The sequence below is a fragment of the Gorilla gorilla genome, chromosome X (assembly GCF_029281585.2).
Source record: "Gorilla gorilla gorilla isolate KB3781 chromosome X, NHGRI_mGorGor1-v2.1_pri, whole genome shotgun sequence".
NCBI lineage: Eukaryota > Metazoa > Chordata > Mammalia > Primates > Hominidae > Gorilla > Gorilla gorilla.
In genome coordinates this window covers 82074116-82316673 of record NC_073247.2, presented here as the reverse complement: position 1 = coordinate 82316673, position 242558 = coordinate 82074116, and the positions used below count along the sequence as shown (strand labels likewise).

The following is a 242558-nucleotide window of genomic DNA, read 5'->3' as shown; positions in this document are numbered from 1 at the left end:
ATTCGTCAGCTTGCCTTGAGAAAATTACCAGCTCTCTCAACACTTTCTCACCTAATTGCAGTGGTTGGTATTAAGCAAGGATTATCCCTGAAGAAAGGGCTCCACTGGCCTTTAGTGCTGGCTTTTCTGCTTGAGCTGGCACCCCTTCTCAGTCCCACTTTTTTGCTTGGCCTTGGCCTGCTTAGGATACTTCGCCTCCCCTCTAGGCTCCTCCCAAACCTGCGGCTCAACTCCCACTTGCTTCTGCATCTTTCTTAGCTCCGCCCTTGAGCTACTCGACTTCCACACTTGCAGCAGGTAAGGATTTTGTTTTCATTAGCTGATTTCTAGAAGCACTTTCGACTTAAGACAAAGCTGGTCATTTGTGATTGAACAAATATTTTATTTATTCATGGGTAGACCATAAGGTTTGATAATACAGTTCTTCCTCTGTTAGAGATGAAGGAGTCAAGGCATGATCAGCTGCAATGTCAGCAACAAAACCAGGAGGAGATAGGGCTCTCTCCTCCTTCAGGACACGGCACAGCACAGCACGGCACAGTGTTAAGGGTGTGTCTCCCTTTGGGGTTTCCAAGTTGCTGTGTATCTTCTCGTGCTGGGGCTGAATGTTCTTCAGCTGTACCTTCACTAGGAGAACATCAGCTGTGAAGACAGAGCCTCAGCAGTGTGACCACAGGACAGATCTTTGTTCTCTTTGTCCTCAGGAGATGAATTTTCTTAAGCTCTCATGGAGCTCTTTGGGGACTCCCTTTTGTTAGGCTGCCTTCAAGCAAATGAGAGAATGTGGGAAAGCAAGCAACCTGCACACCATAAAGCACCACAAGCAAGAGGACTCACCCTTCCTGTGGCTCAGCCCACACACATTTCAGGTGGCTCATTCATCCAGATGTTGCTCTTGACCTTATGAATTATGACAGCACTTCCTAAGACTCCTCCGCACAAGTTGCAATGGCACCTGCCACGTCAGAACTGCCAGAACTGCCTGCTCTAAGCATCCCTCCCCTCCTCAGAGGGCTGTGGGGATGACTGCTGTCCTGCTCTGCAAATGGGCCCATCCCACCCTCATTTTCGGAAACACTGGTAGCTGGCAGGTCACTTTCTCTGGCCATTTTTCTCACCCAGTTCTCTGCTACTAAATCAGGCCCCCGCTTTCTCTAACACACACCTCTGCTACAGCAGGCCTCTCCCACCTTGTGTACCTCTTGGGAAAATGTCAGCATTTTGCCACCACAGATGTGGACTCCCATCTGGTTGGTGCTATTTGAAGCAGTGTCTGGGGCTGGGGTGGAAGACCAAGCACACAACTTTCACAAAGGGCCTGTCACCACCCCAGGGAGCTGTACCGATCCCCAGGACGGCCCAGCTCGGCTAGCTGATCATCACTAAGGAGAGAGCCCTCTGGCCCCCAAAAGTTTGGGATGTTCTTCCCACTGCTTTGCCCACACCCTCCCTTCTCAACTACTTCAAGAAGGTCTCTGAGTCACAGTTCATTGCAACTATCGTTTATTAAAAAATATATGTCTCCTTGGAAGAAACACTGGTAAACCAACTAGTATCATGCTTACTTTGAATCTTTGTTTCTCTTCCCTGGGAGGGGGAGGGCTGAGCATGGTTGAGACTTTGCCACTTAGTTAACATCAGAGAATCAACCTCCCTGCTCACCCCTCCTCACCAGAGTCACAGTCGGCTGTCACTTTATCCCTCTTTGCCTTCAAGCCATTGTACTGCCCAGGGAAAGCCGCTGTCCTTTCCTTATCCTCATCCTGGGTCCCATGCTTTATACAGTTAGCCTCATTCTGCTGGTTGGACAACTGTTAACAGAGTTCCCAGATTCGGCTGGTAGTGCTTAAAGCATCCTCAACATTGCCTCGCTTGCACCAGCCCTAACCCAGCGGGCTAGGAAACAAGTGCCTCAATCCTAGGGCCAAGCACTTCTCTGTTCTCCCCTGTGTCGTCCCTCCAGTATGGAGGCGAGGGAGGCACGTTGGCTTCAAAGGAGCACAGTGGGGTGGGGGGGGACCTGAACCACACCTGCTGCCTGCACTTGTGGCGGTGAAGATTCCCTTGACCACAGTCACTGCCATCAGACTCTGGGAAAAAGCAACAAGGTTTCACAGCTCACCAGTAAGCGAATCTTAGCTCTACAGCTCAAATGTACAGCATAAAGTCTACTTTCCTCTTGAAGAAACCATAAGCTACCAGCTGTTGGGGAGGGGCTGGAGCAGAGCATATGAAGCAGCTGCAAAAAAAAAAACCAAATCAAACTCATGACGCAGCTGGCCAAGCAAGCCAAGTGCTGTCCCGCCATCCCAGCACAGAACTGGAAGGCAAGTGACTCCCTGTCCCTGTTGGTGGAACCCAGGAAGGAACCTCAGCAGAGCCCTCCGTGTCCTCCTCTCAGCCCAGCCCCTGTTTTCCCTTCTGCTGACAGGACAACCAGGCCTGTGTCACCTACTCCATCACAAGGCCTGGCTCCTTCAGGACCTCATAAGCCTTTAGAACCTTGGCAAATTGGATTCTATGCATTCACTTAAACAGTAAAAGTAAAATTTGCAATAATGAAAAGGCTGACACAGTAGCACAACATGGTTTTGGTTTAACAGCAGCTTAAAAAGGAACAAAAAGGAAACCTCTCATGCAGACACATCAGGTGGCATAAAACAATAGGCAATTCCACGCGGAGCATCATTAGCCATTCTCTCTGTCCGCACACAGGACTCTGGCTGCACCTCAGGGGCAGCAGCTGCTTTCAGGTCAAGTCTCTCACCCTCTCACCCCAGGCAAAAGCCCTTCCTCTCTGGCCTCAGGCTGACCCCTCCTAGCTCTCAAGAGAATGACCAAATGCGAGTGCCCTTAGTGCAGCACTTGCTACCATCTTCAATCCCTTCCCAACCAGCTGGGATAGAAGATGCCATCTGATTGGAATATGAAAATTAAAGCATTTCTCTAATAACATAGTACCATTGATGAAGTCTCCATAGATTTTCTAACCCAAATGTGTGTGAATATATATATATTATATGAGAGTGTATAATATATATATATAATAATTTCTATATATTTTATATAAATTACATATATATATCTATATATAAATAAGATACTTTCTGTCGCCATTACGTTGCACCGTTCAGAGCTGCAAGACAGCAGTACAGACAGGGAGAAATGCCCAGGAGCATCTCATCATGTGGTGCATTTAGCTCACTTCACAAGCCGTGCAGCTGTCCAGAGTCTGTCTTTCCATCAGTCCTCCTCTTTTCTCTTCACTTCTGCTTGGTTTTTATGAAAACAATGGCTCTGATGGATTTTGCACCTGTGCTAGCGCTTGGGAAAGGTCCATGCAGGAATGGGCACAGTCACATGATGAATGAGATGGCATCATCCCAAAAAATAAACTGAAACAAACAAAAACTTAAAAAAAAAAAGAACAGGACTAGAAAACTTAATTTTTTTGACATATCTAAAAAAGGGGACAAGAACAGTAGCATTTGTTCTCCCCATGGGGACAGGAATGAAGAGGGAGGAGGGAAGAGGGACTTGATTTCTTCTGTTCACAAGAGAATGGTTGGAGGGGATTCTTCAGAGTTTTTCAGGGGATGGGACCCAAATGTAGTGCCCAGACTGGTCCTCAATGATTTGTTTGATTTTGTTATAAATCTCTTCCAGTGAGTCACCCTGTACAATGGCTAAAGTGAAGAGGAAAACAAAATTATTACTGTGGTCCACAGCACATCCCCCAAACCCAGCAATCCTGCCTCTCCCAACAATCCTACAAGTCCCCCCTCCACCCCCTCACCCCTCACATGAAGGACATGTTCCCAGGAGTATGGGTTTGGGCTTGGGTTCACTGGCTGGCTGCCTGTGTGTTCAGGGCAGTAAGGGCAACCAACGAGGTACCCCAAGTCCAGGGCTTGAAGTCAACTCACTGAGACAGTGAGACTAAGTAGTAATGACCAGAAAAATGTGTTTATTCAAAAGATGTTTATTGAGCACCCACTATGTGCCAGACCTTGCAGTTCATGTTGTTCTTGGGTGCCATAAGGCCAGCAGCTTGTTATTCTAAAGCAGCCTTACTAAAAGATTTGGAAAATCGCAGTTCTCCACAGAAAGAACTGAAAGCCACAATTTCTGGCAAGAGGCAGTGCTCCTGGGCCCATCACATCTGCTGTATGTCAGAGGTCAGCCCAGCAAACAAGGACATGGATGCTGATGGTAAAGGGAGCTCTGAAGACCCAAGGTATGTGAGGACATTTATGAATTCTTTACACAGTTAACCTAGTGTCACCACCAGCTAGAATGGATTCGGCACTGCCTTGCATATATTTATGTATATATATGTCACTGTACTTCAAAAGGTGAAGAACGTATTACATAGAAACCTTCCCAATGTTTCAGGAACTGACCTTACACACACACACACACACACACACACACACACACAGACACCCCAACAGACAACTTGAACACCACACTGAGGAATCATCATCATCAACAAACGTTTATTCAGCACCTAAACATGCAAAGCAAAGTACTGGGGGAGGGGGAGTGGAGCTGAAACGGAGGGACACAGAGTAATAAAGGGAGCCTACAATCTAGTAAGGACAAGACAAAATGAACAAACCAACAATTCAAGGAAGCATTTGGTGAGTAGTTTATGCTATAAACTGGCTGAACTGCTATGGCTGGACACGGGGAACTTGTGTGCTTTGGAAAGGTTTGTGCTCAAAAACTTAAAAGCAACTGGAAACTCCGTGCAAGGTTTCTACATTCTGTCTACACCTCTTTGAGACACTTATAGAAACAGGTACCTGGCTAGTCCCCCAGAACCTCCCGCAAGGCAGCAGGAGTCTTACCCGTAAAGTACTCTCCAAATTCCTGCTCCAGTTTCATGGCTTTGTCATAGATCTTATTTGCTTGTTCATATGTCTGCCTTCGGTTCATTTCCCTGCCAAAGACAGAAGAAAAATAGTTCTGAACCAGATCTTATGTTCTGATTAACCATAAAGGATTATTCCGGGATCCCTAAAAATCTGCTAAGCTGCCCTCTCAGAGCAGCAGTTGCCCGTTGCTAACTCCTCAAACCTGCGTTCAAAAGTCCAACCATGAACATATGCACAAGCCCTCAAAACAGGAGCGCCCAGTGACCAGAGCTGGGGCACAGAGTTTCTTTCAAGTTTCTGCCCAGCAAATCACTTTCTTCTCCATTTCCCTTCCAGACCCGATCTTAGCTTGGTGTGTCTGAGTTCTCAGCTAAACACTTACATAAGGGCTTCAATGGACTTGGGCTTGATGAAAATGGCAATGGGGTAAAGTTGTGCTTGCTGCAGTCTCTTGATAGCATTGCCGGAAACATCTAAGATGCAGTGCTTGCCCTGAAAAAGCAGAGATTGTATCAGCCCAGCCACTCCCTATTCACCAAGCCCCAAGCAGAAATCCAGTGACATTCTAAACATCCACCTTGGCCGGGGGTGGGGGTGAGGGGAGGGGCACGAGGGCCACCCAAAGTGGCCTAAGAAATTCGATCTCTGAAGTAGACAGGCCCTACTTTTTGCTCCCATTACCCAGAAAAGGCCACATCTGTCCAGGGCCCCCTATTCCCTGTTGGGTAATGCTCTGGGGTGAGTTGTATGAAGGAGACAGATAGCTTCGTCAAGGCGCTGGGAGTATGCAGACGTGCTATGGCTTTGGTCAGCAGCACTGTTGGGCAGCTCCTGTGTTGGAAGGATAAGGATCCAAGTGGAACCTTGGCATAAGCATTGGCCTCCCCTTTGAGGCCATCTCCTGTACACTTACCCTCTCTGCAACTGCCCGCACTGACTGGATGCTGGTCCCATAGAGGTTATCATTAAATTGGCCTGCCTCGATGAACTTGTTGTCCTGAATATCTTTCTCCATTTGTTCTCGGGACACCACAAAGTGGTAGTCTTGTCCATCCACCTCATTATCACGTCGAGGCCGGGTAGTATCTGAAGGAAGAAAGGAAATGCTTTGTGGCCCAGGGGCAGTGATCCGCCCCAAACCAAAAAATACTGACTGGTCCATTCTCATCTGGGTGGGTCACTGGGCCACTCCATTTTTTTTTCAAGTAAGTGGGAGAAAACAAGCAGTTGGGAAGCAGTTTGTCTGGCCTACTTCTCTTCCAATGTCCAGGTCTCACACAGGGGGCTATTTGCTTTAGCTTAAACTGGACTAGAAAGGTGGGGTTTCCTGAGCTAAAGCATGGCAGAGGGTGCCAAACTTGGTAGAGGAGACAGTGAACCTAACAAACTGTTAATGGAGTCACATCAACACCACTTTGGCTGGGCCTCCGTATTTGTCCAATCATTCTCAACCATCACCACTGAAACTTCCCCTCAAGAGTGAGCAGCCAAGCCTGATGGCTTAATCTCTCCAACCCCATCAGCTTTTGGGGAATATATTGCCACCTACTCTTTTCCAGGGTGTCAAATGTACCCTGTCCCCAAATAGCCCTAGAATCTGATCCCAGACCTTTTCCATAAAACATTAGAGCAACAATTCCCAGGGCACCAAGCCTCACTCCTCTGGGCCTTCCTGGACTCTTACGTGGCACACAGGATCCAAATTTATGTGGAAATTCGGAGATCAGGTCATCATTGACTCGGTCCTTCATTGGGCCCAGGATGATCACAGGCCTTGCATAGTGAACTAGAGAGGGAGAGCATCGAGACAGTGAACAGAGGCCCCCACCAGACAGCCTGTCCTACCCCTGAGTCTGGCTAGAACACAGAGGCTCTGGAGCAGAGACTCAGACAGGGTAAAGCATCCTCAGCCATTGTCTGGCTTTTAAACAGAAAGACATCAAAGAGCCTTTAATTTGAGAATATCTAAGTTCAAGGCAAGTCTGAAACCGGAAGCTGCTCCCCTTCTAACAGAGTCAGAAAAAATCTCTGCACTGACACCAGTAACTGAGCAAGGTTTTTGCAGAGCAGCCACTGAAGGGAAGAACCTGGACCTCTCTTTTAGCAGTGGCTACATCTACTGAAATAGACCTTCCTTGTAAATTTGCCCCCTCCTTTGGAAGGTGTCCTGGCAGCAGGCAAAGGCACAGAGAGAAGTGCACACTGGATGCACCCCCTTCGCTATGACACTAGGAAGAAGCATAGAGAAGAAGGAGCCCATGGGCTGGATGTGCCATGAGTCAAGCCTTCCTCCTCCTCCAGGTCCCTCCCTCTGCTGCCACAGCCACCACCCACTGTATTGAGCCCCACGACCAGGAGACCAGCACGAAGACAAGGCTCTCAGAGGAGGCTTACTTTCTTGCCGTGTCACTGGCTCATATGACAAAATAGCATCCTCTTGTCCTTCTGCAACAAAAAAGAGAGATAGGTTAGCACCATATGATCTGCCTCCTTCTGTACAACACTCCCCGTACCCCTCCCCTGCCAGGACACAGCCTTATCAGGTGGTCCTTGCTACCATCTGTGATCCTTTCTGTTTTCTGCTGGTGAGAAAGCACATGAAACCCTTCACTGGCTCTGAGACAGGAGTCAGCAGTTCTCTTGTTCAGTGAAATATCACTGGGCAAAGGGCCAAGGCCCAGAAGCCATGAAGCCTCCACCCCAAACCACCCCAATTTGTGAGGAACTCTTCTTGTAGGTAACAAGTCAGCTGTGTGCAGTAGCCCCCTTGCTCTGGTAAGAATGACAGGGACACTTTGACTGGTTGAGATGCTTGCCCGAGTCCCCTTCATCTACATGCAGGGGAGTCAGGGCACACACCCAGGTCCCCAAGCAGCCTAACTTTGCCCTTTTAAAGGTCTACCAACCCACCTCCTGCATTGGAAGCAGCATCCAGAAAAGTGGCACATGGCTCTGCTAAGGTCCCCAGCGCCCTTTAAGAGCAATGCTGAACCTGCTATCTCTTCCTGGTGGAGCCCCATGTCGAGCCTAGCAATGTTGAGGTTTTCCTAAAACAGTCGTCAAGCCACTCGGTGCTGGGTGCCTGGAGGTCCCAAAGTGGCTGATGGCAGTCCCAGGGAAAACAGTGATATTTGCATTAAGGCACACAATGCTTGCTAAAAGGCTTCTTCTGAGCCTAATACTCCTGGGCAGATTTTACAAGGTTTCTAGCCACCATAGCTCCTGAAAGACCAGTGCTCCCAAAGTTCATGAGGTTTGAATTACGGTTTCTCTGGTCTGGTCACAGGATCTCCCAAGGAGAACTTGGCAATTACCTCATCCTTTAACTGGCCCCAAAGGCAAAGAGGTCCTAATGACCTGGAAAGGCAGATTTAGGGCAGTGTCCTAGAGGAGCCATTTTTCTTTTGGTCTCCGAGCAAATCTATAAACCTGGCAGCACCTATGGCCCACAGTACCCATGGCAGGGATTTACTCTTTGGCAGTTTACCCTTCCCAGTGCCAGGGATGCTTTTAAGTCAGGTCCCGGCCAGCACTATAGGGCTTATACTCTCCTTTAATCCATGGGGTGAACCCCAACCCATAAGGAGAATGAACTGGCCACAGCATTTCTAGGATCTCAAAGTGTACATGGCTAAAAGAAGCACCAGCCTCTGAGCAGCAATGGCAGCTGTGCAACACTGGAATGAGGATGGCTGGGATACACGGTGGAGCTACATGACATGGAAGGAATGACACACACTTACTGGAACTGCTTTCGCTGTCACTGGTGTTGGATGTCACTCCCTCTGCAAGCCAACAAGAAAGAGACTCCAATTCAGAACACACCACTGAGAGGTCACATGCAGCACAAAACTCAAATGCTCCAGGAGCGAGACACTGAGCTGCCAACTGAGTCAGGCCACCAGAGGCCTGCCACATCCAGGCTACCAACTGGGACGCACAGCTCCAATCCTGAGCCCCTGGCCCTCTCGTACCTGTCCCCAGAGCCCTCTTGGTCTGCCAAGTCCCTCCCTATGTACTACAAGTCATACTTCCTTCAGCAGCATCCTCTTCATCTGAATCAAATTGACCTGGATGGTTTCCAAATCGTATTTCAAAATGCATCTCCCAAGGCTAACAACAGGAAAGAAAAGACAGTGACAGGAGCAAAGAGAAGTCCAGGGACCAGTCTGCTCATGGGTGTCCCCCGCCCAACAGAGCCCCCGAAGTACAGAACCATGTGGCACTCCACAACTAAGAGGCCAAACGCTGGATGGGTTAAGCAGACACCAGGGAGCGCTGCTCTGACCATTCGCTGGGCTCCCCAGCCTTCCTGCCACCACTCCAAAGCAGGAGAGCCTGGCTTCAGTGGTGAGAGGGGAAGCATCTCCATCCACCACCAGACACATATGTCAAAACACAGACAACAAAACCAACAAAAACACCTTGAGGACAAGGCAGCCCTCCTGTCTCACACAGCTGGGATCTGCCCATCTCTTAGTGGTGAGGGAAAAGAAAGCTCAGGCGGAGGAGCAGCGCTCGTAGGAGGCACAAACAAAGCCCGCCCATCCAAGATGACACGCGAATGAAGATGAGACATGGACACACCAAACTATGGAGAGAGATGCTGCTCATTTCAGCCAAGACCACACTGTTCCAGACCATGATATGCTGTGGCCTCCCCCCCAAGAAAGGACTGGCTGAGTTGCCACACATGGCTAGTTCCTGAACAATCCCCATGGGCAACTCCTTTGCCTTTGGCCTGTATTATTTATTGAAGGAGAGTATATGCTGATAGAACCCATTTGGTGTCTGTGCACCCTTGCACGCAGCAGGATGGCCACTAAGGCCTCATCATCTAGGTCTTTTTCATTTTCCACTCCAGGATTCTTTTCCAGAAAGGAAAATGAGGTTGGAGTTTTCCTGAGATAAAGCACTAACTATATATGGTCCATAAATGATGCTGAGGCCCCTAGCAGACCAGCTCAACCCCTTACAGGTGCTCTGTGGGAAGCCAAACAGTGGCTGTTTGCTGAGGCCCGGGATCTGCTGGGACATCCCAGATGAAGGTTGGGAAAAAGGGGTCACAGTACCCTTGCCCCTAGTTAGAGGACTGTTAACAGCTGCAATTCCTACACCCAATTCTTTGGCGTGGTATCACTGGGAGAAGAATCCAACCAGCAGGCACCCCTCCCTTCGACAACAGGCTAGAGATTAGCTGAGTGGTTACCTTGGAGAAACATTTCAAGCCTACTTCACTTCTAAGGTGGGACGCCATGCTCACGCCCTCCCACTTTGAGTAGCAAAAGGTAAACAAAGGCATGAATGATATGGACTTATTTGGGTACTAGGGATCCATAGCAAACATGTAACATATGGAGCCACATGCACTTCTTCCTGCTGTGATGTCAGAGTGCTCACAAACACTGCCCTCCCCTCACCCTTCACCCTCACCCATGTCCCCAATAGCCCCACCCCCACTATCTCCATTCATGCCACAAGTACAGTGAACGGTGTGTAAGTTGGACTTACTCAGGTTCTTTGCTCCATAATAATCGTCACTTAACCCCGGGAAGTCCTGATTTCACAGACAGCAAGGGCGGAGAGAGGACGACGGGGAGAAGAGGGGGGAAGGGGAAGGGATGGGAGGGAATGGAAGAGAGGGAGAGATTTGGGGAGAAGAGAAAAAATAGAGAAAAAGACAAGGGGGGAGGAAGAATACAGAGGTAGGTGAGCACTAGTGACAGAATTATGAAACACCATGAAGACCTAGCACTATAGTGAGGCCAGGAACTTTGCCACAGAAAGAACATCCCAGGGCAGATAAGACATCAAGACTTCATGCTGCCCAATTCATTGCCAGAGGGCCTTGGAGTAGACTAGCTTTCTGAGGTGTCTACAGCTGTAGGCCAATGGGACAGGACAGGTGACACTCCAAGGCTTAGAGCACCTGCTTTGACCAAATTTTGGTTGTGGAGCCCAGGTCTCTGTTTGCCCCTGAAATCACCATTTCCCTCTGCAGTGCGTGAAAGAGCAAATGTCCGCGTGTGCCAGGTAGACAGATAGAATTGCCATCACCTCAAGAAGCTTTTGCCCAATACTGATTCACTCTGTTCAAACCCTTCAGGAAAAGTTTCGCATGGTGTAGAGTGTGGCCTCCAAAGCTGCCCTGAGATGGACAGATCTTGGGGGATGAGCTCAGCTTCTGGAGAAGCACTAGGCACTTTCAACTCTGTCATCCAGTAGATACCCCCTCGCCCACCAGGCGGGACCACTGAGCAATGAACACCTCCCCAGGCTGGGCTTGGCATGGAGGGACTCTGGGACTCATCTGATGAAACTATGGTGACATCACCTCAGGCCTCTGACTCAGACTGTCTCCTAACTGCTCATGAGCAGAGCCACCTCGTCTATGGCTTCTCATTGAACTACTCCAGGATGATGAGCCGTGGCTGCCATCTAGATGAGGGCACCCTTCTGTCCACCAGGTACCACCCCAGATAGCAATGACTTACACATACCATGACCGTGGACCAAGCTGGCCTGACAGAAGGACATTTCCTATCAGAACCAGTCAGTCTCCTGCCAGCCCCAATAGACCAAGACCCCAAGATCCCTCCATGTAAGACAGAGGAGTCACTGGTAAATGAGAGATGTTTACTGTTCATGATGAGACAAGTGAGAAGACATTTTTCAAGCCAGACCTGGTGTTTAAGGTTAAGGTTGGAGCAGTTAATTGCTGAGGCACATGGTAGAGCAAGAAGATTTATCAGGATTAGATTTCTTCTTCCGTTGAATTTAGCTCAGTGTGACTGCTCTTCCTACCGAACCAACTTTGTGTTTCTCAATAGATCTTTATTTGAACAATGTGGAGCAACACTCCTTCCATGTCAACTCATTTAAGCAGGAAGGATTCTCCTGGGAAAACTGGCTCTGTAGGCACTCTAGGATGACAGCGAGTCTGCTGAGAGTTGTGTGGATATCCTGTATGCTTATGCACGTGCATGGGATTCCAGAAGTAGCCCCAACTCCAGGGATCCTGGGAAGAAAAGGCTCTTCTCTTGACATACATGAGTGAAGTTAAGGGAAAGAAAACACAAGAGGAAGAAACCAGGAGAGCAACACTGAGTCCCTAGACCTTGTTCTCTTGAAAAACCATTTTCCTGACCCTGACAGTCTAGCTGAAAAACCGTTCCTCACCACCACAGCAGAGCTCTGTCTGGCACTTCCATTGCTAGTGCCAGGCACTTCCTGGAGGCTGACCCTGGGACCAGTCCCACCTCAGTGCCTCCAACATTCATTCTAACAGAGGAGCAGGACAAATAAAACCCAACATCTCCTTAGGCAGACCAATTTCTGCCCTGACTCTGTAGATAAGCAGGTGCACACGCACACAGGCAGGCATGAGGCCACACGTGGCCCTGCTCAGGCTTCTCTTGAGGGAAGGGCAACTGAGGATGAGAGGATGGGGCTGCAGATGGCCTGCTCTCTGGACTCTGCTGCTACTTACGTTCCTGTATGCTGCTCTCCTGGGCCATGTTTTCTTTGCTCTTGTAAAATGGAAACTTTCGAGAGAGGCGGAAACTCTTTTTACGTTTCGTTTTGATCGACTGTGAAAGAACATGAAGATGGAGGGGAAGGACAGAAGAAAAAAAAAACAGAACAATGGATTTTAAAGCATGCAAGAAAAACTAAAATGGAGACAACGGTGAGCTAAATAAAAGACCATCTCTCACAAATGGAGTCTATGAGATTAAATGAAAGTTGATGTAAGAGGAAAATTATGTTTACGAGAAAATGTTGTAGGGATGTTAGAAGTTTCTACCTAATCCAGACACTCATAACACTCACTGGTACTTCCTAAAGAACAAAGGTCACTGTAGCCTCCTGGACACATGCCCTAAGGTACCATTGATATACACATCTACTCCACGTCTCTCTTCCCTCTACTGCTCCAGAAGTTCTTTGGCCTGTGAAGCTCATAGAAAAAAAGGGGTGAATGGAGAACCCTCCTGCCTCAGGTGGTCTGAAGGGAGGTGGGAGCTCTGGAGCTGGGCTTCTTGGCCGGATGCTCTGACAGGATCTATAGCCAGGGAGACACCCACGAGTGGTTTCATTTTCCCCAAGCAAGTCAGCCTTCCAGACAGTCCAACTCTAACACATCTTCAAGAGCCGGTACCCAGGGGAAAGGAGCACAGACTGGCTGTGAACTTTAAGAGCTCCCTCTCTGCTTTCTGAAAAGCAGTCAATGTTCTGATAGGACAGAGCCAGCCCCCTGAAAAAGAGATTTTCTTTTGTGTTCCCCAGTTCTCCTACACATCACACTAAACTCCAGGCTTCTCAACCCTCTTTACCTACTGGCTGATTTCCTTGGGGATCCCCACTTACCCTGTTAGACTCAATCATCCCCGTCCTGGCATGGAACTTCACAGTTTTCAGTCGAGCTCTTTCTTTCTTTTCCACCCTGTTTTGGAATCAGAAAAAAGTCCTGTTACTGCCAGTAAATGGTCTCAGCAGTGGGTTGCAGCAGGCACAGCAGCCATTTTTTTGGCTCACTGAGTAAAAACCATGTTGAGTACCGACTCTACCAAAAAGAAATCAAGGCACAAACGTTGCTCTCAAGCAACTTCTAATAGGAAAACAAGAAAGAAATACCAGCAAGAGGGCAGGAAAGGCCTTGCTCATGATCATGACGACTCACCTCTTCTTACTGGGGATCACACCGATCTGCTCACTTTCTCCGTGTGGGGTCACCAGCCTTGCCTGCCACCACTCATCATCAGAGGCATTAATGACATGCAGAATGTCACCATAAGAGAAGCTGAGCCCCTGGCTTGGCAGACAGCTGTCCCGAGTCCGATCATAATCAAACAGGGCCCTGAAAGGCACAGTGAAAGATGAAGTGATCATCCAACCCTAAATGCCAAGACACTGGCACCTTGAAAAGATGGAAGGCCAACCCAAACAGCACAGACATAGCAGCCTCACAGTATACTAGAAGGATGTCTCCAGGAGACCACATCCTTCTTTCTGAGCCAAAGTGGTAAATATGCACCCGCTTTCAAAGAAACATCTCATTCTCCCAATAAGAAGCATAAGAGAAAATATTTTACAAACCCCATCTCCTCTTGGCTTCTGGATGCAAGATAAAAGTCCAAAGTAGAACTCGCTCAATAGCCCTCTCCCTCACCCACATCCTAGGAAACTAGCTCTAGCAGGGCGCTTTCTCAGTTCACAAACATATCTTCAAATAGTAGCTAAAGAGAGGACAAAAAAATGTTAACTACAATCCCAAACAATGACTGGTAAACACTCCTGAAGCAATAAAGAAAGGGCCCTATGTCCTCGGGCAGCCAAAGGTCTCTTTCTCTTACATATGGGGAAACAGAGGTTCAGGGAGGAAAAAATAGTTTGACCTAGGTCATACATCTAACCAACCTGGGACAAAACCCAGGTCTTCTGACAAGACATGCTGTTGTGACATGCTATAAATGATGCAGAGTAAAGAAATAAAAGGGAAGGTGGGAGAAGGTGGGGAGGGAGCTATACAATCCAGGCTTATGGAAAAGGACACCAGCTTGGCTGCTGCTAGAAGTCCTAGGAAATGGTATTGGAAATAAAGGTCTGAAGCAAATTTTGGAAGCCCTTGAATAGACATGATCTAGTGGCCCCTGGAAATCTGAGAGGAGTGACACATCAAAAGAGCCTTAGGAGGTCGGGCGCAGAGGCTCACGCCTGTAATCCCAGCACTTTGGGAAGCTGAGGCGGGTGGATCACCTGAGGTCAGGAGTTCAAGAGCAGCCTGGCCAATATGGTGAAACCCCATCTCTACTAAAACTACAAAAATTAGCCGGGTGTGATGTCGCATGCCTGCAGTCCCAGCTACTCGGGAGGCTGAGGCAGGAGAATCACTTGAACCTGAGAGGTGGAGGTGCACTGCACCCCAGCCTAAGAGACAGAGCAAGACTCTGTCTCAAAAAAAAAAAGCCAAAAAAAAAGTTTCTACTTTTCACATCCAGTGGAACCTGTCTTCATATGGAGTCACCACAAATGGGTGATTTCAGTGAGAAGTTTGTATTTTTCTACCTGCAATCTAGGCTGTCTTCTTCATATTCTCTGTTAATAGAGGTGTTTTCACACCTTTGCACACACAGCCCAAAATCTAGTTCCAAGACTTTGACTTCTACCTGCAATACTGTGGCCTTTGGCTCAGTTGGAAGCTGCAAGTAAAACACACTATCTTACCATATGCAAGCCCAAATGAGATAGGATGTAGTAAAACCATGAAGAGTGAAATACCCACCTACTGCTTACAGCTCTTGAAACAGAGTTCTTAAAAATCAGCGTCAGATGATTTGAAAATGAAAATACCCAAACTCTAACAAAAAGCCCTTTTTTCCCCTCAATTTACACACTCAAAGCAGTAAGGAGAATGGCAGAGGCAGCAGACAAGGAGGTGCTGTCCGAGAGGTGCATTCCGGGCTATGTGTGACAGAATCAAAACTGAATGCATTCTCACTGCCTGAGTCCTGCATTTCCTAAAGCAAGGAAGACATTCTGTCAGCCACTCCTACTAAGAAGAGCATCATGAAGCAACCTCATTCTCAGTGACAATGAGAAACACTGGATGTCATTATGGGTTTCAAAGATTAGAACAAATATAGTAAGGAAAAGAACAGAACTTGAATTAAGCACAAATTAGTTTGGTGAGGGAAGGAAGGAAGATGTTAAAATGAATTTAGGAGGCCGGGCGCGGTGGCTCACGTCTGTAATCCTAACACTTTGGGAGGCTGAGGCAGGCAGATCACTTGAGGTCAGGAGTTCGAGACCAGCCCGGCCAGCATGGCAAAACCCCGTCTCTGCTAAAAATACAAAAATTGGCCGGGCATGGTGGCGGGCACCTGTAATTTCAGCTACTCGGGAGGCTGAGGCAGGAGAATTGCTTCAACCTGGGAGGCAGAGGTTGCAGTGAGCCGAGATTGCGCCACTGCACTCCAGCCTGGGTGACAGAGCGAGACTCTGTCTAAAAAATAAATAATAAATAAATAAAATAAAATGAATTAGGGGAGTTAGGATGAATTTGTAGAAGATTAGAGGGCGGAGTTTACTGGTTGTAAGTTTAAAACACAAGATACATTTTAGCACTTCCCAGAACCATGCTTGACCTTTGGCAACAGCAGTAACAAGCTGAAGTGTATAAAGTAGAGTTGACGTAAACATGTTTTCTAGATGCCGGGAATCCAATTGTTTGTAATTTTTTAAATATCTGAGGTTCAAATAAAATTGATGTAACAGTTTACTTCCGGCTGGGTGGGGTGGCTCACGCCTGTAATCCCAGCACTTTGGGAGGCCGAGGCGGGCAGATCATTTGAGGTCAGGAGTTTGAGACCTGCCTGGCCAACATAGCAAAACCCCGTCTCTACTAAAAATATAAAAATTATCTGGGCGGGGTGGTGGGCGCCTGTAATCCCAGCCACTTGGGAGGCTGAGGCAGGAGAATCGCTTGAGCCCAGGTGGCAGAGGTTGCAATGAGCCAAGATTGTGCCATTGTACTCCAGCCTGGGTGACAGACTGAGACTCCATCTTGAAAACAAAACAAAACAAAATAAAACAACAACAAAAAATTAAAACACATACAGCACAAGCTAAGTAAAAACAATATAAACACAGATCAAAGTCAAAAAGATTTTGCCAGTAGTTAACTCTGCACATTGGGAATTGTACTATTCGGGCTTACGTTTTTAACCACAGCATGTGTTCCTTTCACAATTTTCAAAAAACATTAAGTCAATTAAAAAAAAAGTGGGGAAGCAGATATATCAAGCACTGGTTTGAGTCATTTACTTCAGATGAGGAACACGTTTGGTTCTAAGTTCCCTGGCAAACAAGGCAAAAAAGGAAGTTGTCTAACTCTAATTTCCCAATAAAAAAATGGTACCCAAGTCTATCTGGATTTTGTTTGATGAATTTATGAATACTGAATGGACAAGAAATATGAACAGGATGGACAATGCTTTTTTAAGCTATGGTTTTGTAAAAGACATAGAAATGTAGTATCTGAGGTTTGAGATTCTGAACTAGACTATTATTCACAGTTGAGAATGCAAAAAAATTGAACAAGAATTTCCTTTTCTATCAATCAGAACTGCAAATAGAAAAAGAATTTTGCAGACCGCTAAAGCCTCAGACGTCATTTTGTCCAACTTTCTATCTGATAAAGGAAATCCCTTAGGTACTCTCTAAGTTTCTTTCCAGCTCTAGTATTTAATGAGTCTGAGTCTTTCCTAGATCTTCTCTACCAGGCTAAACATTCCCAATTCCCTCAACAATCCCTTCCTTTGTCATAACTTTTATTTGTTTTCCAAACCCATGATGTGGATTTTCTCTAAATCTACTTTGCCTCTTTTTCCTGCTTAAATTTTGTTTGACTAAGCTAGAAAATTTCCTCAAAGACAATGAAAGCCAGGCCCAGATATGCACACAGCCTCATCCAGAACTGCACACTGGGTGACTCTCAGACCAGGGCTCTTCTATCTCAGAAAATTTCATAAGGCCTAAGTCACAGTCACATGTGCTTTTTCAAAAAAGCTAATTATCGGCTGGGCGTGGTGGCTCACATCTGTAATCCCAGCACTTTGGGAGGCTGAGGCGGGCGGATCACAAGGTCAGGAGATGGAGACCATCCTGGTCAACATGGTGAAACCCCATCTCTATTACAAATACAAAAATTAGCTGGGCGTGGTGGTGCATGCCTGTAGTCCCAGTTACTCGGGAGGCTGAGGCAGGAGAATCGCTTGAACCCAGGAGGCAGAGGTTGCAGTGAGCCGAGATCACACCACTGCACTCCAGCCTGGTGACAGAGCGAGACTCCATCTCAGAAAAAGAAAAAAAAGCTAATTCTTCACTCAGCTATGTGTGGAAAAATACCATTCTTCCACTATTTAAATACTTAGTCTGGTTGGGTGCGGTGGTTCACACCTATAATCTTAGCACTTTGGGAGGCTGAGGCGAGCGGATCACCTGAGGTTGGGAGTTCGAGACCAGCCTGATCAACATGGAGAAACCCTGTCTCTACTAAAAAATACAAATTAGCTGGGTATGGTGGTGCATGCCTGTAATCCCAGCTACTCGGGAGGCTGAGGCAGGAGAATCGCTTGAACCCAGGAGGCAGAGGTTGCGGTGAACCGAGATCGCGCCATTGCACTCCGGCCTGGGCGACAAGAGCAAAACTCTGTCTCAAAGAAAAACTACTTAGTCTTCTTTACACGGAGTATGTGTTAGATACATGGGAGATACAAGAGCAAAGTTTGTTGTCTTGTGGAGCTTACTAGGTGACAGAGGGTATAGTATACTAAGGATGTTGTAGCAAGAAGCCCAAAAGGAGGACAAACCAAGGCCTAGAAGGATTCACAGGGAGTACAGATCACATCTAGTTTGGGGAAGCTACAAGGAGATACTGCTTTTTGAATTGGTTCTCAATGAAGATTTAGGATTTCAAAAGGTAGAGCTGGGGAGAGGTCCTTCCAGCTAAAGAGAACAGTGTAAGCAAAGGTCTGGAGGCAAGAAGCACAGGGTTATTTTCAGGGATCAGCCGTGCATCCAAGTCTGGCTGGGCCTCAGAGAATGGCAGGTTGGGGCCTGACTGTGGACAGCCTGCACTGTCCAGCTAAGGAGTTTGACATTCATTTAGTAGGCTTTATGGGACTAACTTCATTACCTCAGCTTTCTTATCCCATTATCAGGCTAAACTTTCATGTGGAAATAAAACCAGTAAAAGAGAGTAGGCCAGCGTACTAAAGTCAAACAACTTCTCCCATGAGATATATTTCGTGTAACCAAAAAAAGTATGTAAATTAGACCTTAATAATTTTTAAAAAAATATTGACTGCTTTCCTAAGATCTTTAAGAAGCAGCTAAACTGTGGCCATCTAGCAGTGACAGTCTGTCTTAGGAACACCCTGGAATCCTAATGAAGTGACAGGGACTGGCACCTCTCACAAATAAATGGCTCATGGTAGGTTTGATGAGAGGAAGAAGGAATACCTTTTTCCACAACACTGATATATCCTTCTCCTCCTCCTTTTATCCTTAGGGCAGGCACTAGAGAAAGTCAAGGCAGATACTCCCATTTCAAATCAGGCTGAACCACTGTCCCAGGACGGAAGTCCTACACATGCAAGGCCCACATGACATAGCAACCAACCATTTCAACCTGACTCAAAATTAGAGTGAGCATGAAAAAAAAAAAAAAAAAAAGCAAAGGGTATTTGTCTCTTAATACCTAAAGAAAGGCCGCAATTAACCAACTGCCACCCTGGTCTCACTATGTGTGTGCTTGTGTGTGTGCACATGCGCACATGCATGCATATCTGTGTGTGTTTCAGCTTATCTGACAAGATAATGTGTTGGGAGAGTAGAAGGAAGTCTCAAAAACTCATATTCCTTCTGTACTTAAGATAAAAATAATTTCATTGAGGCCTCCAAGTTAGGGACTGGTCACATCAGAGGGAAACACTGTGCCATGAGAGAATAAAATTCATGGAAATATATTACCATCCCCAGCCTGAAGTCACAGTGCTTGATGTACAAGAAAGATGATCTGCCCCTGAATATGTTACTTCTTAGTTATGGCCACATATCTCTACGAAGCCAGGGAGAGCCAGAGCCTGGGTATTCCTGCAACTTTTCAAACATCAACGCCAGGCCAGAAAAATATTACATTATTTAAGAGCAAGGGAAAGAGTGTAGCCCAGGGAAAATGTGACATGTAAAAACAAAGTGATGGTAGGCTACAAAACAGCTTTCCAGAGCTGTCATACCACCATGAAGAGCAGATGCAACTTCCAGGGGATGTGCAGGTTTGAGTTCTTGAGCTCATCTTCAGCACTCTAGCTCTCAAGGCTGCTGCTTGTCTCCCTAAGGAGAAAGTGTTTCCAAAGGTCTTGAAAGACAATGTTGTTTAAGAGGTGACCTTTAAAAATATCCTCGAAGGGATGCATGCACCCACCCACAGGGATAATGTACGTGCTCTAGAGGACTTTGTCCAGTCTTCCTTTCAGCTGGGTCCTCTCTGCTGGATGGAAAAGCAAGAATATAACCAGCTCAAAGTAAACAGATTATCAGGCAAAAGTCCTTGCAGTTGAGATCCTAAATTGTGAGATTTGGGTTGGAAAGATCCAGAGAAATTATAAGCACTTGGCACAGCCACCGTAATGTCTCAATGAACCGGAACGCAAAGCAAATGGTAACTAAGAAGGAAACTGGTCAAGCAGGTTTCTCGATGCAAAGCAAATGAGCATTTTAGCGCTATAGCCTCAAAGGCAAGGGGTTGCTTCTGCTAAAATAACCTAGTATTGTGCCCACCTCTCTACCTGTGGCTCGAGCCATCTGTCTATAGCCTGAGATGCTCCGTCAGTCCCCTCACCCAGCTCAGCAACTCCTCTGAGGCCCAGCCTAAGTCTCTCCCAGCTTTGTGATCCTGCCCACTCCAAATTTCATTCTTCTAAATCCATACTGTATTTGCTACCACATTTGGCAGCAACCTTTCTTTATGTTTTCTACTTATTGCTATTTAATTCTTGCAAGGTTTTTTTAATGTTTCATATTACACCGCCAAAGTGGAAGCCCTTTGAAAACTGAGACCATGTCTTATGCTTCATGTGGGATTCTGAATCGTTGTGAATGGTGGGTGAGACCTAGCTACAGGGGATGGAGTGTCCACAGAAGACCCTCCCAGTTACTCCCTAGTTTCTAACCCTGAGAGTGTTCCCTCCCATAGTAACTGGGGCCTAAGATATCACTTTATTCCTTTCGCCAGAAAGTACTGGATAAAGGGCACACATTATTTGACAACTAAGCAGCCCATCCCTTGCCCAGTCTGTATAAAGCATGCACAGAAAGTTATAAAGCAACAGTCACTCATCAGCCCTTGACCTTGGTAAGAATTAAATTTCCAGCAGCCTCTGAAGAGCAGCCTAACAGCACAAACCCGAGCACTCAGACAGGCACAGTGTGGGTCAACACAAAAGGAGTGATCGGGCCTCCCTGGTGTATCTTGAAGAAAGGTGCATGGAGAGCAGGTTAAGAGCATCTTCCTCCTTTGTCTGTCTCAAAGTGTCAGGCCTTATGGCAATTATGATGTTGGAGAGGCATTCAAGGACCAATTAGCCCGCAATGAGCGACTGTTTGGGGCTCACAGCACTTGCAGATGATAGGATGAGCTGAGGGATTATGAGTGCAAGCCCAGGACTAGTGTTTGGGAATAGGCAGTTCTAGAAATCACTGATGCAGGAAGCTCTGCCCCACCCTCTGGTAGCCCTGAACACTTACATACATTATTGTTGCTTTTTAAAATGCATATTATCCCCACCCCCAAATTCTATCAGATAGTGAAGCCTGCCAATATTTCCCCATTGGCATCTTAATCCACTATTGAAACTCATTAACAAGCAAGACCAAGTCAGGCTCCACCAAGCACCACCCTGGGCAAAGCAGAGTAGTTGCACAATTAATGTCTGCTTGTTGACAGGAATGAGCATTCTCCAGCCTTCTTTAATGAACAAGCCAATATGTCTGACATTGTTTCTTGAATCAAGACTACAGATGCTCTAACATGATTTCCTTCCTAAGACGACTGAGATGGCAGATGGCCAGTCAGGAGGCCAGGACTCCCAAACTACCCGAATGCCGTCCTATGGCTGCAAAGAATGCAGCCAGGCTAGCCCGAACAGACTTTCAAAAGCTATTTCTACAACTGTACTCTTGAGCCTGTTGGCAACCTTTGGAGCACAAGGGTCTTTGCTTTACTCATTCAATAAATTAAATTAAATTAAATTAAATACAAGTATAGAACAAGGTCATCCCTGGAACTCTAACTTATTCAGTGTCTTTGTACTGCCTTCACATCAGAATGGTCTGAGTTAAACACCTACCCATCCCAACCCTGAGCAAGAAGTTCAAGAGAGGTTTATTTCTGTGGACTCTTCCAGTGGGCAAGGCAAATCCTCCAGCAGAGCAAAAGCCCTAGGCTGGGCAGACTGAGGTGCTGTGCTTATCCTGGTCATCTACTTAAGAGATGATTCTAGCATAGTGAAGTGTGAGGAAGGTCCTTCCAAATAAGTCACTGATGACTTTAAAATCAAATTTCATTCTCCAAATACTGCTCTCGTTCCTTCTTCCTCCTGCTCCCTGCTCTACAAACCTCACGTCCCCTGTGGTTAGTACAGCTGCAGCTCCCTAGGGTTTCACCTGTTAGAGCCTCTGTTGCAGCTCTAAGAGAGTGTTATTTACTTCCAAATAGCTTTGCAAACACATGTACACCAAAGGGAGATAGATACTCAGGGGAGGGGAAGGAAAGCAAAATAATTATGTCATAGGGAAAGCGACAGCAAAATAATCAGAGGTGACACCCAAACTGAAAAAGGGTTCCCTCACTTTAACCACCTGCCGCTTAAATCTTTTCTGGGTAGATGGCGAACTGCCAGAGGGCAGGGACCATACCCGCTGCTTCCTTGAATATACCCTGCAACTGTGCCCAAATTCTTAGCCTTGTGTTTTACTGCTTTCTACATAGTAGGAGCTAACGTAAGTGTGATGTTTATTTTTTATAATTTTTTATAGAGACAAGGTCTTGCTCTGTTACCCAGGACGGAATACAGTGTCATGATCATACCTTACTGAAGTCTCAACCTCCTGGGCTCAAGTGATCCTCCTGCCTTAGCCCCCTGAGTAGCTGGGACTACAGACACATGCCACCACACCTGGCTAATTAAAAACTTTTTACTTTTTAAGAGCGGGGCTCACTATGTTGTGCAGACTGGTCTCGAACTCCTGGGCTCAAGCAATCCTCCTATCTTGGCCTCCCAAAGTGCTGGGATTACTGGTGTGAGCTGCCACACCCAGCCTTGATTGCCTGTTAAAAACATATATTTTCCTGGGCAGGGCGCGGTGACTCATGCCTGTAATCCTAGCACTTTAGAAGGCTGAGGTGGGCGGATCACGAGGTCAGGAGATCAAGACCATCCTGGCTAACACGATGAAACCCTGTCTCTACTAAAAATACAAAAAATTAGCCGGGTGTGGTGGCGGGCGCCTGTAGTCCCAGCTACTCGGGAGGCTGAGGCAGAATGGCGTGAACCCAGGAGGCGGAGCTTGTAGTGAGCCTAGATCGCGCCACTGCACTCCACTCCAGCCTGGGCGACAGAGCGAGACTCCGTCAAAAAAAAAAAAAAAAAACACCACACATGTATTTTCCCAAACCTGGTGAATCCAAAGCATTAGAAAAGGAGCCTGGGAATCTGTATTTTTACTAGCATTCCAGCTGATTCCTATGAGGAAGTTGGGGAAACACTGAAAGAACCACACTTTATAGTCAGAGCAACCAAGTTCAAGTTCCAGTTTTGGAACTTCTTAGCTATCTAACTGGAGTCTCAGTTTTCTCATCTGCAAAATGGGAATCATAATATCTACTCTGTAGGATTATTAAAGGGATATTAAAAGCCATTTAAAGAGAATAACAAAGGTCTTGATGAACAATGTGTTCCCTAAATGTTTGTTCCCCTTTATCTTGAAGACACTGAGGAACTAGTGAAAGCTTTTGAGCAGATCATGTTCAGATTACTGCTTTAGTTTCAACCCCCTCTGCAATACCCAGGCAAATGGTTGCCCAGCCTCTTCTGTAACACCTTGAGTGACTAAAGATCAAATTTACTATATCCGGAAGCAGTCCATTCCATTTTCAGACAGTTTTAATCATTAGCTCTTCCTTCCTTATGTTGAGCAGAGATCTGCCTTGGGTGACAGAACAAATCTAATCCCTTTTCCACATGATAGGGTGAGGCAATTAACTTAGATAAGGAAAGTACATGCTGCTTGTTTGAGGCGCCGAGAGGGCAGTTTTATTTATGCACATGTCCAGCAAGTAGTTGATATGCAGGTCTGTAGTTCAGTAAAGAGATCAGGAATGTCATTTATACGGCAGGATTTGAAGCTGTGAAAATAAATGACATTGCCATTTAGGGGGGCAGAGCTAATGAAAGGTATTAAGGAATGGTAAGCAGGGTAGAAAGAGAGCCTTTAAAGAAGAAAGCAGGTAATTCATGGAAACAAATGTGGTGAAGAGGTCAGAACAATGTCAGAGAATCAGTGAACCAGTCACTAAATTTGAAGACTAAGAAGTCACCCACTGATCCCTGACAGAGAGTCAGGTTTCTGCTCCCCTGGAGCTTTCCAGAGCTGCTCAGAGCCACACTCCACACTGAAAAGCAGATGCACGCTTCCTTTCGGGCTAGTGAAAGAGAAGTGATTTGAAGCAGCAGCAAGTACTCCAACATTTCCCAACCTGGATGTTGACATAGGTTTCTCAAATAAGGCTCCCATGCTCTATCTTTTGGGGAAACACTGCCTAGTACAGTCCTTCCTGGAGATTAATCACAGGAAAGAGCCCCATTTTCCTCTGTTTAAGCCTGCATTTGCCCAACTTACTAAACCACTGATTTTTCACACAATACTTACTAATATCTTGAGGAGCTAGTGTTTTCTGGCCAATAATTTGGCAAATGCAGTAAGCAAAGGGATACAAGACAATAGTTTAAGGGACTATTGGTATCAAGGGATATTTTCTTCTTTTTAAGAATGGAAGAAGCTTAAATATGTTTACATGCTGAAGAAAAGGAACCAAGTGTAGAGTGAAGGGCCAAAATCAGGAACAAAAGGGAAGAGAGCAAACCAGGTTCTGATAAAGGGGTTAGCTTAGCAAAAGGCCTCAGCTCAATGCTTTAGCCATAAGACATTAAGTGCCCCTGATTAAATCTAGTGATCACAAATGGTTACTATTTTCCTAACCACATCTACTCTCCTCAGAGGATACAGATAATTTATCTAGAGAAGGTTACGGGCAGATTATATAAACTGATTCACTAGACACAGTCATGGTCTCCACCCTCGCCCCAGAGTTAAGCTGAATGTATCCCTTTAATTCCCTTGCCTGAGCCAGGGAAGAGTGCTCCATATCGGGAGCCAATGCCCCACTCCCCCTGCCCAGGCAGAGAGAACTCTAACACAGGATAGGCGGAGAGGGGAAATCTAAAAATAAAGCTCTCCAAAGAAACTGTCTTGCCTAAAGAGCAGCTTCCCACGCACACTGGAGTGCCACATCTGCGGGGGCTGGAAGCACGGAACGGAACAATCCTGACCAAGTCATATAACCATTACCTATTTTGGGGGGTCGACAGTGCATTTCTGATTTCACCCATCAGCACCCCAGTATCCAGGCTGCAGACTGGGAGCAAGGGCTTTAGTGACAGAAAACAAAACTTTCTTTTCCGGGGAATTGGAAAAATGACCAGTGACTAGTCCTGCCTTCCTACCATTCTCCCTTCACAGCGGGAGGTAAGCATAGCACATGCTTTCAACACACAAGGGGTGGAGTTGAGGGTTCACATTAGAAAAGATTGTGAAGGGTTCTAGTGGGCTTCAGGCTCAGAGATGGGCTCCTTTAGCTCCACTCCCTGCGGTAGAGTCAGGGACCACCAACTGGGGGAAAAGAAAAGCAAGCACCATGAGAAAAACTGCAATTAGCGTTGACATCCCTTCACTATTGTCCTCTCACACCCCAAGGACAGAGCAGTTGTCACGTTGCCAAGCAACTAGCAAGTGCAACTTCCCAGCCAGGTATCAGAGGCCACTAGAAAAAGTTCAGCCCAAGAGTTTGATATGACCCCACACCTAAGCATTAAACACAATACTGTAGCGACTTCTGGCTCAGGAGAGTAATCCCCACCACCTTTCTCTAAGGGCTTTAACCTTGGAGGATACAATGTACTTGGCACCAGATTTTGGAGTTTTGCCAAGAAGCCAAAGCAGGAAGAAGGAAGCTATCCCTAATTCTATGAGGAGTCCACAGTATTCACTTGGCACTCCAACTCCCCAGGAGATTTGTACTTTGACCTGACAAAGTATTATGCTATGCCTCAAGGGTCAGAGAAGCTCAACCTTGGAAATATCTCGGAATAGCTTTCAGCAGCAATATACTCCATGCTACCTATCTGTTCCCTCCACCCCCTCCCTCTTCCTAGGGCACATACACTATACATCCCATGATTCATAGATACAGCAGACCAGTGCAGCGGGTGGTGAGGGGGGAATGGAATCACAATAAAACATCCAGAATGCAGCAACCTGTCAGTTCTTCGGTCTCTTAAAAGAGATCCTGTACCAGAACACTGCGATAGTTGCTATGCTCAGATACAAATCCTGATGTCTATTATGCATACATGGAAAGGGATGGGGGGGTGGCAAGTTTCCCCTCAAAGCACAGATTGCAAGCAAAGTACTTTGAACATTTGACTGATATTTGAATGCTGACTAGCAACAATCACCCAACAGTCTTTTACAATTAGAGCAAACTGAAATTTTCCCATACTGAGTCATTCATGAGCTAAAAGGAAGAAGCCAGCTCACAAAAGGGAGGAGACACTGACCATAAAATACACAACCTAAGCATACAGTGAGAAGCGTTATTTTAGAACTGGGAGTACATACTCCCTAGCCCACTAGTTAAATAAGAAGGGCTGGGTTGGCATGGAGCTCTCCTCGTCCAGCACAAGGGCTAGTGCTCTGAAGGGCAACTTACCTGACATACAAGGACCTCTTTTCACTTGTTCGGAGGGACCCAGACCCAGAGCTCATGCTGCTGTTCATCATTTGTTCTCGTAAGTCATGTATCTTCGATTCAAAGCGACTGTATTCTGTCATGGAAACAAGGGAAAAGATGGGAAAAGAATGAACTCAAGGAGCGCCTCTGAGCTTGCATGCCAGCAGCCAAAAAGCCAGAAGGCCCCTTGGCTTAAAAGCAGCCAGAGCCAGCCCACTCAGTCTTTGCTTTGATAAGCAAAGTCCCTCCTCCTAAGCACAGAAAGACAGACTTCCCTTCAACCCCAGACTAACAGAAGGAAAGAATGCACCTGAAAAGGGAGTAGCATTTGGGCAGGTCAAATGCACAAAGCCCTTATCTGCCTCAAAATATCACTGATCCTTTATAAAAATAACAACTGGAAAGAGGTTCCAGTGCAACCTTTATAAATCTTTAGAGCCGACACTAAGGCCCAAGTAGAGCAGATGGGAAAGGAGACTTTCCCAAAAAGCGGATTGCAGAGAACAGATGGCCCTGAGACGCAGAGCGGAGGGGCTGGAAAGGACCTGAGGTCAATTATATCATTGTTAGGCAAGAAGACAATTTTTTCAGGATGACTTTTTGGCTGGGGTGAAGGGGGGTGATATTGGAACCCAGTACAGAGGTAAAAACAAACAAACCTCACAACCGTAACAACCATATGAGGAGAATTAAAGCTCTCCTGAGTTATTTCCCTTTTAAACAATAGCCTCTTTGGCTTCAGTAGCATACATTAAAACATAAATTCTCCCAAACCGAGAAGTCGGCTGACACCTCTCACCTCCAAAATCATCCAGTCAGTGAGGTCATAAGTCCATCCCTAACCTTATAGCCCATTGAGACCATCACAACAGCTGGAAACAGCCTTATCACTCTGGAAATGTAATACAGGTTTATGCCGAATTTAAGAAAACCTGATATAAGAAAATTAACTCTAGCTGTACAATTATTATAAAAGGCTTTTTATAGGGCTGCTTTGCTGTGACATTCTCCTAGGACATTTAAAATACAATATTCACACTTACCAAACACACAATTACACATTTTCCAGGCCTATAATTGCCGCATAAAATGGGGTATATCTAAGGCCACAGGCTGTGGAAATGCTAGAAAACAGGCGCACTTCACTATGACAAGCTGACTTTGAAGCGAGTCAAAATTTATACTAGGGCTTGAAGGTTGGGAAACTGCTTTAAAAAACAAACACACTTCCAGGGGAAAAAATTCCACAAAAGCAATTTCGTGCACCATAGAGGGCTGGCAAGAAGCATCCCCACCTAGTCCGTATGACTCTACAGGAGAAAACAAAACACCTGTTCCAGCACCTGACACTCCCCTTCCCTCTGCAAAGCAACCACAACCAGACTGACCTTCAACTGGGTGTAAGGGGAATTGCTAAAGCCTAAAGGGGAAGGAATGGAGTGAGGCAAATAACCTCCTCTCAACAAAGTTTCTTTTGTTCACTGTGATATCAGTTTAACCAACTGGTTAAATTCGTGTGCTCTTTCATTCATCACACGCCGGTGTTATGGTGATTTGTCCTCATTACCTACTCCTGTTCCTGAAATCCTGGAGGAAGCAGTTAAGTCACTGACTCACCCATTAAATGTTGCGGGGGGTGGGGTGGCGGTGGGTAGAGAGACAACAGCTGGACAATGTTCCTGTTCTGAGGGTTACACGGCAACCCATCAATATCAATGAGGTGCCCCAACCTAAGCCCTGGACTGTCCTAGAGCACAACAGCAGGCCAGTCTACCTCTGGAGACCGCCTGGGTGCTGGCCCCACCCCAGGGCTTGGCCCTCTACACTGGGTGGGGATTGTTTCTCATTTGTTCCTTTCTGGCCCTCCTCTGAGCTCACTGGCTATGGGCAGAACTGTGTGAGACAAAGATTTCTGACCAGGCAGCCCTTTCTTAGGGGAAGATAAGTCAAAGAGAGAAAGAACTATGCATTGAACTGTGAACAAAAAAGTACACCCAATCTATCTTTAAGCCATGTTTTCCCCTTCTTGAAACTTGTTTATATATTCCCTTCTTTGGAATCGACTTGCCCGCTGAACTCCAACTTAGCAGCAGGTCATGGCAGTTGCTTAGTAACTACATTTCTTTAAAAATCCTTTAAAAAACAACCACCAAACCACCATTTCCTCAAAGCTCCTAATCCAAGGCTGATAATTCTGGGCCACTTAAAATAGACTACAGAAAGAGAACAAAGCTATTGCTCTAAGGCATACGCTTTTTGTTTTTACATGTGCTGCTAAAATTTCAAGTTTATTAAATTGTGTTTTATTCACTTTTTTTTCCATTTGGATGATCCCCTTAGAGTTCCAGCTGCCCATCAGTCTCTGGCTTTTATTTGTAGATTTATCTAAAGTCTACTAGGCAGAGCAGCCTTTGAATAAATGATTGTTGGGTAAATGAGGAGCAAATTAGAAAACTGTGTCCAAGTTGACACTTCTATTCTTAAACTAATAAACTTAATGGTTTATTTAACTGATGGCTGCCAGCTTCACTGAGGGCTTAGAAAGGTAGTTAAGAAGCATTCACATTTACTTTTGTTCCCAAGGTTAATTGTTGGGAGCAATTGGGGTTTATTATTTTTAAACACCCTTTTGAGATGTTAACAACCCACAATAGGCGGCTGATTAACAACTTTTTACAACAAAGAAAAATCATTCTAACAAAAAACTGTTTAGAATAGACTTGGATACTACCTCATCTTAAATATTAGAGGTATCATTTTCCCAGGACAAAAGCTTCCCTTAAAAAGCATCTCAATTCTAAGACTTCAGGACTCGCCAAGCTCCCTCCTTCCCTCCGATTTGTCACTAACACAGCCATCGCAGCCAATGCTGGAGGACATCTCCTAGGCCAAAGTCACCGCCTAGGAAGCCCACCTGACCAGCCTCTAACCCAGAGGGCCCACTTCAAAGAAGCAACACTTAATAGTATACTAAAATCTCAAGTCTACTAAACTGCTTTGTTTTTTCCCATTCAGATGAACCCAACTGTTTGTGACCCACAAAGATATCCAGTCATCGCCCTCTTTCCTTTTTCCCAGTTGCTAATCACAGAGAAACAAGTGGGAGGGGGCACAATCAGAAGTCAGTACCAAAGAAGGGTTTTGCCCCAGTCACTGACAAGTTGGGGTGCCTCTAAAAGATCAGGATTTGGCACCCCATCCCAGATACACAGAATCAGAACCTACTGAGCAGGGGCCCAGGGATCTGCATTTTAACAAGCATCAGTGTGATTCTGATAAAGTTCGGAGCTGCTGGTCTTAACTTACAGAATTGGATCCTGCAGTGTCTCTGAAAAGAAAGGTGGGGCCAGAGAGTGGATAAGCTCTCAAAAATAAAACTTGGTAATACAATTGCAAATCCTTCAGGAAAGGAAAGCCCTAAAGATGCCACAGTCTTATGTGCCTGCAAAGAAAGCTGCTGAGTTTACACTTTTTAAAAATTCTGTATCACTTCTCCATCCCACTCCCCAGAAGATACCACTGTTGGTATTTTTAGTATGTGTCCTTCCAGACTTACTTCCATGCATATATGGCTTATATACATGTACTCACAATTCACACACAAGCTTTTTTCATTTTCTGATACATCATGAAAACCCATCCATGTTGGCCAGCCATGGTGACTCATCTGAGGTCAGGAGTTCAAGACCAGTGTGGCCAACATGGTGAAACCCCGTCTCTACAAAAATACAAAAATCAGCCAGGTGTGGTGGCAACACGCCTGTAGTCCCAGCTACTAGTGAGGCTGAGGCAGGAGAATCGCTTGAACCTGGGAGGCGAGGGTTGCAGTGAGCCGAGATCGCGCCACTGCACTCCAGCCTGGGTGACAGAGCAAGACTCTGTCTCAAACAAACAAACAAACAAAAAATCATCCATGTCAGTACACAGACTTCATTTTAATAGCTGCATAGGATTCCATACTATGGACAGACCATAATTTATTCAGTCATATTTCAATTGATACACATTTAAGTTGTTTACAATTCTTAATATTACAATCAATGCTGCATTGTGTATTTGTGGGGGGTTTTTTGTTTTTTATATTTTATTTTTTGTAGAGATGGGGGGGGGGGTCTCACTATGTTGCCAGGCTGGTCTCGAACTCCTGACCTCAAGGAATCCACCTGCCTCAGCCTCCCAAAGTGCTAGGATTACAGGCATGAGCCACCATGCCCAGCCTGCACTGTATATTTGTTTGAGCATTTCTGTTGCATAGATTCCTAGAAGTGAAACTGCAGGGTCAAATTATATGCAAATTAAAATTTTTGATTAGCACTACCAAACTGAACCCCAACATTCTGAAACCTTTCTGACTAAGGATAAACTACTATTCCACTCTTCCAGCACTTTTTCTGTTTCTGAAGTGGAGGCAGAATTTACCTTTGAGGACAAATTGATCTTTTGTTTGGAGAAAAACAGTTTAATGAGCCTTTTGGTTATGCAAAAGTAAAGATTTTATTCTGGAATGGACAAAGAGGAGCTAAAATGTTCTCTGCATTATAATAGAAAAGGTGTCCTCTTGGTGAGTGGAGTTGCTGGTTCTCCAGGTTAGGCCTTAGTCCACAGGTCTTTCTCTCCCTCTTTCCCTGGCCCTGTTTAACCATGAGTTAAGACGCTGTTCCACCTACATGACACTATATCTACCTCTATAAGTATCTACCTAACTTGACTACATTACATCTGCCCCCAACTTGAAAACCAAGCCTTTTTTTTCCTCATGCCAAACCCCCATTACTGTAAACGACACCCCCTTTTCCCTGCATACAACCAGTGTTTCCTCAAATTTTGCTGATGTTTCTTCCTAATTGCTTCCTCAATCTATTTCTTTATACTTTTAATTGTCATTGCCATACTGTTGATTTCGTGTCTTAATTTTCCCTTGACTATTTTATTATCTCTTCTCTGGGCCACTGCTGTACCTCCCTAACTGGTCTTCTGCCCCAGGGCTTTACAAACTCAATCCAGATTAGATTCTTATTTGAAAAGCTTTCCTAAAGCTTGAATTTGTAGCCCCCCTGTCCAAGTATCTATAACGACTCAATGAGCACTAAAGAATTTTACTTTTACTATGTCAGCCAAACTTTCAAGGACTGCTACAACCATCCTCCCATCACAGCCAGCCTATCTATCCCACATCTGAATTACACAGGTCTTCTTTTGAGCTAGCCTGCCTGGACCCCTTGAATACAGCTTGTTCAGTTCTACCTGTTATTCCCTGCTCCTGAAACATTTCTCCCCTGCCTGACACTGAACAACCTTCACCATCTTTCCTACCTCATTCCAAGAAGTTTTATTCATTCATTTATTTATTCAAATATTTTCTAAGTTTGGGCACAGTGACTCACACCTGTAATTCCAATGCTTTGGGAGGCCGAGGTAGAAGTATTGCTTGAAACCAGGAGTTCAAGACCAGCCTGGGCAATATAATGAGACCCCAATTCTACAAAAAATTCAAAAATTAACTGGGCATGGTGGTGCACACCTATAGTCCTAGCTACTCGAGAGGCTGAGGTAGAAGGATCACTTGAGGTCAGGAGTTTGAGGCTGCAGTGAGCTATGATCACACCTCTGGACTCCAGCCTAGGTGACAGAGTGAGATGCTGTCTCTAAAAATAAAAAAAATAAAAAAATAAAAAATTACTGAATGTCTACTGTGTATCAGGCATTGTGCTAGCTGCTGAGAATATAATGGTAATCAAAATGGTCCCTAGAAATTACAATTACAAAACAAACAATTATTTAATTACAATTGTGATAACTGTGATGAAGAAAATGCTAAGAGAGAGACTAATAGGGTGACTTAACCTACCTGTGGGAGGGGGGTGGAGTTCAACAAAGGTTTCCCTGAGGAAGTGACATTTAAGCTGAGTCCAGGGAAAGGGTGCTGGTGAAGAAAGCATTCCAGACAGAAGGAACAGCATTACGTAAGGGTACAAAATGTATGGAACACAGTAAAGCAAGGGGATACTGGCAGGAGATCAGACTAAGAGGTAAGCAGGGGTCAGATCATACAAGGCCTTGTAAACTATGGTAAGGTTATTTGCTTTTTTTTTTTTTTTGAGACGGAGTTTCGCTGTTGTCACCCAGGCTGGAGTGCAATGGCATGATCTCAGCTCACTGCAACCTCCACCTCCTAGGTTCAAGCGATTCTCCTGCCTCAGCCTCCCAAGTAGCTGGGATTACAGGCGCCTGCCACCACTCCCAGCTAATATTTGTATTTTTAGTAGAGACAGGGTTTCACCATGTTGGCCAAGCTGGTCTTGAACTCTTGACCTCAGGTGATCTGCCCACCTTGGCCTCCCAAAGTGCTGGGATTACAGGTGTGAGCCACTGCGCCCGGACAGGTTATTTGCTTTTATCCTAAGATAAATTCTTTCTCAATGGAAAGAAGCCATTGAATGATTTTAAGGAAAGGAAGGACATGATCAGATATGTGTGTCACTTTGGCTACTGTGGAGAGAATAAGTGAAGTGTCTTATATCTACATTTAAGTTTCTTGACAGACGAAGCACATGCTTTCTATGTTTGTGTATTCTCCACAGCCCCTAGTATAAGAAGCCCCTGCTTTTACAGCATCCAAACCAGCTAGCCCTTCAGCCTCTGCTCAAACATGTCCAATACTGGGAAGCTCTCTAATTCTTTTTTTTTTCTTTTTCTTTTTTGAGACAGGAGTCTCGTTCTGTCACCCAGGCTGGAGTGCAGTGGTGCGATCTCGGCTCACTGCAAGCTCCGCCTCCCAGGTTCAAGGAATTCTTGTGCCTCAGTGTCCGGAGTAGCTGGGATTACAGGTGCCCGCCACCACATCCAACTAATTTTTTTGTATTTTTAGTAGACACGGGGTTTCACCATGTTGGCCAGGCTAGTCTCAAACTCCTGGCCTCAAGTGATCCACCCACCTCGGCCTCCCAAAGTGTTGGGATTATAGGCGTGAGCCACTGCACCCAGCCGAGAAAATTTTTTGGTTTAGCGCCATCCCTTCTGCCAGCTGGTCCTAATTTTCGTGTCTAAAACAGCATAAAACATGATGGGTTCTTTCCTTCAAAACAGTGTGAAGGAATAGTTTAAAGAAGGTCAAAGAGTTGGAAAAGACTGGAACAAGACTACTGAATAAAATGGGAGTAGATGGCAGAGTGCAAACAGGGGAAGGGGAAGTAATGGTAGGTTGCAGGCCAGATTATAAGTGCTTGAGATAGGACTTTTCTTACTAGGCAATGGGAACTGCGTTTAAGTGTTTAAACAGGAAAGTAATACAATTAGAACTAGGTTTGAGGGAAAATTATTCTGGGAGTGTAAGATAGAATTGGAGGACAGAGAGAGAGAGATAACAGAGAGCGGGAAGCTGCTCTACTACTACACACAATAATTATAAAGGCCTGACATAGTATAAGGGCAATGAAGACAGAAAGAAGAGACAGGAATCAAGAAATATGTTGGATCCTTCAAAAGTGGAGAAAGACAAAAAAGAAATATATTGGGGCTTGAAGGGAGAAAATTTGACATCTGATTGGATGTAGAGTGAGAAAGGATCAAAGGCAAAGAATCTGAGTGTTTTCCTTGGAGACATGGAAAAGGTGGGATAATATCAGCCATAATGAAGAATGATCTCAAGAATGTCCTCAAAAAGTTATGTCTTAGCCGAGATGGGCGGATCATGAGGTCAGGAGATCGAGATCATCCTGGCTAACACAGTGAAAGCCCATCTCTACTGAAAATACAAAAAATTAGCCGGGCGTGGTGGCGGGCGCCTGTAGTCCCAGCTTCTCAGGAGGCTGAGGCAGGAGAATGGTGTGAACCCAGGAGGCGGAGCTTGCAGTGAGCCAAGATCGCACCACTGCACTCCAGCCTGGGCAACAGAGGGAGACTCCATCTCAAAAAAAAAAAAAAAAAAAGTTATGTCTTCTCCAGGCTAAATGTTGTTATTTCCTTAACCAGTCTTCATCCAACATAGTTTCCTAACCCTCCACTACCTCACCCTTTTAAAATCTAGTGCTCAGAATTAGTGGTGATGTCATTTACTAAAATATAAGCTCCTTGATGTGGTTTTTGCTTCCTTCTCAAGGTTTAATGTGGCGATCTGCACCCCTGTTGAGTCAACATTTATTGAATGTGCCAACTGGATATAGAGGTCTGACAGGACAAACCTGGACTCTGTAATTCTCAAATTTTGGCTCCTCAGGAACAAATGTAAGAAAAAAAGGAATACAAACTTTCTCCTTTCACCCACCCAAACATGCTAAAAACTGACCAACAAAACCACAAACCACTTCTGCAAAACACTAACATGTCAGAGGTTTCAAGATATAGTTAACAGCCCAATAAAGCATCAAAGGGGACTGAAACTACAAGGTTCCCTATTGCGAACTGGACACACACCCAAGCTTCCAAGTCCATCTCTCCTCTAAGCCTCTGCTTCCAAATCCATCTACCTCCCTAATGACAGGAAAATTGTCAAAAATTAAAGATGACATTTTTTATTAATTTGGAAAGCTGAGAGGTGCTCAGTTTCTCAACCTGTATTGTTTATTTGGTTCTATTTGATTATAGGCAGGAAAATATTGTAGAGACAGGAAACAAGTGGTAGCAACAGACGATATTTATTCTGCATATAGTATAGACTACCAATGACTCGAATGAAGATATAAAAGGGAAAAGCTACAAAATAACATCCTGCCTATCAAATTTAGAAATGACGCTGGGTGCAGTGGCTCACTCCTATAATTCCAGCAATTTGGGAGGCCGAGGTGGGCGGATCACTGGAGATGAGGAGTTTGAGACCAGCCTGGCCAACATGGTGAAACCCTGTCTCTACTAAAAATACAAAAATTAGCCAGGTGTGGTGGTGCACACCTATAATCTCTGCTACTCAGGAGGCTGAGGCACGAGAATCGCTTGAACCCAGGAGGCAGAGAGGTTGCAGTGAGCTGAGATCACACCACTGCACTCCAGCCTGGGCAACAGAGCAAGACTCCATCTCAAAAAAAAAATTAGAAATGACGATGACACTGGGGAAGCAACTGGATGACAGACTTCAAACACACAGATTATGATAGGTAGAAAGAATCAGAAGATGCAAATAAAAATAAAGTGAAATAGAGAACTGTATCTTCTTGACCTTGAGTTCCCACACAAATATTGAGTAGGGAAGACATGGCTGAATAATAGCTCGTGTTTTAGTTGCCTATAACCTCAAAATAAGTCAACTGCTGCCCAAAAAGTTCTTTCCATCTTATGGAAGTGCAGACATTCAAATCTCAAACTCATACAGCCCTCATTTGCCATTGCTGAGCTGCCCTGAGGCTCAAAGAAATAAGTCACCAATTGTGAAAAATAACAGAACTCTGGTGGAAGTGAAGTTACAGCCTCAGAAGAGAGTCACAGAATTTGAGGAGTACGAATTGTGGTTTAGGTTCCTATAGCTGCCTTTGGAGTATAAACCTTCACACTATGGTTCATATTTTAAAAAGAAATGGATGGGCTGGCGCGGTGGCTCACGCCTGTAATCCCAGCACTTTGGGAGGCTGAGCCAGGTGGATTGCTTGAGGTCAGGAGTTCGAGACCAGCCTGGCCAACATGGTGAAACCCCATCTCTACTAAAAAAAAATACAAAAAATTAGTCAGGCATAGTGGTGGGCTCCTGTAATGCCAGCTACTCAGGAGGCTGAGACATGAGAATCACTTGAACCCGGGAGGTGGAGGTTGCAGTGAGCCGAGACTGCACCACTGCACTCCATCCTGGGTGACAGAGTGAGACACCATCTTAAAAAAAAAAAAAGAAAGAAATGGATGGAGGTGAAAGTAAAATAAGCCCATCAAGAAGATACTTGTTAGTATGGAGTAAGTATATGAATTGCCAAATATCAGAACATTTCTAGGAATCACAAACTTGTCTTTATAAAATAGTTATGGGGCCAGATGCAGTGGCTCACACTTGTAATCATAACATTTTGGGAGGCCAAGGTGTGAGGATTGCTTGAGGCCAGGATTTTGAGGCCAACCTGCACAACATATTGAGACCCTGTCTTTGCAAAAAAAAATAAGAGAATTAGTCAGGCGTGGTGGTGTACACCTGTAGTCCCAACTACTCAGGAGGCTGAAGCAGGAGGATCGCTTGAGCCCAGGGGTTCAAGGCTACAGGGAGCTATGATCACACCACTGCACTCCAGCCTGGGTGTCAGAGTAAGACCTTGTCTGAAAATAATAATAATGAAGCCTATTACTTGGGTTAGTTTCTAATGATGGGTCCATTGTTTAGAGGTGTTGTTGTCTAACACCTCTAAAACTAGATAATTTCTAAGATCCCTTCTAATTATGACATCATTATGATTTTATGACCAAATCAATGAGGTCCATACGGAATCAAAGTTAGAACTAGTCTGATTTAATTTTTAAATATAATTTAGAGAGCGAAATCTTCAAATCTGCAAATAATTCTAAACTCTTTGGGTAAAAACAATACCAAATCAATAAACATAAATTACCAAAAATATTTCTCAAGGCTATGTGAGAGGGCAGAAATATGGCAAATAGGCTTCAATGGGCAAATATTGCTTGAGGAAAAATAATTTCAGTTCTACTTTTAGAATAATGGTTTGGAACTATGACTAACCCAGAAAGCTGGGTATCCTTATTCTGGTCCCTGCACTGTCACTGTGTATGCTTCCTCGGCCATACACACACATAGCCAGGGTTCTGGATACCATCCTGAAGGATACTGAGAAGAAAACAGAAAACAAAACATGCTGGATCAGCATGCCATAAAAATTTCCAGTTTATCCCTATTGACTGGATGTTTTTGTCCCCCAAAGAGCTTAGTGAGGATGCAAGAAGAGCTACTGAGTGAAAATGCTATACTAGGCCAGGTGCCGCGTGGCTCACTCCTGTAATCCCAGCACTTTGGGAGGCCGAAGCGGGCGGATCACCGGAGGTCAGGAGTTCGAGACCAGTCTGGCCAACATGGTGAAAACCCATCTCTACTAAAAATACAAAAATTAGTTGGGCATGGTGGCGGGCACCTGTAATCCCAGCTACTCAGGAGGCTGAAGCACAAGAATCGCTTGAACTCAGGAGGCAGAGGTTGCAGTGAGCCGAGATCGCGCCGCTGCACTCTAGCCTGGGCGACAGAGTGAGACTCCATCTCATAAACAAAAATGAAACAAACAAACAAAAAAAATCTACCTGGTCTAAAATGACTGGAATGAAAAATGCCTTGATCTCACATCAAACTAAGAAAAAGTATTCACAGGATCTTGCCTTCTCACCTATTCCGGATCACCCAGCAGATCAGGGTAAAAGCCTCAATAGGGCCTTCTCTATATCTTAAAGCAATTTCATATAGCATATTCAAATGAAAGATTAACAGAGTCTTTGGCTCTTGCAACCCATAAGCCAAAGTATACATAAAGACCACCAAAACAAAATACCTCATCCAAAAAACATGAGAATAAAGACAGATTTGTACCTTTTCCCTGTTCTCCAGGTGGTGGGTACACTTGATAAGAATAATCTTTTCCACTTAACAGAGATACTATAACACAGTAACTAAAACACACACATTTTATGATGAAGTTTGACAACTTGAGTTAATGTAACCAATTTCTATGTTTTACCAGGTCAATGGAGAGTCTTGATTCAAATGTTCTTCACAGTTGTCACACCCACAGGATCACAAACTCAACTGAATCTCCTTTAGGTCAAGTTTCTGTGGAAGAAACTCAGAAAATGGGACCTGGAGAAATACTCTTCTCATCTAAGTTGTCAAAACACCTATGGTCATTTTTCAGTAACTGATAATCCAAGAGTAAAATATTAAAGTCCAAATCGTGTGTGTGTGTGTATAAAAGAATTGTATTTATAATAAAGGTGGTACTTCAAAAATGCAGAGAAATGATGGATTATCTAACAAACGGTACTGAGGTAATTCATTAACATTTGGAAGAAATTAAGTTAGTACCCTACTTTACATCACAAATCAACTCCAGGCAAGTTAAGGTTTTAAACACAAAAACAGGCCAGGCACAGTGGCTCTTGGCTGTAATCCCAGTGCTTTGAGATGCCAAGGCAGGAAAATCACTTGAGGCCAGGAATTTGAGAGACCAGCCTGGGCAACACAGTGAGACCCCATCTCTACAAAAAAACCACAAAAATTAGCCATGCTTGGTAGCATGTGCCTGTGGTCCTTAGCTACTTGGGAAGCTGAGGCAGGAGGATCACATGAGCCTAGGAGTTTAAGGTTGCAGTGATCTATGATCGTGCCACTGCACTCCAGTCTGGGTGACAAAGCCAGACCCTGTCTCTAAAAAAATAACAAATACAAAAACAGAAATATTAAATAACTAGAATAAAACTCGGATAGTATTTATTTGCCCTCGGGTAGGCAAGGCCCTTCTAAACCTCTGGGCACAGGCAAAATATACAAAACATTAATAGATTTGACCACATAAAAACAAATGAATCATCTGTACATCAAGATAAAATTTAAAAAACAGGCTGGGCGCAGTGCCTCACACCTGTAATCCCAGCACTTTGGGAGGCTGAAGTGGACAGATCACTTGAGGCCAGGAGTTTGAGGCCAGCCTGGCCAACATGGTGAAACCCCCTCTCTACTAAAACATACAAAAATCAGCTGAGTGTGGTGGCGCACACCTGTAGTCCCAGCTACTCAGGAGGCTGAGGCAGGAGAATCGCTTGAACCTGGGAAGCGAAGGTTGCAGTGAGCTGAGATCGCACCACTGCACTCCAGTCTGGGCAACAGAGCAAGACTCAATCACAAAAAAAAAAAAAAAGAAAGAAAGCAAACTATAAACTGGGAGTAGTCTTTGCAATATATATGACAAAGAATGAATATTCTAACCATATTAAGGCTTTTATATATCAATAAGAATTGATGAACCCACCCCAATAGGGAAATGGGGAAAGGGTATGAACAGGCAATACACACACACACACACACACACACACACACACACACACACACACACAAATGACCAAGAAACACTTGCACACAAATGTTCAACCCTATTATTAACAAAAGAAATACAAATTAAAATACAAATTAAAGAATAACATTTTTAACCTATCAAATTTGCAGAAATTGTCTTAAAAAATAATACTCCACATTAGTGAGGATCTTGAAATAGACATTCTTATACTGTCAGTGGAAATGGAAGCTAATTGGCCAAATACATCAAAAACCTTAAGCATGTTCATACCCTTTGATCCAATTAATTCCACCTTTAAAAAATCTATTCAGAACATAATCAGAGATTCACAAAAACCGTATACAAGGGTATCAATCAGAATGTTTCGTGTAATATCAAAACATCGGAAATAATCTAAATGTTCACCAACAGGGGAATGGTTATACGAATTATGGCACACACATGATGAAATATTATTTAACTATTAAAAACCATTTTTTTCAAAAAATATATGGTGATCTAGGAAAATGTTCATGACATAAGTTAATGGGAAGAACATAAAACTGCTTAAAGCCAATAATCTCATTCTTAAAACAGATAGATACAAACATATTATATGATATATGTAATATAAATATATAAAAGTTTAGAGGGAAATACACAGAAATATACACATACAACAGTGGTTATCTCTGGATATAGTTTTACAGATGATTTGAATTTACTTTACTTTGTATTTTTCTGTATTTTCCAATTTTCCACAAATCTAAATGTAATATACTTTTAAATGCAGGAGAAAAATATAATTTGAAGAGAATGGGAAAGTAGACTGAACAGGATAGGCTCAAGGACAAAGCCAGGACACACATGCACTAAAACTTCTCTCCACACTGCTCCTGGCTTCATTAATCATTTTCCTCTGGGACTATTCATTCAACCAGTTCCAGACAAGTCCAGTTAAACATATTATCACCATTATCACCCAGCCATCTTATCCAAAAGTAGACCAAAGAAGTTTTGTGAATGCCTTGCAGAAATCTAGATATAGTGCATCTACCGTATTTCCCTAATCTACAGCCCAGTAACCCTGTCCATCAAGAAAATTTGATCAGGCTGACAAGACTTTTTTGTCCTTGGTGAACCAATACCAGTTCCTAGTGCTCACCACTTCTTTTTCTGAATATTTACAAAACAACTCTTAATCTACCCTGGAATTTAACCCAAAATTTGCAAAATTCTCTCCTTTTTGAAAATCCAAAGGACGTCTACTTAGGCCCCTAATGTACATATTTATACAAAATATGTTAATTTTCTAGTCAAATTTTTTATCACTTAATTTCATCAAGTAGAAAAATCATAAAATCTCTAGGGCCTTTGCTTTTTTAGCACAGTGGTTCCATCTCAGCCCACTGCAACCTCCACCTCCCAGAGTCAAGAGATTCTCCTGCCTCAACCTCCTGAGTAGCTGAGATTACAGGGGTGTACCACCACGCCTGGCTAATTTTTGTATTTTTAGTAGAGATGGGGTTTTACCATTTTGGCCAGGCCGGTCTCGAATTCCTGGGCTCAAGTGATTCACCCTTCTGGGCCTCCCAAAGTGCTGGAATTACAGGCATGAGCCACCACACCCGGCCTGCTTTTTTAAAGATACCTAAATTCAGCAAAAAATAAACAAAAGTCCATTTCAAGAGGGGAAGACAAGACCCTCATAAGCAAGACTGTTACTAGCTCAAGACTCTGTGAGTCTTGGCCGGGGGTAGTGGCTCAAAGCCTGTAATCCCAGCACTGCTGGAGGCGGAGGCGAGGGAATCACTTGAGCTCAGGAGTTCAAGACCAGCCTGAGCAACATGGCAAAACCCAGTCTCTACAAAAAATACAAAAATTAGCAGAGTGTGGTAGCATGCACCTGTAGTCCCAGCTACTTGGCAGGCTGAGGTGGGAGGATCACTGGAGCTCAGGAAATTGAGGCTACAGTGAGCCATGATCACACCATTGCACTCCAGCCTGGGTGACAAAGTGAGACAAAAGAAAAGAGAAAGGTAAGAGAAAGGAAAGGAAAGGAAAGAGAAAGGAAAGAGAAAGGAAAGGAAAGGAAAGAGAAAGGAAAGGAAAGAGAAAGGAAAGGAAAAAGAAAAAAGGAAGGAAGGAAGGAAATAAAAGTCTATGCTGGGTGCAGTACCTGTAACCTTAGCACTTTGGGAAGCTGAGGTGGAAGGACTCCTTGAGCCCAGGAGTTCAAGACCAGCCTGGGCAACATAGTAAGATCTTGTCTCTATACAAAAAAATAAAATTAAAATTAAAATTAAAAAAGGGGCTGAGTGCAGTGGCTCACTCCTGTAATCCCAGCACTTTGGGAGGCCAAGGTGGGTGGATCACTTGAGTCCAAGAGTTCAAGACCAGCCTGGGCAACATAGCAAGACCCCATCCCTAATTTAAACAATAAAAGAGTCCAGGTACAAATAGGAAATTGTAAATTGAATTCACAACTCACTACCACTTATCTGACAGAATTTGAGGTACACACTAGTGACCATTTTGCACAGTCTCCTCATTTTATAGATCAAAAAATTGAGTCCCTAAGAGGAAGGTTGACTAGTCTAAGATCATTCAGCTACTTTAAGTCAGAACCCAGGGCCTTGGCTCCTCTGCCAAGATTTTATATATATATAGATTTCATACATATATACATTCTCACATAAAAGGAGCAAAACCGATATATTTTACAAAAAACAATTACCCTATTGTGCAATATAAGACTAAAGCTTTAAACAAAGGAACAGTGTCAATATCAGAGTCAAGATTTCAACAAGCAACATATTAAACCAAAAAGAAATCCTAAAAAGCTACAGTTAAGTAAGAAATAACTCATTCTCAGGCTTGGCACAGTGGCTCAAGCCTGTAATCCCAGCACTTTGGGAGGCCGAGGCGGGTGGATCACCTGAGGTCAGGAGTTCGAGACCAGCCTGGCCAACATGATGAACCCTCATCTTTAGTAGATATAAAAAATTTGCTGGGCATGGTGGCACATGCCTGTAATCCCAACTACTTGGAAGGCTGAGTCAGGACAATCACTTGAACCCAGGAGGCAGAGGTTGCAGTGAGCTGAGATTGCGCCACTGCACCCAGACCGGGCAACAAGAGTGAAACTCCGTCTCAAAAAAATAAAATAAAATAAAATAAAAAGAAATAACTCATTCTCATTACTGTTATTCTAATCATTCTATCCTATCAGGAAAAACTGATGTTTTACAGACACCAAAGCTCCTAGGATTTTGCCTCAAACCATCTAACAAAGACGAGAAAGCACCTGACCAGCTAAATTCAGAGTGCTTTACTAAATCTAGCACCATGTCCTTGGGTTACATAGAATAAAGAAAAGCCCAAAACAAACACACACATATGAAGTTCAGCTCCAGGGGGCAAAATTGAAAAGAAAACTTAATCTTTTTTTCTTTTCTAAGTATATAGAACAGGGCTGGGCCTAAAAGGGTGTAGCTACTTTAAAAAAAAGCCAGACAGTTCCTCAAAAATGCTAAACACTAAGTTACCTATGACCTAGCAATTCTACTCCTAAGCATATATCACCTAAGAGAACTGAAAACATGTTCATACAAAAACTTGTATATTAATGTTCATAGCAGCAGTATTCACAATAGTCAAAAGGTGGAAACAACCCAAATGTCCATCAACTCAAGAATGGATAGACAAAATGTGGCATAACCATAGGATGAAATATTGTTCAGCCATAAAAAGTAATCAAGTGGCCGGGTATGGTGGCTCGCGCCTGTAATCCTAGCACTTTGGGAGGCTGGGAGGCCGAGGTGGGTGGATCACCTGAGGTCAGGAGTTTGAGACCAGCCTGGCTAACATGGCGAAACCCCATTGCTACCAAAAATACAAAAAATAGCTGGGCATGGTGGTGCACATCTGTAGTTCCAGCTACTCAGGAGGCTGAGGCAGGAGAATCGCTTGAACCTGGGAGGCAGAAGTTGCAGTGAGCCGAGATCATGCCACTGCACTCCAGCCTGGGTAACAGAGTGAGGCTCTGTCTCAAAAAAAAAAAAAAAAAGAAAGAAAGAAAAAGGAATTAAGTACTGATACATGCTATAACACACATGAATCTTGAAAACATTATGCTAAGTGAAAAAAGCCAAACACAAAAGGCCACATACTGCATGATTTCATTTATATGAACTGGCCAGAAGAGGCAACTTTAAGAAAACAGAAAGTAGACTGGTAGTTGCCTAGGGCTGGGGGGGGCGGGGGGGGATGAGGAGTGATTGCTAATGGGGTCAGGGCTTCTTTTTGTGGTGATATGTTCTAAAATTGATTGTGATGATAGTTGCACAACTCTAAAAATTCTAAAAATTGTTGTACCCTTTAAATGAGTGCATTGTAGCATGTGAATTATATCTCAATCAGCAATTTTTTGTTAAAAAGGTAGGCCCCTGGCTGGGCATGGTGGCTCATGCCTATAATTCCAGCACTTTGGGAGGCCGAGGCGGGCGGATCACCTGAGGTCAGGAGTTCAAGACCAGCCTGGCCAACATGGTGAAACCTCGTCTCTACAAAAATACAAAAATTAGCCGGGCATGATGGTGGGTGACTGTAATCCCAGCTACTTGGGAGGCTGAGGGAGGAGAATCCCTTGAACCTGGGAGGCGGAGGTTGCAGTGAGCTGAGATTGTGCCATTGCACTCCAGCCTGGGTGACAGAGTGAGACTCTGTCTCAAAAAAAAAAAAAAAGGGGGGGGCCCTATCATTTTTATCAGATCAGCATTCCTAAGCTAAAATTAGCTACGCCCAAAGCCTTAAACCCCTCCAGCACACAAAGCAGTGAGAAGTAGTTATCTTCCTGGTTCTTTCTAGTTGCCTAATAACATAGTTGGCTTGCTCTGGTCTCAAGTCAATTTGGAAACAGAGAGAGAATCAAGAGAATCAAATCAGGGGACCAAGCAAAACAAAAGTGAATAGCAAACAATAAGCACATGAAAAATGTGCAACATTAGCCATGGGGGAAAATTCAAATCAAAACCGCAATTAGATACCACTTCACACCTACCAGGATGGCTAGAATCAAAAAGACTTACAATAACAAGTGTTGGGGATGATGTGGAGAAATTGGAACCCTTACATACTACTGGTGGGAATGTAAAATGTTGCAGCCTAAATGTGGAAAGCAGCCTGGCCATTCCACCAAAGGTCAGAGTTGTCATATGATCCAGCAGTTCCACTCACAGGTATATATACTCAAGAGAAATATAAACATGTCCATGCAAAAACTTGCACGCAGATGTTCACAGAGCATTATTCATAATAGCAAAAAAGTGAAAACAACCCAAATGTCCATCAACCGATAAACAATACGTGGTATATCCATATAATGATATATATTCAGCTATAAAAAGGAATGAAGTATTGATACATGTACAACACAGATGAACCTTGACAATATTATGCTAAGTGAGAGAAGCCAGTCACATATTATATGAATCTAGTTATATGTAATGTCCAGATTGGGCAAATCCATAGAGACAAAAAGTATAATAGATTAGTGGTTGCTTAGACATGAGGGGGATGGGGAGATGTAGGGTGACAGCTAAAGCGTACAGGGGTGATTAAAATTCTAAAATCAATTGTGGTGATGGTTGCACAACTCTGTGAACATTCTAAAAACCGCTTAAGTATACTCTTAAATGAATGAATCTTAAGGTCATAAAAAATGAATGACAAATACAACTCCATTTCACTTGAAGAATTAAAAAATGAATGCTTGCTTAGTCCATTAATATCCTTAAGCCTGCACACATTTACTATTAAGTCAGGCAAACCAACTCCCATCTTTTGGCTCCTCCTGGGGTTCCCCCAACAGTATCATTCCCTGGTAGTCTTCCTAAATCCACTTTCCTTCTGCCTGAGAAGGGATCTCCCTCAGGCTTCCCAGCAGGCCATCTACCCTCAAGTTACTTCTTCCTTTGGGGCAGGAGTTTATGGTCATCAAGACTAAAAAGCTGAGATTTGGGAGGTTTTTTTTTTTTTTTGAGACAGAGTCTCGGCTCTGACACCAGGCTGGAGTGTAGTGGCACGATCTCAGCTCACTGCGACCTCCACCTCCCGGGTTCAAGCGATTCTCCTGCCTCAGCCTCCTGAGTAGCTGGGACTACAGGCGCATGCCACCACACCCAGCTAATTTTTGTATTTTTAGTAGAGATGGAATTTCACCATGTTGGCCAGGATGGTCTCGATCTCTTGACCTCGTGATCCACCCACCTTGGCCTCCAAAAGTGTTGGGATTACAGGCGTGAGCTACCGCGCCCGGCCTGGGAGTTCATTTATACTGCATTTGTTGACAGCTTCTGGCACTTGAAGAGTCTCAGAGTGATATCTTCTGCTGTAGCCAGATGTCTCTGGGTAGGGAGATAGTTGTGGCCTAGTGACAAAAGCCCTGGACTCAAAGAAGTTCTCCAGAAATCTGTACTCAAACTTTTATTCTGTCCCTTACAGACTTGTGTGACCCTGAGCAAGTCACTCAACCACTCTGACCCTCACTTTCCTCATTTGTAAAATGGGGATAATGCCACCTAATCCACAGGGATATTCTGAAGATTAATGCTTATAAAAAACAGAGATAATAATTCAACAAACTATTTGCCAGGCTCCATACTAGACGCTGGGGACACAAAGATAAATGTAATACTAGCTGCCTTAAAATTGTTCACAGTGTACAAATGCTGCTGATAGGAAATCATTTTCTTTCTTCCTTACCTTGCCTTCTTTTAGGATGGCAACGGGAATTTCAGAACTTTGATTCCCTGCCTTGGTATACTCTCACCTTTGTGCTTTCAATGCTGATAGGATAGCAGTTACATTTACATCCTTCATTCTCAAAAAGGGGGAGATAGAATGGTTACTTAAATGTTATGGGGAAAATATCCCTTTTATGCTTTCAAGTTATTATCACCACTGATTTCTAACTCTTCCAGGCCTTACCCAAAGGTGTTTCCATGGTAAAAGTATGCTTATTCAGCACCTTAAAATAACTTACAGAAATACTCTCATTCTCTCTCACTCCTTGTACCCCCAGCCTGCCTGGATTTACACTCCCGAAAAGACTGGTCATAAAGGATCATTTCCCAGTTAAGCTACCTTAATGACCAATTTCTGGCTCACCTCCTGTTTTTGAGATCAGTTTCTACTCTAAAAACAAAAGGGCTTTCAAGAAAAATACTAGATCAGTTTATAAACAGAGGCTGATATAAAGTCACTACGGGGAAAATGTAGGAGATCTCAAAATGTTCTAACACATAACCCATCCTTCCCTTGGTGGGACAATTCCACAAGTCACAGAAAAATATTTTTCATTTTAGAATAGATTTTAAGAGAGCCTTTGCCAAGAGCCAGTTGTTTAAATTTTCAATTGAATTTTAAGCAGTATTATACATGTCCAAGAACATCATGCTATTTTTAGCTAATAGGTAGGATTGCTGTGTCCATAACCGTTTAGAGCAATCAGGAGTGAAACCACTAAATAGTATCTCTTACTGTGGTATCTTATCATTTAGCATTTCTATTTCTATTTTAATATTTTCCAAAGCCTCATCATAAAAACACCTGTAAAGCACCCATGCTAGGCACAATACAAAGTTCAAATAGAAAGACACAGTTCCTATACTTCATTATGGGTTAAACCCACATTAAGCAAACCAGGTATTTGAAAGAATCTTGGCTGGGCATTATGGCTCACGCCTGTAATCCCAGTGCTTTGGGAGGTCGAGGTGGGAGGATCACTTGGGCCAGGAGTTCAAGGCCAGCCTGGGCAATATAGTGAGACCCTGTTTCTACAAATAAATTAACAAATAAAAAAAGAATCTCACGGTTAGAGCATTCTCAAGTTGCCACCAGCCTCTAAGTATCCAGAGGAGGAACATTAGGAAGCAATTGTCCTAAACCCATCATCTTTCTAATGCTTGCACACCTTTTATGTATTAAAAGAAGAGGGATAAGGAAAATGTTCTAGGCCGGGAGCGGTGATCCCAGCACTTTGAGAGGCCAAGGTGGGTGGACTGCTTGAGCTCAGGAGTTCAAGACCAGCCTAGGCAACATGGCAAACCCCCATCTCTACTAAAAATACAAAAATTAGGCTGGGCATGGTGGCTCACACCTGTAATCCCAGCACTTTGGGAGGCCAAGGCAGGAAGAATGCTTGAGCCCAGGAGTTCAAGACCAGCCTGGGCAACATGGTGAAACCCCATCTCTACAAAAAAATACAAAAATTAGCCAGGTGTATTGGTGCACACCTATAGTCCCAGCTACTCAGGAGGCTGAGGTGGGAGGATGGCTTGAGCTTGAGGGGCAGAGGTTGCAGTGAGCCGAGATCGTGCTACTGCACTCCAGCCTGGGCAACAGAGCCTGACACTGTCTCACACACACACACACAAAGTTTTAGGCCGGGCACAGTGGCTCACTCCTGTAATCCCAGCACTTTGGGAGGCCGAGGCGGGTGGATCACGAGGTCAGGAGATTGAGACCATCCTGGCTAACACGGTGAAACCCCGTCTCTACTAAAAATACAAAAAATTAGCCAGGCGTGGTGGCGAGCACCTGTAGTCCCAGCTACTGGGGAGGCTGAGGCAGGAGAATCGCTTGAACTTGGGAGGCAGAGCTTGCAGTGAGCCGAGATCGTGCCACTGCACTCCAGCCTGGGCAAAAGAGCAACTCCGTCTCAAAAAAAAAAAAAAAGTTCTAAAACGTACTGTGGTGATGGAGGCACAACTATACCTAAAGTCACTGAAATATATATCTAAATGAGGAAACTGTATGGTAAATGACTTACCTCTCAATAACACCATTTTAAAAAGGAGACAAATTGTCTTACTCTGATTGTTCTATTAGTCAAACCTATTTTTTAAATCTCTCATGCTAAAGGCTGCACTGGTTTGGCAAAGGTGCCTCAGAGGCCACCATGGAGATCACTCTAACCTTCCCCTCCACATCCATCTTTCTTTCCCTTACACTCTTCCTAGTCTCTCCTCTGTTAATTCCCCAGTCTCCTTCCTGTTGCTCCTCCACTTTTAACTAGGTGTTAGGTCCCTCAGGTGTTCACAAGCATGGTCTGTCCCAACTGGTAGACCTCAGGATTAAGCTGATTTGCTGACCCTCTGATGCTGACCTTCAGCAACTTTCCCTTCTTAGACAAGTTATATCTTGGCTCTCTTGTCATTGTTTCAGTATGCACAATGAAGAATTGGACCACTTGATCCTTTCCAGCTCTCACATTCACGTGAAGAAAAAGAAATTCAAGTAATGAACACTTACTTGGCCAATCACATGCAAAGTCTCTTGCCAACCAACATACATGTATTTGGATTATTCATTTTGTAAATACCCACCGTGATGTAATCCTCTGAAGAACCACACTTATTTATAAATTGATCAACATGGAGTCCTTATTTTTAAAAACTAGCACTTTACCAAAGAAAATTTAGAGCCCGACACAGAATGCTTGACAGTCCCTCTGGACCAGTCTCCAGGGATCTGTTTTCAAAAGGGAAAAAAAAAAAAAAAAAGCTTTTGCATGTTGGGGACTTGCTGGATTTACCAAACCAAAGGAGGAAGTAAGATTGATTGGGGTGGCAGAGCCTTAACAACAGTGGTTCACCTAAATCCTAAGAGAAGAAAGGCCTTATTTGGCAGTAGTAGAAAGAACTAGCATAAAACAGCACCTCAACCTACATTATAAACTCTCAGAAATATGCTCAGAGAGCAATAAACACTGCAGGAATCCCCTTACCCTGGACAACTTGCAGCTTTTTATGCAAGCCAGTTGCATTCCCCTAACAAGTCATAGAAATATGTAGTCACTAGTATCCAGCATACCCCCACCACACACAATTCACAGTGTTGTTTCCATGTGCCCAACATCAGAGAGCAAAACCGAAAGAAACATCAATTTCTCCTACAACATACACACACAAATACGCAAGAAAAACCATTTCCTTTGCAGAACCTGTGTTGTCTAAGTTGTGGGCATGAAATGCACAAATATTAGTTGCTAATAAAAATCAGACGGTTAGCTCTGTACTGGAAAGCGAACAGCACACACATAAATCATAAAAAAACAATATCCCTAAGGTGCGTTCCTGATCAGTAAGCTGAAAACCAAACAAGGAGAGAAATGACTCAAAGTGTCCATTTGCATCCCTCTTTCTCATTACCTCAGACCAACAAGCTCTCTCTCCTGTGAGTTACCTCCCTGCACTTCTGTCCTCGATCAGAAGAGCCTCGTGGAAAAGGTCGCAGGCTCTCTCCTTTCCCTTCAGGATCTTGAGGCACTGAAGGAGCATGGGGGGAGGGGAACGGAAAGGACAAAGGTAGGCGCTTTCCATCCCTTTCGGCTTGGCGACGGGGCTCCCAGCCTCTCCCCCTCTCATCGCGGAAATAGAGCACCTGCCAGGGAGAGGTCGGTCCCTTCCACCTTAGTAACCGGCCCACAGGGCCTAGGTGTCCCAGGAGCCCAGGCGTTGCAGCCCTAGGGGACAAAGGGGAGGAGGAGGCGAAAGAAGTCGGGAATGGTACGAATCCCTTGCAAACAAAAGGGAGGGGGCAGAATACCAAGCCGGTCGCGGCTGTTCTCAGAGGTGGACAGGTTGGGTGGAGAAATGGGTGTCGGGGGAGGGGAAGATTTAGAAAATTCCTCTAGGGCAAGGGATTAGGGAGCTGCTTGGGGGCGCAGCAGCCAGCAGGAAGGGGGCTGAGACAGGACAGAGGCCCTGGGGCGAGAAGGGGGCACAGCTCGCTGTGGGGGAGAGGTGATGGCTAAGAGGTGAAGGCCAGACTGGGCCCAGTGTAGGGTGAGCGGGCGCTGAGCCCCGCGCGGCGCTCCGAGGGGCCCTGAGGAGGGTCTCAGAAGGAGCCTGGGGGCACGCAACGAAGGCATTCGGGGGAGAGGGCAGAATTGGGGCACGCAGTGTTGGAAAAGAGGCTGAGAACAGAGCCGTAGAGAGGTTAGGGGGGACTGCGAGGGGGCCTGACCCCCGTCCGCCCCACCTCACCTGGCGCCGGGTCGGAGTCCAGATCTAGTGCTGAGAAAGCGCCAGCTCCGGCCAGTCCCTCCGTCCCGCGCGGGAGACCACGGACACAAAGCGGGGCGCGCGGGAGGAGGGGAGGAGAGAGGAGGGGGAAGGAGGGAGGAGGAGGAGACGCCTGAGGCGCGCGATGGGGGGAAGGAGGGGCGCCTGCCGCCCTCCTCCTGGGTCAGGGGGCGGGGCATGCGGCTGGAGGCCGCCCTCAGCCGGCCAATGGCCACTCCACTGGCCCGCAGGCTAGGGCGCGCCTTCCCGCGGCTCACCTCGGCACCTGGGCCTCGGTTGGCCCCAGCCAATCAAACGCCTTTATTTGCATGACCAGCCCCGCCCATTCGCCCCAGCCAAGGACTGCTCACTGAGAATACAAAGAAGGCCCCCCGGAGGGGAGGGAGTCGACTCCAGTTGGCCTATCCCAAGGGCATAGTATCACCTTTTCAGCGCGTTTATGGGTCTTTCACGGTCATCTTGATGAGGGGAGGGGAGTGGGGGTCACAGAGGTTTGGCCCAAGATCTCTTAAGAGGTCGGATCTCTTCTACCTGAGGTCCTTCTAACCAAGAGCTGCTCTCCTCTTCCAGGGCACACAGTTCCCAGTCTTCTCCTGTGGGCCCTCCGCCTCCTCCCCTTTTTCCAGTCGCCCTAATCTTTGGATGCTGCTTCCAGTAGGCTGCTGCCCACTACTGGCCTTCTCCTGCACTGCAGCCCACATCAGCAGGCTCTGAGCACAGCCTTAATTGATGCTTTCAAGCCGCCCAAACCAACCCCTACCCAGCAGGAAAAGGAGAGAGGAAGAGGTTACTGCTCTAGGTAGAAGGGACCTGGTCAAGTGGCTTTGTTACCTAGGATGGCAAAAAGCCAACACATAATATAAGTCTAACTCCCCCACATCATCTCTTCCCACCTTCCCTTCTCCTACCTTCAGGTCTGTACTGGGCCACAATGGTGACTGACTGGCCGGCCCGTTTCAGAGCAGCTGCAGCCTGCTCATGAGTTGCATTCCTCAGATTCACTCCATTCACCTGTCCAAAGAGAGAAGCTGTGAGCCACCCCAAAAGCAAGAAAGGGGGTCCTCTGCACTAGCAGTTAGGAGAGGGAGATGGGTACCCCATCCCTAAGCCTGTTTAGATGCCTTTCCCAATATTCCAACCTTGCCCCTAAAACAAGGCCTAAAGGATACGACATCTCTAGTGTAACAATTATCTTCATAAAGTTCGAATGCCAATCAGGGTTAAGATCCAATAGGCATTCATTTCCTCTTCAAAGATAAGTCTGGTCCCGGTCCCTGTCACTAAGGATGTCTATAAAAACAAGATAAGTTTTCTCCAGTCCTTAGCCCTCCCCTCATCTCAAGAAGCATTCCTCGGAGGAAGTAAGGTCTCTCGCTCTCCATTTTAGACTGGCACAGTTCCCATCCTCCCACCTCTCCTTTGTCTCCTCACCGATAAGATCCGGTCTCCCCTGCGCAGCTCCCCACTCAGGTCAGCTGGGCCTCCTGCCAGGATGAAGGAGACAAAAATGCCTTCTCCATCCTCTCCTCCTACGATGTTGAAGCCCAGGCCTGTGGAGCCTTTGTGCAGGATGATCTTGCGAGGCTCTCTGGTGGGAAAGGAGTGGAGGAGTCAGGACTAGGTAGATATGGACTGTTGTCCTTTGAGGGCCAGCCTGGAACAAGGTCCATACTTGCTGTAGGGAGTAAGGACGTGGTTCCCTGTGTATGATACCCTGAGCCTCCCTTTGTCTCCTGAAACCTGCTTGGCTGCTGTTCTGTCAGGTGCCAAGTTTCAGTTCCTCTTCCCTCCCTTCTTCCCGAGGGCTTGCAGTCAACTTCCCAGTGGACAGTCCCCTACTCTCTCGGGTGAACAAATCCCTACCCTGAACTCCAGAGACCAAATCTCAGGTCCACTCACTGGTCCTCTTCCTTCCCAGATTCTCCTATCCTACCAACCCGTGTGATGGACCCTGGACCACAAGAAGAGGAAGCAGTTTTAGGGGCAGTGGAGTCACCCTGGGGTTGACTGCACTCATCATCCACAGGATGTGCACACTTACTTCACAGACACTCTTCTGCAGTCTCAAAATCTCACCCATCAACTATGACCCCTCCTACCTGCTGCCCCAACAACATATTTAATCAGCAACTAACACTATGTAGCCCCAGGGGGTTGCAGCGCCTGGGTTCTTAGGGGGATCCCAGGTCCCCAAAAGGAGTTTAGAATCCAAACTGAAGAGAGCAGACAAGCACATGAGAAATGCGAGTAAAACTAACCACATCTAAGGAAGCCCTCTGTAAAAGGTCACAGTGTCATCGGCCCAACTCCCAGGGCACGTTCCCGGCCCACCGCCTTCACTTGTTACAAGCATCTTTCCTCGGAGGAGCCCAAAGCCCCACGCAAGACTCTTCCTTTCTTGCTCCCAGTCTCAGGGGCGAGGCTCCCTCCCTGAGTCCCGGATGCTCTTGCTCCTAGCCCTCCACTCCTACCTGGCATCCCCTCCGGGCCGCAGGGAGCGGAGCGGCCAGGCCCACCTCTGCGAAGCCCTCCTCCAGGCCGAAGCGGAGGCGGAGCCCAAGCCCATGGCCAAGCCGGAGCCCGAGAACTTGCGGGCCCTCTCCATAGCTCCTCTCTCTCTCCCCTGGCCGCCTACCCTTCCGGCTCCACTGCTGCCTGCCCGCCAGCCTCTCGGGCCCCACCCTGCAAACCTGTCCCCCGGAACCCCAGCCGGCCCGACCAGTTCCAGGCCCCGCGCAGCCGCTGCCGCCGCCGCTGCCGCCAGCGGGGCGGGGCCGTTGCCGGCGAGGCCACCGGGCCGGTCAGAGTCCCGCCAGCCCCACCGGCTGAACTGCTTTCTTCTCTAATTTGAAATGGTTGCAGCAGAGCGGGCTGCAACTATCTCAGGGCAGGAAACTCCGCTGCCCTCACCTCCTCAGCCCCCTAAACGCTCCACCCCATCCTTTCTTTATCTGCACTTTTGGACCGGGGCCACTCACTCGGCACTCCCCCTGATGGTAGAGCTTGTCCCTGCAGCCGCTTCTGTCCCTCTCTAGGTCCCCAAGGCCTGAGAGAGGGCCTCGGACCCCAAAGCCGGGAGTGATGAGGGCCTTATCCTCTTCTTTGCCATACTACAAGGAGCCTGTGGCCGGCCAGAAACGGATTCCTCCCCTCCCCAATTTCTGGGTAGATTGAATGGGATGTTGGGGGCGGGGTCTTACCTGGTGAAGTCCTCCTCAGCCAGCATGTGCCTGGGAATAGGAGAGTAGCGGGTGGGGGGAACCTGAGGAGGAGCAGGGTAGCTGACCTTGCTCTCCACAGCCCCGAGATAACCCAGGCTGGAATTATGGCTTATGTGGTTGTCAGCCAAGGCAGTAAAAGCTGGAATCAAGAAAGGGAGAGAAAAGTTCAGAGACTGGTCCAGGGAGGTACCCCAAACTCCTCAAGGACTTTCCCCCACACCCCACTTCAGATGCAAAAGAGACCAAGGGATGCTGATTCCTCAGGCCGCACCTCCCCACTCCATCCACCCGCCACCCAGGGTTCCTCCTCCGCAGTCCCTTTCTAAATCCTTGGCTCACTCCTGTGAGTCTTAGAAAGAGCTGAAGTCAAGGCAGTCTACAAAGAAAGGCATGACTAGAGGTGTGACTAATAATAATCCCTCACATCTCTATAGCCTAATACAGTTTTCCAAGGGCTTTCTCATCCATGATCTCATTTGATCCTTGCAGCAGTCCTATGAGGAAGGCAGCACATACATCATTAGCTCCCTTTTGCCAAAGAGGAAACAAAAAACAGGTGAAAGGGACTTGTCTAAGGGCACCCAGCTCTAAGGGACAGAGCTGGGGGCCGGGCGCGGTGGCTCAAGCCTGTAATCCCAGCACTTTGGGAGGCCGAGGTGGGTGGATCACGAGGTCAGGAGATCGAGACCATCCTTGCCAACATGGAGAAACCCCGTCTCTACTAAAAATACAAAAAATTAGCCAGGCATGGTGGCAGGCACCTGTAATCCCAGCTACTCGGGAGGCTGAGGCAGGAGAATTGCTTGAACCCGGGAGGTGGAGTTCGCAGTGAGCTGACATCGTGCCACTGCACTCCAGCCTGGCGACAGAGCAAGACTCTGTCTCAAACAAACAAACAAACAAAAAAACAAAGACAGAACCAGGATCTGGACTCAGTTCTGTGCACTATCCTCTGCGGCTTCTCTCTCTCCTCTTTTTAAAATTCACTCTCCATAGAAATTGTCAAAAATTGCCAATGCTGACTCTATGGCAAGTCTTCACGATGGGGTACTGAGCAAAGTTTTCAATTAGCAATAATGGCGCCTCAGATAAACCTTATTGGCTGCTACAGTGCCACCACTGAGCAAAGCTGCTTGCCCTCTCTTAACAAAGGGTATGAACTTCTTCCCCTCCAGAAACCAGGGGACAGAGCTTTAGACCAGGGACAGGGGCTGATGAGTACGTACTGCTGGCGTAGTCAGGGGGAGCGTACATGTCGTTGAGGTGGAGGCTGCCTGGCTTGGCCACCTTCAAATACACCATATCAGATGTGTTCTTCAGTGAGGCCACAGCTTCCTCGTGCCTCACATCCTGCAGATTGGTGTTGTTCACCTAGAAGAGGAGAGGCCTCAGGCTGGGACTTGGAAGAAGGAGAGGCTTCTCCAGGGAACTCGAGGGATGCCTTTTCAGTGAAATTCAACAGCATGCTAACAGAGGCCCAAGTATAGTGCTGTGAGGAGCAGAGGCAGGAGGTAGGGGATAGGGCAAGACCCTGGCCACAGAAAGAATTAGGGCCTTTGTATCTGGGCAAACACAACACAGATGATAACTCTTGAAATTCCCCCATGATGCCTCATCCCTGAGTGAGGTTTAGGCGGAGTAAGGGGTACTGGAGCTCCTCCTCCCTACCCTACCATTTGGGCATCCCCATGAAGTCTGTCTCACCGCCAGCAGCCGGTCCCCAATCTGTAGGCGTCCATCCTTCTGAGCAGCACCCCCCTCAATGATCTTGGTGATGTAGATGCTGTTGTCTCCTGGGATGTGCTGGTTGCCAATACCCCCAGCAATGCTGAAACCCAGGCCTGAGCAGGAGCCAGCAGGAGGTGGGAGAGGGCCACAAGGAGAGGTTAAAGTGTTGTCGATCCCAAATCCAAGCCCCCTCCCCCAGCCAACCCACTGGCCCCACAGGAGCTCCCCCCGGGGGATCCAAACGCTAAGCTGCCATCCTGAGATGAGTAAGGGTGAGGCCTGAGGTCAAAAAAGTAGGCTGTGAGTTGGAACAGGGGGAGTCAGGCAAGGAGTAAGGCCATTCCCTTCCAATTCCCTATGGGGCAAGATGGGATCTGGGGCCTAAGGCTCTGGCTGGAGCACAGGAACCTGGAGGGCCGCACCTTTGGGCCCTTTGAGCAGGTTGACCTCCATGATGGTCTCAGGTGGAGGCTGTCGCCTCCGCACCACCAATCGCACCACAGGGCCTGCCTCCTTCAGCGCCTCCACCGCCCGGCTGTGTACCACCTCCGACACGTCCACCTCATTCACCCGCAGCACACAGTCATTCACCCTGTGGGGGAAGCCCGAGAGGCATGACACTGTGCCCCCACCCCTCCACCCCCTCTCCTGCTTCCTCCCACTTCTCTGTCCTCCCCTCCTCTGCCCTCCCACCCCGCCCTCAGATCTAATGGAAGGGTCATCCTGCCGGGCAGGCTTTCCTCCCCTCATCTCGATCCTGTCCCTGCCACCCACAACCCTGCTTCCAGGCCATCTCACCCCAGCCTCCCATCCATGGCAGCTGCTCCACCAGGGATAATCTTGGTAATAAAGATGCCAGGGTCATCAGGGACATGGGGATTGTCGATGCCACCTGCGATACTGAAGCCCAGGCCAGAGTTGCCCTGCAGAAGTGGGTGGAAAGGCACAGTCTGTTCACTCTGAGGGCACAAAGGAGAGTTCTGGGTACCCCATCTCCCCTTATATCCCAGAGCTAGTTCTCCAGGCCTCAGAAGGGGCCATGGCAGGCTGGGCACATTTGTCAGAAACCCAGCCTCTGCTGATCATTTTGGGAAACCCATCCCCTCCCCAATTCCCCAGGCCTCAGTGAGCAAGGTCAATTAATATTTGTTAGTGGGTTGATTGATTGATGCAGTGAAGCAGCCTCTGAGGGCCGCTGTTTCACCATCCTCTAAATGCAGGTCCCCCCATGGGTCTTGAAACCATGATTCAGGGGTCTCCCTTATCCTGGCTCCAACCCTCTCCTTCCCTTTCCGCTTTTCCCCACTGGCAGACTCACCCGCTCAAGTACGATTTCCTCATATTTGAACATGCCATCACTGCCATTCACCTAGGGGGAGACACAGGCAGTTCCCTTAGTGCCCCCTGCCCTTCCAGCCATCTGCCCCTTAGTCAACCTGCCTCCTCCCCTACTCCCACAGAGTAGAAGAGCCCAAGTGCACCCCAGGTCACCTCTTGGCCACAGATGAGGACAGGCTGACCTGGAAGAGGCCGCTCCTCACTCACCCCGCCAACCCCTGCTTTGCTTCCAACCATATCAGCCCAAACCCAGCTGCTCATTTAGCCCAGATCAATTGTCTGAGACTGAGCCAGCCAGTGGTGCACTCACCGAGAGGCTGTGCTTCAGTGCCTCAGGGTTCACTAGGAGGGGTGCAGGCCTGGCCTAAGGGGGATGGCAGAGATGGAGCATGGCAGGCAAACCATGCCACACCCAGTGTCCATAGGGGATACCCAGTGGCCTAGACAGATAACCCTTCCCCTTCTGAACCACAGTTCTCCCTGACTGGGGGATCATAGACTCCCACTGTGTCCGAACTGGAAGGACAGCAGACATCATCTTGTCCTATCCCCTTTATGTGACAGTAGGTGACACGGAGGCCCAGAGAAGACATGGGATGTGCCTAAGGGCACACTGGGAATTAGTGACAGAGCAATGGGATATCCAGGTGTTCTTTTGATTACAGTAAGCTCTTAAGGCCACTGATGTTTTGGTCACTCATCCCCATACCCCAGCAGAGCTCATGGGAAAAAGGACAGTTGCCCCACTTTGGAGCACCTCGTGAGTCTTCACTCTATACCTCTTTCTTGGACTCCAGGAACCCAATTCCTCAAATAGGCAGAAGGAGTCAAAGTCCTAATCCATTTTCTACCAAAGGATTTTTGATTCTGAGCCCTTTGTGTTTCCCAGCAGAAAGGGTGAGGGTGGGATCTGGTCAGGAGTCAGAGACAAAGCCAAGGGTGGGACTGGAGCAGGGTAGACAAGATTCCCCATGAGGGAGAAGTTGGTGACCCACAGGCTGATTGGCAGCAGAGCCCGTGGTCTTCAATATGTAGTAGCCATGCAAGAAGAGGCAAGGGAAGGGGTCAGAAACACAGGGGTGATTTGGCCAACCCACAGAGATGGCCTCCCAGACAGGACATGTGTGTATCCATTTGTCAAGTGAAAATGTGATTCTGGACATACAAGCAGCACCTGCCTGCTGGCTCCCACTTTCACCTCCAAGAATGGAGAAGCCCTCTTGCCTGTCTCCCCAGGTACCCTGGCACCCCTCCCCCACCTTTCTCTGGCTATGTTGTCCCTTCCCTGACCTCTAGCCTCCTCCTCAGAAGCGGGGAGCTGGAAACCAGGGTGGGGGCTCCTCCACATGTCCTGCCGTGCTTCCCCCGTCCCACCTCCACCCCACACAGCTTTGGCTTCAAGAAGCAGAGAGGAGGAGAGGGAGAGAGGACTAGCTCATCATGCCTCCACCATTTCTGGGCTGGCTCTGCAGCTGTGGGAGTTGGTGGGAGGACTCCAGCTACAGCCTTACCCTGGTCTGTGACCCCAGGAAGAAGAACTGAAGGCTCCTTAGAGACCCGAAACCAACACAGCTGCCTTAAGTACCATGCAACAGACACATAAGCAAAGGGACACCCATGTGGCTCTTGTGTGCATTTGGTGTACCATGTGTGCCCACATGTGACAAGCCATGCCTCAAGCCCAGCCCGAGTGGTACCCAGAGGCTTCCCGTTCCCAGTGGTCCACGCTCTAGCCCCCACCCCTACTCAGGGACCTTGTTCTCAGGGCCAGGAGCCATCCAGGGATCAGCCCTGGCAAAGAAACCTTGGCCAACTGGCCCAGCCTGGGATTGCCACCTGTCTCCCAGCCGGGCAGGACAAGCATAAGAGGGTGTTTGCAAGAGAAAGGCCTCCAGGACAGAAAGGGGGCAAAGGAGAGAGAGGGACTCGCTGGAAAGGGCAAGAGGCCAAGGCAAGGGATGTGGGAAAGCAGTAAGTGTGGACAGACAGAAGGCCAGAACTGAGGGCTCTTCTCCCCAGGAAGTCCCCACCTTTGCCTCTGAGTGAGAGCACATCCTATCCCCAGAGGACAGAGGCAGCCAGAACGGTCACCAGCTTGGGGAAGTCATCACCTGCCCTCGACAGCAAAGCCTCCTCTTCCTCTCTCCCCACCCTAGGAGCTGCAGAGCCGGATAACCAGACAGGCCCTCCGCCTTGCGTGCCAGGGACCTGGCTCTGCCAGCCCAGCCTCCATTTTGCTGCTTCTCCCACAGATGCTCCTTCCATTTTCTAAGCTGGCAGTTTAGGCTGGGAGTGGAAGCCGGAGTTGTGCCCAGCACCCAGGGGCTCCCAAGCTGTGCCAAGTCAGGGCTGGGGGGCTAAGCCCTCTCACATCTGGAGGTACCCAAGGGGGACATGCCCCACTGGGGCCAGTCCCTGCACCAGGGCAGCTGCCCCTTGCCGGCTCCAGGCACCATGCCTGCTCTAGAGTGAGGAAGCTTGCTTCAGTTCCTTCAAATCTCCCCCCGCCCCCCGCCACCCCACCCCGGCACACACACTACAGAGCTGCTTGGACAAAAGAGTCCGTCCTTCTCAGCAGCCTCTCAGCCTTGCTTGGGACGTGTCTCTCGCCTCCTTCCTCTCCCCTCCCTTGCCTGTCAAGCGCCTCTCACCAGAGACAACACATACAAACACACACACACTCACACACACACACACCAGGCACACGCGTGCACACTCTTGCAGCCACATGCTCACACACATATACATGTAGCCACACACACAAACACAGCCATCCCTGCAGCCTCCTCTACAGAGACCTCTCCACATTCAGAGTGACATCTCCACACATCCATGTGCACATTCACACACAAAGGGACTGGGACGGAGAGGGACTCATGGCATCGAGGGATGAAGCTCAGCGAGCCGGGCACATGGGCTCCTCCACACGGATTCACGGCAGCTCCATTGCCTTCCTCCACACACCCCAACATACATACACACACATATGTCCCCCCTACACAGAGCACCATGCCCCCTCCTCCCCTCCGGTGGAGACACACACCACACACAGCCCCCGCAGAACCTCCCGCCCCCTGCCAGACACAGAGACATTGCCAAACCCCCACACTGAGACAAACCCAATTCCCCCACACTGAGACAAACCCAATTCCCCCACACAGGAAAATGTGCCCCTCCGCCATGCCCTTACCCCCTGACACACGGCTCCTCCCAGTCTTCTAATGGAGACCCCCAAACAGACACACACAGGGAACCACACATTTCCCACCGCCTCTCTTTGCCCAGCTGCAATGCTAGGGCTCGGGGTCCACAGGCTTGGAGCCCCAGCGACCCCTACTGCATCCCAGGCCTCTAGGCCCCCACTCTCCAGCCCTCCTGGGTTGCCCCACCGCTCCCCCCTCCGCTGGTCCATACCTGCTCATACCAGTCCCGGTTGGTACAGGTGCACTCTGGCCACCAGCTGGGGCCGCTGCCGTTGAGTTTGGGGGTGCTCTTGCCCGGGACTGGCTTAGGAGGCACCGGCCCCACATCCCGGCCGGTGGGGATGAGCTTGGCCTTGGTGCGAGGGGTGGGGGTGGCCCCCGCCTGCGAGGGCAAGGTCTGCGAGCTGTAGCCCCCATAACCCGCGCTGGCGCCGTTGCCCCCACCTGGCCCGTAAGGGTCGGGGACTTGCCAGTCCCCGTAGCCCGGAGGCTCGAGGCGCCGCAGGGCGGCCAGGCGGGTCACCTCATAGCACTCAGGGCACTTACAGCAGTGCTGGTGCTTGTGCATGGCACTGCCCCCCGCGGCTCGGACCCCCCAGCCCACGCCGGATTCCACGCCGCCGCCACCGCCGCCACCGCCGCCGCCGCCGCCGCCGGGCTCCCGGGCACACTCACACTGCTCGGACCAAGAAGGGGGGGGCACCCGTGGGGGCGCCCGGGCTGAGCGGGGCCTGGGGCCGGGCGGGCGTCCCGGGGCCTCGGCCCCCACGCTGCCCCGCACCCACGGCTCCCCCTCCAGCACTGGCGGCTCCGTGTCGCCCGTCGTGGCTTCTGGGCCGAGGCCCAGCGGCAAAGAAGAAGCAGGAGCTCAGGCAGAGAATGGGTGCTGTGAGGACCGCTTCTGCTCTGGTCCCCAGGATGGATCTGAGTGGAGTCAAGAGCATCTCTCCCTGGCTCCCTTCTCAGTTGATTCCAGCCAATCAGCGCGCAGAGGCAGGCAGCGGCAGCGGCAGCGGCAGCGGCAGGAATGCTAAACAGCGGCTACTTAAAGGAACAGAGGCAGCGGCGCCCCCAGGCTCAGCCCCAGCTCCCCCAATCTCTAGGGAACTGTTGGCCCTAAGGGCGGGGGCAGAGGACGTGGGCCACCAGAAAGCTCAGGCACCCGATCTTGTGCCCTTATATCGCCAGTTTTAGCCTGTCCTCTGCCCACTCCACCCCACCCCACTTCCAAGAGGGAGTTGCAGGGAGATGCTCAATGGGTCCCCAGGCTTGCTCTGAGCTGGGGCCACCAGAAGTAAAGACGAGGTAGCAGGATGGACAGAAAGGACGTTGGAGCAGGGTGAGGGAGGTGCTTTCTCTTACAGGGGACCAAAGAAGAAGGCAGCATATGAGGCCCGCTGTCCTGTCAATGCCTCCTACACAAGACTATTGTTCTCTCAGTCTCTAGGCCCTGAAATTACTGTGACCTCACACTTGACCTTCTACCATCACCAGTTAAGAACTCAACCCTAGAACAGGGATTAACAGAAAGCTCTAAGTCCTTGTCCGTGGCCCACAAACCCCTATCTCCTCCACTCCACCCCTGCATGGTTATGATGGGGGAAGGAACTTCAGGATATCAAGATGAAAGTCCAGGACAGGTGAAAAGGTAAGAAGGGATGTGAAGAGAGAGAAACCCTTCTATGGGTCTGGAATAGAGCTTAGGAATACTTGTCCAAGGACATCTCCTTACCCTCTCCTGGCTCAGCTTGTCGGGGGAATGGAGGAAGGATGACATACAAGAAAGACTATCTTTTTTGCAGTTCTTGTTTTGTTTTTAGCTACCAATTATTGGGTCTTTACAAAGTCCTAAGTGCATAACATGCAAACCCAAATCCTACCAAGCTGATGCTATTATTATCTTCATTTTACCAATGAGAAATTGAGGCTCAAAGATGTTAACACAGCTAGGTAACACAGCTGGAAGTGACAGAATCAGGATGCAAATCCTGATTATTTGACTCCAGAGTCCATGCTGTGAACCACTCTAGTACGACAGGTCTATTCTAAGTTCTCCTGCAGAATTTACATCTCAGTTCAATTCAGCAAATATTCATTGAGCACCTACTCTGTGCAAGACCTTGACCTAGGTATTAGGGATACAGAGGTTCTTTTTTTTTTTTTTTTTTTTTTTTTTTTTTTGAGATGGATTCTCATTCTGTCACCCAGGCTGGAGTGCAGTGGTGTGATCTCAGCTCACTGCAACCTCAGCTTCCCAGGTTCAAACGATTCTCCTGCCTCAGTCTCCCTAGTAGCTGGGACTACAGGCTCCTGCCACCACGCCCGGCTAATTTTTGTATTTTCTTAGTAGAGATGGGGTTTCATCACGTTGGCCAGGCTGGTCTCGAACTCCCGACGTCAAGTGATCCACCCACCTTGGCCTCCCAAAGTGCTGGGATTGCAGGTGTGATCCACTGTGCCCGGCCCTCAGAGATTCATTCTTAATTCAACAAATATGCATGGAACACTTGCTGTGTGCCAGACACTGTTGTAGGATTTGGGGATATAGCAGCAAACAAAATAAAACAGAACAAACAGAACAAATCCCTGCCCTTGGGGAGCTTACCTCCTAGTGAGAGGACACAGACAAAAATAAACACAATAAATAAGTGAATTATGTAGTAGAGTAGGTCCTCATTTAACATCATTGGTAGGTCCTTGGCAACTGTGACTAAGTGAAACAACGTATAACAAAACCAATTTTACCACAGGCTAATTAATATAAACAAGAGCTAAGTTCCTACAGCATATTTCTGGTCACAAAACATCACCCAGCTTCCAGATAAAGACCCAAAACACTTCTGATATTGAACACTGAAATAAATATGAGCTATGCATACATATAGAAAGATTAATGAAAACAAGTAAATAATTACCTAACCTTTGGTGAACCAGTGAGTGACAGCAGTGGAAGTGGTGGTGGGTTGAATCAAGGAATAAATGTATGCAAAGTGAAAATTGTAAGGAGCACCTCCCTACCACCATGCAGTTCAAAAGCACACAATCACGAATATGGTGAGCTCGATGAGCACTTTCTTACCTCATAGTCTATTGTGCATTTGTATGATTATCAACTACTTGACAAATTTTTATTTTACAATACTTTGTATCCATCCATCCATCCATCCATCCATCCATCCATCCATCCATCCATTCATTTTTCAATCTGCTTATTTCAGTTCAGGGTCAAGGGTGGCCAGAGCCTATCACAGCAGCTCAGGGTACAGGGCAGGAACCAATCCTGGACAGGATGCCATTCCATCACAGGGTGCGCTCACATACACACCCACACTCACTCACACTGGGACAATTTAGACACGCCAATTCACCTAACGTGCACTGGGATGTGGGAGGAAGCACAGTACCCTGGAATACCCGGAGAAAACCCACACATACATGGGGAGAGTGTGCAAACTCCACACAGACAGTGGCTCTGGCCAGGAATCGTTTTAGTTGTTTTTTTCCCCCTCATCAATGTTAAAACAAAATGATGTTGAAGAAAACAACATTATTCAGCATATACACCTGCTGTGTATATGGTGATAAGTGCCATGGAAAAAAATAAAAAGTAGAGCACAGTAAGATGGATTGGGAATGGTAGGGGAGGATACCAAGTTGTGATTTTTTTTTTCAAGTTTTTTGCCCCCACAGTTTAATATGAAAGTTTTCAAACATACAGAAAAATTCAAAGAATTTTACAGTGAACACCCAATTACCCGCTGCCTAGGATTCTCATTAACATTTTGCTATGCTTGCTTTATCATATATCTATCCTCCACATATCCTCTCCAACAGTTTTAAAAATGAAAATTTACAAACATACAAAAATATTAGAAGAATAGTACAATGGACACCACTGTATGTCTTCCTTATCAAGTTGACAATTTGACTTGTTTTGATTGTTATATTTGCTCTATCTATGTATCTATGTATCTATCCATCTATCTATATTTTTTAAAGAGTAGGTCTTGCTCACTCACTCAGGTTAGAGTGCAGTGGTGTGATCATGGCTCACTGCAACCTCAAACTCCCGGGCTCAAGCAATCCTCCCACCTCAGCCTCACAAGTGGCTGGGACCACAGGTGTGTGCCACCATGCCCAGTTAATGCTCTATCTATCTATCTATCTATCTATCTATCTATCTATCTATCCCTTTTTCTGAACCATTTACATGTAAGTTTCATTACATGTAAATGGTTCCATTATTCATCTGTAAGTTTTGATAACTTCCTTTAGCCATTCTTTGTCTGCTGGCAACAAATTCTCTTAGCTTTCCTTTGTCTGAGAATGTCTTGATTTCCCCCTCATTCCTGAAGGATATTTTCACCAGATATAGCATGCTGGAGTGCAGTGGTGTGACCATAGTTCACTGCAGCCTTGAAACTCCTGGTCTCAAAGTGATCCTCCTGCCTCAGTCTCCCAAGCAGGCTCCTGAGTAGGTGGGACTATAGGCGCACACCACTCCTGGTTTTTTTATTTTTAGTAGAGACGAGGTCTCATTATGTTGCCCAGGCTGGTCTCAAACTCCTGGCCTTGGGTTATCCTCCCACCTTGGCCTCCCAAAGTATTGGAATTACAGGTGTTAGCCACTGTACCTGGCCACATTTGAATTCCTTTTCCTATGTAGGTAAGGTGTTGTTTCTCTCTTGCTGCTTTCAAGTTTCCCATCTTCAGTTTTCAGAAGTTTGATTATGATGTGCCTTGGGGTGAATTTGAGTTTATCCTATTTGGGGTTTGTTCAACCTCTTGAACCTGTTCATTTACGTCTTTTGCCAAATTTTCAGCCATTATTTCTTGAGTAATTTTTTTTAGCCCCATGCTCTTTCTCTTCTTCTTCCACATCTCCAATTATGTGAATGTTAAGTCCTTCGTTATAGTCCCAAGCATCCCTGAGGCTCTGTTCATTTTTTTTTTCTTTGAGACTGTGTTTCATTTTGTCACCCAAGCTAGAATGTAGTGGCACAATCACAGCTTACTGCAGCCCCGATCTCCCAAGCTCAGGTGATCCTCCCACCTCAGCCTCCTGAGTAGCTGGGACTACAGGTGTGCATCACCACATCCAGCTAATTTTTGTATTTTTAATAGAGACAGGGTTTCGCCATGTTGCCCAAGCTGGTCTTGAACTCCTGGGCTCAAGTGATCTGCCCACCTCAGCCTCCCAAAGTGCTGGGATTACAGGCGTGAGCCACTGTGCCCAGCTCTGTTCATTTATTTTTAAGTATATTATTTTCTCACTGTTGTTCAGATTGGGTAATTTCTAATGTTCTATCTTTATGTTCACTGATTCTTTCCTCTGTCCTCTCCATCCTCCTTTTGAGCTCATCTACTGAGTTTTTTAGTTTGGTTATTATAGTTTGTTCTAAAATGTTATTTGATTCTTCATTATATCTCTTATTTCTTTGCCAAGACTTGCTATTTTTTAAATTCGTTTTAACCTTGTTTGTAATTGCTCATAGATTGCTCATAGAAGCATTTTTTTTAATGTTGGCCACTTTAGAATCTTTGTCAGGTAGTTGAAATCTTTCTCTTTCTCATTCAAATTGAGGGTCTTCTGGTTCTTGGTATAATGAGTGAATTTTTTTTTTTTTTTAAGACACAGGGTCAGCTGGGCGCAGTGGCTCACACCTGTAATCCCAGCACTTTGGGAGGCCGAGGCGGGTGGATCACAAGGTCAGGAGTTCGAGACTAGCCTAGTCAATATGGTGAAACCCTGTCTCTACTAAAAATACAAAAATTGCCTGGGCGTGGTGGTGGGTGCCTGTAGTCCCAGCTACTCAGCAGGCTGAGGCGGGAGAATCGCTCGAACCCAGGAGGCGGAGGTTGCGGTGAGCCAATATCGCGCCACTGACTCCAGCCTGGGCGACAGAGCAAGACTCCGTCTCAAAAAAAAAAAAAAAAAAAAAGACACAGGGTCTCACTATGTTGCCCAAGCTGACCTTGAGCTCCTGGGCTCAAGTGATTCTCCCAACTCAGCCTCCTGAATAACTGGGACTATAGGTGCTGGGCTTAGACATCGAGTGATTTTTATTGCATCCTGGGAATTTTTGGATATTATAGTATGAGACTCTGGATTTCATTTACATCTTTTGTTTCTGGTAGGCTTCTTCTGACACGATTTTCATCAGAGGAAAGGGCCACTGCCTGGTTACTGCCGGGTAGAGGTTCAAGTTCAATTTCCCTCCTTGGTCTTGGTTGGTATGTGTGGTGGAGGCTTCTCCTTTCTACTGTGCAGGGGTAAAAATTCCAGCTCCCTACTATGCCTCCACTGATGCCTCTCTAGCTGGAAGGGGCAGAAGTGCCTTTTTAGTGTTCCCCAGGTGGGCTTCCACTAACACCACAGTCAGGAGGTGGAGAGATTTTGGGAGGGGAGGAGAGGGAGGCTAATGGCCTCATCAAATGATATGTTGTGGTCAAAGTCCTGACTCACCACCAGGCTTCTCTGACACTGACACCACCCAACAGGAAGGGGTTCTTGTTACCCCTCAGGGATGGAAGTTTAGGCTCTCTACTCAGCCTTCTCTGACACTACCCCAGAGAGTACGGGGGAGCCTGGCCAGAGTGAAAATCTGGGTTATCTACTTGGCCTTTGCTGGCTTGGGTGTAGCTGCAGTTTTTTTGTTTTGTTTTTTTTTTTTTTCCTGTGGTGTGTGGTTGCAGTGGTGGTTATTGTCTAAGAGTTTTCTGTCTGGCTAAACTCCATTTCCTGGTCTTATGGCTGGAGAGAATAGGCCAGTTACTGGTGTTTGCATTTTTTTTTTTGTCTGTGCCCATTGGCATTTCCAGGCTGCTGGCTTCTCCAGTACCTGGTCTGGAATATTTGATACAACGAGAAAACCCAGGGAACTCATCACCTCGAGTTCAGGTCACTGGGGTTCCTAGTTAGTCTGCCCCCTTCCTCTTCTTTCATGGTCTTCTTATGTTTGTCTTATATATAATGTCCAGAGTTTTAGCTGTACTTAGTGTGAGGAATAGGGAGAAGTGTGTCTATTCTAACTGGGTCCATAACTGGAAGTCTTCCATCTTTTTTAAAAAATTAACTACATTGAGTTTTTGAAGAGTGCCAGTCAATTGTTTTGGATTTGTCTTTTTCCTGATGGTGTCATTTATCTCATTCCTTTATACAGTACTCTCCCTCTTATTCATGGTTTTAATTTGCCATAGTTTCAGTTACCCATGGTCAACTGCAGTCTGAAAATATTAAATGGAAAGTTCCAGAAATAAACAATTTATAAGTTTTAAATAGTATGCTGTTATGTAATGAAATCTTGTGCTGTCCTGCTCCATCCTGCCCAGGATGTGAATCATCCCTTTGTCCAGTGTATCCACACTGCATACACTACCCACCTATAAGTCAATTAGTAGCCATCTTGGTTATCACTTCAGAAAAATATAGTATATATAGGGTTTGGTACTATCTGCTGTTTCAGGCATCCACTGGGGGTCTTGGAACATATTCCCCATGGATAAAGGAGGACTATTGTACCCTGTATTTACTGTAAACTGGAAATTAAAATAGAGCGAATCTTAAATAGGTTGGTCAGGGTAGGCTTCACCGAGAACGTGGCATTTCAGCAAAGAATTGAGGGAGGTGAGGAAGTGAGCCATGCAGAAGAGTAAACCTAGCAAGGGGAAGCCAGTGCAAAGGTCCTGGTAAGGAGTGCAAAGGTCCTGGTAAGGAGTGCATCCGGCTTGCTCAAGGAACAGCAAGGAGAATCAAGTGGCTTTAACAGAGTAAGGGAGGGGAGAACGCCAGGAGATGAGATCAGAGATTGAATAAGGGACTAGATTGTGTAGGATCTTGTAGACCACTGTAAAGATTTTGGCTTTCCTCTCAGAGAGATGGAGTGCCATTGGAGGGTTTCGTGCAGAGAACTGGCATGACGTGACTTGGGTTTAGCAGGATTGGTATAGCTTCTTTGCAGAGAATAGGCCACAGGGGCGAGGGTGGAAGCAGTGAGACTAGTCAGGCAGCTGCTGAAGTGATCCAGCTGAGAGGTGGTTGTGCCTTGGACCAGCGTGGTAGCACCAGAGATGATAAGTGGTTGGATTCTGGGTGTATTTTGAAGGGAGAGCTGACAGGATTTGCTGACAGATTGGATACAAGGTGTGGTTCCAAGGATTTTTTGCCAGGACAACTGGAAATGTGAAATTGCCATCAACTGAGATGAGGACAGTTTTAGGAGGGGTCATTTTTGGGGTAAAAGGTCAGCTGTTCAGAAACGAACATGTTGAGTTTGGGATGTTTGTTAGATGTCCAATTGGAGATGAACACAGGCCCTGCCACCAAGGTGCTCAAAGTGAAAGAAATGGAAATATGGAAGCAGATCATTACCATACCTGTGAAAAGTGGTATTTCAGGAGGGTGTACAGAAAAGCAAGTTATCAGTTCTGCTTGTTGGGGGGAAGGGGACTTGAGAAAAGTTTCACAAAGGAGATGATATTTTCAGTTTTGTCCCAAAGGGCGACTGGGCGTTCATTAGACAGAAAAAAGAAATGTATTGTTTTCTGTACTCCTAGACTTGGCACACAGTGATTGCTCAATCAGACCCAATCCAGTCACTATTTTTGTGAGTTTGGACATTACTTAACCTCTCTGAGACTTGGTATTGTAATCTGTGAAAAGGAAATAATCACAGTGTTCTTGTGAGGGTTAAATGTAGGACACTTAGCACACCGCGTGGTACATAGTGGGTTAGTGTTAATTATGGTCATATGAATGAATGAATATCTTCCTTAATGACCAAATCTAGGCTAGGCTGGTAACCCAGGAGCCTAGTCTTTTATATGCTTAACAGTTTGTCAATAGAGATTGCTAGACTCCTTTCAACCTCTGAACTGCTCTGATTGAAAAATAAGCATTGATAAGCCTCGACTGAATGGAGAGGGTCAAACTACCCTCCTCAGGCCCCTTCCTTACCCCCTTTTTTGCCCTATCCCCTTTAACAGGTTCCTTCCTCCCTTCCTCCCACCCTCTCTCTCTCTTCATTTTTTAATGATTGTGAGCAAAATCCCTTCAGACTCATAGTGGGCTTCTCCTCATTCCATAGGCTCCCTGCCGCTCAGACCGGACTGGGTTGACAAGGCTGGGAGGAGGTCAGCCACACTGAGACACTGTGACACTTAGCTAGGGAACCTCCCTCCCAACTGCTAGGGCTCCAGCCTGAGACCCCAGGGAGACAGTCGCCCCCTACGGACCAAAAGCTCCCCACACCGCTGCAGGCAGCTCTGGTTGCTAGGCAACCAGGCGATGGAGGACTTCAGGAACGGATTTTCAAGCAGAGAGACCATTTCTCTCCCCTTCCACCGCCACTCCGGCTCCTTCAGCAAGTAGACGGGGTTGGGACCGCGCGGTCTGCTGCTGTCTGTCTGATAAGCTGGGCTCATTCTTGAAAATAGAGCTTCACTGGGTGACCTCCATATTGTGCGTGGTGAAACGATCACTCTTGCCCCAAATGTGGTTTCATCTGGGGGCTGGAGACTCGGGTCGATGAAGGTGGAAGTTTCTGATTTGCAAGGAGGGGAGGAGCATTGTTGTGGGTGTGCACCCTTAGTCAATGGGAATTCTAGCAAATTGAGCTTGCGTGGGAATAATTTTGATCAGTCCATCAAGATTTCCTCACGATTCCCAATGTATACATTAGGAAACTCTTACGTTAGCCCATTAAAATAAAAAGGTCAATGGGAATGACAATATATAAAGGATCATTCATACCTCATTGGGGACAAGTTTTCAGTGGCTTTCATGAATACGGTTTCTCTCCAGACAAGGGAGAGATCATGAGGTCTGTAAATCCCTGTGAGTTGGGACAGAGCTCAACAAAATGGAAAGAAATAAAAAGAATGGCGGGGTTGGGGGTGTGATAAACACAGAATCTGGCAGCTTCTGAGCTCTGTGTCTGGTTTGGGGATCCCCAGCTCTGTGCCCCCCGTGTTAGGACCATGCTGAAGCACTCCATCCTTATGAAGGCTGTGGGGGACCAGAAATCCATAGCTTTTCCTTCTAGTAACCTAGCATTCTGGCCCAGGAGTGGGTCCAGGCAGGCCAAGGCCATGACCAAAACAATCTTTCCACTTGGGACGCATCTCTTCCTTCTCGGCTAGTACAACAGAAGCTTGATTGTGGCAGAGCCCCAAGCCATGCCGAGCTTAGGGGAGAGCTGTGCCCAGGAGTCTCCTCGTGGGGTTTCCCTCAAGAGTTCCAAGGTAGAGATACCAGGGTGAGGTAACTGGCATCCAGACAGCATCTGGCTCAGCCACTGCTCAGTCCACATCTCCACAGGGCATAGTGGCAGGGGACGCTTCTTGCTCTCTGTGTTTCCAAACTGAACTGGGTCGGGGCTGTGCTCCTGCTCTATTAATAGCCCCCTAGCCCAGCCTGCTAGCCCCAAACCCGGATGCCAGGAGCTGTGAGTCAGCAGCTAAAAATAACGAAGAGCAACTACAGCCGAACCCCAATGAGCAGCTCCCCCGGGTCCTCCGCCCTTAAGTTTCTGTCAGTGTCAGTCTCCAGCCCAGGGCCCAGGGCCTATAGGTTAAACCGCTTTAGCTGTCCAGTTCTCCTGGGAAGAGAGTGAGGATTTCCGGTGGCAGGTTCAAGGCTGCGTACCCAAGGCTAGGGGCTCGGAGAAAGGGGTTAGAGGCTGGCGCTGGGTTGGGGGGCCAGACGCTGGGGTTAGAGGGCCGCAGCTGAGAGTGTGAGAGCTGAGAGGCTGGGGCTGCAGGGATGGAGTTGCTGGAGGTCTTCAGGGTGAGGTTGGGAGGTGAGGGGAGGAAGAGACTGGGCGATTGGGAAGGGACAGAAAAGTAGGGATGGGGGAGGAGGTACGTGCTGAGAGGTGACAGCCCGGCAGTACCGGGCAGACTGGGGGCCCTAGAGCTAAGGCTGGTAGCCAGCCTGGAAGAGAGGGGATGGATCGGGAACCAGGAAAAGTAAGGAAATGCTGCTCGAAAAGGCAGAGTGTGGGAGAGACCTGCCCGGTACACAGCGGCGTGGACCCCCAGAAGACCAGGACCGGAGCAATGATTGCGGCGTTCGCTCTCCGCGCGCCTCCAGCCTCCCCGTGCGTCGCATGCTGGCACCCCCGCCCACCGCGCCAGCTGCAGGTCAGGTACGTGGGCGCGGCCGGCCGCCGGAGCCGGAGTGTGCAGGGATGCGCACAGAGAGGGCGGGGCGGCCAGAAAGGAAAGGGGTGGGCCCGGGAGAAGGGGGCGGGAACACGGATTCAAACTCGCCTGCGTCCAGCCAGATACCGGAAATGGCCGGGAACTCACTGGGAATTGTAGTTCCCGCGGCTGCCCGGCAACCGAGGGTGGGGGGCGGGTCTTGTCCCGAGGATGCCAGTGCTGCCCCAGGTCCCAGTCTGGCGAGAGAGGAGGAACCGAGAACCCGACCTCCCTACCTGGCCGACTCCTTAGGTCTACTTCCCTCCGTGTGGAGATACGAACTAGGTCGAATGTGGGTGTGGCGGAAGACTGTGGGGTCACCACAGAGCCCCTCTTGTCCCCATTTTTGCCTTAGCCCCTCCCTTCTTCTACTAGACTCTTCATCCTCGGTCAGCTCCGCACTGGCCACCTTAGCTGCGGAGCCCAGGGACTCCCGAGCCGCAAACACATTGGGGAACTTGCTCCTCCAAGGGAAGGCTGGGCCGGAAATTGGACCCTGCGCGCAGCCCAGAGGAGCGAAAACTTGTGGAAATCGGACCTTGCCCTCGGAGTCCTGAGTCAAGGACACGAGTCCCCAAGCGGCACGGAAAACAGGTGGCATTCAGCAAATACGTCACGGCGACGACGGATGCGGCCCTCCTCTTGGGGCGGCCACAAGGTGGAGCTACAGTGCAACCCTGCACCGCGCGCCCGGCCTCCGGACGCCCCCGAGGTGGCTGCTCTCCTGCGGGCCTCCCGCGAGCCTCCCGCGAGTCCTTCATTGCCGCAGGTGATTCTCCTCCCACCTCCAACCCACCTCCTCCCATCTTCCCATGATGGCCCCTCAAGGTCGTGTCCCATCCAACCGTAGATGGAAGGTGCCTCCTTTCCCCAGCCCCTGGGCCGAAAAGATTAGGCTGTGACCAAATGGAGATTACATTCGTTGAGTAACAGATTAAGACAAGATACAGGAACCAACCTGCCTTGAAGAAAAGGCTGCGCACAGCAAAAAGCCACCTGTAAGCACAGAATTACACGGCTAGACGGGCTCTTCAGCTCCTAGCCTCTAGGCAGGAAAACAGCTAAGCTGCAAGGGTCGAGGAAGACAGTACATCGTGGAGTGGCGATGGTGTCTCTATCATCTTACAGTTCTCCGGAAAAGACCATTTCGTTATCTCCTTCAGTCCCTCTTCCAAGCTATCCCACCCCGACACACCCTGTGCCTTCTATGCAAGAACACGTGCACACAAGTCTGAGACATTATCCGAGCAATCTCCCTTTTACTTCCTCTGTTCTAGTTTCATTTGGGGAGAAACTTCTCATTACTCACTGTCTTCCCAAACATCTCAGGTCAAAACCCCAAAGGGAGCAGATTCCATAGCAGCTTAGGGAATGCCCATCACCTGGGCAGAGGGCCCTCATGGTTCAAAATCTCCTGTTGGCAAAGCTCCCCCCACTTGCAACCCACCATCCCTGAAGCATTCCACTTAAGCCGCTCTCCAACCCTTGCTGTTTGGGCAATGTAGACTGGCTTGGGTGGGGAAGCAGGGCAGGGCATTCACTCCATCATGAAATTGTTGATCCTTGTCAGCAGCACTGCTGTTTCTAAGCCTGGGGAGGAGGGGGAGGGTGGGTCATCTAGGGAGTTAAGCAAGGGGAAAGCTACAGGAGGAGAAACGTGAGGTGAGGGGAGAAAGTTCTTACCAGTTTTCCCTCTCTTCTTAACAAATCTCCTGTGGGGAGAAAAGCTTCCCATTATGAGTTCAGCTAGCTTCAAGCAGGCCCTTCCAGCCCCCACACCTGCTCCCCCCAACTGCCTTTCCTACATTCAAGCCAATTTGATAGTATAAGGAAGGGCCTAAGAATCTCAAAGGAACTAAACAGACCCCAAGCCTTGGGCAGCATATGTGAGTCTGAAGCAGCCTCATCACCAGGGCCCTGGAGAAAGTAAGGACCCAGAAAGCTGAGGCACAAAGCACTCACCTTTGGAGGAGGAAGGTCCACAAAAGCAGCATGGTGGAAACACAATTGGTAATGACCCATATGATTAGGTAGGTTTGAGGGGTCTGTGAAAATAGGAAAAGGCCCCAAGGGTAGAATGTCAGGGGAAATAAGTAAGGAAGAGAGGGACAGGGTTAAGGAAAACCAGGGATGGGAGAAGAGGAGAGGTGACAGTCCCAGAGCCCTTACAATAAGCCAGATAGGGTAACGCATCTGCTGCAGCAGCTGGCAGTCGTTGGTGGTGACCGAATCCACCCCTGCACACCAAAGCAGAGAGAAGAGCCAGGGCTTGTTCACTACAAATAGGTTCACCGAGACATTATCCTTATGCAATGCCCTGTGAAGGTGGGAAAGAAAATAGGGAATGTCCAGAATCATGGTGCACAGGACATGGGAGGCAGCCCCCTGCCTGTGCTTGAATCTACAGTGCCGCTGCCAAGGAGGTATCAGCTCTGCCTTTCCATAGCAGCCCCTGACCAACAATGATTTTCCTTTCATAGCTGAACTCTGTCTTCTGGTGGATTCCACCCATGGGTCCTAGCTTTGCTATCTGGGGCCACACAATGTGTCTCTCCCCTGGGTCCTGAGCAGAGGCCCTGTCTCCCTGAGCCTTCTCTTCTCTAGGCCCCACAGCCCCAGCTCCTTCAGCCATTACTCTTATTATTTCCTTCCCTGTACAAGCCTCTCTAATATGATATATTCCAATTTATCAATGTTCCTTTGAAAATATGGGGCCCGTCTCTGAAAATAATATCCCAGATGGGCTTGGACCAGCCTTTTTTTTTTGAGACAGGATCTTGCTCTGGAGTGCAGTGGCAGTCTTGGCTCACTGCAGCTTGACCTCCTAGGCTCAGCCTCCAGTGTAGCTGGGACTATAGGTGGGCACCACCATGTTCAGCTGGTTTTTATTTTATTTTATTTTATAGAGACGGGGTTTTGCTATGTTGCCCAGGCTAGTCTTGAACTCCTAGGCTCAAGTGATCCTCCTGCCTTGGCCTCCCAAAGTGCTGGGATTACAGGTGGGAGCCACCATGCCCAGCCAGCTTGGGTCACCTTTGAATAGAGCAAAACTATCTCCTCCTGTCCTCTGGGCACTATGCCTGTATTCAGGTAGCCCAGAGTCAGGTTAGCCTTCGGCAATGTTACATCCCACTGATGACTCACTATGTATACTGTTCAATGAAAGCCCTGGTCTTTTTCACACATGTTCCAGGTGATGCCAGTGTCTCCTCTCTGGTCTTTGTGCAACTGAAATTCTTTTGGGCCCCAAATAGAGGTCTTTCCATCTATCCCTGGTGCATTTCATCTTGCTAGATTTGGCCTATCTTTTTACAGCACCTAGACCTTTCAGGGCCTCGATTCCATCATCAGTGTATTCAATACCAATTCACATCTTTTGGAAACATGATCAGCAGTTGATTAGCAGCTGATATTGACCAGGACAAGACTAAGGTGAGAACCAAACCCTATGTCATGTCTTCCTCTTTGGTGATAACTCGGGGAAATAAATACTTACATAGCTAGGTGAGATAGCTCATGCTTATAACCGGGAGGCTGAGGGGGGCAGTGGCTCAGGCCTGTAATCCCAGCACTTTGGGAGGCCGAGGCAGGAAGATTGCTTGAGGCCAGTAGTTTGAGACCAGCCTGGGCAGGTAGTAGGAACCTGTCTCTAAAAAAAAAAAAAAAAAAAAATAGCCTTGCATAGTGGTGTGTGCCTATAGTCCTAGCTACTCAGGATCACTTGAGCCCAGGAGTTCAAAGCTGCAGTGAGCTCTGATCAGGCCACTGCACTACAGGCTTGGTGACAGAGTGAGACTCTATCTCTAAAAAATTTTTTTTTAATTAAAATTCAAATTAAAAAAAGAAATATGTATGATAACTGGGCTATCATTCAGTTCACATTTTTCTATCTGAACACAAGGACCTTATAAGAGGCTTTAGCAACCAGATGCTTTGAAGTCTGTCATGGTTCAGCTGGGTCAGCTTCTGGGGCTCAGCTCACATCTGGGACTCTCCCTGATTCACGCTCTCTTACCCTGATGTCTGTTGTGGAATAAAATCCTTCCCGTGGCCTACAAGGTCCTACCCAATTTGGCCCCTGCCTGCTTCTCTAGCTTCCCCTTCCCCTTGCTCATTAGACTGCTGTTCCTGTTCTGCAGCTCATAGTTAGCTCCTTGTGACCATTCAGGTCTCAGCTTAGATATCACCTCTTTAACCAGCCTTCCTAATGTGGGTGCACCCACCTCCCTGCCCCAGCCCATCACTCCCAAACCTAACCACTCTTCTACATCTCTCTGTTTTGTCTTCATAACACTTTTTCACTTTTCAGTATGCATGTATTTTGTTAAGTGGTTTATTCTGTTTTCTTCAGTAGTACATGTATTCCACAAAAGCAGGAACCTTGTCTGTCTTATCTGTGTTGTTTCCCCAAAGCCTGCAATACTACCTGATACATGGCAAGTGTTCTGTAAATACTTTTTGTGTGAGTGAATGAATCAAGAGGCTTTGCTCTCCCTGAACTGGTTCTTCCCTGCCATTAAGCCTCATGTGATCCCCTTGGTTCCTTTCCTCTAGCACTCACTTGATATCCAATAGTGGCAGATCTTGATAGGGGAGGTTAAGAAACTGGGGCCTCTCAGTTCTGTTGCCTCCCTGACGTCCATATATCTGGCGCATTCCAGGTGCCCGTCGTTGGACATTAGCCCGATCTTCATCTGGTAGCCAAAAGACCTGTGGTTCAGGAAGGATGGGTGTGAAGCTGGGGAAGACCTAGGGATTCCAAGGGCAGGGACAGGGGCAAAGAGTTTTGACCACAGAATGGGGTATGTGAGCTGGGGCAGGGCCCTGGGGGTAGGGGCAGCCTCAAAATCATCCTCATCATCATGGCCTAGGGAAGGCAGGGTGGGGAGAGGGGGTCCTGGCAACATCACCATGGCTTGGGGCACCCTTGCATTCAGCACAGTCTCCAATGTCTGGATCACAAAAGTGTCATAGTATGTGTGGTTCTGTGGGGGTCGGCGCAAGTCGAACATGATGGAAAGGTTGAGGGCTGCAGCTTCCTCCAATAGCTCTTCTAATGCTGGTACCGTCTGACTCTCAGCCTCTTTCTGATCAGGGCCTGCCAGCGGTTTGGCCCCCCAGAAGGGTCGCCTCTATAAGAAAGAACAATTATTTCAAGACCAGAAGAGGCTTCCAGGCCTTGCCCCCATCCTCACTATCTTCACTCATATCTTCCACTTGGTGTCCAGCTTCTTTCCACCTCTGAGCCAGGGCCTTTTTCCAAACTGTGGCCTTCTTCCAGACCATCTACCATCTTACTCTGTGACCTCAACCTCCTACCCTTCCAGTTTCCTAACTTTCTCTCTCCCACTACACCTTCTCTTTGGTCTCGAGGAGACCTCTGCAATCTTGACCCTTTGGTTTCTTCCCAGTTCATCAGCCCCTTTCTAGCCGCACCTACATCCCTTACCCATGGTCCATCCACAGCTTGAACTACTTTTCCATAGCACTCTCAGCTCCCTTTCTGTCCCACTTGCCCTACAACTCCCAGACTCTGATTCAATTCTACAATTGTCTGCCTCCTCCACCCCTAGAACTGGGGGCTGAGCGCTGCCATGGGCAGAGTACACAATGTGGGCTGTTGGCACTGCAGTCCTTATTTTTCGCTCTCAGCGCTGCTTAACAATCCTTTTACTTGCTCTTGATTTGCTCCCTCTCCCATTCCCCCTAGTGTTATTCCAAGCCTCTGCTACTCTCCTCTCCTTATTCTCAATGAATGACCTCACTTCCTAATTGCTGACATGGATAAAGCTAGCTATCTAACACTTATTAAGTACTTACTATGTACCAGGCAGTGTTCTAAGTACTTTATGTGCATTGACTGATTTAATCCTCCCAATAACCCTACAAGGTAGGTACTGTTATTATTCCCATTGTACAAATGAGAAAATTGAGGCACAGAGAGACTAAGAAATGCTGCCTCGGGTCACACAGCCAGTAAGTGGTATAGCCAGGGTTTAAACCCAGACATCCTTTGCTGTTAATCACTCTGATCTGATATGATGTAAAGAGTTAAATGGAAAAGAAGCAAATTGCAAAAGAGTCTGTGTAATGATTCTGTCTGTGCAAAATAGAGAGAGAGAGAGAGTTTGTGTATGCAGATGCACCTTGACTTATGATGGGGTTGTGTCTTGATAAACCCATTTTAAATTGAAAAGATTGAAAATCAAAAATGCATTTAATATACCTAACCTACTGAATATCCTAGCTTAACCTAGCCTGCCTTAAGTGTGCTCAGAACTTACATTAGCCTACAGTTAGGCAAAAATCATCTGACACAAAGCCTATTTTATAATGAAGTATTGAATATCTCATGTGATGTATTGAATATTGTACTGAAAATGAAAAACAATTGTTGTATGGGTACTCTTAAGTATAGTTTCTACTGAATGTATATCAATCTCAAATCATCATAAAGTAAAAAAATCATTAAGTGGAACCTCATAAGTCGGGGACTGTGTGAGTGTGTGTGTGTGTGTGTGTGTGTGTGTATCCAACTGTTAACAGTGAATATTTCAGAGGGATTGGATTATGGGAGATTTTGATTTCTATGTTATTTCTTATTTCTCTGATGTTTTACTTTTTACAATGAACATGTATTACTTTTACAATCAGGGGAAGAGGAACTGAAAAAATTCAATATCCTTTTAAATATTTTGTACCACTTACAGTATTGAAGTTGACACTTCTGGGCCAGGCATTCGGAGCTCTTCAAGGCCAAGCCTCTGCTCCCTACCACTCCCACGAATTGTCTCTCTCAGTTACATTCAGCCACATTTTATTCCTGGAAACACCCTTTTTCAGACTTCTGGGCTTTACGTGTCCTCTTCCCTCTGAAGGAGTTCCTGTTCCCTGCTTTGTGCATCTTAGAAGAAGACTTTCATCCTCTCCTGTATGAATCCACTCCTGATTCTCTCCCAGGCAGGAAAATGTTTTTATTGCTCTGGGTTTCCTGAATTGTCTGCTGCCTAGGCTCTCTACTAGGTGGAAGTGACTTGAGAGCACAGACTATGTTCTTATTGCCTAGCACAGGGTTGAGCAAATGCTTATCAACAGAATGAACTCTGCCCTCTCTGAGTGTCCCTGCAGGTGGCTGCCTCTTTGCAGAGGCTGTCCTCACCTCTAGGAACCAGGATCCAGCATTGAGTCTCTTCAGTTCAGTCCAGGAGAAGTCACTGCTGTGGGCTGTGATTCGGGTTGGGAATACAGAGGCTACATTCGTGGTCCTGCTGAGGTGCTCATCATGCATGAGGAAGGGGACCCCGTCGGAGCTGAGGGCACAAGGGGTGTCAGAGGGCCAAGCTCTGGGGCTGGTCATCATGTCCTTCAGCCCCCCAGATCCCCTAAGCCCCAGCTTCCCTCACCTGACCATCACATCAGTCTCAAACACAGTAGCTCCGCATTCAGCTGTCTTCCGCAAGGACATCAGGGTGTTCTCGGGAGCCAGCTGGGAAAGGGAATGGGTGATGAGGTAGCAGGGAAGGGTGGGAGACTGGGAACCCACAGGCCTGGTCGCTATAGTGCAGACGAGCAGACCCTCCCCACCCTCCCAGCATTCTGTCCAACACTCACCATGGGGGCCCCTCGGTGTCCCACCAGCCCAGGCTTGGGTGGTAAGTCTCTGGGTTCCATGATGCAGGGTGAGGAGATGCATAGGGGGGCCAAGTAGATGACCAGGACAACTCCAAAAAATAGGAGCAGTAGCAGAATCTTGGGACCTGTGGGGAGTGGGGGACAGGCTTTCAAGAATGGGCAAGGGGAGAGCTCTGGGGATGGAAGGCAGAGTGCAGGTGGCAGAGCATGAGTGGCCAGCAAGGGCGAGTGGGGCAGCGGCGTTGGCACCTCTTCGGTGGATACGGTAGAAGGTATCAGCCACAGGCCAGGCCAGGAGGGCAATTCCAGCGGCTGCTCCAATATGAAGGAATGGGGCTGTGGCCTGTGGACAAGAGCTGGTGAGGTGGGCTCTTCTCCAGTGCCCCTCCCCGCTTTCCTCTTAGGGCCTGACTGCTGGAGTTCAGAGCTACCTGCAGTCTTGGGGGAACAGGAGCGAGATATGTTCTAGGGTTGGCCACAAGCCAAGGCTCCGGTCTAGACACTGGAGGTTGGCCACTCACCTGCAGTGACACACGCAAGCTATGCCACTCCTGCTGCCATTGGATGTCCAGTCCCACAAGGCCAGCGGCCACAAGCAGCATAATGAGGAGCAGCAGCACCTGGGGGGCCAGGGATGAATGAGGCCTCTTGGTCAATTTGGGCTTATGGTTGGTGAGCTGCTCCTTCACTCTATAGAGATGGGACCCGACCCTTCCCTTCCCCTGACACATCTGCTTTCCTCCTTTCACTCAACACTTACTGGGCTTCAGGTCCTGGGCTTGACCCCCCGGGGGTATAAAAGTGAGGTCCTCAGCAAATAGCCAGCCAAGTGCTGAGCCCAGTGGCCCCCTCTCCCATGCACTCCCATCCCTGCTGTACCTTGTGGAGGCTGTGCAGATGCAGGGGGTGTCTACAAAGCCGCAGGAGCAGGGCCAGGACCTAGAGGAAGAGAGCGGTGGGACTTATGGGGTGCCAAGAGGGGAGCAAGGTTACTGAGGTGGGCTTCCCAGGCTGGTACTTCCCTCCTACCCAAGAATTAGCCCCCTCCCTCAGTGGCCAGGATGAGAATAGGGAGCTAAAACTAAGCAGGAAGGAAGGCTGAGGTGGGGTTAGGCCAGCGGCCTCCGGACCCACCAATAGCAAGGATGCATATGTGACCAGTAGAGAGATGACCAGCAGGAATGCCAGGGACCAGTCCATCCAGTGTCCCCAGCGGCGGAAGAGGAATCTGTGGGAGGGGAGAGGGAAGTGTCCAAGTGGGGGAAGGGGTGTCAATAGTGGCCTGAGGGGAGGTGGGGTGGGTGGATCCAGGAAGACTAGAAGGGAGTGAGGAGAAAGCCCCTCACGGGGCCAGGGGCTCCAAGGATTGAGGAGATTTTGTGGAGGGATTTTCTAAGGAGATTGGGTAGCAGCAGAGCTGGGTTTGAGCAGCTGGGCAGGGCTGGGGGGTGACTGACAGTGGGGCACCCCGGGGTCCCAGGGTGGGGAGCAGGTTGACATGTATGCTGGGGAAGCAGGGGGAATCCATGACACACTCATTGAAGTTGTGCAGGTCATTGAGAAGGACGAGCCCGATGTACAGCCAGCCCAGGGAAAGGAGGAAGGTGAGGAAGAGCAGGCCAAACCAGATACAGTCACACTGCAAAGGGGCAGGAGAGAAACTCACAACCAATACCTACTTCAAACTCAGAGTCCCCAACGGGTGGCAGCTAAAGGGAGCTGCCTGCCCCGTGTTGGGCTGCTCTGCTCGGGGGGCAGCTCTTTCCATATTTGAGGGAGATTTTCTTCCTGGGAGAGAGAGCCCCTTCCCCCAAGCTGTCTATGAGCACAATTGGCCTTCTTATCCCCTCCAGTGAGCCTCTGCCTTCTGACTTCCAGCCTCCCCCCTCCATCCCTACTCCACCTTGCTGGTTTGCATCCTCTCTCTGGGGCATTTCCTCCAGTGGCAGCTATACAGGCAGTGGAGGCAGCGGGCCCAGACGGAGCAGCAGCCGGGGGACTCGGCCATGGTGAAGGCCTGGGGGAAGGGACACTCGACCATCAGGGACCCTGGCAGAGGGCAGATCCCAGTCTCCCTCCTAGCGTATCTGAGGAGCCCGGGGGAGGGGTAGAGGCCTGGGCCGCTGCTCAGCAACGGAGGTCACGGGGCAGGCCCAGAGTGCCAGAGTGGATGAGGCGAGCAGCCCCAGCTGCAAGCCTGGCAATGGGAGACAGTCTCCAGAGCCTTTGTTTCCCTTTGTACCTGGAGAGTCAGTGGGACACCCAAGAGGTCCAGCCTCTTTTCTGGCAGGATGCATATCCACTCTCTCCAGCTCCTCCCCATTTAACAGCACACACCTCTGGGGATGGAGTGCTTGCCCTGGGGGTAAGAACTCAAGAGAAACTGCCCAGGGTGGGACAAACTCAGTTCAGCAAGTTAAAGCAGGTTTGGCCAAGCTGGAGGCAACCCCATGTTGAATTGCTTTCCAGCCCAGGAAGCAGGAGTAACCTGAAGCAAAGGTTCCAGTTCTGACCTGGGGCTAAGGAAGGCCCAGCTAGTTGGCCAGTTGCTATGGATATAGAGATTATTCAGATCACAAATCCCTGAAAGATTCTCTGTGTCCACCTCTCAGGGGACAAAGGGCACTGCCAAAAAGAGAAAGACTTGAGGTGAACATGTTGCCTGGGTCACTCCCAGTCTTCTAAAGGAATCTTTGGATTTTCAAAATACAGAGCCTCCTCTCAAGTCCTGCCCTTTCCTGCGCAGTCATCCCCCAACCCCAACCCCAACCAGAAGCCCAGACTCGCCTTTAGGAGCCCCACCCTCTAAGTTAGCTTTGGTGAAAGTACAACAAACGCAGGGCAAAGGTGTGTATGCAGGGTGTGGTTGTCTTGGGGCAGGGGACCACTGTACCTTATGCTTCTGGGTTTGGCTGACTGAGCTGATCCCCAGACTTGGCTGGGTACGTGACTGATTCTACGCGAGACGGTATGTGATTTGTGTCAGCATTTGCACGCGACAGCACAACTGGCTGTCGGTACAATATGATTTTAGGTGACTTTGAGTATGTAAAGGAGCCCCTGGATACACCCAAAGTGTGTGAGCATGTGTGCGTGCGGGCTGAGGGACAGGACCTCTTGTCCTCAGAGCTCTCCCGAGGCTATGGAGTCTTAGAGGGGTGCACAGTGGGTGGGTCCGGTAAGCAGGAAGGTGTGGCTGCTTCTGAACTGCCCTCTTTATGCTGCCTTGGGAAAGGAGGGTTAGGGTAGGGGTGAGGAGCTGGAGCTGGGGGAAGGAAACCCCTCCCCTCTATGAGACCCTTCCCGGTAAAAAGCCAACCCAAAGGGAAGCCCTTGCCTCTGCCCATCTTGGAGCTGGTTTGATAGCCTGCTCTAAGCTCTTGCCTCCCCTGGGGTCCTACCCCTGCACCCCAGACACTGCCTTCCAGAGTCCCCTCCCTTCAGGAGCTGTCTGTAGGATGGGATCAGGGTCTGAGCAGCCTGAAAACCCCAAGTAGGGGAGCTGACAGGGGTGCCATTCAATCCCCCGGCCCAATCCCAGTGGGATGGAGCTGGTCTCTGCTCCACAGCTCCCACCTGTAGCCCCCCAGCCTTCCCGAACCCTCACACCTTTGCTCAGCGGCAGCTCCGCTCCGCTCTCCTCTCTGCACTGCTTCCCAGCTCCTCTCCGAGTGGTCTGCCTCCTCCCTTTTTCAGTCCTCGGTTCAGCCCTATGAGTCAAACAGGTGGCACTGTTGCCACCTACAGGAGGCTGTGTGGGTCCTCTCCCAAGGCCTGCAGCTGCTCTGTGGCCTGGGCACAGCCCGGGTGGGAAGATGGGAGGGAGGAAGCGGGAGGGAGAGCAAATCTGCTTCTTTACTCGCTGGCGGTCAGGGGGCTTGGGGTGAGGAATTCCTTTGTGCAGGCTTTCCCATCCCTCTGTCCCTCCTCCTGTTCCCCTCCCAGTCACTGCCGGGGCTTTGTCCTGGCTCAGGGAGGCGAGGGCTGAGGGCACAGGCTGGCGGGAAGCTGGTGGGGGGGGGGGGGGAGGTGACCACACAACTTTGCAACTTGGCAGTGAGAAGAGGCCCAGCCAGCCCACTGGAAAGGGGTGTGTGTGTGTGTGTGTGTGTGTGTGTGTGTGTGTGTGTGTGTAAGCCTAACATCAAGTCTCAAGCTCCCTGGGAATACAGCCTTGATTCATTAGGCTCCCTCCCCTATTGAGCTCCTACTTCTAATTCAGCAAGGTGTATGTATAAGAAGCTGCAGCCTGGCGCGGTGTCTTACACCTGTAACCCCAGCACTTTGGGAGGCCGAGGCGGGTGGATCACCTGAGGTCAGGAGTTCAAGACCAGCCTGGCCAACATGCTGAAACCCCGTCTCTACAAAAAATACAAAAATTAGCCAGGCATGATGGTGTGCACCTACCAAAGACTAGGTAGTTGCATGGGACATCTCACAAGGCCAGGTTTAAAGCAAAGACAAGCCTTGGTCATTTGTCCCAGCTACTTGGGAGGCTGATGTGGGAGGATTGCTTGAGCCCAGGACGTCGAGGCTGCAGTGAGTTGAGATTGTGCTACTGTGCTCCAGCCTGGGCAACAGAAGCTGCAAGCTACTTCCTGAACTCTGGATAGCAAGTTGCCATTTCTGGACCAGAGGTCCCCATGGGCCTTGTGGATCCTGGGTGACACTAGCAGTTCTCCCACCTTCCCTCATCACCCCAGACAGGAGATGCTCATTCAGGACTTGTGTCATTTCTGCTGCCTTGTCCCTAAGGCATATGAGTCTCTTTCCAAGAATCTTTTGAGGAGTGTAGAGTATATTGGGGTCACAGGCTTTTGGAAGATGAACACATAGAAAAGATGCTGCTACTATAGCATCAGCATCAGCAGGGAAGGGCTGGCTAGCACACTATAGTTTGCTTAGTGCTAAAGCACAGGGGTCTGGGTGGGATGGGGGCCAGGGGCTGGCTTGGTTGACCTCTCCCTCTACATTACGCCTGATGCGGTGACTCGAGGTCTGGGGGCTATTAGTGCAGTGTTGGTGGGAAAGGATGTTTTCTCTGGGGATAAGCCTGCTTACCCCTCCCCCAACACACACTGGATTTCAAACAGTGAGAAGGAAGACTGGCTCTCTTATGCCAAGAGCTGGCCCCCCTCCCACTCAGGCTTCTCATTGTATCCAGAGGCTCTAGTTGGCAATGGCAGAGGCTCCCTTGCTCCCTCGGCATTAAAATGCAAAGAGAAGCAGGGCTGCTTGCTGGCAGGAGGCCAGGGAGGACCAGCAGGTCACCTAGTCCATGGCAGGCTTCATTCTAGGCAGATTGTTGTTCAATTTCTTTTGCTTGGGCTCTGGTGGATTCTAGAGGAGTCTTGGCTTTTGAGTGTTTGGGGATGGTTTGGGAGCTTTTTTGGGGAGAAGGGTTTTGGGATTCAGAATGCATGGATGTGAAGCGCAGGGCTTGTGAGCACCTACCTCAGAAGGCTACAAGGCCAGTCAGCAGCTTGTGTATGGCATTCCAGGGCTGGCCCCCTTTTAGCTTTAAGCAGAGATAGAGAACACTGATAGACTGTAAGGCGTAAGCATCTTTCAAAGGAGAATGCAAGGAGCCAGTGCTGTTCTGTCCTGGGACTGGACAGCAGTGTGGTGCAACGCCCCTCCTACACTAAGAAATCAGGCTGCAGGGCATTAGAAGTGGCTGCTGCTGGCACTCTAGAGAGTTGGCTAGAGTGAAGCTTGGATGGTAGCTCTGCGTTCAGGTCCTAGCTCTATTGCTCACTAGCTTTGTGACTTTGGGTAAGTTACTTAACTTCTTTATACCCCAGTTTCCTCATCTGTAAAATAAGGACATCTATCTATGTTGACCTTTTTGTGTGTGTATGAAGAACAAATAAAACTGTGGCAAGAACATGGAGATGGTTAGTAAATGTGGTTTCTTCCTCCCAAATCTGGAAGCCAGGCAGGTTCTACAGTGGAGGTCAGGCCACTGGCCTTGCTAACGCGATTCTGATTTCCTAGGGTAGCAGAGCAACATAAAGACACGTCACATTCCACAATACCCTCTGGGAAAGAGGGCAGCTACAATAAGGCAGGGAGGCTCAGGTACTTGTAATGAATCCCCTTACTAGCTTCCTCAGGGGCTGAGGAACACAGGTTGAAATTTTATTTCTCCCTCTAGCACAGAAGGATCTTCCCAAACAGTAGACGGGCTAAGGTTTATTTACTTACTTAACATTTAAAAATAATTCATTTGCTTCAACAACATGGCAGACAATCAAGAGTACTATTGAAACATAATTCAGAGAGGGTCAGGACAGGAAAGATCACAACCTCATTCCTGAGGTGGAATGAAAGATCTAAGCCAGGCCTCCATCCTAGGCCAGGCTCCTCCGTTAAGCAGAGACAACCAAAAGATAAGAAAGCCTTGGCCTCATCCCCATCAGGAGATAGCCTGAACTGCTCACAAATAAGAAACAACTTGACCATACTGAGGACTGGTTCCTGATGAGTCAATAGGAAAGTCAGTTGGTTCTCTCTTCAGTAGGTGACTTAGCACCCTTCTGGAGAACATAGAGTAGTAGTCTGGACCTGGAGGCTAAGGCCCACATCCAACAAAGGTTACCTTCTTTTCAGTAACGCTTTGTTCCTTTTTTCAACAGCAAGAAACCTGAAATCCAGATAAGTCATTTAAAAAACCCCTTCTGGCTGCAACCTGAAAGCATCTCCCAAGCCAGACTGGGGGTAGAGATGATGACTCCAACTTCAGTGGGCCTCTTCTTCGATAGGGGAGCAGCCAGAGAAGAAGCTGGTGTTGCTGGCCAGAGCCCGTTTCTTTTTCTTCCCTGGAGCCTTATTTTCTTGGTATTCTGTTGCTACATGTTTCAACTCTGGGAGGTCAAAAGGGGAGGGAGCTGGGGGAGTCTTCTTTGACAGCACCTGCTCCACATCGCACATCTCTTTCAGGATCTAGGAGGGACAGAGACAGGTATGAATAGACTTTAGAAAGGGGCAGAAGCTCAGCCCAGCCGAGCTGCTATAGATGCTCGACATACTCCCAGTAGTATGAAGTGTTCTTTAAGATCATTCTATGGAAAAAACCAGACTAGAGTCTATGCCCGATCCCTAGTTCCCAGCAAGCTGATTACACCTTTACTCCACCTGCCTCTCTCCTACTGGTCTATCATAGATAATGCAGAGAAGGACGCTAATCCAGTTTTCCAATGCCTGCCTTTTAGCCCACCTACCTTGCTATTGGGGGTGGCACAGACGGGATTAAAGAAGCTCAATCCTGGGGTCACCTCGGTAGGATCCTCCAGTTTGAAGGAGCCTTCGGAATCCTGGGTCCGTTCAACAGTGCCCAAGCTATCCTGAAAATCAAGCAGACAGGCATATTATAAATTTGGCTGCCAGGTTTACAAAATCAGTCTGCTCCCATTCAACCAAAGAGGTAACAGCTCTAAGTGCCTGATTAGTCAGCTGAAGCAAGTCTTAGGGAGGCCCTGCTTGGGGAGGTCATAGTGTTTGACACGCTCTGTCCCTGAAGGAATGGAGCAATGCCTGTAGGTGGCCTCTGAAGGCAAAGACTAGGTAGTTGCATGGGACATCTCACAAGGCCAGGTTTAAAGCAAAGACAAGCCTTGGTCATTTGTTTGACTAAACTCCCCCTCTCTACAATTTGCAATATCTCTTTTAGCATCCATACTGGGTGTTCCTTTCAGTTAAGGAAACTGAGTCCGAGAGACAAACAGATAGAGATGGGAGGAGGGAGGAAGGGGCCATGCCCCTCTGCCTGGAGGCCCTTTCATGGAGCTACTACATGACTCTTGAACGCAAATTGAAAAACCACAGGAATAGAGGATCCTTAAGGTCTCTGCTACTTCTACAGTTCTTAGCCTGACTTCTAGCTTGCCTATCTATGTTAGAAGTCTTTTTTTTTTTTTTTTTTGAGATGGAGTCTCGCTCTGTCGCTGAGGCTGGAGTGCAGTGGCACGATCTCAGCTCACTGCAAGCTCCGCCTCCCAGGTTCACGCCATTCTCCTGCCTCAGCCTCCTGAGTAGCTGGGACTATAGGCACCCACTACCACGCCTGGCTAATTTTTTTGTATTTTTAGTAGAGACGGGGTTTCACCGTGTTAGCCGGGATGGTCTTGATCTCCTGACCTCGTGATCCGCCCGCCTCGGCCTCCCAAAGTGCTAGGATTACAGGCGTGAGCCACTGTGCCCGGCCAGGTCTTTTTAATAGAAGATGCAGATTGAAACTCTTCACATGTGGATGTTCAAGAAATGCATGATGAATCATCATTAGATTGTGCTTGCTAGAATTACTGTATATCACATATAGAGCTGTAGTAATGCATTTTTGCTATTGCACAGGTAGGTGTAAGGCAGGTATAGGGATCTGACCTGCTTGGTGCTGCTCTTCCCAGGGAACATTTGGTTTTCCTGAGTTTGCTATTCCTGGGAGCAATATTAAGAGGACATTTAGGTTAACTTGGTTTACAACAGTGACTATTAGAAAGGCCTGGTTCCTGTGGGTCTTTTTCTAGAGCCATGGAATAGCTAGCTGGTTGCCATGGAGAGAGTCTAGGTAACGAATGTCTCGAGATGTCAAAAGGATTAACTTCCTGGAAGCTGCTACCTCAGTACGTGGCTCTTACAGTTCCAGTTAAACCTCTGGACTAATTTGATCCTGCATGTCTATATGCCTGTGAGTGCCTGCTTTCTTGTCTTTGTCATCTCAAAAACAGTACAGAAACTTTACAGCCAAGCCTGGGGGTGGAGAGCTCTATACCTGGGAATCTGCTGGGAAGTGCTGTGGTTTCTGAAAGGGGTATGTGAACAGGCAAGCAGCAAGGAAAAAGGATTGAGAAGTGAACTGTCTCTTTTTCTGGGTGCAGAGGGAAGGAGAAGGGTTGGAAGAGCTGTGCAGGAGACTCCAGGTTTCAGGATGGAAGGCAGAAAAAGAGGGTGGAAACTAGTGGAAGGTCTGAAGGGAAGGGGAGAGGAAACAGCACTGATCCTACCTTGCCTTGCTGGCGGTTCCGACACTTTGTGGGATCACAGCAACAGTCCACACCACAGTCTGACTTTTGCTTCCTGCACCCACACTGCTTGTTTCCACACCAGCCCTTGCAGGAACACTGCAAAACAGGTTTGCAGAAAGACACATTACTGAAAGGGTTAGAAGACTAGTTTAAAATGACTTCCCTTCATTTGCAAGCTTTTCTAGAAAAAAATGGAAAGTACTATTATCTACCAAGCTTCAATCTCCTTAGTCCTCTCTTCTTTGGTAAAACAATAATCACCAAGAACCGTCATAGGTTTAAAGAGAACAAGTCTTGCCAGACAAATCCATTTTCTTTTCTTTTCTTTTTTTCTTTGAGATGGAGTCTTATTATGTCACCCAGGCTGGAGTGCAGTGGCACGATCTCCGCTCACTGCAACCTCCGCCTCCCAGGTTCAAGTGATTCTCCTGCCTCAGCCTCCTGAGTAGCTGGGATTACAGGTGCCTGCCACCATGCCCGGCTACTTTTTGTATTTTCAGTAGAGACAGGGTTTCACCATGCTGGCCAGGCTGGTCTTGAACTCCCGACCTCAGGCGATTCACCTGCCTCGGCCTATCAAAGTGCTGGGATTACAGGTGTGAGCCACTGTGCCTGGCCACCTGGCTAATTTTTGTATTTTTAGTAGAGACGGGGGTTTCACCATGTTGCCCAGGCTGGTCTCGAACTCCTGACCTCAGGTGATCAGCCCGCCTTGGCCTCCCAAAGTGCTGGGATTACAGGCGTGAGCCACCGCGCCTGGCTGAAAAATCCATTTTCTTTTGGACAGAATACTTGAAGGACAGATCAGAGGGACAGCATAATAATGCAAGGCAACTGACAAAGACTCTTATGACAACTTTATGGGTAAAGTGGAGCACTGTGAGCTGGATGGTAATATAGTTAAGTACATTTAAAAACTAAGTGTAGTTGCTCAGTATTTTTAGAATTACCAAGCTGTACTTTCATCCAGCTCACATTTCTGCATTTTGTCCAGTGTTAGCCTGGGCTTTGTCCTTAACACATTTTGATAAATCACTGATGATATGAAATAAAATCATTTACATTTGATAGCACTTTACAGTTTTCAGAGTACTTTCATGTACATAAATACAAAATCTCATTTGAATCTCATAACTAGTCTACAAGGTAGGCATATTTATCAGCTCTAACAATGACAGAAAGCTGGAAGGATTAGTAATATGTAAGATAAAAGAATCACAATTCAAAAATATTTTGACAGGCTGGACTTAAGGGGTGAAAGTAGAAAGAAAGTAAGTTTGTAAGTTTGGTATTTAGGTTCCCCTCAACTCAGCCATATAAATACAACATGGGGAGTGATCTAGCTTAAAAGTAGACCGTGCGGTGGCTCATGCCAGTAATCCCAGCACTTTGGGAGGTCAAGGCGGGTGGATCGCTTGAGCTCAGGAGTTTGAGACTAGCCTGGGCAACATGCTGAAACCCTGTCTCCACCAAAAATACAAAAAATTAGCTGGACGTGGTGTCAACCTCAGGAGGCTGAGGTGGGAGGATCACTTGAGCCTGGGAGGTGGAAGCTGCAGTGAGCTGAGATCGCGCCACTCCAGCCTGGGTGACAGAGTGAGACCTCATCTCAAAAAAAAAAAAAAAAAAAAAAAAAAAAGACTGTGCAGAGAAGGGCCTAGGGATTTGAGGTGTAAGCAAGCTCTGTGAGTCAACAGCTTGAAATGGCTATCCCAAAGCAAATGCAGTCAGGTAGAAATTTGGAGTTCAGAAAAGATGGGGAGTAATTATTTCATTGTACCCTGGCTCAGTTGGATCCCATTTGAAATAATGCATCCTGGCTGGGCGCAGTGGCTCACGCCTGTAATCCCAACACTTTGGGAGGCCGAGGCGGGCAGATCATCTGAGGTCAGAAGTTCAAGACCAGCCTGACCAACATGGTGAAACCCCGTCTCCACTAAAAATACAAAATTAGCCAGGCATCATAGCGCATGCCTGTAATCCCAGCTACTCAGGAGGCTGAGGCAGGAGAATCGCTTGAACCCGGGAGGCGGAGGTTGCAGTGAGCCAAGATCATGCCATTGCACTCTAGCCTGGGCGACAGAGTGAAACTCCGTCTCAAAAAAAAAAAAAAAAAAGAAATAATGCATCCTATTTTAGGGCACCATAATTTTGTTCATGTGTACAAAAGCATAGACAATAGCAATAAAAAACCTCACTCATGCCCCCACTAACCCCCCTTAATAGTAAAATGCAGATATAACCAAGGTCTCCTATGCACTCCTTCCTGATCCTATTTGCCTCCCCCTTTCCAGGGATAAACAGTCTCCTGAATTAGGTATTTATCATTCCTATGTATGTCTCTTACCACATTAGTTTTTTTTTTTTTTTTTTGGAGACAGGGTCTTGCTCTGTCACCCAGGCTGGAGTGCAGTGGCACAATCATAGCTCACTGCAGCCTCAACCTCTTTGACTTAGTGATCCTCCTGCCTCAGCCTCCAGAGTATCTGAGACCACAGGCACATGCCACCATGCCTGGCTAATTTTTTGTTTTTGTAGAGACAGGGTCTCGCCATGTTGCCCAGGCTGGTATTGAACTCCTGGCCTCAAGCAATCCTCTTGCCTCAGCCTCCCAAAGTGCTGAGATTACAGGCGTGAGCAACAGCACCTAGCCACACATAAGAGTTTTTGTAAAAAAACAAAAACAAACAAGAAATTGTCTTACACGTTTCTAAACTTTGTATAAATGACATATGTTGATACATATAGCTTCAATTCCATTCATTTTCACTCTATGAAGTTGCCACAATTTACCCGTTCTCCTGATAGTGCCATTTTCCATTCTTATAAACAAGGCTGCAGTAGTGATAGCTAACATTAATGTGTGCCAGGCACTGCTATAAGGGCTTTCCATTTATTAAACCAGTTTAATCAATAAGCATGTTTTCTTGTATACACATTCAGGAATTCAGTGTGTATGTTTTATAAAGAGGATGTTAAACAAAAAAGAGGTGAGTGATCAGAATTATAGGAAGCAATGCTATAAGAAAAATCGTAGAAGAAAATGGGATAGTTTGGCTTTGAAAAGACAGAGGTGGCTGAGCTCACAGGATGAAGGAACAGAGTGAGAAGAGACCTCAGCGACCACCTAAAGACTGGTTTGATGTATGAAGCCCCTCTTAACATCCCTGGTCTAATTATCTGAAGCTCTATTTATCCTGAGGTGATAATAGTTTCTATATAACTTCTAATCATAGGACCCAATTCTGCCATCTAAAATGACATGGAATCAGTTTAACCCCACTTTTATAGAATAACTGTTCAAACCCTGAACGTAATTTTTACTCCCCAGTCCCCTTCTGTCCAAATCCTCTCAAAGTTAAATGTACCTACTTCCCTCAATGATTCGCCACATGACATGGTTCTCATGTATCCTCACCACCTTGACTATACACCAATTTGTCAAAGTTCTTCAATTGTGAGATCTAGAAATGAGCACAACTTTCTAAATGTGGTGTGGCCACTGTGAGGTGGACTGTGATAAACACCTCTCTTGTTATGGACCCAGTAGTCCTGTTCATGAGGCCTAAAATCAGTTGCTTTTTTTTTCCTGTCACATCTTTGTGGATTCATACTGAGCTTATAGTCAAATTCAAGCCTTTAAGTTTTTTTCATATGAGAACCATCACCTTTGCTCTCTGGTTGCTCTGTAGAAACCACAATAACATTTTTTTTCTGATTAGCAGAATAATATATATCACTTTACAAAATTTGAAAATCAAAAAACTTGACTTTAATAGTTGTATATATTTCCTCATGGGGATAATGTCGATTTATTTAACCAGTCCCCTAATGTTAAATATTAAGATTGTTTTGAAAGTAATTGTTCACTATTATAAATCATGTTGCAGTAGATATCCTTGTATAGAAATATAATCTAAACTGTACCACGACTGACAAGGCCCTCCATGATCTGGCCCTTGACTACCCATCCCCTGACTGTAGCTTATGCTTGATACATTCTAGTCACACTGGCCTTTTTAGCTGTTCCTTGAGATACTAAGCTCATTCCTGCCCTGAGGTCTTACATTTTCTGTTCCCTTTTCCTGAAATGTTCTTCTGATGCTTTTCCTGACTTGCTCTTCACTGTTTAGGCCTCAGCTTAGATATTTCCTTCTCAGAGAGAGCTCCGCAAGCACTCTTCTTTAAAAAAATTTTGTTTTTAGTGAGATGGGGTCTCGCTATGTTGCCCAGCCTGGTCTTTAACTCCTGACCTCAAGCAGTCCTCCCATCTCAGCCTCCCAAAGTGTTGGGATTACAGGCATGAGCCACCGTGCCCGGCCTACCCAAGCACTATTTTTTTTTTTTTTTTTTTTGAGATGGAGTCTTGCTCTGTCTCCCAGGCTGGAGTGCAGTGGCGAGATCTCAGCTCACTGCAACCTCTGCCTGCCAGGTTTAAGCAATTCTTGTGCCTCAGCCTCCTGAGTGGTTGGGATTACAGGCGTGCGCCATCACGCCCGGCTAATTTTTATATTTTTAGTAGAGATGGGGTTTTGCTGTGTTGGCCAGGCTGGTTTTGAACTCCTGACATCAAGTGATCCGCCCACCTCGGCCTCCCAAAGTGCTGGGATTACAGGCGTGAGCCACTGCGCCTGGCCCCAAGCACTCTTCTAAAGTGCTCTTTTCCCATCCCACATTCTCTATGACTTCACTATATTTTCTTTTCTTTTTCACTCATCACTATCTAAAATTATTTTATTTTTCTGGTTACTATGTGTCTCTCCCCACAAGAATACCACTTTCATGAGGGTAAAGAATCTCACCTGCCTTGTTTCATGTCTTCTCAGCATCTAGAAACAGTGCCTGGCACATAGGTGCTCAGAAAAAAATTTGTCAAACGAATAAATATATTTACATACCAATGTCTATTTCCTTAGTATAAATTCGTATGTGTAAAATTACTGGGTCAAAGGATAGAAACATTTTAAAGGCTACTGATACGTATTTTCAAGTTGCCTTCCTGAAAGGCATACCAATTTATATTCCTAATAGCAATACAGAAATGCCCTTCTTTTTTTTTTTTTAAGACAGGGTCTCACTCTGTCACCCAGGCTGGAGTGCAGTGGCATGATCAGAGCTCACTGCAGCCTCAACCTCCAGGGCTCAAGTGATCCTGTGGCCTCAGCCCCCACTGAGTAGCTGGGACTACAGGTGTGTGTCACCATGCCAGGCTAATCTTTTGTATTTCTAGTAGAGACAGGGTTTCACCACGTTGCCCAGGCTGGTCTCAAACTACTAGGCTCAAGTAATCTGCCCACTTCAGCCTCCCAAAGTGTCGGGATTACAGGTGTGAGCCACGGCGCCCAGCCAGAAGTGCCCTTCTTAGTCACCCTTGCCAACGCTAGACATTATCATAACAAAAAATCTTTGCTGCTTTAAGACAGGATGAAAGATGGAGTTCTATGACATGTCCTGGTGATACTTCACCAGGATGACAGTGATCCATTGATTGCTACAGCCTGGGTATGGTCCTTTGGCCATTTACAAATTCATCTAAATGCTTCAAAAATGCTGTTACCTCATCCATGTCTCTCTATTTTATCCTAGGGATAATATCATGAAAGCAGTATCTGAAGGGCTGTCATAAAGAATGACTAGGCTCTTACACAGCCAAGACCTACTGGGATGATGTATAGGACAGCACATTTCAGCTAAACAAGAAGTAACTTTCTAACAATTAGTGGAATCCAATGGGTTGTCCTATAAGACTGTGAGCTTCCCCCTACTAGAAGTCTTCAAGCAAGAAGAGGTTAGATAAACACCTGGTAGTGGTATTATAGCACAGTCATGACATACATGACAGATGTAGTTGCGTGAATGCCAGGTACATGAGCTGTAACTTCATCCTATTCTCTCTCACACCAAGAAGCAGATTAGAAAGTCAAAGACAGAATGTGTCCCTATCACAGGCATAACTACAAATGTATTTAATACATGTATACAGGGTGGTGTGTGTGTGTGTGTGTGTGTGTGTGTGTGTATCACAACTGCTGGCAACCCACCAGCATGTCCCAGCACCGTAGTTGAGAAGTAATAGGGGGACTCTTTTTTTTTTTTCTTTTTCTTTTGTAGAGATGGGATCTTGCTATGTTGCCAAGGCTGGTCTTGAACTCCTGGCGTCGAGCAATCCTCCCACCTCGGCCTCTCAAAGTGCTGTGATGATAGGCATGAGCAACCACACCCGGCCAAGGGATTCTTTGTAGAGAGTGGAAAGCAGAGTCTGGGTTTCCCCTAAGCCAGTTGTTCTCAACTCTGGCTGCACATAATAAATCTCTGGGGAGCTTTTCAAAAAGTCCATGTCCTACCTCAGACTAATTACATCAGAATATCTGGGGGTGGGGTCCCAGGCTCCATGTTTAAAAGCTCCCTTGGAGGTTCCAATGTGTGGCTAGACTTGAGAACTACTGCTTTAGAGTCCATAATTCCTCTAGCACCAAGCTCAGTGTTACACTGTACCTCATACTTCAGAAGGATGAGATCTGGTCCAAAAAAAAAATACCAGGATTGGTAAGTGATGCTGTGGCAAAAACAAAAAACAAAGAATACCAGACTAGGAATTAGGAGACTCAGGCTCTAGTCCTATATTTAATGCTTGGCATGACCTTGGACAAGTCACTTCATCCAAGTTAATCTCCATTCTTTTTTTTTTTTAATTTTTAAATTTAGAGATGGGGTCTTGCTCGGTCACTGAGGCTGGAGTGCAGTGGCAGAATCATAGTTCACTGCAGCCTTGAACTCTGGGCTCAAGTGATCCTCCCACCTTGGCTTCCCAAAGTATTGGGATTACAGGTATGAGCCACCGTGCCCAGGCTATTCCTTCATCAGTAAGGTAGAGGCAAGAATACCTGCTTCCTCTTTTCTGCCAAATGTGACAAATGAGAATATTTGTAAAATGCTTACAGTGCTTTAACAACAATATCTGCATGATACTGTATCCTTCACAAGGTGCTTTTGCATATATTCCTCCTAACTTTTCAGATACCATATAACACCATATAAAAGCATTGTTATTAAAACCCATTTACACAACTTTGACTGTTACTTTGACTCAGGATATTAGTCCTAGAAGGAACCTTATACATAATCTGTTCTAGACCAGGGGGTCCACAACCCCTAGGCTGGGGACCAGTACTGGTCAGTGGCCTGTTAGGAACTGAGCCACACAGCAGGAGGTGAGCTGCAGGCGAGCAAGCATTACAGCCTGGGTTCTGCCTCCTGTCAGATCAGTGGCAGCATTAGAATCTCATCCTGTTGTGAACTGCACATGTTGCGCACTCCTTATGAGACTCTAACTAATGCCTGATATCTGAGATGGAACAGTTTCATCCCCAAACCACCTCCACAACCAGTCCGTGGAAAAACTGTCTTCCACGAAACCGGTCCCTGGTACCAAAAAGATTGGGGACCGCTGTTCTAGACCCTGCATTGCATAGGTAAGGAATCTGAGGCCCAGGGAGACTGACTTGCTCAAGGTTACTCAATGAACCCGTGGCAAACTCAAGACCCATGTCTATCTGGCTTCTAGGTTACTACTTTTTCTATGATAGCACATGACTTACCCCCCAGCATCTCCTTAGTACATATAGGAAATGTGGCTGAGTGAGGAAGCCATTAACTCTGGACAAGTCATCATTTTGGTGCCTGCTTCAGTCTCCTTTTCAGTAATCTAGTGATAGTCCCAGCCAGCTTCAGCTGGGTTGAAGCAGTAATAATAAAGGTCCTCTGTGAAGCATCAAGGTCTACAGGTAATATGTCTGCAAGCAGTCTGATCAAAGAGCAGTCATAGTATCCATGTACTTTCAGACTGCCAAAAGGTAACTTTAGAGAAACCAGATTTTATGCTAACTTGTTCCCTTTAAAGCCCAGTTATATTCACTTTCCAAATTATAAAATCAGGGGAAAAGCCTAGAAAACAGTAATTCCTCATTGTTTTAGACGTAGGATTTATCACTAATAGTAAATATTATTTACTGCAATATTTGCTATACTTCTATGTTGCCCTTTTAAGCTTAGAGCAACAGTGCTCTAATAAATATATGAAGCTTTCCTTGAGGACAAGTATACCTGTATTCGCCTCATATTTGGAAATTCCTTTCCAGAGCTTTAGGCCCTCTACCATTTTTTTTCTTTTTTTTTTCTTTTCTTTTTTTTTTGAGACAGTCTTGCTCTGTATCCCAGGCTGGAGTACAGTGGTGTGATCTCAGCTTACTGCCATCTCCACCTCCTGGGTTCAAGCGATTCTCCTGCCTCAGCCTCCCAAGTAGCTGGGATTACAGGCATGCGTCACCATGCCTGGCTGATTTTTGTATTTTTAGTAGAGATGGGGTTTCGCCATGTTGGCCAGGCTGGTCTCAAACTCCTGACCTCAGGTGATCCGCCTGCCTTGGCCTCCCGAAGTGCTGGGATTACAGGCATGAGCCACGCCTGGCCTCTACCATTTTTCTGTGTGTACTTCTCAACTCTGCCTCCTATTACTTAGCTGACCTTTTAATCTACATTCAGCTCATGCTCTCTACTTCAACTATAGTAAAACGTCCATAAATGTTTGTTGAGTAAATGAATGAAAGAGACACGCTCTGCCCCATTTTCTCTAAGTGTCCCGACTCTCTGTTCCACTACCATCTTCAAGTCTTAGGAATATGCCATTCATTGTGCCAGAAATGTCTCCCAGTTGCTCCCAAGACTGTATTTCCCTTTCTGTCTTACAACGCAGCAATAGTCACCTCTTTCCTGGCATTTTCTTAAATTACACCTCCTTGGTTTGGCTTTATAGTCACTCTTAAAAACTTACACGGTGGCTCATGCTTGTAATCCCAGCACTTTGGGAGGTCGAGGTGGGCAGATCACCTGAGGTCAGGAGTTCGAGACCAGCCTGACCAACATGGAGAAACCCCATCTCTACTAAAAATACAAAATTAGCTGGGCATGGTGGCAGGCACCTGTAATCCCAGCTACTCAGGAGGCTGAAGCTGGAGAATCGCTTGAACCCGGGAGGAGGAGGTTGTGGTGAGCCAAGATTGCGCCTTTGCACTCCAGCCTGGGCAACAAGAGTGAAACTCTGTCTCAAAAGAAAAAACACAACAAACAAACCAAAAACTCCCCGGTCCATCTCCCTGAGACGAATATGCTGAGGTAGGCTTCTATTCCTTTACCTTGTTTTCCCATTAGATTATAAACTCTCTGAAGCTAAGGATGAGCTCTTAGTTTCACTATGAGCACATGATATGTTGCATTCTTGATGATTCTGACTGACCAAATGACTTACCACCATGGCTGTCTATATCTTATGACTTGCTTCATCATGGTGGTGTGGGTTTATAAGGCTTAGTTCCCCAGGTGATGAGCTATAGGCTAATCAAATCAAATAATGTAGGAAGCCAGCTAAGATAACTCGTGAACTGTTCTCTTTAAGTGGAATGTGGCTGCAGGGCACAGTTGGGGGTAGTGGTGCTGAACTGTAATGCCTGGGAAGTTAATGTTTCAACATAAAACATCTAGGTTTGAGTAGGACTATCATTGTATAAGAAAATAAAGCATGCCTAAGTCAGATTGTTCCTAAGTAGCCTTAACTTAGTGTGTTTAATCTTAATTATTAGCTTTTTCTGTAATTCTTTTTGTTCCTTAGCCTAGAGAGTAAAATTACTCTGTTAGGCAAAGATAAAGTACCCACTCAACTTCTGGTCTATGGTTTTTACTGACATAACCATGATGTGGGGGAAACAAACTGGACTTGGAGTCAGAATATTTGGTTTCAAGTCCTGACTATCACTTAGTTTTACGACCTTGGGCAAGGTCATTTCCCTCCTGTGGGTCGGGGGTCCATCTGGAAAATGCAAATAGTAAATATCTCACTGGATTTTTTTTTTTTTTTTGAGATGGAATCTCACTCTTGTTGCCCAGGCTGGAGTGCAATGGCATGATCTCGGCTCACTGCAACCTCCACCCTCCCAGGTTCAAGCGATCCTCCCGTCTCAGCCTCCTGAGTAGCTGGGACTACAGGCATGCGCCATCAGGCCCAGCTAATTTTGTATTTTTAGTAGAGACGAGGTTTCTTCCTGTTAGTCAGGCTGGTCTCGAACTCCCGACCTCAGGTAATCTGCCCGCCTTGGCCTCCCAAAGTGCAGGGATTACAGGCGTGAGCCACTGCGCCTGGCCCTTCACTGGATTTTTTGTGGTGATTAAAAGTGGTAATATATATGAGAATGGTTTATAAACTGTAAAGTGCTATAAAAACATGAAGAATTGTTATGATCATTTTGGGATCAGCTTCAATGAAATGGTATGGAACATTACCTATTCAAATTGATAAGAACCTGAAAACAAGAAGAGAGCCAACTTGTGCACTCAAGCAGCCCTCTGTACTAGCCCCAGGTTCTACACAAAGATGGCCCAACAAGCCCCCCTTTAGTGGAGTCAGTGCCTCTAAATGATAGCTAAAGGGTATGGGGCCAACACATTCCTAGATTCAGAAAACTATCCCAGTGGCAGTGAATGAATACTAAGAATTAGAACCCCTGACAAAGTTGAAGAGCTAGGCCGGGCACGGTGGCTCACACCTGTAATCCTAGCATTTTGGGAGACCGAGACAGGCAGATTGCTTGAGGCCAGGAGTTCGAGACTGGCCTGGCCAACACGGTGAAACCCTGTCTGTACTAAAAATACAAAATTAACTGGGTGTGGTGGCACACGCCTGTGATCCCAGGTACTCAGGAGGCTGAGACACGAGAATTACTTGAACTTGGGAGGCAGAGGTTGCAGTGAGCCGAGAATGCACCACTGTACTCCAGCCTGGGCGACAGAGTGAGACTCTGTCTCCAAAAACAACAACAAAACAAAAAAAAAAAGTTGAAGAGCTGGCTCCTACCCCTTGGATGTTCTTCCTGGACACCTTAACTAATTTTGTTGGCTTCCATTCCTCGTCATCCCCCTCATCATCATCACCATCACCATCCTCATGCTCATTCACAGAATGCTCTGAACAATATTTTAGATCCTCGATGTCCATGCTTTGCTCCAGGAACTTTTCTTTAACACGAGAAGGTTTTGGCTAAGAAAAAAGGTTTGGAATAGTTTAGTTATTTAATAAAAATTAAAAACTATATATGCATCATATCTTCCCAGTAGCTGTTGCCAGCTATATTCTCAGAGCAAAGATTTCAGACTCTCTCAAATCCACCCCACTTGGCTTTACCAATCAGAAGAAATTCTGCTTTAGCCTTTGGCTTTGCAGAGTCTTTGAAGGCAGTGAAATTGGAGGCTGACCAATCTGAGGGAGGAAAGGGAAACTCATGATATGATGAGATAAGTATCTTTGGATGGACAGCTGAACATTATTGCTCTTTTCTCCTGTTCCTCCTCCTCAGTTGTGTTAGGTAATGCCTGTCCATGGCCCAAAGTCAGCCTTCTGAGGAGTAAGAATGCCTACTTTCCTTAGGATTGAACTGTAGTTTTATCTGGGACTCCAAAGAAAAGTGAGATGCTAGAATTTGGGAATTTTAACTGTCAACCTCTTATAAAGGGCAATTTTAGCACACTCACCGCAAACCTAAGCTGTGCAAAGGTATCACAGGCACTGATCATTTTACCTTAGGTGGGACATATTCAAAAGAAGAGTCTGGAGATAGAAGGGTATCCTTAGGAAGATGTTTCTGTCTGCTGGCTACCTGGAGGAGGGTCAGTTTCTATTTGAAAAGAAGAGACAAAGTATATAATGCAGGGCAGCTTCTGGGAGTGTTCATGGCTAAAACAGATACCAGACCTAGGCTAGCTTAATGTTAAACCATAGTAAAGTGATGCAGGATTATAGTAGAATACGTTGACTCCCACTTTCCAATATCAACAATATTAGATTCAGAAAATGGCAAATTTAAAAACTTATGTTTATTCCACTTTGAAATGCATATGTCACATGGAAACTAAATGTAGACCTCATGAAATAAAGCCAAGTCACCACAATGGGGGTTGGTCCCAAGAGCTGGCCTCAGTAGCAATGGGGTCTCTTAGGGCTTATCAAGTGGGTGGGAAACTGTATTACCTGCTTGATGATTTCATTCTCTCGGAGAAGCTGCTGATTTTGCTCACACACTTCTCGCATTTTCTCAAGTTCTTCATCCTATTTCCAGATAGTGCAGTGATATATGGGGTTATTTTGGGCACTACATGTGGGTTACCAAACAACTCACATAGATGAAAACATACTGCTGCCAAGTTGCTGGCAGCAGATGGTTTTTGCACAGCAGGCATTGGCACCCAGAAAAATGTCTGATTCCCAGTTCCTAGGTGCCCTGAATGCCACTTCCATTCCAATGCTCCCCAGCAGCTCTGACCACATTCATAAGAACCATGGACTCTGCCCGACAAGCCTTCCTTATTCTTTTCCATTCCTTAGCTTCATATCCCTTATTCACATTCGGATGCTGATTAAGAAACCCGCAGAAACTTAGCTCTATTTTCTTGAAGTCTATAGATGCTTCTCTTTACCCTTCTCAACACAGACTAGGCAGTTTACTTGCTACTTTAGTAAGTCTGACTGAACTACCTGGCACCTAAGACACCCAGATTCATGCATACAACCTTAACTAGTTTGCTTATGTCTTAGATGGAAGGTGCCAAGGAAACCCTACAGACTGGTGGTTCAGGAAAAAGATTCTAAGTTAGACTAAAATAGTGCTACAACATGCTACTAAAGGGTGTGGTGTTTCTAGCCTCTGGAAGAAATTCAGACCCCAGGCATTTTACAAATATGTCAGGTCTCAGCACAGAAGAACAAGCTCTTCATACCATTTGAATGGCCCTAGGATTCTAAGTAACTACTGGATGATTTCACTTCCTCAACTCTTTAGAGCTCAGGGTTGAGGCCAAGAACCACAAGGCCTCAGAGTCTGATATGGAGTATGTGCTGCCATTTTGGTACCCAAAATGAGGTTATTCCTATATATGGCTACACTCTAAGCACCCCTAACCTGATCAAATAGGGCCTAAAGGCAGTAGAGGCTACCATTATAAATACTTTTTCCAGTAGTTAATTACTCTCTGCTGCAAGTACAAGGGTCTAAATGAGACAAGATTCTCAGTCAGTACTGTGAAACTCATCTCTGGAGACCTCTCCCTCGTGATCATACCTGACACTTCAGTGTGCTCAGCAGCTGCTGTTCCTTTTCACTGACTGATTCCTCTAACTGCTTCTCTGCCATTTGGCTTTGCTGCAGCTGGCTGAGAAGGTACAGCACCTAGAGAAAGACACGACCCAATGGGTGGTAACAAAGGTACCAAGGGGAAAAAGAAATTTTGACTTAGTTCAAGCAGTGATCCAGGTGACTGCTGTCTTGTGATTTAGAAGTAAACTGTTCTCATTTGCTGTCATGGCATGAAGTAGTAAGTACAGCATGGATGTTTCTCAGCATAGTTTTTTTTTTCTTTCTGTTGCCCAGGCTGGAGTGCAATGGCACGATCATGGCTCACAGCAACCTCTGCCTCATGGGTTCAAGCGATTCTCCCACTTCAGCCTTATGAGTGGCTGGGATCACAGGTGCACACCATCACACTCAGCTAATTTCCTGTAATTTTTTGTAGAGATGGGGTTTCACTCTCCTGGACTCAAGCAATCTGCCTGCCTTGGCCTCCCAAAGTGCTGGGATTACAGGCACGAGCCACCACGCTGGGCCTGTTTCTCAGCATGTTAATATTGTTAATATTCATATTTAAGTTGGAAACCCAGAGCCATTGTCACTGGTATGTATAAAGTTAGACAAGTCACATCTCTGCTTCAGGTTTCTTCTTATTTGCAAAATTTAGAAAAGGCCACGTGGACTTTTGAAAGAAATTTCATATCCCCACTTTTTTTTTTAAAACTAACAATACAAGGCAATGATAGTTTCACAGTATAGCTTCTTGACTTGCTAGAGTTTACCTTCTCTTGGTGCTGTTGCTCCATTCTGACCAGCTCAGCTTGTAACTCTGTCTCTATCTCGGCAAAATGATTTCGTTCCTCAAACAGCATCTTCTGCATGTCAGCACAGCTGGTCTTGCTCTGTTTCAGGCTGCTTTCAAGTTTGCTGACCTGTATTTTGGAGGAGACCAGCTGGAAGGAATAAAAGAAGATAAGTTTATTTGAAGAATGACCACCTTTCTTTCCCCCTTTCAACAGGCAGGATAATGTCAGCTTTCTTGAAAGGGTCTGAGAAAAATTCCTCCATGTTCAAGTCTATTCTTATTTTTTCATGTCATATGGATTCCAACATTGAATAGTAAATATACTATTGTTCTATTCCCAGGCCAAGAGTCCACATTTCTGCTGAGACATGTATCTTGGGGCTAGAAGCCACCGCTAAGGCCATTTTATTTCTTGCTCTGCCTCAAGGCAAGAATAAACCTAACCCGAATAGTATCTGACAATTACAAATTCTGATATTTAAGAAGTTCTTCCTTAATTTTTAAGCAAAATCCACAGGACACACCCTTATGGCCAATTATGTCCCATTTCAGAATGTCTATATTCACATGTTAGAACTTGTAGACTGAGACTGCAGATCTGGCTCTTCAGGCTACATATCCTACACTGGCCTAGTTTTACATTCACTACTAGCCCAGATGGTGAACATCGTAAGTACCAGTGTTCACAAGACTGATCAAGATTTCCTTAGTAGAACAAATCTGCTAAGCTAACACAAAAATGTATAAAGGGTAGCATTGTTTAAACTTGTGAGTTTGGAGTTTGTATGCTTGTCTTGAGTGAAAATGCTTCAATCACCAGAGGCAATCAATTTTCATTCCTCTTGTGACAATGTAAGGTGACATATCATTTTAAGGTCAGCAAAGATGGCTTTTCCCTAAAATGAATCTTTATATGTCAAAAGATGCTTAGGTTTTCCCTTTTCTAGACTGGATCTTAAATTTTTGAATATACATCTCATAGGGGTTTTAAAAAGTAGTACAGTATAACAGTTGATGTTTAGCCAGTGACCCACTATGGCATTCTGGTCTTTCCTAATAACAACAGCTAACACGCATTCAGCACTTGCTATAGGCCAGTCACAACGGGCATCAATTTGTGAGTCGTATTATATTTTTGTAAGTGACTGGCCTGTACTTGCTTACACCAACCTTTATCTACTAAACTCTCTAATGTTAGTGTTATTAGGGTTTCTACCATGAAAAGTGGCAATAACACTTTGACAATATTTCAAGGCTAACATCCCATTTCAACCTACACAGCCAGCCTCCTAACTGCTGGTTAGAGTGATGTTTACCTCTCCAATCAAATATTTCAGGGCACACTTGGCTTCCAGAATGGTGGCAATATTCTCCCAGCGTTGTTTTGGTCTGTCTTCACTTTCTGCATCCAGCAGCTTCTGCTGTAGGTCAGCAATCTGAGCACTCCTTCAGGGAAAGAAACAGTAAGCCTTATTGCAAGTAGCCTGAACATCAAGAAGGGGGAAGAGCTCTGAGGAGAAACTTCAAATAATTTTATGGATGGAGCTATCAGTTAAATATCATTTAAATAATGTTTGAGTCATCTGGTTAGGATTTTACATAGTATCGCAAATCTTGTAACAAAGGGACTCTAAGAGACTATTTAAATGGTTTTATTCCATTAAATATTGGTTGAAATAAATGGGTCATAAAGTGGGACTTGGAAAGACTTATCACAGTAAGGCTTTTGTTGTAGTGGATTAAGTATAATATGTTACTTTGTCTTGAGGCCATATAAGCTCAGACTGTGACATGATGGTCCACCCATGCAAGGATAAGATTCAGGTTGGAGACTTGAAGGAAAAAGCTCAAAAGAACAGGTAGATATGCTCTTTACTACAATCAAGTACCAAAATGATACCCATGGCTGGCATTGTGAGAGGTTATCTTGATGTGCCTGCCACAAGACCGAGAAGTTTCTAAGAAGACTAGATATTCTGACCCTGGTTATAGCTTCCGGGTACTTTCTGATCAAGTATGTCCTAGACCAAAGTCTACACAGTATTTCAGTTTCATTAATAGCTTTCTTCTCCAATTTCTTCTGTGTCTAGTGAGAAAGAGTATACCAGCATGTGCTTCATATGCAGTGATAAGTTTGGTACTATAAGGAAGATGGGTATGAAAATAATCTAAGACTGTAGTTCTCAAATTTTGGGGTTTCAGGACCCCTTTACACCCTTAAAAATTATTGAAGACATCTAGGACATTCTGTTCACATGTGTTATACCTATAGAGATTTATAGTATTAGAAAGTACAACTGAAAAAAATTTTAGCCGGGCGCAGTGGCTCACACCTGTAATCCCAGCACTTTGGGAGGCCGAGGCGGGCAAATTATGAGGTCAGGAGATCGAGACCATCCTGGCCAACATGGTGAAACCCTGCCTCTACTAAAAATACAAAAATTAGTTGGGGGTGGTGGCATGTGCCTGTAATTCCAGCTACTCGGGAGGCTGAGACAGGAGAATTGCTTGAACCAGCAAGTCGGAGGTTGCAGCGAGCTGAGATTGTGCCACTGCACTCCAGCCTGGCGACAGAGCAAGACTCCATCTCAAAAAAAAAAAAAAAAATCATAAACCTATTGGCGGGGCGCAGTGGCTCACTCCTGTAATCCCAGCACTTTGGGAGGCTAAGGCAGGTGGATCACCTGAGGTCAGGAGCGAGACCAGCCTGGCCAACATGGTGAAACCCCGTATCTACTAAAAATACAAAAAATTAGCTGGGCCTGGTGGCAGGTGCCTGTAATCCCAGCTACTTGGGAGGCTGAGGCAGGAGAATTGCTTGAACCCAAGAGGTGGAGGTTGCAGTGAGCCGAGATCACGTCATTGCACTCCAGCTTGGGTGACAGAGTGAGACTCTGTCAAAAAAACAAAAACAGAAACAAAAACATAAACCTATTATACATTACATATTTTCTGAAAAGTAGCATTTTCTGAGATAATAAATAGTAAGAAAAGGAATCATTTTACACTTTTGCAAATCTCTGTAATGTCTGGCTTAGTTGAAGACAGCTGGATTCTTATGTCTCCCTCTGTATGCAATCTTTTGTGACATGTTGTTCTAGTTGATGTAAATGAAGACAATCTGGCCTCACATGAATATGCAGATGGGAAAAGGAGTATTTTAATAGCCTTTTCAGATAACTGCAAATAGTCTTCTTTGAGACTACACTAAAACTCAACAAGCGGTACCTCCTTAAGAGTTAGTTGCAATGTTGAATCTGAAACTTATTAATAAACTTTGTTGTTTTGTTGTTGTTGTTGTTGTTTTTATTTTATTATTATTATACTTTAAGTTTTAGGGTACATATGCACAATGTGCAGGTTACATATGTATATATGTGCCATGTGGTGTGCTGCACCCATTAACTCGTCATTTAGCATTAGGTATATCTCCTAATGCTATCCCTCCCCCCTCCCCCCACCCCACAACAGTCCCCAGAGGGTGATGTTCCTCTTCTTCTGTCCATGTGTTCTCATTGTTCAGTTCCCACCTCTGAGTGAGAACATGCGGTGTTTGGTTTTTTGTCCTTGCGATAGTTTACTGAGAATGATGATTTCCATAAACTTTTTTGTATTCTCTCATATTAAAATTCATCAGTCTATCTTGCAATCTGAATGGCTCATTTACGAATACATCATTCTATAAAGTGCCATTTGGACAGTATTACTCCAGAGTCATGCAGATCTTCCAAATGTTAACACATTTCATTCTATAAAATATATATTTTTAAAATCACACTTGTTAATATCACTACTGGTCTTATCAGAAAAGTTATGAAAAACTGTCAAGTTCACAGTGGCAGATACAAGTTTTCCAAATCCAAATTTTGCTTGAAAGCTCACATTTTGTCTTAGGTAACAAACACTGTCAGCTGTTTTCCTTAAAGCAACAGGCTCGCTCTATTCTTTTTGAGAAAATGTCTGCCAAGTAACCAAGTCTTAATAACCACAGTTTGTCTGTCAGTTGTTCATTTAAGTAAAAATGATGTCCCATGAAAAAAGAGGCCTATTGAGCTCACACCTCAAACAATCGCAGTGCTTTTCTTGAGACGACCATCATATTCAGCATGCAGTAGAAGTGCTTTCTGTGTTCTTCCTGTTTCGTCACACAGGATGTAACACAGACATGAACTCCAGGGTCCAGATTTAGTAAAATCAACAACTTTTACTGCTTTCGCAACACCACTCTTAACTAAGACTGGCTTGTTTTTTTAAAACCTGAGAGTATATAGTGGTGAAGCATACAATGACTATTAGTTCAGGTTGGTGCCACTGCTTTCATTCAGCCTAGGGTGTCAGCACTTTAGCCCACTATGGCTTTTGCATTTTCAGTGCAAATTCCAATGTAGCAAAAAAGGCAAATAATGCCTTAATATTATTATGAAAATAGTTTTGATCACTGGCTCATGAGCTCCCCAGTAATCTGCGGCCCACACTTTGAAAACCCTGGTCTAATGTAGAGTCCTTTCCTTCAACAAGCTTACAGTCTGTCTTTAGAATGACAAAATTAATAAACATAAAACAATAAACATAAAGATAACATGTCAGCAGTATGTCATAATTGAGTATCATAAGTTCTGAAAGAGTTTAGAGAACAAGGAAGATTAGTGAGGGATTAAAAAGTCAGGGAAGGCTTCTGGAAGAGGTGGGGCACAACACTTCAGAGTTGTCACCTATCATTGGCCCTTTCCTGTCTTCTCTGACAATTCGTGTCCCTTATCTATTCCAAAATTTAGTTTAAGTCTCATCAGTTCTAAAAAAATTCTCCTAAGCTCACCTCTAATTCCTTCTACTTGGCACCAGCCCTACATTTACATAATCATTTACTTACGCATATGGTATGTAGGTAAATTTTTTAACAACCAGCACTTAAAAAGCCAGCCCTTGGCTGGGCACAATGGCTCACGCCTGCAATCCTGGAACTTTGGGAGGCCAAGGCAGGCCGATCGCTTGAGGCCAGGAGTTCGAGACCACCCTGGCCAACATGGTGAAACCCTGTCTCTACTAAAAATACAAAAATTAGCGAGGCATGGTGCCATGTGCCTGTAATTCCAGCTACTTGGGAGGCTGAGACATGAGAATCACTTGAACCCGGGAGGCAGAGGCTGCAGTGAGCCAAGATCACGCCATTGTACTGCAGCCTGGGCAAGAGTGAGACTCTGTCTCAAAACAAACAAACATAAAACAAAAACAAACAAACAAACAAACAAAAACCCCATCCCTGATTTGTAACTTTTGTCAGTTTCTGTGGTGTAAAAATTCTCACCATAATCAATTGTAAACTAACAACGGTTTTACAACATTCTTGAAATTTTAGCAAATGATTCCAGGACACCAGTGTGAGTAATGATACTATTTCCACCTGAGAGCAAGGGCAATGTCATCTATTTTTTCTGTATATCCCAACTGCATCCAGTGTAGCACAAAGCAGGAACTCAAAGGTTGAGTGATTTATAGATGTATCCCAAGATAAAGTTAGTATGTATTGCTAAAACCAGATTAAATGATCCCAAGGTTCTATTATCCTAAAACACGATAAAATCTCTGTCAAGGTTCTGTTCCTTCTAGATTTCATAAACTGCTTAAAATAATCATGATTAGAAGAGCCTGTGTAGCATAATTTCTGGTCTAGAGCTAGGAGATGAGGGACAGAAGAACATTCATTGACCACTTCTTTTTCTTTTTACTTTTTAGAGCCAATACAAGTGACCACGGCACAGTGAACACAGTCTCAAGAGGTCCTGAGAAAGTGCGGCCTTCACTGAGCACTTCTATTCCTTCTTTTTCTTTTCTTTCTTTTCTCTTTCTTTTTCCTTCCTTTCCTTTCCTTTCTTTCTGTCTGCCTGCCTTTCATTTTTGAGACAGAATCTCACTCTGTCGCCCAGGAGCGCAGTGGCACGATCTCGGCTCACTGCAACCTCCGCCTCCTGCGTTCAAGTGATTCTCCTGCCTCAGCCTCCCGAGTAGCTGGGACTACAGGCGTGTGCCACCACGCCTGGCTAATTTTTTGTATTTTTAGTAGAGATGGGGTTTCACTGTGTTAGCCAGGATGGTCTCGATCTCCTGACCTCGTGATCTGCCTGCCTTGGCCTCCCAAAGTGCTGGGATTACAGGCGAGAGCCACCGTGCCTGGCCATTTTTTTACTTTTTTGAGTTGGAGTCTTGCTCTATCGCCCAGGCTGGAGTGCAATGGCGCAATCTCGGCTCACTGCAACTTCTGCCTCCCGGGTTCAAGCGATTCTCCTGCCTCAGCCTCCCGAGTAGCTGGGATTACAGGTGCCTGCCACCATGCCCACCTTATTTCTTTTGTATTTTTAGTAGAGACAGGGTTTCACCATGTTGGCCAGGCTGGTCTTGAATTCCTGGCCTCAGGCGATCCACCCGCCTCAGCCTCCTAAAATGCTGGGATTACAGGCATGAGCCACTGCGCCTGGCCCATTGAGCACTTCTAATATGCTAAGTACTGTTATGCACTTTACTAATTTCATTTAATGCTCATGACAACTTTACTTACCATGTTAGAGCTATTTTCTTGATGATCTCTAAAGTTCACCTTCTGTGTTGTTGCTCTTCTATTATCATTTCTTTGGTTCCTCTAAAATTCTGTTATTGGTTCTACATCTTAGAGACACTACTGCATCAAAAATTATGGTGCCTGACTCTCTAGTTATCAGTTAAAAAAATAAAGAGAAAAAATTGTGCTGTATTGTAAAAAGCATGGGCTTTGGAATTAGAGTGTTTTGAATCCCAGCTCTGTTGTTTGTTAGCCAGTTAATTACCTTTGGCAAATTTCTTAAGATTGCTGAATTTCCTTTTAAAAATTAACCAATTAACCAGTTATTTATTAAAAAGCCAGTCAAATTTAGCAGCGAGGGGGTTGTATACCAACTTCAGTGACACTAATGTTAATAAGTTCTGATAACCCACTTCCATATGACCAAGTTAATTTTAGATCTCTAACATGAGAAGAATGATACTTACCTCATAAGGCATCAAAGGGATTGAATAAGAAAATGTATCTAAGATACCTAGTACAGTGTCTGGTTTAAAAAAAATTGTTATTTTCTCGTGTTTTTCCACCATCACAAGGCTTTTGAATCACTAGATTAATAGGTTCAATTTTTGATTCCAGGCATAAATTTTTATAATGGCTTAGAGATAGTCCCTGTTACCTGAATTCCATTTCAGTCTCTAGGCTTTCAATCTGCTTTGTAATAGAATCTTCTGACTCCGAAACTTGACCACGCACTTCAGTAAGGGAGAATGTACGCCTCTGTAAATAATAGTGAGAACAAGGGTGAAATACTAAAAGGAAAGTAATCCTCCAAAGCTATGAGGATTTCTGGGGAATGTAGAGTCTGATTATTGGCAACATTTTTTCATAAGCGTACTTACCCGGAGTTTAGGAGGTGGATTCTCCCCAGATTCCTTTTTTTCTTTGAGTTGAGCCACATCTTGAGCCAGGATCTTTCTATCTTCAAGGAGGTCATTCAGATGGCGTTTGGCTTCCTCAGTACTGACCATAACCTCAATTTCGTTTCCAAGCCAGTTCTGGAAGAGAAATCAGTGATGTCTGTGTTAGGGATGAGGAATCACTAGCTCATGGGCTAGATTCAGCTCCAGACTTAACTTCATTTGGACCAGAGCCCAAGTAACTACAAGTGTGATATCCATTCATACCTACACTTACCAAAAATGTCAGTACCTCTCGAAGAGCCTTTAACAGCAACATGCCAAAAGGTCACAAGAAAGAGGCTTTCTCCAGAAAATCTTTCTCCAGATTCCTAGTATTTCTATGTGCCCTGTTCTTTATTTTCTTCATTTTTTTTCTTTGCCCTTAACATAATAAAAAATTGAATATTTTATGATCTATTCTATTTAATAAATAAATATCCATTTTTAATTTTTAAAGTAGATGAACGGGATTTTAAAAAAGGAAACAAAATTCAGTAAATTCACTTTTTATTTATTTATTTAGACAGGGTGTCGCTCTGGCGCCCAGGCTGGAGTGCAGTGGCGTGATCTCAGCTCACTGCAACCTCCACCTTCCAGGTTCAAGCAATTCTTGTGCCTCAGCCACCCAAGTAGCTGGGATTACAAGCACGCGCCACCACGCCTGGCTAATTTTTGTATTTTTAGTACAGATGGGGTTTCACCATGTTGGCTGGGCTGGTCTTGAACTGCTGGCCTCAAGTGATCCACCCACCTTGGCCTCCCAAAGTGCTGGGATTACAGGTGTGAGCCACCATGCCCAGCCAAAATTCACTTTTTAAAACAGTAACTATCCCTGAGAATATTTCTGCTTTTAATGAAGGTATACCATGCTAATAGTAATCAAAAGAAAGCCGGAGTGATTATATTAGAATCAGATGAAGTAGAATTCCTATCAAAAAATAAAACTAGGGATAAAAAGGATTCATGATAAAGGAGCCGATTGTTCAATAGAATATAATCCTTAATGTTTACGTCCCTAATAACAAAGCACCAAAATACATGAAACAAAATCATGTACAAGTAAACAAAGATAATATAAATCATAAAAATGTTCAACTGATCCAAAAAAGGAAAAAGCAGGGAAAAAGAAAATGAAGAACAGATGACACAATAGAAAACAAATAGCAAGATGATAGCTCAAACCTACCTGTATCAATAATCACATTAAATGTAAATGGTCTAAACACCCCAATTAAGTTGCAGAGATTTTCAGATTGGATTAAAAAAGCTAGACATGGCTGGGCACAGTGGCTCACACCTGTAGTCCCAGCACTTTGGGAGGATCACTTCGGGCCCATAGTTCAAGACCAGCCTGAGCAACATAGTGAGACCCTGTCTCTACAAAAAATAGAAAAATTAGCCAGGTATGGTGGTATATGAATGTAGTCTCAGCTAGTCGGGAGACTGAGATGGGAGAATCACTTGAGTCCAGGTATTCGAGGTTACAGTGAACTATGGTCACGCCACTGCACTCCAGCCTGGGTAACAGAGTGAGATCCTGTCTATGGAAAAAAAAAAAAAAGCTAGACCCAAATATATGCTGCCTATAAGAACCACACCTTGGCTGGGTGCGGTAGCTCACACCTGTAATCCCAGCACTTTGGGAGGCTGAGGCAGGTGGATCACTTGACCCCAGGAGTTTGAGACCAGCCTGAGCAACATGTTGAAACCCCATCTCTACAAAAAATACAAAAATTAGCCAGGCGTAGTGGCATGTGCCTGTAATCTGAGCTACTTGGGAGGATGAAGTAGTAGAATCATTTGAGCCCAAGAGGTTAAGGCTACAGTGAGCTGTGACTGTGCTACTGCACTTCAGCCTGGGCGACAGAGCAAGATCTTGTCAAAAAAAAAAAAAGAAAGAAAGAAAGAAAGAAAGAGAAAAGAAAAGAAACACACCTTAAAAATGAAGGCACAAATAGGTTAACATTAAATACACCATGACCAAAAAAAAAAAACAACATACTAACATTAATAAAAAGAAAGTTGGAGGGGCTACAGTAATATCATACAAAGTAGATATTAGAACAAAGAACAAAGAATATTACCAAGAATAAAGAAGTCCATTTCATAATAATACAGGGATCAATTAATCCTAAATGTAGAAATCTAAGGAAAAAATCCATAATTATAGTTGGTGATTTCAATACCTATTTCTCAATAATTGATAGGACGAGTATGCAGAAAATCAGCAAGGACACAATAGATGTTAACAGCACAATCAATCAAATTGACATGATTGACATTTATAGATACTCCATCCAACAACAGCAGAATACCCATTCTTCTCAAGTACACATAGAACATTTACTAAGATTGATCATACTCTGGGCCATAAAATAAGTCTCAATAAGTTCAAAAGGATTCAAGTCATATGAAGTATGTTCTCTGACCATATTAGAATTAAATTGGAAATCAATAACAAAAAGACATTTGGAAAAATCCCCAAACATTTGGAAACTACATAACACTTCTAAATAACCCATGGGTCAAAGAAAAAAATCAATAAGAAAATTAGAATGTATTTTGAATTGAATGAAAGTGAAAATATAACATTATGAAAATTTGTGGGATGTTGTTAAAGGAATACTTAAGGGGAAACTTATAGCACTGAATGCCTATATTAGAAAAGAAAGAAATCAATGACCTTAGCTTCTTCCTTAAGTAAAAAAAGAAGACCAAAATAAATCCAAAGTATGCAGAAGTAAAAAAAAAATAAGATCCAGGAGGCGGAGCTTGCAGTGAGCCAAGATCACGCCACTGCACTCCAGCCTGGGTGACAGAGTGAGACTCCGTCTCAAAATAATAATAATAATTATTATAATTATTATTACTATTATAAGATCAGAGTGGAAATTAATGAATTGGGAGTTGTTTTGAATTTTTTTATTGTGGTAAAATATATATAACATAAAAATTACCATTTTACCCATTATAAGAATGAGTTGGTTCTTTGATAAACCTCTAGTTGGACTGATTGAGAAAAAGGAGAAAACATACAAACAGGAATGAGATAGATGACATCATTACAGATTTTTTAAATTTTAATTTAAAAAAAATAGAGATGTGTTCTTGCTATGTTGCCCAGGCTGGTCTCGAATTCCTGGGCTCAAGTGATCCTCCCATCTCAGCTTCTCTAAGTGCCAATATTACAGGCATAAACAATCGCACCTGGCTGAGATTTTACAGATATTAGAACGATAAGGGAATATGATGAACAACTTTATGCCAATACATTTGACAACTTAGATGAAACAGACAAGTTCTCTGAAACACACAAACTACCAAAGCTTACTCAAGGAGAAACATATAACTTTGAACAATCCTATATCTATTTTTAAAACTTTATTTAACATCCCTCTCCCCAAAAAGCAAAACTAAGCAAGAAACATAAATCTCTCCAGCCACAGATGGCTTTCCTGATGAATTCTATCAAATTTTTAAGAAAGAAACAATATTAATTCTGCACAAAATCTTCCAGACATTTGAAGAGAAACGACTACACTTCCCAGCTCATTCTGAGGCCAGTATTACCTTGATATCAAAACCAGACCAAGGTATTACAAAAAACTACACACCAATATCCCTCATGAACACAGATACAAAAATTTAAACAAGTTTTTTTATGTATTACTGAATTTAATAATACATAAAAAGGATGATATATCATAATTAAATGGAGTTTATCCAAGAAATGCAAGGTTGGAATGGAATATTACACAGCCATAAAAAAAGAACAAAATCACATCCTTTGTAGTAACATGAATGCAACTGGAGGCTATTATCCTAAGAGAATTAATGCAGGAACAGAAAATCAAATACCACACGTTCTCACTTCTAAGTGGGAGCTAAACATTGAGTACACATGGACAGAAAGAAGGGAACAATAGGCACCAGGGCCTACTTGAGGGTGGAGGGTGGGAGGAGGGTGAGGACTGAGAAACTACCTATTGGGTATCATGCTGATTATCTGTGTGACAAAATTATCTGTACACGAAACCCCTGCAACATGCCATTTACCCATGTAAAAACAAACCTGCACATGTAATCCTTGAACCTAGTAAAAGTTGGAAAGAAAAAAAAAAAGAAATGCAAGGTTGGTTCCATATTTGAACATCAATCAAAATAATTCACCAAATCAACTAACTAGAGACAAAAAGTATTTCAAAAAAATTAACTACAGTTAATATACTTAATGGTGAAAGACTGAATGCTTTCCCCCTAAGATCAGGAAGAACAGAAGGATGTCTATTCTCACCACTCCTATTCATCATCATCCTGAAGGTTCTCACCAATGCAATAGGGCAAGTAGGAGAAATGATAGACATACAGATTAGAAAGGAAGAAATAAAATTGTATTTACAGACAGCATGATAGTCTACATAGAAAATCCTAAAAACCTATAAAAGAGCTAGTAGAATAATAAAGGCATGAGATAAAAGTTAATATACAAAAATAAATTGTATTTCTATATATCAGCAATAAACAACTAACTGGATAAACAATTTGGCAGTTTCTTACAAATTAAGCATATACTTATCATATGACCCAGTAGTCCCACTCTTAGGTATTTACCCAAGTGAAATAATTAGTTTACATAGAAACGTGTATGTGTTTTTAACAGCAGCTTTATTCGTAATTGCCAAAACCTAAGGAAAAGAAAAACCTAAGATATCCTTCAACAGGTGAATGGATAAACAAACTGTGGTATATCCATACAATGAAATACTACTCAACAACAACAACAAAAACACGCAAACTACAGATACACAAACAACACAAATTAATCTCGAATTATGCTAAGTGAAGGAAGTCATACTGTATGTTTCTATTTCTATGACACTGATGGAAAGGGAAAACAATAATGACAGAGTACAGATCAGTGTTTGTCAAGGGCCAGGGTTGTGGGAGGAATTGGCTGTAAGAGATATAGGGGAGTTTCTGGGGATAAGAGAACTATTCTGTATCTTGATTGTTGTAGTGGTCACACAACTGTACATGTTGTCAAAACACATAGAACTATACAACAAAAGGGTTTATTTTATTGTATGTCAGTTATGCCTTGACAGAATAAATTAGGGAAAAATCAGTGCCATTTGCCATATAACAGAATAAAAACTGACCAATCAACCAACAGTCAGATCATCTCAACAGAAACAGAAAAAAAAGCTCCTGAAAAAACCCAACATCAATTCGTAATAAAAACTTCGCAAGCTAAAAAAAGGAACTTCTTCAACCTGATAAAAGACATATACCAAAAAATCTATAGCTATTATCATACTTTATGGTGAAAAACTGAATGCTTTCTGCCCAAGATTGGGAACAAAGCAAGGTTGTTGCCTCTCACCTAGTCTATTCAATATTGTACTGGAGGTTCTAGCAAGTGCAATAAGGCAAGACAAAGGTTAAAAAAATAAAAAAGCACAGAACAGAAAAGAAGAAATAAAATTGTCCATATTTGCAGATGACATGATTTTCTAGGTAGAAAATCTTAAGAACTCTACAAAAAAGCTTTGAGAACCAACAAGAATATCTAAACAATTGGAAATGGAAATAAAAATGCCATTTTCAATATCATAAAAATATGAAATACTCAGGGATATGTTTGACAAAAGATGTACAATGCTTGTACACTAACTAAAATGTTGCTGAGAGAAATTAAAAACCTAAATAAAGAGATATACTGCATTCGTGTATCTAAATATTCTTAACATGTTGATTCTCCTTGAATTGATTTATAAATTCTATGCAATCTTAATCCAACTCCCAGCAAGCTGTTTTGTATAAATTGACAAGATAATTCTAAAATGTATATGGAAATGCAAAGGACCCAGTTTTCCCAAAACAATTTTGACAAAGAACAACAACTTTGGAGGACTTACACTGCCTGATTTCAGGATTTCTTAAAAAGCAACTGCATTCAAGACTTTTTGGTATTGGCATAAAAATAGACATATAGATCAATGAAACAATCTGAAATAGATGTATGGATATTTGATTTTGACAAAGGTGTCCAGTCAAAATGAATCAAAGACCTAAATGTAAAGCTTAAAAATATGTAACTTCTAGAAGAAAACTTAGGGGGAAATCTTAGCGACCATGGGTTTGACAAATATATATATTTTTTTGAGACGAAGCCTCACTCTATCACCCAGGTGGAGTGCAGTGGAACGATCTCGGCTCACTGCAACCTCTGCCTCCCCGGTTCAAGCGATTCTTCCACCTCAGCCTCCCGAGTAGCTGGGACTACAGGCATACGCCACCGTGCACAACTAATTTTTTGTATTTTTAGTAGAGACGGGGTTTTGCCATGTTGGCCAGGATGGTCTTGAACTCCTGACCTCAGGTAATCCACCCGCCTTGGCCTCCCAAAGTGCTGGGATTACAGGCATGAGCCACTGAGCCTGGCCAGACAAATATTTCTGTTTTAAAATTTTTTGAGACAGGATCTTGCTGTGTCACCCAGGCTGGAGTGCAGTGGTGCGATCATGGCTTGCTGTAGCCTTGACCTCCCAGTCTCAAGCGATCTTCCCACCTCAGTCTCCCCGGTAGTTGGGGCTACAGGCGTGCGCCACCATGTCTGGTTAATTTTTTTTAAATTTTGTTTTGTAGAGACAAGATCTCACTTTGCTCCCCAGGCTGGTCTTGAACTCCTGGCCTCAAGCAATCCTCCTGCCTCAGCCTCCCAAAGTGCTGGGATTATAGGCATGAGCCACTACACCCAGCCAAGATTTCTTAAGCAAGATATGAAAACTGTTTAAGTATAAAGAAAAAAATATCAATAAATTGGATGGCATTAACATAATAAATGTTTGCTCTTCAAAAGACACTGTTACAAATTGAAAAGGGCAAGCCACAGCCAGGGAGAAAATATTTGTAAAACACAGAAGTCCTCTGTTAAATATATCTAGAATATATAAAGAATTTTAATTCAATAATAAGAAAAAGATAAACAACCCAATTTAAAAATGGGGACAGATTTGAACACATATTTCACAAAAGAAAACATACATATGGCAAATAAGCACATGAAAGGATGTCCAACATCATTAGTCATTACAGAAAAGAAAATTAGAACCACAATGAGGTTCCACTACCCACCCACACAGAATAGCTAAAATTCAAAAGACTGACCATACTAATTATTGGCAAGAATGTGTAGCAACTAGAACCCTTATACATTGCTAGTAGGAATGTAAAATGGTACAACTGCTTTGGAAAACAGTTTGGCAGCCACTTAGAAGTTAAAACATACACCAACCATACAAGAAAGCCATTTTACTCCTAGCTATCTACTCAAAAGAAATTAAAAAAAATCCACACAGGCTTGTGCACAAATGTTCAGTGCAATATTTGTAAGAGCCAAAAACTGGAAACCACTCAAGTATCCATCAACAGATGGATATAAAAACAAATTATGGTATAGCCATACAATGAATGGGATGCCACTCAGCAATAAAAAGGAAAGAAGTTGTATATGATATATGCAATCACATGGGTGAATCTCAAAATAATTGTGAATAAAAGCCAGAAAAAAAATACATAATGTATGATTCCAGATGAAAACAAATCCATAGTGACAGAAAGCAGATTAATGGTTGCCTGGAACCACTGTGGGGATATAAAGAAATATATATGAAATGGGGAGTAGACGGGTAGACCAGGGAGGAGAAGAAGGGATTACAGAGGGATAAGAAGAAGGGATTACAGAGGGATACAAAGAAAGTTTAGGCAATGAAGCACACTGTCATTATCTTGATTATGGTGATGATTTCATGGGTGTATACATGTGTCCAAAACTCATCAAATTGTATACTTTTTTTTTCTTTTTGAGACAGAGTTTCACTGTCACCCAGTTTGGAGTGCAATGGTGCGATCTTGGCTTACTGCAACGTCCGCCTCCCGGGTTCAAACGATTCTCCTCCCTCAGCCTCCCAAGTAGCTGGGATTACAGGCACCTGTCACCACAACCAGCTAATTTTTGTATTTTTAGTAGAGATGAGGTTTCACCATGTTGGTCAGGCTGGTCTCAAACTCCTGACCGCAGGTGATCTGCCCACCTCGGCCTCCCAATGTGCTGGGATTATAGGTGTGAGCCACCATGCCCGGCCAAATTGTGAACTTTAAATATGTACAATTTATAATATGTCAATTCTACTTCAATGAAGCTGTTTAAAAAAGTAACTGAACCTCAATAGGGGCAAAGATAGAAAGAGTTCTATACTCCTGGTCTTTAACAACAGTTCAAAGACATTGCTATCTTTAGGAAATAAGGCTTTCAAGTAGAACTTTAGATTTTGCAGTGTTTGCTTCTAAAAAAAGGAAAAAAAAAAAAAAAGCTATTTCTCCTTTTTTCCTGTTCCCAGTGTCCACAAGAGAAATGGCAGTTCAAGTTGTTCATACCTTCACTCGAGCTGCAGTGCCTTCCATTCCACGGCTCTGAGTCTCTTTCCGCTTATCTGCAACCTCCCGTTGTTTCTGGAGAGCATCCTTGAGACGCTTGTTGGCAGCTGCTGCCTAAATAAAATTGGCACATAGTAATGTTGAATGAATGGTAAAAAAAAAAAAAAAATCCAATTTCTAGCACATTAGTAAAGATAAAAATTCTATGGGTTTGAGTTCCTGTAGGAACCAGGTTTATAAACTTCCATGGACATAACACTGGTGAACAGCTACTGCTTTGGCGCCTAGGGGAGGAACACACTTCAAGGAAGTTCTGCAGACTAAAAGTGTCTAGAAATGTCACATATCAATATCACTTTGTTTTTTCAGGAAAGGCTCAGGTCCAGTTAGGAAAAAATCCTTATTTGAACAGTACCATTTTTCATCAAGTTTTTATCTGCTCACAGTGGCATACAAACAGTGATCACGATTTAGGAATTGCTTGTGAAGATTGGCATCCCTGGTTTCTCAGGACGCTTGCTAGTTTAAAGGATATTACTTTGCAAGCATTTAAGCCTGAAGATGACAATACACTTGACCTAGCAGATTGAATTTTCTTACCTCCTCCGTTTTACGTCTGAGCACATTGGATTGTTTCTGGAAGTTTCTTTCAAGTTTCAGCAGCTCATATTGCCTCTTACGGTCCTGACAAGAAAAAAGTCAGATATTAATTGCTGTTCAGCTAGCTAAAATAAAACCTTATACTATAACTAAGGTGTCTCTCAAGACATCCTTGATTTGTAAGGTTAACTACAATACAGTGAGCTGCCTTCATCTTCTCCTATGAGTCAAAAACTCGTAGTTCTAGAAACCATGTTTGTGTGTAGAGGGGAAGTGGTTTTTCCCTTTGGCTTATTGCTCTGTGGCCAAATTCTTGAGTCTCAGTTATAAATCAACTACTAGAAATAATATCCTAGAATGTGAGGCCTGGAAGGAAGCTTAAAGATCATCTAATGAACAGTCCTTTCCACATAGGTAGTTATTGACAGAGGTGGGATTCAGGTCTCCTGAAAAATAGACCAGTATTCTTTTCCCATCAACCCTACCTGTCCATCCATTACAAAACCCAGGTGGCTGGCAAAAAAGAGAAAGTCTATCACATAGCCAACCACCTATAAAATTAAAGTAACCTGCAGCTAAAAAAAAAAGAGGTTTTTCATTTTTGAAAAAAACAAGGTTAACCTGGGTACACACAGACATAAAGATGGAAACAATAGACATTGGGGGCTCTAAAAGGAGGGAGGGATGGAGAAAGGGGGGCAAGAGCTGAAAAACTTCCTATTGGGTACTATGTTCACTATCTGGGTGATGGGATCAGTAGAAGCCCAAAGCTCAGCATCATACAATATACCCTTGTAACAAACCTGCTCCTGTACCCCCTGAATCTAAAATAAAAATAAAAACAGGTTATTACTAAATGCGCTCTTTCTTCCCAGAGATTAAAGATAAAGAATACCAAGAAATACTATGGGGTATCACCTGCTTCAGCTGAGCTCACAATATTTAACTGCTTTGATTTCTTGGCCATTTCCCTCTTCTAATAATCCATTAAGCTCCTTCTGGCTTCACTTGTTCCTATCCAATCTGGATAGAATGGTCAGCCATTTTTGTTATGTCTTTGCCAGCATACTAGAACAATTCATTTCATTCAACAATATAATATTTACTGTGCCATCAACTACACACTAGGCACTGGGCTAGGTGTCTAGGATACAGAGATAAACATGATATGGTTACTACTCCTACAGAGATTACCACAGAATACAAACAACATGCAATACAATTATAATAAAATATGATGTGTGTTGAAATGAAAAGTCAAGATAATTAAAGAAACACAGCCAGAGGACTAAGCTAGTCCAGTGGAAAGAGAAAAGTCAACAGTCTTCTTAGTACCAGACTTTTTGAAAGAGAGGTCTATGTTTAGTGCTTCCAATTGTCATTACTGGTCACTCCATAATCCCCTTGTAAGTAGTTCCTACCAATTGTCCCGGAATTTCCTACTTCTTAAATTCAGTGGTGTTTTTACAGTCACTATCTTCTTTGGCTTCTGTCCCAGCATCGTTAGCACTACCAATAACTTCCCCATACCATCCTAATTATTTTTCTACCTTACAAATTTCATTGTCTTCTTTTCATTTTCTTATACATGAAATAGATTCTCAGTTGGGCATGGTAGCTCATGCCTGTAATCCCAGCATTTTGAGAGGCTGGGGCGGGTGGATCATCTGAGGTCAGGAGTTCAAGACCAGCCTGGCCAACATGGCGAAACTCTGTCTCTACTAAAAATACAAAAAAAAATTGCCAGGCATGGTGGCATGCGCCTGTAGTCCCAGCTACTCAGGAGGCTTGAACCCAGGAGGCAGATGTTGCAGTGAGCCAAGATGGTGCCATTGTACTCCAGCCTGGATGACAGGGTGAGACCAAAAAAAAAAAAAAAGAGAGATTCTCTTCTTAGCCTTCTTTTTCTATATATTCTCTGTCTCCATTATCTCATTACTCCCAAAGTTTCATTTTTCACCTCTATGCAGACAACTCTCTTTTTGAGACGGAGTCTCACTCTGTCGCCCAGGCTGCAGTGCAGTGGCTCGATCTCTGCTCACTGCAACCTCCACCTCCTGGGTTCAAGCGATTCTCCTGCCTCAGCCTCCTGAGTAGCTGGGATTACAGGCATGTGCCACCATGCCTGGCTAATTTTTTTTTGTATTTTTAGTAGAGATGGGGTTTCAGCATGTTGGTCAGGCTGGTCTCGAACTCCTGACCTCGTGATCCACCCACCTTGGCCTCCCAAAGACAACTCTTAATTGCAAAGTCCAGCTCAACTTCTCCCTTGAACTCCAGGCCAACATTATCCAATATTTTCTAGGTCTCTCCATCCCAAAGATTATTCTCCTAAAACCAACTTTGTCTCTTCAAACTAGCTGTTTCCTCTGACTTTACAGTGACTGAAAAGCCCGCGGTACTTTTTGTTGCCCTACTTCCTTCATTTTTTGAAAGGTAGATTTTGCATTAATTATGATTAAAATCATTCACTAAACATTATTGAGTGCCCACTACTTGCCAGCCACTGTTCTAGCCATTGGAAATGCAGAAGTGAGCAAAACAAAGATCCTTGTCAATGTGGAATATATATTCCTGTAGAATGTAAAGTTGTCATCACTTTATAGAGATATCTCCTTTCTTCTTTTGTTTTTCTTAACAGTTTTATTGAGATATAATTCACATACCATACAATTCACTCATTTAAAGTACATGATTCAATGGCTTTTGGCACATTCACACAGTTGATGTAAACATCACCACAGTTAATTTTAGAACATTTTCATTACCACAAAAAGAAATATACTGTTTAGTGATCACCCTACAACCCCATCACCCCACCCCAAAGCCCTAGAGAACCACCAATCTACTTTTTGTCTCTACAGATTTTAATGTCCTACTCTGGATATTTCATATAAATGGAATCCTATCATACATGGTCTTTTGTGATTGGCTTCTTTCACTAAGCAAAATGCTTTCAAGCCTCATCCATGTTGTAGCATGTATCAGTACTTCATTCCTTTGTATGGCTGAATAATACTCCACTGTACGGATAGACCACATTTTATTTACCCATTCATCAGTTGATGAACATGTTGGGTTTTTCCACTTTTTGGCTATTATGACTACTGCTGCATGAACATCTGGGTACAAGGTTTTGCATATATGACATGTTTTCGTATCTCCTGGGTAGACAAAACTAAGAGTGGAATTGCTGGATCATATGGTACCTCTAGGTTTTTATTTAGCCTTTTGATAAACTGCTAAACTGTTTGCCAAAGCAGCTATACCATTTTCCCATCCTACTGAAAATGTATGAGGCTTTCAGTGTCTCCACATTCTTGCTAAGACTTATCTGTCTTTTTGTTTATAGCCATCCTAGTAGATGTGAAATTGCATCTCATTGTGGTTTTGATTTGTATTTCTCTGATGGCAAATGACATTGAGCACCTTTTCATGTACTTATTGCTTTGCCCATTTTAAAACTGGGTTATATTTTTATTGTTGATTGGTAAGAGTTCTTTTTTTTTTTTTTTTTTTTTTTTGAGATGGAGTCTCACTCTATTGCCCAGGCTGGAGTGCAATGGCACGATCTCGGCTCACCACAACCTCCACCTCCCGGATTCAAGCGATTCTTCTACCTCAGCCTCCCCAGTAGCTGGTATTACAGGCATGTGCCACCACACCCGGCCAATTTTTTTGCATTTTTAGTGGAGACGGGGTTTCTCCGTGTTGGTAAGGCTGGTCTCGAACTCCCGACCTCAGGTGATCCGCCCACCTTGGCCTCCCAAAGTGCTGGGATTACAGGTGTGAGCCACCGTGCCCAGACGGTAAGAGTTCTTTATCTATCTTGGATATAAGACTCTTATCAGCTATATGATTTGCAAATATTTTCCTCCCAATCTATGGACTGGCTATTAACTTTCTTTTTTTTTTTTTGTTAGAGATGGGGTCTTGCTATGTTGCCCAGGGTGGGGTCAATTTCCTGGGCTCAAGCAATCCTTCCACCTTGGCCTCCCAAAGTGTTGAGATTACAGGCATGAGCCACCACGCCTGATCATATTCACTTTCTTGATGGTATTGTTTACAATGCAAAAGCTTTTAATTTTGTCTAATTTAACTCTTTTTTGGTTAGCTGTTTGTACTTTAGGTGTCACATCTAAGAAATCATTGTCTAATCCAAAGTCACAAAGATTAACACCTATGTTTTCTTCTAAGAGATTTATAGTTTTAGCTCATACGTTTAGGTTTTTGATCTGCTTTAATTTTTGTATATGGTATGAGAGCAAGTTTCTTTTTGAGACAGAGTCTCACTCTGTTGCCCAGGCTGGAGTGCAGGGGCGTGATCTCAGCTCACTGCAACCTCTGCCTCCCAGGTTCAAGTGATTCTCCTGCCTCAACTTCCAGAGTAGCTGGGATTACAGGCATGTACGACCATGCCCAGCTAATTTTTTTGTAATTTTAGTAGAGATGGGGTTTCACCATGTTGGCCAGGCGGTCTTGAACTCCTGACCTCAGGTGATCCACCCGCCTCGGCATCCCACAGTGCTGGGACTACAGGCGTGAGCCACTGTGCCTGGCCACAAGTTTCAACTTCATTATTTTGCATATGACTACCCGGTTGTTCTAGGACTATTTGTTGAAAAGACAAAATTGTTTTCCTCATTGAATTGTCTTGGCATTACTGTTGAAAATCAACTGGCCATAAGTGTGTAAGTTTATTTCTGGATTCTCAATCTTATTCCATTGACCTATATGTCTATCTTTACACAGTACCACACAGTCTTGATTAGTGTAGCTTTGTAGAAAGTTTTTAAATCAGTAAATGTGACATTTACAAATTTGTTCTTCTCCTTGATTGCTTTGAATATTCTAGGTCCCTTGCATTTCCATATATATTTTAGAATCAGCTTGTGAGTTTCTATGAAGAAACCAGATGGAATTTCACTGGGATTGTGTTGCATCTGTAAGGCAATCTGAAGGGTATTCCATCTTTAGAATATCAAGTCTTCCTGCCCATGAACATGGGATATCCTTCCATTTATTTAAGTCTTCCTTAATTAAATTCAATGATGTTCAGTAGTTTTCAAGTATACAAGTCTTACACTTCTTTTGCTAAATTTATTCCTAAGTATTTTATTTGTATTGATCCTATTATTAATGGAATTGTTTTCTTTCTTTTTTTCTCTTGAGACAGAGTCTTGCACTGTTGCCTGGGCTGGAGTGGTGCAGTGGCATGATCTTGACTCACTGCAACCTCCACCTCCCGGGTTCAAGTGATTCTCCTGCCTCAGCCTCCTAAGTAGCTGCGATTACAGGTGCCTGTCACCACACCCAGCTAATTTTTTGTATTTTTAGTAGAGACGGAGTTTCACTATGTTGGCCAGGCTGGTCTCAAGCTCCTTACCTTGTGATCTGCCCACCTCGGCCTCCCAAAGTGCTGGGATTACAGGCGTGAGCCACCACACCCAGCTGTGGGATTGTTTTATTAATCTCATTGTCAAATTGTTAATTGCTAGTATATAAATATACTACTGATTTTCTTTTCTTTTCCTTTTGTTTTTTTTTTGTTTGTTTGTTTTTGAGACAGAGTCTTGCTCTGTAGCCCAGGCTGAAGTGCAGTGGCCTGATCTCAGCTCACTGAAACCTCTGCCTCCTGGGTTCAAATGATTCTCGTGCCTCAGCCTCTCAAGTAGTTGGGACTACAGGCATGTGCTACCATGCCTGGCTAATGTTTGTATTTTTAGTAGAGACGGGGTTTCACCGTGTTGGCCAGGCTGGTCTCGAACTCCTGGCCTCAAGTCATATGCCTGCCTTGGCCTCCCAAAGTGCTAGGATTACAGGCTTGAGCCACTGTGCCAGATCACAACTTATTTTCTTATATTGATCTTATATTCTGCAACCTTGCTGAACTCATATATTAATTCTAATAGACTTTTAGTGGATTCTCTAGGATTTTCTATATACAAGATCATGTCATCTATAAACAGAGATAGTCTTGCTTCATCTTTTCCAGTTTAGATGCCATTTATATATTTTTCTTCCCTAAACTTCCTGGTTAGAACCTCCAGGACAATGTTGAATAGATATGGCAAGAGTGGACATCCTTGTCTTGTTCTTGATCTTAGGGGAAAAGTATGCTCTTTTTCACCATTAAGTATGATGTTAGCTGTGGGTTTTTCATACACGCCCTTTATTACGCTGAGGAAGTTCTCTTCTATTCCTAGTTTCTTGAGTGTTTTTATCATGAGTGTTAGATTTTTGTCAAATGCTTTTTCTGTGTCTATTGAGATGATCATGTGGTTCTTGTCCTTTTTCCTACTGATACAGTATATAACATAAATTGATTTCCATATATTAAACAAACTTTGCATTTTTCAGATGGACCTCACTTGGTCATAAGTGTATCATCCTTTTTTTTTTTTGAGACAGTGTCTCACTCTGTTGCCCAGGCTGGAATGCAGTGGCACGGTCTTGGCTCACTGCAGCCTCTTCCTCTTGGGTTCAAGCAATTCTCGTGCCTCAGCCTCCCGAGTAGCTGGGATTACAGGCACATGCCACCATGCTCAGCTAACTTTTTTTTGTATTTTCAGTAGAGACAGGGTTTTGCCATGTTGGCCAGGCTGGTCTCAAAACTTCTGACCTCAAGTGATCTGCCCATCTCGGCTTTCCAAAGTGCTGAGATTACAGGTGTGAGTCACCACGCCCAGCCTATCATCCTTTTTAAATGTTGATGGATTTAGTTTGCTAGAATTTTGTTGAGGATTTTCATGCCTATATTAAGATATATTGGTCTGTAGTATTCTTTTCTTGTGATGTCTTTGGTTTTGGTATCAGGGAACACAAACCTCATGGAATGAGTTGGGAAGTGTTTCCACTGCTTCTAGTTTTCAGAAGAGTTTCTGAGAAATGGGTATTTCTGTCTTTTTTTTTTTTTTTTCTGAGACAGAATCTCACTCTATCGCCCAGGCTGGAGTGCAGCGGTGTGATCTTGGCTCACCGCAACCTTCGCCACCTGGGTTCAAGCAATTCTTGTGTCTCAGCCTCCCAAGTAGCTGGGATTACAAGTGTGTGTCACCACACCCAAATAATTTTTGTACTTTTAGTAGAGACAGGGTTTCACCATGTTGGCCAGGCTGGTCTCGAATTCCTGACCTCAGGTGATCTGCCTGCCTTGGCCTCCAAAAGTGCTGGGATTACAGGCATGAGCCACAGCACCTGGCCAAGAAATGGGTATTTTTTCTTAAAATGTTTGATAGAACTCACCAGTGAAGCCATCTGTGCCTGGACTTTTCTTTGTGGGAAGTTTTTAAACTACTAATTTAACTTCTTGTCATGGGTCTATACAGATTTTCTATTTCTTCTTGAGTCAGTTTTGGTAGTTTTTGTCTTTCCAGGCATTTGTCTACTTAATCTAGGCTATCTAATTTGTTGGCATACAGTTGTTAATAGTAATTCCTTATAATCCTTTCCTTCCGGCCAGACTAGTAGTGATATTCCCTCTTTCATTCCTAACTTTAGTAATTTAAATTTTCTTTCTTTTTTTTCTTTTTTCTTTTCTTTTTTTTTTTTTTTGAGATGGAGTCTCGCTCTGTTGCCCAGGCTGGAGTGCGGTGGTGCGATCTCTGCTCACTGCAAGCTCCGCCTTCTGGGTTCACACCATTCTCCTCCCTCAGCCTCCTGAGTAGCTGGGACTACAGGCACCCACCACTACACCTGGCTAATTTTTTTTTTTGTTTGTATTTTTAGTAGAGATGGGGTTTCACCGTGTTAGCCAGGATGGTCTCGATCTCCTGACCTTGTGATCTGCCTGCCTCGGCCTCCCAAAGTGCTGGGATTACAGGTGTGAGCCACCGCGCCTGGCCTCTTTTTTTTCTTATTAAGGCTATCTGAAGGTTTGTCAGTATTTGTTGATCATTTCAAAAAACCAACTTTTGGTTTCAATGATTTTCCCCGTTTTTTTCTATTTCATATTTCATTAATTTCTACTTTAATCCTTTTTTTTTTTTTTTTTTTTTTTGAGACAGCTTCACTTTTGTTGCCCAGGCTGGAGTGCAATGGTGCGATCTCGGCTCACTGCAACCTCCACCTCCCGGGTTCAAGCGATTCTCCTACCTCAGCCTCCCAAGTAGCTGGGACTACAGGCATGCACCACCATGCCCAGCTAATTTTGTATTTTTGGTAGAGAGAGGGTTTCTCCATGTTACTCAGGCTGGTCTCGAACTCCCGACCTCAGGTGATCTGCTCACCTTGGCCTCCCAAAATGCTGGGATTTCAGGCTTGAGCCACCGCGCCCAGCCTATTTCTACTCTAATCTTTTAATGTTTCCTTTCATCTACTAGCTTTGGGTTTAGTTTGCTCTCTTTTTTTCAGTGTTTTAAAGTAGAAGGCTAGGTTATTGGTTTAAGATCTTTCTTCAATCAAAAAAAACTGAGATGCAGTCTCACAATTTTGCCCAGGCTGGTCTTGAACTCCTGGGGTCAAGTGATCCTTCCACCTCAGCCTCCCAAGTAGCTGGGGCTACAGAAGCCTTTCTGCATTTTTTAATATAGGCATTTACAACTATAAAATTCCCTCCAAACACTGTTTTAGCTGTATCCCATAAGTTTTGGTATGTTGTATCTTTGTTTTTATTAATCTCAAAGTATTTTTTAATTTCCCTATGACTTCCTTTTAGACCCATTATTTATTTAGGATTATGTTAATTTCTTCATATTTGTGAATTTCCTAAATTTATTTTTGTTACTGATTTTTAATTTCATTCCACTGTGGTTAGAGAACAGATTTTGTATTATTTTCAATACTTTTTCTTTGAGACGGAGTCTTGCTCTGTTGCACAGGCTGGAGTGCAGTGGCACGATCTCAGCTCACTGCAACCTCCATCTCCCAAGTTCAAGCGATTCTCCTGCCTCAGCCTCCTGAATACTGGAGATCACAGATGTGCCACCATGCCCGGCTAATTTTTGTATTTTTAATAGACACGGGGTTTCATCATGTTGGCCAGACTGGTCTTGAACTCCTGACATCAGGTGATCTGCCCACCTCGGCCTCCCAAAGTGTTGGGATTACAGGAGTGAGCCACCATGCATGGCCTGTTTCAATACTTTTAAATTTATTGAGGCATAAAAGGTCTAGCATATGGTCTATCCTGGAGAATGTTTCATGTGCACCTAGGAAGACTGTATATCCTGCTGTTGTTGGTTGGCGTAGTCTATAGATTCTGTTAGGTATAGTGTGTAATCTAGCATATTACATAAACTTATAGACCAATATCTCTTATGAGTGTAGATATGAAAATGCTAGGTATTATATTGTTGAAGTCTTCAATATCCTTGCTGATCTTGTGCCTATTGTTCTATCCATTATTAAAGTAGGGGCTGGGTTCAGTGGCTCATGCCTGTAATACCAGCACTTCAGGAGGCCGAGGTGAGAGGACTGCTTGAGCCCAGGAGTTCGAGACCAGTCTGGGCAACATAGTGAGATTCCATCTCTACAAAAAATAAAAAATTTGCCAGGTGTGATGGTGTACAGCTGTAGTTCTAGCTACTCAGGAGGCTGAGGTGGGAGGATTGCTTGAGACCAGGAGTTTGAGGCTACAGTGAGCTATGATTGCACCACTGTACTCCAGCCTGGGCAACAGAACAAGACCCCATACCTAAAAAAGAAAGAAAATAAAGAGGTGGATTGAAGTCTCCAAATATTTATTACTGTTGATTTGTCTATTTCTCTCTCCATTTCTGTCAGTGTTTGCTTCATATATTCTGGGGGCTCTGTTGTCAGATGTATATTCAGGCCCTTATAATTCTTCTGGATTATACAATATCTTCTTGTGTTCTGGCCTCTGTTTCTCAATATTACAGTTTGCTCTATACATTATTCCCAGATATATCTTTCTAAAGCAGTATTTTGTTGATACCACTTTCTAAAAACCCTTAAAAATCTTTATGCTACTAACAAAATGAGTTCAAACTTCTTGGATCTTTAATAATCCAGCTTTGACTTGCCTTTCCAATGGAATGGTCCACTACTATACTTCACCCCAGTTGGACCACTTGCCATTCCTTGAATGTGTCTACAAAGTTGTCATCTCTATTTCTTTGATCTATCTATCTGGAATGCTTGTACTTATCTCTATCATAACCCTTCCTATTATTCAGGGCCTATTCAACCATCATCTTTTCACTCCAACTGCAAATTTGCTTTCTTTTCTCTTAGTTACTTTGTTATTTTATTCTTACAGCCCAAATCTCTTTCTTCCTTGTATTTGAGAAATCCATGCTTATATCTTACCATCTCCTTTAGGTAAGACATTCTTCAAGGGCAGAGCTTATATACTACTAATTTTTCTATTTCTAATAGTGCCTAGTAGATAGTACCTTGCACATAATAGACATAGTAGACATTTAATACAAAGTTGTTAAATTCATGAAAATGTCACATTTTTGGAGACACGAGGTGTTTGAAGAGAAGCATTAAAATTGTTAGTCAGCTCAGAGAAGGGTTTATTACCTAGGCCTTCAAGAAGTTTTAGTTACTTACTCGTTCTTTTAACTGTATTACTTCTTTGTCTTTTTTCTGCTTCCACTGTCTAAACTTCTCAGCATCTTCTTTCATTTGACGCATTAACTGTACCCGCTGGTTTTTCATCATCTGTAAAAACAAAAACCAGCAAAAGTATTAGTCATCTGCACTTTATTCTAGGCTGGTGCAGATGGATAGACTTACCATTAAGAAGAGAGAAAAGCCAGAACGAGGCTGGGAAAGCAGTCCCCAACAGATTCCCTGATTAGGCTTACAATACCCCTTGCTATGCTTGCACAGGGTTTCCAAGTACAGACTATACAAGTGAACACTGAGAAGAAATTAAATAAAAATGTACCTACAAGCTAAATCCAGCCCTAAATTCACTGTATACAAATGAAATTTCAAGGAAACATCTACTAAGCCTCCAGGACAAATCCACCTAGTAACCATTGTATTCTAAAGGTTTCAGTACAAGTAGCCTGTAACCACCACTTTGTTGGTGCCACAAGTTGAACATTCAATAACTGAGAATTTTCTCTAGGTGTCTGTCATCTTGTTACTACTTTACGAAATTATGCTGCATGATCATGGAAGGTGATCAGGATATAACCTACTAAGTATGGAGATGTCTTTGTTCTTTGGTTTCAGAGATTCTAACATTAAATTTTGAATGTCAAAGCAACATTTTATTAAGCAGATCCTAAATGACCACTAGCGCAATGTTCTGCAAAAGGGACATTTGTGGAGATTCACACACTTGAAATGATTGCTCTGCCTGCTATTTTCTCACCTGAAAACACCTCTAGTATATTTCTAAATGGAATACCTATGTTTGTAAATTCCAATGGGGGTAAATGCAAGGATGAGAATTTATTACCCGTATCTCCTGGTTCAGTTTGGAGACAGTACGCTCTGTGGATTCCTTTAGTTTCAGAAGTTTGGACTGCTCATTCAGTTTCTTCTTCAGATCAGCAATTTGACCCTCCAGCTCCTGGAGACGTTTGCGGCGGCGCTCACTCAACCTAAACACAGATGCTGTAGAAGTGAGGACTACCAGCAGCAAAGCCTGACTTCAAAAGACATAATACTAGACTCCCAGAGTTACAACACTGACATATATAAAATAGGTGACTAGTCACATAGCCATCTTAAAAAAAGAATACCACCCAAACAACCAAACCTGTCTCAATAATAGGAGCTTAATACAAAGAGTAAGACAACTTTTAGTACACAGCAATGCAACTGCCTCAATATACGCCGCCCCTTTTGCGTCAAAATGGTTCTTTGAAGGCATTTCACTTCACTTTAGCTATGAAGAATAATTCTGATGATTATTATACAAGTCTGAGATAGAAAGTAAACATTCAGCATAACTTTTACAAACATGAGCTTTAGACTCAACTGAGAGATAAAACGGAGTCACTGAGTAAAAAGAAGGTAGGATAGCCCATACGGCAGAGGTCTGAAGGAGAGTAGGATGTTATGGTTATCTGCTTTGGTTTTATTCTTAACTGGTAAGAGATGGCTAGACTGATTTTTTAAATCACTAGCCTGGACATTAATTCCATTCACAAGCTAATTTACCATTAGTGCAGGGACAAAGAAACTGCTGTTATCTAGTAAGTGTGATAATCTTTCAAAAGCCAGCTCAAATGCTAACTTTTTACAAAGCCTTCCTTGATCATGGTAGCCTGAATTGATATTTCTCGCCTCTGAACTCTTAACACAATTACTGCCTAAGAAATTTATTTGGCTACTAATCATGTGCTGTGTTATGACATTCTTTTACTGTCAACTTGAGACGCTATTTAAAATTGCAATTATTTAACCATTTTTTGTGTTTAGGTTTCCTCTTCATAATTAGGTTTAAATCTTTAGGGGCAGTAAATGGGACTTCTACTTCTCTATTTCTTGCAAAGCTCCTCACACATAGTAGGGACTTGAAATAACACTTATTAACTTTATTCTTACTTGGCTTGGTTGGCATCCTTCTTTGCTGTCTGAAGTTCAAGAACCAATTCTTCCTTTTCCTTTTGCAGATTGATGACTTCTAATTCTAGCTCTTTTATGTTATCCTAGAAAGGTTATAGGTCAAAGAGAAAGAAGACATTATATGGCACAGGAAGAAAAATCACTTCAGCATTCCATGTCTCAAGGAACTATGCATTAATTTTTACCACTTCAATTGCACGCTGAAAACATTTATTCTTGATTTGATGGAGATTAAAATTATGTAGTAGGAAATGTTTGGAATCTGAGGGTCTGGGTTTTAATCTTGACTGCCACGCTTACTATATAAGTATCTTTAAGGAAAGTCACTTCATCTTTTAGTTTTGGTTTCTGTTCAGAAAAGAGTTTGTGTGTGTGTCTGTGTGTGTGTATGTGTGTGTGTGTGTGTGTATGTATATGTATGTGTGTGTATATATACATATATATATATATATATATATATATGTTGCCCAGGTGGGTCTTGAACTCCTGGGCTCAAGTGATCCTCCTGCCTCTGCCTCCCAAAGTGCTAGGATTACAGGTGTGTGCCACCACATCTGGCTCTTCATTTGCTTATTTTCTTTCTTTTTTTCTTTTCTTTTCCCTCCCTCCCTCCTTCCCTTCTTCCTTCTTCCTTTCCTTTCCCTCCCTCCCTCTTCTCCCCCTCCTTCTCTGTCTGTCTCTTTCTTTCTTTTGAGACAGAGTCTCACTCTTACCTAGGCTGGAGTACAGAGGCATGATCATGGTTCACTGCAGCCTTTATCTCCCGGGCTCAAGTGATCCTCCCACCTTAGCCTCCTGAGTAGCAAGGACTACAGGAGTCTGCCACCAACTTGGCTAATTTTTGTATTTTTTTGTAGTGATGGGGTTTCGCCATGTTGCCCAGGCTGGTCTTAAACTCCTGGGCTCAAGCGATCCTCCCACCTTGGCCTCCTTAAAGTGCTAGGATTATAGGCGTGAGCCATGGCACCCAGCCCCATAAATCTTAACTGTGAGTATGACTATATGCTGAGTCCTATGAGTCCTCCTAGTGAATCATTTGATCTAGGGGAGCTCTTGGGGACTCCCAAAGGTTTCCCTATCTATGTCAATAATTAATAATAACACCTACCTCACAGGGTTGTTGGGAAGATCAAATAAGATAAAAAGGTAGACATTTTGTAAACTGTAAAGAGGTGCACAAATATTCTTATATTCAGAACTTTCAAACTTATCTACTCAATAACAACTGCAGTTCTGCATGCATTTAGAAAACGAAGTCTAGAAACTGAAGTTTGACAGTGGAAAACCCAAATTCCATCCTATTCTCATAACCAAAAAAGATTGGAGAAAACTGACTGGATGAGTAGTTGGCAGCCAAGAAGATTATATGCACGCCCTAGACCAGTATTAGACTGACACAAAGAAGCAGAGGCAGATTAGGTGGGGCTATATCAGAGAAGCTTTCTAAATAGCCTAGAGCTGTTTTCCAAGCAATGTACTCAGTCACTTCAGTATAACCAATGAAAATCAATGTTTATAGTTACCTTGCTTTTTTTTTTTTTTTTTTTTTTGAGACAGAGTCTTGCTCTGTCACATAGGCTGGAGTGCAGTGGTGTGATCTCGGCTTACTGCAACCTCTGTCTCCCAGGTTCAAAAGATTCTTGTGCCCCAGTCTCCCAAGTAGCTGAGATTACAGGCGCCTGCCACCACACTTGGCTAATTTTTGTATTTTTAGTAGAGACAGGGTTTCACCATGTTGGCCAGGCTGGTCTCGAACTCCTGAGGTTAAGTGATCCACCTCCCTTGGCCTCCCAAAGTATTGGGATTATAGGCATGAGCCACCACGCCCAAACTACCCTGCATATTTAAAACCACTAATAACATGGGTGTGTATGTATGTATGTGTATATTCATATATTCTTTATTTGATATATTCTACATTTATTCTATATTCTATACATATAGAATATATATGATATATTCTATATTACATATATTCTATATATATATAGAATATATATCATATATTCTATATATATAGAATATATATCATATATTCTATATTACATATATTCTATATTTATCTATACTTATAGAAAAATATATTCTATATTTTTACTTATAGAAGTAACATATAAATATATTTATATAAAAAAATAGATAATACTTGTAAAGGTCAAGTCTCCTTGACTGCCTCAACCCTGCCAAAATTCCAGTCTCCCTCCAGAAGTAAGCACTGTTATCAGCTTGATGCATACCTTCCATTTTTTGTAGACATTTACATAGTCAAATATTACATATCTAGACATTTACAGTCATATGTCACTTAATAACAGGAATACATTCTGAGAAACGCATTGTTAAGCAATTTCATCATTGTGTGAACATGATAGTGTGCACTTATACAAATCTATATAGTGTAGCCTACCATACACCCAGGCTATATGGTATAGCCTATTGCTCCTAGGCTATAAAACTGTATATCATGTGACTGTACATCATGTGACTGTACTGAATACTGTGGGCGATTATAACATAATGGTATTTTGTATCTAAACATAATGGTACAGTAGAAATACAGTATTATAATCTTATGGGACTATCGTTGTATCCATGGTCTGTCATTGACTGAAATGTCATTATTTGGTGCATGATTATATATTAAACAAATGTATTATATATTACATATCACATAATATCCATTACTAGAATACATAATTGATGTAAGTATATAGTATATACACACACACACGTGTGTGTTTATACCAAATAAAATGTGTTAAACATAGAATTTTATATATATATATGTTATTCTGTAACTTGCCATTTTTAACTTAATTAGTCATGGAGATTTATTTATATCAGCATATACATATCTGCCTCATTTTTTTCCATAATGAAATATTCTGCTACATGATTTCTGTGCACATGTGCAAGGTTTTACTAGGGTAGAGAGAAGTGGGAATTACAGAGTCATGAGGATATACATTTTCATTTTTTATAGATACTGCCAAATTATCATCCAAAGGGGCTATTCCACTCTTACCAGCTATGTATGAGAGTACTTTGCTTGCACCCTTGTCAACATTTGATATTGCTACACCTAAAAACTGTTACCAATCTGATAGATGAAAAATAGTTTCTAGGGGGTGGAGCCAAGATGGCTGAATAGGAACAGCTCCAGTCTACAGCTCCCAGCATGAGCAATGCAGAAGACAAATGATTTCTGCATTTCCAACTGAGGTACCAGGTTCGTCTCACTGGGGATTGTCAGAGAGTGGGTGCAGGACAGCGCGTGCAGCGCACCAAGCGTGAGCCGAAGCAGGGCGAGGCATCGCCTCACCCGGGAAGCGGAAGGGGTCACAGAATTCCCCTTCCTAGCCAAGGAAAGGGGTGACTGACGGCACCTGGAAAATCGGGTCACTCCGACCCTAATACTGCGCTTTTCCAACGGTCTTAGCAAATGGCACACCAGAAGATTGTATCCCACACCTGGCTCAGAGGGTCCTACACCCATGGAGCTTCGCTTATTCCTAGCACAGCAGTCTGAGATCAAACTGCAAGGCAGCAATGAGGCTGTGGGAGGGGCGCCCACCATTGCCTAGGCTTGAGTAGGTAAACAAAGAGGCTGGGAAGCTCGAACTGGGTGGAGCCCACCGCAGCTCAAGGACACCTGCCTGCCTCTGTAGACTCCACCTCTGGGGGCAGGGCATAGTCAAACAAAAGGCAGTAGAAACGCCTGCAGACTTAAATGTCCCTGTCTGACAACTTTGAAGAGACTAGTGGTTCTCCCAGCACACAGCTGAATATCTGAGAACGAAAAGACTGCCTCCTCAAGTGGGCCCCTGACTCCTGAGTAGCCTAACTGGGAGGCACCCCCCAGGAGGGGCAGACTGACACCTCACACGGCCGGGTACTCCTCTGAGACAAAATTTCCAGAGGAACGATCAGGCAGCGACATTTGGTGTCCACCAATATCCCCTGTTCTGCAGCCTCCGCTGCTGATACCCAGGCAAACAGGGTCTGGAGTGGACCTCCGGCAAACTCCAACATACCTGCAGCTAAGGGTCTTGACTGTTACAAGGAAAACTAACAAACAGAAAAGACATCCACACCAAAACCCCATCTGTAGGTCACCATCATCAAAGACCAAAGGTAGATAAAAACCACAAAGGTGGGGAAAAAACAGAGCAGAAAAACTGAAAATTCTAACAATCAGAGCACCTCTCCTCCTCCAAAGGAACGCAGTTCCTCACCAGCAACGGAACAAAGCTGGACGGAGAATGACTTTGACAAGATGAGAGAAGAAGGCTTCAGACGATCAAAGTACTCCAAGCTAAAGGAGGAAGTTCGAACACATGACAAAGAAGTTAAAAACCTTGAAAAAAGATTAGACAAATGGCTAACTAGAATAACCAATGCAGAGAAGTCCTTCAAGGACCTGATGGAGCTGAAAACCACAGCACGAGAACTACGTGACAAATGCACAAGCCTCAGTAGCCGATGTGATCAACTTGAAGAAAGGGTATGAGTGATGGAAGATCAAATGAATGAAATGAAGCGAGAAGAGAAGTATAGAGAAAAAAGAATAAAAAGAAATGAACAAAGCCTCCAAGAAATATGGGACTATGTGAAAAGACCAAATCTATATCTGATTGGTGTACCTGAAAGTGACGGGGAGAATGGAACCAAGTTGGAAAACACTCTGCAGGATATTATCCAGGAGAACTTCCCCAATCTAGCAAGGCAGGCCAGCATTCAGATTCAGGAAATACAGAGAACGCCACAAAGATACTCCTCGAGAAGAGCAACTCCAAGACACATAATTGTCAGATTCACCAAAGTTGAAATGAAGGAAAAAATGTTAAGGGCAGCCAGAGAGAAAGGTCGGGTTACCCACAAAGGGAAGCCCATCAGATTAACAGCTGATCTCTTGGCAGAAATTCTACAAGCCAGAAGAGAGTGGGGGCCAATATTCAACATTCTTAAAGAAAAGAATTTTCAACACAGAATTTCATATCCAGTCAAACTAAGCTTCATAAGTGAAGAAGAAATAAAATCCTTCGCAGACAAGCAAATGCTGAGATTTTGTCACCACCAGGCCTGCCCTAAAAGAGCTCCTGAAGGAAGCACTAAACATGGAAAGGAACAACTGGGACCAGCCACTGCAAAAACACGCCAAATTGTAAAGACCATCGAGACCAGGAAGAAACTGCATCAACTAACGAGCAAAATAACCAGCTAACATCATAATGACAGGATCAAATTCACACATAACAATATTAACCTTAAATGTTAATGGGCTAAATGCTCCAATTAAAAGACACAGACTGGCAAGTTGGATAAAGAGTCAAGACCCATCAGTGTGCTGTATTCAGGAAACCCATCTCACGTGCAGAGACACACATAGGCTCAAAATAAAGGGATGGAGGAAGATCTACCAAGCAAATGGAAAACAAAAAAAAGGCAGGGGTTGCAATCCTAGTCTTGAATAAAACAGACTTTAAACCAACAAAGATCAAAAGAGACAAGGAAGGCCATTAAATAATGGTAAAGGGATCAATTCAACAAGAAGAGCTAACTATCCTAAATATATATGCACCCAATACAGGAGCACCCAGATTCATAAAGTAAGTCCTTAGAGACCTACAAAGAGACTTAGACTCCCACACAATAATAATGGGAGACTTTAACACCTCACTGTCAACATTAGACAGATCAATGAGACAGAAAGTTAACAAGGATATCCAGGAATTGAACTCAGCTCTGCACCAAGCGGACCTAATAGACATCTACAGAACTCTCCACCCCAAATCAACAGAATATACATTCTTTTCAGCACCACACCACACCTATTCCAAAACTGACCACATAGTTGGAAGTAAAGCACTCCTCAGCAAATGTAAAAGAACAGAAATTATAACAAACTGTCTCTCAGACCACAGTGCAATCAAATTAGAACTCAGGATTAAGAAACTCAAAACCGCTCAACTACATGGAAACTGAACAACCTGCTCCTGAATGACTGACTACTGGGTACATAACAAAATGAAGGCAGAAATAAAGACGTTCTTTGAAACCAATGAGAACAAAGACACAACATACCAGAATTTCTGGGACACATTCAAAGCAGTGTGTAGAGGGAAATTTATAGCACTAAATGCCCACAAGAGAAAGCAGGAAAGATCTAAAATTGGCACCCCAACATCAAAATTAAAAGAACTAGAGAAGCAAGAGCAAACACATTCAAAAGCTAGCAGAAGGCAAGAAATAACTAAGATCAGAGCAGAACTGAAGGAAATAGAGACACAAAAAACCCTTCAAAAAAATCAATGAATCCGGGAGCTGGTTTTTTGAAAAGATCAACAAAATTGATAGACCGCTAGCAAGACTAATAAAGAAGAAAAGAGAGAAGAATCAAATAGACTAGACGCAATAAAAAATGATAAAGGAGATATCACCGCCGATCCCACAGAAATACAAACTACCATCAGAGAATACTATAAACACCTCTACGCAAATAAACTAGAAAATCTAGAAGAAATGGATAAATTCCTCGACACATACACCCTCCCAAGACTAAACCAGGAAGAAGTTGAATCTCTGAACAGACCAGTAACAGGCTCTGAAATTGTGGCAATAATTAATAGCTTACCAACCAAAAAAAGTCCAGGACCAGATGGATTCACAGCCGAATTCTACCACAGGTAGAAGGAGGAGCTGGTACCACTGCTTCTGAAACTATTCCAATCAATAGAAAAAGAGGGAATCCTCCCTATCTCATTTTATGAGGCCAGCATCATCCTGATACCAAAGCCTGACAGAGACACAACAAAAAAAGAGAATTTTAGGCCAATATCCCAGATGAACATCGATGCAAAAATCCTCAATAAAATACTGGCAAACCGAATCCAGCAGCACATCAAAAAGCTTATCCGCCATGATCAAGTGGGCTTCATCCCTGGATGCAAGGCTGGTTCAACATACGAAAATCAATAAACGTAATCCAGCATATAAACAGAACCAATGACAAAAACCACATGATTATCTCAGTAGATGCAGAAAAGGCCTTTGACAAAATTCAATAACCCTTCATGCTAAAAACTCTCATTAAATTAGGTATTGATGGGACGTATCTCAAAATAATAAGAACTATCTATGACAAACCCACAGCCAATATCATACTGAATGGGCAAAAACTGGAAGCATTCCCTTTGAAAACTGGCACAAGACACGGATGCCCTCTCTCACCACTCCTATTCAACATAGTGTTGGAAGTTCTGGCCAGGGCAATCAGGCAGGAGAAGGAAATAAAGAGTATTCAATTAGGAAACGAGAAAGTCAAATTGTCCCTGTTTGCAGATGACATGATTGTATATCTAGAAAACTCCATCGTCTCAGCACATCATCTCCTTAAGCTGATAAGCAACTTCAGCAAAGTCTCAGGATACAAAATTAATGTGCAAAAATCACAAGCATTCTTATACACCAATAACAGACAAACAGAGAGCCAAATCATGAGTGAACTCCCATTCACAATGGCTTCAAAGAGAATAAAATACCTAGGAATCCAACTTACAAGGGATGTGAAGGACCTCTTCAAGGAGAACTACAAACCACTGCTCAACGAAATAAAAGAGGATACAAAGAAATGGAAGAACATTCCATGCTCATGGGTAGGAAGAATCAATATCATGAAAATGGCCATACTGCCCAAGGTAATTTATAGATTCAATGCCATCCCCATCAAGCTACCAGTGACTTTCTTCATAGAAGTGGAAAAAACTACTTTAAAGTTCATATGGAAACAAAAAAGAGCCTGCATTGCCAAGTCAATCCTAAGCCAAAAGAACAAAGTTGGAGGCATCATGCTACCTGATTTCAAACTATATTACAAGGCTACAGCAACCAAAACAGCATGGTACTGGTACCAAAACAGAGATATAGATCAATGGAACAGAACAGAGCCCTCAGAAATAATGCCGCATATCTACAACTATCTGATCTTTGACAAACCTGAGAAAAACAAGCAATGGGGAAAGGATTCCCTATTTAATAAATGGTGCTGGGAAAACTGGCTAGCCATATGTAGAAAGCTGAAACTGGATCCCTTCCTTACACCTTATACAAAAATTAATTCAAGATGGATTAAAGACTTACATGTTAGACCTAAAACCATAAAAACCCTAGAAGAAAACCTAGGCAATACCATTCAGGACACAGGCATGGGCAAAGACTTCATGTCTAAAACACCAAAAGCAATGGCAACAAAAGCCAAAATTGACAAATGGGATCTAATTAAACTAAGGAGCTTCTGCACAGCAAAAGAAATTACCATCAGAGTGAACAGGCAACCTACAGAATGGCAGAAAAGTTTCGCAACCTACTCATCTGACAAAGGACTAATATCCAGAATCTACAATGAACTCAAACAAATTTACAAGAAAAAAATAAACAACCCCATCAACAAGTGGTCAAAGGATATGAACAGACATTTCTCAAAAGAAGACATTTATGCAGCCACAAGACACATGAGAAAATGCTCATCATCACTGGCCATCAGAGAAATGCAAATCAAAACCACAATGAGATACCATCTCACACCAGTTAGAATGGTGATCATTAAAGTCAGGAAACAATAGGTACTGGAGAGGATGTGGAGAAATAGGAACACTTTTACACTGTTGGTGGGACTGTAAACTAGTTCAACCATTGTGGAAGTCAGTGTGGCGATTCCTCAGGGATCTAGAACTAGAAATACCATTTGACCCAGCCATCCCATTACTGGGTATATACCCAAAGGATTATAAATTATGTTGCTATAAAGACACATGAACACGTATGTCTATTGCAGCACTGTTCACAATAGCAAAGACTTGGAACCAACCCAAATGTCCAACAATGATAGAGTGGATTAAGAAAATGTGGCACATATACACCATGGACTATGTAGCCATAAAAAATGATGAGTTCATGTCCTTTGTAGGGACATGGATGAAGCTGGAAACCATCATTCTCAGCAAACTATCGCAAGGACAAAAAACCAAACACTGCATATTCTCACTCATAGGTGGGAATCGAACAATGAGAACACATGGACACAGGAAGGGGAACATCACACACCGGGGCCTGTTGTGGGGTCAGGGGACGGGGGAGGGATAGCATTAGGAGATATACCTAATGTTAAATGATGAGTTAATGGGTGCAGCACACCAACATGGCACATGTATACATATGTAACAAACCTGCACGTTGTGCACCTGTACCCTAAAACTTAAAGTATAATTTAAAAAAAAAAGAAAAATAGTTTCTATTCATTATATACACCACATTTAGTCCCTAATTTTCTTACCAACTCCACAAGGGGGAATTATTCAAAAATTTGAGTTCTGGTTTACTACAACTCATGGTAATCTTCATTAATCAGAACCTATCCCTCCCCCTATTTTTCTTTGGCAATTCTTTACAGGTGATAGGAAAAATACCATGCTACTCAGGAGGCTGAGGTGGGAGGATCACTTGAACCCAGGAAGTCAAGGCTGTAGTGAGCTATGATCATGCCACTGCACTCCAGCCTGGGCGAGAGAGTGAGACTTTGTCTCTAGATAAATAAATAATTGAATTAAAAACTGCTTTTATTTCTTAGAGAAAAAAAAGATGGTGATTCACATGTGATTAAAACATATTGATTATATTAAGAATTTATTTCAGGCCTTGTGCAGTGGCTCATGCCTGTAATGCCAGCACTTTGGGAGGCCGAGGCGGGCAGATAACCTAAGGTCAGGAGTTCAAGACCAGCCTGGCCAACATGGTGAAACCCTGTCTCTACTAAAAATACAAAAATTAGCCAGGCATGGTGGCACAGGCCTGTAATCCCAGCTACTCAGGAGGCTGAGGCAGGAGAATCGCTTGAACTCAAGAGGTGGAGGTTGCAGTGCGCAGAGATTGCGCCACTACACTCCAGCCTGGGTGACAGAGCAAGACTCTGTCTCAAAAAAAATTTATTTCTTCTTAAGTTAATCAAGCATATTTGATACCATGGGGAAAAGGACTAGATGCCATGGGGAAAAAGACTAGATCTCTTACTATAGCTATAGCTCCTTACTAGCACCCCTTTGTAGAGTTAGGAATACAATGGGCGAGGCACCCAGCACTGGTCCTCCCAAGATGGTGATATGCATCCCGGTGATCACCAAGGAGAATTACCCTCTCTACATCCGCAGCACCCCCACGGAGAAAGAGCTGAGTTTCCAGTACATGGTGCACACATCTCTGGATGTGGTGGATGAGAAGATCTCCTCAATGGGGAAGGCCCTGGTCAACCAGAGAGAGGTCTATCTGGACCTGCTCTACCCCACAGAGGACTACAAGGTCTTGCCTCATAAGTCACTAGAGACTCTCAACCAGTCCCTTTGGACAAATCACTTGAGACCATGTAGTTCAAAGACGTTCCAAGAGCAGTAATGTAGCTTGTCCACGGTGACATTTACCAGTAGCCACTATTTTACAAAACATGGCCTCTACAGAGGAGGTCCGTCTTATTCATGAAGTCTCTGGTTTTGCAGTTAACTTTCTGGACCAGGCATTGATTCACAAAGAGGGTGAGGTATCCCAGGTGCACACAGAGACTCAGAGTCTGAATGGCTCAGCTTCCGGAGCCAGAATTGGGTAAGGCTTAGCTGCCTGCCCTTTGCTTCTCCAGTAAACACCAGTCATCCCAGTGAAGTATCTAGGCATGCACCCAGTATGGTCACTGCAGGACCAGCCCAGCCTGGGCACTTCCTGTGATTCAAGGTTGCCAGGCTTCTCCAAACTGAGGGCACACAGAGGGCCCTCAGCTGGCAGGTTCTTTACCTGCTGTCCCAGCAGTCCTTGTCTTACAAGTGCATTCCCTAACCAGCTATGCAGACAGGGCTACACTACCATCTCCAAGGTGAAGTTTGTCATGGTGGTGAATTCCTCCAACACAGCTCTTCGAGACAATGAAATTCACAGGATGTTCTGGAAGCTGCACAACTCCTACATAGATGTGATGTGCAACCCCTTCTGTAACCCGGGGACAATATCCACTCCAGGGACTTTGATAACATGGTGATGTATATAATGATACAGGTCTGCTGAGTGAGAACTCTGCCACCAGACATTGCAGACAGAAGCTTCAGCATGTGACTGTTGTGGGGATGTCTGCCTCTTCCTGAATGTGATGCCCATGGCATTTGGGGCAAGGCCCCATGCATGCTGCACCTCAAATAAAGCTCTTGTGAGATGAGATTTGGCTTTTTCCTTTCGTGTTAGCAGAGGATTTAACTAAGGAGAATTCAGCTACAGTCCTTTAGTGGTGTGGGCAGAGGTTAGTGACCAGACACAGCAGGAAGTCTGCCCCCAATAGGCTCGAAGCGGGGCAGGCAGGGGTGCCTGGAGCTGAGAGCTCTGGAGCCCACGGGACCTGTGACCACGTGGGCTGCCTCTGCTGCTCCCTCTGCCCTTGCTGTGGCTGCCCATTGGCTGAACGGGTGGGCTGGTCCATAGGGGTTAGCCTCCTGAGCCCACATACAGCCTAGGATCTAGGGGCAAATGGGGAGCCCTTCCAATGTGCACATTCCCATGGGGGAGGGCCCTCCTCTTTCTGGACTCGGCCTCCATTCTTTGCATGTGGTCCAACATCTGGACACAGCCCAGGCCTTAGAAGGAGCCCTCGTGAAATTTGGAAAGCTTCAGGTCAGCCTGCTTCTGAAACCCTACAGTGGCAGACTCAAGGCGCCCTTTCCTGCCTGTTGGTGCAGAGTAGGTTAGGATCCGGCTGCTGCTCTCCAGATCCCTGGGCAGGCTGCTCCGGGAGCACATGGCTAGGATGAGCCAGTTGGATCTGCCCTTTCTGCCCAGAAGCCCTGCAGCCAAAGTTCAAATAATGACCAGGCCTGAGGTGTCAACCAGGACTGAGGTGACGGTTCAGGCGGCCCAGGCCTGCCTCACCAATGTCGCTTGTTGACGTGGCTGAGTGACGACTACCCAGGGCAGTGGCAGAGGCCACAAGGACCACCCACGTGGCTGAGCCCTCAGCACATTCCTCGATCCATGTGTAGTCAGTACCAGCAGGGTTGAGCAACCAAGGCTCGGCCTGCTGAGGAGCCCCCTTCTCTCCCCAGCCCATCCTCCCACCCCCCAGCACTTGTCTAGGACTAGAGAGTTTCTCAAGGACCTTCCATGATCCCAGAATCCCCTGGGAGCAGGTAAGGCTGTTAACGTGGGTTAGTCAGGGGCAGGGCACAGGGAGGTGAACTTTTTCTCTACCCATCTTTGGATTTTCATGTCTTCCAATAAGTGCAGTGTTAATTTTATAAATTACAGAAGAAAAAGAAATCAACTAGGAGTGTGTGTGTGAAAACCACGTGCCCCAGGCCTCCCCTGCCCCAGGGTGAATTGGAAGCCCTGGAGTGGGCTGAGGCATGCCAGGCAGCTGATTCGGGTGCACGTGGGCCACAAGCCACCCTCACAGGGTTAAATATTTAACAAGAGCCTCGTATTTGTTAAGACAAGGCAGGACCCCAGCCCAAGCACCTCTCCCCTGCAGCCAGGCATGAAACCTTTGGCTTTTAGTGGGAATCACCCCTGCCTAAGTCCTGGCTGTGGCGGGGACTGCAAATTGTTAACCCAGCATCTATTCTCCTTCCTCCCTACTAACAGAATCCCAGTGCTTCTGCCCAATTCTGACAAGCGGGCAGGCAAAAGCCATGTCCTACTCTCCCTCACAACCCAGGGTGGGCAGTTGTAGCATGCAAGTGGATGATGTCGGGAGAGACTTGCAGGAAAGACCCTGTAAAGGGAGCTCAGCTGACATGTGCAGTACCCTTCACCTTTGCCTTCTTCCTGCCTGGAATGTGGATGTGATGGCTGGTGCTCAGACAGCTGTCTTGAGAGCATGAGGAAAAGATTCACACCCTAAGGCCAAGGAAGCAGAAAGCAGGAAGGATCCTGGGCCTTTGCTGCTGTACGTGCCCCAGACTACTTATGTTCAGCTTTTTTTTTTTTTTTTAATGTGAGAAAATAAATATACCCCTCTCCGGTTAAAGAAAGAAAGAAAGAAAGAAAGAGAGAGAGAAAGAAAGAAAGAAATACAGTGGGGGAACACATATCCCCATGTTTCTAGGCAAGAGTACAAGAAAGGAGGAATCACTTCTCAGCCTTACCAGTAATCCTTTGTTTATCCTGGAAAAGCCAAAATACATTTGACCTTAAAGAGGCTGCATTGTATGTCCTATTAACATGGACAATTGAGCTACATATTTAACTTACTCCCTCCTGAAATCCCATGAAAATGAACAAAAAAGGAGGTATAAATCAACGAGAATGAAAAGAGACAAGGAAAGCAGTTGAGAGATATCAACAAACTTTTGGAAGAAGAAAACAGCTGGATAAGCAGTAACTGACGTCCAGAGTGGAAAAAGCTAAAATATAACTCCTACAGGACAAACATCAAGAAGAAACATGCCAATATGTACCACAGAGCCACAGAGTAGAGCAGAGGCTTCCTTTCTGGAGAGGCCGAACCTAACAGGTTGGACACAGCTAATAGCAGGGATGCAGTACCATACTGCTGACAGGGATTAAATAAAAGTCTGTCTATGATTGGAGAGACTTCAACTCCCTTATTTTGTCTGGGTTACTAGAATGATGGCATACCACCACTAGGCCCATACAACTCTAGGCAAAAGAATAAAAGATTTCTTTATTGGAAATTGACTAGCCTAAGAGAAATCCATGCACATACAACTTGCTATTGGCTTTTAGTGCCTCCCTCTTAAATATGAATGGATAGCCATGGCTCACTAGAAATTGTAGGAAAGTATCTTACCTGAAAGACAGACCAAAACAAACACAGTAGAGAAAGGAAATCCGGAGGAAACAAAGGCAAGGCAGGGAGAAGAAGAAAACCTTGATAAAATTTAATTCCTATTCTTAGAGATGGGCTATGCATCCACACAAAAAGAATAAAAGGCTATAAGGAACAATTACAGGATCAAAAGGAGACCTTGGAAATTAATAGCCAAATGAAATAATTCACTAAGAATGAAGGGAAATCTCTCAGAGTGGAATAAAAAGACAAAGAAATAGAAAATAGGAAGAAAGAGATCAGAAAAGCAGAAACTAAATCTAAGAGGTCCAATATCTGATTAAGAGAAGTGCAAGAAAGAGAAAACAGAAAATGTAGAGATAGCATTATCAAAGAAATGATAGGAAAAAAACCTCCCAGAAAGGAGTACAAATTTCTAGATTGAAAGGACCAGTCGAGCACCAAGCACAATAAACGAGAAAAGAAGGCTGGGTGTGGTGGTACATACCTGTAATCCCAGCACTTTAGGACTGGGAGGCTGGGAGGATCACTACAGACCAGGAATTTGAGACCAGCCTCAGCAACATAGTGAGACCCCATCTCTACAAAAAATAAAAAATTAGCCAGGCATGGTGGCACATGCCTGTAGTCCCAGCAACTTGGGATGCTGAGGCAGGAGGACCACCTGAGCCCAGGAAGTTGAGGCTGCAGTGAGCTGTGATGGCACCACTGCACTCCAGCCTGGGTAACAGAGCAAGACCCTGTCTCTATAAAAACAACAATAACAACAACAACAACAAAAAACAACAGGAAACCATACCAAGGTCCATCATTGTGAAATTAAGTAACACCTGGGGACAATGAAAAGATCCTGAAAGTTTCCAAAGTAAAAAAAAAATAGGTCTATAACAAATAATCCAAAATTATAATAGACTTCTCAACAGCAATACTGGAAACAGAAGACAATGGAGCAAGGCCTTCAAAATAATGAAGAAAACATTTCTATAGAATTGTAAACCCAGCCAAACTAACAAGTAGAAGAATTTTTAAAATGCAATTTTCAGACATGCAAAGCTTTAAAGTATTTCCCTTTCATGTATACATTCTCAGAAAGCTATTGGGGTTTTACTCCACCAAAGCAAAGGGGTATACTAAAGAGGAGGAAGACATGAAATCCATGTCAACACAGAGATGAGAAAGAAGTGAAGCAAATCCCCAGGATGATGGTCCCAAACTGGTGAGTGGGCAACAGCCCTAGAGAAAGCAAACCAGGACAGAAGATTCCAGAACGGTTGTTTTCAGGAAAGAAATGGATTGATAAATTATCTGGTATGTCTGACCACAATGAAGAGTTTTACAGTTTTTTTGTTTTTTGTTTTTTGAGATGGAGTCTTGCTCTGTCGCCCAGGCTGGAGTGCAGTGGCGTGATCTCGGCTCACTGCAACCTCCGCCTCCTGGGTTCAAGCAATTCTCCTGCCTCAGCCTCCCCAGTAGCTGGGACTACAGGCGCCCGCCACCATGCTCGGCTAATTTTTTGTATTTTTAGTAGAGACGGGGTTTCACCGTGTTAGCCAGGATGGTCTCTATCTCCTGACCTCGTGATCCGCCTGCCTTGGCCTCCCAAAGTGCTGGGATGAGTTTTACAGTTTTGTCAAGAAGTTTGGAGATAAAATTATTGACAGGTATATCGAAAACTAAGTAAATGGAAAAAATGAGGTTATTATCTCTAGCAAATACAAAGAGCTATACAAGAAAGGAAATGCAATCATACTATATGGCTCAATTTTAAACATATTTATGTAATCAGAAAAATTTAAACACTAAATACTCATTTAAACAAAAAGGGTGATATAACCATTTTGAAAGAAGAAGGTGAGGCAGTGTGCACAGGTGGTGGGATAAGAGAGCTACGTTCTTGTCTTCCATCGTGGGAGGTCAATAGATATTTATCTAAAAAATGTAACATAATTATACTGCCAATTCTTATCTAGAAATATGGAGGTAAATGTCAGAATAGGAATAGAGGACTGCTTTGATTTTTCTAAGTATTATAGTATTTGACTTTAAAAAATGATATATATGCATTTGTTTGACATAGATAAAAATTAAGTTTTTTTTTTGTTTGTTTTTTTGAGACAGGGTCTCACTCTGTCACCCAGGCTAGAGTGCAGTGGTGCAATCTAGACTCACTGCAACCTCCACCTCCCGGGTTCAAGCGATTCTCCCGCCTCAGCCTCCCAAGTAGCTGGGATTAAAGGCATGCAGCTAATTTTTGTATTTTTAGTAGAGACAGGGTTTCACCATGTTGACCAAGCTGGTCTCGAACTTCTGGCCTCAAGTGATCCACCTGCCTTGGCCTCCCAAAGTGCTAGGATTACAGGTGTGAGCACCATGCCCAGCCAAAGTTTTTTTTGTTGGGATGGTCTCACTCTGTCACTCAGGCTGGATTGCAGTGGTGTGATCTCAGCTCACTGCAGCCTCCACCTCCCTGTGCTCAGGTGATCCTCCCACCTCAGCCTCCCAAGTAGCTGGGACTACAGGCTCACACCACTAGGCCCGGCTAATTTTTGTATTTTTTGTGGAGCCAGAGTTTCGCCATGTTGCCCTGGCTGGTCTCAAACTCCTGGGCTCAAGTGATCTGCCCACTGCAGCCTCCCAAAGTGCTGGCATTACAAAAAACTAAGTTTTTAAAAGTTAAAAAAGACCATGATAACAAAAGGGAAAAAAATCTCTATTGGCAACTCAGTTATTATTTTGGAAGCAACCTCTAACCTAGGGGGAAAAAGTGGTGAAAATTAATTAGCAGAAACACTTTTTTTGTCTTTACTCTGAAAACATATGAGAGCTGGCAATTTAAAAAAAGCATGAGTACTTGTTGTAGGGTCCTGCAGCCCCATCCATTCTCTACTGGGCCCTGGTATCCTGCTCCTCTCCCAGCTCTGCAGCTGAACTCTGTGCCTTAGTTTACTTCTCTGCACCGGGGGCTCACCCCAAGACCATTCCCAGCAGCTTCCCAGGTGATGTTGGTACCCCTAAGGCTGGGCTTTGCCAGCTGTGGCCCAGCTCCTTAGTACTGCCCAGGGGGCACCAGGTTGCTGAGGATGTGACTGTGGGCACCATTCTAGGCCAGTGGTTCTCGTATTGCATTCCAGCAGCAGGAATATCACCTGGGAACTTGATAGAAGTGCAAATTATTGGCCCCGCCCAAGACCCACTGAATTAGAGCTTATGGAATGGGGCCCTGCAAGCTGGGGTTTTAAGGAGCCTTCCGGATGATTCTGACATGCATGAGAATCTGCCAACTACTGATCTAGGCCAGCCATTAGTGTAGCCTGGGGAGGGACTGAGGCTGTCTAGACCAAGAAGAGGTAGAAAACACTAGCCTCATCTGGACTTCTGAGATTGGGAACCACCACCAACAAAAACCAACCCTATAGTCTCTCCTCTTGGAAGAGGAAGATAAATTGGAGGGCCTGGAGAAAGCATACATTTTTTTCTTTCCCTGCTCCTGGCTTGGTTCCAGCTCTGCTCACCTATCTCACTTGTCTTGGTTTTACAAAAGGCTGTCTAGATGATGCCAGCCAGGCAGGGGTGGAAGTCCTGGGGAGGCAGGAGGCAGAAGACCCTGACTGTTTATGCCTTGGGAACCTCACCATAGACCAGATGGCCCCTCTTCAAATGGAAAGAATCCTAACTCCACAAGGAAAGAATCTTAAAACCCCAGTTCCTCCTCCTCCCAACCCCAGGAAGACCTTGTAGACAGTGCCAAAAAACAGCTCCAACCCCCAGCAGCTGGGAAGAAAGCCAGAAGCTGTCCTTCCTCCTCATCCTGGCCCCACTTCCCAGCCCCCGCCAATACTGTGAACCCTCTTGCCATTCAGCCTGGTTTCCTGGTGAAGGTCCTGCAGTCGTGGGCCCTGGGGGATCCCCTGGAAAAGGCCCTCAAGAAGGAAGGGACCAAGGGCATCCTTGGGCCAACTGTCCACCTCTCTTGTCCACTGTTCTCTCCTCCCCACTTCTGTCTTCAAAAGGCTACTTCCCAGGATAGATCGGGTGCTAGGACAACTGCAGTCCAATCCAAAAGCTCTCCCTGCCCCTGTGTCTTATTTCAGATGTGAGAACAACTGTACAGTGTAAACTAATAAAGTGTTTTTAATGGTTGTAGATTGGAAATAAAGTATGTCATATGAACAGTTGCCATGGGGGAATAAGAAAGCATGGATACTAGAGCTGTTCCTTAATATAAGCACATAATACCTTGGGAATAGTAAGATATAGCTGGATGGGAAAACAACCCATTCTTCCCCCTACCACCCATCCTAATATCCCTTTGTCTGTAATTACAAACAGTGAGAAACACTGGTCTGCAAGGGAAAATAAGTCTGGAGCAAGGGCCATTTCTTGTGGGTAACCTGAAAGCCAAGAGTTTAAGTAAAGACCTGACTATTAATTGGCAAAGGCCACTTAGAACTATCATCAGAAAAAAGTTTAGCCATTTGTCAAGTCATGTGACATCCACTAGTGTCTTCATAATTCATACTATAACCCAGACTATTTACCAGAAGATGTGTTTTTTCTCAGAATCCAAGCATAGTTATTAGAATATAATTTCTCTATAAGTAGGGACCACATTTATTATAATGTTATCAAACTATTTATTAAATACCTGTGGCATAAGGTAAGGCATTAGATAGATTAAATGGAACAAAATACACACTCCCTGTCCTGAATGTATCCTCTTTTTAAACCAACAGTACAACTCCCATTATACTATATACATTTTGTTGTCTTTTCATCATCAAAAATTGTATGCTTGTTGTTTTCTTCCCACTCAGTTTAAGAGACTGTAGACATGAACAAATACTGCCCTAGGAAATAGTTTACCTGGTATTGGTACTGAATGGGCTGCAGTTGGCTGTCATTCTGAGTCATCTTCCTAGCCAGGGCCTCTTTCAGTGCAAGCGCTTTATTCAACTCAACCAGCTCCTTAGACATCTGCGCTTGACGCAGAGCATGCTGAGTGGTAAAAGCGTCAGAAGACCTGCTCGTCTCTGGACTGGTTTCTACTTGCTGGAAAAAAATCAGGATAATGATTTATAAGAGAAACAAGCAAATGGAGTTCCTTAGGCACTATTTCATCAAGCCTCACAGGCACTTCTCCATTAACAATATCTCTGTTCCTTTACAACAGTGGCTCTGCATACATTTGTTTTAAGTATCTGAAATAAATAGCTAGCCTAGTTCCCTGCTCTCTCAAGCACCTTATTTCTTATATACTTTAATGGACTCTTTTAGTATCAACTAACTTTCTTTGCTCTTTCCTTTATTGATCTGGATGGCATTTCTTACTTTTACCTCATTCCAAGGGGTTCTTACAGGAGAGAAAGTCCTGGAAATTGAGAAAAGGGTTCATTTGTTCTCACACAGCTGACCTCTAGTACCTGATCTAGTATTTTCCTTCTTTCAGAATGTGAAAACTACTGACATAGATTCATTTTAGGGAGAAAAGCCTGTCTCAAGCAATCCATCATCCAGCCTTTCATTTTGTCTTTATAACCTTTAGTCAACATCTAACACATTTTATCTATCCTTGTGATCTGAACACTTAAATTATTTTCCTTGGTTCTTTTAGCCCCTAATATCTCATCCATAGAAAAAATTATCTTCTGTTTCTCCTCTAATGCTTTTTTGACTTTGCCATAATTTCCTCATTTTTTCCTCTCCTCATTTTTAACTTGCTGGATGGTTGATGCAGAATACTAGCCTCTAACAAGAAATCAGTCAGCTGGGTTGCAAATATGGAACATTACATTCTTGAGAAGTCCTGCCCCCCCATTACCAGTTATACTATTAGTGGTAGAGCCTATCCAAGGTAGGGATTTTATGAAGCTGAGATTTACACTAAAGATTTCTGGATTTAACAGGCATTCTATGGAGGATGGTAACAATCACAGGTTCTCTTTTTCAGTTGAGTGATAAGTTATAGGAAACGGCAGTTAGAGCTCCTGGTTCTACACAAAGGGGCCAATTACTTACGGCTTCTTGCTCCACCGCAGTATCAATGGCTGCAGCCATGCAAGCAACAGTTTCATCCTGCAGTAACAAATGTTTTGGTTTAGGGAAAGAGTCTGAAGTAAAGCTTACTGGTGGATTTTATATTGGTTAGTTAATTTTTTTCAAGTGTATACAGAGACTGTTTAAGATATTGGACCCATTTTATAGTTACAGAAACCCCAATAGCCACGTTTCCATTTCCCATCTCCCAAGAGTCTTTCTTCTTCATAAAGGACAATTGTGTAGTTCTTATAAAAAATAAGGTCATGTGGCAACTGACATATTTCTTGCACTTCTCCTGCCCTGCCAGAGACATTTGGGCCAGAGTGAAACATTTAGCCATTCCAACAGGCCAAAGTTTAACCCATTTTATGGACTCTACCCTTTCTTTTTATGCATCTACCACTAAGTATACCTCTATTAATGTACAAGCCTAGCCAGTTCTTATGGGGACATACCATTCTACGAACAGACATATCAAATAATGGCAATGCATCAGAAAAGTAAATAGAATGGTTATTTTTTATTTTTATAGTCAGTCAAGGTAGCAGGATCTTCCTCTATAAAGAAATAAATGCCTAGCCAGGCACGGTGGCTTATGCCTGTAATCCCAGCGCTTTGGGAGGCCAAGGCAGGCAGGTCACGAGGTCAGGAGTTCGAGATCAGCCTGGCCAACATGATGAAACCCCGTCTCTACTAAAAATACAAAAAAAATTAGACGGGCATGGTGGCGAGCACCTGTAATCACAGCTACTCTGGAGGCTGAGGCAGGAGAATTGCTTAAACCCGGGGGGCGGAGGTTGCAGTGAGCCAAGATTGTGCCACTGCACTCCAGCCTGGGAGACAGAGCAAGACTCCATCTTGAAGAAAAAACAAAAATCAAAAAACAAAAACAAAAACAAAAACAAAAAACAGAAAGAAATAAATGCCTTAGATGGGTACTCCCAGAAAAATGTGCTCTTGAAGTCAGATAAAGGTACTGCAGCCTCTGTCCCTCATGTAAATAAGAACTGATCATAAAGATATGGAATCAATCTAAGTGTGTATGTGGTGTGTGTATACCATACCACATTTTCTTTATCCGATCATCCATTGATACACCATGGACTACTACTGGAATAGTAGTAGTCACACCATGGAATACTACTCAACCATAAGAAGAATGGAATCATGTCTCTTGCAGCAACTTGAATGAAACTAGAGGCCATTATCTTAAGTGAAATAACTCAGAAAGTCAAATACTGCATGTCCTTACTTATAAGTGGGAACTAAATAATGTGTACACATGGGCATAGTGGAATAACAGACATTGGAGACTTGGAAGAGTGAAAGGGTTGGGGGATGGTGAGGGATGAGAAATTACTTATTGGGTACGAAGTACAGTATTCAGGTGACGGCTACAGTAAAAATCCAGTCTTCGGTACTACCCAATATATCTATGTAACAAAACTGCACTTGTACCCCCTAAATCTAAAAATAGAAAGAAAGAAAAAAGGGAAAAAAAGAACAGATGATATGGTGCTACTCCAGGTAACTAGGAGGAAAAGGGTAAGCACTAATTCTTTGGCAAATTATTTTTTGGGGCATTCAAACAACTGCCACCTAGAAGGGAAAACTAAAACTACTTAATAGGACTAATTTGTTTATAGGCTATCATATTAGCAAGCTCTGTTCTCACCACTGGAATTTAGGCTTTATTTGGTATTGTAAGATATGGATTACCACTTCTGTGTAAGTGATTCTTCAAAGCCCTGGGAAAAAAGAATTATTTCCAGGAAGTCATGTACTTAAGGAGGTCATAGGTGAAAAAGCTATTAGCTCAACAGCTAAGAATTTAGGGTTAGTACATGGAGTCTCTATATCACCCTTATGAAACATTACATAGTTGTTGAAACTTAACTTTTAGTACCTTTAATGTGAGAAGTGAAGAGACCCCTCTCCCCTCGCTCTTTTTTGAGACAGAGTCTCGCTCTTTCACTCAGGCTGGAATGTGGTGCTGCCATCTCAGCTCACTGCAACCTCCACCTCCCGGGCTCAAATGATCCTCCCACCTCAGCCTCCTGACTAGCTGGGACTACAAGTGTGCACCACCACATCCAGCTCCCTCTCCCTCTCCCCCTCCCCCTCCCCCTCTCTCCCTCTCCCTCTCCCCCTCCCCCTCCCCCTCTCTCCCTCTCCCTCTCCCTCTCCCTCTCCCGTCTCCCTCTGTTGCTGAGGCTGGACTGTACTGCCCTGATCTCAGCTCGCTGCAACCTCCCTGCCTCCGGCTCCTGTGATTCTCCTGCCTCGGCCTGCCGAGTGCCTGGGATTGCAGGCACGCGCCGCCACGCCTGACTGGTTTTTGTATTTTTGGTGGAGACGGGGTTTCGCCGTGTTGACCGGGCTGGTCTCCAGCTCTTGACCTCGAGTGATCTGCCTGCCTCGGCCTCCCGAGGTGCTGGGATTGCAGACGGAGTTTCGCTCACTCAATGCTCAATGTTGCCCAGGCTGGAGTGCAGTGGCGTGATCTCGGCTCGCTACAACCTCCACCTCCCAGCTGCCTGCCTTGGCCTCCGAAAGTGCTAAGATTACAGCCTCTGCCCGGCCGCCACCCCATCTACGAAGTGAGGAGCGTCTCCGCCTGGCCGCCCATTGTCTGGGATGTGAGGAGCCCCTCTGCTCGGCTGCCCCGTCTGGGAAGTGAGGAGCGCCTCTGCCCGGCCGCCCCGTCTGGGAAGTGAGGAGTGCCTCTGCCCGGCCGCCACCCCATCTAGGAAGTGAGGAGCGTCTCTGCCTGGCCGCCCATTGTCTGGGATGTGAGGAGCCCCTCTGCCCGGCTGCCCCGTCTGGGAAGTGAGGAGCACCTCTGCCCGGCCACCCTGTCTGGGAGGTGAGGAGCGCCTCTACCCAGCCGCCCATTGTCTGGGATGTGAGGAGTGCCTCTGCCCGGCCGCCACCCCATCTAGGAAGTGAGGAGCGCCTCTGCCCGGCCGCCCCCCTGGGAAGTGAGGAGCGCCTCTGCCCGGCCACCCATCGTCTGGGATGTGAGGAGTGCCTCTGCCTGGCCGCCCCGTCTGGGAGGTGAGGAGCGCCTCTGCCCGGCCGCCACCCCGTCTAGGAAGTGAGGAGTGCCTCTGCCCGGCCGCCACCCCGTCTGGGAAGTGAGGAGCGCCTCTGCCCGGCCACCACCCCATCTGGGATGTCAGGAGCATCTCTGCCCGGCCGCCCCGTCTGGGAACTGAGGAGCGCCTCTGCCCGGCCGCCCTGTCTGAGTAGTGAGGAGCGCCTCTGCCTGGCAGCCGCCCCATCTGGGAAGAGAGGAGCGTCTCTGCCCGGCCACCCCGTCAGGGAAGTGGGGAGCGCCTCTGCCCGGCCGCCCCATCTGGGAAGTGGGGAGCGCCTCTGCCCGGCCGCTCCGTCTGGGAAGTGGGGAGCGCCTCTGCCCGGCCGCCCCATCTGGGAAGTGAGGAGCACCTCTGCCCGGCCACCCTGTCTGGGAGGTGAGGAGCGCCTCTACCCAGCCGCCCATTGTCTGGGATGTGAGGAGTGCCTCTGCCCGGCCGCCACCCCGTCTAGGAAGTGAGGAGCGCCTCTGCCCGGCCGCCCCCCTGGGAAGTGAGGAGCGCCTCTGCCCGGCCGCCCATCGTCTGGGATGTGAGGAGTGCCTCTGCCTGGCCGCCCCGTCTGGGAGGTGAGGAGCGCCTCTGCCCGGCCGCCCCCTCTGGGAGGTGAGGAGCGCCTCTGCCCGGCCGCCCCGTCTGGGAGGTGAGCGCCTCTGCCCGGCTGCCCCGTCTGGGAGGTGAGGAGCGCCTCTGCCCGGCCGCCCCATCTGGGAGGTGTACCCAACAGCTCCGAAGAGACAGCGACCATTGAGAACAGGCCATGATGACAATGGCAGTTTTGTCAAAAAGAAAAGGGGGAAATGTGGGGAAAAGAAAGAGAGATCAGATTGTTACTGTGTCTGTGTAGAAAGAAGTAGACATAGGAGACTCCATTTTGTTCTGTACTAAGAAAAATTCTTCTGCCTTGGGATGCTGTTAATCTATAACCTTACCCCCAACTCCATGCTCTCTGAAAACATGTGCTGTGTCCACTCAGGGTTAAATGGATTAAGGGCAGTGCAAGATGTGCTTTGTTAAACAGATGCTTGAAGGCAGCATGCTCGTTAAGAGTCATCATCACTCCCTAATCTCAAGTACTCAGGGACACAAACACTGCGGAAGGCTGCAGGGACCTCTGCCTAGGAAAGCCAGAGACCTTTGTTCACGTGTTTATCTGCTGACCTTCTCTCCACTATTATCCTATGACCCTGCCACATCCCCCTCTCCGAGAAACACCCAAGAATGATCAATAAATATTAAAAAAAAAAAAAAAAAAAAAAAAACAAAAAACTTTTTTGTAGACAGGGTCTCACTATGTCATGAAGGATGGTCTCATTTTATTTTATTTTTTTTAAAGACAAGGTCTCACTGTGTTGCCTAGGCTGATCTCAAGCTCTTGGGCTCCAGGGTTCCACCTGCCTCGGTCTCTCAAAGAGTTTGGATTACAGGCGTAAGCCACTGCGCCTGGCCTGAAGAGATCCTTAATAAGTGCTATTTATGAAGCATTTCCCTTATTCTGCTCAGAAACTCCCAACCAGTGAGGCTCAAAGAGAATTTAAAGGAAGCTTCAGTATTCCCACATCCTTTCTCATGATGATTTGTAGTACTGGTGATTCTCCAAGTGCAGGACATACTAAATCATTCTTAAAAAGGATTAAAAAAAATCTATAATGGTTACCCTTTCCTCCCTCCCATGTTTCAATTTTCAGTATAAGGACTAATCAGAGGCCTGTCCTAGATTATTAGGGCCTAAAACACTGGCCTTTGGAGACTTTCTCTAGTACCTTCCAGAGTTAGGATCAAAAGTAGATGGGTTAATCCTTGAAGAAGATATGTTGTTACTCTGGGTTTATCTTTGGCTTTTGGCCCAGTGAAATTTTACAATACTAAGGTTTAAGCCTAGGGCTATGGTGACATGTTCTGCATGAACATGGCAGAATTCTGCCTCTATAATCCTAAATGTAAATATACGACAATAAGATTTATTTCAGTCTCACAGCCCTCTTTCCCCCGATTCTAAGACTATAACCAAGAACCTCTTAAAAATAAAACGTGATTTCATAAAGGTGATGGTTAGGGGAACAAGGCCAGGGTACACTGTGCTACATTAACCAGCAATATCCTCCAAGATGAAGTTTGTGTTTGTAGGCGGTACCGTTACTGGGCATGCAAAATGCTTTTTATGGAACTGGTCTTGGAGGAGGGGATATAAACAAAAAAGATCATTTGATTTTGTAGGAACTGAAAGGACTGCTTGAATTTCCTCACAGGTAACTGCACAAGGAGGTTTGCTTGAATTATATTTTAAAGGAAGAAATGGTACAGTTTAGCGCTTAAAGCCCCAGGAAGAATATCTAGGAACAATGGTTGCCTTTATAATGGAAAAGGGGGTGTTCACTAGTCACTTAAAATAAAAATAGTTTTAATCCAGAATGAAGGGCACAAGCACTTACTTTTGAAACATTTTGCTTTCACTGTAGTGAGTCTTAATAAAAGCCATGGGATACATTGTTGTGTATTTCCAAAAAAATATATAGCTGGGAGGGTCTCCGAACAATAGATGTGGAGAACTCTGATTCAGGAGTCCAGCAGGACTCCTGGATAAAAGGGCTTACTCTGCCTAACTGTGACAGTGGATGGAAGCCAGGAACTTTATCAGTTTGTGGCAATCTTTAGCACCCTCCTACTGTGTGTGCCAAGTACATTTAAGTGGCAGACACAGCGATTCTACGGAGTTCCTCTGGGCCAGCCACCACTAGCAACTCCCTCTACAGGCACACCAGGCACCAGTCATATTGCCAGATTCTCACTGAGGATGCTTTATTTTATTAATTTGGTTCCACGGGTTTCCTTCATCTTTCCTATGTGACTCGAAGCCCCAGAAATGAGGTGGTATTAATCCTCTAAGATTGGTGTGATGGCCATGAACAATGGTGGGTACCCTGGGTCACTATTTCTGAGCTTGTAAGTTTTGGCTCCAGTGGGCTTCTGCAGCCTAGATTATCTTAATTCTGAGGCAGCTCACACAAGGTTTTCATGTATCAGATGTTTCAGTTGCATTTGAGTGGCATTATAATTGTGAAATTTAACCTTGTGATAGCCGTTGTCTAACAAGTACTCTATACTTCAGCCACATTGAAGTTCTTACCATTTTTTAAACTTTCATACCTCTTTGCTTTTATATATATCTTTTCCTCTATATATAGTCTAGTCCCTTTTTAAAAAACCTTATTTATTTTATATAAAAGCTCTTAAATTTTTCCTTGTGGAGCAGGGCTAACTCGTAAGCAGTGTGCCCAGAGTTGGCCTGTCCCTTCCCTTTTGTCTGCATGGCAAACTCCTGTTCATTTTTAGGACCCAGTTTCTTCTATGATGCCTTCCTGAATTTTCTGGACTAACAGTTAATCATCCTTTGTTTTATGATCCCACTGCACTTTGCTTACATTGCTGATATAAAAGAAAGCACACATGAGAGAGGATTCCCAATTTTCCTTGCCTTCAACCCTTGCCTCCTTTCCCCGTTACCCCTATTTTGCCACCTCTCCCACCTGTGAACCTTGACCAACTGAGAAACTACAAGGCTTGTAAGAACAACTCTCAAAATATAATAACAGTTATCCGGATAGGATTGCATCAGTATATTCCTGAGGAAGAGGTATAAAAAAATGAAACAATCTCCAACCAAAAGTTTCACATCAATTAACATTAAAAACTGTTACCTGAGCTAAACCACACAGACATACAATCCTTTCTTCTCTTTACTCTATAAAGCTCCATTCTTGCTTTACTTGGGAAGTTACCTGGAGTTCAAGTGTACCCTGAGTGCATCAGCTAAATAATGCTTCTTCTTCTTCTTCTTCTTCTTTTTTTTTTTTTTTGAGATGAAGTCTCTCTCACTCTGTCATCCAGGCTGGAGTGCAGTGGCACAATCTCGGCTCACTGCAACCTCCACCTCCTGGGTTCAAGCAGTTCTCCTGCCTCAGCCTCCCAAGTACCTGGGACTACAGGTGCACGCCACTACACCTGGCTAATTTTTGTATTTTCAGTAGAAACGGGGTTTCACCATTTTGGCCAGGCTAGTTTTGAACTCCAGACCTCAGGTGATCCGCCCACCTTGGCCTTCCAAAGTGCTGGGATTACAGGCATGAGCTACTGCGCCCAGATGAATAATGCTTTTAACCCCTATTTGAATCACTTAAATTCTTTCCTTTTGATAGTAATACAGCATTTAGTAAGATTACATAGCTAGGAAGTGGCAGAACTGGCTTCAAACCAGGGTCTGTGTGGCTCTAGAGCCCAGGCTCTCAATTACTGTACCCTGTTTGTTGGATAAATGAGCTGTCATCTTGGACTGCTCATGATAGCTTTACAGTACTCCTTATTCTAAAACACTGCCTAATAGTCTTTGGGGAGTTTACTCATTTAATTTCTTAGAGCTGGCCATCATAACGAGTCCTGACAATATTGTATGGCATTTTTTTAATATTCTCTTCAAGAATAAATCTATGTGTGGATAATTTTGTGACACACTATTGACAACTCTAGAAAACACTGGGCAAGACCAGGGACTACAGTCTCATGGTTCTGGTAAAATTAAAATCTCTGCCCAAGAGCTAGGAATTACCACCAGGCATCTGCATACACATTACTGTTTCAGAATAATAAACAACAGAGTGTAGACAGAACAAAACCAACCATTACCACTTAACATAGTATGTTATAGTACGATTTCAATTTTTTTTTTAAAAGCATATATGCCTAAGGACTAAGAGATGGAACACCAAAACAAAAATAGATTTTTAGGGATAGTGGGATTGTGAAAATTTTTCTTCTGGGAAAAACAACAAATAACCACTCCCACCCCCAAAACACACCTGCCACTACTATAATGGTTCTAAAAATAAACAGAAATGGGAACTTATGGTAGAACAATCATTCAAACTTACTTATTATTGGTTATAAAAGAGGCTTATGGAATTCCCTGGTTGCTTTAAGCTATCTGTCAGAATTTAGCTTATTTAAAATTGGGGTATGGTACAAGTCCTCTTTTTAAGTTAGCCTACACTGTGACGACAGCAAATCAATGACTGCTGCTCTTGCTACCTAGGCAATTTTGCACTGCTATGTTGTTGCTTCTGTTATTTGATTAGAATACTGAAATACTAATGTGCATTGTATATGTAACCTATGAGTGTTTTAACAAACTCAATATTCAGATCATATCAAATGATCCACGACCTCTGTCCTCAAGCGGCTCACAATCTAGTTGTTTCAGCAAAAGGCACAGAGCTAGAAAGGCTTGTATGTGTCAAGAGAAACAAATGAAAGTGATATGCCTATTTACACTGCCCCTACTTGGCTTACCGATAACTGGGTAATCAATTGCTGCAGGTTACAAATTATCTCTACATTTTCTTTCAATTCCTGGTCTTCCAAAGTCTCCACTAGCTTTTGAAGATCCAGTTTGCAGCTGAAAATTCAAACAAAAAGAACCCAAGGGTTATTCATATGACAAAGGCCAGAGGCTCCAAGATTATATACTAAGGTGCTATAGGTTGCTAACAAATATCTGGTGGGCAACTTACGCCGCATGCTGCCTGAGCTCTTCTAGCTTGGCGTTCATTTTTTCATTCGCTTGCTCTGTCTGCAACAAAGACCCAGGAGATCATCAGTGGCGGTGCCTGACAGCCTCACATAATTACGCTCTCCTACTCCTATGAATTAAAAGCTAGGTAGAGAGGCTGTCTCCTTTGCTGTAACAGGATTTAGTGGGCTTTGGTTATTTAGTGAAAAATGTGTTTTTTAAAAGAGTCATGGAAATTAGCCCTTCAGTCAACATGAGCTACTAAAAATAGCATCCGAGCAGCTAGGTTTTATGCTTGCCATGAAACTCAGACTATGGGGTGGAGTGTGAAGCCTTAATTCCATAGAGAACTTTGCAACTGAGGGGAAAAAGCAATATTTCCTGGCATGTTAGTCCCTGCTGTTTGCAAAACAAACAAACAAAACAAACAAACAAACAAAAAGACAAAAAACAAACAAACAAACAAAAAGACAAAAAACAAACAAACAAAAAACCCCACTTACTTTAAACTGCCTCCTACACTACACTGTTCCCTAGCCCCAGCATAAGGGCATTTAAAACATAAAAGGGCCTCACACTAAATTTGAGCTGAGATTTTTTTTTTAAGTTATACTATTTGATATGGTAGGCTAGTTTTAGCAAAAGACAGCAAGAAAAAGAGTACGGCACAAGAATGATGGTAGAGAAAGAAGAAACAGCAGAAGGCAGCTTATGTTTTGGGAAGGGTGATTGATATTTTCAGTTTTATTTCAATCACAGTATCTGTAACATGCTGGATACTATAACAGATCTGCAAAGAATCGTTTATATAGGACAAAAATGTTGTGCTTGTTATGAAGTTCTGACAGGATATCAAACAATAAGCCTATCAGGCAGACACTGTAACAACCTTATAAATGTCGGATGAGTATGTGGATAGAATAAGAAGTAGTTTCTGTTACATCAGCCTCATTCACATACATGTGAAACACAGCTTCTAGAGTTACTTCAAAGCATAAATACAGCACTGGAGACAGAAAACTGTATATAAAAATCCCCTATATCCCATTTTCACCCTCCGTTTAGTAATGGACAATATAATGGACGTAGGATTTAGCCCACTTGAAAGAAATCTTTAAGCAGCTTATCTTTCCTTGACTAGAGAGCACACTGATGCATGAAGGTGTATACATTACAGAGGTTCAATTATATTTTGGTGGAAACTCATTTTTGCTTCTGGCAACAGTCGTGCTATCAAAGATTGAGTTGTATTTAGACTAGTAGAAAAACCTTAGTGATAGAGTCAGCATGCACTGATCCAGGAGGTTACTGACAGACAAGCAGATAGTAGGAGTCAGAACTCGTGTAATCAGTTATATAGTGATCCACTATTTGGAAATCAATCACATGGAAAATGAATTAAAATTAATTTCCCAGCTGTTGTATCTCACCATGGCAGCTGTTAGTATGGGATATGAAATGTGACAACATTAGGGGAAGAGAGATGGAAAATAACTAAAATCTTGGAGAAGGAATGGTTACTTGGTATTATGGGTAAAGATTAGGCAGGATTTAAGGTGACAGAGGTACTTGGTTCTTTACTTTCTGGTATTTTTAAATGAATCTATTTTAAAATGGGATTTATGTAGATTCTTTGTGGTAGATACATAGGTGTTCACTGTACAATTCTTTTAACTTTTCTGTATGTTTGATTATAAGCCCACATATTTACCCCAGAGGGGCTCCCTGGAGGATATGGTAATACAAATACATTTCTTTCAATATAACCTGTCTCTCATAATGAGATGCATGTTAAATATTCTGGAAACTAAAGCTAGTAAATGTTCAGATTGCTAGTAGTTTATTCTTGGGGGCTTACCAAAATGATCCTCTCCAACATCTGGGCTGTCTGACCAGCTGCCTCGCTCAGACCACGACTTAATTTTTCATTCTCCTCTACCAGGGACTGATTCTTCTCCATCAGGGATTGTAGATTCTCTGATGGTTCCACACTAAAACAAAGTAAATAACATATTAGAAAAATATCTGATTGATAATACCTATATCAAAGGTGGATAAAAATATATCCCATAGGCCTTTTGGATAGGTAGGGGGATTAGGTCAAAATTATACCACAAAAGTCTGGGAAAAGTGTGTCCAACCCAATCTATCCTCCTAGTCAGGTAGAATATTGGATGTACAATAAACACATCTCTGAAGTACTTCAGCGGTTTGGAGAAAGGTAATAATTCAGAGTCAGATATGGTTGCAACAGGAATGACTAACCTCTATCTTGGCTCTTGGCTAGGATCTTTTCTGTTTGTGTCCTGTAGGTATGAAGTTATAGCTAACTGGAGCTAAAATACATGTTCTGTCCCTTTTCTTCCCACCCTCAATCCCTAATTAAAGATTAGGGAAGTAGAGAAGGGAGAGGTATGGGGGAGGTAGAAGTGACACTGCTCAGGGTCAAAATTCAACCTAATCAACATAAATATATTTCCCATTTATTGTAAAGTTTAGGGAAACAGCATTTGAGGAGTCAAAAAGTTGAAATGATGACCAGCGGCCACTCAGAAAACATTTCACAATTCTTTATAAATAAGTGCTCCCTTCTAAATGCTTGCTTTGCTTGGAACTTATGACCCATAGCCTCTTGTTCATTTGTCTATTAATTTTAAATTACTTAGAGTGAGTCATGACAACAGTGGTGTCCATTTCAAATACGAGGAAAAGGGAGGGTCAGAAATAGCTTGAAGGAATACATATAGGTAAGAAACTTTGGAATGTATACATATCACTTGATATCAGTTCCAGACTAGTAAAGCAGACCAATACGAAGTAGGGCTGTTTTTTGTTTTAATCCACTGGGATGAAATGTTCAAAAGACTGGAAAACAGGACTGGTTAAAAAAAACATCAGAAGAAATATGAAGATTTGATCTGAAGAAGACTGAGGGGAAAAATGAATAGTTATCAAGGCTATGAAAAAGAGAAAAAAATAAAGGACAGGGAACAGCTGTTCTCAATCTCAATAAAGGATAGAAAAAGACTTCCGGAATAGAGTAGATGCCCTCTCACCCATCTTAAGACCTCCATCAATTTTTATAGAAGATCTTAGAAGGCACTTTATCAAAAGTTAATAGGAAGGCCACACAATAAGATCTCCTATTACACTGTTGAGCATTTACTAAGACTCTTATGAAGGAATGTTCAATTAAAATGCAGATTATAAAAAAAACTATTAGTAAATTTAAGTGTTATTTCGTTATTTCTTTATTAAACTGAAAACTTCCATGTGTCATTCATGTAAGCTGACAAGCTTCAAAGTAATGATACTTTTAACTCGATAGTTTTTTATTTCCCTAAAAAATTTCCAGGATTTCTCTAAATGGGAAAATCATATTTAAGTTTAACTGTTGATTTTTCCAAGGAAAATTTAGCACATAGAAGTAGGTTCTTCATTGTAATTTGAGGCAAATGCTTGAATATTTAAATACCACTATAATTAATAATAGTTAACTCTTCTATAGCATTATGGGCTAGGCTCTATTCTAAATACTTTACATACATTAAATTTTTTAAGTTCTCCCAATAGCCCCTATGAGGTAAGTTCTACTGTTATCCTCATTTTATAACTAGGGAAACTGAGGCACAAAGAAGTTAAATAACCTATAGCCACACAGCTAGTAGGTAATGTGAAGCTGAAATTTGAGCTCAGCAGTCTAGTTTCAGAGTCCATGCTCTTAACTACCATGCTGACTACAGAGATAGGTACTATATGAATGCAGAGAATCCTGGATATAAAAGCTCTCACAGTAATAACGAAAAAAAAGAGTTCTTGGCAAGATTATAGATATATTATAGGACCACGTGATATAGGACAGCCACGTAATGGGTAAAATCTTTAAAAGTAAAGCAAAAACAGTACTAGGGCCAGGCAAAAATCAGACTGAAAAAGAAAATATAACAGAAAACCAATGTTTTCACATGCTATTTAATTGCCAAGGCTAGGAATTCAAGTAAACTGAGCATGTGCAAATTGACCGACACTCACAGAAAATAAATACAAAAGCTTCAATGACATGTTAAAAAACAAAAGAACATAATCTAAGGACAAAAAGTGAAAACATTCATATATGTAAAATGTACTTTTTGTTAACAAGCCTTATAAAATGTCTCTAAAAATATAAATATACATTCTTGTGAAAAGGAGCATCTTTATTTCTCTGTAAAATATTGAACAATTAAGTTTAATTGTTTGATTCATCAACTGTTTCTTAGAATCTATTACTTTTGCAGCTGAAACTATTTCCTTTAGCACATTCTAGACAATCAGAAGTCTGGAACTTTTTCTGCTAAACTGAAAGGAAAGGAAGATGGGTCAATTGCTTCTAAATGAGTATAGTGAGAATAAAATGTAATCAGGAAACCCAGACTAAATTATCTAAAGGGGGAAAATTAGGAAGAAAGAGGTAGTCATCTCTGGGTGGTGAAATTATAGCAACTTTAAGTTTTATTCTCTATACTTCTCTAAATGTTCTACTAGAAGCAATTAGTCACTTTTATAATCAGAAAAAAATGAATAATTGAAAACAAAAATATTGAAAGTATGCTCACATCATACAGAAGAATAAATACCAAATGCCAAAATGAAATGTAAAACATAAAACGACATTATTACTAGAAGAAAACATGGGTGAATTCCTCTTTTTCTTTTCTTTTTTTTTTTTTGAGATGGAGTCTCGCTCTGTCACCCAGGCTGGAGTGCAGTGGCGTGGTCTTGGCTCACTGCAAGCTCCGCCTCCCAGGTTCATGCCATTCTCCTGCCTCAGCCTCCCAAGTAGCTGGGACTACAGATGCCCGCCACCACACCCAGCTAATTTTTTCTATTTTTAGTAGAGACGAGGTTTCACCGTGTTAGGCAGGATTGTCTTGATCTCCTGACCTTGTGATCCGCCCACCTCGGCCTCCCAAAGTGCTGGGGTTACAGGCATGAGCCACTGCGCCCGGCTGAATTCCTCTTTTAACCCTGGTGTGGAGACTTTCTAACTATGAATCCAGAAGCATGGAGAGAATGTAAATGATATAGCCACTTTGGAAAACAGTTTGGCAGTTTCGTAAAAAGTTAAACATATGACCCACCAATTCTATACCCAGGCATTTACCCCATGAAAACCCATGTCCATATAAAAACTTGCAAGTGAATGTTTGCAGCAGCAGTATTTATGAAAGCCAAAAAGTGGAAACAACCCAAATCTCCATCAACTGGTAAATGGATGGACAAATACAGCCTATCTAGACAATGGAGTACTATTACGCAAGAAAAGGGAAGTGCTAACACGTGCTATAACACGGATGAACCACAAAACATAAGTGAAAAAAGCCAGACAAAAAAAGACTACATCCTCTATGATTCCAGGTATACGAAATGTCTATAATAGGCAAATCTATAAAGGCAGAAAAGAGATTAGTGGTTGCCTTGGTCTGGGAGTGGGAATGAGAGTGATGGCAAATGGGCATGAGGAAACTTTTTGGGGTGATGGACATGTTCTAAACCTGAATTGTGGTGATAGTTGTACAACTCTGTAAATTTACTAAAAATCATTGAATGGTACACATAAAATGACTGAATTTTATGGTACGTAAATTTTAGCTCAATAAAGCTGCTGAAAAAATCCAGAGGCAATAAAAAAATTAATAAGCTTTACTACATAAAAATCATAACATTTTGTATGACAAAAAAATCATAAACAAAGTAAAAGACAACTGATAAATTCAGAGAAATTATCTGTAACACACACCACAGACAAAGGGCTAATATCACGAATATATAAAGAATTGTCAAAAATAAGGGCCAAACTTAGGGTTGCTATTATAAAAAAAATACACTGGTGAGGGTGTGGAAAAACTGGAACTTTTGTGCATGGCTGGTGGAGATGTAAAATGGTACAGCCACTATGGAAAACAGTATGGTGGTTTGATTTAAAAATTAAAAACAGAACTACCATATGATCTAGCTATTTACTTCTAGGTATATACCCAAATGAATTGAAAGCAGGGATATGATCAGACATTTGTACATCCATAGTTTTTTTGTTGTTGTTGCTTGTTTTGTGTGTGTTTTTTGTTTGTTTGTTTGTTTTGAGACAGGGTCTCACTCTGTTGCCTAGACTAGAGTGCGTGGTATGATCATAGCTCACTGTAGCCTCAACCTCCCTGGGCTCAGGTGATCCTCCCAACTCAGCCTCCCAAGCAGCTGGGACTACAGGTGCACACCATCATACCTAGCTAATTTTGTATTTTTTGTAGAGACAGGGTTTCGCCATGTTGCCTAGGCTGGTCTTAAACTCCTGGGCTCAAGCGATCTGCCCACCTTCGCTTCCCAAAGTGCTAGGATTACAGGCATGAGCCACCACGCCTGGCCCATGTTTTTTTGTTTGTTTTTAAAGAGACGGAATATTACTATGTTGCATAGGCTGAAGCGCAGTGGCTATTCACAGGTGCTGTTTTAGCACACTACAGCCTTGAACTCCTAGGTTCAAGCAATCCTCCTGTCTCATCCTACTGAGTTGCTGGGACTTCGGCATGCACCACCACAACTAGCTGTACACCCATGCTTATAGCAGCATCATTCACAATAGCCAAAAGATGGAAGCAGTCCAAGTGTCCATCAATGGATGAATGGATACACAAAATACAATGAAATATTATTCAATCTTAAAATCAAAGGAAATTGTGACACATGCTACAACATGGATGAACCTTGAAGACATTATGCTAAATGAAACAAGTCAGTCACAAAAAGACAAATACTGTATGATTCCATTCATATGAGGTACCTAGAGTAGTCAAATTCATACTGAAAGCAGAATAGTGGTTGCCAGGGACTGAGGAGAGAGGAAATGAGGAGTTATTGTTTAGTGGGTATAGAGTTTCAGTTCTGCAAGATGAAAAAAATTTTGGAGGTGGATGGTGGTGATGGCTGCACAACGTTGTGAATGAATTTAAAGCCATTGAATTGTACACTTAAAATAATTAAAATGGTAAATTTTATGTTATGTATATTTTACCACAATTTATTTTTAAAAAGAGGCCAAAGGACCAAAAAACCCAATAGAAAAATGAGAAAAGACATGGACAATTCACCAGCAAAAGGGATAAAAGTGGCCCTTAAACATATGAAAAAATGCTCAAATTCACCCATAATACAAGAAATACAAAGTAAAACAACACTGAGATAGCATTTCTCACCTGTCAGACTGCCAAAAATTGAAAAAGTATGACAATACATTCCATTAGTGAGGCTGTGGGGAAACAGGCTTTCTCATACACTGCTGGTAGGAATGCAAACTGGTACATCTCTTCTGGAGGCAAATATGGCAATACCTTATAAAGGTAGAAATGTACTTACCTTTTGTCCCAGCAATCCCACTTCTAGAAATTTACCCTTAAGATAAACCTCTGACAACACAAAAATATATACACACAGGTTATTCACTGCAGCATGTTTTTAATTGCAAAACATTGGAAACAACTTAAATGTGCATACATAGGAAGGGGGGTGAATTGATATGTATGGCACATGTCCACAATAAAAGTACTATGCACCTGCAAAAAAGAATGCGGAAGACTTCTCTGAACTGGTAAGAAATGATTTCCAGGAAATACTGAACAAAGCAAAGCTACAAAGAGTATACAATCATTACATACAGTACCCAACCATTCATATGAGAAAAAAAGGTGATATAATAAAATACACAGGTATCTGTTCATTTGTACAAAAGAAATACAAGAAGGCTAAACCAGAAACTAAAGAGATGGGTTAAATACAGGGGTAGGGAGAATAATGGTAGAAAAGAGGTAGAAATAAGGGTGGGAAATAGGAATGGGAACAGAGTTGCAGGGATGGAGAGGGAATGACATTTACCTCACTGAGTATATCCTTTTTCCTTTTTGAAAAAAATTGTGGTACATGTATGCATTAAGTAGTTTCTCACCACCCACTCCCCTCAAACTTCCTACGCTTCCTAGTTGCCAATGTCAATTGTTCCACACTCTAGGTCCATGTGAACACATTATTTGGCTCCCACTTGTAAGTGAGAACATCCAGTATTTAACTTTCTAAGTTGTTACAATGTACATTATTCAGGTGATGGATACACTAAAAGCCCAGACTTCACCACTACACAACACATCCATATAATAAAATTGCACTTATATCCCATAAATTTATACAAATACAAATTGGAAAATCATGGGAAACATATAAACATAAAACTTACCATCTTAATCACCTTTAAGTGTGTTGTTCACTAGTGTTAAGTATATTCACATTGCTTGCTGTGAAACAGATCTCCAGAATGTTTTCATCTTGCAAAACTAAAATTCTATACCCATTAAACAACTTCCCTTTCCCACCTATCCCCCAGTCCCCGGCAACCACCATTCTACTTTGTTTCTATGAATTTGACTACTTTAGATACCTCACATAAGTGGAATCATACAGTATTTTTGTGACTAGCTTAGTTCACTTAGCATATCTTCAATGTCCACCCATGTTGTAGCAAGTGACAGGATTACCTTCCTTTTTAAGGCTGAATGATATTCTGTTGCATGTATATACCACATTTTGTTTATCAGGTCATACGTTGATAGACATTTGGGTTATTCTACCTCTTAACTATAGTGAATAGTGCCACTATGAACATGGTCGTGAAGACATCTCTTTGAGACCTTGCTTTAATTATTTTGGATATATAAATAGAAGTGGGATTGCTGGATCATATGGTAAGTCTAGTTGTAATTTTTTTAGGAACCTCCATGCTGTTTTCCACAGTAGTTACATCATTTTACAATCTCACCAACAGTGTACAAGGGTTCCAATTTCTCTATATCTTCACATCCTTGCCAACACCTTTTATTTTCAGTTATTTATCTATTTATTTATTTAACAGTAGCCATCCTAATGGGCATGAGGTGATATCTCATTGGGGTTTTAATTTGCGTTTCTCTGCTCTGAGTATATCTTTTTGTGTAACTCTGACTCTTAGATCCATTATGTTTCACATACCTAAAATATAAACAAACAAAAGTAACTAAGATTTAGGGGGAGAGTGCCTAAAAGGGAATACAAACAGTAACTGTGGGAAACATTATCTTGCTTAGATACTCTATGCCTAAAGATAAAAAGAACTGTACATAAATGCTGTAATCTATTTCATAGAAAGTGTTTCCCACAGGGATATAGGCTAACAATTCTGAAACTACTTTATGTGTATAGTAGAACTGAACAAGTAAATAAATAGATTGCAGATGAGAGCTGGGTTTCTTACTGTTGGAGAAAGAAGTTACAAATAAGGAAAGGGGGAAAGCCAAAATGAACCCTGTCACATTGGAATGGTATCAGAGGTGTCAGTATAAACTCATGGTTTGTAATATATATGCAGATAGATATATACAAAAATATAGATGAAAGTGTATGTGTACGTTACTACACAGGTAGATATTTCTGAGCTCTACCTGCTCAGAGTGCTTAGAAGCAGTAAAACTCTGGTAACAATAAACACAGCTGGCGCTAGTACCCAAATCTTGGTTTCTAAACACAATTTTCCATCGACAAAAAAAGAAAGGAACTAGGGTTCCTTGGAGACATGGTTGATTCCAGAACTGGGGTAGGGAAAATACAAGATGAGTTTGGAACCTCTTGTAGAAATGATCAAAAACTTGAGAAGAGCCAACCTGAAGGAGCTCCTAATGGACAAAGCAGGAACAATTTGAGCAATAAAACAAATAATAGTACTGGATGTTAACCCATAGAATAAAATAAATATCCATGAATCTATACAAATATAACTAAATGTCAAATAAACAAATGGAGAAGAAGAGACAGCTCTTCCTCACAATAGAATTCCAATTAATAAATTTCTGAGGCCAGAAAACATGCTCTTTCTGTTACATTAGGCTGCTTCAAACATAACTAAGTCCCTAAATAGTCAGCAAAATTGGTAAGATCCTTACCGTGACACCAAGTGCTAGCAGAAACCAGGGAAAAACTATTATTAGGAAAAATAGCCTCTACTAGAATACACAATTCAAATTAATCTATGACTCTTACGTTATAGATCCAGGCAGGGTACCTCCATGGGCCTGTAGCAACAAGACTTGTAGCTGTTGTACCTGGGAGAAGCAAAGAAAAATAATCAGCTAGTCACCAACCAAATGCTACTTAACCCTTGCCAGTAAAATTACCACAATTAGCAATAGAGTAATTTTACTAAATGTCTATGAAATCTAAGGCAGATAGCATACCTTAGATACTACCAAAGGCATCATACATAGTTGATGATCCAATGATAACAGGAAAATCAGCATTACATGAACAACTATTAAGTAGAAGATGAGTTGTCCATTTTATCTACATCTTAATGAGTTTTTACTGAGCACCTATTTTTCTTTTTTCTTTTCTTTTCTTTTTTTTTTTGGAGACAGAGTCTTGCTCTGTCGCCCAGGGTGGAGTGCAGTGGCACTTCTGCCTCCCAGGTTCAAGTGATTCTCCTGCCTCAGCCTCCCAAGTAGCTGGGACTACAGGCGCCCGCCACCACACCCAGCTAATTTTTGTATTTTTTGTAGAGACAGGGTTTCACCATGTTGGCCAGCCTGGTCTTGAATTGCCGACCTCAATTGATCCACCTACCTCGTCCTCCCAAAGTGCGGGGCTTACACATGTAAGCCACTGCTCCTGGCCTTGAGTACCTATTTTTGAAAATCAGTCTCAGCACTGGGCTAGACAATGTACGGACATATAAAAATAAAATATGACCCCTACTCTCAAGTTTACAATCTAGTTAAGAAAGATAAGCCTGAAGTCTAAAATAGTAGGAAATAATACAAGACAGAATAAGCAAATTAACAAAAACCTAAATAGTCAAAGGGAGGCTTCATGGAGATGGATCTTAAACCAGAGCGCAAGTATAAGCATCCTCTCCCATTCCCTCCTATGACACAAGGGGAGCTGTTCTGCCTCCCAAGACTGGTCTCCTTGCATGTGCTTTGGATTCCCACTCTTCTTGCCATCTTATGAATCTTACACTGTTATCCCTTCTCTCTTCTATATTTTCAATTTCTCCCTTTCTATAAGATCCTTCCTATTAAGATTAAAATATGTTCAAGTCTCTCCCATCTTAAAAACAAAAGCATCCTCCCCAACCCCACTTCCTATCTCTCTTGCCCTATTTTTCTCTTTTTTCACAAAGTTTGAGAGAATAATACACCAATTGCCTCCATTTCCTTTCGCTCGCCACTCAGTTGCTCCTCAACTTACTCCAATATGACTGCCTACATCGTTCCAATGAAATAACTTGTCCAAGTTACAAACGAGCTGCGTGTCACCAAATCCAGTGAGCATTTTCCAGTCTTCATTTTACTTGACTGACTGACTGGTAGCATTTGGCTTACAAGACACATTTTCCTGCTTTTCCTTCTATTCTTCTAACATCTTCTAAGTCTCTTTCTTGGTTCATCTTTGCTCCCCTTGTCCTTTAAATGGTAAAGCCCCCCAAAGCTCAGTAGGAGTTTTCTTACTTACATTCTCCTTATATTCTCTTCTGAATGTCTCATCTCTGCCTCTGGTTTCTATTACCTGAAACTTGTGACTTCCAAATTTACCTCAAGCACAGATCTTTCTGAACTTTATACTTTTATATTCAACTATCTACCTGATATTTCCACTTAGTTGTCTGGTATCCTCAAACCTGGTCCTTTTCCAGTGTAACCCAGGTCAGTGAATATCCAGTTCCACATGCCAGAAATCTGGGTGTCATTCCTTTATCTAATTCATTGGTTACTTCTTTCTATCACCACTGCCAGCACTCTAAGTCCAAGCCATCATTATCTCTCGCTTAGACTACTGCAGTACCTTCTTAAATGGTCTCCATGAATCTACTCTTGCTCTACTATAATCCATTTCTATACAGCAGCCAGGCCATTGTTTAAAAATGTAAATTATCAAGTTACTACCTGGCTTAAAATCCTTTTTAATATTGTCCATGAGTCCTGGATCAGTCCTCTGCTTTCCCTCTAGCCTCATCCTGGAATACAGGCACATCTCAGTTTATTGTGCTTCACTTTACTGCACCTCACAGATACTGTGGTTTTTTTTTTTACAAATTGAAGATCTGTGGCAACCCTGCATTAAGCAAGGCTATTGGCACCATTTTTCCAACATCATATGCTCATTTCATGTCTCTGTGTCAACATTTTTTTTAGCAATAAAGTATTTTTAAATTAAGGTATGTACATTGTTTTAAGACATAATGGTATTGCACATTTAATAGACTACAGTATAGTGTAAATATAACTTTCTATGCACTGGAAAACAAAAAAAATTGTGTGACTCACTTTATTGCGATATTTGCTTTACTGTGGTGGTCTGGAACCAAGCCTGCAACACCCCTAAGGTAAGCCTGTACTCTTTCCTTGCTTTCTACACTCTAGCCACACTGGCATTCTTTGAGTTCTTCAAATGCACTATACTTCTGTCCTATCTCAGACCCTTCCAACACTTGCTATATGCCAAGTACTGTTCTAAGTGCTTTACATGTATTAACTCATTTAACCCTCACAAAAACCCTAAGAAGAAGGTATTATTATTATTTCTACTGTACAGATAGGATACCAAGGCACAGAGAACTTGCCCAAGGTACATAGCCAGTGAGTTATAGAGCTAAGATTTGAACATGGGTGGGCTAATTGCAGTGTCAGTGCTCCTGGCCACTATACAGCTGTTCCTATGTATATGCAGGGGATTGGTTCCAGGACCCTGTGCGTATACAAAAATGTAGATGCATAGTCCAGTCCTGCGGTCAGCCCTGCAGAATCCACATGTATAAAAAGTCTACACATGGGTTTCTCATCCTGCAAATACTGTATTTTTGATCGGTGTTTTGTTGGACCAAACTCCTATTGTTCGAGAATCAACTGTACTTTGCTACCTATGTTTCTTCTCTCTAGAACTCTCTTTGTTTTGCGCAGTGATTTATTTTCCTTCTTCTAGTCATGCCCTCTTCTAATCTATTTTCTCTATACTTGCTAGAGTGATCTCCCCAAAACACACATTTTATCATATCACCCTCCTACTTAAAACTCTTCAATGGCTCTTCATAGCTTTCAGGTTGAATTCCAAATTCTTTAACAAGTCATATAAGGAACTTCAGAATTTAGCCCCTGTCTACACCTCTCATCTCATCTCTCACTGCTCACTTCTTCTTTATCAGTGAACTTTCCAATGCTACCCCCAATCTTAAATGGACAGCAAACACGTTAATAGGAGTTATTTTAAGAGATCCCCGAACAAACATAATGCCTAACCAACATCTCTAAACTTCTGATAGAGAAGAAACTGAAAACAGAAGCTCTATCATTCCACTCACATACTTGTAATTTTTCCCATCAAACTTTAAGTCCCTTATACCTGTTGCTTTAGATGATTAAGTTCAGCTGTCTGGGGATCAATATTAACAATAGGTTTGTTCTTGATTTTTCTTGCTCTGTCAGCATAGCGAAGGGTATTTAATGTTTCCTCTAGATTGGAGTCAGCAGGACTCACACAGGCTATCATAAGAGTATGGCTATTACCTCCTAGAGAATCTGAAAAAGAACAATAAAGAATAACGAAAGGAAATGAAATCAAACAAGTAGGATATAAGCAAAGCCGTCCATTCGGGTTGGTGACTTAAAATTCAGAGCTATAAGAAAAAGTTCTTAGTGTTTTTTATATTGAAATAATAGGAAATGTATAGATATCTAAGATTTCTGATGTAATATACATTTAAATCCTATTGCATGTGTCCCCTTTCTCAAAAGGGATTGTGATTTCAGCAGTTAATCAGGTTAAAACAACTGGGGCCTGGCCTAAGTAAGCTAGGAGCCACTAGTGGAATTAAACATTCTTAGGATGCCCCCTCTAGGTGGATTTTAACTCTCCAGGGAATTCTGCTTAGCCGCACTAATAATTAAAGAAACAGTAACCAAATTCACTTTCAGGTGTAAAGTACAAAGTACAGTTGGTGCACTACAGATTTCTTGGCTCTCAATGTCATATATGAAGATATTTTTCCATTATCTTAGAAAACTGCTTGCCAACAGCACTCTCTCATATTTATCAATTAGACAACTGTGTATGTCATAGTCCAAATAGCTGGCTTTTTACCTATTTCATCTTTGCTGTCTCAGCACTATCATTTTGAGTTACTCTCTTATTTTTGGAGGCACTTTGGGCTTACCTTGAAGCAGTCGAGTCAACTTGGAATCTCTGTAGGGCACAAAGCCACCCTTTTTGTCATCTCCAAGAGCACTGATTACATTTCCCAAGCATAGGAGGCCTCGGTTAATATTAATACCTAATAGCAGGAAATGAAATTTAAATTGCTTGGTAATGCATCCAACATACACCTATGTTTCTTCTGAGAAAGAGAAAAGAAATAAAGACCCCATAAAAATATTGAGTCATCAATCTTGAGAAAACTTCTTAATCTTGTTCACTTTTTGGAGTGCCTCTTTAAGTAAAGGACAAAGGTCCAAATGTTGGATATGTATGATTGAGTCCACTGGCACTTCTTGCCCTTTCCCATGGAAACAAAGCAGATAGATAAATAACTATCACCATGACAACCATCTGTATAGTTATTTACTTTTTACATCCATTATGATAATCTTTAAATTAATGCTGTGAAATTGGATGAACAGGTTTTTTTTTTTTACCATATCATCATCATTATTTTTATTATCATTCTCATTTTACAGATAAAGAAAGAAGCTCAGAGGTTACATGACCTGCCTAAGGTCAAACAGCTAGTAAATGGTAGGCCTGAGATTCTATCTCAAGATTTTAGTCAAGTCCTATGCTCTTTTCATTATACCATAGTGAAATACCTTTCCTACTGTAGCTTTAAAAAAGATAAAGATTATTTTCCACTTTGGTTAATTCTGAGGTTTACTTCTTAAACACTGTAATAACCTCTGAAGTTCTGCTAAAGCAATTAACTTCCCATTATTAGGCTTACTGTGGAAAAGCTATATAGTATAATGGTCAAGTGCATAGTTGGTGTTAAAATAGACAGGTTACAATCCTGGCTCTGTCACTGACTAGTTATATGATCTTGGGTTAAGTTCCTTTATAAAATGAGGCAAATCTACCTACCTTATTGGGTTGTGGTAGGGAATTAATTAAGATACTATATATGAAGCAAAGTTAAATGATAAATAAATCATGCTATAGTTTAAATGTTTGCGTCTCCTCCAAAATTCACGTTTGAAACTTAGCCCCCAATGCAATAGTATTAGGAGGTGGGACGTTTAGGAGATCATTAGACCATGAAATGTCTACCTTCATGGATGGGACTGGTGCCTGATAAGAGGACTGGAGAGAATTAGCTAGTTGCTTTTGCCCTTCTGCCCCTTCTGCCATGTGGGGACACACTGTTTATCCCTTTTCCCCATCTGCCATGTGAGGCTGCCAGGATGTCTGTCCTCACCAGTCATTGATTCTACTGGCACCATGACCCTGGACTTCTCAGTCTCCAGAACTGTAAGAAATAAATTTATATTGTTTCTAAATTACCCAGTCTAAGGTATTTTGTTATAGCAGCACAAATGGTATCATTATTGTTAGCTCTACTCTACCTTTTACATAGCCATCTTTTGAACTCCCTTATAACATGAAACAATTATATTTATGAGATCCTGAACTCGAAATTCCTGACTGCATCCTACTATCCTTCCATTTCTTTGGATCCTGTTCTTCACCCTTTTTTTGGACTACCAATTTACTGACACTTTCTAATACTGTCAGTAGATCAGCCTCTTCTGGACCTTCAACTCTTACTCTGAACCCTATGGTTGAAAATTTCAATTACGTTTTCCTAAGAACTCACTGGACATATGATCTTCTACCATTCTCACCATGTCAATTCTCAACCATAGGTTAAACCAATTGTGTGCGTGTATGTTTATTTGTAGGCTACAATACTGAAGAAACAGCATAACCAAACAGATGAGATCCACTATAAACATGCCACCTAACCTTAGCTGAACCCTTGGTCAATTGATCATCTTTTCTTCCTCATTCCTACTTTACTAACCTTCTAATCTAACTAATCTAATTCACCATGGCAGCTATTATGCAGACTCATCATTTTTAAGAATATAAACTTATCTTCACTTTCTATTGGTAGATGATTTCACCAAATACTTTATAGAGATGAAAGTTATCCACAAGGGCTCCCCAACCTCCCCTCTCCTCACCTCACATTCATTCTTTTGCTATTATTCCTTCATCCTTCCCCTTGTTTCAGAGGAAATAGCTGCCTTTGTTTTCAAGGTCCTGCCTTCTGCCTGTTTCTATTCCCTCCATTTCCTCTGGGACCCTGATCCTTTATCTTCTCCCTCTCTCTTAGATCTTCCACTTATTTTTTTCCTTCACTAATTCCTTCTTTTCAGCCTACACCCACGCTCAAATCTCCCTAATCTAAAACAAAAATAATTTTCTCAATTATCCCTTTGTTTTCCTCTTATTACCAACTGGAATGGGTACTGCTTATCCTCTCTAGGATATGAAGGAAAGCCTGCTGAGATTTATCAAACCTGCCTGCTAATACCTGTACTAAATCCTATGTTAGTCCATTCCTGTCTTTTCCTTCTCTTTTTAGCCAAACAAAACATTGTGCTATTTTATTGGCCCATATCTCAACTAGATGTAAAGGAGAGACTGCTGAGGTTTTTCAAAGCTGCTGAGCAAAACTTCCATCTATAGTTTCATATAGGAGCAAAACAAAATTCCAGACAAACCCTGAGAAGAATCTATGGCAATGATCCAAGCAAGAACCATAGACTTAAGGATAAAGTGGGTGTTTTTTTTTCTTCTTCTTCAAATGACAGTTGGGGCTCAAGAATAGAAAGGAGATAAGAGACATGAATGTTTCTCTTGAAATAAATCACCACAAAACAGGATTTGATTTCCTGTTAAGACATTAAAATGATAAATGATTCCCAAAGATGGAATATACATCACAAAGATGGGGAAGAACATATTTGCAGAGACTTAAAAGTTCTGATTAAGGACAGCTATGAAGAAAAATGAAGTAGTTTTCTCCGTAAGAATGAGAACAGATCAAGTAAGGAGAGTCAAAAATGCTACTCAATACCTTTGGGTGTTTGTTCACTATGGCAACAAATAAATAATAAAGGAGAGATTTTAACTTTAAAAGAGAAATATAACTTCACAGCTATCATGGAGGCACATTACAATGGGTTTTACAGCTGGAATATAAAAGCATATTTGTAAGAAAAAAGAAAAATGAGGTAGGAGAGAAATGTAGATCTATATGCAGTGGTTCTCAACTGGGGGCAATTCTGCTTCATAGGGGACATTTGGCAATATCTGGAGACATTCTGGTTGTCACAACTTAGGAGTGGGGTATGTGTGCTACTGGCATTCATCGGGTAAAGGCCAAAGATGTTGTAAAACATCCTACAATGCATAGGACAGCCTCCTTCCCCGTAAACAATTATTTGATCCAAAATATTAACGGTGCCACAGCTGGGAAACCCTGCTCTACGTGTGAAGAAAATATGTATGGGCCTAAAGCAGGTAGCATGGCTGAGTAAATTAGGGTGAAAAACAGAAGTATGGTATGATAGATGGTCTGCCTGGTCAAAGAGAAAGGGAATGATTGTTACTGAAATGGATCACAAAACATATACAGGCAACCAGCGATAGGGGATAGAGTAGGAAAGGCACTTCATTAGGAGAGAGAGAATCTTAGTTAAAATTCTGCCTCTGCCATTCACCAATGTGTATAATATTGAACTAGCCACTGAAACTTTCTTTTATCCATAAAACAGGGAAAATACCGATCTTACCTAATGGGACTGGGATAAAAATCAAATGTGATTTGTAAAGGGCTATCTATATTTAAGTTATTATTAATGGAGTAGAAAAACTTGGATAATCTACAAGGACACAGAGCCATAAGAATGACATAATGGACTTTGGGGACTCAGGCCAGGGGGAGGTTTGATGGGGGTGAGGGAAAAAAGACTACATATTGGGTACAGTATACACTCCTCAGGTGACGGGCACACTACAATCTCAGAAATCACCACTAAAGAACTTATCTATGTAACCAAAAACCACCTCTACCCTGAAACTATTGAAATTAAAAAAAATAATAATAATGGCCAGGCATGGTGGCTCATGCCTGTAATCCCAGCACTTTGGGGGGCCGAAGCGGGTGGATTGCTTGAGCCCAGGAGTTCTAGACCAGTGTGGGCAACGTGGCAAAATCCTACCTCTACCTAAAATACAAAAATTAGCTGGGCGTGGTGGTGTGCACCTGTAGTCCCAGCTACTCAGGAAGCTGAGGTGGGAGAATCACTTGAGCCTGGGAGGTCAAGGCTGCAGTGAGCCAAGATTGTGCCACTGCACTCCAGCTTGGGTGACAGAGTGAGATTTTTGTCTTAAGAAAAAAACAAAGAAATTGTGATCATAAACATACCTATAATATTCTTATGGCTTTAATATTGACTTAATGTTATACATTTGAACTTATAAATTTACATGAATTTAAAATGTTTTTAAATCTATTTCAAATGTTAGAATTTGTTGTAAGGTTTTATTTTTTAAAAAGCTCCTATGCTTTTAAAAGAAGGCAGATTAAAATCTGTTGTAGACAATGGGAAACAAATAAAAGGTTTTAAAGAGGATGGAAACATGACCAACTTCGGATTTTATAAGTATTACTTTGTCCAGGAGTTCACGACCAGCCTGGGCAACACTGCAAAACCCTGTCTCTACAGAAAATACAAAAATTTGCTGGGGACAGTGGCATACACTCGCAGTTCCAGTTACTCGGGAGGCTGAGGTGCGAGGATGGCTTCAGCCCAGGAGGTTGAGGCTGCAGTGAGCCGTGATCACACCACTGCACTCCAGCCTAGGTGACAGAGTGAGACCCTGTCTCAAGAAAAATAAATATTAAGTATTACTTTGTTAGTCATTTGGAAGGTGGACTTGGGAGTAAAAAATTGATGTTTAAAAAACCCTTTACCATTCTTTTTTTTTTTTCAAATGATTTTATTTACTAGAATGCATAATTTTTAAAATGTGCAAATAAAAAGTTTAAAACCTTGAAAAAAAGAAAGAAACCATTTAGAAGGTTATTTTAATGGTTCAGATTACAGATCTCTGAGAACTGCAGCAGTGGAAAAGGAATGAAGGATGTAGAAGTCAGAAGTACTTAAGACATAAACAAGACATGACTAAGCTAACTTCTGGATGTGAAAGCTGAGAGAAGAGAATGTATAAAGTCGCATACTAATATTCCAGGAATAAAGTACATATTTATTCTTCTAGCCAGACAACAGTTATAGAATACCTATTGTGTTAAGGCACAGTGCGGGGCACAGGTAGCAGGAAAATAAGAAATGGTCTCTGCTTTTAAGGAACTCAAAGTCTAATGGGGGAAACAGATAATTAAATAATTACAAGAAAAGAAAGAACACTATGACAAAGAGGTAACTTTATCTTGATGAGGCTTTGGGTTACAGGCTTTTGGGTAAATGCATTTGTCAAAACCCACCTAATACACACTTAAAATTTGTGCTTTTCATTGTACATCTTATATTAAGAATATAAATATTGGTCGGGTATGGTGGCTCATGCCTGTAATCCCAGGACTCTGGGAGGCCGAGGCAGATCACCTGAGGTCAGGAGTTCAAAACCAGCCTGGTCAACATGGTGAGACCCTGTCTCTACTAAAAATACAAAAATTAGCCAGGCGTAATGGTGCACATCTGAAGTCCCAGCTACTTGGGAGGCAGGAGAATCGCCTGAACCCGGTAGGTGGAGGTTGCAGTGAGTCAAGATTGCGCCACTGCACTCCAGCCTGGGCGACAAAGCAAGACTCGGTCTCAAAAAAATAAATAAATAAATAAATAAATATTAAATGCCAGTTAATGATATGCAAGCTGAAGTAGTTAGGAGGAAGTATATTAATTTGTGCAATTTACTTAAAAATGTGTTTTTAAAATGGATATAGACTGACAAATGGATAGATGGACAGATTTGTGATAAAGCAAATATAGTAAAATGTTAATTTTACTATAGGTATAGGGGTATTGTAAAATCTTTCAACTTGAAGTAACTTTGAAATTTTTTATCAATAAATGTTAGAGAAAACCCACTATGTGAGCATGAATTTATGGAAAGATCTTGACCAAGAGCCGAGGTTTAATAGGTGGGTAACATATGAATTGTGAATTGAAATAGTAGTAGGAGTTGCCAGGCAGACCAAAAGGGAGAAAGAACTCAGGCATTCAGTGAGGACCTATGGCATGTCAGGTGCTATGCTGGGGCCTAGGGATTCAAAGAGGAATATGACCCAGTTCTTGCCTTTGATTGGCTTGCTGTCTACTGGGGGAGTCAGGTAGTTAAGGAAATGACTGTAATACACGGTTGGGGCAGTGTTAGTGTAGAAGACAGGTAAGCACTAGATGAGGGGTACCTAATCCGCTCTGGGGGAAGTGAGATGGTCAAACAAAGTTTCTTTAAGGGGATGAAGTTGGGACTGAGCGCAAATTTGAATGAGCCACATGAAGATAGAGGGAAGGCAATTTCGCAGAGAGAACAGAATGCAGAAAGACACATAGATGAGAGAGTACGAGGCACACTCAGTATGGCTAAGCAGATTGCAAGGAAAGAGTGGGGAGAGGAAAAGCTAGCCAGGGAGGGATGGCTAGAGCAAAAAGGCCTTAAGGAGGCAGCATGGTGCAAACTGAGGAGCTCTGGAAGAGCTCTTAGCAGCGAGATACAGTTTAGGAAGAATACTCTGGCTGCTGATTGGTTAATGGCTTGAAAGGGTACCTAACTGAAGACAGGGAGACCAGTTCTTGCTATAATCAAAAAAATGATGAGGGCCTGACATAAGATAGTGGTAGTAGGGTTAGAGAAAAGAGAGTGAAGTGAAAGATGAAAAGTTAGGACTGACAGGTCTCAATGACTAATGAGATTGGGGAAAGGAGCCAGATTAAAAAAAAAAAAAAGAGTATAGAACAATGCCCTGGTTTCTGTCTTGGGTGACTGGGTGGATATTGATATTATTCACTGCAGGTGATGGAGGGACCCATTTAAAGCAACAGGGAGCCAGTCACGGTGGCTCACGCCTGTAATCCCAGCACTTTGGGAGGCCGAGGCGGGCGGATCACAAGGTCAGGAGATTGAGACCATCCTGGCTAACACGGTGAAACCCCATCTCTACTAAAAATACAAAAAATTAGCCGGGCGTGGTGGTGGGCGCCGTAGTCCCAGGTACTCAGGAGGCTGAGGCAGGAGAATGGTGTGAACCCGGGAGGCAGAGCTTGCAATGAGCCGAGATTGCGCCACTGCACTTCAGCCTGGGCGACAGAGTGAGACTCTGTCTCAAAAAATAAATAAATAAATAAAATAAAATAAATTAAAAAAAACAGCAACAGGGAGGAATGAGGGGCTCAGTTTTGGACATGTGGAATGGGAGATACATGTGGGACATCCATAAGACTCCCCACAGTCAACTATATTTACATACTTAAATATGACTTATGAGATAGGGGCTCGAGATAGAGGTTTAGGATTGGCAGCATACAGGTAGGAATTATAAGCATCTAAGTGGGTGAAACCACTTTGGGAGGGAGGGTGACAGGGTGATGGGCATGAACAGTGGGAAGAGAAAGAAAATATCCCAGGACAAAGCCTGGGTTATGTTTCAGATAGGGGTGAGTGGAAGAGGAGAAGCCTGTGAAAGAGTCTTCAGAAAAGTGAGAGGAAAATCAGGAGAGGGTAGCATCACAGAGTCAAGAGGAATGAGATTGTCCAGAAGAAGGGGCAGGATGTCAGACCTGCAGAATTACCAAGTCAGAGGAGGACTGAAAAGAGCCTAATGGATTCAGTTGTTCAGGTCATGGGTTGACTTCAAAAGGGATAGTTTCAATGGGAGGAGGATGGAGGGGTGACAAAAATGCAGAATGAAAGGAAAAGGGAGGAGAGCAGTAGTAAGAGGAGGATGAAATATTTTGTTTATTTTAAGTTGGGGAAACATTAGTATGCTTCTATGCTGAGGGCAGAAAGTCAGTTGAGAGGGAGAAGTTAAAACAGGAGGAGCAGGAGTACTTGACAGAACCATGTTTCTGAGGCAGTGGGGAGAAAATCCAGCAGAAAACACACAGGAGTAATGGCACAGAGATCTGAAACAACAGAACTGTTTGGAAAAACAATGAGTAGACTGCTATGGCTGGAACCTTGTAGTTTGTGGGAAAATGGTGGGAGATGAAGCTAGAAATACAGAGGCACCAGAAAATGACAATGTAGTCCTGTGGTACTAGAGAAATCTCAGAGGAGAAAAAAATACATTAGAAGATAACATGATTTAAAAAGGCAATGTCGAAAACCCCAACACTTAAGTTGAGCCTTAAAACGTGGCTATGTTGTAGATGGTTTGATTGTGTGTTGGGGGGCACACACTACATTCTGGGAGAAGAGGAGATGGCTGTGATGAAAGTGTGCAAAGACCAGAATTAGCTGGGCATGTTGTGGGGACCTGACAGCTGGCATGGAGTGTGGGTAGGGAAGCTGTGAAAGATGGTCGAGGAGGTAGGCTTGGGACCAGGGTATAAAGGGTCTGGAAGATTTGGCTATGTTTTTTAGACTTCATCTTGTAAGCAGCTACTTCAAAGTTCTATTCACGTGAGATGCCATGTAAAAGGTGGTATTTTTAAAGCTACATATGTAATTCATTTATTTATGTATTTTTATTGATACACAATATTTGTACATATTTATGGATACAGATGATATTTTGTTACATGCATAGAAATTGTAATGATCAAGTCAGGGTATTTAGGGCATCCATCACCTTGAGCACTTATAATTTCTATGTGTTGGGAACATTTAAATTCCTCCCTTCTAGTTATTTTGAAATGTACAGTACAATGCTGTTCACTCATCACCCTACTCTGCTATCAAACATTAGAACTTATTCCATCTAACTGTATGTTTATACCCATTAATCAACCTCTCTCTTCTTCCCCTCGGCCTCCACCCCCACACCCTTCTTGGCCTCTGGTAACTATCATTCTACTCTCTATGTCCATTATACCCTTGTTTTTAGCTCCCACATATGAATGAGAATATGCAATATTTGTCTTTTTGTGCCTGGCTTATTTCACTTAACATAATGGCCTCCATATCCATCTATGTTGCTGCAAATGACAGGATTTCATTCTTTTTTATGGCCCAATAGTATTCCACTGTGTATATATGCCACATTTTCTTTATCCATTCATCTGTTGAACACTTAGGTTGATTCCAAATTTTTGCTATTGTGAATAATGCTGCAATAAACATAGCGGTACACGTATCCCTTTGATCCAAGGGTATTTTAAGATTAACCTAGCTATGGTATTTAGAATAGAATGCCTTCTAGGAGTCAAAAAGTTAGAAGGCTACAGTTCAGATGTGCAGGTGAGGGCATGGACTTTGTAGAGGTGGCAGGAACAGACTGGAAGTGGGTGCATCTCTACCATGGTGCTAAGGAAGAACTAACAGCAGGTAATGGGTACTCATTCCTAATTGGGGAGATCATGCTGGGTGCAATTAGATTAATGGATCAGCAAGAAGAAAAAGCAAAAGTGATTGAAAAGTAACAGTTTGAGCTAGGAAAAGAACTAGGACAGTGAGGCTTTACAAGCCAAATTAAGAGTTTCAAAAAGAGTATTTTCAAGTGTTAACGCCACAGAGAGGTTGGGTAAGATGGGCACTGAAAAAAAATTAGTTCTGGTAATTAAGATATCCCTGGATATCTCTTACATAGTGGTTTTGGCAAGGTGGGTAAAGACAGACTGCTGAGAGAGTGAATGAGGTTGCAGGATACAAAATCAATATTAAAGAACACATTTTATTTTCCACACACAAAAAACAAAGTTAGAAAATATAATTTTTAAAGATTCTATTTATGTTGGTTACATGGGTTTGTTCAGTTAGTGAAAATGCAGCAAGCTATACATTTATGGTAGGTCTACTTTTCTATTTGCACATTATACTTCAATAAAAAGTTTTAAAAATATCACTTGCAATACTGTCAAAATACAAGTTACCTAAGAATAGAACAAAAGATGTATAAGACTTCTACAGGGAAAAACACTCAGATTTAATTTTGATTTAGTAGAATACTCAGAAACAGACTAAGGGATATTTGGGCACTTAATATATGAAAGAAATGGCACTGCTTATCAGTAGGGAAAGAACGGACTTTTTAATAAGCAGTACTAGGACAAATGGGTATTTATATGGAAAAACAAAACTGGACCCTGCATCATATCATGTATAAAAAACACAGTTCTAGGTGGATTAAAGGCTTAAGTGTGAAAGGCACAACTGTAAAGCCTTTATTAGATAATATAGAAAAAACATCGTTAAGATCTTGGGGTACTAAAGGATTCCTTCCTTCCTTCCTTCCTTCCTTCCTTCCTTCCTTCCTTCCTTCCTTCCTTCCTTCCTTTCTTTCTTTCTTTCTTTCTCTTTCTTTCTTTCTTTCTTTCTTTTGAGACGGAGTCCCGCTCTGTTGCCCAGGCTGGAATGCAGTGGTGCAATCCCGGCTCAATGCAACCTCTGCCTCCCGGGTTCAAGTGATTCTCCTGCCTCAGCCTCCCGAGTAGCTGGGACTACAGGCGCCCGCCACCACGCCCGACTAATTTTTGTATTTTTAGTAGAGACGGGGTTTCACTGTGTTAGCCAGGACGGTCTCCATCTCCTGACCTCGTGATCCGCCTGCCTCGCCCTCCCAAAGTGCTGGGATTACAGGCGTGAGCCACCACACCCGGCCTAAAGGATTTCTTAAGACACAAAATTAAAAAGAAAGTAAAAACACAAGCCAGAGAGGAGGGAGAAGATATGTGCAAAACACACAGGGTGGGGAGATTTGCAATAAATATAACTGACCAATAACTAGAATCTATAGTATATTAAGAATTACTTTTAATCAGTAGGAAAAAGACATTTAATAGAAAAATGAGCAAGACGTGAACAGGCATTTAACTGAAAATACACATGGTCGATAAACATATGAAAAGGTGATCAACCCCATTAGTAATTGAGGAAATGAAACTTAAAACCATAATAAAGTATCACTCCACATCTACTATATTGGTAAAAATTTAAAATTCTCACAAAACAGTGGATATAGAGCAATTAGGACTCTCATACATTGAAACAAACTTTGAAAGATAGTTTGGTATATATGTACTCTATAACCCAGTGATACTACTTCTAGGTACATATCCTAGAAAATTCTTATACATATGCATTGGGATACACAAACAAGAAGGTTCATATGGGCGTTGTTGACAATAGCCAAAAACTGGAAAAAAATGGAATATCCATCAAAAGTAGAAAGAATAGTGGTACAGACAAATGATAGATTACTATACAAAAATGAAAAGAAATGAACTACAGCTGTATGTAATGTAGTAGATGAATCTCTCAAATATCATTTTAAATGGAAGAATGAAGGCACAACAGATTATAAACAGTATAATTCCACTTACATAAAGCTTAAAAGTAGACAAAACTATATTATGCTATTTAGAGATATATACACAGGTGGCATTGCTATCAAGAAAGCAAGGGGAGGCCGGGCATGGTGGTGTATGCCGGTAATCCCTGCACTTTGGGAGGCCGAGGCAGGCAGATCACCTGAGGTCAGGAGTTCAAGACCAGCCTGGTCAACATGGTGAAACCCCATCTCTACTAAAAACAGAAAAATTAGCTGGGTGTGGTGGCACATGCCTGTAAACCCAGCTACTTGGGAGGCTGAGGCAGGAGAATCACTTGAACCCAGGAGGCAGAGGTTGCAGTGACCCAACATCACGCCACTGCACTCCAGCCTGGGCAATGGAGTGAGACTCCATCTCAAAAAAAAAAAAAAAAAAGAAAGAAAGAAAGAAAAGAAAAGAAAGCAAGCAAGGGGGGCCAGGTGTGGTGGCTCATGCCTGTAATTCCAACACTTTGGGAGGCTAAGGCAGGAGGACTGCTTGAGCCCAGGAATTAAAGACCAGCCTGGGCAACATAGGGAGATCCCAACTCCAGAAAAAATTAAAAATTAGCTGGGAATTGTGGCATGTGCCTGTGGTCCCAGCTACTCAGGAGGCTAAGGAGGGAGGATTGCTTGAGTCCAGGAGGTTGAGGCTGTAGTGAGCTGTGATTGTGCCACTGCACTCAGCCTGGGCAACAGAGCGAGACCCTGTCTCAAAAAAAAAAAAAAAAAAAAGGCAAGGGAATTGACATCACAAAAGTCAGAAGAATGGATACATGGAGAGAGAAGGAAGGGGATCATGATCTCGGAGGGGTATGCATGGGTGCTGGAAGTGTTTTGTTTTCAACCTGAGTGGTAGTTATATAGATGCTTACTTTATAATCATTTATTAAACTAGATACATGACATAACTTATGCAATGTTCTGTATGTATGCTATGTCTCACCAAAGAAGTGAAACTAAGAGTTAATCACATGTATTGCTAAGCAGTGTAAGCTTTTTTGAGAAGCTTGAGTCTAAAGGGAAGGAGATAGGACAGTAGTTACAGGAGGATTCAGGATTAAAGGAATTTAGATACGTATATTCACCAAAATACCTGTACAAGAATATTCATAGCATTATTCAAAGCAACTCCAAACTGGAAATTACCCAAATGCCCATCCAACAGTAAAGAGGATAAATTGTGGTACACTCATCAGTGGAATACTATATAGTAATGAAAAATAAACAAACTACAACTACATGCAATACTATGGATGAACCTCACAAGCATAATGTTGAGTTAGGGTTATCAGATTTGGTAAAAGAAAAAAAATATAGAACATCCAGTTAAATCTGAATTTCAGATAGATGATGAATCATTTCTAATATAGGTATATTCCATACAAAATGATGTCATTTATCTGAAATTCAAATTTATCTAGGCATCTTGTATTTTCTCTGGAGATCTTACATTGAGTGAAAGAAGTCAGACATGAACGAGTCCATACTACAAAACTAATCTAGGACTAAAAGTCTGGACAGTGGTTACTCTTTGGGGAAGACAGTGACTAGAAGAGAGCACAAGTGGCACTTCTGGGATGCTTAGAATATTGTTTCTTCACCTGGGTGCTATTTACATGTATGTATTTCATATTGTGAACATTCATTGAACTGTATAATGATGACTTGATATCATTATGTATATTACATAATATGTATGTAATACACATATATGTATATGCAATATACATATATGCATAATATGTATATGTAATATATATTTATGTGTAATATGTATATTATACTTCAATTGAATAATCTACCTATTATCCATCTGTAATCTATTTATAATCTATCTGGCAGTGGCCTAAATATGTTTTATATTCAAAATCACAACAAAAAGTAGGGATAAACTTAACAGAAAATGTATAGCACTCACAGACTAAAGAGAAATACTTTGAATAGGTAATTTAATCAGGAATATAAATGGCCTATAAATACAAAAGTATGTTCAACTTCACTAATAACTACAGAAATGAAAGTGACACACCATTTTTCACTTATCAAATTGGTAATAATACTTAGTAGAGAATTTAGGAAAATGAATAATCTCATCATTCCTTCATGGGAGTTTGGTAGCATCTATTTTTAAAAGGTACATGAATTTTGGGAAGATAGTAAGTTGAAAATATTCCAAATCGCCTCTATTCCCAAACCTGATTCATTGACTGTTCTTAAGCCAAGTAGGTGCTGGGGCCAGCCAAAAAAGTAGGTTGCAGGATGGGTCTGAGACCTGAGAGTAAGGGGTGATGTAGAATTTTTCATCTCTGGAACAGAGAAAAGCCCTGGGCTAAGAGTGTGGTGTAGCAGAGCCAAAGTGCAAGGATGGAAACATGGTCTGTGGCAAAGGCTTGGCCCATACCACTCTGAACTCCTAGGGGGAAAGTCAATACTGCTTATGTGAGTGTGCCAGGTTTCCCCATCTGAAAATGCTAAGAAAACAATGAGATGGGTTGGGTCTTCTCTACCTTGAGACTAAGAAAGCACAAGGAAACAAGAGTACAGAGAGGCCTCCTCCTGATGCCTCTTCATGGGTTTGACAAGCTGACTGGCAATACGCCTGCTAGCTCATGGGCAGAAACCACTGTGCTTTTCCCACTCACTGGGCTGCTATGACTTCAGATACTCCAGCATTAGACTTTAGTCCCAGAGAGCAGACCAAGGAAAATAACAATACACCTAAAGGGACCCAGAAGCCAAAAAGAACATGCAGAACACTTAGAACAGGACTTTAATGAATAGAGTTGCTGAATGAAACAGACAATTTGCACTTAAAAAAGACTTTAGAACTAAAAGAATTAAATACCATTTACCAACACCAATAGCAATTATCATTCCAAATAATAAAACATTAAAACCATTCTGATTTAAATCAGAAACTAGATTCCCCTGAGGAAAGCAACTTTACTAGTCCAGGGTATATCTGCTGACATTTTTCTCATTGCTAAGAAACATAAGAGAATTAAATAAAGGAATAAATATTGGCAGAGGTAACTTTCTTCTTACTGATACAATTTGATACCAAGAAAACTCAAGCCTCTAGTTAACAAAACCTGTTAGAACAGAGCTATATTATCAAGAAGAATTGATCTCAAGAACATAATGTTGAGGGAAAAAAATCAGTTTCAGAAGACACATATACCATGAAACCCCTTACGTTAAGTTTAGAAACATGCAAAATGTCACTACATATCATTAAAGGATATAAGAATAAAGAAATTAATGGAAAGGATAAACACCACATTTAGAATGGTGGCTAAATTCACCCCTTAGTTTGATACAACCTGTCCTAATTCCTTACCACTCGACCGACACTGCTCTGACAAAGATCACCCAAAACCTCAACGGACAAATCTATTTACCTCTTCTCAGTAATCACACTGAAGCATATGACACAGGTGACAGTCCTTTTTGTTTATAAAAACCCTTGGTTATCTAGATACTATGATCCTCCAGTGTCTCTTCAGCTTCTCTTATTGACTCATTTACCCTTGGCCCTTAAATATGAGTGCCCCTCGCTCATATTTAGTATTTACTAATATTATTTAATATTTACTAGTGGCTCTTTGATTGTCCAGTCTTTCTCTGCACAACCCTCCTACCCATGGATTCCAAATATTTATCTCTAGCCCAGATGTTGCTTCTAAGCTCTTGTCCTGACTTTCTTATTTCTTCCTGGATTTTTCTAATATGTACTCCAAATCTGACATGTCCAAAATCTTTCCATCTGCTGTCTGCTTCCTATATACCTATCTCCTGTTTTCTCACTAGCTTCCCTTCAACTCTTGGCATCTGCCACTTGACGTAGGACTCAACTATGATTCTGTCATAAACTTCTTTGCCTCACGAGTCAAATCTGACACTTGGGTACATCTCCTTTCCCCCAATCCACAGTAATGCAACATGTAACAATATTCTGCCGGGCCATATCCACCTTCTGAAAATATTCCAGAGGGTTTAGCAACTTTCTTAGTTCTTGATAAGTAGAAAATGATTCCCTCTAACAGTGGAGGACTTGCCTTTGACAATGGCAGTTTGGTAGCCAAAGAAAAGTTAATTCCACTGGTATAAGCCATATCCCTAAAAGTTTCTTCCACCCTCGAAATCTACCTCAAATGTTGACAAGCACCTTAGCAAGCTCATAGGGATCTTAGTTCAGCTGAGATTGTATATAAATATCAGTAGAGCCCCTATATTCCTCATTAGCCACACTCAGAGCAAGTAAAAACACAGATGATGGAATTGGTAATTATGAAGAGACTACTATTTACTAAGAATTGCATTAAATGTTTTACGAATATGAGTTCACTTAATTCCCACAACTCTATTGGAGAATATATTCAAATCCTATTTTACAAATGAGGAAATTGAAGCTCTGAAGCTAAGATGGGCAACCCAGAATGTGTATGTAAAACCCTCTAACGCAATTGAGTAAAATTCCTTTAGGGCCCCTAAAAGTCTTTGAATAGGCTGCCAAGTGGGAAAGCCACCAACTTCCTGTGAATCCATCACTGGTGGATCAGAAACCACAAAATCCTAGAGAGACTGAAAGCAGATGAATCAGACCAACATAAGAAAAAATATGCAGGAGAGAACTGATATAAAAAGTTGGCAGCAACTGCAGGAGTACTACAGACTTGAAGGTAGTGGATTCGGAAAACAGAAGGAAGCCCTGGGACAATGGTCAAGGTATCTGGTTGTGGTACAGGAGCAGGAGTAGGACCATAGACTAATAGTCAGTGATATGACAGAAATAAGTCCAAACACACACACGAATATAGAGGGTAAAACTACCTGTTAAAGGAGAACATCATCCCTAAGCAGTTTAATAAAAGAAAAAAAAATTAAAAAGAGAGACCATCAGATTGGGTATAAATGAATGGATAAATTAATTAATGAAGTCAAGCTACAAAGTTTCTGTAAGATAGGGATGGAAAACATACCAGGTAAGGGCTAACAAAGAGAAAGTAGGTGAAGAAATACTAATTAGACAAAATAGATATAATCCTCTAAGAAGACGTATGTCATGACATTTTATGCAGTTGGCAACATAGCTCCAAAGTATAAAATATATAAACAAAGAAATACAAGGAGAAATGGACAAATTCTTGGTCATACTGTGAGAAAATAACACATTAAGTAAAAAAAAAGAACATGAGGATCTGAATAATACAAGTAACAAGCTCATCTAATAGGTATATATAGAACTATACACCCAAGAGAAAATACACTTTTTAAAAATATAAACAGAATATTAATAAAGACCAAATAAGTATAGGCCGAATTTCAAAAAACACAAATCACATACATTTGTTGAACATAATGCAATACATTAGAAATTGACAATAAAAGGAAAGACAGAAGCACATTCTAAATAACTTTTAGGTTTGAGAGAAAATGAAAGAGTAAATATCCTATTTAGACATGAACAATAAGAGTACTATTTTTCAAAATTGTAAGATTAGATTGAAGTGGTACTTAGAGGAGATGTATAGCTTTAAATATATCTTTTTAGATAAGAACAACTGAAAATAAATGAGACATAGTTATGTATGTGCAAATAAAAGAAAAAAATTGATCTTGAATGTGATTAAGCCTCTAGATCGAATTACCAATTTATAGGAAATAGAGAATAAAAGTGAAACATATGAAACTATATAGGCATGCAATTGGCAAAATTCACACTATGGGAAATTCTACAAGACAACTTGATTTCTTCAATAAATAAATTCCAGGGACTTGAGGGGTAAGGAGAGATGGAGGAGGTACCTAGAGATTAAAGGACATTTAGGCCTTGGCTGGGTGCAGTGGCTCATGCCTGTAATCCCAGCACTTTGGGAGGTTGAGGTGGGCGAATCACCTGAGATCAGGAGTTCAAGATCAGCCTGGCCAACATGGTGAAACCCCATCTCTACTAAAAATGCAAAAATTAGCTGGACGTGGTGGCATGTGCCTATAATCCCAGCTACTTGGGAGGCTGAGGCAGGAAAATCACTTGAATCTGGGAGGCGGAGGCTGCAGTTAGCCAAGATCATGCCACTGCACTCCAGCCTGGGCAACAGAGTGACACTCCGTCTTTAAAAAAAAAAAAAGACATTTAAAAGGCCTATTGAGCAATAACAATGTGTGGACCTTGTTTGTATCCTGATCCAAATAAATAAAATCTATAAGACAATTAAAAATTTTAACACTGACTAGATATGTAATTTTAAGGCATTAGTATTATTGTTAATTTAATTTTTAGGTGTATATATATATTTTTTTTTCTTTTTTTTTTTTAGAGACGGTCCCACTCTATGGCCTAGGCTGGAGTGCAGTGGCTCAATCACAGCTCACCACAGTCTCAAACTCCTGGGCTCCAGCCATCCTCCTGCCTCAGCTAGGACTACAGGTATATGCCACCACACCTGGCTATTTTATTTTTTATTTTTGTAGAGATGGTGGGGTCTCACTATGTTGCTCAGGCTGCTGTCAAATTCCTGGTCTCAAGCAATCTTCCTGCTTTGACCTCCCAAAGTGCTGAAATTACAGGCATGAGTCACTGAACCTGACCTAGGTGATTATATTTTAAGAGTTCTTAATTTCTACAGATACAAACTGAAAAAAATAAAACAATATGTCCGTGATTTGCTTCAAATAATATCAGAGGCAGAAAGTGGGTATTATATAGACAAAACAAGACTGTCATAAATTAGTCATTTCTGAAACTTCATGACAGGTATATTGGGGGAGGCATTCATTATACCATCCTGACCTCTTCTGTATATGCTTGAAAAGCTTTTCTAAAAAGGAGAAGAAAAGAAGTAAACTCAGCTTTCAACTCAAGAAGCAATAAAAAGAACATAAAACAAAATAAAACAACTTAGGAAGAACTCAGTAATAGAGTAACAGTAAAAATTGGAAAAAGGTAGAGTTAATCTGTCAAATGTGATAGAAAAAACAGAGAAGATATATAAACAATTGAAATGAAAGTAGAGACATAACTACAGATAAAGAGGAGATTAAAACTATAAAGTAAATCTATTTGCAATATTATATTAATAAATTTGGCAATCAGACAAAATGAATAATTTTCTTCCTTTTTCTTCTTCTTCTTCTTTTTTTTTTTTTAGGACAGGGTCTCACTCTGTCACCCAGGCTGGAGTGCTGTGGTGCGATCTTGGCTCACTGCAGCCTTGGTCTTCAGGGCTCAATCGATCCTCCACCTCAGTCCCCCGAGTAGCCAGGACTACAGGCATGTGCCACCATGCCTGGCTAATTTTTTATTTTTTGTAGAGACAGGGATCTTACTATATTGCTCAGGCTGGTCTCCAACTCCTGGGCTCAAGCAATCCTCCTACCTAGGCCTCCCAAAATGCTGAGATTATAGGTATGAGCCTCTGTGCCTGGCCAAAATGAACAATTTTCTAAGAAAATATAAATGACCAGAATTGGCTCAAGATATAGAAAATCAAATCTTCAAGAAACCTTCAGAGATAATTTCCATGTTATATCAACTGTACCAGAGCATACAAAAAAACGTAAAAAACTGGAACTCTCATACACTGCTGGGGTGTAAAATGATACAAACCATGTTAGAGAACTGTTAGGCACTTTCTCATAAAGTTAAACATACGCTTGCCCTCTTCTATTCCTAGGTATTTATCCAAGTGAAATGGAAACATATGTTCACAAAAAGACCCGTATACAAATGTTCAGGGTAGCTTTATTCATAATAGCTAAAAATTTGAGATAACCTAAATTCTCAACAATACGAGAATAGAAAAACAAATAGTGGTATAATCATAGAATTGAATACTACTCAGCAATACAAAGGAAAATCACTAATCAAAGCAAGAACATGAACAAATCTCAAAAAACACTATGTTGAGCAAAAGAATCCAGGCACACACACACAACCATTTTGAGATCCCACTGTAATGAAGTCTAAGAACATGCAAAATTAATCTATGGTGACAGAAATCAGAAAGTGGTTGCTGGAAGTGGAATGGGGGAAGGATGGATTGACTGGAAAGGGGCACAAGGGAAGTTTCTGGAAAGACGAAATTGTTTTATATGATATTTTTGGTGGTAGATATATGAATGTATATAACTAGCAAAACTCAACAAACTAAGCATTTAAGGTATGTGCATTTTACTGTATATAAATTTTTTTTGTTTGCTTTTGAGAAAGAGTCTCACTCTGTCACCCAGCCTGGAGTGCAGTGGCGTGATCTTGGCTCACTGCAACCTCCACCTTGCAGGTTCAAGCAAATCTCGTGCCTCAGCCACCAGAGTAGCTGGGACTACAGGCGTGCGCCACCACGCTCGGCTAATTTTTGGAATGTTAGTAGACACAGGGTTTGCCATGTTGGCCAGACTGGTCTCAAACTCCTGGCCTCAAGTGATCTGCCCTTCTCGACCTCCCCAAGTGTTGGGATTACAGGCATGAGTCACTGTGCCAGGCCAATTGTATATAAATTTTACTTCAAGAAATAACATATTGAAAAATATAACTACATGAGGTGATTGATATGCTAATTAGCTTGACTGTGGTAATCATTTCACAATTTATGCATATATCAAAGTATTGCACTGTCTACTTTAAACATTTACAATTTTTTTTTTGTCAATTATACCTCAGTAAGGCTGAAAAAGAAAAAAAGCTATTGCTCCTTAAGTAGCCAATTTTACATATTCAAAAATAGAAAAAATATGTAAGAAGAAATACACACACAAGGCACAAATGAAAAAGATCAATAAAGTTAAAAAATGAGACTGAGGAAAACATATGCAATATATGTAACTAAGGCTTAATATCCAGAATATATAAACAACTCCTATAAATCAATAAGAAAAATACAACATGAAAGAAGAAAAAATAAGCAAATGGTATGAACAGGCAATTCATAGAACTGGAAAGAGAAATAGCCAATAACATGCAATATTCAAGACAGGCAAGACTAAAAAGGTCAATAATATCCAATATTGTCAGTAGTATAGAGAAACATCATCATATTTTGTAGGTAGAGTGGATAAAGAGGCAGACATTTTGGTGTGCAATATTTAATAGTATTTACTCAAACGTGTATACCCTTCAATCTAGCAATTCCTCTTTCAGGTACATAACAGAGAATACTCTCACATGTTTATCATGTACAAGGCTATCTAGTGAGGCATCAATTTCCAATAGCCAGAAATTGGAAAACTGAAATGTCAACCAAAATAGGAATAAACAAGGTAGACTGTATACCGTGGAATCCTATGTAACAGTTTTTTAAATGAAGTAGACTTATATACACGGGATACAAAAAAGATCTCAGGCCTGGCGTGGTGGCTCACGCCTGTAATCCTAGCACTTTGGGAGGCCGAGGAAGGCAGATTGCTTGAGCTCAGGAGTTCAAGACCAGCCTGGGCAACAAGGTGAAACCCCATCTCTACTAAAATACAAAAAATTAGTCATGCATGGCAGCATGTGCCTGTAGTCCCACCTACTTGGGAGGCTGAGGCAGGAGAATTGCTTGAACCCAGGAGGCGGAGGTTGCAGTGGGCCGAGATCGTGCCACTGTACTCCAGCCTGGGTGACAGAGCGAGACTCCATCTCTTAAAACAAAACAAAACAAAAAATCTAAGTTGTATCACAAAGAGATAAAAGCAAGTTGAAAAACAATATGTGTAGCATGATGACATTTATCTTTAAAAACACAGAAACACCAATAAAAAATATATGTGTACGTGAAAAAATCTTGAATGATACCCACCAGTCAGATGAAAGTGTTCACCTCTGGATTAGGACTGGGTGGTAAATCAAGGTAGATTTTATCTTCATCTGTATTGTTTGTATTTTTATATGAGAATCTATTCATGTATTACTTGTATAGTTAAAAGGAAATAAATAAATTAGGCAATGCCAAAATATTTAAAGGTATATAAAAACTATATTACTATATGCACACATACACATACGCACAGAAAAACATCTGGTAAAGATAAACACCAAACTTAATAATCATGGTTAAACAAAAGCCTAGCCAAGAGCTTAAAAGGTCTGGGAAATGAGGTATCCACAGGAGGGAGTGGGGATTAAAAAGTTCAGATATATTTCTGAAGGTCTAGAAAGTTGTCTGAATGTATAGGGCTGTCTACATGCTCAGGAAAGACCTAAAAAGCCATAAATTTTGCATCTCTGGCTGACTTTGAGACTCTGTTCAAGCAGTGAAGGCTAAGGCAGAGTTGTAAAAGTGCCTGAGTGTTGAAGGCATATGCCCAAACACAGACACAAAACTCTTGGCAAATGGTGGAAGATTTATAGGTTCAAGGCATTTAAGTAACTGAGACCAGTCATCAAGTAACCACTAAATTAACAGAGAAGACACTTCTGTGATGGCAAACTACAGGGAATCCAGTTTACAGAATCAGTCCAGGAAAGTCACTAAACAAACAAAAACAAGTGAGATTTATCCTAGGAATACAAGGTTGGTTTAACATTCAAAAATCAATTAATGCAGTATACCATATCAATAGACTAAAGAACAAAAATAATGTGATCATGTGATCACATCAATAGATGACAAAAAAGCATTTGACAAATACCCATTCATGATAAAAACACTTAACAAACTAGGTGTACAAGGGAACTTCCTCAACCTGGTAGGGCACCTATGAAGAACAAAGACTGAATGCTTTTCCCTTAAGATCAGGAACAAAATAACAACATTCATTCTCACCACTTTTATTCACCATTATACTGGCGCTTCTAGTCAGGACAAGCAAGCAAGAAAAAGAAGTAAAGGCATCCAGACTAGAAAGAAAGAAGTAAAAGTATCTCTATTCACAGGTGACATGATCTTGTACACAGAAATCCTAAAGCATCTATTTAAAAAGCTATTAGAATTAATAAGTTCTGCAAGTTTGCAGATGCAAGATCTACAAAACTCAATAAACAAATTGAAAATGAAATTAAGAAAACAATTGCATTTACAATAGCATTGGAAAGGGTAAAATACTTAGGAATAAATTTAACAAAAGAAGTGTAAAACGTATACTCTGAAAATTAAAAAAAAATTATCAAAAAATATTAAAAAAGAATTAAATAAAAAGAAAGATACTCCAAGCACAGTCGCTCATGCCTATAAACCAGCACTTTGGGAGGTAAAGGCAGGAAGATCGCTTGAGGCCAGGCATTCAAGACCAGCCTGGGCAAGAAAGTGAGACCTGTCTCTACAAAAAAAAATTAAAAATCAACCAAGAGTGGTGGTACATGCCTATGGTCCCAGCTACTTGGGAGGCTGAGGTAGGAAGATTGCTTGAGCCTGGGAGGTTTAGGCTGCAGCCATTGCTTTCCAACCTGGGAAACAGAGCAAGATCCTGTCTCTAAAAAAAAAAAAAAAAAAAAAGAGGCCGGGCACGGTGGCTCATGCCTGTAATCCCAGCACTTTGGAAGGCCAAGGCGGGTGGATCACTTGAGGTTAGGAGTTTGAGACCAGCCTGGCCAACATGGTGAAGTCCCATCTCTACTAAAAATACAAAAATCAGCCAGGCGTGCTGGCATGTGCCTGTAGTCTCAGCTACTTACTTGGGAGGCTAAGGCAGGAGAATAGCTTGAACCTGGGAAGCAGAGGTTGCAGTGAGCCGAGATCACGCCACTGCACTCCAGCCTGGGCAACAGAGTGAGATTGTCTCAAAAAATAAAATAAAATAAAGATAAAAATAAAAAATTTGAAAAAATTTGAAAAAGAAAAAGAAAGACATCTGACGTTCATACATTGAAAGACTTAATATTGTTAAGATGGCAATACTTCCCAAGTGGATCTACAGATTCAGCGAAATCTCTATAAAATCCCAGCTGGCTTTTTTGCAGAAATTGACAAGTTGAACCTAATGTTCATATGGAAATGAAAGGGGCCCAGAATAGCCAATACAATCTTGAACAAGAACGAAGTTGGAGGACTCACACTTCCCAATTTCAAAACTTACCACAAAGCTACAGTAATGAAGACATAAGGCATAAGGCATATAGATCAAAGGAATAGAGACCAGTTGCTTCTTGACAAGTATGCCAAGACAATTCAATGGGGGAAAGGATAGTCTTTTCAACAAACGATGCTGGGATAACTCATATACAGATGCAAAAGAAACTGGACCACTCTTCACATCATATGCAAAAATTAACTCAAAATGGGTCAAAGCCTAAATGTGATATGAAAGGACATTCTTCCAAAAGATATATAACATGAAATGATGTTCAACATCATTAGCCATCAGTGAAATATAAATAAAAACCACAATGAGATACCACTTCGTACCCACTAGGATAGCTATAATTAAAAAGGCATAATAACAAGCAAATCTGATGGCACCCAGGAGTTTGAAAAATAAATAAGTAACAAGTGAAAATGTGGAGATACTGGAACCCTTATATATTGCTGGTGAGAACATAAAATGATGTCGTTGCTTTGAAAAACAGTGTGATGGTAGTTCTTCAAAAGGTTAAACATGGAGTGACCATATGATCCAGCAATTCCACTCATAGAGAAATGAAAACTTGTCTACAGAAAAACATACACAAATGTTCATAGCAGCATTATTCAAAATAACCCAAAATGAAAACAACCCAAATGTCTATCAAGGGATGAATGGATAAATAAAAACATGGTATTTCCATACAATGGAAGATTGGCAATAAAACAGAATTAAGTACTGATACATGCTACAATATAGATGAACTTTGACATTATGCTATGTGAAAGAAGCCAGTCACAAAAGACCACATATTGTATAATTCCATTTATATGAAATGCCCAGAATAGGCAAATCTGCAGAGACAGAGGATTGGTTATTGCCTAGGATGAGAGGTGAGGAACATATATTGAGGGGAAATAAGGAGTGAATGCTAATGGGTATGGATTTCTTTTTGAGGTGATGAAAATATTCTAAAATTTATTGCAGTGATGGTTATACAACTCCTTGTGAACATACTAAAAATCAGTGAAATGTATACTTTAAAAGGGTGAGTGTTATGGTATGTTAATTATATAATTATATCTTTTATTCTTTTTAAAAAAAAGTTAAACAGAGTTACCATATGACCTAGCAATTCCATTCCTAGGTATATACCCAAGATAAATGAAAACCTTTGTCCACGTGAAAATTTACACACAGAAGTTCATAACAGAGAAAATTGGATATGACTGATGAATGAACAAACAAAATGTGGCATATCCATACAATGGAATATTGTTCAGCAATAGAAAGAAATGAGGCCGGGTATGGTGGCTCACACCTGTAATCCCAGCACTTTGGGAGGCCGAGGTGGGTGGATCACTTGAGGTCAGGAGTTCAAGACCAGCCTGGCCAACGTGGTGAATGAAACCCCATCTCTACTAAAAAATACAAAAATTAGCCAGGCATGGTGGCACATGCTTGTAACCCCAGCTATGGGAGGCTGAGGCAGTAGAACTGCCTGAACCTGGAAGGTGGAGGTTGCAGTGAGCCAAGATCATGCCACTGCACTCCAGCCTGGGCAACAGAGTGAGACTCTCTCTCTCTCTCAAAAAAAAAAAAAAAAAAAAAAAGGAATGAAGTACTGATATATGATGTAACATGGATGAACCTTGAAAATCTTATGCTAAGCCAGTCACAAAAGACAATATATTGTATGATTACATTTATATGAAATGTAAACTAGTTCAACCATTGTGGAAGTCAGTGTGGCGATTCCTCAGGGATCTAGAATGAGAAATACCATTTGACCCAGCCATCCCATTACTGGGTATATACCCAAAGGACTATAAATCATGCTGCTATAAAGACACATGCACACATATGTTTATTGCGGCACTATTCACAATAGCAAAGACTTGGAACCAAGCCAAATGTCCAACAATGATAGACTGGATTAAGAAAATGTGGCACATATACACCATGGAATACTATGCAGCCATAAAAAATGATGAGTTCATGTCCTTTGTAGGGACATGGATGAAATTGGAAATCATCATTCTCAGTAAACTATCGCAAGAACAAAAAACCAAACACCGCATATTCTCACTCATAGGTGGGAATTGAACAATGAGAACACATGGACACAGGAAGGGGAACATCACACTCTGGGGACTGTTGTGGGGTGGGGGGAGTGGGGAGGGATAGCATTAGGAGATATACCTAATGCTAAATGACGAGTTAATGGGTGCAGCACACCAGCATGGCACATGTATACATATGTAACTAAGCTGCACATTGTGCACATGTACCCTAAAACTTAAAGTATAATAATAATAATAATAATAATAATAAAATAAAAAAATAAAAAAAAAAAGAAATGTAAGTTAAGTGGTTGCCTAGGGCCAGGGAAAGGGGTGGGAATGGGGAGTGACTGCTAATGAATATGGGGCTTCTCCTTGGGATGATAAAATGTTCTAAAATTAGATTATGATGATGATTTTACAACTCTGTGAATATACTAAAATCCACTGATATGTACAGTTTAAATAGGTAATGTTATAGTACGTAAATTATATCTCAATAAAGCTGTTAAATAAAGCAACTTGGAACTGAACACCTAAAAGAAGATAAAGAAAGCATTACAGCCTTTAAAAATAGTCTTAGGAAAGCTAAATCTCAAGTGCAAACATAGAACAAAAAGGGTACTTTGAATGACACTCAGAACAAAAAGCTGAATGAGGAAGAAACAGGTCTGCACTCAGTGCCAGCAGTATAATAATGATAAATGACAGAAATAAAATTCCTCAATTAATATTTTTCCTTCTGCCTTCTCAGTTCCCAAGAGAGAAATGAAGCCCAATATGAGTAAAGAGGTAGTAAGTGTAAACCCAACTGCTTTAATAAGAGTTCAAATATCTTGGACCAGATGAATTATAGCTAAGGGAACATAGAGTAATTTCAAACGAGACTGCTGAAGCTATGTCAACGATCTTTGACGAATCACAGAGAAAGACATTCTAGAAGACTGGGCAGATGCAATTTCATTTTCAAAACAGGGATAAAAGTTAATTCCATAAATTACCAAACAGTGGGTTTGATGTAAGTCTAGAGTGGATTATTAGAGGGACAGCATGCAAGAACCTAGAAAACAGAGGAATAAGCACTAGAAGCCAACCTTGAATTCACCAAGAAAAAGCACTTTAGGCTAAAATCCCTTATTTCTTTTTTGTATTGTTACTAAGCTGGTAGCTATGAGAAATACAGTAGATATGGTATATCTGGATTTAGCAAGGCATCTGATGAACTATTTTATGATATCCTTAAGAACAAAATTGAGATATAGAGCTGGATGTTAATTTTTGTTAGAGAGATTAATAATCACTTCAAGATCATTACCAAGGCATGCAGATTACCAGGTCACTATAATGTTAGAAGAAGGTTTCTAATAGCCTACATCACAGGGTTCTTCTAGCCTTAGGAATTTCATCACTTTTCAAATTCAACAACTTGAATGAAGGCATGGAAATTGTGCTGAGGTTTATATGTGACAACATCTGGAAGGGATGGTGAATACTTAAAATGACAGAATCAGGATACTGATTTTAATTATAAATAGTTGGGGTAAAACAAAACAAAACAAAACTAAAACTAAAACTTGCCTGGACCAGATGAAATCAAACCAAGGGCCAGATCCAAATCTCATACCTGAATTAGAGAATGAGAGCAAGGGAAAGAAACAATTTTTCGCTATTTCTGAACTCAGCCTCAAATCTGAATCGTAGCTACTGTTAGAATGTGATCTCAAATCCCAGTCGAAAACACCAACAATACCAACAAGAGTACTAGAAGTTTTTAATCTACAACTGTGACCTTAATTACTCTCTTACCCTCTTTTAGACGATCCCCTTCAGCCTTGGTTTTCTTCTGTCTTTCTGATCCAGCGAGGTCTACAAGATGCAGCTTGGAGCGAAAGCTGCTATTCCTGTGATAATGAAAGGAAGACACAGTGAGAATGGTACACAAGCTTGAGAGTAGCTGAATATCAAAGCTGACCTGTCAGCTCTCATTTTCTTTCAAGTCAGTCAAAATGGCTCCATTAGTCACTCGTGCTCACAATACTGATGTCTGATGATTTGTCAAATCAATTGAAGAAGCAGCCTAATGTTTAACCTTAATAGAACTAATACTAAAAATCTTGACTCTTTAAATTGTAACTTACTTGTCACTTTTCTTTCTTTGCTCTAAGGAGATTGTAAAGATGGCATGAGATCGGGACGACTGGGAGTTCATAGCCGTGGAGGCCACAGTCCTAGAGTTGTTGCCCTGCTCCAAACAGGAAACAGTATCCAAGGCAACCAAAACAGTCTTCTCAGTGAGTCCCACAATCTAATTGCAAGAAAGAGAAAATTCCCTTATGATTTATACTTTAAATGCTTGGTCAGAAATATAGGGATTGGTGGTTTAAAAAAATGCCTTGATAGTCTAGTAGAACCTCAAATAGAACAGTCATGGTGATAAGAACTGCTTTAACTGGCAACTCTGTGAAGATAGCTGGAAACTAAGGTCTCCAATCTTCCTTAGGAACTTCAGAAACAAGGGTGCCAGCCAATACTGGAGCTAGAAAAGATCTCAAGATTTTAGGGTAGCAATGGCTACGTGCCTTCCAAGAAACCCCAAGTGAAGTTAATTCTGGTCCCAAGGAGAGCAAGTACAACACAAACAGCGATGGCATTTCTCTTTGTTACTTTCACCCCTATCTGACCCCATGCTCCTCTCTGTACCTCTGATTCATTTTAAACCTCATTTTCACTAGAGGAAATAGCATGGTACGGTTTCCACTGGATTAGGAAGCCAGGAAAACAGGACCCCAGGCTTAGTACTGTATTTACCTTGGAGAACTTATAGAAGTTGAATCTCTTGGAGCCTCTGAGGTGATTGGACTAGATGCTTATGAAGTCTTTTCTAGCTCCAATATGCTATAATTTTATTACTTCATAGCTCCCAAACTTACTTCTGTGGCCCTAATTTCTAGTCTTTTATTTCTAATGATCTACCTTACCACTTACACTTTGAAATCAGTCAATTATAAACCAAATTCATCTTCCTCCCACAAACACTAATTCTCTCTACTATAATACTTCTCCATTTCTATTAATCTTGTCTCATATTCTCAAAAACTCACATCACCTTCAACTTCTCCCACTCCTCCATATCCCATCTATCACCAACTACTAGTCATTCTCCTTTTGAATCCATCACTTCCTTTTCCTTTACACATCTACTTGCCTAGTTCAGGCCCATATTACTTCACACCTAAAAAATAAGCAACAGTTTCCCCAACTGGTCTTCCTCATCCTAGTCTTTCTCCTTTTCAATCCATTTCTGTTTGATTTTCCTAAAATGTCATCAACCTACTAAGCCCTGTGCTAGATAACGAAGATACAAAGAGATTTCAAAGTACTCCCCTGACCTCCAGGTTAGGGTGAATTCCTTATAAGAATGAATTCACATATCACTTGTAACAGAGTTGGAGCGATACACACATAAGATAAAAACTTGGTAAAAGTAGCCACAGTAATCCCTCACTCAGAAGTTTTACATAGTTTATATATGGTTCACAGGGATAGAAACTAAGCTCTTTAGCCCGGCTTCATAATCTGGTCCTAACATATCTCCTGTTACTTCCCAGCCCAAATCCTCTAATCCAGACAGACTTGTGTAGTCTTATTACCCTCAGGTGTATATTTTCTGCTTTCCTGCTAAAGCTATTCCTTACCATAAGAATATCCTTATTTTCTCTACTTACTTAAAGCCTATCCATCCCATCTGAAGAGTGTTTACAAACTCTTCCTTACCAATTTGTGTCAGGAACTCATACTTCTCTGTATTGCAAATCTCACCTCAAACAACTCTTAGGACTTAATTCCTGCCTTAACATGGGGTATATAAAAGATCTTGAAACAGGGTCAAGTGCTGGCTCAGTACAATAGCATGTATTTTGTCCAGGTTTCTTATCCTCACTATCCAAATCATCTTTGCATATTCCAAGCTTATCAGGGCTGATCCTTTAAACTTTGCATTAGTAGCTGGCTAACAACTTAATGACCCAGAAAAAAAAATCAGGAGCACAGGCACCTGTCCCCCACTGGTACCCCAAATCTTCAACTTTCTCTGTTTTTCTTTGTGCAAGAGAAGAAGGGAAGGAGAACAGGAGTAAGATATTATTCCAAGTTTTCCCAGAGTACTACCTAGCCTCATCTACCTCCAGCCTCTGATTTTCCCACTCCTGAATACTCAAGCTCTGCCTGTTTTCAACACTGGCTTCTGGATTTGGCTCACTCCCACATAGGAAACTCTCAATTTTGCCTCACATTTTCTGTTCAGTTCTAGCTCCTCATCTTGCATCTATACCATCTGACAGAAGATTCTCAAATAAGCTATCTCTTCTTCCTATGATACTTACATGTTTTAAAAATTATATATTGTTTAACTTTTCAATTTTAAAAATATCATCCCAAAGCCCAGCAAAATGTCTATTACAGTGCTGTCCAACAGAATTTTCTATTGGATATAGATATGTTCAATCATATCCATGCATTAGTAGCTGGCTAACAATGACCCAGAAGAAAATACATGGATATGTTCTGTATCCATCTGTGCTCTCAAACATGGTTACCACTAGCCATATGTAGCTATCGAGCACTTCATATGTGGCTAGTGTGCCTGAGGAAATGAATTTTTAAAATTTTATTCAATTTTAATTCATTTAAATTTAAATAGCCACTTGTGGCTAGTGGCTAACATACTGGACTGCTCAGCCTTAGAACTCTGTAAATAATATTTAATTGATATTGGCATTCCTCTAGGTAACAGGAAGGTGATAAAACTGAACATGAGTCTTTCCTTGCTTCCCCACAAGAGCTCCCACCTAGAAATTTTAGATTAACAAAGGGACTTAGGACCACAGAAAACCTGACTGAGATGATAGTAGTCATTTAAAACCACAGTGGCAGATAAAAGGGATGTGAACTTTAGTATTATAATTGCCAAAAATTTTTAATAACATCAAATGAGAGACAAACACACCTTTATGCCTTCCTTAGGATCCTCTCGTATATTTATTTGAGCTTTCTCACGAGATGGGCATAGAAGATCCAAAATTTCTTCATTGTAAATCTGATATTGTTGAAAATAAAGTGGCAAAAACAAGATGTTAACAGTGGTAATCTCTGGGTGGTGAGATCATAGGTAATTTTTAAAATTATTTGTGACTTTCTATATTTAAACATTTGTTCATAATGAACATGTATTACTTGTAGAATTAAGAAAAGGACCATAACCCTATAGGTAATCACTTGATGTTTTATAAGAATGAATTCACATATCACTTGTAGCAAAATTGAGATTGCTCTCTTAAGACAGTCTCTTAGGAACAGCAGACACATGAAAAGTTACATGGCCACGCAAATTCAGTTCTTTGATGGCATCATAATAGCATTACATTCACCCATTTTGTTAAAATGTGAATAACAGGTACATGGATGGGGGTGGATGGAAAAGGAAGAAGTGGCAGCTAATATTTCAATATGAAACAGAATTTTAAGTACTTAGAACAGTGTTTAGCACATCTAAGCACTACATTTGTTTGCTATTACTGCTATTGCTATTATTTAACATACCAGGATCTGGAGTTATTTTGATATTCAATTATGTTGGCCACAACTAGGTTAATCAAGAGACTCAAGAAGGCTAATCTAGCTGAGCACAGTCACTCACGCCTATAATCCCAGCACTTTGGGAAGCCAAAATGGGAGGATCACTTGAGCCCAGGGGTCTGTCACCAGCCTGGGCAACATAGTGAGACCCTGTCTCTACAAAAATTTAAAAATTAGCCAGGCGAAGTGGCACATGCTTGTAGTCCCAGCTGCTTGGAAGGCTGAGGTGGGGTGGGAGGATCGCTTGAGCAGGAGCTGGAGGCTGCAGTGAGCTATGATTTTGCCACTGCACTCCAGCCTGTGAGAGAGTGGGACTCTTTCTCAAAGGAAATAAATAAATAGAATTAAAAATTGCCTTTAAGGTCTCACTCTGGGGCTCAAGCAATCCTTCTACCCTACCTCAGCCTCCTGAGCAGCTGGGACTGTGGGCATGCACCACCTCGCCTGGCTAATCTTTAAAGTTTTTGTAGAGACAAGGTCTCACTATGTTGCCCAGGCTGGTCTCGGACCCCTGGGTTGAAGTGATCCTCCCGCCCTGGCCTCCCAAAGTGCTGGGATTACAGGCGTGAACCACCGGGCCTGGCCAAGAAGGCTAATCTTAATGATGTAATCCCCTGTCTTCCAGTTCTACATCTCTTTACCTGTTAGCATGTTGAGATTGAACTTCAGGATTAAGTGTTCACATGCTTAAATTATATAGGTTTAATTATTACCCCCTAAAGGATAAGACATCACTGCTATGGAATCAAGTAGCTAGCTTCCCAGAAGCCATCAGTTCCCTAAAGATGTGTTTTTGATGTTATGAAGTTAGATATAATTGGCCAGTCTACAACTATACTAATATACACTAGAACACAAACTCCCATAAGGGCTAGAATTTTTGTTTTGTTCACTGATATATACCAAGTACCTCATATACCCAAGTGCCTAGAATTGGGCCTGGCACATGGTAGGTTCTCAGTAAATATCTGTTTAATAAACACACTCTATCACCGCTTATACAGCTCAATATTTCAGCTGGTTTTTATAACATTCTTCATGAGGCAACAGCATTATCATTTAAGTCTCAAACAGTAAAGGGAAATCAAACACTCTTCTGCAGACTATACAGGTAATCAGTAACAGAGGCCAAACTGGAATTAAAGAATTCCTATCATCCTTTTATATGGCAATGTCAATTCCTCCAACAATCAAATTAAACAGACTATTCTAACACCAAGGACAGAACTGGGTGGGAGCCGGATCCAACTGAGTCAGTAAGTTTTCTCTATCAGTTAATTAAAATGCAACTTACTAATTTGAGTCATGTCAGGAAAAACCTGATTTGGATTTATTTTTCGACCCAAAGACAATTTCGAATTCAGAATAATTAAACATAAATTGCTTACCTCTAAGTAAGACACTTTCAGAGTAAATTCAAAGTCACTCTTTTTATCAATTTCTTTGAAGAGCAGTTGTATTACCCTAGGAATAACCCCAACTGTTGGTTCATTCTCTTGCTCTGCAGTATATGCACCTCCCATCGAATAGGTTTTTCCAGAGCCAGTCTGCCCATAGGCCAGGACCGTTGCATTATATCCTGACAAAATAGACGTCACATGCATAGTAGCGTTTAAACATTTTCATCTAATCAATATACTCCATTTCCTTCAGCAATTATTTGTAATAAAACTGAGATTGCTCTCTTAATACAGTCTCTTAAGAATGGCAGACACAAAGAAAAGTTCTGTGGGTACCATGACCTTGCACTACTCAAAATAAGCAAAAACCAAACAAAAACAAAACAAAACCCAACCCTAAAATGTGTCCCCCTAGTGATAGCCCTTAGAAGCTAAGAAATCAAACACTTAAAAGACATGACTGACTAAATGAAGGTGGCCAAGCCACTGTCAAAAGCCATTGGAGCTTGAAAATTCTGTCTTCCTACCTTAAGCAATTTTAAATTACAGAAATTAAATTAAAGAAAAAGAAAAGATTCTGGCATGTATTTTCTTGATTAACAGTATTTATCTGAAAAGGAAACAACATTGCTTTTTACAGTCAATGAAAGCATCTACTTCATATCTGAACTCTCAGAATGCATTTGGACCATATTATCAGGCTGCTTACAGAAATATCATCATTTAAGCATAATTCAATGTGATATATGCCTTTGCTTTTATTGAGAATTGATAAAGAATCATCCATTAATGAGCCAGGTTCCGTGACTCATGCCTGTAATCCCAGCACTTTGGGAAGCCGAGGCAGGCAGATTGCTTTAGCTCAGGAGTTTAACATTAGACTGGGCAACATGGTGAAACCCCGTCTCTACTAAAAATACAAAAATTAGCAGGGCATGGTGGCAGGTGCCTATAATCCCAGCTACTTTGGAGGCTGAGGCAGGAGAATCACCTGAGCCTGGGAGGCAGAGGTTACAGTGAGCCTTGATCAAGCCACTGCACTCCAGCCTAGGTGACAGAGCAGACCCTGTCTCAAAAAAAAAAAAAAAAAAAAAAATCATTTATTCAAAGATGTTCACAATATAGCTAACTGAAAAAAGCAGCTTAAAAATAATTGTTAAATATGAGTGTATGGATAGGAAAAGATCAAAAGTATATAAATTATTAATTATTTTGATGTTTATCTCTGAGAAATAGGATGGTAAATTTTTTTTTTTTTTTTTGAGATGGAGTCTTGCTCTGCCACCCAGGCTGGAGTGCAGTGGCGCGATCTCGGCTAACTACAACCTCCACCTCCCGGGTTCAAGCGATTCTCCTGCCTCAGTCTCCCGAGTAGCTGGGATTACAGACGCGTGCCACCACGCCCAGCTAATTTTTTGAATTTTTAGTAGAGACGGGATTTCACCGTGTTAGCGAGAATGGTCTTGATCTCCTGACCTTGTGATCCGCCCATCTTGGCCTCCCAAAGTGCTGGTATTACAGGCGTGAGCCACCACACCAAGCCATAGGATGGTAAATTTTTTGTGTTTTCTTTTCCCCCGTTTGTATTTTTTAAATTATTAAATAGAAGGCACTATTGAACAGAGGCTGTGTTTTTCGTTATCACTTACGTTATCAGTACTGTTTGCAGAAAGACCCATAAAATATGTTTCTGTTTGAGTTTATTGGCCAGGCGCGGTGGCTCACGCCCGCAATTGAGCACTTTGGGAGGCCGAGGCGGGCAGATCGCTTGAGGTCAGAGTTTGAAACCACCCTGGCCAACATGGCAAAACCCTATCTGTACTAAAAACACAAAAATTAGCTGGGTGTGATGGTGGGCGCCTGTGGTCCCAGCTACTCGGGAGGCTGAGGCAGGAGAATTGCTTGAACCCAGGAGGCGGAGGTTACAGTGAACCGAGATCGCGCCACTGCACTTCAGCCTGGGCCACCGAGGGAGATTCGGTTTCAAAAAAAAGTATATTTCTGTTTGGGCTTAGTTCTGGTAAAAATGTTTATTTTGTAGATTAGTTTTTATATTTTCTCTTGTCAGATAATCCAGATTACTAGTTACTCAGCACTCCCCCTCCCCAGTTTTTTGAGACAAGGTCTCACTCTGTCACCCAGGCTGCAGCACAGTGTGTGCTATCACGGCTTCGCCTCCCAGGCCCAAGCGATCCTCCCACCTGAGCCTCCAGGGTAGCTAGGACTACAGGCACGCGCCACTATGCCCAGCTAATTTTTTTGTATTTTTTGGTAGAGACGAGTTTTGCCATATTGGCCAGGCTGGTTTCGAACTCCTGACCTCAAATGATCTGCCCACCTCAGCCTCCCAAAGTGCTGAGATTACAGGCTTGAGCGACCATGCCCAGCAGGCATTTTCGTTTTATCCCGTAAATTCAAAGTTTGGATTGAAGCTAGAGGAAGATAAACAACTGTAGCAAGATTTTATAAAGAAACAATTAGACAATAGACAGGTTATTCTTACTTTAACTTCAATTGTTACAGTCGTGTGCCATATAATAGCATTTCAATCATGTGGAATGTATACACGATGGTGAAAAATTCCTGTTGCTTATTGACTTAGCCATTATAATATTGCAGTGCAACATGTTACATGTTTGTGTTGATGCTGGGGTAAAGAAACCTACTTCACTGCTAGTCATATAAAAGTACAGCACATCCAACTATGTACAGTATGTAACGCTTCATAATAATAAATGATTGTTACTAGTTTATGTGTTTAGTATACTATACCATACTTTTTATCATTTTTAAGAGTATACTCCTTCTACTTATGATAAATAAAGTTAACTGTAAAACAGCCTCAGGCAGGTCCTTCAGGAGGTATTCCAGAAGAAAGTATTGTTGTCATAGGAGATAACAGCTCTATGGATGTTATTGTCCCTGAAGACTTTCCAGTAGGACAAGACGTGGAGGTGGAAGACAGTGATATTGAAGATCCTGGCCCTGGGTGGGCCTAGGCTAATGTGTATGTTTGTGTCTTAGTTTTTAACAAAAAGTTTAAAAAGTAAAAAAATATATTTTTTTAAAAAGAAAAAAGCTTACAGAATAAAGATGCAGAGTGAAAATGTTTATTCCGCTGTGCAATGTATTTGTGTTTTAAGCTAAGTATTATTACAAAAAAGTCAAAAAGATTTAAAAAATTAAAGTTGATAAAGTAAAAAACGTATAATAAGCGAAGGTTAATTTATGATTGAAGAAAGACACAATGTTTAATAAATTTAGTGTAAGCTAAGTATCCAGTGTTTATAAAGTCTACAGTAGTATACAATAATGTTTTAGGCCCTTACATTCACTCACCACTCATCACTGACTCACTCAGAGCAACTTCCAGTCCTGCAAGCTCCATTCACAGTAATTGCCCTATACGGGTGTATCAGTTTTTACCTTTCATATTGTATTTTTACCTCACCTTTTCTATACTTAGATCACAAATATTTTCCATGATGTTACAACCACCTACAGTATTCAGTACAGTAACATGCTTTGCAGGTTTGTAGCCTAGGAGCAGTAGGCTCAGGTGTATAGGAGGCTATACTATCTAGGTTTGTATACATGCACTCTACGATGTTCATACAATGACAAAACCGCCTAATAATGCACTTCTCAGAAGGTATCCCTGTCGTTAACTGATGCATAATTAGAACTTGCTACTTAATTGTACAGTAGTAGCTTCTAAAACTATAAGCATGGCACCTAAAAGGAACTACAAATGCAAATTTACTTCAAGGTGAAAAAAATAATGACCTTAGGGAAGTCTGTTCCTTATTAGTGTGGCAGACATGTTGTCAAGGAACACAAAGCAAGCTTTCTCTGTTAAATGATCATCATATTTATGTCAAAGCTGTTATCTGCTATTTACCAAGATAATTTTGCAGTCTGAAGGAAAAAACCCTTTAAACTTTGAAACAACGTTTTAATCTAAATGAAAACTTTGAAGTTTTGAAAAAACTTGTTGGTCTAAATGAAGGATCATAAGAAGATGCTAAATTGAGATTTTCACTGTAATAGATCGCTGGTATCAGCTGGCATGACTATGGGGCAAGAGAATAACATTCCATAATTTTCTGCAATACCACAGATATGTGCAGATAGCAATAACTTGGGAAATGAGGTTTTAGTAGTTTTTACAAAATACTTAGGGCTCTGTGGTACCAGGAGTTCAGAGTACAAGAGGGTGCTGTTGAGCTGACTATAAAAAATATTGGCTTTGTTTTTGCAACCAAGGGTAATGTTAAGCAAACACATGTATATTGGAATCACTTCCTACTTTATGTTGCCTTTAAAGAACATAATTTAATTCTATCAGTTTCCCAAGTTAAGAATATAAAAGTAGAACTGTGGTGCTCTTACTAAGCTGTGGAGGTATAGCCTGAGGAATCTGACCACATAGTGAAGGGTCTGAAAAGCATATTGTTTCAGGAATGGCTAAAGGAAAGGCGGGGATAATTGAAGAGAATTAGGTAGAAACACTTAACGGTTTTCCAAATACTGTATGTAAAAAGGAAAAAGATTATAGTGGAGAAGCCCAGCAGATTAACACCTTAATCAAATGATCAAAATGAACATCAGTAGTAATAGAATAAATCAAAATCATGTGCTGCCCAATAGGCTTCAGTGAGAAGAAAACAGCACCACTTCTGTGATATTCCTGCTAAAAGATACACAACCTGAATCTAATCATAAGTAAACGCCAGACAAAACAATATTGAGAAAAGGTTTACAAAATAACTGGCCTGTAATCTTCAAAGTGTCAAACTCATAAAAGTCAAAAGAAGACTAAAGAACTGTTTTAGAATGGAGACTAAAGAGACAGCAAAACTAAATAAAACGTGATTTTGAACTAGATCTTTTTGCCATAAAATATTTACTGGGACAATTGGTGAAACTTGAATGGGGTTTCAGGAATAGACGGTAATAATGTAGCAGTGTAAATTTTATTGTTTTGATGGTTGTATTGTGGTAACTTAGAAGAAAGTCCTTTTTTGTAGGAAATATACACTAAAGTATGGGGGGTTATCAGGCCAATGATTCATCTCAAATGGTTCAGGGAAAAAATGTTTTTTATGCTGTTCTTGCAACATTCTATACGTTTGAAATTATTGCATTAATATCTTAAAATTTTGAAAGAAAAATTTCAGTGTTCCTTGAGCCATATCATTAAACAAAAAAACGTGAAAAAATATGTGAATAGCTGTTGCCTAGAAGAAGGCTTCTAAAGGAATGAACTAACATCACTGGGTAGAAATTACCAGGAAGCAAATTTCATCTCATTATAAAGATCTTTATAACATAATTAGACTTGTCCAAAACCCAAATCTCAACTGGACTACCTGTGAGTCAGTGAGTTCCCTGTCAAAAAAATTTTAGACACTGGCAGTTCACCTAACAGATATTGTTAGAACGCATTTTTCTTTGGATGAAAAACAAACTAGATGATATACAAATGTCTCTTTCAACTTTAAGGCACTAGCATGCCATGATTCTACTTCTTTTAAATGAACCTCTGTTTTGAATCTTGAATAACCACTGTATTAGAATAATAATTAGACATCTCTCAGGCACTGCTCCCTTCTTTAGAACCCTGCTATGGTCCTCAACAGCATTAAAGACTTAGCTTCCCCAATAAAGATTATTAACTGGTGATAGTATTCAGAGGCTTTAGGCACTCCCCTTCTCCACCTAAAAGAAGTATACTCATTATTCAAGACCCATCTCAAAGTTTTCCCACTCTGTGAAATTCACCCCAAATTCCCCAAGCAGAGTTAGAACTATCCTTTTGTTTTTCATACCACTTTGTATGAGAGCAGAGCTACTACTTCCATAGGACTGACTCTGTTGTATATTTTTAACTTGAAAAATTTTTCTTCTAAAAGATAGGTACAAAAAATTTAAAATTTCTTATATATTCAAAATTATTTATGTAGTCATCTATCTCCATTCCTATCCCCTGGACTTTGAACTCCTTCAGGGCCTCGAAGCTATATTATTTATCACCTGAATCCCTCAACAAGCTTTGCAGTGCCTGAGCCTCAAGTAGGTTGGCACACTTATCACCATCAGCAACCACCACAGAGTTTATAATCTAATGAAGTTCCAGGATAAACAAACATATACAAGTCAAAGATGAACAGAACCACATAAAGCAAATACAGAATAAAACTAGCTTCAAGGGTACAGAGACGTTGACAAATGTTATTAGGCTAAGGGCTTCTTGAAGGCAGGAATCATGATTCATCGATTCCTGTATTTGCAGTGCCCAAGCACAGTGCTTGGCACATAGTATATGCTCAAGGAATATATATGTTATGTTCGAGGAATCAAATCGCCTCACCTTTAAATACACCTTTTATGAGTGGCGCTACTGCTGTATTGAAGACTTCTTCCTGTTCAGTAGAGGGATCAAATACAAAATCGTAGGTGAAGGATTTATCTGTACCAACCACCACCTAGAGAAGGCACCGGACAAGGCGTAAGGTTAAAAATGAAAGGCAAGACCACACCCCTCGTTACCATTTGGCCCCAGCTGTTCAGACACAGGCTCTGGACTCTGCTACGCACCTGAGGCTCTCCGGGCACGAAGGAAAGGCACATCTGGCAGCCCTCGCTAATCTCTTTGGGGACCAGAGGGCGACAACGCAGCGCCACTCTTACAGGAATTCCCTTCACCTCTTCCTTCATGATCCTATCTCAGCACCGTCTCTGCGAGGGGGAAAAAGAAGGCTCGCTGATGAATGTTAGCAGGTCAGCAGGGGTGGGAGGGCGTCCTCCCCGGTTCCGACTCTCCTCAGCGGGAACACTGACTTGGGAGATTCACGCTCCATGACTTGGCCAGGGCTGGACCGCCCGTCAGCCCTGCACTCTAAAGAGAGTGCACGGGCTTCTGAAAGGCAAAGAAAAAACTCCAACGGGGACGGCGACAAAGAACCAAAGCCCTAGGGTACTGGGTAAAAACAGGTTCTGAGCTAAGGTGTGCCCCCGTAACTCACCAAACTAAATGTCCCTTCCCCGTTCTCCCTGGGCCTCCCGCCGCCCTGTCCCAGCCGGAGCTTTAACCGCCAAGTTTCAAATCCGTCCCGGAGACGCCAACCAATTGCAGTGCGGACTGCCCGAGGACGGAGCGCGCACGTCGGCGCGCGCAGGCCGGCGCGGTGGGAAGGGGAGGGTCAGCTCGTTGCACCCTGGCCCGGCCTCTTTTCGACCCTGCGGAGCATCCGCTTCCGGTTCCCAGACTGAATTGTCGGTGAGCGGAGTCTGAGGTCGCTGTGGACTGCCCACTGGTGAGGTGGTGCGGCGTTTATGCGGCTGAGAGTGCGGGTCTCAGGCAGAATGTGGGGCGGGGACGTGGGAGGTGGCTGGTCAGGTGAAGGAAGGGTCGATCTAAGGACCCTACCATTACTAATCACATCTAGGAAATGTGGGGCGGTGCCTTGCCCCGAGTCCCTGCGGATAGTTAACACTCCCTTGGGCTTCGAAAGTAGATCTTTTTAGACTCGACCCTGATTTCCTCTTCTCCAGGTTTAAGACGGTAACATCTGTTTTGCAGGATTGTGAAAAATGAGGTCCTCTTTCTAGAGTACCTGACAGGTTGCTTGGCATCCAGAAGATGTTTAGCTAAGTTAAGAGTTTTCTTCTGTCTTCCTTCTCTCCTCCAACCTTAACATCTAGATATGGGCTGGGCCTGTAGACTGACTGCCTTGGAATGGGTTGGAGCTGCTTTCTGAAACTTGCTGGGCTGCTCTCCCTTTTGAACCACTTTTTGTCTGTTCTGATTCACTCTTCCAGGGCCTTGCCCGAGATGGACAGCCGGATTCCTTATGATGACTACCCGGTGGTTTTCTTGCCTGCCTATGAGAATCCTCCAGCATGGATTCCTCCTCATGAGGTGGGAACCATCTGTATTCCTGAGTAGGAGATTTTTTTCCCCGTGGGCATGAGATGATGCATGAAAGGTAGGATAGCAGGGTTAGAAGGCGAAACGGAGAGTGAATCTTAGCACTTGTAGCCAGAGGACCCAGAAGCTGGATTCTGAGCAACAGGACCCATTGGGAACTTCTTTATGGAAGCCTCCTGCTAGGGTCTGTTCACACCGGTTAATTCTGGAAATTTGGAGCCTTCATTTCCATACTGTTAAGAGGTTCAGCGCGGTGGCTCATGCCTGTAATCCCAGCACTTTGGGAGGCCGAAACAGGCGGATCACCTGAGGTTGGGAGTTCGAGACCAGCCTGACCAACATGGAGAAACCCCGTCTCTACTAAAAATACAAAATTAGCCGGGCGTGGTGGCACATGCCTGTAATCCCAGCTACTAGGGAGGCTGAGGCGGGAGAATTGCTTGAACCTGGGAGGCAGAGGTTGCGGTGAGCCGAGATTGAGCCATTGCACTCCAGCCTGGGCAACAAGAGCAAAACTCCATCTCAAAAAAAAAAAAAAAAGGTGAAGAAATGGGGAGCTACTGGGCTGCCCCAGTGCTATCCATCTACTCATTTAGTCAGTGTTATCTGTTCTACTTAAATTAAGTCTATGACCTTTCCTTTTCCTGACTTCAGGGTAATTCATTAGTGTTCCAGATGAAGGTAGGTGTGAAGTAAGACTGGTAAAATTTCTGGGGTTGCTGTGTCTTGCAGAGGGTACACCACCCGGACTACAACAATGAGTTGACCCAGTTTCTGCCCCGAACCATCACACTGAAGAAGCCTCCTGGAGCTCAGGTGAACTTACGAAACCTTATTTCAGGCTAGATTCGTCCATACCACAAATTGGCAGTGTTGGGGGGATGGATTGGAAAGCAGGTGCAGATGTGAGGAAACTTTCCTTCTTGTGGACAGAAAAGCTGAGATAACACTTCTGCAACTTCTGACTTTCCTCTCAGGGACACACAAGCTGAGCTATTGTACGATGATGCTACTAGTTGTTCTTGTGTTTGTGGTCTCCATTGAGCCCCCATTCTGTGCTCTTGTCTTACAGTTGGGATTTAACATCCGAGGAGGAAAGGCCTCCCAGCTAGGCATCTTCATCTCCAAGGTATTTATGCCCAGTAGGCAATATGGATTGTTACTTCCCTTTGTTAAATTAACAGATTGCAGAACCCTAATGTCCCAAGGGCTGAGAGGATGACTCTGGATTCATAGAAGGGGTATAATGGAGACACCCCCTTTCCCACTTAAAACTTTTCATTTGGCAGGCCATCTGTCTGCATACATTGTCACAGAAAAACAATAGCACCATACATTTGAATAGCACCGAATTTCACTGACAGTCTTCTGAAACTATCGCATCCCAATCACATGTATTCTCTCTTTACCAACAGGTGATTCCTGACTCTGATGCACATAGAGCAGGACTGCAGGAAGGGGACCAAGTTCTAGCTGTGAATGATGTGGATTTCCAAGATATTGAGCACAGCAAGGTGAGCACAGTACTTGGGCTGTGGTGCTGCAAGAAGCCATCTCAAATAGGACAGATTGGACAGGAGTAGCCTAATCTGTAACTTAATAAGAAAGCATATTGCTGGGCACTGTGGTACACGCCTGTAATCCCAGCTACTTAGGAGGCTGAGGCGGGAGGATCACTTGAGCCCAGGAATTTAAGACCAGCCCAGGCAACGCAGCAAGACCCTGTCTCAAAACAAACAAACAAACAAACAAAAAGAGAGAGAGAAAGTAAGCACCTCTCCTGGGAAAGTACAGGAGGGAAGCAGCTATTAGTGACACACAGGTTGGAGTGGCAAATCCCTTTCCCCCTGTTATGATTCTGTCTTGGGTCATATCTCTTCATTTGTACAAGCTGCTGTGTTCCTTCCAGGCTGTTGAGATCCTGAAGACAGCTCGTGAAATCAGCATGCGTGTGCGCTTCTTTCCCTACAGTAAGTGCCACTTTCTTTTTTCACTTTCCTGACAGGGCCCTAAGTAAGAACTCTTTAAATACTGATGACTAGAGGCCCTACAAGTTGGGGATAGGGAATCAGGAGCTCAAGCGTGAAGATAACCTGCTCTGTTCCTCCTTTTCTTCTTTCCTTCAGATTATCATCGCCAAAAAGAGAGGACTGTGCACTAGAAAGTTGCAGCCCACAGCCCTTCATGTGGACTCTGTCATGACATGCTAACTAGACTTCAGGGGAGCCACTTCTATTTTCAGCCCCTCCCTGGAATAGTGAGTTGGGAGGATGGGGAGACAGCTAACCAACTGCATTACCCAAACCATATTGCACTTTTAGTTCCCTAGTTTTCTAGGTGAGCTTCATTCCCTGAAAGGAGGATGATGATATCTAGGCATAACCTAGCCTGTGAGGAACCTAGTTAGGAAAGACAACTGACATTTATTGAATATCATGCACTAGTCCCTTACATATGTCATATTTTAATTATAGAACTCAGTAGCAAAAAGAATCTTGGGGATTTTCCATCTGACTTCCCTGGCCATCTTATCCCATCCTTGCACTACCAGAGGATTCATACACTTTTGAGACTCCAGTGAGACGCTGTTTTCACCCCTTCCTCCTCCTAGCCTCTCTCCCAAAAAGTAAAATACAATGCTGAAGAAATATTCGTGTGACTTTTGAATGTTACCGATTGGATGTAAAATGCTATCGAGGGAAGAAAAAGCTCTTCCAAAGAGAGGAGCCACTGGAACGAACAGAGCAATACTATACCTTCCTCGCAACTACCTATGATGTCTGACCAGAATATTAGCGAGGCCAAGGAACTTTAACCACAGTATAACTAAGGAATGGCATAGAGTGAGGGGCACTGAAAGAAACTGCCCGTTCCCCTAGGAGCTTTGAACATTTCTCTGCAGGGGACAGTAGTAATATAATTCTCTCTTCTCCTTTCCCACATTCTTTGATCTTGAACATAAACTAAGGAAGGGGCTTAGATGCATTTCTTTTCTGAGGCAGCAGTAAGAAATTGGTTCACAGTTTCCAACTTGTAAGTTGAGTAGTGCTAACTGCTGACTTCTCCCTTTTCTTCACCCCAGCCCCAAATAACATTCTGCCATGTTCCTAGATCTTTAGTTACCAATCCACCATTACAAGATTCCTAGTCATGCCTATGCCATCGCCACTGGCATGTTTAAAATACCCATTTGGAATTGAAAGTTTTCTAGTGTGAGGCTGGGCGCGGTGGCTCATGCCTGTAATCTCACCACTTTGGGAGGCCAAGGCAGATGGATAGCTTGAGGCCAGGAGTTCGAGAGCAGCCTGGCCAACAAGGTGCAACCCCATCTCTACTAAAAATACAAAAATGAGACAGGCGTGGTGGGACACTACCTGTAGTCCCAGCTACTCGGGAGGCTGAGGCAGGAGGATCATTTGAACCCTGGAGGTGGAGGTTGCAGTAAGCCAAGATGGCGCCGCTGCACTCCAGGCTGGGTGACAGAGTGAGACTGTCTCAAAGAAAAAAAAAAGTTTTCTAGTGTGGTGTGGGGTGATGTACCCCTATGATGAAGTCCCAAAATTTGCCTTGAAAGAATCCTGGGGAGCTTAAATATATATTTATAGGCCCTTCTACTGGACAATGATTCTGTTAGTCTGAGGTGGAATCTGGAAATCTGGATTTTTAAAGAAGCAAAGGAAATAAGTAAATAAGTCTTCAAATGTAGGAAACATTGTTCTAAATAGTAGTACTATACTGTATGAGGAAGGTCTGGTTCTTCCTATATATCCCACCCTAGCTCTACTGACATACCTCTTCTAGAGCCTCACTGCTATTGTTAGGTGGCAACATCCCTTGAGAGCAGAGCTGGAGGTAGAATTAATGTAGCTGTCCCTATGCTTCCTGGGAAATCCTGTTCTATCCTCCTATTTGCTGACCCCATGCCCCGCATTGGCCACGAAAGAAAGAAAATAGTAGCTTGGTTACTTCCATAAAGGCATGTTGGGTGACTTGGCTGAATGTTGAGGTCCAAGACTCTTCCTGTGGTTAACAGGTCTTAAAACATTGTATCTAAGAAGTATGAAAAACATGGTAAAAAGTCCCAGCCAGGTGCCATGGGCCTAAGAGGCAAAAACCCTCCTGCCTTAAATTGGTTCTTGTTTGAAATACTTGGATTGGTTCTATGTTAGGGCACCAACATGAGATAATTGCATTGTGGAAATATAGGTATAGTGTGGAGAAGGCACAAGCAATAACAGCCTTAGGTTAAAGAACCATTTATTGAGGGTGTAGGTAAACAACAACAAACAGTGGAGAATGAATTGTATTGGCCTTTGAAGTATGTCAGCTGCTGTAGAACTGTATTCTCTACAGATGTCTTTTAGCTGTCGGAGAAGGTAAGGTAGAATTCCCAGGTGCTGCAAGAAGCTTCCACCCAGTAGCTGTGAGATGCAGTCAGGAAAAAATGATAGCACTTTCAGGGGTTCTGTTTTTACCCCAAGCCTAGGAATTGGAAGAGAGTAAGTGGCCATGTGTCATAAAACGAGGTGGGGAGAACTGGTATGGCAAGCCCAAATGTAAGAAATCCATCAAATGAGGCAGAGAAAGCCTAAGCTGTCAACAATAGCTTCTGTTGCCTGACTCCTCGAAGGATTCCAGTTCGATTTCAACCGCTGAAGTGTGTGTCAAGGAAGCTAATACAGTGAGGTGACTGGAGTCAAATCTTAACACCCAAGGTCAGCTTCTAGGAGATGTAGAAGAGGAATTCTGATTTTACAATCCCTCTCACCTAAAGGCAAACGAAGGAACTACTTTGGGCTAAAGTTAGTCCCATTTTCCCCTTAAGTACCACTCAGGCATCAACTCAGCAAGGAAACTTACCTTCTCTACTTGTATACTCCCTACCCCAGCAAAGCTAGGAAAAAGGATACTCCCCTCTTTTGGTGGAGGTGAAGTCCTTGTGGAAAGAAGGGCAGAAGCCACACGCCGGAACAGCTGTGTGTGTGTGTGAATGGGGACCAAAAAAAAAAGGGGGAAAAAAAAAGTTCAGGTTCAGAGGCTAGGATAATTCAGGGCCTTTGAGATACATGATGGGGAGATGAACCTTGACCCCCATCCCACAAAAGATAAGCCAAGCTTATCCAAAAGAGTAAACAGTAGTAGTAGCTACAGACAGAGCACAATTAAAGTATCATAGAAAGAAACAAGTATTGCCTTTTTCACGTTGTAACCGGTTTTGGCACTGGTCTCAATAAACATCACATTGAGGTTTCTGGATTTTTCTTCACCCTCTTCTGCAGTGACTTGTCTGGATGAATCAGAAATGATGAAAAGGGCCAGAGTTATTGGATATGGATAGATTCTTCTGAGGTGTAATGATGCTTACCTAGGGCCAGGAACCCTAGAAGCCTTAAACCCATGACCCTTCTGACTACAGGGTGGGGACTCTCTCCTATACCCCCAACGTATCCTTGTGCCCTGATGGGACGCCCCCCTGTCCTTCCCATCCTGCAGTGCTGGTAGGGGGCAGAGGGGACTAAGGTAACTCCTCCCCAAGTAAATAGAGGACAGTTGACCCTCCCCATAGAGACTGAATTTTAGGTATGCCAGAAGAAGTTGTAGTTATACTTTACCTTTTGTTATCCAAATCAATCTTATTACCCAACAACATGATGACAACATCGTCACCTCTTTCTGCTCGCACGTGTTCTACCCACTTATCTGTCTCCTTAAAAGAATTGATGTCTGCAAGAGAATATGTTCCAGAGCGTTGAAACATTTAGGAGAGATTTGGAGAGAACACTTCCTCTCTGCTAATTTTATCAATCTCCCTATCAATCCCTTTATAATCCCCTTTTCAAATAAAACATTGTATAACACCCACTTGTAATGTCATAGACAACCACTGCAATAGTTGAATCACGAATGTAGCTAGGAATTAGGCTGTGAAAGCGCTCCTGGCCAGCTGTGTCCCATAGCTGCAGCTGAACCTGCATAAAAATGTTTAGGAAGAAGATGGGGGAAAGGTAGACAAGAAACTAGCCTTTTTAAAAAGCTCAAACCTAATAAAGGCAGAATACAAAAGGTCAGGTAGACTGGATCCCTGAGAAGTGGCTGCTATAGCCTCAGACCAAATGGCCTATAGTCCTAGGACAGGTCCAACCAATTTCAATATACTGTTTTGATTCAGGAAGACCCTACAGCACAGCAGATTTAAGGATTCAAGGTCTCTTGGACTTTATGTTACAGTTGGAGATTAGATGAAGGCAGACAGAACAAGAAACATCATAGGGCTTGGTAATTTGAAGAGGCTTCAGGTTTTTTTGATGATGCTACCCAACTGTGATGAATAGGCCTAAGGGGTTGAAGTGTAGGGTTAGTGGTATGAGTTAACACTCACTATTTGGTCCTCCAAGTACATGGTCTTAGACAAGAAGTCAATTCCAACAGTTGCCTGCAAAAGAAAATCAGATACACTCCAGCATTCCCTCTATTCCCAATATGAGGCAGTCTTAGAACCCAAAGTGGAGAATGACCCTTCAAGAAGTTGTCCTGGCTCCACTTCCCAATGCTTACAATACATAACTTTGAGGAGGAGAATCTCCAGGTGAGTCCGCCAAGAAGAGCGGCAAAAATGTACCATATGACTCGGTGGTGGGCTTACCTGGCAGGCGCAGCCGAAGCTGTTGTACATGAAGCGGCTGATGATGGATGTCTTCCCTACTGTGAGGGAGATAAGCAGGCCAATCGTCGCCCTCAGTGCCCTTTCTCCCCTCAAAGTTTCTATGAGCCCTCCCTTCTCCTCCCACTCCAATCTTTCCCAATGAGGAGGAACTCGGTTCCCCAGAGAATGCCCCACCCCATTTCATACCAATTACACCTCCATGTCCCCAAAGCCCAACCCAGACCCACACCGCTCTGCTCTCCCAGGAATAAGAGTTTAGATTTGCACAGAGACTGGTATTCCGTTCTTTCGGCAGCCTCCAGACCAAAGCCTCTGGCCTCCATCCAGGCCTCGTCGTGACCAAAGGCAGACATCGCTTCAGGTAGGTTGCAGCCAAAATGGCTTCCAACGCTCAGCCTGAGCCGCGGGACTTCACGCCATGCTCTACTGAGGTCGGCTGACGGCCATTGGCTTCACACCCAGGCCTGGGCATGGCCACGCCCCCTCGGCCCCCTCCTGGCAGCTTGCACTGCGCCTGGTGTTCAGCGCAATCCTATGACCACTCGAGTGGGGTCATGGGGTGGAGAGAGGGATGGCCACTGACCGTGTCAGAGGGAAGTTGGGGTCAGCGTATGGGGAAAAGCACGGGCTAAGTGTAGTGTAATCACAGCGAAGGGGTGGAGGTGGGGAAGATTGTTCTCAGTAGTTCCGTGACCCTCCAGGAAGAGGAAATAGGCAAGAGATCGCTAGGCACATCTGAACAAACTGATTTATTAGAGTGTTACAGTGGGGGCTTCCACACAGACGGGCATCAGAGCGAGGTGCTCAGCTCCCCTCATCTCCCTCAGCCTCCACAGCCTTCTGGCTCTCCTCCTCGCCTTTCCGCGTAAACTCCTCGATGACTATGTCCTCAGAGCTTGCAGAAGCAGCAGAAGAGAATGGAAGGTTAGGAACCCCTTTCTGGGTGTCCTCCGTGTCCACTCTTTTTTCCTGATCCCAGAAAAGTGATCCCCTCCCTGCTTCCCAGGTAGGCTCCTCGGCCCCCTCTTGGTGTCCCCACTTTTCCATCAGCCACTCTGGCTTGTTTCCTTTCATTCCCGCCCAAATTTCCCAGCACAAAAGTCCCCCAGGAGCACTGAAAGGGACATAAGGATGAGGGATGGGAAGGAGGGAAGGTATCAAAGAATGAAAGACGAAAGAAGTAAGGGCGAGCGGGTGGGGGAAAAGGAAAAAGAAAAATGGGAAGGGGATGAGGGGGAAGGATGATTCCAACAAGAGCAGAAGGTGGAGGGCGGGGGGATGCAGAAAGGGAAAGGAGGGCATATGAAAAGCACCGAACTGTGACACGAAGCTAAGCCATATGTTTCCACTGCACATGTATTGAAAGCACCCCAAGGAAGCATTTTCACATTTCTATCGTCATAACATGGAGGGTGGCAATGGGAAGAGGGGAATGGGGCTTCCCAATCTTGTATTCCATTACCTAGCGGCCTCTGTAGCAAGCATGGAGACGGAGGGAAAAAATGGAGCTGAAGCTGATTAGAGGCTCTTCGGTTCCCTGAAGAAGTATCTTTACTTTCCCCCCCTCAACTTCCCAATCCTTTGTCTCCAGCACACACGACACACACACTTCCCCTGAAAACCTAGACACCCAGCCTACCTATTGCTATTCCATCCCCAGGCAAACTGCTAGTCCCCAATTCATGAGATCAGAATGGTTTGGACTCCAGCCCTCAGGACAGCCGTCCCTGTGAGTTCCACCTGGTCACTCACCATGAGATGGCTTCGGATGGATCAGGACCAAGGGTAGCTCCACACCAACATCGCTGCAAGGATCCCAAGGTGGAGTTACATCTCTCTCTACAAGCCCAATCCCTGAACCTCCCTCCCTTAGTTTTCCAGTCTTTGGATGCCCTCAGACCCTCCAGAATCAATCATTATTTTGCTCTCCTTATCCCCTTGTCCTCCTCTTGCCCAAGTCCCCCCACCCCACAGTCTCTCACCTGGCTGTCAGGTCTCCTAGGATGCTGTGGGTAGAATGACACCCAAAATTAGCAGCGGGAAATAGAGAAGGGGCAACGTAGTTTCACAAGGGGATGAGAGATCATAAGACCTAATGAGCCAGCCACAGAATGGGTTTCTGGAAGGGAAAGTGACTTGCTCACTGAGCTCACAGGTTTGGGAACCTGGTCTGGGAGAAAGGGTGGGGAATGGTTTGATTGGGTCAATCTAACTGGGAGAAAAACAGAGGCAAAAAGCCCTTGACTCTTCAGCCCCTGCCCAGACAGACCCAGAACCCTCACTTACCCACCACAGGACACCATCAGGTTGACTCTGACTTTGTAGGACACCAGGATCCCCAGCAGCTCTTTGTCCATTCCCGGTCTAATACTGGAGGTTGTAGTATTCGTTTTAGGGTGTTTGGGGCATGAAGAGTAATTCATTCAGTCCCCAGTTTCTTCTCATGCATTCCTATCACCACACCCTATTATGTTTAGTCTTATCCCAGAATATCTCCCAGGCTCTAACCTTTCCTACCCGTTGAGACCACGTTTCTCTTCCTGACATTCACTTTTACCATGTCACTCTCTGCTCAAGAGCCTACCTTTTGAATATAACAACTACTCTGCCTGACTTTCAAGACCCCTAACAACCTTGCCCTATCTAGCCTCTCTAACCTTTTCTCCCCTAACTCCTGGGATACAACCTAAGCAGACCCATCTTCTCTCCGTGATCAGAACATGCCATGTGGATTCCCACCTTCTAGCCTTTGCCCATGCTGTGTCCCTAGTCTACAATGCTCCTTTTTTTCCTCTGTTGGTATCCAGATCCTTCACATTCTTCAAGATCTAGCTCATTCTACCTCCTCCAGGAAGCCCTCACCAGCTCTCCTGGCTTCTTTTAACTTTGTTGCGATTTACTCTGAACCACGTGTACTAACATTTAACTGTTGGGTTGTATTTGCATCTCTCTTTGTTCCTCATCTAGGCCATAAATTGACTGAAGGCAGAGACTGTCTTAAACTTCTTTATATTCTCCACATTGCTTAGCATAGGAAAGAGCGTGTAATAGGGGTTCAGTAAAAAACCCACTGATTGAAAAATAAGACAGCGAAAGCTGCATGAGCTTGAGAAAATCTCTTCATTGCTCTGGGCTGCTGATCTCTTACATATAAAATAATGCAGTTTGGATGATTTCTAAGGGTATTTCTAGCAATAACAGTCTATAGCTACTTGATTGATAAGATGTATGGAGAGATGGAGGGATTACACTTGACAGATGGCGGCAGGTGGTTTTTGGTGGAAGACACATCTAACACTAGGGCCTCCGAAGGCACAGGACCAAGTGAATGACTTCCTAGAATTCTATTAATTCCTGTTGCATCATTTTCCTTTTTTGTCCTCCTTTTCCTCCATTTCTCATCTCCTAGTCTTCTACTCCATCTTTATTTTTTCTAGAGAGTAGCTTCTGTAGAGATCACAGTATTCAGAGCCAGATGACATGTGATATAATCCTGTCTACATCTACCACTTATCAGCTATGCCACTTTAAGTGAGTTCCTTCTTCTCTCTGAGCCTCAGGGTCTTTAAGTGTAAAAGGGAATAAGAACACCTGTCCAGGCTACTTTAGTGGGATTCTCACAAAGACAGCATAGTACATATGTCGGACCTTTGTGAACTGTGAAATCTTATACAACATAAGGATTGTTTTCCTCTCCATGTTTTCCTTTTTCTCTGCCGCTGACCTAAGCCTGCCGTTGGTCCCACAGGCATTATTGAGCTTGCTGCAGGCCTTTAGGCCTGGAGGAGTCTCTGAACACTGCCCTAGAGACACTTTAAAAAACAGGTAGGCTTTACTGAACATGAAACCTCAGAGCTGTAAATGTAGCATGTGGAATGGTTGAGGGGTAGGAAATGGAGGCTGAGAGTTATATTTGAGCTTACATTGTGCTGGAGGCCAGGTTGGTATCTTCATGCTTAAGTTTGCCATCCAGTGCCAGGCCCCGTTTCTGGCAGCTGGCAGCCAGGATTGGGGTTACTGCAAAGCTCTGGGAGAAGCTGGAATTAGCAGCTACAGTCTCCCTACAAAAGAAGAACAAGAGAAGAATTTAGGCTGGGCTTGCTGACTAAGCATACTTTTACTCCCAAGAGTATCTTGTACAAGATTATACAAGAACCTACTGGAGTATCCAAGAGAGGTAACATGTTTAACTGAAGACTGGGAGAAATTAGTTCTGGTGGGAAATCCTTATGCCCCTGCCCTCTCTCAGCATCGTGATGGGACTCCTGGGGGTAAGTTGCATCCCCTCCATCTAGTTCTCCTGGGAATCCCTCCCTGGAATCTTCCACCACTCTTCTCCCCACCCCCCGACCCCCTCAACTGCCTCCTGGACCTCTTCCCACCACCCCACCCCTTGGCTCTCTGGTCCTAGCCCCAGCACCAGCTCACGTGAATTCCTGAATGAACACAGTCTTGGTGTACTTGTCTAGTGAATACAGGACAACATCTGTGATCTGGTCAACTGAACAAGCCAGGAAAAGCACATGATTATAATCAGTCAGTCATCCTTGAGACCCCAGCTCAGTGTCCTTAGATGTGACCTTATACATAGGCACACTATACATGATGCAGTGAGACATGCTCATTGACAAAACAAGATATGCATTTTGACAAGCCCATGTTAGAGGGAAAGCCTAGATGAATGCAGACAGGTAAGTGAGATAGAATTTTGGGAAAAGACCTGTGGCTTTGGGACCAGGTGCACAGGGATGGGAAAAGAAACTCACCTGAAATCTTGATTTTTTTGATGACCTTGTTGGTGCAGTTGTTGATAGAAACATTGACAGAGATGGGTTCTCCGTGGTAGTGAACCTAAAGCAGGAGCGGGGACCCATGTCAAGGCTGGAGGACGAATACGCAGATGGAGACCTAGAACCCCTGCTTCCTTAGCGCTATTGCCACCCTGGCTCCCATCTCTGCCTGCCCAAGTAGGAAATCAGTGAAGAAAGGGCATCAGAGGGGTTCTGGGGTGGGAGGCAAAAAGTGGGGGTCACAAACCTCCCTGTCCATCCAGGCCTGGAGTTGTAGGGGCTGAGCTGACAGAAGGAAGCGGCGGATGGTCTGGGCTGAGGGGCCAGGGCCTGCCTCCGGTGGTGCAAATTGTACTTTCCGGACAACCAGCCGCACATAGTCTCTGAGCAGAGACCAAGAGATTAGCCAGAGCGTCCTCCTTTCAGACCCACAGACCTCTCCCATGCCACCCCCATAGTCCAAATGTTGCTTAAGAATGGGAGCAGGGGAAGGCCTCCCTCAGAGAACTCCTCTAGTCCCTTAATGTAAGTATGTAGACCAAAGGTTATTAAACTATGGCCCACTGGCCAAATCTGGCCTGATGCCTGTTTTCCTATGGCCCACAAGCTGAGAATGGTTATATTACATTTGTAAATGGTTGAAATAAATCAAAGAACAATGCTATTTTGTGACATGTGGACATTACATGAAATTCAAATTTCAGTGTCCATAAGTAAAGTTCTATTGGACACACAGCCACACTCATTCATTTCTATACTATCTGTGGCTGCGATTGCACTACAACGGCAGAGTTGAGTAGTTGCAACGGAGACTATAGGGCTCAAAAAGCCAAATATTTCTTTTTTTGGCCCATTACAGAAAAGTTTGCTGACCCCTGCCCTAGATCAAAGAAGGTAAGTCAGAGGGGACTCAGAACCGGGTGTCACTGGTGGTGATGATGCTGTGGAGGTTAGAAGTGGGGCTATTTCTGTCATGAGAGCAGGATCTGTTTCCTGGCAGAGGCTGGAGGCAGGGATTTTTGGGGACAACCAAAGAATACCTCTTGGAGACTATCTCCTCTGGGTTTTCAGCACAGAAACTCTTCACTTCAAAGTCAATCCCACAGGGCTGTAAAGGGACAAAGGCAAAGAGAGCTCATTTCCAGTGCTGTCCTCCCTTCCTCATGGGCCTATAAGAAAATGCCTGACCTCTTTCCTTAGCTGTCCATTTCTCCAGTCTTGACTGTCCCACTGTTCCTCTTCCCTGGCACTACCTATCCCTCTTTCTTAGAACCCAGTCCTCACCTTTCCTGCATCTTCAGGACCGGGCTGCAGTGTCACAGAACAGGGCAGGTTGGTCACCATCTAGGGGACAAAAAGGAGATCAGAAAAGAAGTAGAAAAGAATACAAACAAATACAAAAGAAATGGGGAACCCTCTCCCTTGTTGTCCTTCTTGAGCTTCCTCTCTTAATCTTCCCTGGAGACCTTGCCTGCCCAGGGCTTGGGGTCAGTACCTGCAGGGTAAAGGGGTAGGCATTGTCCCCTAGCTTGTGCAGTAGTCGCTCCTGTAGGACTGTGAGGGGCCCCTGAGGGCTGCTGGATTCAGCTGGGACCACTTGCAGGGTCTGCACATACAGATCTTTTCGGAACGTCAGACCAATCACTTCCAAGTCATCACGGCCATAGCGAAAGGCACATGTCAACATGACAAACACTGCAGGCATAGGAGGAAGAGAGTGGTCTGTCAGGCCTGAGTGGGAAGGGGAATCTTAACTGGGTCAAGAAGACACAGAGAGGTGATGTAATATGATTGAAGGCTGGCTGGGTGCGGTGGCTCACGCCTGTAATCCCAGCACTTTGGGAGGCCGAGGTGGGTGGATCACGAGGTCAGGAGATAGAAACCACCCTGGCTAACACAGTGAAACCCCGTCTCTACTAAAAAAAAATACAAAGTATTAGCCTGGCTTGGTGGTAGTGGGCGCCTGTAGTCCCAGCTACTTGGGAGGCTGAGGCAGGAGAATGGCGTGAACCCAGGAGGCGGAGCTTGCAGTGAGCCGAGATCGTGTCACGGCCCTCCAGCCTGGGCAACAGAGCAAGACTCTGTCTCAAAAAAAAAAAAAAAAAAACAAGATTGAAGGCTATGGGCACAAATGAAAAGATTCTTAATACATTTGACTGCAGTAAAATTTATGTTAAAAGTCTTTATAAAGTCTTCTTTATATTCAAAGTCTTTATAAACAAAGAAAAAAATGGAAAGCCTGGGAGAAAATCTTTGCAACACATATAACACACTGAAGTTTAGAGTCCAAAATATATAAGGACTCCCACACATCAACAATAATACCAGTATAAAACTGTGCAAAGAATGTGAATAGGCCCTTGCAGAAGTGTGCAAAGTATGTGAAGGAATGGCCAATAACATATGAAAACATGTTTAGTCTCATGAGTAATCAGATAAATGCAAATTAAAACCACAACGAGATAAGATTTCACACCCATCAGATTGTCAAAAAATTTTAAATCTGACAACACTACGTGTTGATGAAGATGTGGAGCAAAAGGAGTTCTTACATACTGCTGGTGGGAGTATTAATGCAACCAATTTGGAAGACTATTTGGGATTATCCAGTAAAATTAAATCTGCTCGTAGAGTATGACCTAATAAGTTGACTTTAAAGGAGCTTTTGTTCAGGAGAGATACATATGATAATGGCCATCGCATCAACATTTGTCAGAACATAAAACTGGAGATAATCTAAAAATCTATCAACAGGAGAATGGATAAAAAATTTGTGGTATATTCACATAATGGAATACTAAACCAAGGTTAAAAAAAATGAGCTAGAACTTCAAAGAATGCCCTATGGTTTGTATGTGGCCTCTCCATAACTCAGGAGTTGAAACTTGATGGTCATTGTGATGGTATTAAGATGGCCATTAAGAGGTGATTAGATCATGGGGCTTCTTTGTTCATGAATTCCTTTATGAATGGGATTAAGACCCTTATAAAGGAGACCTTTTGCCCTTCCACCTTCCACCATGTGAGGACACAATGTTTCTCCCCTCCGGAGGATGCAGCAATAAGGCACCATCTTGGAAGCAGAGAGCAGCCGTCATCAGACAACAGAACCTGCTAGAGCCTTGATCTTGGACTTCCCAGCTTTCAGAATTGTGAGAAAATAAATATCTGTTCTTTATAAATTACCTAGTCTCAGGTATTTTGCTGTAGCAGCACAAACAGACTAAGACCTGTGCCAACACGGTTAAATCTCAAAAGCTATTGAACAAGGCTGGGCGTGGTAGCTCACGCCTGTAATCCCAGCTCTTTGGGAGGCCTAGGTGGGCAGATCGCTTGAGGACAGGAGTTCAAGACCAGCCTGGCCAACATGGTGATAACCCATCTCTACTAAAATACAAAAATTAGCTGGGCATGGTGGCATACACCTGTAATTCCAGCTACTCAGGAGGCTGAGGCAGGAGAATCGCTTGAACTCGGGAGGCGGAGGTTGCAGTGAGCTGAGATTGCACCACTGCCCTCCAGTGGGGGTGACAGAGTGAGACTCTGTCTCAGAAAAAAAAAAAAAAAGCTACTGAACAAAAAATCTAGCTGCAGAATGATAGGTACAGTATGTTACCGGTTATATAAAGTTTAAAAGCATGTAGGACAATATCAAAGTTGATCATAGACACATAAATATGGATAGAAGTATGGAGCCATCAAGAGAATAATAAACACCAAATTCAGGGTAGTCGTTATCTGGGGAGGGAGGAGAGAAAGAGGAGAAGGGTTAAGTAGGGAGGGAGGGAGGCAAACTGGATCAGGGAAGGACACACAGGAAGCTTTAGTTTGTTTCTGTAATTCTTTTTAAAGCTTGGTGATGAGTACAGGGTATTCATTATATAATTCTGTATGCCTTGATAAATATTTTATCATGAAAAAGAGAAACAATAATATTTAGGGTCAGAATACCTGGACTTGAATAGGGCTTGCACAAATCCCTTGATTTCTCTGGGTCTCAGTTATTACACCTGTCAATAATAGGACTGCTCTAGTAACCCTACATATGCCATTTAGACCTCAAAACAACCCTCTGAAGTATTATTATCTCCACTTTAGAGGCAAAGAAAGTGAGCTCAGAGCTATTAAGCAATGGTTTGGGATTTCAACCCAGGCCTGTCTGACTCCAAAGCTCAGGCTCATAGGTGCTCAACTTAACTCATAGGACAGTTGTGAGGAGCTGATGTATTCGAAATCCCTTTGGAGGCCGGGCACAGTGGCTCACGCCTGTAATCCCAGCACTTTGGGAGGCCCAGGCGGGTGGATAGGCTGAGGTCAGGAGTTCGAGTCCAGCCTGGCCCACATGGTGAAACCCTGTCTTTACTAAAAACACAAAAATTAACCGGGCGTGGTGGCGGGCACCTGTAATCCTAGCTACTCAGGAGGCTGAGGCAGGAGAATCGCTTGAACCCAGGAGGTGGAGGTTGCTGTGAGCTGACATCGCACCACCACACTCCAGCCTGGGTGACAGAGCAAGTCTCCATCTCAAAAAAAAAAAAAAAAGGAATCCTTTCGGAAACTTCAAAATAATTATAGATGTGGATGATGATGATGATGATGATATTGACAGAAATGGAAGAGTTATAATTGAACTCATACTTTGTAACAGGTATCTAAGATTTGAAAGAAATCAAGTGAGAGGCAGATAGAAATCATCTGAAATGCGCTAATATAATGTAGAATGGAGTAGAGAGGGATACCTGTCCAAGTACAGGGTGACAGAGGTTGAGGCAAGGAAAGATGTAGAACAGGAATGGATAACCTTATTTCTATCAGGGGCTCTGACCCAAAGAAAAAAAAAACTACCAACAGCACCACTTGAGTAGAAAGCAACTTATTTTAGTATTTTTAAGAACTCAAAACATCAAACACCAGATTATTTGCTTTTAAAATTGAGAATGAGAAAAATGAACCTATATTCAAAAGATATAGCAAAGCCTGAAAGTATTGATAATATCAGTGTTTATAAGGACTGGGGCAATATGAGAAGCCTCATGCACTGCAGGAGTGAGATTTAATTGGTATAAGCATTTTAGAGGGCAATTTGACAATAGGTATAGAAAGCTTTAAAAATGTGTGAATGCCTTTTGGCCATTAATTCCTTTTCTAGGCACTTAGAAAGAAATAATTGAACAAGTATGAAAAGGATGTGCATTACAGGGCGTCGTGGTATCCCCATATGATATAGTACTAGGCAACTTAAAAAGTTATAGATTTGTGTATATTGACATAGGTTTAAAAAATGTAAAATATTATTTTTAGTATAGCATTTTTAGTGAAAATATAGATATGTTTGCACAGAAAATATGAATAAATAAGATCAAAAGATTAGTGATTAAAGATGGTAAGGTTACACAGTCTCTCCTTCATCTATGTTTTCTAATTTTTCTACAATGGAGACAAACCTAATAATTTTCAAAGATACAACAAATAGATTCACCTTGGTTCTCAATTATGGCCAATTATAGTGCGAGAAAGGAGAGAGAAAGAAAGGAAAATAAGGCACAAAGGAAAGGAAAAAGACAGAAAGTAAAAAGGAGAGGAAAAGAGGTGGCTGGTAGGAGGCAGGGTGAGAGAAGAAATGAAAAGGATGAGGAATGAGACAGAAAAAAAGGTCAGGATGGGTGAGGCCGAAGGGGATCTAGTAGCACCTGAGGTAAGGACGTTAATCAGATGACTTGTTCTTGGAATCGCTTTCTGTTCCTGTGTTGGGAAGGCAGCAGACTAAGACATCAACTGCATCACGCAACTCCTACCCCCAACTGAAGCTCTAATTGGCTCTCTAGCAGTTTAGAATCGTCCTTTTTTTTTGCATGCTAGGAAATAGCTTGTTTTTATTTTCTTTTAAAGTCAGTATCTATTCTAAAGTTATTAATGTATAGTTGTGTTTATTCTACAAAATATATGTTGTCTGAACATCAGAAAATACAAACAAAAAGACAAATCAAAGCTCCACCATAATATATCATGTTCCACAGATAACTACTGTTAATACCTGTTATGTGTGCTTCTCAACTTTGTCTGTTGCTATAATTGAACACAAGGCCACCTTAGGTATTTTTTACTTTTCTCTCATTGCCTTTTTGAAGTTAAACTTTGTATTTTGAGATCATTGTAGAGTCACATGCAGTTGTAAGAAATAATACAGAGAGAGATTCCAGATAGATTTTTGTTAAACAACAATTCGTTCACACCACCACATATACTGCCCTATCACTGGCCTTTATCACTCCACAGTATAGGGTAAGCATATTTTACATCCACAAATGTACCTTGATAGAAAAACACATTAGAAAATATGATGCAAACAAGACAATCTTCACAGAGGTAACAAACCATATTGAAAAACTAAGAATAAACAAGAAATATTCACAACTTAAATGAAAATTAATATAAAACTCTACTAAGGGGACATAAAAGATTAGAATAAAAGGAAAAATGCATCTCTTCCTGGAACAACATATATTTTTAACTAAAGATTTCTTTCCATAGCTTGTGAAGATTTTGTAGAAATGTGAAAAAATGATTTAGGTTTTAGAAATATAGAATACTTGGGAACCTTAAATAAGTTGGTTAATTTATGAGTCTATCCCAAAGTTCCTCTGATACTTAAAACCGATTTGATTGCTTATTTACACTGCTTAATCTGAGAGATTTAGGCTACTTTATTCTCCAATATCTAACAGTTACATCTGAACTAGTATTCATCAACCCATTCAGAGCCTTTTTCAAATCAAACCCAATTTTCAGTCTAGTTGGATCACAGTGGGGTTAATCCATAGTGAGAATTAAAAGGAAAAAAAGCAGCAAAAAAAAAAAAAAATCAGCATAATCTTGATCTGTAATACTGCTGCCAGAGTAATGTTTCTTAGTGTTACTTTCTATGGTTGTTGTTTTGTTTCTTTGTTTGGGATTTTTTTTTTCTTGAATAAAAGGTCAGCCAGTTTCCCTACATAAAAAAAGGAGATGGAAAGACGTATACCAGAGGTTACAAAATGGCAGCCTGAAAGTCACATCTAGCCAACAGAAAAAAAAAAAAGTTTATAATCTATCCAGGCTTCTAAAGTCTTTTAGTGAGTTGCTGACATTTGAAAATCAGGAAATTTGCCTTAAAATATGGATTTCTGACTTACTGGATCATTCTATAGGCAGTCTAAGATCCAGATCAATAGCCAAGCAGGGGCACCACCAGTAATAATAGAGAAAATCTGAAATTCTGAAAGAAGCTATTTTAATTGCAGCACAAGTGTAAGTTTTGTGTAATTTTGATAAATAAAATTTAATTTATGCTTTAGATATTTACTTTGAATATTATTTGGGTAAGGGGGCACCATAATCTTCACACTTTGGGCCTCTAAAAGTCTTATTTTGAGCTTCGTTTACAGCTCCTCATTAACAATTAGAAAATTTGGCCACACTGGGCTGGAATTCCCAGTTGTCAGCCTCCACCAGAGAAGGCATTCGCAGTTCCTGCCACTTTCTGGTTTTGTTGTACTCTGGTGCAATCCACTCATCGGGTTACCTGTCTGAAACATACAAAGACCAACAAGGATTTCCACTTACACTTTCGACCTTTTAAGTACTCAGGATCAACCAGGACAACACCATCTGTGGAGAGAAGGACAGACAGCACTTTGGTCAGGAAAAACTCTCAGACTATGAAATAGAGGATGATCCCTGAAATGGTTCTTCCTATTCTTCCCTTTAATTTGCCTCCTTTTCTGCACGGTCTTTCCTGGACTTTCTTTTACTCCCTAGTTTCCATTCCTCTTTCCCCAGGCTTCCCTTTTTTGGACTCACTGACCAATGGGTTCCACCGTGTCCACATGGTCCACGAAGTCCCGTTTCCCCAGGTAGATGGAGAGCTGTTGTGGAACAACTTCCCATGTTATTCTCACAATCATTTTTGAATGGATTCCCCTGAAGCCCCCAACCCAGACCCCTGAGACCTTGAAGGATGTACCCACCTATCCCTTTTGCCCTCTCATTTGCCCAGCTGGGCCAGGTTCTCTCACCTTCCCATTGGAGCTGGTCTTCTTAAACACCCTATGAGGAGAAAACCAGAAAGAGGATGGAGAGGGGGATTGGAAGTGCAGGGAAGAGGAAATAAGGGAATTGGGGAGAAAAAGAAATATTCTTAGGATTAGGAGAAGAGGCTCCAGGAGCATAGGATGGGGCAAAGGTAGGGATAATTGGGGTAGAATCCAAGGACACAAGTTAGGGAGAAATTGGAAATCCCCCTACCCCAAAGGGAAATACTTGGATTGGGGTAGGGAGCAATTCACAGGTTCAGAGGATTAGAAGGAGTTCTTACTTGGACATGTTGGCTATATAGTTGATGTTGAGCCTTTTCTGGGAAAAGGGAAAGAAGAAAGGCTCAATCATTTCATTTCTATTCTTCTCACCCCACTCCAGCATACCATCCATATACACCTAGTGTGATGTAACCTTTCCTCCTTAGACAGACACCTCACCCACATCAAGTACCTCCTATTCTCCCTTCTGCCAAGGGTACTTCTTCAGCCATATTCTTGCCCATCTTGGGCAAGAGGGGAAAAAAACCTTCCTATTTTGTACAAATCATTGACTAACCATACTATGTATTCTCCAGAAAGGGCCAAACTTCCTAGAATGGCTGGGGAACTCTTGAGAACCCTGAGAGAGAAGGAACTTCTCTGGAAAGAGGCTGGACAGAGGCTTCCATCCAGAAAAGTGTGAGAAAAATGTGTTTCTTGGTCTGTATGAGGCTAGACATCCCCTGGCACACACTAGGTGCCAAGACATGTTTGTTGGATACATGAATGAATGAATGAATGAATGAATGAATGGACAAATCAATAGATTCTGTCTCCTTCTGCTCCTGCAATGGATCCTGAACCTGAGTTCACCTCATGATGCCCTTGACTCTCAACAAAGAAGGGAGAAAAGTGTGAGAGAGAAGGGGTTGGTGCCTTCATGCTCTCAGTTTTTGGTGACAGAAGTCTCTATGGAGGTTGAAAGTCCTCCTTGAACCAACTCATCCCTCTCATTGCCTTTCCTAGATTTTCCCATCCTTATCCCCATCCAGGTCCCCAGGGGCTAGGCCTTTGGATGGGAATCCTTAGAGAGAGGGAGATGTCTCTCTAGTGCTTTCCTCTGATGCTTACTGAGCCTGGCCCAGGGGGTGAGCTTAGGGGAGCTTCCAGAGGTCTTTGGAGGGTCTCTAGGCCTGAATGTCTATAGGCTATGTCAGGAAGGGTGTCCCTCAACTGCTGCCTGATATATTAAGAGGGATGCTAAGAGCAAGGGATATAGGGCTTAGTATGGGCTAGAAGTAGAGGGCTTTGGAATATTACCTGGGGAGAGAGATGAAGTTCACATCAGTCTCCAGCTCTGGTTGCTATGCCTGCCTCCCCGCCTCTTATACCCACAGTCCTCTGAGTGTTTTGATTGGTGGGGGTCATCGGAAAAGAATAGGGTTCTTGTGGGGGGGGGGGGCATAAAACACTGCTATAAATAGTTCAGGTGCCAAGAGTTTGGAAAGCAGATTAGTGCCTAAAAGATTAGTGGCTAAAAGATTAGCAGGCTATTGCTGCTGGGACAGAGTGGGGGTAGGAGGTTGATTCTGATGATGTTAAAGGCAAGGGAGTTTGAGAAGGGTAACTTCAGGATTTTGGCCTTGTGAGGCCGTGAACCTGAGAACTGGGATCAAAGTGGAGTGGGAGGTCTTAAAGGTGAAGCATGGTGGGGGATTGAAATGGGAGGGCTCAAAGTATAGGCCTTTGTGTTTTTGAAAGGAATACCTCGTGTCCCACTCCAATCTCTATATCAGCGGCTCCAGGCCACACAAAAGCCAAGGGTATGGGAAAGAGTACCTCGTCCCCAGCCCCCCACCACTTTGGGACATTGGACTTTCAAAGCTGATGTTTAGAAACCCTGATTATCCCAGCTTATGTGCACAGCAGGAGTCAATCTCCTGTAGGTAGTGGGGGCAGGAGTGGTGGAGGGGGATCTGAGTGCATTGAGCTGTGTGTGCACATGTCTGTGAGCCTTGAACTTCTCTTCTCGTTGGAGAGGAAGGTAATATAAGATTCCCAGCCCAGGGACAGGTTCTTCTGGCAGGACATGCATGTGGAGGGAATAGGCGGTTGACATCTGTGTCACCCCTACCTAGGGTAAACCTCCTCACCCCAGCTCTTGACTCTGTCCAATCCCTGAAACTAACTAAGTCCATGCTCTAAGCAGCTTCTCTTGCCTCGTATGACCGCTCATGGAATTAGAGATATTTCTGTCTCTTCAGCTGCCAGGACCCCCACAACAGCAACAACAAAGTAATCTTCCTTTCTTGACTGTCCTTCCCACAGGGCCTAGGCACAGGCTTCACGGGCATAGAAAATGTAGAGACAGAATCTACAAGCTCTGGGGTTTCAGGACTCTGACCTCCTTTACCTCCCCTTACAGCAGTCTGGACATTAGTAGTTATCTATAGACACAGCCCTCAACCCCAACCCCCACAATGCGGTGTCCATTCCTCAGAGGATGGCTATGGCTATGGCTCAGAGGGCTGGGCAGGGCCTTCCCTAACTCCTGCCCCTCACTGAGGGCCCTGGACAGCTGTCCCATATTCTCTTTGCACAGTTCACAGTGTCAGCCCCTGCCATTCCTAGCCAATATGCATCTCAGGGCCTGGTTGTTTAGTTACTATAACTCTCTCCTTCTCAGGGGCTTTCAGATAGTGCAAGAAGCCCAGATTCTGCAGGTACCACAGTGGGATAGGAACTATGCTGGACATACAGGAAAGATTTGTATACATGCCAAGGTTGGTGTCTGCGAGGAAGGCGAAAAGTCAGAATGAATCTACTTTTCATGCCAGACATGGCAATATTCAATGGCAGGAAAGGAAGGCCTCTCTTCTTGTATGCTTATTTTCATCATTCAGGAAACCTTTCCCAGATCTCTAGAATGACTAGTGGTCAGCCTGTTTTTGTCTTTAGACCCACACTCGAGGCTCCTACCTCCCTTTTAGGTACTCAATCCCGCTTATCTTCTCTTTCTACTCAGATCCATGGGCCTCTCGGTAGGAAAAGAGTAGATCTGCTAGGTCTTTAATTCATTATTATGATGGAATGTAAATCATTACTCTTTTCCAGAAGTTTATGCATTTCTTGACTGAGGTAAAATTCACAAATCTTAACTGCAGCTCAATGAATTTTTACCTACTGTGGCAAGCTGAATTATGCCCCCAAAGATGTCAGGTCTTAATCCTGGGAACCGATGAACATTACCTTATATGAAAAAGAGACTTTGCAGATGTGAATAAATTAAGGATCTTGAAATAGGGAGATTATTCTGGATTATCCAGGTGGGCCCTAATGTAATCACCAGTCTCTTTATGAGAGAGGGGCAGAGAGAGTTTTGACTCTGAGATAGGCAATATGAGGCCTGAAGCAAGATGTTAGGCTGCTGGCTTTGAAGACGGAGGAAGGGGCCATGAGCCAAGGAATGCAAGGAATACAGCTCTAGAAGCTGGAAAAGACAAAGAAATCGATTCTCCCCTAAAGTCTCTCATGGCTGCAAGATGGCTGTTCCTGCTCAGGCATGGCCCTGCTGAAACCTTGATTTTGGCCCATTGAAACTGATTTTGGACTTCTGACCTCCAGAACTGTAAGAGAAGAACTGTGCATTGTTTTAAGTCACCAAGTCTGTGGTAATTTATTACAGCATCCATAGGAAACTAATACACCTGCGTAAACACGCATATAACGACCACTCAGGTTAAGATATAGAACATTTCCATCCCCCCAGAAAATTTCTTTGTGCCTCTTTCCAGTTAGTAGCTTCCCAAAGAGAACTGTCACCAGTTTTGCTTTGACCTGGAATACTTGCATTTTACAAGGATGCAACAGTAAGTAGGCAAAGGAATGCATAGCTAATGGAGTTTCTGGCCCCTATAATACATGGGTGGAAGAAATATTTTTAGGTCCTTACCCACCCTCATTCTGTACACCCGGATGATATCCCCAACCAGACCTTCCAGTTAGAAAATGATGATCAGATGTCTGCATGAGGAAGGAGTGGGTTATTCAGTAAAAGGTTGTAGCAGACAGAATTGCTTACCAACTCAATAGTCATCTCCCTCTTCCTCCTTGTGGAAAGAATCCCCATTTTTAAGGTAATTCATCCTCCTCCGCATGAGTCTGTGCTCCTCTATGCCAGTCATGGTCGTTTTATCCCCCTTGCCAGTGATCAGCTTAGTTATAGGCATGGTGAAATTCAGGCCACTGTGATGTGAGAGGAGGTATGCTGGAGAGATTCTGGGAAAGTTTTCTTGAATGATAAAAATAAGCATACAGGAAGAGGCCTTCCTCTTTTACCATTGAATATTGTCATGTCTGGAAACAATGCCTGACTGGCAATAGCCACCTTGTGACCATGAAAGTTGCTAAATAACATGCTGAGGTTTGCAAATCAGAAAGATGGAAAGAATCAGGATTTTTTAATGACATTGTTGAACTGCTGAATTAATCAGCTCCAAAGCCACCCACTACTGAACTTATATGCAAGATAATATATTTCCTTTTTTAAAAACAGTCATCTAAGTTGGGATTTTCTGTTATTGCAACTGAAAACATAGCAAAAGATTCAAGTGGGATGTGGATGAGGCATTAGCTCAGTGGGAGAGGACGGAACGGAGATAGATGGATTAAATCGCAGAAACAGATTTCCTGTGCTGTCCTAGGTGCTGAACAAACTAGTCCTGGTCTCCACTCTAAGGTTGTTAACAGCCTTGCTGGAGATAAAGTTGGACATTAGAAAGACAAAAAGGGCACACTACAGAGAATACATATGGACAAAGTTAACTTGTGTACAACTATGTGAAGCCAGTCACTTCCCAATGATTTTATTAGTAAGATTAGACATCCAGGGCTTCAGATCACTACTCCTTTCCATTGAGATTGAGTGACTGTCGTGTTCCACTTACTCTCAGCAGGTAATTCCATTTGTTCACTTCATAAAGAAAATTCAGCCAATTGGAGTGGACCTCACACCTTCCAAATACACCTATACTTTAATTCTCAATAACGACAATGAGGGCACTCTGCTGGGTTCCTTATATGCATTGCTTCATTGTCTTCTCACAACAAGCTAGGTGCTAGCATCCTCATTCTACATATGAGGAAATGGAGGTTCAGAAAGACTTATCCATAGTCATAGCCGGCAGGCGATGGAGCCAGAGTTCAACCCTAGGTCTGTCTGACTCCAAGCCTGCATTTTTTCCACTATATCACTTACCTTCCCTCCCTCATTTTCTTCCCTCTCCCTCCCTTCCTACCTTTATTCCTCCTTTCCCCCCTCCCTCCCTCCCTTCTTCCCTCCTTCTCTCCCTTCCTTCCTTCCTTCCTTCCTTTCCTCCTAACTCAGAGAAAGAGATTAGAAATCATGCCTCTTCCCCCTTTCCTTCTTAAAGCCCCAAGGAAACAGAAAACCTTGCAAAGAAACTGTCATCAAGACAATTACGAATATTAGATGTGAAGGGCCAGGAGGGAGAGGACTGGAACAAACTGGAGGAGTAGGGCAATGGAAGGGTGTCAGCAATAATGGTATTTGTACATCTTATTTATCTCTGTCAGGGAAAAAATAGTAAACTTTTCCTGCATACTAAATTCCAGACATCAATGAGATACCCAAGTGTGTGTGTCCTATAGCAAACAACATATATAGGGCTTAGATTATAGATGTGAGAACAATTCAGTTCAACGAATTATAATTAAGTCATTCATTCACTCAACAACTATTATTGAACACGTACTATGTGGAAGGTACTTGTTTTCTTAACTCTGAATTGGAAGGCATTTTTTGGGGGACAGCAGAGAATATAATTTGAAAGGAAATATCTAGAACATATGTTATAATAACTTTACCTGGAAGGCTATGGGAAAGACAGAGGTAAAATGAGGTACATGTTCTCAAGGAGCTCTGGTTCTGGTATGGGGGTGGGAGGATCAGGAGGAGATGGCCAAAAACACAAATGAGTATAATTCTAGGCTGCCTGTGGTATGTGCCATCTCTGTAGAAATCAAATGTGATAAGAGTGTGAGAGAAGGAGAGATGCATTTTGATTAGAGAGAGATCTGTATGCTGGAGTCTCTTGGCCATTACAATTTTTGATAACCTCTGAGTCATAGTTGAAATCACGAGAGTGGATGTTCCAAGAGAGAAGGGGAAGAGAGGGTGGGGGTAGGGGGAGAGAGATGGTGGAGAGGGAGAGAGAGGAGAGGAGAGGAGAGGAGAGGAGAGAGGAGAGGAGAGGATCTTTGGGGGAAGGCTCACATGTGGGGGAAGTAGGGGAAAAAAGAGCCAGGGAAGGGGCCAGAAGGAACATCCAGAGGAAGAGGAGAACCGGAGTAAAGCAAAGTCACAGGAACCAAAGTAAAGAAGAGTTTCACAGAAGAGAGTGAGGCTGATCTGCTGCATTCCGTTCCTCTTGGCCCTGGGTGAGGACAGTAAAAGCCAGGCAGGGGTGCCGGTTGGGGAGGGTTGGGAGAGGTCTTTTCCTGAAATAGCCACTGGGCGGCAGTGGTGGCAGCAGCAGCAGCTGCAGCTGTGTCGGGACATGCAGAAACGTAGCAGAGCTAAGTCAGGAGAAATGTAGCAGAGGTAAACCAGCCTGAAGCAGTAGGAGCAGGAAGCTGGCTCAGGCTGGGGCTTCTCTAGTGTAGTGCTTCTCCTTGGGTGTACACTAAACTTCAAAACACGCTTGTCCACCTCTGCAGAGGCCAGGTTCATTCCTGGGAGCAAAGCAGTAACAAAAAACACCTTATAAACTTGCAGCATTTTATGGTTCACAAAGTGCTCCACACCTGTTAACCAATTCAATATTCAGGAAACCCTAAAAGATTGGTATTATTATTATTCCCATTTCACTGGTGAAGAATGGAAGTTACAAAGAGGCGCCCAGGCTCACATAACTAATAAGTGGAAGAGCAAGGATTTAAACACCAGCCCGTCTGGCTTCAAAAACTTGGGCCTCTTATGTAATGTCACAGTAGTCAGCTGTCCAGGACTCAGGTTATGACTGTGTCCTCCACTGCTACCTTTTATTCCACCCCTTACTCTGCCACAGGGCAAGGATCTTCAGTTTCCCCATCCAGGTTTCTGGGCTTTCTGAGAGATCTAGATTCTAGATTCTAGAAGTCCGCCTCCTCCTCTCACTCCCAGGATCCAGCTGAGTGACATTCTCAGGACCTGAGGATCAAGTAAGTTCAGAGTCCCCATTGCTTCTCAGCTCCATGCAGAGTGGATTCTGCTCCAGCCTGCTCACCCCTCCCCAAAGGCACTTACCTCATCCTCAGAGTCCTCCAGACCGGATTTGCCTCTAGTGCCTAAGATATACTTACGGAGGCTTAGTTGGCTTCAGGAGCCCCAGATCCTGAGCTGCTGGCAATTCCCTACACCAGGCTCTCAAACATCTAGGCTTGCTCTCTGCACCTTCTCCACTATATTCAGACCAAGTCTCTGGGAGTGATCAAGAGAGACGAGGGGTACTGTATAGAAAGGGGTAGAGTCTGTATGGGAAATGTATTGGCTGGTATCCTTAAGGAGGCATGAACTGTCTCCTGGCCATCCCCTCTTACATGTATAATAGGCATCTCAAAATTTACAGGCTGAAAAGTGAACTCCCAATCTTTCCCCTAAACCCACTCCTGTCTCTGTCAACAGTAACTCTATTCTTCCAGTTGCTCAGGCCGGACATTTTGGAGTAATTTTTGACTCTTCTTTCTCTTATACCCCACATCAGTAAATCTTGCTGTCCCTACTTAAAAAAGTCTATCCAGAATTTGACCACTTCTCATCATCTCCACCACTGTGATCCAAGCTACCATCATCTCTATCAGCAATAGCCTCTTGACTGGTCTTCCCCCTGTACCTCCAGCCCTGCAGTCTATTCTTAATATAGAGCTGGCCAGTGAGCCTTCTAAAATGTAAGTCAGATGACACCTCTCTTCTCTAAACCCTAAGTGCCTTCCCATTCACCAAAGAGTCCTTTACAATGGCCTCCAAGGACCTTCATGATCTGGTCCCTGCCAAACTCTCTGACCTCATTTTTTACTTTTCCCCTTCTCACAACACCTGGCCTTTATTCAAAAGTCACCCTTAATATTTATTTATTTATTTATAGACAGGGTCTTGCTTTGTCATTCAGGCTGGAGTGCAGAGGTCTGACCATAGTTCACTGCAACCTCAAACTGCTGGGCTCAAGTGATCCTCCTATCTCGGACTCCCAAAGCACTGGGATTACAGGTGTGAGCCACTGTGCCTGGTTTCATTCCTAATATTTAAAACAACAACCCTCTCTATTACCCTTTTCCTTCCCTCCTTATTACCCTTTTCCTTCCCTCTTTAATTTTTCTCCATAATGATGATCACAATCTACATATTTTACTTATTAATTTTATTATCCCCCAGTAGTATGTAAGCACCATTAGGGTGGGAGTTTTTGTCTATTTTGTCCACTCCTAAGGAACTACCAGTAACTAGAACTGGACCAGGCAAAAGTAGGCTCTCAGTAAATATTTGTGGTTTTAAAAAAATTATTTATATTTGAGACAGGGTCTCACTTTGTCACCCAGATTGGAGTGCAGTGGCGCGATCACAGCTCACTGCAGCCTCAACGTCCCAGGTTCAAGCACTCCTCCTGCCTCAGCCCCCCATGTAGCTGGGACATCAGGTGCATGCCACCACGCCCGACTAATTTTTTGTATTTTTTGTAGAGACAGGGTTTTGCTATGTTGTCCAGGCTTGTCTTGAACTCCTGAGCTCAAGAGATCTGCCTGCCTCTGTCTGCCATAAATATTTGTTGATTCTTTCCTGGATCATAGCCAGTGGCTTAGAGAGGCAACTTAAGCATAGCAATTAAGTTATGGATGCTAGAGCCTGATCCAAAGGCAGGCCTGTCTTGGTTCAAATCTTGACTCTACCACTAACTAGCAAGACACCTAAACTTTCTGTGCCTTCATTTTTTCATCAGCAAAGCAGAGACAATAATAGTAT

At 43.4% G+C, this 242558-nt stretch overlaps 7 protein-coding genes, 1 non-coding gene and 1 pseudogene across 17 annotated transcripts; 3 read left to right on the top strand and 6 right to left on the bottom strand.

Moving 5' to 3' along the window:
* Nucleotides 1-361: 361 nt before the first annotated feature.
* On the bottom strand, nt 362-60991 carry DLG3 (discs large MAGUK scaffold protein 3). 7 transcript variants are annotated; one of them, XM_019019609.4, is made up of 20 exons: nt 60259-60902; nt 56825-56875; nt 56305-56429; nt 55929-56098; nt 55483-55619; nt 55005-55149; nt 53758-53917; nt 51989-52145; nt 51466-51568; nt 26491-26605; nt 13561-13737; nt 13248-13323; nt 12370-12469; nt 8624-8665; nt 7275-7325; nt 6565-6666; nt 5794-5966; nt 5263-5372; nt 4854-4945; nt 362-3686 (listed from the first exon to the last, which is right to left on the bottom strand). In XM_019019609.4, exons 1-20 carry the CDS (start codon nt 60613-60615, stop codon nt 3580-3582), a joined length of 2550 nt encoding a protein of 849 aa, XP_018875154.1. In that variant the 5' UTR covers nt 60616-60902; the 3' UTR covers nt 362-3579. The 7 variants fall into 7 exon arrangements, with proteins under 7 accessions (XP_018875154.1, XP_018875155.1, XP_018875156.1 ...); XM_019019610.4 differs by lacking the exon at nt 12370-12469 and adding an exon at nt 10392-10437 and having other exon boundaries at nt 60259-60715; XM_019019611.4 differs by lacking the exons at nt 8624-8665; nt 12370-12469 and adding an exon at nt 10392-10437 and having other exon boundaries at nt 60259-60991.
* Nucleotides 54766-54909, bottom strand: LOC115932615 (U4 spliceosomal RNA). The gene has a single exon (XR_004068856.1). It is a non-coding gene; the product is annotated as a U4 spliceosomal RNA (small nuclear RNA).
* A 9566-nt stretch (nt 60992-70557) lies between the features above and the next one.
* LOC129529993 (uncharacterized) lies at nt 70558-72184 on the top strand. Its single transcript, XM_055376137.2, has 2 exons — nt 70558-71194; nt 71625-72184. Exons 1-2 carry the CDS (start codon nt 70995-70997, stop codon nt 72097-72099), a joined length of 675 nt encoding a protein of 224 aa, XP_055232112.1. The 5' UTR covers nt 70558-70994; the 3' UTR covers nt 72100-72184.
* Nucleotides 72185-72212: 28 nt separating this feature from the next.
* On the bottom strand, nt 72213-82741 carry GDPD2 (glycerophosphodiester phosphodiesterase domain containing 2). Of its 3 annotated transcripts, XM_004064328.4 has the most exons (16): nt 82491-82741; nt 80785-80898; nt 80417-80520; nt 80016-80109; nt 79761-79820; nt 79403-79501; nt 79131-79224; nt 78861-79006; nt 78653-78735; nt 78409-78559; nt 76160-76381; nt 75811-75959; nt 73419-73566; nt 73212-73294; nt 72933-72961; nt 72213-72839 (listed from the first exon to the last, which is right to left on the bottom strand). In XM_004064328.4, exons 2-16 carry the CDS (start codon nt 80887-80889, stop codon nt 72787-72789), a joined length of 1620 nt encoding a protein of 539 aa, XP_004064376.1. In that variant the 5' UTR covers nt 80890-80898; nt 82491-82741; the 3' UTR covers nt 72213-72786. The 3 variants fall into 3 exon arrangements, with proteins under 3 accessions (XP_004064376.1, XP_004064379.1, XP_004064378.1); XM_004064330.4 differs by lacking the exon at nt 80785-80898 and having other exon boundaries at nt 72216-72839; XM_004064331.4 differs by lacking the exons at nt 80417-80520; nt 80785-80898 and having other exon boundaries at nt 72215-72839.
* Nucleotides 82742-85056: 2315 nt separating this feature from the next.
* On the bottom strand, nt 85057-213306 carry KIF4A (kinesin family member 4A). The gene is made up of 31 exons (XM_019019439.4): nt 213130-213306; nt 212702-212842; nt 212475-212589; nt 206090-206280; nt 204073-204162; nt 201206-201372; nt 200874-200968; nt 173689-173805; nt 172878-173053; nt 169524-169585; nt 161290-161422; nt 159433-159491; nt 159212-159317; nt 150750-150806; nt 149598-149783; nt 130883-130986; nt 129789-129933; nt 128927-129037; nt 118409-118492; nt 117809-117922; nt 109310-109465; nt 109087-109187; nt 103192-103321; nt 101853-102023; nt 101065-101172; nt 99978-100055; nt 99529-99624; nt 98808-98990; nt 87884-88000; nt 86105-86227; nt 85057-85826 (listed from the first exon to the last, which is right to left on the bottom strand). The coding sequence occupies exons 2-31, from the start codon at nt 212819-212821 to the stop codon at nt 85623-85625; spliced, it is 3699 nt and encodes a 1232-aa protein (XP_018874984.1). The 5' UTR covers nt 212822-212842; nt 213130-213306; the 3' UTR covers nt 85057-85622.
* LOC101128014 (trafficking protein particle complex subunit 2-like protein) lies at nt 141062-142003 on the top strand (annotated as a pseudogene).
* On the top strand, nt 213258-216682 carry PDZD11 (PDZ domain containing 11). Of its 2 annotated transcripts, XM_019019438.3 has the most exons (8): nt 213326-213420; nt 213687-213758; nt 213926-214025; nt 214767-214850; nt 215107-215163; nt 215450-215548; nt 215944-216004; nt 216161-216682. In XM_019019438.3, exons 3-8 carry the CDS (start codon nt 213939-213941, stop codon nt 216193-216195), a joined length of 423 nt encoding a protein of 140 aa, XP_018874983.1. In that variant the 5' UTR covers nt 213326-213420; nt 213687-213758; nt 213926-213938; the 3' UTR covers nt 216196-216682. The 2 variants fall into 2 exon arrangements, with proteins under 2 accessions (XP_004064380.1, XP_018874983.1); XM_004064332.4 differs by lacking the exon at nt 213687-213758 and having other exon boundaries at nt 213258-213420.
* Nucleotides 216683-218274: 1592 nt separating this feature from the next.
* RAB41 (RAB41, member RAS oncogene family) lies at nt 218275-221051 on the bottom strand. Its single transcript, XM_031005959.3, has 8 exons — nt 220928-221051; nt 220678-220736; nt 220414-220467; nt 219898-220003; nt 219647-219758; nt 219228-219321; nt 218945-219008; nt 218275-218686 (listed from the first exon to the last, which is right to left on the bottom strand). The coding sequence occupies exons 1-8, from the start codon at nt 221049-221051 to the stop codon at nt 218631-218633; spliced, it is 669 nt and encodes a 222-aa protein (XP_030861819.1). The 3' UTR covers nt 218275-218630.
* Nucleotides 221052-221428: 377 nt separating this feature from the next.
* Nucleotides 221429-234901, bottom strand: ARR3 (arrestin 3). Its single transcript, XM_004064327.5, has 17 exons — nt 234863-234901; nt 233842-233879; nt 233543-233573; nt 233332-233392; nt 233091-233135; nt 226984-227183; nt 226773-226832; nt 226529-226596; nt 225736-225871; nt 225465-225549; nt 225127-225199; nt 224622-224759; nt 222985-223068; nt 222681-222704; nt 222451-222503; nt 222161-222170; nt 221429-221593 (listed from the first exon to the last, which is right to left on the bottom strand). Exons 2-17 carry the CDS (start codon nt 233847-233849, stop codon nt 221503-221505), a joined length of 1167 nt encoding a protein of 388 aa, XP_004064375.3. The 5' UTR covers nt 233850-233879; nt 234863-234901; the 3' UTR covers nt 221429-221502.
* Between the last annotated feature and the right edge of the window lie 7657 nt (nt 234902-242558).

Coding starts and splice junctions, on each gene's coding strand:
- ARR3 (XM_004064327.5), bottom strand. Junction 224,760..225,126: donor GTGTTCATTCAGGAATTCAC/GTGAGCTGGTGC, acceptor CTTCTTTTGTAG/GGAGACTGTAGCTGCTAATT. Junction 222,705..222,984: donor CTGATGGTGTCCTGTGGTGG/GTAAGTGAGGGT, acceptor TTCTACCCACAG/CATCCTAGGAGACCTGACAG.
- LOC129529993 (XM_055376137.2), top strand. CDS start 70,995: ATGGATCGGGAACCAGGAAAAGTAAGGAAATGCTGCTCGAAAAGGCAG. Junction 71,195..71,624: donor CCGCGCCAGCTGCAGGTCAG/GTACGTGGGCGC, acceptor TTCTTCTACTAG/ACTCTTCATCCTCGGTCAGC.
- DLG3 (XM_019019609.4), bottom strand. CDS start 60,615: ATGCACAAGCACCAGCACTGCTGTAAGTGCCCTGAGTGCTATGAGGTG. Junction 55,620..55,928: donor CCTGCTCAAAGGGCCCAAAG/GTGCGGCCCTCC, acceptor GCTCCTGCTCAG/GCCTGGGTTTCAGCATTGCT. Junction 52,146..53,757: donor GCTGAGGAGGACTTCACCAG/GTAAGACCCCGC, acceptor CTTTCCCACCAG/AGAGCCTCGCAAGATCATCC.
- PDZD11 (XM_004064332.4), top strand. CDS start 213,939: ATGGACAGCCGGATTCCTTATGATGACTACCCGGTGGTTTTCTTGCCT. Junction 214,026..214,766: donor CATGGATTCCTCCTCATGAG/GTGGGAACCATC, acceptor TGTGTCTTGCAG/AGGGTACACCACCCGGACTA. Junction 216,005..216,160: donor TGTGCGCTTCTTTCCCTACA/GTAAGTGCCACT, acceptor TCTTTCCTTCAG/ATTATCATCGCCAAAAAGAG.
- RAB41 (XM_031005959.3), bottom strand. CDS start 221,051: ATGTCTGCCTTTGGTCACGACGAGGCCTGGATGGAGGCCAGAGGCTTT. Junction 220,468..220,677: donor GCTTCGGCTGCGCCTGCCAG/GTAAGCCCACCA, acceptor TTTCTTTTGCAG/GCAACTGTTGGAATTGACTT. Junction 218,687..218,944: donor ACCTCCACCAAAAGAGGGGA/GTATCCTTTTTC, acceptor CACACACTTCAG/CGGTTGAAATCGAACTGGAA.
- GDPD2 (XM_004064328.4), bottom strand. CDS start 80,889: ATGGCCGAGTCCCCCGGCTGCTGCTCCGTCTGGGCCCGCTGCCTCCAC. Junction 79,821..80,015: donor CATATGCATCCTTGCTATTG/GTGGGTCCGGAG, acceptor CTCTTCCTCTAG/GTCCTGGCCCTGCTCCTGCG. Junction 72,962..73,211: donor TGGACCTTCCTCCTCCAAAG/GTGAGTGCTTTG, acceptor TTCTCCCCACAG/GAGATTTGTTAAGAAGAGAG.
- KIF4A (XM_019019439.4), bottom strand. CDS start 212,821: ATGAAGGAAGAGGTGAAGGGAATTCCTGTAAGAGTGGCGCTGCGTTGT. Junction 149,784..150,749: donor CTGCGGTGGAGCAAGAAGCC/GTAAGTAATTGG, acceptor ATTTTTTTCCAG/CAAGTAGAAACCAGTCCAGA. Junction 100,056..101,064: donor TGAGCACACTGAAGTGTCAG/GTATGATCACGA, acceptor ATCTGGAAATAG/GATGAAGAACTTGAGAAAAT.